Source organism: Oncorhynchus mykiss, chromosome 18 (assembly GCF_013265735.2).
Source record: "Oncorhynchus mykiss isolate Arlee chromosome 18, USDA_OmykA_1.1, whole genome shotgun sequence".
Classification (NCBI taxonomy): domain Eukaryota; kingdom Metazoa; phylum Chordata; class Actinopteri; order Salmoniformes; family Salmonidae; genus Oncorhynchus; species Oncorhynchus mykiss.
The window spans coordinates 42,095,837-42,384,194 of record NC_048582.1 but is presented as its reverse complement, the minus strand read 5'-3'; the positions used below and the strand labels follow the sequence as shown (position 1 = coordinate 42,384,194).

Genomic DNA, 288,358 nt, shown 5'->3' with positions numbered 1-288,358 from the left:
CGGGATGCATGCTGTCGTTGAGGCCGGTGCAGCCATGGTCATATGTCTTCTCTGTCACTTCGTCCAGGCGACACTCAGTCCTTTTTTTCCTGAGCCAACTGCACTCCTTGATGGCAGAGGCTGCACCAGGTGGAACGGTCCGCCGCAACAGTCCAGAGGGAGTCCAGGGTTTATCCCACACAGTCTTCAAGTGGTCCTTCAGACGCTTTTTCTGACCACCTGCAGAACGGCCCAGTTGTAGCTGTCTGTACAGCTGCCGTGAGGGTGGCTTGTAGAGCTTCTGGGGTGTGTCACAAGAACACAATCATCCACGTACTGAAGCAAAAGTACTCGTTCAGATTCCAGCTTTGTGGCAGCTCCTACTGGAGACCCAGTGCGGCTTTAGAACAGAAGCCCGGTGGACATCTTCCGTGCACGCCAACTTCAGGAAAAGTGCAGTGAACAGAAACACCTACTCATGGGCTTTGTGGACCTCTCCAAAGCCTTCAACACAGTACACTGTGAACTCCTTTGGAAGGCCCTCATGCAGGTTGGCTGCCTTGGGAAATGTGTGAACATCCTGTGTCAGTTCCATGAGAGGATGATGGCCAGGATAACAGTTGGCGGTCAGGAGTCTGAACCCTTTGGGGTAGGCACTAGTGTGAGGCAAGGGTGTGTGCTTGTGCCGGTCCTATTCAATGTTTTCCTCCTTTTCCTCCTGCACAAGGACATGGTAACTTCAGACTGGACAGGAACCTCTACTGAGGCAACACACACACATACCTGTTCACAGATCTCCAGAGCAGTGCTGGCCAGCATCATACCAGTAGAGAGCCGTGGGGCTCGTTGCCCGCGGTGACGCCAGAACTTGTCCAGCTTAAGCAGGTAGTCTGGGTGAAAGAACACCACTTTCTGTTGGGTGCAGGCCTTACGGAGGGCGTGGTACACCTGGAAAAGAATAAAGACTGATTAATGATATCATTACCATCTACCCTCATCTCCCAGGATCCAAATGTTAGTTATCAATTTTGTTCTTAAAAATGCTAGTTATTGATGGGGAAAAAATAGGCCCAGCCCTTAACAGGTACATAGCATTGGGTCCTGTAGGGCAGGAGCCGGGTAGCAGGGCTCTACCTAGTCTTATTTCATGGTAGCAGCTCACCTTGAAGCAGGGGGAGGTCCCAAAACCAAAAGAGAAGGCGTGGAGAAGCAGATGGGTGTGGCCATAGGCTGACATGACTTCCACCAGAGGTCCAGGGTTCCGCTGGAGGTCAGGGTATCTGAGGAAAAGCAAGGGGAGTCGTTAGGAGATTCTCAAAAGGGGTCAAATTATTAGCACCCCTGTGAGGATTATCCCTTGTGAGGATAATGACACTTAGCCTTAGAGAGGGTGCTAATTAATTGTGGTCAATTACAGCTGCACTGGGTAACTATGTGTGTACAGATGTTTTGTAGGGACAGCTCTAACAAGAATGCAGATTTTTCCTAGATTTGAACACAATTTCCAAGAAACGCCCGCTCTCATGGGTAGTCGGCTGGGAATGACGTAGTGTCAACATCCTGAACAGTCTAGGCTGTGGCAAATTTGAAACTGTAGTGGATGCAATAACAGTTCACAGACAAGATTGAAAAGAAGATAAATCTATTCCATTTTCCAATGTCTTCAGAACAGGTAAAACATGTATACACTAGGTATAATTCTTTGATTTTACATTGAAATAAAAACTATTCATGCCGTTTGCCAGAAAGGTAGCAATGTTAGTTTCATTGTCTTGTAAAAACGTAACTACCGTTCATTTCTCTGCCTGGTAAAATATTAGATCTCTATCCAAGCTAGCTAACTTGGTAGCTACATTAACTATCACACTCGGATGTCCTCACTACAGAAGGCAGCACAGTAAATCAACTTCTAAAGAAAGCCTTTAACGACACGGTGGACTGTTCTATCATTTACAGTCCAGCAGTACTACCAAAGACATCTCCAAGTTCACAGAATGCCAGATACACAATCCAAAGACTCATGCACCTTACAACGTACAATTGCTGCCATTTCACAACTGCACTATTCTATTTATTACCAAGTACAGTGCCTTGGGGGAAGTATCCAGGCCCCATGATTCTTTCCACATTTTGTTAGGTTACAGCCTTATTCTAAAATTGATTAAATAAATAATCTCAGCAATCTACACACAATACTGCACAATGACAAAGCGAAAACAGGTTGACATTTTTTGCTAATTTATTAAAGATAAAAAAAACAGTAATAGCTTATTTACATAAGTATTCAGACCCTTTGCTATGAGACTCGAAATTGAGCTCAGGTGCATCCTGTTTCCATTGATCATCCTTGAGATGTTTCTACAACTTGATTGGACATGATTTGGAAAAGCACACACCGGTCTATATAAAAAGGTCCCACAGTTGACAGTGCATGTCAGAGCAAAAACCAAGCAATGAGGTCGAAGGAATTGTCCTTAAACCACTGAGACAGGATTGTGTCAAGGCACAGGTCTGGGGAAGGGTTCACAAAACATTTCAGCAGCAGTGGCCTCCATCATTCTTAAATGGAAGTTTTGAATCACCAAGACTCTTCCTAGAGCTGACCGCACAGCCAAACTGAGCAATCAGGGGAGAAGGGCCTTGGTCAGGGAGGTGACCAAGAACCCATGGTCACTCTGACAGAGTTCTAGAGTTCCTCTGTGGAGATGGTTGTCCTTCTGGAAGGTTCTCCCATCTCTGCAGTACTCCACCAATCAGGTTTTTATGGTAGAGTGGCCAGACGGAAGCCACTTCTCAGTAAAAAGGGACATGACAGCCCGCTTGGAGTTTGCCAAAAGGCACCTAAAGACTCTCAGACCATGAGAAACAGGATTCTCTGGTCTGATGAAACCAAAATTGAACTCTTTGGCCTGAATGCCAAGTGTCACGTCTGGAAGAAACCTGGCACCATCCCTAAGGTGAATCATGGTGGTGGCAGCATCAGCTGTGGGGATGTTTTTCAGCTGCAGGGACTGGGAGACTAGTCAGGATTGAGAGAAAGATGAACGGAGCAAAGTACCGAGAGATCCTTGATGAAAATCTGCTCCAGAGTGCTCAAGACCTCAGACTCAGGCGAAGGTTCACCTTCCAAACTATAAAAATAAAGAGTCGCACACTCCATATATATAAACTCCCAGTCATTTATTGGGTAAATCACCAACGTTCCGGCATCACTGTACCTTCTTCAGGGTGAACGTTCACCTTCCAGCAGGACAACGACCCTAAGCACGCAGCCAGAACAACGCAGAAGTGGCTTCGGGACAAGTCTCGGAATGTCCTTGAGTGGCCCAGCCAGAGCCCGGACTTGAAACGAATCAAACATCTCTGGAGAGACCTGAAAATAGCAGTGCGGTTACGCTCCCCATCCAACCTGACAGAGCTTGAGAGGATCTGCAGAGAAGAATGGGAGAAACTCCCCAAATACAGGTGTGCCAAGCTTGTCGCATCATAAACAAGAAGACTCAAGGCTGTAATTGCTCCCTAAGGTGCTTCAACAAAGTACTGAGTAAAGGGTCTGAATACTTATGCAAATGTGATCCGTAGTTTTTTTTGCACATTTGAAATTTTAAAAAATATATTTTTTTTTTGCTTTGTCATTGATAATACAAATATTTTAAAAAACAAAGCAAAAAGCTATCCATTGTAGAATAAGGCAATAACGTAACAAAATGCGTAAAAAGTAAAGGGGTCTGAATACTTTCCGAATGCACTATATATAGTGTGGCTGAGGTTCCTACTGGAGTTTTTATAAAACAGCATTTGCTCTGGGATTGAAACCGGTGCTTCGGTCAGATGACATGAAAATAGAGCTCTTTGTCTGTATCTGATCATGTGTATTGATAGAGTATATACCTTTTATTGATCTGGGAAGGGTTGGCCGTTATGAGGTCTGTCTTCACTCCCACGTCATAACTCTTGTTGATAGGAGCCAGGTTAAACCTGTCAACAAACAATCACAACATTAGAAACAACTACGACAACACAACATTCACACAAGATTACATCAACACAACAAATAACTGTATACCCCTACCTACATATTACCTCAACTAACCTGTACCCTCGTACAATGACTTGGTACCCCCTGTATATTGACTGGTTATTGTTATTTTAATGTTACTTTATATATAAAAAATATATATAGTATTTATTGTATACTTTTTTAGCTAATATTTTGTTAAATACATTTTTTTTTAAACTCTACATTGTTGATTAAGGGCTTGTATAAGTAAGCATTTCACGGTAAGGTATTACACCTGTTGCATTCTGCGCATGTGACAAATTCAATTTGATTTCATTTGATTTGAATAAGAGCGCCATATACAAACTAGTGATGGACTCAGAAAGAGGTGCCGGTTTCGATAGGATAAAACAAGATTCACAGAATATCCACACAACGTTCACACATTATAAACAACTGTCACACATCACATCAACTTTGAACATTACACAGGCCTCCCGGGTGGCACAGTGGTTAAGGGCGCTGTACTGCAGCGCCAGCTGTGCCAACAGAGACCCAGGCTCTGTCGTAACCGGCCGCGACCGGGAGGTCCGTGGGCCGACGCACAATTGGCCTAGCGTCGTCCGGGTTAGGGAGGGTTTGGCCGGTAGGGATATCCTTGCCTCATCGCGCACGAGCGACTCCTGTGGTGGGCCGGGCGCAGTGCGAGCTAACCAAGGTTGCCAGGTGCACTGTGTTTCCTCCGACACATTGGTGCGGCTGGCTTCCGGGTTGGATGCGTGCTGTGTTAAGAAGCAGTGCGGTTCCACTTCTTGCATTTAAGAATGATGGAGGCCACTGTGTTCTTGGGGACCTTCAATGCTGTAGACATTTTTTGGTACCCTTCCCAGATCTGTGCCTCAACACAATCCTGTCTCGGAAATCTACGGACAATTCCTTCCGCCTCATTTCTTGGTTTTCGCTCTGACATGCATTGTCAAGCGTCCTCCGTCACTCCCGAGCCCGTATGGGAGTTGTAGCGATGAGACAAGATAGTAGCTACTAACAATTGGATACCATGAAATTGGGGAGAAAAAGGGGTAAAAAAAAAAATTACATTTTTTTTTTTACTTTGAAAATTACACAACTGCACTACATTGCTATAGATTACTACCAATAATGGATTGATTGATAGATAATGTTGTTGCTGATACCTGATGACATAGTCAGCATTGTCTATTTCTGCTCCACAGCTGCTGTTCTGCAGGATTCCTCCACTTCCCACCACGGCACAACGACTCAACGAACCTTTACTCCAGGGTACGGTCTATACACACACACACACGTTTTGTTATTATATCCTCAAGGGGGACATAACATTTATTTCCATTAAATATCCTATTTTCTATAACCACTAACCCAAACCTAAATCCTAACCACTAACCCCTTTCCCTAAACCCAAACCTTAAAATAGCCTTTGTCCTCATGGGGACGTGGGAAATGTCCCCACGAGGGACAATTGTCCTGGTTTTACTAACCTTGTGGCAACTTTAGGTCCTCACAAGAATAGAAGAGCTAACCCATACAAACACCTGAGGCAGCATGTCCCATAGTGCTTGGTCCACCTTTCTCTTCCTCCACTTCTCTGCATCATAAGTCAGACTCTGGTTCTGATTGGTGTTCTGTCTGGTCACCATCAGCCTTTCAGAAGCGTTACAGCATGACCACAACTCTGTCCTGGGAGGGAAGGACAGGAAGTTTGTTGGAGACGATCGCAAGACTGAGCAAGGTGTGTGTGAAAACTGTATCAGTGGCGGCTGGTGGGAGTTAGCTATAGGGGATTGGCTCATTGTAATGGCTGGAATGGAATAATTGGAACGGAGTCAAACGTGGTTTCCATGTGTTTGATACAGTTCAATGTATTCCATTCCAGCCATTACAATGAGCCTGTCCTCCTATAGCTCCTCCCACCAGGCTCCACTGGTGTGTGTCTCACCTGTGTAGTTCTCTGTGGGTGAGGTTGAGTCTCCAGGGACAGTTCATTAGCCCTCTCACCTCCTGAGAGAACAGGCCAATGTCCACTCTGACACACACAAACACACCAGGTCACTCCAATTCCAATGCAATATTCAACGTTCCCACCACGTCGGGAGATGCCGTCAATACCGGCCACTAGGGGAGGCGGTGAGCACTTACTAGTAGTCTTGCGTCATTGGCTCTGAGAATCGTGGGTTTAATCCCAGTGGTAGGCATTCGTTTGTAAATTTTTTTACCCTATCCCAAACCTTAACTATTTGGAATTAATACCTAAACTTAACCTTCGAGTTGTTTCTGTTTTAACCCTCTCCCAAACCTTAACCCTTAAAACCCTTTCCTGCGGTCAAATGACCAAACCGCCCTCAACCTTTTCATAATTTCATAGTTAAATGACATTTTTTTTTTTTTTTAAGCCGCAAATCAAGTGTTTCTATGTGAAATGGTTTGGTTATATTTCAGCCTTCTGTGACGCATATAAAAGTATAATATTGGGGTGTAAACTCAAAATGGAATACATTTCATACATACACTCTATATCTGGGCCCATTCCATGTGTGAGGTGTATACTTTTGTTTCAAAGTAGATTTGTTTAAGACTGCCAAGAAACACTCTGTGACACTGATTTAGCCCACCCTCGTAAAAAGGTTACTTAACCAATCGGAATTCATTCCTCAACTTAACCGTCAAATGATGACGTTTAGACAAACGTAGAATACTGAATTCAAACCGTGTCAAACCGTGAGATCTTGTTACACACACACACACACACACACACACAATATATAAATTGACATATAGATGGTGAACTTGTTGGATCAGGATGGATTGTCTGGTTGATCTGATCAGACTTTCAGACTTTCCAGTAAAGAACATCTTACGTAGAATCTCTCACTCGGACCCCAGGAAGATTAGCTGACATCGTGGCGTTAGATAATGGAGATTTAAAATAAATAAAAATTGTATCAAATAATCAAAGCCCCACTTACTTTTTCATAGTTGTCATGGTCACTAGTTTCTCTCGCAGTCTTCTACACTGCAACCTCTTCTGGACAGAGTCCAAGAACCCATCTCTGGAACACACACATAAATCAATTCTCTGATAAGGCTAAATGATCAAATTACAGAAATGCTTTATGACTAGATAAGGTTGTAAACTAGTCTATAAAAAGGTTTAATATGAAAAGACAATTATGCAGTACTCAGAAATCCAGCTCCAGGTTAGAGAGTGGGGTGTACAAGACTCCAATGGACATTCAACAGCAAAAAACATCCCAGCCCAGAGGGAAAAACACAGATGAGAACTTAGAATGTATGGGTATGTTTTTTCATCAAGAACGCATTGGAAGAGTCCTCTGATGGTGGCCAAACAAAATAATGGCTGCAGTCCAAACTCAAAGTAGCCATCCCTCAGCCCTGAACCCGCAGCCCTTGAATGACGTTTTACATTGTCACAAGAGTGATGATCGGTGAGGCAACGTCCTTGGTGCAAATCTTGAAGTCGAGCTTAAACCTATTAATGTACCTAGAAAGCTAACATAGCCAGCTAGCACTCCTGTCAGGTATCTACCTACCCATAGCTTGCAAGCTAGTTTTATAGTTTGGTAATTTATTCCAATAAATTTCAGAATTCCCCCCCAAAATGTTAATGAATCTTGCTATGTTTTATAGGCCCCTCACTACAAGACTAAGGCAATTTTCCAAAGCAAAAATCTAATCTCATATATATATATATATATATATATATATATATATATATATATATTTTAGCAAGCTAGCGTCATAGTTTTGTCTGACACACCGAAAATACAGCAGTGGCTGCATTTCAAACACGTAAAAGACACACACTTGAATTATGCCCTTGGGGGAATCCCCGTGGCCATCTTTGCCGTAGGTCCAAACAATTAGCCAAGCAAGGGAAGTTAGCAACATAAGCCCCTCAGCCCTCGTTTGTGATCGAGTGTACAATTCTGTTCACTCCGGGGCCTAAAACAGCCCATAATTCAATTGGCGAGGATTGTACATCCGCTAAGAAAAGTTTGCCAAAACTTCAAATCCTTATGGAGTCAACATACAAGTGTAAGAACAATTTAAATAAGTTACAAATTGTGCTACTAATGCACACAATGGCACATACATGAGACTTGAAATTGAGCTCAGGTGCATCCTGTTTCCATTGATCATCCTTGAGATGTTTCTTCCAACTTGATTGGATTCCTCCGGTGGTAAATTCAATTGATTGGACATGCTTTGGAAAGGCACACACCTGTCTATATAAAAAGGTCCCACAGTTGACAGTGCATGTCAGAGCGAAAACCAAGAAATGTGGCGGAAGGAATTGTCCGTAGAGCTCTGAGACAGGATTGTGTTGAGGCACAGATCTGGGGAAGGGTACCAAACAATGTCTGCAGCATTGAAGGTCCCCAAGAAAACAGTGGCCTTCATCATTCTTAAATGCAAGAAGTGGAACCACCAAGACCCTTCCTAGAGCTGGCCACCCAGCCAAACTGAGCAATCAGGGGAGAATGGCCTTGGTCAGGGAGGTGACCAAGATCCCGATGGTCACTCAGACAGCTCCAGAGTTTGTCTGTGGAGATGGAAGAACCTTCCAGAAGGACAACCATCTCTCCAGCACTCCACCAAATCAGGCCTTTATGGTAAAGTGGCCAGACAGAAGCCACTCCGCATGAAAAGGCACATGACAGCCCACTTGGAGTTTTCCAAAAGGCAACTAAAGGACTCTCAGACCATGAGAAACAAAATTCTCTGGTCTGATGAAACCAAAATTGAACTCTTTGGCCTGAATGTCAAGTGTCACATCTGGAGGAAACCTGGAACCATCCCTAATGTGGAGCATGGTGGTGGCAGCATCATGCTGTGGGGATGTTTTTCAGAGGCATGGACTGGGAGACTAGTCATGATCGAGTCAAACATGAACAGAGCAAAGTACAGAGAGGTCCTTGATGAAAACCTGCTCCAGAATATTCAGGACCTCCGACTGGGGCGAAGGTTCACCTTCCAACAGGACAACAACCCTAAGCACACAGCTAAGACAATGCAGGAGTGGCTTCAGGACAAGTCTCTGAATGTTCTTGAGTGGCCCAGCCAGAGCCCGGACTTGTACCCAATCTAACATCTCTGGAGAGACTTAAATAGCTGTGCAGCAACACTCCCCATCCAACCTGACAGAGATTGAGAGGAATGGGAGAAACTCCCCAAAATACAGGTGTACCAAGCTTCTAGTGTCATATCCAAGAAGACTGGAGGCTGTAATCGCTGCCAAAGGTGCTTCAACAAAGTACTGAGTAAAGGGTATGAATACTTATGTAAATGTCATATTTCAGTTTAACAATTTGCAAAAAACTCTAAAAACACGTTTTTGCACTGTCATTATGGCGTGTTGTGCGTAGACGGATGATAAAAACACAGCCGTGGGTCGAATGAGTGACGAATTTCCGGACAAGGGCGGTACATTTAAAATTCATGCATTCTTCCCTCGCCCTACAAGTGTCCACTTCATTTGGGGGCTGAGGGTGTGTCTTTTACGTGTTTAGAATGCAGCGGGTGTTGAGTTTGACACGTGACTACAGTTTGCATTGAATTGTGGGTCATATCGACCCCACAAGTGAACAAAGTTCTTCACTCGCTCTCTCGAGCTAAATCGAGGGCCGAGCAGGCAACATTTATAAATTGGACAATGATGGCAATAAAACTGCATCCGGTTTTGACAGGGATTCCCCCGAGCAATTAAAAAAAATATTTGGTCTACAAAATATATAATTCAAGGATTATGGTTAAAATGTCCATAGAAGTGTGGTTAATTTGTATTCATTTTACGGTTTCCAAAATCTATTCTTCAAAACAAGCTGTTCAGTTACCTACTGCTCTGCCATCAGCGGCTCTAGGTGTTTGGCCTGTCCCTCAGTGCTTGGATTGCATAGCCAGCTATTACATTGCTTGCTATAGGGGGTGACTGCAGCAATGAGATTGCAGCATTTCACCATATTCTCACAGCACAAAATAAAATGGACCTTCCTGGGTGGTGTTGAAATGAACGCCCAGGTCTTCTGGGTCTGCTTTATCAGGTACTGAACAGATGGCGCTAAAGAGGATATTGCAATGAACTTGTAAACACATAATCATTACAGTCATTAGTACCCTGGGATCTGAACATCCACTGACAGTCAAAAGTACAGAGGGATACAATTGTTAGGACATTCTCACGGATCTGGTAGGACAAAAACCATCACGGCGAGCTCATCATGCTTGTGACATTATGCTATGCCCTTAGTTAGATAATTTGTGTTCAGTTGTCACTTGTTTGCATTTTCCCTGTGTTTGTGTTGCCATGCACTTGGGACCTGGCTGCTCGCTGCTCATTCTAAAAATATCACTTTTGGTAGGCTAATCAAAAACAGTGACAGCATGTGCAGCAGTTGTGGTTCTGTTTTTACATGCAAATGTGAAATTGGTGTATTTATCAAATCAAATTTTATTTGTCACATACACATGGTTAGCAGATGTTAATGCGAGTGTAGCGAAATGCTTGTGCTTCTAGTTCCGACAATGCAGTAATAACCAACAAGTAATCTAACTAACAATTCCAAAACTACTGTCTTATACACAGTGTAAGGGGATAAAGAATATGTACATAAGGATATGAATGAGTGATGGTACAGAGCAGCATAGGCAGGATACAGTAGATGGTATCGAGTACAGTATATACATGAGGTGAGTATGTAAACAAAGTGGCATAGTTAAAGTGGCTAGTGATACATGTATTACATAAGGATGCAGTCGATGATATAGAGTACAGTATATACGTATGCATATGAGATGAATAATGTGGCTGGAGTTGAGTCAGTGTCAGTGACAGTGTGTTGGCAGCAGCCACTCAATGTTAGTGGTGGCTGTTTAACAGTCTGATGGCCTTGAGATAGAAGCTGTTTTTCAGTCTCTCGGTCCCAGCTTTGATGCACCTGTACTGACCTCGCCTTCTGGATGATAGCGGGGTGAACAGGCAGTGGCTCGGGTGGTTGATGTCCTTGATGATCTTTATGGCCTTCCTGTAACATCGGGTGGTGTAGGTGTCCTACCTGCAGTTGTTCAAATGCACAGATCCTTTTACCGGTTGTTTCTTTGGGAAAACTTGGGTTAATAATTCTGTCTTGCTGCTTGGTTGACAATAGAACCAAGTCGACAAAGCGATCATGTCTAGCAGTGTACAGGTCCTTGTATGAACAGCAACCATGCACAACATGGGCAACAGACCATTACTCAAACAAATTGTTTGTTTGTCAAACTTCCCCTCTGGAATAAATAAAGTACACACACACACATTCATTTCACACTCAACGTCAACAAAACTAAGGAGATGATTGTGGACTTCAGGAAACAGCAGAGGGAACACCCCCCTATCCACATCGATGGAACAGTAGTGGAGAGGGTGGTAAGTTTTAAGTTCCTCGGCGTACACATCACACACAAACTGAATTGGTTCACCCACACAGACAGCATCGTGAAGAAGGCGCAGCAGTGCCTCTTCAACCTCAGGAGGCTGAAGAAATTAGGCTTGTCACCAAAAGCACTCACAAACTTCTACAGATGCACAATTGAGAGCATCCTGGCGGGCTGTATCACCGCCTGGTACGGCAACTGCTCCGCCCACAACCGTAAGGCTCTCCGATGTTACAGGAAGGCCATAAAGATCATCAAGGACAACAACCACCCGAGCCACTGCCTGTTCACCCCGCTATCATCCAGAAGGCGAAGTCAGTACAGGTGCATCAAAGCTGGGACCAAGAGACTGAAAAACAGCTTCTATCTCAAGGCCATCAGACAGTTAAACAGCCACCACTAACATTGAGTGGCTGCTGCCAACACACTGACACTGACACTGACTCAACTCCAGCCACTTTAATAATGGTCATTGATGGGAATTGATGTAAAATATATCACTAGCCACTTTAAACAATGCTACTTAATATAATGTTTACATACCCTACATTATTTATCTCATATGTACAGTGCCTTGCGAAAGTATTCAGCCCCCTTGAACTTTGCGACCTTTTGCCACATTTCAGGCTTCAAACATAAAGATATAAAACTGTATTTTTTTGTGAAGAATCAACAACAAGTGGGACACAATCATGAAGTGGAACGACATTTATTGGATATTTCAAACTTTTTTAACAAAGCAAAAACTGAGAAATTGGCCGTGCAAAATTATTCAGCCCCCTTAAGTTAATACTTTGTGGCGCCACCTTTTGCTGCGATTACAGCTGTAAGTCGCTTGGGGTATGTCTATCAGTTTTGCACATCGAGAGACTGACATTTTTTCCCATTCCTCCTTGCAAAACAGCTCGAGCTCAGTGAGGTTGGATGGAGAGCATTTGTGAACAGCAGTTTTCAGTTCTTTCCCCAGATTCTCGATTGGATTCAGGTCTGGACTTTGACTTGGCCATTCTAACACCTGGATATGTTTATTTTTGAACCATTCCATTGTAGATTTTGCTTTATGTTTTGGATCATTGTCTTGTTGGAAGACAAATCTCCATCCCAGTCTCAGGTCTTTTGCAGACTCCATCAGGTTTTCTTCCAGAATGGTCCTGTATTTGGCTCCATCCATCTTCCCATCAATTTTAACCATCTTCCCTGTCCCTGCTGAAGAAAAGCAGGCCCAAACCATGATGCTGCCACCACCATGTTTGACAGTGGGGATGGTGTGTTCAGGGTGATGAGCTGTGTTGCTTTTACGCCAAACATAACGTTTTGCATTGTTGACAAAAAGTTCAATTTTGGTTTCATCTGACCAGAGCACCTTCTTCCACATGTTTGGTGTGTCTCCCAGCTGGCTTGTGGCAAACTTTAAACAACACTTTTTATGGATATCTTTAAGAAATGGCTTTCTTCTTGCCACTCTTCCATAAAGGCCAGATTTGTGCAATATACGACTGATTGTTGTCCTATGGACAGAGTCTCCCACCTCAGCTGTAGATCTCTGCAGTTCATCCAGAGTGATCATGGGCCTCTTGGCTGCATCTCTGATCAGTCTTCTCCTTGTATGAGTTGAAAGTTTAGAGGGACGGCCAGATCTTGGTAGATTTGCAGTGGTCTGATACTCCTTCCATTTCAATATTATCGCTTGCACAGTGCTCCTTGGGATGTTTAAAGCTTGGGAAATCTTTTTGTATCCAAATCCGGCTTTAAACTTCTTCACAACAGTATCTCGGACCTGCCTGGTGTGTTCCTTGTTCTTCATGATGCATCTTTATGTAATACATGTATCACTAGCCACTTTAAACTATGCCACTTTGTTTACATACTCATCTCATATGTACAGTGCCTTGCGAAAGTATTCGTGTGTGTATAAGGTAGTATACCTTGTGTGTATAAGGTAGTAGTTTTGGAATTGTTAGCTAGATTACTCATTGGTTATTACTGCATTGTCGGAACTAGAAGCACAAGCATTTCGCTACACTTGCATTAACATCTGCTAACCATGTGTATGTGACAAATACAACTTGATTTGATTTGATTTCCAGGTCAACATAAAGCTCACTGGGCAAAAACTGGTTGAATCAATGTTGTTTGCACGTAATTTCAACAAAAATGCAATGTGATGACACTGAATCAATGTGGAAAACAGATTTGCAAAAAGTCATCAACATCAGGGAAGTGTATTTTTTTCACCCAACTTTTAACCTAAATCCAATGGTATGGTGATTTGTTTTGTTGATTTCACATTGAATTCACGTTAGTTGACAACTCATCCAAATGTAAATCGAAACTAGATGTTGAACTGACTTCTCTGCCCAGTGGGAGGAGAGCAAACATTGGTGAAGTCAATGAAAGATCTATCTGGTTTATTACAAGTCGCAACAGGGAGACACCACCAGCACAACATTTTAAATGTAACCTTTATTTAACTAGGCAAGTCAGTTAAGAGCAAATTCTTATTTACAATGGCGGCCTACCCCAGCCAAACCTGGACGACACTGGGCCAATTGTGCGCCGCCCTATGGGACTCCCAATCATGGCCAGGTGTGATGCAGCCAGAAGCAGAAAAAAAATCTAACTGGCATCTTGGAGGCAGGCCCATCATATCCTAATTAGACAGCACCAAATACTCTGTAAACACCAGCCCCGGGAGGCTTGTGTGAAACCCAAATAAAAAGATAGTGACTTTTGTCAGCTGCAACAGAATCACACAGTGTTCACAGAACGTTGTTATCAATACAACATAATAGTGAATAATCATTGCATCCTCGGTCCTTTTACATCCAGTCTGGCGTCAAGCATTATCAACAGATACGAGAATAATTCATAACATTCAGCTTCAAATCTAGTGACCATGAACACGCACCCAGAACATTGGAAATGATGTGTATTACAGAAAGTCCAAATATGCTAAACATTGTGTTGATCACTAAACGGAACAAAATTATACATGCAACGTGTTTCAAGAGCTGAAATAAAAGATCCCAGAAATGTTCCATGCCCACAAAAAGCTTATTTCTCTCCAATTTTGTGCACAAATGTTTACATTCCTGTTTGTGAGCATTTCTCCTTTGCCAAGATAATCCATCCACCGACAGGTGTGGCATATCAAGAAGCTGATTAAACAGCCTGATCATTACACAGGTGCACCTTGTGCTGGGGACAAGAAAAAGACACTCTAAAATGTGTAGTTTTATCACACAACACAATACCATTTATGTTAAGTTGAGGGAGAAAGCAATTGGCACGCTGACTGCAGGAATGTCTACCAGAGCTGTTTCCGGATAATCAAATGTTAATTTCTCCACCATAAGCTGCCTCCAACGTAATTTTAGAGAATTTGGCAGTACGTCCAACCGGCCTCACAACCGCAAACCACGTGTATGGCGTCGTGTGGGCAAGCGGTTTGCTGATGTCAATGTTGTGAACAGAGTGCATCATGGTGGCAGTGGGGTTATGGTATAGGCAGGCATAAGCTACGGAAAACAAACAAATGCATTTTATCAATGGCAATTTGAATGCACAGAGATACCGTGATGAGATCCTGAAGCCCATTGTCATGCCATTCATCCACCGACATCACCTCATGTTGCAGCATTATAAGGCCTCATGTCGCAAGATTTGTACACAATTTCTGGACGCTAAAAATGTCCCATTTCTTCCGTGGACTGCATACTCACCAGACATGTCACCCATTAAGCATGTTTGTAGATGAGTCGGACAACATTCCACAGGCCACAATCAACAGCCTGATCAAGTCTATGCGAAGGAGACTTGTGGCGCTGCATGAGGGAAATTGTGGTTTCACCAGATACTGACTGGCTTTCTGATCCAAGCCTCTACCTTTTTTGGGGGCATCTGTGACCAACAGATGCATATCTGTATTCCCAGTCATGTCAAATCCATTGATTAGGGCCTAATGAATTTGTTTCAATTGACTGATTTTCTTATATGAACTTTAACTCTGTAAAATCTTGGAAATTGTTGTGCATTTATTTTTGTTCAGTATAAATCCCTCTTAAAATTTCTCCATTACACACACGGCATTTTGGGATCCTGAGTGGCGCAGCGATCTAAGGCAGTGCTAGAGGAGTCACTACAGTCCCAGTTTTGATCCTGGGCTGTATCTCATCCGGCCAAGATCGGGGGTCCCATTGGGCGGCTCACAATTGGCCCAGCGTCCTCAGGGTTAGGGGAGGGTTTGGCCGGAGTAGGCCGTCTTTGTAAATAAGAATGTTAACCGACTTGCCTAGTTAAATAAAGATAAAAAAATAAAAAAAATACAAACGTACCTTTGGTGTTGGTAGTAGTCTATGAGCGTAATAGACAGGAGAGTTCCAGAGCAGACCAGAATGAATAGAATCAGGTAACGCATTGTTACAACAGGTCACAGACTGAATGACAGCATGACAACTACACTGTTGGCCCATCAGGGAGGGATAGAGGGAGGGAAGAGCAGCCTGGGTCTCCTAGACTATACGTAACATAGTAAACATAATTCAGGGACACTTAAATTACTATGATATGTTACGTTTGGTATGGTTACATAAGACAGAAGGTTCCTTAAGTCAAATACGAAAGTAGGGTGGTTTGTCGGGCTGGATGGGTTGGCATATTACGTGAACGTTTACCAACCCAATTAGCAACTTTGCAACTACTTACCAGCTACTTAGCAAGTTAGCCTACTTTAACCTTACGCCTAATCTTAACCCCTAACTCTAACCCCTTGACTAGTTAACGTTAGCCACAACAAATTAAAATCCATAACATATCATACGTTTTGCAAATTTCTAACATATTTTGTGAACTGACATTTGTACAATATGCTATTCGTAACATGCTATTCACAATATGCTATTCGTAACATCATATGAACGGTAATTCATAACATCTCTTACGAAATGGATGATGGACCTTCACAAATGAATACACACCATACAAAAGGTAACATATTATACTAATTGGAGTGTACCGGATTTAGATGTACTATTTTACATTTACCCCTGACTCCAGGTTGGGAGGAGTTGGAGGGGAGGGAGGAGAGGTGTGTGTGTGTATATGAGTACCACAGTAGGAGTGATAATACCAATAAAACCTAGCGGTCAAACAAGGAAATGGTTTCAATCGGTTTTCCACCATTCATTTCTCCCATAGGGGATTTTAGTAACACTAAAAATAAAGGCTGTGTTCCGTGTAGGCTTACACCGGCGTGATGTTTTAATAACCATGTAAATCTCTCTAGTACAAGGTGTCTTTTATCAATCAATTAGCTTGTATTTCTGTTTGCAGCGTCCAAACCGTTTGGGCTAGAATTAAATGGTGGGAACCTGGTTACCGAGATTTATTGCCCAAAAGTATGAGCACCTTCTCCTCAAACATCTCATTCCAAAATCATGGGAATTAATATAGAGTTGGTCCTCCCCTTTGCTGCTATAATAGCCTCCACTCTTCTGGGAAGGCTTTCCACTAGATGTTGGAACATTGCTGCGGGGACTTGCTTCCATTCAGCCACAAGAGCATTAGTGAGGCCTGGCAATGATGTTGGCTGATTAGACCTGGCTCGCAGTCGGCGTTCCAGTTCATCCCAAAGGTGTTCGATGGAGTTGAGGTCAGGGATCTGTGCAGCCCAGTCAAGTTCTTACACACTGATCTCGATAAACCATTTCTGTATCATGGACCATCGCTTTGTGCACAGGGGCATTGTCATGATGAAACAGGAAAGGGCCTTCCCCAAACACAAAGTTGGAAGCACAGAATCGTCTAGAATGTCAATGTATGTTGTAGCGTTAAGATTTTCCTTCACTGCAACTAAGCATGAAAAACAGCTCCAGACAATTATTCCTCCTCCACCAAACTATACAGTTGGCACTGGGCATTCGGGCAGGTAGCTGCTCGGCCATCTAAACTTATTTCATTTAGTTCCTGACAAACAGTTATTGTGCTGACGTTGCTGCCAGAGGCAGTTTGGAACTCAGTGACGAGTGTTGCAACCAAGGACAGATGATTTTTACATGCTACGCACTTCAGAACTCTGCGATCTCATTCTGTGAGCTTGTGTGGCCTACCAATTTTCGGCTGAGCCGTTGTGCTGTTATTGTGAAGCAGAAACGTCTAGGAAGCAACATGGCTGGTGTGCTCTATTTTGTTTTACACCAGTCAGCAACAGGTGTGGCTGAAATAGCTGAACCCACTAATTTGAAGGGGTGGGCCTGCATTTGTTACAGCAATAGGTGTAAAGACTGAATGCACGTCTAATCAGCCCATCTCCATCTGGCTTTCCAGTCTTTCTCGCCATCCTCCATTCAAATTGTGACAAAATAGAATGCTAATTTGCTAGCATTTTTCTTAAGGTGCCAAAAAGTCCTATTATATTGAATTATATCCTTCCTCGCTCAGCCAATGTATTGAAATATGTTGTTACAGAATATCTATAGATAGATAGATAGATAGATAGATAGATAGATAGATGTCCTAGCCAACTTTTTCAGGTAATTCATTCAATGTAGTATTAGCCTTATATTTAGCTAATTAATGATAGAAGCTTATTATGGATAAGCTAAAAGTTTGGATATCTTGCGCAATATGCGTGCACCTGCACTCCGCTTGCCTCTCTCCTTCAAAAACGCTCCTTCGCTCTTGGAGTCCCATGCAGGAAAAGATTTACTAGAATTACTTGCTGGACATAATTTTTTTGCATTTCTTATACCAATAGACAATTCGAAGAGGGACGCAAGCTCTTGTTTGCTGAATGTTAAATACACCAGCCAATAAAACTCCCGGGTAGTTTGAAAGAAGAGCGAACTCGAGATGGCAGTAGGCTATAAGCAGTTATTTATTCAGACCCATAACCATTCAATCTTCTTGAAGAGAAGGGAAAGCCTTCTACATCTAACTCTAGTTCATATTATGAAAAAGGATGTCATTACAAGGATGAAGACAACAGAACTTATTTAACTTAACTGTTGAAAGTGAGTAACGAATGAAGCAACAAGAAAGAAAGAGGAAGGCTAATAACATTAAAGGAAATAGCGTCAGCCTACTAAATTATACAAATAGACCCTATTATATTTCAGAATTAAAATCCAGTTCGCTAGCCTATAACATTGTAGGCCGCATGGGTTGCACCAGAATTGCATGTTCTCTCCCTGCTTTATCATGTTTTGAACAATGTGCGTAAATCCAGTCCATATAATACAGTACAGTAATACAGTTCACATAAAAAAAGATTAGCCTACTGGAGCTAGTTTCATTCATTTACCCAAGAGAGCATATAGCTAGCTAGACCTACGGGCTTTTATGGTTTCCTGTCGTGTGTAATGTGCAGTAGCCTATATCATATGTGTATTGGATAACGGGGCACAATGACTTGGGATTTTCTGGGCTTGGGCTCATTAAATGTCTAATGTAGGGCTCATATGTATTTCATGTCGGGCTCATCAGGCTACGGTAGCATCAGACAAGAATGGTATGCCATTCAGAATAATTGACCCCACCTTTTACATTTCTTCAAGACAGCATTGATCACAAACTCATTTGACCATCAGCGAGTTAAAAACATTTTTTATTTTTTTTTTTTACAATATTCAAGGTGCTCATTATGTAAATCCACTGCAATAATGTCCTTTTGTTTTCAGTTGGTTTGTTTGGAGAGGCTTTGCTGGTTTGAGGTACAGGCAGTTTATTGGCAGCACCCTTCAATGAAGTGTCTTTAAGTAGTAATTTGGTATGTCTAAAATATTGATGTTTTTTTTCTTTCTCTACCATCAGAAGTATAGTATTGTTTATCACTGTTTTTGATTGTCTTGTGAACTTGGCAAGCAGAATCTCTTAAAGCACCATTTCAGAAAGCCATCTAGTGGAAGACACAGAAGAGCTCAGCGACTTTCACCGTGACACCGTTATAGGATGCAACCTTTCCACCGAGTCAGTTTTGTCAAATTTCTGCCGTTCTAGAGCCGGTCAACCGTAAGTGCTGTTGTTGTGGATTGGAAACGTCTCGGAGCAACAACAGCTAAGCCGCGAAGTGGTAGGCCACACAATCTCACAGAAACGGGACTGCCAGGTGCTGAAGCGCGTCAAAATGTATTTGCAACGCACACTACAGAGTTCCAAACTGCCTCTGGAACAACAACAATTGTTCGTTGCGTGCTTCATGAAATGGGTTTCCATGGCCTAGCAGCTGCACACAAGCCTAAGATCCTCATGTGCAGTGTCCACATACACTACAGGACCAAAAGTAACTAATTTCGGTGTACTCTTGTTAATGTATGTTTGTGTCAAACAAGCAAACCTATTCCTTTAAGGTATAATAAACTTAGCTTGTTATTTATATCTCTGTACTGTTTCCCTATATTGGGCCTAGAACCTGTAACGTTTAGATGTTACAATTGTAATATAAAATTGTCTATTTTTGCTAAGGTGTTATCTGTTGCATTGATCAGAACTGTTGAACAGCAATAGATGGCCCGTCGCAAACCTGTGAATGAATGTATGTATGTATCAATCACATTTTATTTTCGCGTCAAATCGCCAATTGGCAACCCATCCCTTACGGGATTAATTGAAACAAACAAACATTACAATAATTCACAGCGTCTTGATCTGGTTGAGGTGTTCCCCTCATTAAACAGTAACTGGCGTAGTCTGGTAGTTGTGAGATTGTTGGAAACTATCAATAGCAGACGGACGGGAGGGTGGTGTGGCAGGTGCCGCTTCTCCTCAAGATGTTGTTATTTTATCTAAAGCCGGTGTACACCGACCCCAGCTAAGTGACTCATGCAAAGATTTAAAGCGCAAGTATGCGTTTTATCCTCAGTAGATTGCCACGATTGTCAATTATGTAGCTTCTCTACCGATAATCTCAGTGCGTCCCTGCTGGGATGACAATCTACTGTTCGGGAATGCCACCACCCCAGACAAACACATTAGTTCACCGTTCCACGAGAGCGGACAGTACACACCATACCATAATGTTCTGCATAATGGCCAAGTCTACCTCGCTCCCTATTCGACTGAATCGCTTATGAGTAACAAGCACAAGTCCAACATATATTGGAAACTCACTACTCTCCGGGGATGTGCAACTCAACCCTGGGCCGAACACCACTGAGTAAGCGATACTCACCGGAGTTGAAAGCAGTGGATGGCCGCTTCCTCTAATCACCGCGGAAGTGGGTGAGCGCTATGGTCCCATGATTTCTCTCGAGTCATCCGGGTCCAAGATTACATTTAGCACTCCAAACATATCCAAGTCGCTATACCTATACGCGATACCCACGCATGTTTTTACTTAGTTCCCCGCATCCAGTGCAAGCGGAAGGGATAGGTAATTGCACTACTGAACTGCCCCTAATCAAAACGGCCTAAACACAGAAAATGTAACTTTTTTCAATACGTCAATAACTCTCGAGTAATCTGGGACCCGCGAGCTAAACCCAAGAGACTACTAGGGGGGCACTTGAACATTTGCAGTGCCATTCCAAAAAGTGATACAATTCAACATCTTCTCACAGGCTCCAACCTTCACTTCCTCTGCCTCTCCATCTGCTGCTTTGATTGTGCCTGGCTACAATGTTTTCAGGAGAGACAGGACTGAATGAAGAAGAGGGGGTGTGATGATTTACATTAAATAACATATCTGATGTAAACAAATTGATTGGTCATGTGATAATGAACTAGAATGTATTGGCCTGAACTTTACACTGTCTCCCCAAATGTCTTTTACCCTTATCGGAATGTACAGGCCACCGTCCACCAAAAGTGTGCTTTTTGATCAGTTTAATAACATGCTTAGGGAATGTGATTTTGGGAAAGAGGTCATCTTAATGGGAGATTTTAACACTAATTATGAAGACAAGTCTTGTAAGAAAACCCTCAAACGGGGAGCACTAATACCTTTGACCTTATGTAACGGATGTGAAATGGCTAGCTAGTTAGTGGTGGTGCGCGCTAATAGCATTTCAATCGGTGACGTCACTCGCTTTGAGACCTTGAAGTAGTGGTTTCCCTTACTCTGCAAGGGCCGCGGCTTTTGTGGAGCGATGGGTAACGAGGCTTCGTGGGTGACTGTTGTTGATTGATGTGTGCAGAGGGTCCCTGGTTCGCGCCCGGGTAGGGGCGAGGGGACGGATTAAAGTTGTACTGTTACAGCTAGTTAAAGGGCCGACCAGGTTGACTTCTTGTTCTAAAACACAGATTGATTTGGTGTTCCGTAATAAACCAGTGTGAATAAATCATTCAATATGGGCTGTCTGATCATAATCTGACACATACAGCCAGAAAGCTTTCCAAGAACACTACTGTTAGAAAGCCTGATCAGCTCAGAATACCTGACAGTGAATTAAATTATTTTGGAAATGCAATTAAGGGAATTAACTGGAATGATCTCCCAGTTAACCATGAGGTTCTCATCACCAAACTTTCCAAGTTCAACTTTTCCTCTGATGCCTTGAGATGGATGAAATCATACCTCGAAGGTAGAACCCAGTGTGTCAGAGTGATTTAATCACTCTCAGCTATGATGTGGGCGTGTCCCAAAGGTCAATACTGGGGCCTCTCCTGTTCAGCCTGTACATTAATGATCTGCCTTCTGTCTGTACTGGGTCTGAAGTTCAATTGTATGCAGATGATACAGTGATATATGTGCAAGCAAAGAGCAAACAACAGGCTGCACAAGAACTCACTACTGTAGTGGTCCAGGTTACAAAGTGGCTCAGAGACTCATGTTGGCATCTCAATGTGAAAAAAACAGTCTGCATGTTCTTCACAAAGAGGGCAACTGATACCACTGAGCCAGATGTCTATGTGTCAGGGGAGAAGCCCCAGCTGGTATCCGATTTGCAGTACCTTGGCATCATACTTGATTAAACGGATTAAAGTTGTACTGTTACAGCTAGTTAAAGGGCCGACCAGGTTGACTTGTTGTTCTAAAACACAGATTGATTTGGTGTTCCGTAATAAACCAGTGTGAATAAATCATTCAATATGGGCTGTCAGATCATAATCTGACACATACAGCCAGAAAGCTTTCCAAGAACACTACTGTTAGAAAGCCTGATCAGCTCAGAATACCTGACAGTGAATTAAATTATTTTGGAAATGCAATTAAGGGAATTAACTGGAATGATCTCCCACAGATGTGGAAGCTGATAGTCAGGTTTTTCTGTACACAATCCAGACTACAATAAATGCCTTCCTCAAGAAAATCAAATCCAAACCTGGCCAAAAGAGCACTCTTCCATGGCTAAATGGAGAAATCTAGATACTGATGAAATAATGAGATCATGCTCTAAAAACAGCCCTAAAATCCAAATTAGAACATGACAGTTTACCATGCTGAGAAATAAGGTGATGAAAGAAATCAGACAGGCCAAGGCAAAAGTTTTTATCAATATAATTGGTGAAGCAATGGGAGAATCTAAAAAAGTTACAGGGAAAGATCACAGTAACACTGCAAAAAGAGACAGTATAACACAGGATGCAGTCGATTCCTACTTTGCGGACTCTGTCAAGGTACTGACACAGAACCCCTCCACTGGTTTCTTGGACAGTGCTAGTGAATGACACTCAACCTGTCTTCATCATATGGGAGGTTTCTGAGTCAGAGGTGAACAAGGTGATTAGCTCACTAAAGAACTCTAAAGCCAAAGATGTGTTTGGGCTGGACTCTACCTTTCTTAAAAACTACAAAGAGTCACTCATTGGCCCAATTACTTAAGGTCACCAACACATCTATTGGTCAGGGGGTGTTTCCAAGGGTCTGGAAGTCGGCCCTAATAACGGCCATCTTTAAATCAGGTGACCCTGCTGACATGAGTAACTACAGGCCCATTAGTATACTACCTGTGGTGTCGAAGGTTACTGAAAAGTGTGTAGCAGAGCACCTGATTGCCCACCTCAACAACAGCCCCTTCATATTACACTCCATGCAGTTTGGCTTCAGAACAAAACACTCCACAGAAATGGCTAACTTTATTCTTCTGGAAAATGTGAAGTCCAAGATGATCTAGACCGTAGGAAATCTTTTGATACTGTTAACCACGAGGTTCTCATCACCAAACTTTCCAAGTTCAACTTTTCCTCTGATGCCTTGAGATGGATGAAATCATACCTCGAAGGTAGAACCCAGTGTGTCAGAGTGATTTAATCACTCTCAGCTATGATGTGGGCGTGTCCCAAAGGTCAATACTGGGGCCTCTCCTGTTCAGCCTGTACATTAATGATCTGCCTTCTGTCTGTACTGGGTCTGAAGTTCAATTGTATGCAGATGATACAGTGATATATGTGCAAGCAAAGAGCAAACAACAGGCTGCACAAGAACTCACTACTGTAGTGGTCCAGGTTACAAAGTGGCTCAGAGACTCATGTTGGCATCTCAATGTGAAAAAAACAGTCTGCATGTTCTTCACAAAGAGGGCAACTGATACCACTGAGCCAGATGTCTATGTGTCAGGGGAGAAGCTCCAGCTGGTATCCGATTTGCAGTACCTTGGCATCATACTTGATTTGTGAACACTTCCGGCGCCGACAGAGATGGCCGCCTCGCTTCGCGTTCCTAGGAAACTATGCAGTTTTTTGTTTTTTTACGTGTTATTTCTTACATTAGTACCCCAGGTCATCTTAGGTTTCATTACATACAGTCGAGAAGAACTACTGAATATAAGATCAGCATCAACTCACCATCAGTACGACCAAGAATATGTTTTTCGCGACGCGGATCCTGTGTTCTGCCTTACAAACAGGACAACGGAGTGGATCCTATGCAGCGACCCAAAAAAACGACTCCGAAAGAGAGGGAAACGAGGCGGTCTTCTGGTCAGACTCCGGAGACGGGCACAGCGCGCACCACTCCCTAGCATTCTTCTTGCCAATGTCCAGTCTCTTGACAACAAGGTTGATGAAATCCGAGCAAGGGTAGCATTCCAGAGGGACATCAGAGACTGTAACGTCCTTTGCTTCACTGAAACATGGCTCACTGGAGAGACGCTATCCGAAGCGGTGCAGCCAACGGGTTTCTCCACACATCGCGCAGACAGAAACAAACATCTTTCTGGTAAGAAGAGGGGCGGGGGCGTATGCCTCATGGCCAACGTGACATGGTGCGATGAAAGAAACATACAGGAACTCAAATCCTTCTGTTCACCTGATTTAGAATTCCTCACAATCAAATGTAGACCGCATTATCTACCAAGAGAATTCTCTTCGATTATAATCACAGCCGTATATATCCCCCCCCCAAGCAGACACATCGATGGCTCTGAACGAACTTTATTTAACTCTCTGCAAACTGGAAACAATTTATCCGGAGGCTGCATTCATTGTAGCTGGGGATTTTAACAAGGCTAATCTGAAAACAAGACTCCCCAAATTTTATCAGCATATCGATTGCGCAACCAGGGGAGGAAAGACCTTGGACCATTGTTACTCTAACTTCCGCGACGCATATAAGGCCCTGCCCCGCCCCCCTTTCGGAAAAGCTGACCACGACTCCATTTTGTTGATCCCTGCCTACAGACAGAAACTAAAACAAGAAGTTCCCACGCTGAGGTCTGTCCAACGCTGGTCCGACCAAGCTGACTCCACACTCCAAGACTGCTTCCATCACGTGGACTGGGAGATGTTTCGTATTGCGTCAGATAACAACATTGACGAATACGCTGATTCGGTGTGCGAGTTCATTAGAACGTGCGTTGAAGATGTCGTTCCCATAGCAACGATTAAAACATTCCCTAACCAGAAACCGTGGATTGATGGCAGCATTCGTGTGAAACTGAAAGCGCGAACCACTGCTTTTAATCAGGGCAAGGTGTCTGGTAACATGACCGAATACAAACAGTGCAGCTATTCCCTCCGCAAGGCTATCAAACAAGCTAAGCGCCAGTACAGAGACAAAGTAGAATCTCAATTCAACGGCTCAGACACAAGAGGCATGTGGCAGGGTCTACAGTCAATCACGGACTACAGGAAGAAATCCAGCCCAGTCACGGACCAGGATGTCTTGCTCCCAGGCAGACTAAATAACTTTTTTGCCCGCTTTGAGGACAATACAGTGCCACTGACACGGCCTGCAACGAAAACATGCGGTCTCTCCTTCACTGCAGCCGAGGTGAGTAAGACATTTAAACGTGTTAACCCCCGCAAGGCTGCAGGCCCAGATGGCATCCCCAGCCGCGCCCTCAGAGCATGCGCAGACCAGCTGGCCGGTGTGTTTACGGACATATTCAATCAATCCCTATACCAGTCTGCTGTTCCCACATGCTTCAAGAGGGCCACCATTGTTCCTGTTCCCAAGAAAGCTAAGGTAACTGAGCTAAATGACTACCGCCCCGTAGCACTCACATCCGTCATCATGAAGTGCTTTGAGAGACTAGTCAAGGACCATATCACCTCCACCCTACCTGACACCCTAGACCCACTCCAATTTGCTTACCGCCCAAATAGGTCCACAGACGATGCAATCTCAACCACACTGCACACTGCCCTAACCCATCTGGACAAGAGGAATACCTATGTGAGAATGCTGTTCATCGACTACAGCTCGGCATTCAACACCATAGTACCCTCCAAGCTCGTCATCAAGCTCGAGACCCTGGGTCTCGACCCCGCCCTGTGCAACTGGGTACTGGACTTCCTGACGGGCCGCCCCCAGGTGGTGAGGGTAGGCAACAACATCTCCTCCCCGCTGATCCTCAACACTGGGGCCCCACAAGGGTGCGTTCTGAGCCCTCTCCTGTACTCCCTGTTCACCCACGACTGCGTGGCCACGCACGCCTCCAACTCAATCATCAAGTTTGCGGACGACACAACAGTGGTAGGCTTGATTACCAACAACGATGAGACGGCCTACAGGGAGGAGGTGAGGGCCCTCGGAGTGTGGTGTCAGGAAAACAACCTCACACTCAACGTCAACAAAACTAAGGAGATGATTGTGGACTTCAGGAAACAGCAGAGGGAACACCCCCCTATCCACATCGATGGAACAGTAGTGGAGAGGGTAGCAAGTTTTAAGTTCCTCGGCATACACATCACAGACAAACTGAATTGGTCCACTCACACAGACAGTATCGTGAAGAAGGCGCAGCAGCGCCTCTTCAACCTCAGGAGGCTGAAGAAATTCGGCTTGTCACCAAAAGCACTCACAAACTTCTACAGAAGTTTAGAAGTCTACTTGCACAATCGAGAGCATCCTGGCGGGCTGTATCACCGCCTGGTATGGCAACTGCACCGCCGTCAACCGTAAGGCTCTCCAGAGGGTAGTGAGGTCTGCACAACGCATCACCGGGGGCAAACTACCTGCCCTCCAGGACACCTACACCACCCGATGTCACAGGAAGGCCATAAAGATCATCAAGGACATCAACCACCCGAGCCACTGCCTGTTCACCCCGCTATCATCCAGAAGGCGAGGTCAGTACAGGTGCATCAAAGCTGGGACCGAGAGACTGAAAAACAGCTTCTATCTCAAGGCCATCAGACTGTTAAACAGCCACCACTAACACTGAGTGGCTGCTGCCAACACACTGACACTGACTCAACTCCAGCCACTTTAATAATGGGAATTGATGGGAAATGATGTAAATATATCACTAGCCACTTTAAACAATGCTACCTTATATAAATGTTACTTACCCTACATTATTCATCTCATATGCATACGTATATACTGTACTCTATATCATCGACGGTATCCTTATGTAATACATGTATCACTAGCCACTTTATACTATACTATGCCACTTTGTTTACATACTCATCTCATTTGTACATACTGTACCCGATACCATCTACTGTATCTTGCCTATGCTGCTCTGTACCATCACTCATTCATATATCCTTATGTACATATTCTTTATCCCCTTACACTGTGTACAAGACAGTAGTTTTGGAATTGTTAGTTAGATTACTTGTTATTACTGCATTGTCGGAACTAGAAGCACAAGCATTTCGCTACACTCGCATTAACATCTGCTAACCATGTGTATGTGACAAATAAAATTTGATTTGATTTGATTTGATTTCAACCTCTCTTTTAACAAGCAGGTGAAAAGGGTAACTCAAATAACCAAATTCAACTGAGCTAATTTCAGATTCACACGAAATTGTTTGATTACAGAGGTAGCAAAACTGTACTTCAAATCTATGATACTCCCCCAATTAACATACTGCTTGATTAGTTGGGCCCAAGCTTGCTGTACAACATTAAAACCCATTCAGTCTGTCTACAAACAGGCTCTCAAAGTGATTGATAGGAAGCCCAATAGCCATCCTCACTGTTACATCCTCAGAAAGCATGAGTTCCTGAGTTGGGAAAATCTTATGCAATACATCGATGCATGTCTTGTATTCAAGATCCTAAATGGCCTAGCTCCCCCTCCACTTAGTACTTTTGTTAAATAGAAAACCCAAACCCATGGCAGCAGATCCACAAGGTCTGCCATGAGAGGTGACTGCATAGTTCCCTTTGCTTTTCCTAAACTTCTTTCTCTGTGAGAGCTTCCCATGTCTGGAACACCTTCACAAAAAAACATGAAGACATGGCTAAAGGCCAATCAAACTTGTGAACATAATCCCTAGTTGTGTATTGCCGCTTTCCATGTTGTCTGTAGCTTGTGAGGTGTGGAAAAACTGTTGCTTTTTGTGCTGTTGCTCTGTCTGCGTGCTACATGTTGCTTGTTCTATGCTGCTCAGCATGTGCTCACTGCTCATTGTTTGTCTGTATTGTTATTGTAATTGTTTTTAATAACCTGCCCAGAGACTGAGGTTGAAAATTAGCTGGCTGGCTAAAACCTGCACTTTTACAGAAACGTTGATTAATGTGCAGTGTCCCTGTAAAAATACAAATAAACTCAACTCAACCATAGATGGCAGGTGTTACCTCAATATACTACAGTAAATAATAGTTATGTCTGCAAAAACACTACAGGGAATATTACAGTTTACTAGTCATGTCTGGCAAAACTTTATAGTGAAAACTATTGTAACTAGTCGTGTATGCACTAACACTACATTAAAGTCAACAAAAACACTACAGTGAATACTATAGTATATTACAGTCATGTCTGCAAAACATACATTTTGTCCTAAACAAGGGGAGGGCTGACTAGCCCTTAAAATAGACTTGTGTTTTGGGCCATTTGGCCCCAGGTGACAAGGAGCACATTTGAGTGAAGGGCCTAAAATTGTACTTGTACTAATAAAACATAGTAATTTCTTATCAAGAGGAGAAAAGTAAACATTCTTGAACTGTAGGCTACACATTTGACATTCAATTGCGATTGTGTTGAATTTTGAATCAAATTATAATTTATTCTAATTAAGTTATTTAAAGTTGTACAAATTATCGTGTTTAAAAAAAAAATGGTGTTCGTGGTTAGGCTGGTATTGAAAAGCAACATGTTTTATGTTGTGTTGAGAGTGGAGATTATCCATTTATTTGTAGAACAATGCGATAACACTCAATAGTGAACCTTCATATTTTCTTACAGGACTACAAGGCCAGTATGTCTACTGTGGCATATTGTACTTCATTGTAGAAACAATGTCTGATGTGGTAGGGAGAGTCATTTCTTATTATTTGGAAGTCGTTCTCTTAACCAAAGAAACGTATGCAAAGTGCTTTGTTTTATAACATCTAAAAAAAATGGTCTTCCACACGTTGCTGCATTCCAAATCACTTTAATTTACAATGTGGTAATAAACAGTTGGTCTTCAATAACTTTATTTTAGCAGAAGAGTAGCCTCGATGTAGGCATAATTTGGCAAGGTAATTGTCTGCAAATAAACATGTTACTAAATCATCATAATTGACAGGCTAGGGTAATTGTACCTATTAAGCCCAACAAAATCTAAGTTGACATTTCTAACTATCAGGTATGAAGTTGAGACACAGATGGAGACAACGTCGAATTAACAATTGTTTAATAATCCAACAGGGGCAGGCAATAGACAGGTCAAGGCAGGCAGGGGTCAGTAAACCAGAGGTGGGGCAACGGTACTGGACGGCAGGCAGGCTCAGGGGCAGGCAGACTGGTCAGGCAGGCGGGCTCAGAGTCAGGACAGGCAAGGGTCAAAACCAGGAGGGCAAGAAAAAGAGAGACAGGGAAAAGCAGGAGCTGAGACACAAAACCGCTGGTTGACTTAACAGACAAGATGAACTGGCAACAGACAAACAGAGAACACAGGTATAAATACACAGGGGATGATGGGGAATATGGGCGACACCTGGAAAGGGGTGGAGTCAATCAGAATTACAAGAGCAAATATTAAGACAAATATTTGATAAAATATGTGAAAAGTCCAGACTGGGCTTAATGGGTACTGAATGTACCCTTTAAGCCCATGGATGTTCCAAATAAGTCCACCTCTTGAATAATCAGTTTAAATTTACTTCCAAATGTTCAAACCTTAAACTGATATTTCTTATGTAAAATGATATTATCTCCCCTAAAGTTATTAAATAAACATATCATTACTATTCATTATAAAAGTAACACTCATAACAAGGGTGTGTCCAATCATATCCACGGAGATCAATGTGGACTTTTGTTCTTACCAACCAGTACACACCTGATTAAACAAATCAACTAATCATAGACTTCAACCAAAACATAAGTTGAATCAGGTGTGTTATTCCTTGGCTAGAACACAACACATTTGAAAGGATTGTATGGCTGGGATTAATGAGAATGGTGGTGGCCGCCAAAGGGCTCTTGTCAGAGAGACTCAGATTCAGGACTTATCTTTGATCACTGTGATCCGTTTTATTTTGGCAGAGGTCAGTATGTAGTATGGTTCTAGGAACAAAGGAAACAAGTGCCAGTTATCAACAAATCCACAATAAACTGCAATTACCCTGGCCCAATTCATCGTTACACATTTCCTATGTAACGCTACTCAAAAGGGTGCTCTTAAGTAGCAATATTGAATGGCTTAAACCTAAATTAACAATATGCCATGGGCAAACAATATGGCAGCACAGCAACAAAAGTTCAAGAACATCTAAGTCGGAAAATATAGAACAAATCAAAGTACAGAGTAAGACAAAACATCAGATAATTCCTCACCTTTGGTTGATGATGCTTACTGCTGGTCCCCAGATGATGGCTGCTGTTCAATGAATTGTTTGGTGTGGTGTGTGTATGGCGTCAATCTTCATATGGTCAGCTGGTGAGCCATTTGGAGAGGCACTTTTCTTTAGGTTTGGAGAGCAGACCTATCCAATGAAGTCAATGCAGCGACATCATGCTCACTTAATGGATCTCCCTCTGCAGCCCTTCAGCAAGGTACACCCTCTCCTCTTGATCGGGTCAGATAATACCCACCTGATCACACCCACAAAGCCAGTACACCCAGGTGGACAGCTAAGGTCAGCTTTTCAACAGTTGGCCTGGAGGTAGAAGCTGTTGGTCCGGGACCGTATTCCCTGGTACTGGAAGCGGAGAGAACATGCCGTGGCTGGGGTGGCTGAAGTCCTCGTTGATCTTCCGGTCCTTCCTCAGACACCGCCTGGTGTAGATGTCCTGTAGGGCTGGGAGCTGGCACCCAGTGATGGACTGTACAGTCTTCACCACCCTCTGTAAAGCCTTGCGGTCGAGGGTGGTCCACCTGTCGTACCAACTTTTTGAAGATGAGGTCTATGTCTGCTGTGGAAATAAGAGTATAAGTTTGTAATTATGAATATCAAATCAAATCAAATGTATTTATATAGCCCTTCGTACATCAGTTGATATCTCAAAGTGCTGTACAGAAAACCCAGCCTAAAACCCCAAACAGCAAGCAATACAGGTGTAGAAGCACGGTGGCAATGGAAAAACTCCCTAGAAACGCCAAAACCTTGGAAGAAACCTAGAGAGGAACCAGGCTATGTGGGGTGGTCAGTCCTCTTCTGGCTGTGACGGGTGGAGATTATAACAGAACATGGCCAAGATGTTCAAATGTTCATAAATGACCAGCATGGTCAAATAATAATAATCACAGGCAGAACAGTTGAAACTGGAGCAGCAGCAAGGCCAGGTGGACTGGGGACAGCAAGGAGTCATCATGTCAGGTAGTCCTGAGGCATGGTCCTAGGGCTCAGGTCCTCCGAGAGAGAGAAAGAAAGAGAGAATTAGAGAGAGCATACTTAAATTCACACAGGTCACCGGATAGGACAGGAGAAGTACTCCAGATATAACAAACTGACCCTAGCCCCCCAACACATAAACTACTGCAGCATAAATACTGGAGGCTGAGACAGGAGGGGTCAGGAGACACTGTGGCCCCACCCGATGACACCCCCGGACAGGGCCAAACAGGAAGGATATAACCCCACCCACTTTGCCAAAGCACAGCCCCCACACCACTAGAGGGATATCTTCAACCACCAACTTACCATCCTGAGACAAGGCCGAGTATTGCCCACAAAGATCTCTGCCACGGCACAACCCAAGGGGGGGGGGGGGGGGGGGGCGCCAACCCAGACAGGAAGATCACATCAGTGACTCAACCAACTCAAGTGACGCACCCCTCCTAGGGACGGTATGAAAGAGCCCTAGTAAGCCAGTGACTCAGCCCCCGTAATAGGGTTAGAGGCAGAGAATCCCAGTGGAAAGAGGGGAACCGGCCAGGCAGAGACAGCAAGGGCGGTTCGTTGCTCCAGAGCCTTTCCGTTCACCTTCACACTCCTGGGCCAGACTACACTCAATCATATGACCCACTGAAGAGATGAGTCTTCAGTAAAGACTTAAAGGTTGAGACCGAGTTTGCGTCTCTCACATGGGTAGGCAGACCATTCCATAAAAATGGATCTCTATAGGAGAAAGCCCTGCCTCCAGCTGTTTGCTTAGAAATTCTAGGGACAATTAGGAGGCCTGCGTCTTGTGACCGTAGCGTACGTGTAGGTATGTACGGCAGGACCAAATCAGAGAGATAGGTAGGAGCAAGCCCATGTAATGCTTTGTAGGTTAGCAGTAAAACCTTGAAATCAGCCCTTGCCTTGACAGGAAGCCAGTGTAGGGAGGCTAGCACTGGAGTAATATGATCAAATTTTTTGGTTCTAGTCAGGATTCTAGCAGCCGTATTTAGCACTAACTGAAGTTTATTTAGTGCTTTATCCGGGTAGCCGGAAAGTAGAGCATTGCAGTAGTCTAACCTAGAAGTGACAAATACATTTTTCTGCATCAGTTTCTGCATCATTTTTGGACAGAAAGTTTCAGATTTTTGCTTGAAACAGTCTTGATATGTTCTTCAAAAGAGAGATCAGGGTCCAGAGTAACGCCGAGGTCCTTCACAGTTGCATTTGAGACGACTGTACAACCATTAAGATTAATTGTCAGATTCAACAGAAGATCTCTTTGTTTCTTGGGACCTAGAACAAGCATCTCTGTTTTGTCCGAGTTTAAAAGTAGAACGTTTGCAGCCATCCACTTCCTTATGTCTGAAACACAAGCTTCTAGCGAGGGCAATTTTGGGGCTTCACCATATTTAATTGAAATGTACAGCTGTGTGTCATCCGCATAGCAGTGAAAGTTAACATTATGTTTTCGAATTACATCCCCAAGAGGTAAAATATATAGTGAAAACAATAGTGGTCCTAAAACGGAACCTTGAGGAACACCGAAATTTACAGTTGATTTGTCAGAGGACAAACCATTCACAGAGACAAACTGATATCTTTTATAAGATGTCAAATGTAATCACAGTGAGGATATTGTATGTAGATGTAATATTAAATTAATAGCTGCAAATAGCAGCAAACTCTTCCTCAAAGTCCTCCACTGGCCTCCCTTTTTATTTGTTTTATTTAACTAGGCAAGCCAGTTAAGAACAGATTCTTATTTACAATGACAGTCTACCCCGGCCTAACCCCGACTACGCTGGGCAGATTGTGCGCCACCCTATGGGACTCCAAATCACGCCCGGATGTGATACAGCCTGGATGTGATACAGCCTCCCTTAAGTCTCTAAAGCTGATTTTAGAGCCTCGTAACATTCTGACGATTTATATTGGTCGATAACTTGGCACTAAACATGGTTGCCATTGGGAAATGTGAAGTAAAGGGAACATCAATGGTTTTAGTTTGAATTCTGACAGCTTGTACCCATAGAGGAATCTGAACATCACCTGTCCCAGTGTTGAGATAGGGCTGTTTCACCTCACTGGAAACGAAGAGGAAGTACTTCCTGTGATGTCAGTGAGGGTGACCCAAGTGACCACTGCTGGCTCTGCCGCTTCCCAGCCCCGCCTCCACACCACGCATCGTTCTACAGGATATGGAGGGGGAGACGAGGGACACGGGGGAGGAACACAGGTGTAGGAGACCCGGGGTGTTTCTCAATAGGCATACTACCGTGCACCACACTCTCATGCTCCAAGTGCATTCTCTTGAGTATGTTCTTGTATGGATGACTTATTATTAGTCACGTCAAACAGTGCAGACAGAATAACAACAGTAGCTCCATTTGTTTAAGCTGTTTTCTAGTGACATTTATTTGGACACATCCATAACAATGAGCTAATGAGGCGCAGTTACCCTTGGCATAGAAATGTCCTCTCGTCGGGACACTGTTGTTCAGAGGAGCTAGCCAACAACACAGTTAACACAATCACTTCAAACTGAAGCTGGAAAGACTGCAAACTAGCTGCACTTTGTTTTGTTTTACCTTCTTTCAATTTACATTTCTTTGTATATTTCCATAAAAGATTATGCCAGCTGATTCATGATTTCGACTGGCTGAAAAACGCTGCGTGACTGTCTGTCTCGTCCCGACTCCTGACACGTTCATTACTATGGGACAGCAGGAGATTTAGCCAGTGGTAACTTGTGGGTTAGACCCAACCGTTGTATAAACTCACTGAACCTTCTTCCAGCCAGGACAATGGCAACAATAGACAAAACAAGATATACACAAAGCAAACATGACTGTCTGTCTCATCCCGACACTTTCATTACTATGGGACAGCAGCAGATCTAATTTAATTATGGAAACAATGTTGCAAATGTCGGAGACAGACAGCAAGGTTTATACAAATCTCCACTGTTGAAAATGAAATGTTAGACTAATAGAAATGTGAGATAATGTATAGATGCTTTTTATAGTGGAGATCAAGTTTATAAATTGTCTGGCTGGTCTGATGAAAAGGCATTTTAACATCATAGATTTAGCCGGTTGTAACTTGTGGGATAGACATCGGCTGGAATGTGGTTAAACCAATCAGCATTCAGGGTTAGACCCACCCGTTGTATAAACTCACTGAACCTTCTTCCAGCCAGGACAATGGCAACAATAGACAAAACAAGATAAACACAAAGCAAACATTTTACTTCATGATTATCAGCTAGATATGTGAATCGCAAAAATCTAACTATCCAGCTAGTTAAACAGGCAAAATGTACCTATAACTAATGTTATGCCAGGTAGCTGTATATTTTCCGTGGCTAGCTAGCTAGCCAGTTAGCCCTATTGACCTATGGACTTACCCATTCACTGAACCGTCTTCCAGCCAGGACAATGGCAATAAAGACAAAAGAAGATATACACAAAGCAACAGGCTAAATGACCTTCTTTGTGGGTAGCTAACAGTAGTAGCTAGCGAGTTAGCCCAATTGACTTATTATGGGGTTGCGATCTATGGTACGTAGGCAGATAAACATGCCAAAATGAACACTGCATGTATTTATTAACGTATCAAGATAAAATATTGTAGTCAGACAACATGTGAGATGTGAATAGGCAACATTTCATTCTTACGTCAGTGTATTTTCTCTCGCTTCAGCTCAAATGATGGCCACCATTGATTTCAATACATTCTGCATCGTATTTTTACGTGGATGCGTCATATTTCTTTGCATACTTTCCATTGAAGCCTGCATCGATGAATGCTTTTAAATATGTAGAAATGGAGTACGCATTCAAGAAGTGCCCTCCGTTTGGCATACTTAGATTTGATCTCATACTCCGACCCTCCTTTGCTCCAATTTGCGTGCTCAGAGCGCAGTAGTATGCATTTTGAGAAACACCCCCAGTGTGCAGGTTCTCTTCAATGTGAACAATAGCAACAACGAGGAAGAGTATGAACATTCACAAACACACACACACACAAGCAAGTCATAACAACTATAATCCCAAGGCTTGATACACAAATTCCCTCCCTTTTGTGTGTCTGTACGTGCCAATGGTGTGCACTCATGTCTGTGCTCATGAATGCAGTATGTTTGGGTTATGAATGGGTTGTTAGGTTCAGAACCTAACAACCTAATAGTAATACCTCAAATGGACGACTTGCAAAAGTTCAAGGCAAGTTTATTCATCCCATTGGGTCATACAGCTGCAAAGACAAGGTATGATTATACAAGCACATATATTTATAACCTCCTACTAGGCGGGGTCAACTCTTTACATCATCTAGACAGCCAATACATCTCTGTTGCTATACAGGACCTTAATTGGTTCCTCTCACTAGTGTAGTCATGGCCATGCCTGATGCTAGAACCTTCACGGGCTTGGAAGTGTATGTGTGTGAGATAGGACTGTAGTAGGAGAGTCGTTGGGGTGGGCCTCTCTGGCCCCCCACCCAGAGGTTTCTTCTCACTTCATCTGTTGACTTGACCTCGGGCCAAATTCCTCGCTCCCCCCTAGTTCCGCAGTTGGCCTGCCTTATCAGAGACGGTTGCCCTTTGCCTCCCTCAGTAACTTTCCATACACATTCCTTATTCACCCTTCATTGACACAGAACATAAACCGTTATCATACGTAACGTAACCAGTACGTTCTTATATAGTGATAGGGATAAGTATATTTCAAGTTAGAACCCAATAGTCATGAAGTCCTTATGGTAGGACATTATTTTGAATTGTATGCCATAACAGTATCACAATTTAGTTACACAATATGAAACATTGAAGTGAAAAAATGCTAATGTGAGTGGCATTGACTAATATAGGATAGCCTAGGTTATGTATAGTTGTTTGGAACAGAATATATAAAAGGCTACACTAAAAAGTAAATAGGATGAATAGAATGTAAAATCTATTCCCAATGCATAAACTCAGTTAATGATGGATACACTAAGGAACTGAAGGATTATGCTACATGTGGTGTGTTTTTCCCGGTCTGTCAACAGTTCCTGCTACTACTAAAAGGGAAAGGGTATGGCTGGATAGAGAAAGAATGCCCTCCAGTGTTCAACCTGAACAGTAGCAAGCCTATGGCCACTAGAATAATAGTCTCTCCTCAAAGACGGAGACACAGTGGCTGTGAGAAGAAACTACTAATTCCATTCCACAGGACATGAAGAACCTGAATATTGTATAACTAAATGAACATAAATTAACATGAAAAGTCATTTAAACAGTGTCAATACATGACAAAACAAAGTTTGTATTAAAATTACAATGCTGTATTTTTTATTTCACTTGGGTGTACAGTCAACATTACAAGAGCAGCACGTTTTTTTTTTACAATAAAATAATTACAATTGCAACAATAATAGAAATAACAATATCCATAAAATAGCCAAATTGAGTCATTTCACACTTGACAACATATTGTCTATATATTTTCTGTTTTAAAAGGAAATAGTTCATTTATTTATGGAATGATGTATGATTCCTGTTGAGTGACCGTCATCTCACTCACGTTCTCTTTTGTGACAGGTATCAGTTTGAATGTGGTCAAATGCAGAGGAACATGGCATGGGTCTCAATTAGGGTTGCAAAGGGAGGGTATATTACTGGAGACCTTCAGTTTACTAGTAAACTACCCACATTTTTGTATCTTTGAATGATTGTAAGATACTAAAATTATCACAAGACATCAGGTGGCCCTTTTGAGTCACTCAGATTATCACAGGTGTCTGTATTTATCTCTGGCCCTCTGTGTAGCCTTATCACATGTAAAATATAAGCTGTAAAACTTTGTCCTAAATATAAACAATCAATTTAGTGAATACCATTGATGTTTAATATGAGGGTTTCAGTGTGAAATATATTTACATGTATAAATATACACTACCGTTCAAAAGTTTGAGGTCACTTAGAAATGTCCTTGATTTTGAAAGAAAAGCAACTTTTTCTGTCCATTAAAATATCTAATTGATCAGAAATACAGTGTAGACATTGTTAATGTTGTAAATGACTATTGTAGCTGGAAATGGCTGATTTTTAATGGAATATCTACATAGGCGTACAGAGTCCCATAATCAGCAACCATCACTCTCCTGTGTTCCAATGGCACATTGTGTTAGCTAATCGAAGTTTATCATTTTAAAAGGATAATTGATCATTAAAAAACCCTTTTGCAATTATGTTAGCACAGCTGAAAACTGTTGTTGTATTTAAAGAAGCAATAAAACTGTCCTTCTTTAGCATCAGCATTTGTGGGTTCGATTACAGGCTCAAAATGGCCAGAAACAAAGACCTTTCTTCTGAAACCTGTCAGTCTATTCTTGTTCTGAGAAATGAAGGCTATTCCATGCGAGAAATTGCCAAGAAACTGAAGATCTCGTACAACGCTGTGTACTACTCCCTTCACAGAACAGCACAAACTGGCTCTAACGAGAATAGAATAGAGTGGGAGGCCCCAGTGCACAACTGAACAAGAGGACAAGTACATTAGAGTGTCTAGTTTGAGAAACAGACGCCTCACAAGTCATCAACTGGCAGTTTCATTAAATAGTACCCGCAAAACCCCAGTCTCAATGTCAAAAGTGAAGAGGCGACTTTGGGAAGGTCAGTCAATACAGAAAATGTCAATAACTTTGAACGTTTCTTCAAGTGCAGTCGCAAAAACCATTAAGCGCTATGATGAAACTGGCTCTCATGACGACCGCCACAGGAAAGAGTTCCTCTGCTGCAGAGAATAAGTTCATTCGAATTACCAGCCTAAGAAATGTCATCCCAAATAAATGCTTCATAGAGTTCAAGTAACAGACACATCTCAACATAAACTGTTCAGAGGAAACTGTGTGAATCAGGCCTTCATGGTTGAATTGCTGCAAAGAAACCACTACTAAAGAACACCAATAAGAAGAAGAGACTTGCTTAGGCCAAGAAACACGATCAATGGATATTAGACCGGTGGAAATGTGTTCTTTGGTCTGGAGTCCAAAGTGGAGATTTTTGGTTCCTAACCGCCATGTCTTTGTGAGACGCGGTGTGGGTGAACGGATGATCTCCGCATGTGTATTTACCACCGTAATGCATGAAGGAGGAGGTGTTATGGTGGGGGGGTGCTTTGCTGGTGACACTGTCGGTGATTTATTTAGAATTCAAGGCACACATAACCAGCATGGCTACCACAGCATTCTGCAGTGATACGCCATCCCACCTGCTTTGGGCTTAGTGGGATTATCATTTGTTTTTCAACAGGACAATGACCCAACACACCACCAGGCTGTGTAAGAGCTATTTTACCAAGAAGGAGAGTGATGGAGTGCTGCATCAGATGACCTGGCCTCCACAATTCCCCAACCTCAACCAATTGAGATGGTTTGGGATGAATCAGACCGCAGAGTGAAGGAAAAGCAGCCAACAAGTGCTCAGCATATGTGGGAACTCCTTCAAGACAGTTGGAAAGGCATTCCATGTGAAGCTGTTTGAGAGAATGCCAAGAGTTTGCAAAGCTGTCATCAAGGCAAAGGGTGGCTATTTGTGAATCTCAAATATAAAATATATTTTCATGCGTTTAACACTTTTTTGGTTACTACATGATTCCATATTTGTTATTTAATAGTTTTGATGTCTTCACAATTATTCTACAATGTAGAAAATAGTAAAAAATAAAGAAAAACTCTTGAATGAGGAGGTGTTCTAAAACTTTTTACTGGTAGTGTATATATATATATTTATTTTACTATGTCAATATGTATTTGTTGTCAATGTTTTTGCATCAAACTGGTGGCAGTTGTAAAACAAAAGTCAATAGTTGGAAGAGTTGCAGAGTTAAATCTAAATAATGCCATTGTTGATTTTTCATTAATAAGACTCTTTTCTCTTGAACCGTATGGTCTATATACTAGAAACTCATGGACAATATGGATACAGATATAAAAAAAACAGGAATACTATATATGAATAAATTTTTTTTTTTAAGATATTCAAGTATAAATGACCAAAGTTACAATAGATTGCCATATATTTTCTGTTAATTACCAAAATTAATAAGGATTCTGGTAACTTTGGTAAACTACAGGTAGCTTTGCAACCCTATTCTCAATGGTTAAAGCATTGGTTGAGTGGAAATGTAGCTGGGTAGATATAGCACTATGATAAGCAGAGCCATAGATGGAGCAACAATAGTTTTAAACCTCTCTTCATCCCTGAATACCTAACACTCCCAGACACGTGGAGCCTAAGTGACAAATAATGAAATCAATTGTGACATAGGTGTGTGGAGTGCATGGGCAGTTTCAAAGGGCAACAAGTTTTCCAATTCCATTAGACACCTTAGTAACATCATATTTCAGCAAGACTAAATAACACCACAAGGGCTATATGAATAGTTGAGTTATAACTGTCAAACAGTATTAATCCAATACCAGCCTGATGCAATAATAAAGTGTTATGTAATAACACCTACAATGGGGCTGTAACACAGTACCTGAGGGAACCACTATATGTTGTGCTCAATCTAACTCAGGGGCTGTTGAGCTCAACACGTTTCACTTCTTATTGCTGCATTGCCCAAATTGATCAGCAAAACTCAGTGACGTGTACAAAGCACTTGAGCTGTGTTATTTTCCATTTCCCACCCAACCAACACACTCAACAGAAGGGATAAACCTATCGAGATGACAACCCATATATCATGGTACTGTATATCTACAGACAAAGGAAGACAAAGTATTGTCTGTGTTACAATCCACTGTGAGGGGTGTCATCTACTTTGACCAAAACTAAAAGCACAAATCACAAACAGTGATTATAAATGGACACCTCTGATTTGATAACTATGGGGGAAAGAATTGACCTTTTGACCTTGAGCATAGGGTATGTTGCCAACATGTAGGCTTAGTAGAAATTACATTCCAACTGGATGAAATTGTCATGCTTTGGAGATGTCCCACTTATGGACGACATAAACCCTAGCATCTGTGAAGTACATCCCTAAACAGCCTGACTTGGAGAACGGAAAGGCACATGTATCAAATGCACCAGAGCACAGGAAGGAGCCAATAAAAGCACTCATGTTCCTGCCCCTGGATAGAGTGACGGTTTGCATTCAGTCCAGGTTTTTCAACGCAACATCATGAAGCCTAGCCTACTTCTTCCGGCTGCTGTCTTAAATGATGAGCTTGCATGTCGTATTATGCATCAAGGTTAGAACATCGGTCATAACTTCACTTCAGTAGGCTTGAGGTTGATCGTTACCAAAACTAGGGTACCTGATTGAGATGAATGCAAAGGAAAGTCATATTTCCTTCCAAAGATACATTTTGATGTTTTCCAAAGTGACCTACACTGTGTGTACAAAACATTAAGGACACCTGCAGTTTACTGTGCGTATCAATAATGGTCCACCACCCAAAAGACATCAAGTCAACTTGACACAACTGAGGGAAGCATTGGAATCAATATGGGCCAGCATCCCTGTGGAACACTTTTGACACCTTGTAGAGCGAATGTCCGTGCGAGTTAAGGCTGTTCTGAGGGCAAAAGGGGGTGCAACTCAATATTAGGAAGGTGTTCTTAATATTTTGTCACAGTATAAGTGATATTATTATGGCCTAATTTAAACTGATTGACAATTCATCATTGTATCCAAAGTTGGGGCATCCTATTACAATGATATTTTTACAAGTTGTGTCGGGTTTCTTCTCAAAACATTATTCCCACGAGTCACTGGATTTCAACTTTTAAAGCCTAATAACTACTGTATAACTGCCGGGATCATGTCTTGGTGTTCCCCAAGGCTTCATTGTGGGTCTATTCCATATTCCATCTTATATTAATTTGGGGAAAGGCATAGTGTGATATGAGGCTTTAAAGGCGTCAGCATGCTTCAGTTCGGCTGACGGCTAGCCAAAGTTGGCTAGGCGAACCGAAAGAGTGTGCTCGCATACTCCCTTGAAAAATGAGAAAAAAGTGTCAATCGTACTGTTTGTCCAGTATACACTTCCTCAGAAGTCAGAATGAATCTAAGATAACTCAAGAAATCATCATTTTGACGTTTTTGCATGGGAGATCTTAGTCGTGTAATTTTACATCTAACTAAGGTGCAGTATTTCTCAAGGAAACAATTAGCATGAAAACAAGTTTCTCATTGAGTGACAACCATGCGTTCGTAATTTACTCTTGACTATTTACTCTCTTGTCTGAGTGTGCCAGAGCACAGAATAACTGATACATTTACAAATGTGCAACACCCAATGAATATGACCAGTGTCAGTAAACATCTGCAAAAAAACATAATTTAATTGTCGCCAGCAGCACAGTTAAAGTCACTAATGCTCTAGATAACATGAAAACAGCCTAACCAGCTCTGCTAGGGCGAGTAAAATGGTCAGAGTGACGTGTTCTCTCATTTGTGCCTGCAAGTAGCTAGCAAACTAACCAACTTTAGCCAGTTAGCTTGGGTGCTTGACTGCCGTTGAGGTCAGAACACTCGGATCAACCCTACACGTCAGCCACAGAATCCAGTGTGCGCTCTGAACTTGCAGAGAGCGAAATGGTCTGAATTTAGAACCGACAATCTGACAACGCTCGACCCAGAGCGAACGACCCAGAGCGCACTCTGACACACTGAAGGCAATTTACAAACACACCCAAAGACTTTATTGAAGAATCCCCACAGTTGACTAATTACGGACGAAGGGGCGTAGACTTCGGCTCCTGAACGTCGGCTGGCCTCGAGAAAAACATTTGTGTACCCGAACAGCTGAAAAAACTCTTTACCGAAGTCCAAAACAAACAAAAACCTCACAAAATGTTGTCATAATATATGCACAAACTGTTTCGGCTGGGAAGCATGCGGACGCCTTAAGGAGGAACTTACAAGAGAAAATACTGAGCATCTGAGGTTTTGGCTGAAAGACAAACTGTGGGTTTACACTGTTATCATGAGGTATTCTGGCTTTGGTGAGTTCCGCCGTGTGGCAAACTGTTTGGTTACATACACTGTACTGCTTCATCACAAATACCCACACCACTATTTTAAAGCTTACATTTTTTTGGCTTTTTTCACCTTTTCGTAAGAAAATAAATTAGCTTGAGAAAAGTGCCCTGTGTTATTATAGGGCTAACAAGATAAGAATGACTAACTATTTGAGTTGAGATCCACACACAGGAGAACACAACACACACACAGAGATGACAAAAGGATGGCTGGCTAGATTAATTAGGACGCTGGTTCCCCTTCACAGTTCCGAGACATTTTGTTTCTGTGACCCAGTTTTCTAATCACCGATATAAAGCATCTGTTCTATTGGTCTGGATTTACCAAAAACTCTGTACATCTTCTAGGTTAACATCGGAATCCAAATCTGATTTTGTAGTGTGAGATTTGTGTTTGACAAATTGTTCATGAGTTATTTAGGTCAAGATCTTTAGTCCTCCTGGATTTGGGTCATCTCTGGATTTCTGATGTGTGTGTGTGTGTGTGTGTGTGTGTGTGTGTGTGTGTGTGTGTGTGTGTGTGTGTGTGTGTGTGTGTGTGTGTGTGTGTGTACATGTAAGAAGGAAATGAGCAAGTGTGGATTGTGTGTGCATTTGAGGAGTACTAAAGTGCTTGTATCATGTCAGAACACTGGATCTCTGAAAAGCATCCCTAGATTTCTACAGTGCATTTCTATTTCTGTAGAGAATAGAAGAATAAACATAAATTACTACTACATTTTCACTAATGTTACCTGTTTATACTATAATATAGAACCTCTATGAAAGATAATTCAGGGGTCAAGGCTGCTTTGTAGTGTTTGTGCTGTGAAACAATAATTAATGTTCACAAAACATGGAAAGTATGATCAGGACATCAGTAGTTTTATATCTGCATGCCCACAGGTTTGGTTAGTGGTTGCATGGGCGTGTGGGAGACAGTACAAGTGGTTAAGGAGAGTGCAGTGATTGTTGGCTGCTTGAGTGTGTGTCTGTGTGTGACGGAGAGATTGAGGATAGCCTTTGTGGGGCTTTGAGTAGCTCTACATTGTGTGTGTTACATAGAACAGAAACATGCATGTGATTGTATGTGCATGTATCAATCTGTATCAGCCTTTATAAACTGGGTGGTTCGAGCCCTGAATGCTGATTGGCTGACAGCATATCACGGGTATGACAAAAACATACATTTTTACTGCTGTGTGTGTGTGTGTGTGTGTGTGTGTGTGTGTGTGTACGTTTTTAACCCAGTATGGATTTTTAACTGATCCTCTTTCCTTTTACTCAGTTAGCGGGTCCTGGGTCGGCCAAGGGCATGGTGTGTAGTACCTCGTCCAGCAGCTGCAGAGCCCGGTGCAGGTGTACCTCCACCCAACAGGGGGTATGTTTGATGCTCTGCCGGGGGTAGTCAGGGCCCCAGCCCTTCACAAAGCTCAGCCGCAGTATACACAGCCTCCGGAGGTCGTCCACACCTATCCCTGCTGCTGCAGAAAGACCTGGAAGAAAGAGGAAGTGAGGTATTAGGGATGGGCATTTTAAATGATTTCACTATTCAAATAATATCACAATATTTCTCTCGGATATCCAGATAGTCAAAATATAGGTTTTTTAAAGAAAACATTAATGATTTGGAAACTTCATGTGGAATTGCTTGTGTGACTCGGGAGAGAGCCAGTGCGCTGCGCACTGCTTGTTTGGGGAATCGGCAGAAGAGGAGCAGGGGCCTGTGTGTGTGACAGTCTATGCGTGTGATATGGAGGGAGAGAAAAAAGTAGCCAAACCGACTCACACTAGTTAGATAAACTTGTCTCTTTATAGGTGATTTATCATACCATCTGGTAGTACCTGTCTTGACTGCATCAAATCAATGTAAAGATGCTAGCTAGCTACAGTAGCCAGCTAAGTTAGCCAGCTAGCTAGATAAAGTAGCAAGGCTAATTGAGGCTATTTTGCTGCTCTCCCTGTCCTTATCTACAACAACTCCATTCATATGAAACAACAGCCTACCTGTTGGTTGATCATTGTAGCCTTCTACTTCTCATTTAGCCAACTTAATTCCGTAATTGTAATTCCATTTGGCAGTGATTGGAAATCTCCCACTTCACTTGCTACACATGAAGTCACTGACAACAACAACAACAAGCTACACCATATGTATAACCTGTATAGGCTATAAGGTACGACTTTTGTTTGTTGTTTTATTAAATGAAGCATATAACATGTCATGGTATATCTTTGTGTGTAGCATTGTCACATAGATCATTTGATTTAATTGAGAAAAAGCCTTCATTGTTAAAATAGGGCTATATTAATTTTTTTTAACAAAAAAATGAATACTCCTTCAAGTAATCAAATACTAACGTCCGTTTGGATATTAAAATATTTGAATAGCTGTGCCCATTCCTATGAGGTATAAATTAAAATACAAATGTGGTGTCCCACATGGGTCAATACTTGGACCCATTCTCATTCAAATGTCACGGCAGATTTCCTCCTCTTCCTCTGAAGAGGTGAAACAAGGATCAAACCAATATGCAGCGTGGTAGGTGTCCATGGTTTTTAATAAGAAAAACTGAACATGAACACATATACAAAATAATAAAGTGAACTGGCAACGAAACAGTCCCGTGTGGCACAAACACTGACACAGGAAACATACAAACCCCTAGACAAGACAAAACACATAAAACCCCCATGTCACACCCTGACCTAACCAAAATAATAAAGAAAACAAAGATAACTAAGGCCAGGGCGTGACATCAAAAGAATACCACTTCAACAGAGGCCATAAATTCACAATAGCCTAATTGGAAAAATATGAAAATAAAACACACTAAGCCTGTGCATATCTCATATATTGTACTTACTGACTGCAGGGGCTATGCCTCCAACGCTGCCTGGCCCAGGGATGTTGCCTGCCACGGCGGCAGCCTGAGCTGCTGCCGCTGCCTGCGCTGTAGCTGCCTGCTGCTGCATTTGCCTGTGACACTGTCTCAGGTCAAACACCTACAGAGGACAGAACAGTCTGATGTCAGAACACCTACAGTGAGACATCAGTGTCCAGTCAAACTCCTATTGGGAGAAGGTCATCAAGAGGACAAACAACTGCAAAGAGAACAAACAGAGGTCATTGTGTTTCTCACCTTGATGTAGGCGCCGGGGTAGATCTTGTGTACTGCGTCGCCTGGCGCTCTACCTGCCTCTCGATCCAAGTAGTAGCTCTGCACGAACACGGCGTGGTCGCTCATACAGCGCATCCACACATCTCCCTCACCACGACACTCCAGCTGCACTCCTTTACCTATGTGCAACCTGTGAGAGAGAGGGAGAGATCAAGATGATGAGTACACGTGAATATAGTTGTATTAAAGTGTTATATTTCAGTCAATAACAGAAGTCGCATTTTGCTACAATGGGTCTTCTGCCACAGGTACAAACAGATAGAGAGAGACAAGGCATGGCATGATTATGAATGAGAAATATACGCATATACACAGTTTACACAAAGGCATAGATATACCAATCAACATTTCAACAGACACATATAAAGGCATTCAAAATAGACATTTGTGGCAAGGTAGGAACTAACATGCTTATTGATATAGAGATGGCACTAGAGGAGCACAGACCTGGCTCTTTCGCTGGCGTCGGTGCGGTGGACGTTGCTTAGCTGGCCCAGACAGAAGCGGTCGCCCCCTGAGGGGTCCACGTAGCCGTCCACCGTCACCACCGGGCAGCTAGCCGGCACCTTGAACATCTCCCCCACCTGCACATCCATTTCAAAGTAGGAGATGGAGCACCAGAACTCTGGCCCTGCACACAGACAATAATGTGGTTAGCAGAGTGGGCGTGCATGCGTTTGCATCTATACATCTATATATACTGTACATATGTGTTGTCTTACCTGGATGATTGGACACAGGGGGAGGAAATGAGGCTGAGCCATGATGCTGAGACCCTAGAAGGTGAACAAGGAAACGACACAGGTTACCAAACATACACTATTCCTAAGTGTCCCCCAAAAAAGCACCTCAGAAGACATACAGACACACTTTGGGCATATTGTGACTTACTGTAACTGCCAAACTTACAGAAGCTGGTTGGATGGTGGAGAGGAGGCTGTTGGTGGCCATGCCCATTCTGTTGTTGGGGTCCCACAGGAGTGTAGGAGGCTGTGCTACTACCTGTCCAAGTTGCTGAATTACAAAACAATAAATACAAATTAACAACAGGCACAAGCTCAAGCCATAAATCTGGCAAACTACCATTTCGCATTTTTACAAATATATATATATATATATATTTTTTACAGTTTTCAAATACAGTATGATGATTTATCATGCCGTTGAAATGAATTGTGTTTGGCTCCCTGAGTGTGTGTGTGTGTGTGTGTGTGTGTGTGTGTGTGTGTGTGTGTGTGTGTGTGTGTGTGTGTGTGAACCATATGGCAGTACTAACTGTGGAACGCAGCCTGTGACTGTGTGTGTTTGGAGCTGTTGTATCCATTCTGACCAGGCGGGGGCTGGGGTGGCTGGGGGTTCTGCGGTGGCCCGTGTGGCAGCCCGTGTGTTGGGGTGGAGGGGGGCGGCGTGGGGGTCATAGGGGTCATGACCTGACCCTGAGGAGTGGCTATCTGTAGGAGCCCCTCACTGTGACCTCCCTGGAGAGGCAGCATAGAGCCGGACACTAGAGAGGAGACACACACACACACACACACACACACACACACACACACACACACACACACACACACACACACACACACACACACACACACACACACACACACACACACACACACACACACACACACACACACACACACATGAAGAGCTACCAGGTGTTGTCAATATCAATGGGTAGGCAGCAATCGATAAACAAATGTCACAAAACAGGATGACGCAGTGACACCCATAGAAACAGAACACTTGTGGACATCTTTGGTCGCACCTATCTGTCAAACAATCCCCTAAGCTTTATTAAAAGATCACCTTAGGGAGCAGCAAAACAGGAGCAGACATTCCATTTTTTTCTACGTATTGTAACTTATTTTTGTCCAGCTCCCGTTATTATGTTGGATGGGCGTAAAACTCCCTCCATTCATTAAACACCTATTGGTCTTACCTGTGGGCGAGAGGGGCATGTTGGGGTAGAGGGTGATGGGCAGAGGGGCCCGCTGCGGTTCCGGCGGGAGCTGCAGAGGCGGGAGTGGCTGGCCGTAGTGGTCCGGAGGCTGTAGCTTGAGCGCCCCTGGGTGGGGGGATATGCCTGGTGGCATATCCATCTGGATACAGTCATGAATATACTCCTCCTTGATCAGCCTCCCAGGGGGGCCTAGAGGAGAGAGGGCTACCAACAACATGGTATAACATTGTTATTAGTTTCAAGTTTTATTAGGCGTACGGGATACACATGGTATACACCGTCCAACAAAATGCTTACTTGCAGGTTCCTTCTCGACAATGCAACAACAATAAGAAATAATACAATATTAGAATACAAATATAAAGTAAATAGCTCAGTAGAATAAAATAAAGATTTTAGCATAAAATAGCATAAAGTATATTAGCCACCAGTGTATAATGCATTAACGACTTGTATTAACAGGAAGAACACCTGTATCAACCACCTGTGTGTAATGCATTGTAAATGCATTTATGCAATTATAAACATTAAAAAGTGCAATGCTTTGTAATGAATACAAGTCATTTTTGGCTAGGTAACTATAAAGAATTGATGAATGCAGAAACAGTCTGGCATCCAAGCCAGTGAGACATGGGCATACCACAATAGTACTCTTTTCACACTATTGTGCCAAGCCGAACCATAAGTTGCTGGCTTGGATATTTTCTTTTCACAGTGTCCTTTCCAGCACAGTTCCAGCAACTATGGTGGATTCTTAACCAGACCAGCACAGTGCAGCTTGGCTTGTTGTGGCTAGGCTCTATAGTATGAAAAGGGTATAGGGCTGAAGGGAAAGAGGAATGTTTGTAGATGAAGAGAAAATAATACTGTTATACTTAACAAGCCTGCAGTAAATTCCTTAGTGCACTCACCTGTATTTTGGAGACTGAGACCAACTTTGAAAGAGAACAAAAGAAAGAAGGAGGGGGCAAAGAAAGAAAGAAAGAAAGAAAGAATACGAGAGAGAAAATAGGGGGTAAATGTCTGCAATTTCACTGTAATGTTATACTTATCATTTGTAATTAATTCAAATTCTGATGAAGTCCAAATATCATTCACATAAATAAATATCTTTATGCGAGTAAAGTAAAGTACGTTACATAAAAAAATGCCACGACCGGCCTGATGGAAACAGCAAATGTCGGTAAACTTTCCATATGTAAACATTTAAAAAAATACACTATACGAGGTGGGATCATTTTGTGTCGGTAAAATGAATTATGTGAGAATGGCGGTGGAAACGCTTTTATACAAAATATTGATATGGCCAAAAGTATGTGGACTGTTCGTCGTGAGCTGCATGAAAAGGGTTTTCATGGCCGAGCAGCCGCACACAAGCATAAGATCACCATGCACAATGCCAAGCGTTGACTGGAGTGGTGTAAAGCTCACCGCCATTGGACTCTGGAGCAGTAGAAACGCGTTCTCCGGAGTGATGAATCACGCTTCACTATCTGGCAGTCCGACCGACTAATCTGAGTTTGGCGGATGTCAGGAGAACGCTACCTGCCCCATTGCATTGTGCCAACTGTAAAGTTGGTTGGAGGAGAAATAATGGTCTGGGGCTGTTTTTCCTGGTTCGGGCTAGGCCCCTTAGTTTCAGTGAAGGGAAATCTTAATGCTACAGCATACAATGACATTCTAGAAGATTCTGTGCTTCCAACTTTGTGGCAACAGTTTGGGGAAGGCCCTTTCCTGTTTCAGTATGACAATGCCGCCGTGCACAAGGCAAGGTCCAACCCCGTCGAACACCTTTGGGATGAATTGGAACACCGACCAGGCCTAATCGCCCAACTACAGTGCCCGACCTGAAGCAAGTCCTTGCAGCAATGTTCCAACATCTAATGGAAAGCCTTCCCAGAAGAGTGGAGGCTGTTAAAGCAGCAAAGTGGGGACCAACTCCATATTAATGCCCATCATTTTGGAATGAGACGTTAGACGAGCAGGTGTCCATGTACTTTTGGTAATGTAGTGTATAATAACCATCACATGGAAGTAAACTTGAAGTCACACGCTGTGATATGTTGTGTGGTCCTCCCACTACGACTCGGGAAAGTTTGCAGATTATTAGGCTACAGATTAAATAAATTATGATGAACTTCACAGGGTGGTGAAAGTGCACGGTGATGAGCTTGATTCTACTTTCCAGTAAATATTGAGGGTCTAATTCTGGTGACATGATGATCGATGCTTGGCTGCCATTTGTCAAATAAAAAATAATCTCGCTCTTATCCATAATAATCTCATCGTGTAGGTAGCCTATCCACACTGTATCTGCAAGTTGTTGGCTAGAGCACAAGTGCCAAGACCAGAGTGGGCACACCTTTTTTTGGTTTGACTAAACCATCAGTAGAATTGAAAATCCGTTGCAAACCCATTTAACTTGTATTTTTTATTAGGTACATGGGAATTTCATCACGCAGAGATTTTTATCCACAAAAAGTCCATTTGATGGAAAGAAATCTCCTGTTAAGCGGATTTTAGAAAATTTGCATGACAATCTGTCGCCAGTTGGATTGAAACCTAGCTACTGTAATATTTGTAATGTTATGACAGAAAACATAGTATTTACAGTACATATCAGAAACATCTGCACCATTAGGCATTAAGCAATATAGGGTGAACTATCCCATTAAGCTGTTGAGCAGACCTACCAATGCCGGGCGAAACCACTCTCTCATAGTGGTAAGGGTTGACACACACATTGTCATATTTGAGGTCGAAGGCGTATTGGCAGAACTTGACGTGCTTTAGCTCATTCTTGTGTAGGTCTGGCCAGCGCCATAATCGAGCGTAGATCACATGGGGGAAGCCTTTCCTCCCTGCAACCTGGAGTGAGGGGGAGGGTGGAGAGAGAGTTAGAGATACAAGGCCCTATTCGATCAAAACTAGTATATGGGTTTATGTTAAATCTCTTAACTGGGCTAGACATTTTTTAAAAGAGGCATTGCAGTCAAAAACTAGATTTTACTTATTTTTTTAATGATATTTCCACACCATGAGTTTGAAATAACACTCTTTTTTAGGCTCGGAATTTCAGCCTGTTCGGGTGGGATGGAGTTTTTGGCCCACATCATGACATTGCAATCTGATCTGATTATTCTGACCAATGACCTTTTATTTGCATATGTATCCTCCTACATTGAAGGGGTAAGTGGGGTAGGCTTTAGAGTCTAGACAATCTTATCCGCCAATCAGGGCTGTGTATGTAAATATAATTGTATCAACACGCCCACATGATGAGGCTGAACATTTCAAAGGCAAAAGGAGGCTCCGGGAAATAAATGGCTAATATATTTGGAGTTATTTTCATGAAATAAACACATAGTGATTTATTAGACATACATAGATTATTTATTATTTAAATGAAAATAGACTGCATGGGGGCATAACAAAAAAAATGTTTTTGCACATAAGCTGATTTGACTGATTTAAGATGAAAACTTCAACCCTGTTACTTTATTTGGCACTTAAAAAGCACTTACTATAATCATTTTCATTTAACCTCTTGAAAAGTGTAGGCATCCTGATAAATAAGAACCCTTTTCCATTATACCTCAGAACACGGACCAAAAAGGCCGCTTTCTAATGTTGAATTGTACCTTTCATGGTGAAAAATGCAACTTGATTTCATTGTATATCCCCCCAGGGGCAAATCTGGTGTTTTAGATAGAATTCAAGCTATATTCAATCAAATCCAGACAGGAACTAGTATTTTAGCAGGTGATCTAAATCACACATTCGGCAAGTTAGACAGACAGCAATAAAATACACTTAGCGACAGAATATGGAGAGGTGCAGACAGTGTTGAAGAAACTAAAGTTTATTATTTTAACAGCGCAGGCAAACGACAGGTCAATGTAGGCAGGGGTCAATGATCCAGCGAGGGTGTAAGGCACCAGAACAGCAGGCGGGCTCAGGGTCAGGTCAGGTAAATCCAGAGTAGGGGCAAAGGTACAGGACGGCAGGCAGTAAAGGTCAAAACCGGGAAACTAGAAAAGATGGACTATAGCAAAGACAGGGGCAAGGGAATACGCTTGTAGGTTTAAACGAACTGGCACAGACAGACAGAAAACGCAGGTATAAGTACCCAGGGAATAATGGGGAAGATGGGCGACACCTGGAGGGGGTTGGAGACAAGCACAAGAACAGGTGAAACAGATCAGGTGTGACAGTACCCCCCCTCTAGGGACGCCACCTGGCGTCCTACCTGGGCACATACCTGGTTGAGCGGGGTGCCGGCATTGGAACTCAGAGATGAGGCCTGGGTCCAGGATGTCCCTAGCGGAGACCCAGCACCTCTCCTCCGGGCCATAACCGTCCCAGTCAACCAGGTACTGGAATCCCCTGCCCCGAGGTTGAACCTTCAGGAGGCGTCTCACCATGTATGCTGGTCGGCCGTCGATGAGACGAGGGAGAGGGGTGGACCTGGAAACAGGAGACAAAGGGTTGTGAGACATGGGTTTAATTCTAGACACAGGAAAGGTAGGAAGTATACGAAGGGTAGGGGGCAACAGAGGACGAACAGCAGAGGGGCTAATGATCTTAGATCAGGGGGGGAAAGGCCTCGGCTTCAGGGGGTGTAGCTGCGGGGCTATAGCGGCGTGCCAGCGCATCTGGCTTGACCTTCTTGGATACCGGTCAGTGTTGTGGAAGCGAAGTCGCCTGGGCCTTACTGAACCCCTCCCGGAGGTCCTGGTACTCCGCATGGCTAGCGGAAGGCGTCCCTGGGCAGGCAGAGCTGACTTCAGGAAGTGAGTGTGGCAGAACGGGCTCCAGACCATGATGGCACCAATAGACCAGTCAATCGAGGGATTGTGTCGCTAGAGCCAAGAGAATTCCAATACCACGGGAACCACGGGAGACTCAATTAGCAGGAATTGGATCGTCTCATTGTGGTTCCCGACACTCGTAGGTTGACGGGGTTGGTATGGTCGGTGTCCCGGCCTATAGAGCGCCCTTCCAGTGCTCTAACATCCATGGGAATGGAGGTCGAGTGGGGATACTCACCTCGGACGCCAGGGTAACGTCCATAAGTCTCAAATCAACCCCCGAGTCGATGAGTATCTGGAGAGACTTGAACAGGTACCCCCACAGCAGGGTGGCATGGAGAGGGGGGCGAGAAAGGGGAGAAGCAAAATTGTCCTTAAGACCCACCAGAGTACTCATTTCTACAAATGAGCTAGGTCTCTTGAAGGGACAGGTAAACACATAATGACCGGCAGTACCGCAATGCAGACAACTCTGGGTGGTAAGTCTGCGTACCCGTTCAGCCGGAGACAGCCTAGTCCTGCCGAGCTGCATCTGCTCGGGAAGAGGTAAATCGGCAGCCTTCGAAGGCTCTTGGAGGAACTCAGGTAAGCTTGGATCCTCTCGGGGACTTCTGGAGTTCATCAGCTGCAAGGTGGGATCCTTGAGTGAGCGATTGGGACCGCAATCAGACCTCTTCTCCCTCCTACGTTCCTGTAGCCGTCCATCGATCCGGATGGTTAAGGCAATGAGTGAGTCGAGATCCATCGGTAGTTCCCGGGCTGCAAGCTCGTCCTTTACTTCCTCCGATAATCCGTGCAGGAATGTGTCGAACAGCGCTTCTGGGTTCCAGGCACCCTCCGCTGCTAGCGTGTGGAAATCCACTGCATAGTCTGCCACACTGAGAGAGTCCTGCCGAAGCTGGAGTAACTTCCAGGTAGCCTCTCTCCCAGACACCGGAGCCTCTAAGACATTTTTCACCTCCACCGCGAAACCCTCCAGACTGTTGTTCCCAAACGGCCATAGCCCAGGGGAGGGCCCTCCCGGACAAAAGCGTGATGAGGTACGCTATATTAGAGCGGTCCGAGGGGAAGGAGGAAAGCTGCAACTCCATGACGAGAAAACACTGACAGGTGCCCGACTCTCCATCAAAGCGCTCCGGGGGAGGTAAGTGGAGTTCCCGGAAAACCGGAGTGACGGAGCTGCTACCAGCCGGGCTACTGTGGGGCTGGGAGGGTACCGTCTAGTAGACAGCCCACGGAATTGCTCCCGCAATGTGTCCAATGCTAGGTCGTGACGTTCGGCCACGTTCTAGAACCCTTCCATCAGACCGCAAAGCAACCCTTCGTGCCTACCAATGGCGGCTCCTTGGGAGGAGATGGCATCGCGGAGCTGGTACTAGTTTTCTGGGTCAGTCATGGCCAGTTCGTACTATCACGTTTTAAGGTATGACCCAAAAGCAGACAGTGTTGAAGAAACAAATGTTTATTCTTTAAACAGGGGCAGGCAAACGACAGGTCAAGGCAGGCAGGGGTCAATGATCCAGAGATGGTGTAAGGCACTGGAACAGCAGGCGGGCTCAGGGTCAGGTCAGGCAGAGGTCGGTAATCCAGAGTAGAAGCAAAGGTACAGGATGGCAGGCAGGCAGGCTCAGGGTCAGGGCAGGCAGGAAAGGTCAAAACCGGGAAACTAGAAAACATAGACTGCAGCAAAGACAGTAGCAAGGGAAACGCTGGTAGGTTTGAATGAACAAAACAAACTGGCACAGACAGACAGAAAACACAGGTATAAGTACCCAGGGGATAATGGGGAAGATGGGCGACACCTGGAGGTGGGTGGAGACAAGCACAAGGACAGGTGAAACAGATCAGGGCATGACAGAGACTGAACAGAGCACATCTTCAAGACCCGAAATTGATTAAATACGTGAACAAAAATTTTAAAACCTTTACCATTACAAATGGAGACATAGAGGACAGAGAAAAGCCGACCCCTGACATAATTTGGGATGCTTTTAACCTTTTGCGTGTAGGGGGCAGTATTTTGGTTTTTGGCTAAAAGACATACCCATTTGAAACTGCCTCTTTCTCAGCCCCAGAAACTAGAATATGCATATAATTGTCAGATTAGGATAGAAAACACTCTAAAGTTTCCAAAACTGTCAAAATATTGTCTGTGAGTATAACAGAACTGATATTGCAGGCGAAAACCTGAGGAAAATCAAACCAGGAAGTGTTGTTTTTCCTAAAAGCTCTCTGTTCCTTTGGATGCCTTGCCTCCATTTAAAGGGATATCAACCAGATTCCTTTTCCTATGGCTTCCTCAAGGTATCAACAGTCTTTAGACATAGTTTGAGGCTTTTATTTTGAAAAATGAGCGAGAAAGATAACATCGCGTCAGTGGACAGCTGGGTGTTCGCAGAGTTTTGCTTGCGCAACAGAGTGGGGCAGCCATTGTCTCTCCCTCTCCTATTGAAAAAGTGACAGTCCCGGTTGATATATTATCGATTATATATTTTAAAAACAACCTGAGGATTGATTATAAAAAAAACATTTGACATGTTTCTGTGGACATTACGGATACTATTTGGAATTTTCGTCTGCGATGTCGTGACCGCTCGGGCCTGTGGATTTCTGAACATAACGCGCCAAACAAATGGAGGTATTTTGGATATAAAAATTATCTTTATGGAACAAAAGGAACATTTATTGTGTAACTGGGCGTCTCGTGAGTGCAAACATCCGAAGATCATCAAAGGTAAGCGATTTAATCTATTGCTTTTCTGACTTTCGTGACCAATCTACTTGGCTGCTAGTATTTGTAATATTTTGTCTACTGAGAGAGATGTTCTTACATAAACGCTTGTTATGCTTTCACCGAAAAGCTGTATTGAAATCTGACACGCCAGGTGGATTAACAACATGCTAAACTGTGTTTTTTCTATATTGTACTTGTGATTTCATGAAAATTAAATATTTGTAGTAATTTAATTTGAATTTGGAGCGTTGCAATTCAGGGGGTGTTGATGAAAATGATCCCACTAAAGGGATGGGTGCGACAAGAAGTTAACTTTATCCCATTACTCAACAACATGAAAGCAGATCTATTTAAATGGAATAATCTTCCCATAAATCTCACTGGTAGAATAAACATCTTTAGAATGGCATGGCTCCCAAAGTTTCTATATTATAAAATGTATACTCGGTCACTTTATATGGGGATATAAAACTCATAGAATAAAAAGGAAAGTTTTACATCTCCTTAAGTCTGATGGTGGTTTTAACTTTCCATACTTGGAATTGTATCAACTCGCCACCCAAGGCTTTTACTTGCGACATATTGTTAAATGCACTAAAGAGGAACAATGGGTACATATTGAAGATGCACATCCCCAGAATCTTTACACATGTCTATTTTCAAAAGATAAAGCTAAGAACATTAACAATTTGATAGTTAAGAACACTATAACAACATGGAAGAAAATGAAACAGATTGTACAAGAACTAATAACACTCCTTAAAAACACACCCCGATGGAACAATTATTGGATAGCTTTTCAGAATTCAGCGATAAATTGGCCCACATGGAAAAGTCAAGTCAAGTCAAATAAATGCATTTCCATGACAGAATTAAAAATCCTTTTTGGACTGACCAATGTAGACATTTTCAAATACAAAGTTTTATATCACACAATAAAATAATGATCAAGCAACGTTGAGGGAATCCAATTTGATTCAGAAAATAATATTAATTTGTTAGGTAAGATATACAAAACCTTGCAGGGAGCCTATCCATCTAACAATCTCTTAGAAAAAAATACAAACTATTGGAACCAAGACTTAAAAATAACTGATATTGGCACAAGATGGAGGGAGTGTTGGGACATAACTAACGAAATTACAGTTAAATAAAATGTATGTTTAATCCAGTATAAACGAATGTATAGAACGTATTATACATGAGACAAAATGCATAAATTCTACAGCACAACGGCAGAGTCATGTCTTAAGTGTAAAACTAACAGTGACTCAATGATTCATGCTTTCTGGGAGTGCTATAAAGTACAGCAGTTATGGGTGAAGTTAGAAAGTTGGCTGTCGGAAGTTTTACAATGTAAATGTACTTTTAATCCGTCTATCCGCATATTTCAAGGTATGTCATGAGGGCACGGTGAGATAACCAGTGAGTTGGACCATACTTTTCTCATCAATCATGTTGAAAAAACGTTTACTTAAAAACTGGAAATCAAGTGATCCTCCATCGTTGGGACGGGGGAAGAATCAAATGCATTATTGTTAGAATATTGAAAGTGTGTGGGCGACAGAGAAAGGCAGAGTGGTGCAGTTTGAGGACATGTGGCATAGAGTCTTGCAGGCGATCTGGAGATGAATGCGGTGGGAACATGTGGGTCTGGGCAGGTGGGATGTTGATGTGTGTTTGTCTGTTGTCTGTGTATGTTTATTTTGTTTTAAAAATGTAATAAAGTGTTATAAATACAACAACAAAAAGTGGAACATGTGCTCTTTAAGACAGAATGTTAAAATTAGGTGAATTTTTTTGTATATATATATTTTTTTTTACAAAAGTACACTACCTAAAAGGCACTCTACTGGTGGAATGACACAACTGTCGAAAATAAATAAATATTCCTGTACAATATAACAGCATGTTTTAATCAATAGGCGATGTGGTTATATTTCATATTGTTTAACACTGTGAAAATAAATATGATTAAATATTAAACGGACGTGAAAATATACTGTCTGTAATGCTGATTGAAGCAAAGTGTCACGCCCTGACCATAGTTTACTTTGTATTTTCTATGTTTTGATTGGTCAGGGTGTGATCTGAGTGGGCATTCTATGTTTCATGTCTTGTTTGTCTATTTCTATGTTCAGCCTGATATGGTTCTCAGTCAGAGGCAGGTGTTCGTCATTGTCTCTGATTGGGAACCATATTTAGGTAGCCTGGGTTTCACTGTGTGTTTGGGGGTGATTGTTCCTGTCTATGTGTTTTTCACCAGATAGGCTGTTTTAGGTTTTCGTTACGTTCATCACGTTCTTTATTTTGTAGTGTTTGCATTGATTCGTGTTTTTACGTTTGTTCATTAAAACATGGATCGCAATCTACACGCTGCATTTTGGTCCGACTCTCCTTCACATACAGAAAATCGTTACAGAATCACCCACCACAAAAGGACCAAGCAGCGTGTCAACAGGCAGGAGCAGCGCGAGGAGAAGCGCAATAAGGATTTCTGGACATGGGAGGAAATCCTCGACGGGAGAGGACCCTGGGCTAAACCAGGGGAGTGTAGCCGCACTAAGGTGCAGCGGGAGAAGAAACAACAGGAACAGCCCAAGGAGGAGTACAGTATGGAGTATACTACTTGGGAGGAGATCGACAGGTGGGCGGCCGACCCAGGGAGAGTGCCGGAGCCTGCCTGGGATTCGCTGGAGCAGTGCGAGGAAGGTTACCGTAGAATGGAGGCGGTGAAAGCAGAGAGGCGCTGGTATGAGAAGGCAGCACGGCGACGCGGATGGAAGCCTGAGAGGCAACCCCAAAAATTTCTTGGGGGGGGGCTAACAGGGAGTATGGCTACGCCAGGTAGGAGACCTGGGCAGACTCCCTGTGCTTACCGGGGGGCTAGAGAGACCGGACAGGCACCGTGTTATGCAGTGGTGCGCACGGTGTCTCCAGTGCGGGTGCATAGCCCGGTGCGGTATATTCCAGCTCCGCGTGTCGGCCGGGCTAGATTGAGCGTCGAGCCTAATGCCATGAAGCCGGCTCTACGCAGCTGGTCCCCAGTGCGTCTCCTTGGGCCGGCTTACATGGCACCAGCCTTGCGCTCGGTGTCTCCGGTTCACCTGCATAGCCCAGTGCGGGCTATTCCACCTCGCCGCACTGGCAGGGCGACCGTGAGCATTCAACCAGGTAAGGTTGGGCAGGCTCGGTGCTCAAGAGCTCCAGTGCACCTGCACGGTCCGGTTTTTCCAGTACCACCTCCACACCCCAGCCCTCCGGTAGCAGCTCCCCGCACCAGGCTTCCTGTGCGTGTCCTCGGCCCAGTACCACCAGTGCCAGCACCACGCATCAGGCCTACAGTGCGCCTCGCCTGTCCAGCGCTGCCAGAGCCTCCCTCCTCTTCAGCGCTGTCGGAGTCTCCCGCCTGTTTAGCGCTGTCAGAGCTTTCCGCCTCTACAGCGCTGCCGGAGTCTCCCGCCTGTTCGGAACTGCCAGTTTGCAAGGAGCTGCCAGTTTGCAAGGAGCTGCCAGTCTGCAAGGAGCTGCCAGTCTGCAAGGAGCCGCCAGAGCTGCCTGTCTGCAGGATGCCGCCAAAGCTGCCAGTCTGCAAGGAGCCGCCAGAGCTGCCAGTCTGCAAGAAGCCGCCAGAGCTGCCAGTCAGCATGGAGCAGCCAGGGCCGCCAGTCAGCATGGAGCAGCCAGGGCCGCCAGTCAGCATGGAGCAGCCAGGGCCGCCAGTCAGCATGGAGCAGCCAGGGCCGCCAGTCAGCATGGAGCAGCCAGGGCCGCCAGTCAGCATGGAGCAGCCAGAGCAGCCAGGGCCGCCAGTCAGCATGGAGCAGCCAGAGCAGCCAGGGCCGCCAGTCAGCATGGAGCAGCCAGAGCTGCCAGTCAGCATGGAGCAGCCAGAGCAGTCTGCCAGCATGGAGCAGCCAGAGCTGCCAGTCAGCAAGGAGCAGCCAGAGCAGCCAGTCTGTGTCGACCAGTCTCTTCCAGATCTGCCAGTCGTCCAGACTCTTCCAGATCTGCCCGTCGTCCAGACTCTTCCAGATCTGCCCGTCGTCCAGACTCTTCCAGATCTGCCAGTCGTCCAGACTCTTCCAGATCTGCCAGTCGTCCAGACTCTTCCAGATCTGCCAGTCGACCAGACTCTTCCAGATTTGCCAGTCGACCAGACTCTTCCAGATCTGCCAGTCGACCAGACTCTTCCAGATCTGCCAGTCGACCAGACTCTTCCAGATCTGCCAGTCGTCCAGACTCTCCCAGATCTGCTAGTCGACCAGATTCTCCCAGATCTGCCAGTCGACCAGATTCTCCCAGATCTGCCAGTCGACCAGATTCTCCCAGATCTGCCAGTCGACCAGATTCTCCCAGATCTGCCAGTCGACCAGATTCTCCCAGATCTGCCAGTCGACCAGGATCTGCTGAAACCGCCAGCCAGCCAGGTTCTGGTAGTTTCTACTACCTGCCTGGGCTTCCTCTCAGTGCTGAGCTTCTTCTCAGTGCTGAGCTTCCTCTCAGTGCTGAGCTACCCATCTGTCCCGAGTTACCTCTGTCCCGAGCTGTCCCTCTGTCCCATGTTATCATTGTGGTGGGTAACCTATTTAGGGATGTTTAGGAGGGGGATTAAAACTGTCATGGAGTGGGGTCCACGTCCAGCGCCAGAGCCGCCACCGCGGACAGATGCCCACCCAGACCCTCCCCTATAGGTTCAGGTTTTGCGGCCGGAGTCCGCACCTTGGGGGGGGGGTACTGTCACGCCCTGACCATAGTTTACTTTGTATTTTCTATGTTTTGATTGGTCAGGGTGTGATCTGAGTGGGCATTCTATGTTTCATGTCTTGTTTGTCTATTTCTATGTTCAGCCTGATATGGTTCTCAGTCAGAGGCAGGTGTTCGTCATTGTCTCTGATTGGGAACCATATTTAGGTAGCCTGGGTTTCACTGTGTGTTTGGGGGTGATTGTTCCTGTCTATGTGTTTTTCACCAGATAGGCTGTTTTAGGTTTTCGTTACGTTCATCACGTTCTTTATTTTGTAGTGTTTGCATTGATTCGTGTTTTTACGTTTGTTCATTAAAACATGGATCGCAATCTACACGCTGCATTTTGGTCCGACTCTCCTTCACATACAGAAAACCGTTACACAAAGATTGTTCCTCATTATAAACTTCCATGAGGTTTCTATGGAAGAGGAACAGAGACATTAGAGACACAAGAGACTTTAATCTGTTTATACAGGCCTGGGCTAAATGATAGGGGTTACCGGGGATGCTGACGTAGCGGACTTCAAAAGTGTCACCCTCACCCTTGGTCTAATGGTCGAGACAATGGTTTCTCCTGTGGGAGACCTGGGTTTGGATCCTGACTGTGACAATAGCACCAAATTGTGGGACAGTCTCTTGTGGAGGAGGTGGTTTAAGGGAGGTGAATGTAGCGGACATGAGTCGGACACATGGTCTTGTAATGCGGTAGCCCTGCCAGCGACTTCCAAATCAGTGTCACACTTTGTATACACAGTCAAGACGTTGGTTTCTCCCTGGGTTCAGATCCTGTCTGTGACACTGGCTTCTCCCATTACAAATCAGGGCACCCTCATACGCCTTGAAAATATGAACACATAAATTATTGTCAAATTGTTTGTGTAGAGAACTTTTCAGGGTTCCTCCAAGGGTCAATGTATAATTTGCACCCTGCACTAAGTCTAATGTATTGTGTGATGATGTCACTTTTGCTCTGCTACTACAGCTGCTGGTGTCAATACTGTTCTGACTGTACCTGGAATCAGCAGGGGAAACGGTGTGTGTGTGGCAGGGAGATTAATTATGTGTGAAAATGGGGGGGTGAGTTTGTACAGTATTTAATGCATGTGTGTGTGCCTGCATGCGTGCGGTCATGCATGTCTGTGTGTGTGTGATAGAGAAAAGGGACAGAGACAGAGAAGGGGAGAGTGAGTGACAGAAAGAGAGAGAGAGAGAGAAAGGGAGAGTGGGTGACAGAAAGAGAGACAGAGAAGGGGAGAGAGAGTGGGTGGGTGACAGAAAGAGAGACAGAGAAGGGGAGAGAGAGTGAGTGACAGAAAGAGAGACAGAGAGAGAGACAGAGAAAGGGAGAGTGGGTGACAGAAAGAGAGACAGAGAAGGGGAGAGAGAGTGGGTGACAGAAAGAGAGACAGAGAATGGGAGAGTGGGTGACAGAAAGAGAGACAGAGAAGGGGAGAGAGAGTGGGTGACAGAAAGAGACAGAGAATGGGAGAGTGGGTGACAGAAAGAGAGACAGAGAAGGGGAGAGTGGGTGACAGAAAGAGAGGATATGGATCTACATGTGACTGTGAGCAAAGTCATTAGACATTTGAAGCCTGATCTAGTCCACAGCTATGTCTCCACAGCTCCCCCTCTCTCTCCCTATTTCGCTCTCTCCCCTCCCTCTTTTGTTGGGGAGAAGGTCACAGAAGGTGAGGCATGATGTCTTCACTCAGCAGTTAGGATTTATTCTGCCAGGGCGTATTGAATTAACTACCTCTCTCTAGTTCCACCGTGGGTGCGCACACACACACACACACACACACACAGACTCATTGAGTAGTCAGCTGCCTAGTAACTTTGCAGCATTAGCCACCATTAGCAAGGCTTAAGTAACTGAAACCTCATAGCATCTGCATAAATTAGCTGTTGACTGTTGCCATGTAACATTAGCCAACATTCGTTACAGGCATAGTCTATAAAAGAGGTTTCCGTCATCATAAAAATCATTCAGAAATGTCCATGTCTTTCAGCAGAATATCTCCAACATGTGTTTGGCAGCAAGTGCTTGACAGAAACCTGGGCCTAACTCTCAAAAGAGAAAACCAGGGCAACAGCGGCAAGGGAAAATTCCCTACAGTAGGTAGGAAGAAACCTTGAGAGATTTCACATTAGGCTACATATGACCATGTGGCATGACATACATAAATGGTCTATTTATGTATTGCTCCGTTTATTAAACTCAAGTTAAATAATCGGCTCCGTCACACCCTGATCTGTTTCACCTGCCTTGTGCTTGTCTCCACCCCCCACCGGGTGTCTCCCATTTCCCCCCTTTATCCCGTGTACTTATACCTGCGTTTTCTGTTGGTCTATTGCCCGTTTGTCTTGTCAAGTCTTTCCAGCGTGTTCTCCCGTATTCCAGTACATCTAGTTTCTGTTTTCTAGTCCTCCCAGTTCTGACCATTCTGCCTGCCCTGACCCTAAGCCTGCCATTCTGTCCCTGTTTTACATTTTCTTGGATTACCGACCTCTGCCTGCCCTGGAACTGCCGTTTGCCTGCCCCCTGTTTGTAATAAACATTTGGAATTCGACCTGTCTGCCTCCTGTGTCTGCATCTGGGTCTTATCCTGAGTCGTGTTAGCCTCCTCATATCAAACATTGTTAAAGACAAGTTTCAAATTAAATCATAATGCAAGATTGAGGTTTACTGTATTTTTTACACTTTGCCCAGGATCAATAGGCCTGTACTGTGCACTACTTACATTTCTCTATGTGTGCTAAAGGTGACCATTCTGCAGGTGTCAATATACAGTGCCTTTAGAAAGTATTCATACCCTTTGACTTATTCCATGATTTGTTGTATTACAGCCAGAATTCAATTATTATTTGTATTTTTTATCTACACACAATACTCCATAATGACAAAGTGAAACATGTTTTTAGAAATGTTTGCACATTTATTGAAGATGAAATAATGCCAGTATTTGACAGCATTTTATGTTTTTGAATAATACAAGTTCTAAATATGCTTTCTGAGTAGTTCATGACCCCTAGATTGGCAACAGATAAATTATAAGCGATTTCCTGCCACGAACTCATCACAAATTCAGATACCTCCTGCGCTTCGACCTGTTATTTCGTGCAGTTGTTTTCGAAGTTCGATTTTGTTTTATTTGTTCATAAGTGTTTGTGTCAAAACCTGCTATCAGCTAGCTAGCTAGGTTGCAATGGAGCCTGCTTCGCCTGGAATAGCTAACAAACGTTTCCAGCACGGTAGAAGTTGTGTTGATTATGCTCTTGTCCAGGACAATATTGACAATCAGGAGTACAGTGCAGCAATTGTTTGCTTGCGGAGGATTACAGGAATAAGGTGGCTATCCTTAGCAAGCAAATTTCAATTCTGCGCAAATGCCACTCGGGCTTCATGGATGTATCCCCGCCTTGTCAGCTGTACCTATCCGAATGGCCTGTGCTACCTGGAGCCTGCCTGTCAAGGAAGTCATCTCCAACTGCTTCTCATCCTCCATCTTGTAGCGGAGTAGACGAAGAACCGCAAGAGGATTGTTCCAATCAGCGCTGGTCCCATGTCACAAGTAACGTGGAAACCAAAGGCAGCGGCATGCTGCTAAGTGAACTGGAGTGTCTGCAAGAGGTCCGGAGAAGATTATCATGAGGAATAGCTTCGCTGTCACACCCTGATCTGTTTTACCTGTCTTTGTGCTTGTCTCCACCCCCCTCCAGGTGTTGCCCATCTGCACCATTATCCCCTGTGTATTTATACCTGTGTTATCTGTTTGTCTGTTTCCAGTTCGTCTTGTCTCGTCAAGCCTACCAAAGTCTTTCCCGTACTCCTGTTGTTTTCTCTCTAGTCCATTTTCTAGTTTTCCCGGTTTTTGACCATTCTGCCAGCCCTGACCCTGAGCCTGCCATTCTGTACATTTCAGACTCTGCTCTGGATTACTGACCTCTGCCTGCCCTTGACCTGTCGTTTGCCTGCCCCCTGTTTTTGTAATAAACTTCTGTTACTTTGAACTGTCTGCATCTGGGTCTTACCCTGAGGACTGATATTCGCAGCCCTCGTGCCTGATCTACCTGCGTTTTTATCGCTGGGACTGCCTGTGTCTGCGACGGCTGAGCTGACTCCCAACTACGCTGACTCCAGCAGCGGCTTTGTCGTCGAGTTCAGCTCCTTTCCATCTCTCTGTATCTGACGGGGCACTGCCTGCTGTGGGAGGTCTGGATCTATCGCCAGGAGCTGCGGCCGTATACTATCCTGCTTCTCGTGGGCTCGTGAAAGGTTCCACTAATGTGAGGGGTAGGAATGGGCAGATTTCCCCATCCCCTTCTCCGGCCGTTGTATTGGGCAGTTCAATGGCGAGAAACATCTCAGTAACTGGAATAAAAACGGAGTACAGGTCATCAATAAGATGCGCCAAAACATTTTAAACCTGCAGCAGGAAATTCTGTCGATCATAGTTCATGTGGGATTCAATGACATTATGAATGGGTCTATGCTTTACACCAACAAACGCACCATAATATCTGTCCCTGTGCCCTCCCTAAATCATGGCTTTGAACATTCCAGCAGACATTTAGCCTTCCATAACTGGCTACGTGACTATTGCAACTCTGAGGGTGTAACATTTATTGACAATTTCGATACCTTATGGAAACAAGCTTGTTTTCCACCCAAATCATTTGGGTTCCTGGATCGTTTCACAGCATTATAAAGCTGCGTTGAGACAATGATTATCAATGACCCAAGCCCAGCTCAGTTAATCCCTACCATTGTGTCGCTGAGTTGTCATAATGCTTAAGAAAATGTACACTACCGTTCAAAAGTTTGGGGTCACTTAGCAATGTCCTTGTTTTCCATGAAAACATACATGAAATGAGTTGCAAAATGAATAGGAAATATAGTCAAGACATTGAAAAGGTTATAAATAATGATTTTTAATTGAAATAACAATTGTGTCCTTCAAACTTTGCTTTCATCAAATAATCCTCCATTTGCAGCAATTACAGCCTTTGGCATTCTAGTTGTCAATTTGTTGAGGTAATCTGAAGAGATTTCACCCCATGCTTCCTGAAGCACCTCCCACAATTTGGATTGGCTTTATGGGCACTTCTTACGAACCATACGGTCAAGCTGCTCCCACAACAGAGCAACAGGGTTGAGATCTGGTGACTGTGCTGTCCACTCCCTAAATAGTTAAATAGTCCCTAAATAGTTATTGCATAATTTGGAGCTGTGCTCTGCATCATTATCCTGTTGAAGGAGGAATTTGGCTCCAAATAAGCGCCGTCCACAGGGTATGTCATGGCGTTGCAAAATGGGAGTGATAGCCTTCCTTCTTCAAGATCCCTTTAACCCTGTACAAATCTCCCACTTTGCCACCACCAAAGCACACCCAGACTCTCACATTGCCTCTACCATGCTTGACAGATGGCGTCAAGCACTCCTCCAGCATCTTTTAATTTTTTCTGCGTCTCACAAATGTTCTTCTTTGTGATCCGAACACTTCAAACTTAAATGAATCTGTCCATAACACTTTTTTTTACAATCTTCCTCTGTCCAGTGTCTGTGTTCCATTGCCCATCTTAATCTTTTATTTTTATTGGCCAGTCTGAGATATGTCTTTTTCTTTGCAACTCTGCCTGGAAGGCCAGCAACCCGGAGTTGCCTCTTCACTGTTGACGTTGAGACTGGGCGTTTTGCGGGTACTATTTAATGAAGCTGCCAGTTGAGGTCTTGTGAGGTGTCTGTTTCTCAAACTAGACACTCTAATGTACTTGTCCTCTTGCTCAGTTGTGCACCGGGGCCTCCCACTCCTCTTTCTATTCTCGTTAGAGCCAGTTTGCTCTGTTCTGTGAAGGGAGTAGTACACAGTGTTGTACGAGATCTTCAGTTTCTTAGCAATTTCTCGCATGGAATAGCCTTCATTTCTCAGAACTAGAATAGACTGATGAGTTTCAGAAGAAAGTTCTTTGTTTCTGGTCATTTTGAGCCTGTAATCGACACACAAATGCTGATGCTCCAGATACTCAACTAGTCTAAAGAAGGCCAGTTTTATTGCTTCTTTAATCAGAACAACAGTTTTCAGCTGTGTTAATATAATTGCAAAAGGGTTTTCTAATGATCAATTAAAAAAAATTAAAAAAATAAATGATAAACTTGGATTAGCTAGCACAACGTGCCATTGGAACATAGGAGTGATGGTTGCTGATAATGGGCTATAAAAAAATCTGCCATTTCCAGATACAATAGTAATTTACAACATTAACAATGTCTACACTTTATTTCTGATCAATTTGATGTTATTTTAATGGACAAAAATGTGCTTTTCTTTCAAAAACAAGGACATTTCTAAGTGACCCCAAACTTTTGAACGGTAGAGGCGTTCAGAAGAGGCGTTGGAAGACACAATGTAAGTAACTTGCCTTGGCAGCAGCTAATAAATACAAAATGGGTCTATCTCCATTTATACTGTTGAATCCAAACAAATATCATTTTCTGCATTTTCTGCACTTTTATTATAATTTCCATACTGTGCCACACAATACTGTGCCACAAGAAAATCTAGGGCGAGTTAATTGGTGAACTGTTGGAATCATGGAAATATAATGATTATTCTAATTCTACAGTTGGAATATAGTGGGCTGGAGCTTTAAGGCATTGTTGTCTGTCATGTTAACAAATTAATAAGTGAGTGAAATATTATTGTCAGGGTAGGGACCAAAGTGTTGGTCAGTGTTTCCAGGTGATCCTAAATATATGTTACATTACATGTTTTCCTACTTCATGAAGCTAGCCAACATATTCATGCTTTGCCTATTCCTCTCTGTTAAGATGCCATTGCACAAACATGCTTATCTTGGCCTAGATCAGCACTGGTACCCGGCAGTATTACCTCAAATCAAATCAAATTTTTAACAGACTGTTTGCTCTGACTCACATTTAGCAAGCTAGCTAGCCAGCTAACTAGTGATTAGCATTAGCGGATAACACAAATTATTTTAGCAACCTTACTAAAAAAAGACAAAATAACAAACAGGAGTTTGCAGACAACAAGGTACACAAACTAATAGTGTACAGTAATTATAGAACGTTTATGGAAAGCAGCACGTCACCAACATTTTTGCATCCATCTGACCATGAATAATAAACGTCAAGAAAGTGCTTGTGACTCCGTGGTCGAGCAACTGCTCTCTCCTTGAGTGACAGGAGGCAGGGCTTGGTGTGGTTAGGAGAGAGATGACTGAACTAGAAAATGGCGTAAACTATCAAATTGGACATTACACGTGTCGGAGTTGCGCGTCACATTTAACAAACCAAACACTGAAATTCAAAGTAAAAACTCAAACCGGTCTGTGCAACAATACCGGTATATAGTAAAATACGGTATACTGCCCAGCCCTAAATGAAGTACAGAAGTATCTACACAACTGAGTCAATACTAGTGGTTAGAGCGTTGGGCCAGTAACCGAAATGTTGCTGGATCGAATCCCAGAGCTGACAAGGCAAAAATCTGTCGTTCTGCCCCTGAGCAAGGCAGTTAACCCACTGTTCTCTGGGCGCCGAAGATGTGGATCCTGATTAAAGCAACCCCCCACACCTCTCCGATTCAGAGTCAGTTGAAGGCATTCAGTTGTACAACTGACTAGGTATCGCTCTTTCCCTAAACTTATTGACTCAATACATTTCAGATTTAAACTTTTAATAATAAAATATTATTAAAATGTAATAACAAATGTAATAAAATGAGTACATGGTTGTCATCCACTTATAAGCCTACATGTATAATATGTTGCTGTTACATTTCATGTTAACATGATATACTGTATCTTTAGACCCTAGTAGTGAACCTATTATAACATAACAGTATACATTACAGAGTCTGCTGTTATGTAGCAAACAGTGAGCATTCTGACATTTCCTCATAAAACAGCCGATGTTGCTAATAACATCTCCTATCCAGCAATGCTCACCATACATAGGTCCCTAGTGCCCAAATATTTGTACAAATAAATCAATAAAACATCATTCTATTTTGACATTATGGGGTATCGTGTGTAGGCCAGTGACAAAACATCTCAATTTAATAAATGTTAAATTCCGACTGTAACAAAACAAAACGTGGAAAATATATAATTTATCCTATAGACTTTGCACAATGCTTTTGCACTATGAATATGTCTATATAGTATCAATTGTATATTGTGTATTCATTCATGTACACTGAGTGTACAAAACATGCTCTTTCCGTGACATAGACTGATCTCACCTGTTAAATCCACTTCAATCAGTGTAGATGAAGGAGACAATCGAGACATGGATTGTGTATGTGTGCCATTCAGAGGGTGAATTGGCAAGAGAAAAGATTTAAGTGCCTTTGAACGGGATATGGTAGGTAGTAGGTGCCAGGCGCAGCAGTGTGTCAAGAACTGCAACGCTACTGGGCTTTTCACGCTCAACAGTTTCCCGTGTGTATCAAGAATGGTCCAAAGGACATCCAGCAAACTTGACACAACTGTGGGAAGCATTGGAGTCAACATGGGCCAGCATCCCTATGGAACGCTTTCAACATCTTGTAGAGTCCACGGGCTGTTGAATTGAGGCTGTTCTGAGGGCAAAAGGGGGTGCAACTCAAAATGAGGAAGTCCCTCTCTTTTTACTACTGTATGACCCACCTGCAGGCGTCCGTCCAGGGTCCTCTGGATGGTGACACACTTGCTGGGGTGCACACCGTTGGTGGTGATGGCGGTGATGAGCGAGTCCAGCTCGTCCTTCTTCTCCTTGAGCTTCTTCACCAGGCTCTCGATGGCACGCTTGGCGAAACCCTCATTCTCGCCACCCTGCCGGTGGCACATGAGGCTGTGCACGATGCTCAGGCAGGCGTCATTGCTGCTGGGGGCGTTTACCGACATGATGCTGCCGAGGGAGGGAGGATGGAGAGGTCATTGATTGGCATAATGATAACCCTTTACATATGTTAATTACTTTTGTCATAAAGGTTCAGGTGCATGTCTTGTCACTTGACATTCAGTTGTTATGCCGTGTTAATTACAACATTGTGATACTGTTATGGCATACAATTCAAAATAGTGTCCTACAATAGGACTTCATTACTCCTTCATAACCCATACTGCATTCATGAGAACAGACATGAGTGCACACCATTAGCGCATACAGACACACACACAAAACGTAGGGAAGTTGTGCATCAAGGCTTGTGCTTTTAGTTTTTACGACTTGCGAGTGTGTGTGTTATCATTCTTTACTGGCATTGTTACTCAGCTGATAACCCTCAGTACAATGACCCAACACACCTCCAGGCTTTGTAAGGACTATTTGACCAAGGAGAGTGATGGAGTGTTGTATTAGATGACCTGGCCTCAACAATCACCCGACCTCAACCCAATTGAGATGGTTTGGGATGAGTTGGACCGCAGAGTGAAGGAAAAGCAGCCAACAAGTGATCAGCATATGTGGGAACTCCTTCAAGACTCTTGGAAAAGCATTCCAGGTGAAGCTGGTTGAGAGAATGCCAAGAGTGTGCAATACTGTCATCAAGGCAAAGGGTGGTTTCTTTGAAAAATCTCAAATATAAAATATATTTTGATTTGTTTAACACTTTTTTGGTTACTACATGATTCCATATTATTATACCTTTATTTCAACAAGGAACACAGACTGAGACCATGGTCTCTTTTACAGCTGGACCCTGTGTACACATGTTTACACATACAGTTTAGGTACAATGATTAAGAAACTACACAAGACAAACAAAACGATCACAAATAACACAGAAGCAGCAGATTGTTACATTTCCACACAGGTTATTTCCCTAACAGCACAAGAACTTGCAATACAAAAATCCTCCAATAAATGTTTAAAATGGGCAAGGGGGACAAGAGTATCAAGTTTAAGTTTAGTCTGCAGGCTATTCCATAAGCAAGGAGCGTAACAGGAAAAGGCAGCCATACGCAACTCTGTGGAAATCGCATGGGCCTCAAGTGTTATCCATGCTTGAGACCTGGTTTTAGGAATTATAATTTTAATGTTGATGAGTGATGATAAATAAGAAGGTAGTTTATTCAGAAGTGCTTTATAGACAAACACGAGAGCACGTTGTTCTCGTCTCATGGACAGCGAAGTCCAACCTACATTTTTATATAAAACACAGTGGTGAGTTCTGTAGCTAGCACCCGTAATAAACCTAAGTCCGCAATGATAAGTAACATCCAGAGGTTTAAGTGTGAATGCCATAGCACGCATGTAGATAATATCCCCATACTCTATAACAGAAATGAAAGTAGCTTGCACAATTTTTCTTCTATTTGTAGAGGACAAACATGTCCTGTTTCTATAAAGGAAGCCTAGCTTGATATTTAGCCTATTACAAAGTTCATCAATATGCATTTTAAAAGACAGTTTATCATCCAACCATATCATTAAGCATTTATATGCAGAGGCCTGATTAATTTGAGAGCCATCTAAACTCGTAAGTGCAAGTGTATTTCCAACCAACTTTTTGAACCTATTAAAAATCATAAAATGTGTTTTCTTTGCATTTAAAACAAGTTTCAGCTGAATGAAAGACCCTTGTAATATCTTAAAAACAGTCACCAATTGTGATAATGCTTGGTCAGCCGCTGGAGCAATAGAGTACATGATAGTGTCATCAGCATATAGATTAATTTTACACTTTATCTCGTCACCGATATTGTTTATGTAGAGAGTGAACAGTAATGGACCAAGTATAGAACCTTGTGGGACCCCTTTAATGTCATTTCATAGTTTTGATGTCTTCACTATTATTCTACAATGTAGAAAATAGTAAATAATAAAGTAACACCCTTGAATAAGTAGATGTGTCTAAACTTTGGACTGGTACTGTACAATTATAATCTCCCAGAATGAGCTTGATCCAACTTGGCAACCCTGGTCTAGCCGGGAGGCATCTACCTGTGAGGGGAATGTACCTGGTACTTTAAAGTAGTCTGCCCTTAACCATTCTAGTTTCATTTGAAAAGGGGGAAAACATGTTTATGTGCTACTAGTGCAATGTGAATTTGATTAAATGAAGCCCCCCATACTCACTAATCAACATAACTTCCCTACCATGCCTGAGTTCAGGAGGCACAAAAAAAGAAAGGAGAAAACAGGAAGGTACTATCTAAAAAGTTAATGTCTAAAAAGAAATGCTTGATCTTATGTAAGCTCATTTCTGAACTGTTAGGCCAATAAAGCCAACATGTCACTATCAGGAACTCCGTAGCAAAACTGCAGCCTTGCTCTGTTTGTCTGTTAATACGCGCCAGAGGTAATCTAATTCTGCCATGAGAGCTATCATACATAACCTGTTGCATCTACGTGGCTAATCTGACTGGAAGTGACTCTGTTCTCCCTCTCCTCTCATTATCTTAATATCTGTCCGTTTGGAAACATGCTCGCACAACAACATGGCTTCAAGCTGTGTGTGTGTGTGTGTGTGCTTGCGTGCGTGTGTGTGCGTGTGTCCTCTCATGAAGAAAATTCATTGACACAGCTTCTTCAACATAGAACATCCATAAAAAGACAAACTCAGTCACTATAACGTGCCTCACATTACAAAAATGCCTGTCCTATTCATATCAAGTGATGCATGTCTTCGTTATTCAGGATATACTGTATAGGCCAGGCCTACTGAGTTGGTGTTGTAGTTAAAAGCTTATCGAGAGCAGTATAGCACTGCTTTGATAGTCGTTTTTTTGAAAGCAGTCATAGAGAATGGTGTATGTCACCATCAAAAAACCTGGTGTGTCTGTCCTCTTACACTGAACAAAACTGAGAAGTGTCATGGGGCAGGGGTTAAGGGGGTTACACTGGACTAGGTTAGTGTTACTCTGAGGTCATTGCTCCAATGGAGATTGAGGGTGATATTATGAGTGGATTTGAGGGCTCTGTGGAAAGGGGAAAGTCTCAGTTGAAGAGAAAGCTAAAATGGTTTACAGTAGGTCTAAGGCAGTAGTGGTCACTAACCTTTTCTGAGTCAAGATCACTTTCCTAGTTACCCCTTTTTCTCCCCAATATCATGGTACCCAATTGGTAGTTACAGTCTTGTCTCATCACTGCAAGGACATCCCTGCCGGCCAACCCCTCCGCTAACACAGACAACGCTGGGCCAATTGTGCGCCGCCCCATGGGTCTCCCGGGCGCGGCCGGCTGCAACAGAGCCTGCACTCGAACCCAGAATCTCTAGTGGCACAGCTAGTACTGTGATGCAGTGCCTTAGACCACTGCTTCACTCGGAAGGCCCTGTCAAGATCCCTTTTTGAGTCAAAATGCCAGCCGAGGCCTCCCGGGTGGCGCAGTGGTTAAGGGCGCTGTACTGCAGCGCCAGCTGTGCCATCAGAGACCCTAGGTTCGCGCCCAGGCTCTGTCGTAACCGGCCGTGACCGGGAGGTCCGTTGAGCGACGCACAATTGGCCTAGCGTCGTCCGGGTTAGGGAGGGCTTGGTTGGTAGGGATGTCCTTGTCTCATCGCACACCAGCGACTCCTGTGGCGGGCCGGGCGCAGTGCGCGCCAACTGAGGTTGCCAGGTGCACAGTGTTTCCTCCGACACATTGGTGCGGCTGGCTTCCGGGTTGGATGCGCGCGGTGTTAAGAAGCAGTGCGGCTAGGTTGGGTTGTGTATCGGAGGACGCATGACTTTCAACCTTCGTCTCTCCCGAGCCCGTACGGGAGTTGTAGCGATGAGACAAGATAGTAGCTACTACAACAATTGGACACTACGAAATTGGGGAGAAAAAGGGGTAAAATTCACAACAACAAAAAAATGCCCGCCGAGAACTCCCGCTCAGATTTTTTTTAAATGACTTAAAAAACGTAAACCTAAACCAAACAGTAACCCATTGAAAACAGTACTGTAGCAATGAGGTTTGTGCAGTAGGCTATAGGCCCAATACATACCCACGCATATTGGCTTTGCTTGAATTGCCTTGCCAATGCATTGTTGTTCTGACCATTGTTTTTAAATATATTTCAAAATTTGAGGTAGGTTATATGATCACACCGGTAATAGGTCAGTTGTTGTATTCTGAGTGAGCATACATTTAAGTATGTTTCTTCATCTGATGGTCAGTCTCAGTGGAGGGAGAGAGCAGCAGACGGAGGGTCTGCCTATCAACATCCCTCCGCTCTCCCTTTCCTCCCATGACACTGACCAAAACGTTCTGACCTTAGTTCCTTTGTTTTGTCTTTGTTTAAATGGTCAGGGCGTGAGTTGAGGTGGACAGTCTATGTTTGGTTTCTGTGTTCGGCCTAGTATGGTTCTCAATCAGAGACAGGTGTCATTAGTTGTCTCTGATTGAGAATCATACTTAGGTAGCCTGGGTTTCACTTTTGGTTTGTGGGTGTTTGTTTCCGTGTAAGTGCTTGGGCCACACGGTACTGTTTCGGTTTTATAAATTCACCTCATCGTTTATTGTTTTGATTCAGTGTTCAGTGCTTTATTTTATTAAAATCATCATGAACACTTACCACGCTGCGCTTTGGTCCGATCCTTATTCCTCCTCAGACGAAGAGGAGGAAATCCGTTACACTGATGGCGAAACTCGAGTCGCACCACATTATTTCTGCCTCATGCACAAATTCAGTTTGTTATTCCTATGAGCAGAGAAAGTGAAATGTTTCTCAATATTAAAAAATATAATAATAATAATGCAAGCATATCGATACACTTTCCTACTCAATCATTTCATCTGCAGTGCTGGTTGTAGCGCAAGTGGAAGTGGGAAGAACAGGCATTTTATGGCTTATAAAAGTGTTGAATAAAAAGTGTTGACAGTGCTGACTAAGAACTTAAAGCGAACTCACTCATAAAAACAGCAGCTCTTTGCTGTATTCGTTGGCGTCTCTCTTTTGTCATGGTTTTTAAAAGTGTTGAAATCTCACAGTATACATTTTGCTGTAGCTTTCTTTTGGGTCTGCTACGTTACAGCAGACACTGTAATCTGAGTGCACTTGATTTGCTCTCCGGGCCCGCAGGGAAAGCAGAGTTTGTACCTTCAGACTGGTTCAAAATGGGAACATTTCGCCTACCTAGTGCACCTACCGCCAACAGCATGAGAGGAAAAAAAAAAAAAAAAAGGAACGCAAGCATTAATAATTTTTCAGGGGGGGGAAAATGTTTGGCGATCGACTACGAATGCCTTGGAGATCGACCAGTTTGGTTAGTAACCACAGGTCTAAGGACTGTTGATCGACCTGTCGTAAGACCGACTACAAACCAAGCTTAAGAAGGGCTCTAAATCATAAAGCAAAATTAAAGTATTCAGAAGTGAATCCATGCAACAGGTGACCAACAATAAGGGCAGTCTGAGAAAAGAATGATAGCCTGGCATAGAGATGTCATTCTGTGGGTATATGATAGATTTGTACTAAACTAGGGCCTACCCCACAATGAATAGGTATATAACTAGAAAATTATCAAGTGAGCAATTAATGAAGGAAGGACTACAATTCTGTTCTGACACTATTCCTCTAAGCCAAAAGTACCCTCTTATGGCTGCCCCATTTTGAAGGTAAAATATTATTAAAATGTAATAACAATGAGCACAAGGTTGTCATCCACTTATAAGCCTACATGTATAATGTGTTGCTGTTACATTTCATGTTAACATGATATACTGTATCTGTAAAACCATAGTAGTGAACCTATTATAACATAACAGTTATAACAGCGCCCAAATATGCTTTGCCAATTGAAGATGTACTGTTTTATGGCAGTGTCTGGTACACTTGCACTTGACTATAAACTAATCTCATAGAATGGAAAGTATCCTTACATGGAAAAAATAGACTACAACCAAAACACAGCACTGCTGTTGTAACCTTCTTGGCCGACCCTTACAATGCATTATTCTAACTCAATCTGACCAATTTTCAAGCCATACATTCACTTTACTAGGATCTTCCGCGGAGACGTAAACACTGCCACACCATATTTGGTCATTACGCGTCACCAAATCTAGGCTACCGTCTAACGTCTAAACATTTTAAGAAATCCTGGTAGGGATGATAAAACGCTTTCGGCATTGTATCAATCTAATCATACGAAAGCCGGCGCTACAATACAACTCATTACAGTAGCATATTTGAATAGAACATCAGAAGTTGATAAGATAGAGGGCAAAATGTCATATCAACTACCTTTCCGAAAAAAGAATCGCCAATGCAGACTTAACGTTAGACAGTCATGCAGCCAGTGAAATCACTGCAGGACCAAATCATTCGAAATAAAAGCACCTTATCTTAAGCATATCATAAAAACCAAGACACACAGACACACTCCCCAGACACATGCCTGGTTGATACAACTAACGTTAGCGAGTAATCAAGCTATTTTGCTTGTCAGGACCGGGTACAGAAATCTCCTCAACATCCATATCTTATTTAGTATGATTGGAGAATGAAGAGCTCCCGTGACGAGAAAAAGCCGCATACTTTGATAAATTAACTATACTTACACATCAGCCGGAGTATTGAAGGATAAGAAGTGAAATAGTGGTGAATGTGGTGCACTGAGGTAGCTAGTAACCCGACTTTCCTTCCTCCCCTAAGGGGCTATCTGCTTCTATCCCTGTCGATATGACTATCAGCCTCGCTGTCTCCGCTCGTGCATCCTGCTAGCGCCCAGAAACCTCGCGCTCCGTACAATAACAAAAGAAGGAAGATATTGTGCGCGTGAGTGTCTCGCTGAGCACCAGCCAATGGGGCCTCCGGTCTCAAAGGGACGGCGGCTCTCAGCCAATAGTGACGAGGCTTTCACGGTGAAAGATTAACATATCAACGCGACTGTTTTTTTAAAGTGGCGCCGCGGAGATTACCACGCCCCTCTGCCCTTCCACACTGCTAATGACTAGTGATGTGTGTTGTAAGCTATTATCATTATTTTGTACATTTATTTAACTAGGCAAGTCAGTTAAGAACAAGTTCTTATTTCAGTGGGTTAACTGCCTTGTTCAGGGACAGAACGACACATTTTTACATTGTCAGCTCAGGATTCGATCTTGCACCCTTTCAGTTACTGGCCCAATGCTCTAACAACTAGGCCACCTGTCGCCCACGTAGGCCTACACACCACCCCAAGTTTGATGACTATTGTATTGTTAATTTTGTCCCTATTATTTTTTGCACCACTAAGCATTTCCCTGTTGTATTCTGCGCCCAGCACGGTGCACATGACAAGTAAACTTTGATTTGATTTGACCCTCATTTGTTAACTCTAAGGTCATTTTAGAGTGAAACTGAAGGGGCATGGCTAACAATGACAGACAACAAGGTACCATGGTGACAAATGGGGCAATTAGTACTCCACTTGTCTTGGGTAATACATTTGATCTACTGAACTCTAGAAAGGGTGTGATAACTTTTTTTCTAAACCAACCATCAAATCAAATGTTATTTGTCACATGCGCCGAATACAACCGTTGTAGACCTTACAGTGAAATGCTTACTTACAAGCCCTTAACCAACAATGCAGTTTTAAGAAAATACCTACAAAAAAATGTAAGAGATAAGAATAACAAATAATTAAAGAGCAGCAGTAAGTAACAATAGCTAGGCTATATACAGAGTCAATGTGCGGGGGCACTGGTGTCAAGGTAATTGAGGTAATATGTACATGTAGGTAGAGTTATTAAAGTGACTATACATAGATAAAAAACAGAGAGTAGCAGCAGCGTAGAAGGGGAGGGGGGTGCAATGCAAATAGTCTGGGTAGCCATTTGATTAGCTGTTCAGGAGTCTTATGGCTTGAGGGTAAAAGCTGTTTAGAAGCCTCTTGGACCTAGACTTGGCCCTCCAGTATCGTTTGCCGTGCGCTAGCAGAGAGAACAGTCTATGACTAGGGTGGCTCAAGTCTTTGACAATTCAATTTGATGGATGGAACCTTGGGTCAGGTGATGTACTGGGCCGTATGTTCTCACCTCCGTAGAGTCAGTACAATTCTGTTTTAATGTACCATTTGTATCATCAAATTTATTTATATAGCCCTTCGTACATCAGCTGATATCTCAAAGTGCTGTACAGAAACCCAGCCTAAAACCTCAAACAGCAAGCAATGCAGGTGTTGAAGCACGTTGGCTAGGAAAAACTCCCTAGAAAGGCCAAAACCTGGAAGAAACCTAGAGAGGAACCAGGCTATGAGGGGTGGCCAGTCTTCTTCTGGCTGTGCCGGGTGGAGATTATAACAGAACATGGCCAAGATGTTCAAATGTTCATAAATGACCAGCATGGTCAAATAATAGGTCTGGGACAGGTAGCACGTCCAATGAACAGGTCAGGATTCCAGGCAGAACAGTTGAAACTGGAGCAGCAGCACGGCCAGGTGGACTGGGGACAGCAAGGAGTCATCATGCCAGGTAGTCCTGTAGCATGGTCCTAGGGCTCAGGTCCTCCGAGAGAGAGAAAGAAAGAGAGAAAGAGAGAATTAGAGAGAGCATACTTAAATTCACACAGGACACCGGATAAGACAGGAGAAGTACTCCAGATATAACCCTAGCCCCCCGACACATAAACTACTGCAGCATAAATACTGGAGGCTGAGACAGAAGGGGTCAGGAGACACTGTGGCCCCATCCGATGATACCCCCGGATAGGGCCAAACAGGAAGGATATAACCCCACCCACTTTGCCAAAGCACAACCCCCACACCACTAGAGGGAACCGGCCAGGCAGAGACAGCAAGGGTGGTTCGTTGCTCCAGAGCCTTTCCGTCCACCTTCACACTCCTGGGCCAGACTACACTCAATCATATGACCCACTGAAGAGATGAGTCTTCAGTAAAGACTTAAAGGTTGAGACCGAGTTTGCGTCTCTCACATGGGTAGGCAGACCATTCCATAAAAATTGATCTCTATAGGAGAAAGCCCTGCCTCCACCTGTTTGCTTAGAAATTCTAGGGACAATTAGGAGGCCTGCTTCTTGTGACCGTAGCGTACGTGTAGGTATGTACGGCAGGACCAAATCAGAGAGATAGGTAGGAGCAAGCCCATGTAATGCTTTGTAGGTTAGTACTAAAACCTTGAAATCAGCTCTTGCCTTGACAGGAAGCCAGTGTAGGGAGGCTAGCAATGGAGTAATATGATCACATTTTTTGGTTCTTGTCAGGATTCTAGCAGCCGTATTTAGCACTAACTGAAGTTTATTTAGTGCTTTATCCGGGTAGCTGGAAAGTAGAGCATTGCAGTAGTCTAACCTACAAGTAACAAAAGCATGGATGAATTTTTCTGCATTTCTGGACAGAAAGTTTCTGATTTTTGCAATGTTACGTAGATGGAAAAAAGCTGTCCTTGAAACAGTCTTGCTATGTTCGTCAAAAGAGAGATCAGGGTCCAGAGTAACGCCGAGGTCCTTCACAGTTTTATTCGAGACGACTGTACAACCATTAAGATTAATTGTCAGATTCAACAGAAGATATCTTTGTTTCTTGGGACCTAGAACAAGCATCTCAGTTTTGTTCGAGTTTGCAGCCATCCACTTCCTTATGTCTGAAACACAGGCTTGTAGCGCGGGCAATTTTGGGGCTTCACCATGTTTCATTGAAATGTACAGCTGTGTGTCATCCGCATAGCAGTGAAAGTTAACATTATGTTTTCAAATGACATCCCCAAGGGTCAAGGTTAGGCTTTTTCAAGAGAGGCTTTACTACTGCCACTTTTAGTGAGTTTGGTACACATCCGGTGGATAGAGAGCCGATTATTATGTTCAACATAGGAGGGCCAAGCACAGGAAGCAGCTCTTTCAGTAGTTTAGTTGGAATAGGGTCCAGTATTCAGCTTGAAGGTTTAGAGGCCATGATTATTTTCATCATTGTGTCAAGGGATATAGTATTAAAACACTTGAGTGTTGTATGACATTCTGTGATAAGCAGTGCCACTCGCGTGGCATATGTGAGTGCAATTACCTCTACCTGAGCCTCAGGCTTTGTGGTATAGGTCATTAAACGATTGCTTCTGCACCGCAGATTGAGGATCGAGCCCCCTTCAGCTTTTCTCTAAGATACAATAAGAGTTATAGGCACAAAGAACTGTAGTGAAACTCTAACTCTCCATTGAAAGTGCCATACATACCTGTCTGCACAAATTCTCTCCAAATCCATGTTCAGGGAAATCCAGGGATATTCAAGAAAGTCAGGCCTGATCTGCAACACATACCACGGGCTGTACAGTCAGTGTACATCTTCACTTTGTCTCAGCCTTTCCGTTTCTCTCGAACTACCCCAACCTAAGATGACGCCACCATAAAACTAAAACTCGGGCCTCACCCAAACCATTTTGATCAATTCCTCTTCCACAAGCCTTCCCCTCTTGACCTCCGCCCCTCTCTCATATCCCTATCTCACATTCCCTCCGACTCTAGCTCAAACCCAACGGGGTCACCTTCAACCCCCCTTCTCTCATTACAAAACATTCAGTATTGACATTGGAGGCAGACATACCTTGCATTTTTATCACTGATCCAATTATGCAAGAGGGCAATGCTGATAAAGGTATTCAGACGAAGGACTTTTTAAAAAGAGAGGTGGAGCAATTCTAGCTCGATCTCATATTTGTTGGCTAACAATGACCATAGGAACTGACAAGAAAGCACAAAAAGATATGGGAGCAGGCTAGAGCAATAATAAATATAAAAAACATAGCCCATTGTTCTAACAACAGGTTTGAACAGTTGATTGTCTTTTTGGTCCTAAATTATCACAATCAGTGATGTCACTGATGGTCAATATACACTCACCGGACAGTTTGTTAGGTAAACCCATCTAATACTGAGCCCGATCCCCCCCTTTGCCTCCAGAACAGCCTGAATTCTTTGGGGGAATTCTACAATGTGTTGGAAACGTTTCACAGGGATAATGGTCTATGCTGACACAATGGCATCAAGCAGTTGTTGCCGATTGGACGGGCGTACATTCATGCTGCGAACTGCCCGTTCCAGCTCATCCTAAAGAAGCTCTATTGGGTTAAGGTCTGGGGACTGGCCAGGCCACTTAAGTAAACTGAACTCACTGTCAAGTTCCAGGCAATGTTTTTCCACTCCTCAATTGTCTAGTGTTGGTGATCGCGTGCCCACTGGAGCGGCTTCTTCTTGTTTTTAGCTGATAGGAGTGGAACCTGGTGTGGTCGTCTGCTGCAATAGCCCATCAATGACAAGGATCAATGAGTTGTGCATTCCGAGATGCCGTTCTGCACAACACTGTTGTACAGCGACGTTATTTGTCTGTTTGTGGCCCGCCTGTTAGCTTGCACAATTCTTGCCATTCTTATTCGACCTCTCTCATAAACAACCTGTTTTCGCCCACAGGACTGGACTTTGTTCCACCTTTTTAAGTAAAACATAAACACAGTAATGCGTGAAAAGCCCAGGAGGGCGGCCGTTTCTGAGAGACTGGATCCAGTGCACCTGGCACCGATGATCATACCATACTCAAAGTCGTTTACAGTAGGTTACTCGTTTTACCCATTCTAACTTTCATTCGAACAGTAACTGAATGCTTTATGGCTGCTTTATTCAGCAAGCCACGGCCATGTGACTCACTGTCTGTAGGAGCGATCCATTTTCGGGAACAAGGTGGTGTACCTAATAAATTGATCGGAGTATCCTACAACGCTGTCTCTCATGGCATGACAACACAATTATTTAAGATCAGTATACCCACATAAACATGAGTTTTATACACCACACAAGGTTTGTTTGTGAGAAAAACGGAGTTGGTTGAGATTTGTGATTAGAATTACAGAGCAGAATTTGAATTAAATCACATTTTTTAAGGTGTCCTTGAAGTTTTACTGTCAAAATGCTTGAAAACAGTTGAGAAGAAGGATACCGGCTCACCACCATCTTCCACTTTGATACTGATCTGTCATCTTGAACCAATTAAAACTGTTTGTACAAAACTTAAAAGTAAATATTTGACTACAATAACACATTTCATTGTGGAGTCAGACCACTCCCATAGAACCCAAATAATTGTACAGATTTGCTCTGATTGTCTACACACACATCATACAACCATGTAATGACAGTAGTACTAAGACAGTTTCCTTATACTCTGTTAAAGTGTATAAACTGTATTATATGTGCAATTCATAATACAGACCAAAAAAAGGGTGATGCTTCTGTTTTATTCAATAGCAACTAAGTACAGAAGTTGTCATTAACATATTTTGTATGGTTAGGTAATACTGCACTGTTGGAGCTAGAAACATAAGCATTTTGCTGCACCTGCGATACCATCTGCAAAATATGTGTACGCGACCAATAAAATTAGATTCGACATTGAGAAAAAAAGTTTTGACAAACCATATTAGGCAGGGTTGCATATCAGTTGCTGCTAGAAGCGTGAAACAGTGACGGCTCTGTTTCCGTACATTCCTTGCATCTTTATTTTCCTGCACTACATTTGTTTTTTCCTGCCGGGTCTAGTTACTTAGTCCACAGTGACAAAAATACTTCACCCTGTGGCCATAGCTTTGAATGGAATGCAGAGGCATCCATACACATATTCTGGAAAGAGAGAGGGTTGTAAAAACCAGTAGGCCCAAAGCACTCCAGCAGTGTAAACACATTTCTTTGCATAAGATTATTATTTCCGATTCCAATTTTAGCTTGCGCAATCTTAACATTTGATCAAGTTGTGTACGTTTTTGAAGCAAAGCACCCCTGATTCCAATTGCCTTTGGCTTATTGTAAACTAGTAGTTTGTGACTACACAAGACACGTACACATTGCTACAACAGCACAAAGCAGAGATGTGAGGTTGGCGTTTAAGCAGGTAAACTGAGTATTGCTTTAATCTGTGAGAATTGAAAGAGAACTTGTCACTAGTAACTTGTTGGGACCCCAACGCCCCCGTAAACATTTGAATATGTTTGAAAATAATAGTGCCCCTTGTGTGCACTGACTAATACCGTATTTCCTGGTATGGTACAAGAACGGTATGAATATCTGGATACTGCCCAACCTTAGTGGAGAGTTCATGAAAACTTTATTCAGTCCAGGACACAGGCAGACAAGCTCAGTGTTGTTATTAAGCAGTTTTTTTCCAAGCTGAGGAGTGGGGCATGGTTTACTGGTCATGGTTTACTGGGCGACCGAGGCGTGAACGCTCCGGAGGTCTCCAGCATGGTCTTCCGACGCACTGTCTCTTTGGCGACGTTGTGATTGAGCCGTCGCAACCGTTCCTAGAGAGATGGAGAAAGAGTGAAACTCAAGTGAGCATTGAAAGTCAGTAGCTTGACATAAAATACCACCCGAGCGGCATGAATTCAAAAGGCACCGAACAAAGCAGAATTGCCATGCCCATTGGAATTAAGGTATAGATAGATACATGGGATGAACACCACGTCACTGAATTTGACAGTGACACACATACAAATAGAGTGTTAGATACAAGGACAGGAGTAAAAGAAGGCCCACAAAATAGTGTAAGACACTGCACAGGCAAAGAAAGAAAGCATCCAAGCTCTTGCTTTGAGCCACTGACCTGAGCATTCTGTAGTATGTTGTTGACCAGCACCACCCTGCGTCTCGCATTCAGCAGCTTTTTCACATAGGGGTCCAGATCTAGCACCACCTTCTGGTGCTCATTTATCCTGCACAGCTCTAAAAATGAAGGGATGAGATGAGGATGACCGACAGGATGATTGGCTAATCTCATAAAGAAAATGGATAAGGCAGCAGTCATTTTGGTAAGGTATTCAGCTGTTGTTCATGCCTTCAAATTTGTCAGATTGATTCTGTATATAATTAAAAGCAATGTATTGTTATGACCTCATGAGAACCAGGCAGCACAGGAGCTTGTACAAGCCTTACACACAAGCTTCAAAACCTGTGGTTATACTAGTCACATCACAGCAGCCTCTGCCTGTCTCACACAGGGGTTTCCATGGGCTTGGCTTTCTTTCACAAGGTCAAGTGCATTAACCTGGCACCCGTCCACTTCCCTGTTCCCCCGGGAGTGCATATTAAGCATGTAAAAGTGAATAGTTTTACCTGTAGCTAGATTGTCTATGTGTTCTCGTAGTTCCACCTGGCTTTCCCTATAACAAAAAAACAACACAATAGCATTATAAATACAGAAATATAGTAAAGTAACAAATCGTGACTACTACAACAGACGGAGTGGTTACCGCAGAAGACATTGATAGCTGTAGCCTAGGCCTACAACAAGTAACAAATGAATGAGGAAAGGACACATTCAGAATGTCCCTCCATAAAAACAGGACACTTCGAGACAATTGATTTTTCGTAGCAGGTTAGGAGAGCATTTTCTCTCACCCTAACCCTTTTCCTAACCTTAACTCTCTAACCTGCTACGTTAATTATCTTAACCTGCTGTGTACGTTCTCCTAGCCTGCCATGAAAAAGTATGTAACTGAGCTACCAACACAGAGAATAGTGAGGCACTGGACAGAAGAAGCAGACTCAAAGATGCAGGACGGTTTTGAGGATACTAATTGGAATATGTTCATCCACCCAGGACTCATCCATCAACATTGAGGAATATACAGTCAGTCACAGGCTTCAATAGGAAATGTGTTGATGATGTACCCACAATAACAATCCGAACATACCCCAAACAAAAACCCTTGGTGAACGGAGATATCCGTACCATTCTGAGAGCTCGTACTGCAGCATTCAATGTCAGCAGAACGAACCACGATGACTCGGTGGCCAGCAACATGTACAGGGCAAGCAGGTACAAGCTCCACAAATCTATTAGGGATGCAAAAAGACAATACAGACTCAAACTTGAATTTATGTTAGAGAACACAGACTCGCAACACATGGGACAAGGACTACAGACTATCACGGACTACAAAGGCAAATCCAGCTGTGTGATGCCAACTGGAGAATCCATCTCAGACGAGCTTAACACATTCTATTCCATCCAGGAAGGACGGCCAGGCGTATTCTCAGACATCTTCAACCTGTCCCTGTCCAGGCTTCGGTCCCCACCTGCTTCAAGGAGCCCACCGTCATCCAAGTGCCCAAGAAAAGCAAGGTGACATGGCCAAATGACTATCACCCAGTCATTATAAAGTGCTTGAAGAGGCTGGTCACGGCTCAAATTAAAGCCAGCATGCCAGGCACACTGGACCTGACCGCAAGGCCCCCTAACAGGTGGTGAAGACGACCCAGTACATCACTGGGACCGTGCTCCCACCCATCCAGGACATCTACTCAAAACGGTGCCTGAGGAATGCCCACAGAACCATCAAGAACCCCACACATGAGCTGTTTACTCCCGATACAGTCCGCCTGACGGTAAGGAACACGAGGTCTGATACCAAGAGGCTCAGAGACAGTTTCTATCTACAAGCCATCAGACTACTGAACACTTGAACTGGACTGACCACCTGCTCTGATTCCCCACACCTTAGCACACATGCACTCACACACACATTCATGCTTCAGATATCTTTAAAAAATAAAATAAAAAAGTAGGGGCATGGATCAGAAAACCAGTCAGTATCTGGTGTGACCACCATTTGCCTCATGCATTTGCCTCGTGACACATCTGCTTTGCATAGAGTTGATCAGGCTGTTGATTGTGGCCTGTGGAATGTTGTCCCAGTCCTCTTCAATGGCTGTGCAAAGTTGTTGGATATTGGCGGGAACTGGAAAATGCTGTCGTACAGGTCGACCCAGAGCATCCCAAACATGCTCAGTGGGTGACATGTCTGGTGACTATACAGGCCATGGAAGAACTGGGACGTTTTCAGCTTCCAGGAATTGTGTACAGATCCTTGATGAACGGTTCGACAATGGGCCTCAGGATCTCGTCACGGTATCTCTGTGCATTCAAATTTACATAAATAAAATGTTTCTCTATTCTATATCGAAGTGGCGTGTTTTAAGGGAATCTCCCTCCCTGGGACTAAACCCCTCCCTCTGCAACTGGATCCTGGACTTCCTGAGGGGCCGCCCCTCAGGGGTGCGTGCTCAATCCCCTCCTGTACTCTCTGTTCACACATGACTGCATGGCCAAGCACAACTCCAACACCATCCTTAAGTTTGCCGACGACAACAGTGGTAGGCCTGATCATCGATAACGATGAGACAGCCTATAAGAAGAAGGTCAGAGACCTGGCAGTGTGGTTCCAGGATAACAACCTCTCCATCAACGTGATCAAGACAAAGATGATGATTGTGGACTACAGGAAAAGGAGGACCGAGCACGCCCCCATTCTCATCGAGGGGGCTGTAGTGGAGCAGGTTGAGAGCTTCAAGTTCCTTGGTGTCCACATCACCAACAAAGTATCATGGTCCAAACACACCAAGCCCCCTGTGAAGAGGGCCCAACAACTATTTTTACCCCTCAGGACACTGAAAAGATTTGGCATAGGTCCTCAGATCCTCAAAAAGTTCTACAGCTGCCCCATGGAGAGCATCCTGACTTGTTGCATCACCACCTGGTATGGCAACTGCTCAGCTTTGGACTGCAAGGCACTACAGAGGGTAGTGCATACTGCATACAGCTCAGTACATCACTGGGGCCAAGCTTCCTGCCATCCAGGACCTCTATACCAGGCGGTGTCAGAGGAAGGTCCAAAAGATTGTCAAAGACTCCAGGCACCCTAGTCATAGACCATTCTCTCTGCTACTGAACGACAAGCAGTACCGGAGTGCCAAGTCTCGTACCAAAAGGCTTCTTAACAGCTTCTAACCCCAAGCCAAAAGACAACTGAACAGCTAATTAAATGGCTATCTGGACTTTTCGCTGCTGCTACTCTCCATTTATTATCCATACATAGTCACTTTACCTCTACATACATGTAAATATTACCTCGACAAACCTGTGCCCCCGCACATTGACTCTGTACCCCCTGTATATCAAATAAAAGTTAATTTAGCCTCACTACCGTTATTTTATTGTTGCTCTTATATATATATATATATATATACTATTATTTTTTTTAATTTATGTATTTTTTAAAAACATTTTCATTTTATTTTAACTTCAGTTGATTTGAGTAAATACTTTAACACGTTCTTAAAACTGCTTTGTTGGTTAAGGGCTTGTAGGTAAGCAACTTTTGTATTCGGCGCATGTCACAAATACAATTTCATTTGATTTACAAGGGAAGGAGGGGCTGGATCACGGGACTGTCATGATGATGGAATTAGTTTATTGCCGCATTCTAAACAACTGGGAACTCTCCGACTTCGATTTCAGTTCGTTCAAGACGACTGAGACTATCGGAAGAAAACCGAGCTCCAACTGAGATGATTTATTTTGAACGGTCATGCAACACGGAATTCCAAGTCGGGAACTCGGGACTCTTTTCAGAGCTCCGACTTTCCACCTGGAAATCTGACCTCGTTTGTTCCGAGTTGTCTTGAACGCACCATATGTGTCTAGCAAGCTAACTAGCTGTGATTGAAGGGAACAGTATCTAGCAAGCACAATTGAAGTTGAAGCAAAAATCTTGCCAGCTACCCACCTCACTGAGTGCACATGAAGATCAAGCTGCTGGACAGCTGGTTTCAAGAGGCCAAGCAGTCCCTCTGCAATTGCATCTTTCCCTGAGGGAGTCTCCACAACAGCTAGGGCAGCCATTCCTCTTCCAGAACCAGAAGTGATAACAAGAAACGCAAAGCACGCCAGGAAGTAGCTTTGTGACGTAGCTGTAAAGCCTCTCCATTTTCCGTCGTCAGGTAGTTAGCACCATTTTGTAAGGAAAGGAGAGAGGGAGAATAGGCTGGCCTCAGTTTATATATACATTTTTAAGCATATACTGTTTTAATCACTGTAGCTAGCTAGTGTAGTTCGTATTTTAGTAGTATCCGTAAGAGCAAGGTGAAATAAAACATCTAGTGAGTAGTGGATCCAGATCTGTCGGTTGTAACTAGCTTAACGTTCGCTGCTAACGTTAACCGCTCAAGCTAAGGAGCTTGCTAGCAAAGTGATACACGAGTATCGGCAAAACAAGCAACGATCAAAGTGAGTTTACCAATAGTCGCCTATTGGACTTGTTTGAGACAATGTTGACTGTTTTTAGTTAAATATTTCATAACTAGCTACGTTGGTGAATAATGTTCAGGCTCGATAGGACGCCAGCCTTAACTTCAGTTTACAGGCTCCTATTGCTTTTCGCACAGTCACAGCATACTTAGTTAATTAGCTAGTAAACGTAGTTAGCTAGCTTTCGTAGTTGTCCCGTCTCTCGTTGGCATTCCGAAGCAGTGAAGTCGAATCATTTGCTACATTTGTTTTATGAACTGTACGTGTATATTGTGCCTTTCGGGAAAATCCGTGATATGTTTATTTCGAGCCCGTGGCGTGGCCCTTTTGCGTCTTTTCTTCAAATTATTTATCCAACATTAACGTTAGTTGGTAAATGACAGGATACTAGCTAACTGCATACCAGAACTAGTCAAACGCAAGCTAACTGTCTACTAACTAAGCTGACCATTTTGCCAGCTAAATATAATGGATTATTATGAAACTAGCTATTAACCTCTGAATTTGACCTACCCCACCCTCCCTACCCCTTTCTTTCCCTCTCATATGTTGCTGGTTCCAAAGAGTTCCAGTGAAGTCAAAATGAGTGCTCCCTCCTCCCAAAAAGTTGTGCTGAAAAGCACCACCAAGCAGTCCCTGAATGAGCGGTGAGACGCGCTACGCACCCTGACAGCACTAAGCGAGGCGAAGGTCGAAAAAGTGGTACAGACGGCCCTAGTGGGCTCTACTACGGAAGGCCACTGTTGGGGACCAGACATGGACGCTAGGCTGCCCGGGGCAGACGTGTGCGCTGCTCACTCAAAATGCATGCCATATTCACTCTTTGCTGACATTAGAAGTTTGGAGTGCCTTTTGTGTGAGCAGCGCACACTTAGACCCAAGGAGAGAGGGTAACAGTGATGCTTGGTAAGGCGATGGCCCAGAATGGGCACAGGCCGCACTCCTGATATGCCCCGGCACTCCTCCTCTCTGTGTGTCACACATTGGTGCAGTCCCAAAATATACTGTACATATGGGAGAGGAGACACCAAACCAACGAAAAGGGAAGGGTTCACCCTCCCGCTCCTCTCCCACCCTCTCTCTACACACACACAACTCTCTCTCAACTAAATTACTGTTTAGCCATTTTGTGTCCTTTTCCTCTTCTTTGCTACCACTTTCATTTTCAGTTCTCTGTGCTCTGAAGTCTTTCTGTGAGACTAGGTGCCCAGTCCTAGCCCGGACGTGACCACCCCCCCCTCCCCCCTTTCCTTGCTCTTCTCTCCCCCTTTTCCTTCTATTCTCATATGTGTGGTGTGAGCACAAGGCACGGTCCGGGCTGTAAGTGGCTGGGTTGCCAGATACCCCTCCAGTCCTGGGCCTCCAACCTCTGCCAGGCCTTTTTCGCAGGCTGATGCCATCAAAACAGGGTGGCGTGGAGGCCTGTAAGTGGCAATCACTCTCCTCTCTTGTCATCCACTTTCCTTTCTCTGTTTTCTCTTCTGCCTTTCTCATTCTTGTCTTCCAATCTGTCCCATCTGTTCCAGTGTTTCTTCTGCTTTTTCTATCTTTCCACTTTTGTTTTATTTTAACCTAAAATGTGCTGAATTGCTTCCAGAAAGCATTTTGGGTTGTCAAATACTTAACAATGAGAGAGAGCTAAACAAAGAGAGTGAGGTGCCAACAAGCGGGGCATTCATAACACACACCACAGCTCCTGTGGCCGTGTCCATGGTATGAGAATTGACTTGATTTGGAACCATCCCTCCCCCTCCGTATCCTCTCTCTCTCTCCCTCCTTTTACCCCTTCTCTGTCCCGCTCCCCCTCCCCTCCAAAGCTTCACTACCATGCTGAAGAACAAGGCGCCGACAGCGGTGAGTGTACGAGCTACCATGCAGCAGCAACACATGGCCAGTGCCCGCAACCGCCGCCTCGCCCAGCAAATGGAGAACAGGCCCTCTGTGCAGGCTGCTCTGCACCACAAGCAGGTGAGACCAGGTGATCCAGCTCAATTAGTATTTCTGCAATTCCTCACCTTCTTCTCAACAGTATTGGAGGAGACGGTCCAAGTCCCTTCTCTCGGGCCTTCTTCTCCAGTGCATTTTGAGGAGGAATCGGGGAAAGATGAATTGAGAGCGCCAAATGGGGAGATATCTGAAGCAGGGTAAACAGGTGAGATTGCGAGGGGAATGGCACACCGGAAACAGGCCATGTTCTACAAATGTGTAAGAAGGAGATGGGGTACAGGAAAAAGGCTACACATAATCAATAGATATTAGGAAATGCTTGACGCAAACCTAGAGTGCACCATAGAGAAAAGGTTAATATACAGTTTGGTGTGTTTGGGTCAAGCACTGAAGTGACAACTTGACAAATGCAGCACAGGAGTTCAACACCTCCCTATCCCTGCCACTTGGTATCAACCTTCCACCTAACCCTCCCAGAGCCTGAAGCAGCGCCTGGGGAAGAGCAACATCCAGGCCAGGCTGGGCCGGCCCATCGGGGCCTTGATGCGGGGGGGTGCTGGCGGCCGGGGATTCGCTGTTGGAGGGATGCGGGGGATGACGAGAGGAGGCCTGCGAGGTCGCGGCAGAGGAGCCCTGAGGGGCGCTATGGCTCTGAGAGGTGAGCATTTGGTACCATACAGCAAAACCTACTGCTACAATGTTAGAACTGAAAACATTGGCTTCATAAATTGTTGAAAGACATTTGACGAGACATTTCATGATTTCTCAGAAATGTTCTACTCTGGGACTGGAATATACTTTCCACAGTGATGTCCAGGCTTTTCAGTATGACTCTTACTTTTTTGCACGTGGGAAAGGCAAACTTTATTATTTTAAGGGGTGACGTGATCTCATCTGTAAACTAGCTTGAGCAAATACACCCTGCTGAATTGAATGGAATAGTCCAGGTGGATCTGTCACAGTATTTATTTTTTTCTTTTCTTCTTTATTTAACTAGGCAAGTCAGTTAAGAGCAAATTCTTATTTTCAATGACGGCCTAGGAACAGTGGGTTAAATGCCTGTTCAGGGGCAAAACAACAGATTTGTACCTTGTCAGCTCGGGGGTTTGAACTTGCAACCTTCCGGTTACTAGTCCAACGTTCTAACCACTAGGCTACCCTGCTTCGCCCCCTGGTTTATTATCCATCCCCTCAACCTGAGGGAATGTGGTTGTCAATCATCGTGACTCCACCATCCATAAACCCCCTGCTTTCCTGGTTGGTCCGGCACCTGTTGTGCTACTGAGCATGTGGTGACAAATCTAACAGCTGCACTGCCCCTGCTTATCCACAGTCACCCCACACCCACTTCTACACACTCCCGGTGGAGGGGATTGGGGATTTTGGACTCCATTTAGACAACAAAAAAATGACAGTAATACTTCAAGTGAAATTCATTTAAATACGTCCCGGTTTAGAATGTAATGGTGCAGATACAAGATGTGCACCGTGGTCACATATATGTTGCATATAATGCATAACTGTGGCATTCCAGGATTTAAAAATAGCATTTGAAGTGATATTAGTGCACTTTCACTGTAGAACAAATTGTTATTCAGTCAGAATACCCCATGCCTAGTTAGAACAGAAGTAAGTGACTTGAGGCAAGGCACCCAGCAAACACCTCTAACCTGTCTGTCATGGCTAACGTAAAACAAGTTGGAGTATAAATTACATGCGTAACATGTTTTACCCTTCCATAGAATTTGAATACTTAAGCTGCTTTAGTTAAGTTGGTGGCTGAGATGTGGGTCAATGATGGGCATATAAAAAGTTTGTGTTCACTTGACAACTTTGTTCTTAAACTGAAACGTGGTAAGCTAAGTCACTAGTTAACTCCTCCTTTGTTACATCCTGTGTCCTGATAGGGAATCGCCTTTCCCCAGGCATGGGCCAGATGCGTGGCAGAGGGGGTCCAGGCCGTGTGGCCCTCCGTAGAGGGATGCGTCAAAGAGGTGGTCGTGGAGGTGCCTTTGGCAGAGGAGCTGGAAGAGGAGTGGGAGCCAGGGGTAAGGAACTGGATTCAGAGTTCGGATTCATTTCATCTGTAAATTGACACATCAGTCTACCTCAAGATTCTTGTTTACATGAACACTTATACAGCAAACATTTTGTTAACGCATTGTGATTCCATCTTTAAAAAATTTGGGGGGTGTGTTGACCACCATCTTTCCCTCCAGGACGAGGTGGTCTGCGTGGGCGTGGTGGCTTCGCTGGCAGGGGTGGTGGCCGCGGTCGCGGGGGTGGAAGAGGAGGCCGCGGCAGGGGAGGTGGCCCAGGAATGACCCGCGAGCAGCTGGACAACCAGCTTGACGCCTATATGTCCAAGACCAAGGGCAACCTGGACGCTGAGCTGGACGCGTACATGGCCCAGGCTGACCCAGAGGGCATGGAGTGAACAAGGACCTCCACCGCGAGCGTAGGGACTCCTTCAATAGGCCCACACTGAGACAGTGCTGATAACATGAAAGACGCAGAGAGAAGCTTGTATAGTACTATTACACCAAACAAATGTAATGATAAATGCACTTACGTAAACTCTGTGCACTGTCTCACATTACATGGATAAAATTTGTGATGTGATCACAACCTCTGCTTGAATATAAAACTCACATTCACTGACGCACATGCATACAAACACACTTGTTCTAAAATTGTGGGCCTATGAAGAGAACTGTTCGAAATTGAACTTTTTCCTGAATGTGGACTTGACCATTCTATCAGTATCAGTACAAAGTAGACTCGCACCGGCACAGTTTGAAACCTTTTTCCTGTGTGTGCATGAAGAATGCAAAGATCTTTTAAACTTGAATGGACGACACTGACCGGAGTAGACTTAAAGAACCAACATCATCAACGCTCCTGAAATGCCTGCTTTTTGGACCAGAATCTCTTGGCAGAATCTGTTTTGAAGCTGAATTGGGACTATTACCGAACTTTGTGTCTATGTCCATATGGTTAAAAGTGCTTTAGCTCCATCATGTCTAACTAGCATCCACTTCTTATATTTCGTAAACCTATTTTTTACTGCCATGTTTTTATGTTAGGATTTGTATTTAGTAGTGGATGCTCCTTTTACTGTGTTAGCAGAAGTGTACAAGGACGTGACTCTCGGGTAGAAAAATCAAATGAAAATTACAAGGGGAATTCTAGAAAAATCTTGTGTTTTTATTCTATTTAACGCCACCATCTTAAGCTTTGCTTCTGGAGAATTTAAATATGTTGCTGTCTTTGGTTGAAACTCCCCTAACAGCATTTTATGGATGCTTGTCATACCAAATAAGCAACTACACGAGATGCTAAATATTTCAATCCAAGTTGCAAAGGTGTGCGAGTGGTCTCTTCCTCCCCCCCTGGTGTCAATTGTAAGAATTTGAGATGGTCTATAAAAAAACGGGTTGTTGTACACCACTCATAAAGTGAGTGAAAATGTTTTCAGATTGTGTCCAACTGGATGAAACTAAACTCCAAATGCTATGTAATTCCCTCTCCTTCCAACTGGTTATTGTCATAGAATAGAGAATAAACGTTCATCTTCTTTTAACATAGTAGTTGTTTGGGTATTGGTTCCATCACACGTTCTCTCAAGACTAATACACTGCGAGCGCTTGGTTAAATCACCATACACTCACTGGCCAGCTTTTTAGGTACACCATCCCTTACCCGAAAATGGATTGCTTTATAAAGCAGACATGGATCGAGTTACTGTTCATCATAATGTTAGAATGGGGAAAAATGAGTGACCTAAGCAACTTTGAACGTGGTATGATTGTCAGTGCCAGATCCAAATTTCCTTAACAGCCGGCCTCCTGGGCTTCTCACGCATGGCAGTGTCGAGGGATTGCCGAGAATGGTGCAACAAACAAAACATCCACTCAGAGGCAGTCATGTGGGGGGGAAAAAAGCTTGTAGATAAGGTCAGAGTATGGCAAGCTAATGGGGGCCACAAACAGACAAATAACGGAGCGGTACAACAGTGTGAACCCTGACCTCAACCCCTTCGAAAACCTTTGGGATGAATTGGAATGCCAACTGCGAGCCAGGCCTAATCGCCCAACATCAGTGCCCGACCTCACTAATGCTCTTGTGGCTGAATGGAAGCAAGTCCCGCAGCAATGTTCCAACGTCTAGTGGAAAGCCTTCCCAGAAGAGTGGAGGCTGTTATAGCAGCAAAGGGGGGACCAACTCCAAATTAATGCCCATGATTTTGGAATTCGATGCGCAGGTGTCCACATACTTTTGGTCATGTAGTGCAATTTGTAAAGGACCTAAGTACAAGTTAATTCTACTTCTGATCTTATATTTTAACAATACCATAAGTTCCTCTGTAGCAATTGTAATTATTCTATAGTACAACATTGCATTGTAGTTGAGATTAGTGTTTTTTTTTTCTTCTTGAACAGTCCCTGTAATTAAAATGTCTCAACTCATAGCTTTATCACACAGCAATTCATTATGTAACGGTTAATACATCATTTGAATAATTACAGGGTTACTACCCAAACAACACTATAAATTACCTTTGTTGAAAGCCTAATGGTCTACTTATTGGTAGATCTTGTCGATAAAAGTGCATGTCCGTGATTTTGAATAGTCAAGAATATGCACGCATTTCAATATATTCTCCCCTATGTATTTATTTGGACAGTGAAGCTAAAACCTTTAATTTGTCTATACTCCAGCATAGTCCCCCCATTTGAAGGTGTCATAAGTATTTGGACAAATTATAGTGTAGTAAATTTTGTAAAAAGTTTAGCATTTGGTCCCATATGCCTATTTACTAACACAATAAGTGAATTTGTCCAAATAATTATGACACTTTCAAATAGGGGGACTAGATACACAAAGTGCTTTCATTTCTAAAACTACAACATATGTATGAAAATACTCTAAAACAAAACCTTTCAACCTTTGATCTCAAATCCAGGTTTTCTGTCAAAATAAATAGGCAGGGGAGTGTATGAGTTTGACATAGGGGGGGGGGGGGCATTGGGGTCGCCTTTTTCTTTTTTTTTTAACAATGAGGGTAGAAATATGTCCTTACTGGCCCTCCAACACAACACTTCCAGCAGCATCTGGTCTTCCAGCCAAGCGTTGACTTCATCAAAAGATGACAATTTCATACATTTGCAATGAAGTTGGATTGTTGGGTACCTGTAATTAGTAGGCAAATTGCTTCGTCTTTGAGTAACCTAGTTGATAAATTTCACTTCAATGTGAAAGAATGCAAATGAAAACAGATTATTGCCATTTTGATTGTGACTTGTCAATTAACCTGTCATACTTTTTGTAAAATGGTTTTAGTGTCTATGTATTTGAACATCAATCTAAATAAAGAGAATAAGCTAAACATATTGTCAAAATTCAAGAAAACGCCCAGGTGAGGATGGTTGCTATCCATCAACCTCTGGGTTATGGGCCCAGCACGGTTCCGTTGCGCCACTCTACCCCAGTCGGCGTTAAGAAGATCCTGGATATTTATTCAGTCTTTCTGATGGCAGTCTACACGTTGACATTATGCCTTTGTAGCCAGCAACAATGAGTTCCATTTTGGGTCCTGACTTCCGTCGGTAGCAGTACTCCATCCAGGGTTGCCATGTCCGCAGTTTTCTTAAACTTGGGCAACTTTGAAAACGAAGTCGCGGGTGAAAATGTAGACTATTGGTCGCGGGAAGCATGTTTTTATATATTTCGTTGTGACCTGCAGCTGCTCACTATTAAGCAGTGAGCTGGCTGTTACTGAGTGGGTGAATGGTGGGGAGAGGGGCGGAAGGTGTGTGTGTATTGAGATAGCGTTGCAACTTCGTGACAACTTTTTTACCAGTTGTAGGTAGGCTATTTAGATTGTCATCATGAAGTCACCTACCTACACTACAGGTCAAAAGTTTTAGATCACCTACTTATTCAAGGGTTTTTCTTTATTTTTACTAGTTTCTTCATCATATAATAATAGTGAAGACATCAAAACTATGAAAAAACACATGGAATAGTAACCAAAAAAGTGTTAAACAAATTAAAAATATACACTGCTCAAAAAAATAAAGGGAACACTAAAATAACACATCCTAGATCTGAATGAATGAAATATTCTTATTAAATACTTTTTTCTTTACATAGTTGAATGTGCTGACAACAAAATCACACAAAAATGATCAATGGAAATCAAATGTATCAACCCATGGAGGTCTGGATTTGGAGTCACACTCAAAATTGGAAAACCACACTACAGGCTGATCCAACTTTGATGTAATGTCCTTAAAACAAGTCAAAATGAGGCTCAGTAGTGTGTGTGGCCTCCACGTGCCTGTATGACCTCCCTACAACGCCTGGGCATGCTCCTGATGAGGTGGCGGATGGTCTCCTGAGGGATCTCCTCCCAGACCTGGACTAAAGCATCCTCCAACTCCTGGACAGTCTGACTGACCCACCGCCAAACCGGTCATGCTGGAGGATGTTGCAGGCAGCAGAACGTTCTCCACAGCGTCTCCAGACTCTGTCACGTCTGACACATGTGCTCAGTGTGAACATGCTTTCATCTGTGAAGAGCACAGGGCGCCAGTGGCGAATTTGCCAATCTTGGTGTTCTCTGGCAAATGCCAAACGTCCTGCACGGTGTTGAGCTGTAAGCACAACCCCCACCTGTGGACGTCGGGCCCTCATACCACCCTCATGGAGTCTGTTTCTGACCGTTTGAGCAGACACATGCACATTTGTGGCCTGCTGGAGGTCATTTTGCAGGGTTCTGGCAGTGCTCCTCCTGCTCCTCCTTACACAAAGGCGGAGGTAGCGGTCCTGCTGCTGGGTTGTTGCCCTCCTACGGCCTCCTCCACATCTCCTGATGTACTGGCCTGTCTCCTGGTAGCGCCTCCATGCTCTGGACACTACGCTGACAGACACAGCAAACCTTCTTGCCACAGCTCGCATTGATGTTCCATCCTGGATGAGCTGCACTACCTGAGCCACTTGTGTGGGTTGTAGACTTCGTCTCATGCTACCACTAGAGTGAAAAGCACCGCCAGCATTCAAAAGTGACCAAAACATCAGCCAGGAAGCATAGGAACTGAGAAGTGGTCTGTGGTCACCACCTGCAGAACCACTCCTTTATTGGGGGTGTCTTGCTAATTGCCTATAATTTCCACCTGTTGTCGATTCCATTTGCACAACAGCATGTGACATTTATTGTCAATCAGTGTTGCTTCCTAAGTGGACAGTTTGATTTCACAGAAGTGTGATTGACTTGGAGTTACATTGTGTTGTTTAAGTGTTCCCTTTATTTTTTTGAGCAGTGTATATATATTTGAGATTCTTCAAAGTTGCCACCCTTTGCCTTGATGACAGCTTTGTACACTCTGGCATACTCTCAACCAGCTTCACCTGGAATGCTTTTCCAACAATCTTGAAGGAGTTCCCACACATGCTTGTTGGCTGCTTTTCCTTCACTTTTCCTGCAACAAAACTAGCCTTCTTTAGACTAGATGAGTATCAGAGCGTCAGCATTTGTGGGTTCATTACAGGTTCAAAATGGCCAGAAACAAAGAACTTTCTTCTGAAACTCATCCGTCTATTCTTGTTCTGAGAAATTAAGGCTGTTCCATGCGAGAAATTGCCAAGAAACTGAAGATCTCATCCAACACTGTGTACTACTGCCTTCACAGAACAGCGCAAACTGGCTCTAACCAGAATAGAAAGAGGAGTGGGAGGCCCCAGTGCACAACTGAGCAAGAAGACAAGTACATTAGTGTCTAGTTTGAGAAACAGACGCCTCAGAAGTCCTCAACTGGCAGCTTCATTAAGTAGTACCCGCAAACAGTGATGAGGCAACTCCGGGGTGCTGGCCTTCTAGGCAGGGTTGCAAAGAAAAAGCCATATCTCAGACTGGCCAATAAAAATAAAATATGGTCAAAAGAACACAGACACTGGATAGAGGAACTTTGCCTAGAAGGCCAGCATCCCCCCTCTTCACTGTTGACATTGGCTGTATACCACACCTCCTTTGAGTTATTGCTTAATTATAGCAGTCAAAACAAGTTAAATCGACATCCATTGATGGAAAATTATCAGGGGTGTTAAGAAAGGCAAATTATATTTTCTCTTGTGACATATTTTTAAACTCGCAAGAATTTCTATTTGATGGAAAATCGAATATAGCTTCTTAGCCTGTATCAAAACAAGTTACGTCGATATTCGATCTTAATTCGTTCGATAACGTTATGAGGAAAGGGGTTTATTGGATACATGTGTCCTTTCTTTCTGCTAACTTTTTTGTGGTGGCTAGTTTTCAGGCTGTATGTACTGGTATCGGGTAATTGGGGTAGAAATTTTTATCTGGACCTGGCAACCCTGACTCCATTAGTAGTCTGCCTGACCGGCATTGGATGCTGGTGATTTTTCTGTGAACATCTACATTAAAACATCAAAACGTCTTACGCGATGAGGTAGTTTCATACATCTGATAAAACCACAATGTTAGATTATATTTATACAGTATCCAACTGTAAAAGCTGTGTAGACAGGTGGAATTTAAAGGGATGGTTTAGGGGAGGTTGTATTAGCTAGCAACGTGTAGCGTGCTAACGTTAGCCCAGCTAGCCTTTTTTCTTCACATCTAGCCGTCTTTGTTAGCCAGGTGGCCTGTAGCATAGCTTTACTGATAACTAACTAGTTAGCTACCTATCTACAAAGCTATCCATCAAATATCATTGTTAATGTATGATTATGTAGCTAGCTAGATGTGCATTGTTATGTCTTGGTAAAATGAATGAATGAACAGTCAGTAGCTAGCCCCGTTAGCCATGCTATGGAAGCAGCTAGCTAGTTAGCTGCTGCTGCCTCTTCAGCAAATTAGTTAATGTGGTAATTGCTATCACCCAACTAACTACTGTATTGATAATGTAACCAATTCCAGAGGCGATAGGGGCAGGGGCCGGGGTGGCCGGTTCGGGTCACGTGGTGGACTGGTGCAAGGGTGAGTAGCTAGTCAGCCAGTTGCTAGAATAATAATATTGGTATACCACTTCAAATTGAGCATGCCTGCTTTTAGTTTTGTGTGATGCCATAATGGTTGATTTACTATGCCCACAACTGTAAAGTTAATCAGTCCAATTTATAATTTAGGCCAATGAGATGTAAGGTTCATGAGGTAACTTTTTGCTAAAATTCATAGAAGAATGTCAAATCAAATGTTATTGGTCGCATACTGCCAACAGTACAGTAATATCCAACAAATTACACAACATATACACACAATTAATATTAAGTGACTAAGAATGCCGTAGAATAGTATAGAATACAGTATATACATATGAGATGAGTAATGCAAGATATGTAAACCTTATTTAAGTGACTAGTGTTCCATTCCTTAAAGTGGGCAGTGATTTCTAGTCTAATCCTATAGGCAGCAGCCTCTAATGTGCTAGTGATGTCTGTTTAACAGTCTGATGGCCTTGTGATAGAAGCTGTTTTTCAGTCTCTCGGCTCCAGCTTTGATGCACCTGTACTGACCTCACCTTCTGGATGATAGCGGGGTGAACAGGCAGTGGCTCAGGTGGTTGATGTCCTTGATGATCCTTTTGGCCTTCCTGTGACATTGGGTGCTGTAGGTATCCTGGAGGGTGGGTAGTTTGCCCCCGGTAATGCGTTGGGCAGACCGTACCACCCTCTGGAGAGCCTTGCGGTTGTGGGCGGTGCAGTTGCCGTACCAGGCGGTGATGCTTTCAATTGTGCATCTATAAAAGTTTGAGGTTTTTAGGTGACAAGCCAAATTCCTTTAGCATCCTGAGGTTGAAGAGGCTCTGTTGCGCCTTCTTCACCATGCTGTCTGTGTGGGTGGTCCATTTCAGTTTATCAGTAATGTGTACGCCAAGAAACTTTAAGCTTTCCACCTTCTCCACTGCGGTCCCGTTGATGTAGATTTGAGGGTGCACCCTCTCCTGTTTCCCGAAGTCCACAATCCTCTCTTTTGTTTTGTTGACGTTGAGTGAGAGGTTGTTTTCCAGGCACCACACTCCTAGAGCCCTCACCACCTCTGTATCTGTATCGGAATGTCTGGTGCAATATAAGATGCGTCAATGTTTATTGGCCCCTTGTTTCAGGTATCGGCCATTTGTCCCCCACATTCCCTTTGACTTCTATGTGGTGAGTATTTGCCACTTTATGTCAAGCATAATTCCTGTATACATGAGCTCTTGCACCAATGGTTATTTTGAAGAGAGCATATCAGTGGTGCAGCATGTAGCTCACTTTCATTGAAATCAACAATTTCTCATTGTCTCATTCTCCTGAGTCAGACTGTACAGGCAGACTGTAATCGATGGAGATCAGCTCACCTACTCATACAGAATGGTCTAATGCTCTAGTCAAAACGACACGGATCTTGTCAAAGTAATACAGTAGCGCAGATAGGGATGTCGAGTGGACAGTGCTAAGCTGTCTCTCTGGTTCCCCCAGTGTGAGATGGCCTTCCCCAGAGTGAAGGCAGCAGCGGATGAGACTGCCTTCAGCGAGTGTCTGCTGAAGAGGAACCAGGACCTCAGCCCCACACCCGCAGAGCAGGTGGAGAACACGCACACAGACCTCTCTCTCTCAAACATTCAACGCACTACTCTCCCTCGGTCATCCTCACTCAAACCACACTTGCTGGATAATTTAACTCAAGGTTATGTGTTAAACAACACACTCCTACGCTATGCTTATTTCCATTGACTACATGCAAACTCTCTGCTCCCCCTTTCAGTCCTCTATCTTGTCCCTGGTCACCAAGATCAACAACGTCATCGACAACCTCATTGTCGCCCCCGGCAACTTTGAAGTGGTGAGTTCCAGACCTTAGTGGAGAATAATGTGCCGAAATGTATCTCTATCTTGGATAACATATTTAGCCTTGTACAATAACAATGGGAATTTCTTTCTCCTCTCATTCCAGCAAATTGAAGAGGTACGTCAGGTGGGCTCATACAAGAAAGGCACCATGACAACGGGACACAATGTCGCTGACCTGGTGGTCATCCTCAAGATCTTGCCCACGCGTGAGTTCTGTGTGTGTGCCAACAAAGCAAAGCCCATTTGATACATTATTTGATTGGTCTTCAAATGTCAACGATGTTGATTGCTGCACAGCATTTTGCGATATTGCTGGGTTATAATACATCTACATTTGAGTCATTTAGCAGAAGCTCTTATCCAGAGCAACTTACAGGAGCAATTAGGGTTAAGTGCCTTGATCAAGAGGACATGGACAGTTTTTTTTCCCCGGTTACTAGCCTAATACCGCTAGGCTACCTGCCGCCCTAATATAAGTCATTCCTCATCCTGGGCTGTATTTCCCATAGCAACCATTTTGAAATTGTCTCCATTGGTTGTACTGAGCCCCCATAATGAAAGTTGTCTCTCTTGCAGTGGAGGCTGTCGCGGCTCTCGGCAACAAAGTGGTGGAGACCCTCCGCACACAAGACCCTGCTGAAGGTGACCGATATTACACAGCTGCGTTTGTTTTCATGTGGCCACATCGTAACATCAGTCATTGAAGTTCGATTTAGCTTTCAATAGCATAAATTCTGCTCCTATTTACCTTTGTTGATAGGTCGTGCCATGTTGTTTTAGCGACAAATTAATTCAAAAGTGTAAATACAAGGATAATGTAGGCATGCTGGGTAATATGATACAGGGTATTCTACATCTTCAGTGGTTATGATGTAATGTTGCCAACTGACTCCCTCTTTGTCCTAGTTCTCTCCATGCTGACGAATGAGACAGGTTTTGAGATCAGCTCTGCCGATGCAACAGTGAAAATCCTCATCACCACTGTTCCCCCCAACCTGCGCAAGCTGGACCCCGAACTGCACTGTACGTACATTCAGACGCACACACACACACACACAGTACAATGTGATAGAATGTAAACATGAGCTGCCCTCATAACTACACTCATAGAGCTACATAAAAATAAGTCAAAACACTCAGGTAGATGCACTGTGATTGGCACAAAGCTCTCTGTCGTGCATGCCATAAGCATTCATTGTAGACTGGAGGCAGCTTGTGTTTGCGTTTTTTAACGTAGATGTATTATCTGTTTTCAGCTAGACAATGGTGCTGTAAGTGGTCATCATGGTGTCGGTGACATGGTCTCTTTCTCCCCAGTGGACATCAAGGTGCTGCAGAGTGCTCTGGCCGCCATCCGACATGCCCGCTGGTTTGAGGAGAACGCCTCCCAATCTACGTAAGGCATCTTTTTTATAAGGTCTTTTACCTCTCAGCCCGTTTACCCTCACAAACCGATGTCTCCTCAGTATGTGTCTCAAATGATGTAATAGGTCCTCGGTCTCCTTTTTTTCTTGAACCTTTCACATCCTCAATATTTCTCACAAGTAAAGGAGGAATAAAGGGAGACTTTTTATCCTAAATGCTTCAGCCATAATGACCTTTTGTCCCTTTTTATTATCCCGTGTGCATTGTAAATGCCAATACAGCAAAGCGCTGACGAACTTATCTTCTTTAAAGTGTTCAACTCGTGTCCTGGTTATTGTTGTTATTTAGGGTGAAAGTGCTGATTCGCCTGCTGAAGGATCTGAGGGTGCGTTTCCCCGGGTTCGAACCTCTCACCCCCTGGATCCTGGATCTACTGGTGAGTCCATTGCACTGACCATAGTTCTACTGGATGTACAGGTTCGGCCACTACATCCCCCCCATTCTCACGACTCAACACATAACGTGATCGTAGTTAGCCCACTGCATTCATCATAGTTATGCTAATGTTCAGTTCTACTGGTGGGGACACCACACCTACCATTAGCACAACTACTGGTAAACCATTAGAATGTAATACTGGTGAGGCACGATAATGGATGATTTAGCTATTTGTTGCGAATTACCACACACCGAGCAAGTCACCTGGCTAATATGTTATGTTTTTTGTGATTCTCTGTCTTTGCTATTGTATTGTCCCTAACTGAAAGCTTGTATCGTATCACTGTATAACTAAAGGAGGAATGAATAAGGAATTAAGTGTTTCTGCTCAGGGTCATTCTGCGGTCATGAACAACCCCTCCAGACAGCCCCTGTCACTCAATGTGGCTTACAGGTGAGTCTTCTCATTCCCTCAGTCAGTTGTTTTTCAACTGTAGGTGTCTTTTGTTGACTGTCTCATTTCCGAAACATGACTTTGTGATACTTTCTTTATTATTTTTGTTAATGTTGCTCTTTTCAGACGCTGCCTACAGATGTTGGCCGCTGGACTTTTCCTGCCAGGCTCAGTGGGCATCACTGACCCCTGTGAGAGTGGAAACTTCCGGGTGCACACCGTTATGACCCTCGAGCAGCAGGTAATATCCTCGCTTTGGGCTGCCTTCATGGTACAGGTGTGGGGAACCTTGGTCCTGGTGACAGGGTTTGCTCCAGCCCAGCACTAAATCACCCATGATCATATGTGTTTGGTTAGGATTACTGTCAGATGATTCACATAGGTATATCAGTTGAAAGTGTGTCTGTTTTTTGTAGGACATGGTTTGTTTCACTGCTCAGACGTTGGTCAGGGTCCTCTCTCATGGAGGGTACAGGAAGATCCTGGGCCTGGAGGGTGATGCCAGCTGTGAGTACCTCATCTCTCGCTCTCACTCACACCCTTTTTCTCAAAGTAAACATTAAACAAATATACCTCACCCCCCCAGACCTGGCTTCGGAAATGTCCACATGGGACGGCGTGATCGTCACACCCTCTGAGAAGGCCTACGAGAAGCCGCCAGAGAGGAAGGAAGAGGAGGATGAGGCGCTGGAGGAAGGAGGAGATGTCGAGGATGAAAGCATGGAGACACAGGAGTGAGGAAGAACCCGGAAAGTGATGCGCCACCAGTGAGCTGCCAGGTACCAGTAGCCAGTCAGAAAACCAGGCTCATTACCAGGCTAGCTAGCTGCCTAGCTTATTGTTACATTTCCAACAGTAGCTTAGTTAGCACATTAATGTAACATTCTATAAATTAGCCTAGTTGCTAGTAGCAAATCCCATTAATGTATTTAAGAGTTTAAAAAATCAACATAATTTTTTTTATTTATGGAAATAAATCACTGTAATGCCAAGTCATAACAAAGTAAGCTATGTAGCTGCCACACATTAACAACTCACCAGCCAGAGACTAGCCGGCGATAATAGTGCATGGAGCCATCTACTGTATCAGTGTTACAGGCGAGAATTCTGCAAAATCAGCTCCGCTTTACACAGAGTATAATATGAGAGGGTTTACGAAGGACAGTCTTTTGTCTTTGAGAACCACCCGAAGTTCGACTTCGATTCTAACCCTGTGCGCAGTGATGGTGGAGCCAGATATTTTCTTGAGGAAGAAAAAAAAAATGGTCAATGATCAATTGGTTAATGGGAAGACGGGCAGCACCATTAGCGTTGCAAGTGACGGGGAGTAACAAATGTTGTTCGTGGTGGGATCCAATTCACTCTTTTACCCGTACAATGTGATCTGAGGCGTAACAACTTTTTATTCCCCCCCCCTCTTGTCACCATCTAGAGGATCCTGTGCCACATCTTTTTAAATGAACGTTTACCCCTGACCCTTTGAGACCCTTCACTCGCCCCTTTGTCCTTCAATGAAGTTCATGTCCACTAATGAATTGACTGCAACGACCTGGACCAAAGTTCTCCCACTGGACGGAGAGACTCGCATAGACTGTTACTGGTCCCTCAACGCCATCAACAAAAATGAAATTCACGGCCTTTCCAGAAAGGGACGGGTGTTGCTATCTATTTGTATTCCGTGTCTTTGTCTGGTTTTTACTTTGTAGCAGCAATGATGACTAAATTAAACAGCTTTTTAAAAAAAATGTAATGCCTCTTTACGTAAATACAGTAATGCATACTTTTTAAATTATTTTTTTCAAATGTGTGGCTGGCTGGATAGAAAACGTAGGCCCCATGCTTGTGAAAAGACATACTTCATTTTCAGAGGTTAGATCTGGTCGTGTAATTACCTCCACAGATCATTTCCAGTCTAGGTACCCTAAATTTGACAAACCTTTTTTAGTATTTAATTTATTGGATCACAGTTAAACTTAAATGCTGTTTTGCAGTTCAGATTTGAGAGGTTACTGGTAAGAGGAGCATTTAATTCAAAACATAATTGTCAACAAAACAATCTGATCATAAGATGCCATGTAACTTGTGAAAAACTAACGTTCATACTCCTTTTTATATCAAAACTCATAAACACGTCACTGAATAAGGATCATGATTTAATTGATGCAAGTGTTAGACAACTTGGTATTAGTTATAGGTAGGCTTATTGTTTTTGGTTACCTTGCTAATAACCAAACGTCTCCAAATAATGCTCTTAAGTTGGCACTGGAAAATACCTGGATCTTTTGATTGGACTCAACATATCCTATTAAATTGCTTGAGTGGCTCTCTGTCACTAAACCCTCCCTCAACGTTCCATAATGGGGTGAAAATAGCAGCCATCTTGGTCAGGGAGAAATCCAAAGCCGGTCTAATTGGAATTGAAAAGCAGTAGAGGCATAAGTAGTGTGTTTCCTGCTTTTACTTATGCAGGAAATCAAAGCAATGCATGTGATGTATCAGAAATTGTGTAATGGAATTATAGTCAACTGAAAATGTCATAATTTATCAATACAGTTTTATATGGGTTTTATACACATTTTCTGTATAAATAGTCTTTAAAATATATGTAAACAGACCATACATGTCTGATTTGTGTTTTCTTGGAAAGCTGTGAGTGCTATTATATGATACTATAACAGTACTTGTTGCATTTACAGCTTGTCTTAAGTCCTGTCATCAACTGATTTCAGCCGATGTATGGCTGTGGGGTTGACTGCATTGTTTGAATGGAATGTTGGCATATTGGCAGTTAATTTGACACATTTAAGGAATCATTGGAATAATTCCTCCTAAAACGGTCTGGCTAGCAAGCTAACTCGCATGCAGTGCAGATAAGATATGTGTAAAACAATGAATGTGAAGAATTTATCACAGGACTGGTAAACCATAGTTGACAAACTCCCTGACAAGGTTAATGTCCATTCTATTAATTCTAATTCTGTGTCATCTTTTCTCTTGAAAAAAAAGTTGTAGCCATCACAATAGAAATAGGACTTACAGTAATACAATAGGGCCTAATGTGGTAACTCTGAAGACTGCACAACATTAGAACAATTGATGACCAGCCACAAGTAGCATTGCATGCCTGTAGATGGCATCAGCGTATTGCAGACAGCAGCCAAGCCTATCTATCAACCCTACAATTCTAAAGGTAGCTCATCACACCCTGTACCATGATCTTATCATTTACCAAATCTAATGCTATTCTCAAGAATTGAATCCGAAACAGGATATTCATGATATTGGATTGTATTCTTACATATAATGGCTCAAGTCCATCCAATGGTGTGTTGACTGAATGAATTTAGACACTTAGTTGCAGTGAATTAGTGTCTGTTCGAGATGGCCTCCAAGTGGTCTTGTTTTTGATGCAGTAGACCTTAACCTAACAGTGAGATCGTCAAGACATTCGGACCTCTTGGCATTACAGGTAAGGTGTTGGGTTGACAGTAGCATGGGTTCAGGCCCCGGTCGGGACTAACCCCTGACTTTGCTATGTAAAATGTGCAAAAATCTACATTTCCCAATGCTGATTAAAATACATTTATCTTTTAGCATGAAACAGAGACAGTGTGGTGGTAAAGCACTACAGTTTAGTCATCCTATCTTATAAACGGGTTAGGCCTTAACTCTCCAAGCCCAGGTCATATAGAACGGTCTTTCAGCCTTCAACAACCAGCTCCTTCAAACTTAGTTTGTCACAGTTAGCTATATCATAGTTTATTGTATTGCATAGATCTCTCAACAGCTCCTTTTCAAACAAACATGACATCTTCCTTCCAATTTTCTAACAACTGAGCCATATCTGTAAATGCCACATCTTGTTCACTTTCCATTTCCCTCCTTTCTGAAGCAATTGCCTGGAACAGCCTATTCCCCCCCTCCCCCCAGCAGTAGATAAGCAGGGATGTTTGAATAGGAGTGAGACGCAATTTACTCAGTCGAATAAAACTGGCACTCGGAATCTGGGATCCTATTGAGTCACACAGGGGCGCCCAGCTGTTCCAATGACACCAGGAACAGAGGAAAGACATGGATTAAGCACCTCAATCACAATGACGATATCAGAAAAATTCTTGTTTGAACCGATATTTCCCTGCTGAGAAAATAATTTCCCTTGAAACTCATACCAATTCATATCTCGCTCGGTTAATGGAACCTTATAAAGGACTGAAAATGAACTGATCGTCAGGAAACGCGAGCGGGGGAAAAATTCACATGGCATGAAATGAGTTGTCAGCGGGACAAAATCTCTGTGTACTCTATGGCTGGGATTGTGAAGATAGACACAATTGTGAGCTGAAAGTAGCCTAGATGCATCACCCTCACTCAGACACTTATTAAAATAGTACAGAAAATAGGAACAAGTGTTCTCAGACTACTAGAGAGCATTTGGAGGCAGCATGATGGTACAATCAGTCTTGTCATTGGCTGAAACCCTGGACATTAGTCCGCAAACTGGACATTTAGTCCCATGTAGCCTTATATACAGTACGTTTTTCCAGCATTATTTCCCATAGAGTGAGCGTTGTCTCACCTGTTCCTTCAGAGAACCTTGGTTACATACTGTACGTAATGTAACCTTTCAATATCTCAGGTCCAGATCAGACTCTTAATTCAGAGGATGAAAACCTACAGGAGTCAACTTCGACACCCTCCTCTCTATAATCACTGTCCTGGTGACTCATCTCGTCTCTCACTCAGAGGGAACAGTTTCTCAATGGCGCTGTGTCAATGATAGTAATTGAAATGAAACGGAAAGGACATGCAGCTGCTGTCGGAGTCTCATAATGTGAAATCTACATCATTAGCTTGCAGTCATAGCAAATGGCCATAAATGAGGGACTAGTAAGTGTGCCATTTAAACAGAGTGCCTAGTTGATCTTTACAATCTGCCTGGTTAATTACAGTACTTTTACCCAATACCAATATACCCTATATACTTGGGCCAAGGTAGTAATGGTTAAATGTGCAACAACATTATTTTTGAACTACCATCACATGACAGTAACCTTGTCTGAGACATGAGGGTTTGACATTGACGCATGTCCTCCATTTGATGTTGGCCACACAGTTGATGCTTATCATCTACGTATGTCACATCCATAATTCCCATGCTCCACACCACGCTGATGCTAATTTGTACTTTGTCCAGACGAAAATAGTGTGTCGACTGGCCATTAGCTTAGCGCTAAACGAGAAACAATATATTTGTCATCCACATGAGCAGAAATAATCTTCAGGGTCAGGAACTTGATGTAGAAGTTGCCCCTGATCCTAATTTCCCCAACACCAAATACTGACCTTATACCCATGAGGAGGACATCAGACTTGGACCAGTGGTTGGGAGGAGGGTGGTGTGGCTCTCTATTCTAAGCCCTGTTAGGCAGTAGCTCGTCTGCTATTTGTAATCAATAGTACCTCCTGTCTCCTCCCACAGAGAACATCTCTAGACAGTTGCTCTTTCTTCCCATCAATAGCGCCAACATTTCCTCATCAATTCCCGGGAACCTAACTCCAAGAATATCCCTGTTGTCTCAAGACACACGTATGTTTGACTCCTCTCTAGTATTACAGTTCTTCTCAGTATCTCAGGTACAACGTTCTATGCGTCTCTTAGACCGCTTTTTGCAAAACATTAAATACAACTATTTTCAGTATTTGTTTTGATGTGTATGGAATTGTTTGGTTAAATATACATAAAATGAGAGTAATTGCTCAGAATTCTGTACCTTTGGATAGTTGACTTCTAATTTTGATCATCATGATTTAGTAACTTGGACTCAATAGATAAGTATGGTTGCATGAATCTTTTTGCAGGCATTCATGTTATTTTTAGGGGTTCACAGTGAAAAAACTTTTTTAATGTACATGGCCAAATAACTCAAGCATAGATTTGTTCACTTTTTTTCTAATTTGGCACACAGAAATTTGAGGCCATTAGGGTGGCAGGTAGACTAACGGTTAAGAGCGTTGGGGCCAGTAACAAAATGTCAGTGGTTTGAATCCCAGAGCTGACTAGGTGAAAACTCTGTTGATGTGCCTTGGAACAAGGCACTTAAACCTCATTGCTCCTGGAAGTCACTCTAAATAAGAGTGTCTGCTAAATGACTAAAATGTAAATGAACAAAGTCAAAAAGAATGGTACCGATTGGCCTGTAGATGGTGTGGTGCTGTTATAACCAGTCTCACTTATACCCTCATACCCGTTGACCTTGAAACTTTGTATGTAGGTTTCTTTCCTCATGCTGAACAAATTTGCCTCAAGGACCCATAAGGTCCGCCTAGATAGATTTTGGAAAACCAAATAACACATCTCTGGTACATCTCTAAACTTAGTTTGAGAAAAGCTATGGGATTGGTTAAGAGGTGACTTGAGTTATTGCTCAATCATTTAAGTCCTTTGTAAATCCACTCCACAATGGCCTATCAACATGAAACTCTTTAGGGTCACCAAAGCCATCACCACGATGAACCATGTTAAGTTTGGCATTGATGTTTAAAAATAAATAAATAAGGAAACTATTAACGCTGATGCTCAAAATCCTCTGCAATCATCTTCTCATTGATCCATGCGTCAGATTCTCAGATTTTGTATGTGGAATTACTACATCAGTCCTTAATGGTTTTGGGAGAAAAAATTGTTGCTGCATTCAAATATGATTGCACTGTACCTATAGACGTACCTTCACCTATAGATGCACCTTCTTCCATAAGCCATAAGTTAGATTGACTTCAGATTTGGTATATAGACTCAATTAACTAGCCTCTAATGAATTTAAGAATGATTCGTTTCTGCATTCAAAGTCGGCAAACACTACACCCCTAGATGGCACCATATCACGCCAGGGCTATAAGAACAGAACCGATGGACATGGGGTCATGAAATTTGGTATTTAAAATGTATGTATATTTCCTTAGAAGCTGTGTGAATATAAAGTCACTGCAACCATAGATGGCTGCACCAGACCAGTTGGTGTCATTGGCACCATAGGATACTAGAGCAATAACTATTGATCAAGTGGACTTTGTCTCATGCAAATGAATGTTACATTTTAATTATGCAGACGAACAATGTGAAATATTGTGAAAATAATACTGAAAATATTTCACAAATCTTAACATAAACCATTAGTCAAATTGACCCCAGAATTCCTATACAAACTCGATACATTAAGTAATGACTTTAAGAATGATTACTTGCTGCATTCAAAGAACCAACCTACAGCACTAGACTAAACTTCACTTGTATCATCCTTGCGGAATTGATAAACATGGTCATGCTTTTACAGATTGCACATGAAGGAGGACAGTTCCTACATGATAGGGTGCTTGCTTTGTTATCCAACTAATCTTGTGTCCTATCCGTCATCATGTGAACCCCATTCATTGCTGCTCGCAGTTATATTTATATTTATGAATGTATTTGCAATTTTGACAGTATAATAGTTTTGGTTCTCATCTATTCTCCTCTGGACCACCGTGTACAGTACGAAAGTTTTCATCTTGACCAATTAGGAATTTAATGATGAAAATGTTACTATTCAAAAGTAGGGTAAAATCAAAACCATGTCTGGTGTCTCCTAAACTGGCTAAAGGGCAACCAATTAACTGTGTCTTTCGATTGGTTGGTTGCACCCTTTCACTGCAACCCGGGCATGCATACAGTTTGATGTGACTCATACTATTATTTTGTTTTGTTAAGTCACATTTCAAACCACCTTTGTAAGTGGTTTTAAGTCAGATTTAAATCTGATTCCTGGCCATGTGTCTGAACAGTCAAATCTGATGTATTTGCCCTCAAGTGGTTTTTAGACTGTTATTTGGCAGTTTGACGAGAAAATGTGGTAGCTAACTGTGCTTGCTAATTGTTTACAAACAAATTAGTGAATGTGCCAGACAGCTAAGCAGCTAACTAACTAGTTGACTGCTGTAGTTAGCCAAAAATGACTTGTTTTGAATGTTGGATAATCTTATACTTTGAGGCTTTAAAAGTATTCTTACACTATGATTTTGAACATTCAAGGCACCAAGGAAGCGTCCATGGCAGGTACTGTTGTCACTTTACAGTGCATTCGGAAAGTATTCAGACCCCACAACTTTTTCCACATTTTGTTACGTTACAGCCTTATTCTAAAATTGATTAAATCTTTTTTTACCCCTCATCAATCTACACACCATAATGACAAAGCAAAACAGGTTTGTAGAAATGTTCTAGTCTCCCTGTCACTGAAAAACATCCCAACAGCATGATGCTGCCACCACCACCAAGCTTCACTGTAGGAATGTGGCCAGGTTTCCTCCAGAAGTGACGCTTGGCATTCAGGCCAAATAGTTCAATCCTGATTTCATCCGACCAGAGAATCTTGTTTCTCATGGTCTGAGAGTTCTTTAGGTGTCTTTTGATAAACTCCAAGCGGGCTGTCATGTGCCTTTTTACTGAGGAGTGGCTTCTGTCTGGTCACTACCATAAAGGCCTGATTGGTGGAGTGCTGCAGAGATGGTTGTACTTCAGGAAGGTTCTCCCATCTCCTCAGAGGAACTCTGGAGCTCTTTCAGAGTGACCATCAGGTTCTTGGTCACCTCCCAGACCAAGGCCCTTCTCCTCCGATTCTTCCATTTAAGAATGGTGGAGGCCACTGTGTTCTTGGGGACCTTCAATGCTGCAGAATATTTTTTATACCCTTCCCCTAATCTGTGCCTCGACAAAATCCTGTCTCGGAGCTCTACAGACAATTCCTTCAACCTCATGGCTTGGTTTTTTCTCTGACATGCACTGTCAACTGTGGGACTTTATATAGACAGGTGTGTGCCTTTCCAAATCATGTCCAATCAATTGAATTGACCACAGGAAGACTCCAATCAAGTTGTAGAAACATCTCAAGGGTGATCAATGGAAACAGGATGAACCTGAGCTCCATTTCGAGTCTCATAGCAAAGGGTCTGAATACTTATGTAAATAAGGTATCTCATTTTTATTTTTAATACATTTCCTTTGTCATTATGAGGTATGGTGTGTAGATTGATGAGGGTAAAAAATAATTTAATCTGTTTTAGAATAAGAATGTAAAGTTACAAAATGTGGAAAAAGTCAATGGGTCTGAATACTTTCCGAATTCACTGCTTGCTACATAACAGCTCGAATGTGGCAGCCTCGCTATCTCAATATCACTCCTCGTTTCGCTGTTTCTTGTCCACACTTCTTGTCTCCATGCCCTCTGGAAAGTGATCAAAGCCTTGTGCAATTGGCTGCCTTCTCTCAAATTCAACGATTCCAGCTGCTACCAGGAACTTGTACTGCTGTGCCACAGATTACCCATGGTTTGCAGCTGCACAAACCCATAGCACAACAAGTCACCCTTACGGGACGAGGCAGTTTCCAGCGCTCCCTCTTGGGGGCTAACTGTAATCAGAAATGCATAGTTTAGTTGAGCTTGTCAGCTGTGATGCCTCCTACAGGCTATGGCCTCCTCTGATTGAGGGCAAAGAGTGTGAAAAAGTCAGCAAATGAACTGCTGTAACTGACATGTTGCATCCTATGACATATACATATTGCATAGGCCTGCAGTGTGTTTATATTCATATTGGACATTTGTTATTTGTAGCTTTTTTGGTTTACATTTACATCAGCTTCTGCCCAGTGACGATTTGCGATGGATAACAGTGTTTTGTTCCTAATTAGTTGCAATGATCTTGCACGGACTCAATGAGGTGGGGAAATGAATGGATGGGAAAGTGAAAGGTCTTGCTACATACAGTATTTACCAAAGGAGAGGTTAATGTGGTTAATATGTCATTGTCCGTTTTCAGCTAAGCCAAGATGGTTTCCATGGGATACCTGAACGTGTGGTACATTCCCTAGCATTAATTAAGGCCGTAGGTAAGTCCCCACTCCCCACACTTCTCTGTATAGGTTCTGTGTGGACTGCTCTTTTTTTTCCATTTATATGACAGATCTATAACAGTTTTTCCTAAATCGCGTACAAGCATTTCTTTGGAACAATGTTGTCGATTTTCAAAACAGAGTTCACGAGACACAGAACTCTGTGGCCCTTTTGCAAAAACAGTAAATGTGTTTTCAAAATGTAGTTGCCTTCACAAAACCAATACATTCATCGAAATTATATTATACCGTCAAAATTGCAAATATACTGAACAAGAACATAAACGCAACATGTAAAGTCTTGGTCCCATGTTTCATGAGCTTAAATGATCCCATAAATGTTCCATATGCACAAAAATATTATTTCTCTCAAATTTGATTTGTTTACATCCCTGTTAGTGAGCATTTATCCTTTGCCAAGATAATCCACCTGACAGGTGTTGCATATCAAGAAGCTGATTAAACACGGTGATCATTACACAGGTGCACATTGTGATGGGGACAAAAGGCCACTAAAATGTGCAGTTTTGTCACACAACACAATGCCACAGAGTTTTGAGGGAGCGTGCAATTTGCATACTTACTGCAGGAATGTCCACCAGAGCTATTGCCAGAGAATTTAACGTGCATTTCTCTACCATAAGCCAATGTTGTTTTATAGAATTTGGCAGTACGTCCAACCAGCCTCACAACCGCAGACCACATACAACCACACCAGCCCAGGACCTCCACATCCAGGTTCTTCACCTGCGGGATCATCTGAGACCCGCCAACTGGACAGCTGATGAAACTGAGGAGTATTTCTGTCTGTAATAATGCCCTTTTGTGGGGAAAAACTCATTCTGATTTGTCGGGGCTGGTTCCCCAGTGGGTGGGCCTGGCTCCCATGTGGGTGGGCCGCAATATTGCAGTTTGTCTCTCTTGAGACGCCATAGCAACAACATAGGTAGTATACCTGGAGTGATTTAGAATTTTGTGCATTAGTATTTAGTGATTACCGGAAACAGTGATCTCAATTGCACAAATGTTTCTTCTGATGGAAACAATGTGTATATTCTGAGAACAGAATACACAACAGTGACTTTTGTATTCACTGATACGAAGGCAAGAAAATTATCTGAAGTTCTGTAAATGTATTTGAGCATTTGATCCTTGCTGCTGATTTCTACTGGTCGAATGTCGATTGCTCGTGTTTAAAATCAAATCGAATTGTATTTGTAAGACATGCTCCAAATACAAGAGGTGTTACAGGTGTTAGACCTTACAGTGAAATGCTTACTTAAAATATAACAATAGTGAGGCTATATACAGGGGGTACAGGTACAGAGTCAATGTGCGGTGGCACCGGTATCTGCAGATACGGGTGGTTGGTGTGGTTCTTGGCCCAAGCAAGTCTCAAGCAAGTCTCTTCTTCTTATTGGTGTCCTTTAGTAGTGGTTTCTTTGCAGCAATTCGACCATGAAGTCCTGATTCACGCAGTCTCCTCTGACAGTTGATGTTGAGATGTGTCTGTTACTTGAACTCTGTGAAGAATTTATTTGGGCTGCAATTTCTGACGCTGGTAACTAACGAACTTGTCCTCTGCAGCAGAGGTAACTCTGGGTCTTCCTTTCCTGTGGCAGTCCTCATAAGAGCCAGTTTCATCATAGCGGACTTTGTCTTCTACCAAATAGGGCTATCTTCTATATACCACTCCTACCTTGTCACAACACAACTGATTGGCTCAAACGCATTAAGAAGGAAAGAAATTCCACAAATTGACTTTCAACAAGGCACACCTGTTAATTAAAATGCATTCCAGGTGACTACCAAATGAAGCTGGTTCAGAGAATGCCAAGAGTGCAAAGCTGTCATCAAGGCAAAGGGTGTCTACTTTGAAGAAACTAAAACAAAATATATTTAGATTTGTTTCAACACTTTTTTGCTTACTACATGATTCCATGTGTTATTTCATAGTTTTGATGTGTTCACTATTATTCTGCAATATAGAAAATAATCAAAATAAAGAAAAACCCTTGAATGAGTAGGTGTTCTCAATGTTTTTACTGGTACTGTATATACTCCCTATAATTTAAGAAATGTAATTTAAATTTAAGTTGAGTTGGTTAGGATTAGGAAAGTCTCTGACTTTCTTTATTTTCATACAGATGTTAGTCAGCACCTCTACAAAAATATTTTTTGGGGTGGTGTCAGCTGATGATTTTTACTAGACTGTAGCTTACTCCCACACACAGGCAAACACACACACACACACACACACACACACAAACATAGTGAAGAAAAGCCTCATTAGTGAAGCTGCATCATGTCAGAATCATTGAAGCAAGTAGCCAGAAATTAATTTTCTTCTATAGTAAGATCAAGGCACTCTCTCACACCCACACACACCCACAAATGTGTGTGCGCGACCACACACTAACAACATCCATTTCTGCCACCACAGCGATGTTCGGCTCGTCATTTCACTCATTGAGACCATTAGCAGCTTTGGAACAGTGTGAGTCGGCAGGTTCAAAGGGACAGAGACCAAAGAGAAAGGAAGAGGACCCAGAGAGGTGAGGCATCATCACATGATACGCTCTGGGCAAGAAATGCTAGTGGGAGTGCAGGGAAAGAGTCATCAAGAGAGGGAGTAAAGCAAAACATGAAGGAATTGTGGAGTTTTTTTGGTCCTATGTCTTTACGTTAGTGTGTACGATACTGGGATCATAATGTTTTATTTGTTTATTTAACCTTTTATTTTTCCTGAGGTATTATGTGGTCTTCCACCAGTTAATCGTGCGTGTGTGTGTGTGTGTGTGCATGTGTGTATATGTAGGGGAGAGAGAAGCATGTGTATAATTGTCAGAACAGTGTGATGACTAATAACCTGAGAGCACAGGCCTAGTGGAAGAGGGAGGGAGGGGGGGTGGATGAGTATGTATGTGGGGGAGGAGGGTCTGTTCGGGAGGGGGGGGGGGGGGGGGGGGGGGGGTCGGAGATAATATCCAGGAAGAGGCACAGGGAAGAGAGGGAGTTCGCCACTGTGCCGCATCCTGTTTTGTAAACCATATCCTGTAACCTTTTTGGAGTGCAGCTTGGGATGGTTGGGCCAGAGGATAAGGGGCTAGATGGGTGGACAGCAGTGGGGGAGAGTCGTATGTTAGCCAAGGGAAACGCGTGTGGGGGTAAGAGGAGTGTGGTGACCTCACTCCTCCTCTGTGGGAGGTACAGGCAGCACACATACTGCGGGTGATTTATGAGCCGCCATGGCACTTGGCACCCTGCATACACACGTTCTTCCGCCGCCGTGCGTCCGGGAAGCCAACGAGCTCCTTGTGTTTTCCCTTTATTGATCTGGAAGTTGTTTGTCAGCGAGCAGAGCACGCTTGCAAGTGATGTAAGATCCAAGATGGGGCAAGGTGAAATTAAACAAAGTGCAGTGAAGACGAGCGAGGGGGTGAGGGACTAAGTGGCAATAAAAGCTTAATGGACGTACAACAATAGCACACTTTAATTGAGAGGAAGAGGGGGGGGGGAAACATGGAACAATGAAAAGGAAGAGGAGCATGTGATTAAAATGCAGGAGGTCAGTGGGGGTGGGGCAGAAATTCCGCTCTACCTTGGTTCACTCTTAAGAGCTTTTAGCCTAGCTTAGTGACAGTCGGTAGTAGGCAATTGTTCGATACATTTTTGTTGATATGAGTCCATTTGCAGAAGTCACGAACAGTAGCCTACAATCGTATCCGGTCATAATAGGAGTGACTGGATTACCATATGCAATCACAGTTAAACTTACAATGCATATTTTGCAAAGGTCCAACTCAGCTGGCATACTCAGATTGAGGAACAATGGTTCCAGATGTGCACATCGACCAATCTCAACCAATCAAGCATTTATCTGGAAATCAGATCACCAGCCCTGATATCCAAACTATTACCTTACATGCATTTGGGAATACACACACACACATTTCCTTATGCACACACACACTCAAACATCATGTTTAGGTTAGTTTTGGCATAAATTAGCCTGCAATGACACAGCTCCCCATCCAACCATTCAGCACACGTCTTGTTATTGATGGCACATGGTAATGTAATGGTATATGCCTCCCCCTTCCCAACCCTGTGCACAAAAGCAAATATATCACACTGCCGCACACACACACACCGGTTACCCTTGTGACCGGAGCTCCCCAGTGCTTGCGTATTCATCTGCGCGAGTGAGAGATCGATCCTTGTGTGCTGCTGTGTGATTGAGTTGAGTTCAATGTTGGCGATGTGCGGAGGGAGGAAACCACCGCACTCACCTCAAAGAATGACAAGCTCGGTTCATCGGACGTCTTCGATTAACTTTGGATGTTTAGCTGATGTCGACTTTTTAGCTTTTTCTTCAATGGAATCAACAAGAGACTAGTAAAATCGCAGCCTTCACATGAACAGCAAAACAATGTGTTGGAATTTAGTCTAAGAAGCAGCGGCTTCAGATTCTAAATAACGAACGTGATAGACATTAAGATAAGTCAGTCGCCTGCGGCAGATATTCACCTAATTATTGTGTTATTAATGATCCCAAATATCAGCCAGAGCTAAGAGTACGTTTTCCTACAGCCTAATGTTGCCCATTTAGCTTATAGCCTAGCCTACTTGGCAGACGCTCCTGGCATACATAAGATAGCGCTTATATAAAACGGTTTCTGCGTTGTTGTTTTTTTAAGTAGGCAATTGAAGGAGTTAGGCGATCAATGATTTGCACTCTAGTGCGAGTGGTGCGCAACGAAATGTCCCTCTCATGAGGCGCAATGTCTTTACAGCTTCGCATCTTCCATTGACAGGACAGTTGCTGGGAGTCACCGGGAGACCTTCTACCAAGAAACTCGATAGGCTGTCCAGAGACAATCTGTGGAAGAGATACACAAAATGGCGAGACATAACCATCGATATTGAGGTAAAAATGTACTTTTAATTAATTGTTGGCTAATTCTGTAAAGTTTAAAGCAATACACCCCCCAAGTTTTCTGCGCAAAAAAAGAATAATTAAAAAGGTTTTATTTTTATTATATGTTTTTATTTGTTGGACATAAACGACTATTAAAACACCAGCAAATCAGCTCCAAGTGATTTTAATTTTGGTAATCCGCTCCAAAGTATACCCACGCATAATAGAGATATTCAGAAATCAGAAAGCTGATTGAGGATCTTTTTACTGGTGAATGTGTTTGGTTTTTTTTATGACCATGCTTTTCTCTCTGCATGCATTTTGTACTTATATTTTTATGTGTGTATTTTCTGTAATTCAGGGCTCATTTGTAAAATATACTTTGGTCTCAGTATGACTCCCTGATAAAATAAAGGTTCAATAAAAAATATATGTGATCATATACAAATGTAAGCAAGGTTTAAAATGATTATATTTTAGTCAAATGTTATATCTGTTTGGGCTTCTTGCGGTCAATTTATTTAGTCTACAAATTATTTCTAATTAAGTTCCGACCTGACCATCTAAAAAATTATTGGCCCGCGGCTGAAACTAGTTGATGATCCCTGCATAGGTAATCTGATAAATCAATAAAAAACACTTGGAGTAGCCTATTTCTTTGCAAAGATGAGGACGCACTTTGCTGACAGCTCGGTTAGCTTTGGCTTCACACTCACAAATACATCACAGGTTGACTACGGGGATATACTTAATTTGTTGGTGTCTCAAGTAAGAAAGTAACTTATGTAATTACTAGATAAGATATTCAAAGTTAAGTATACAGTGACAGATCTAGTAGCCAGCCTCACTCACAAACCAGTCAAATGCCAAACTTTATCATAGCATGTGTCTTATCCACACACACCAAATAAGTAGATTAGAACCTGTTAATATCATGATACTTATCTTATCCCCTCGTTCTATTTTCCCCTTATTCTTTGTCTTCCATCCATCCAAATTCCATGATATTTGACGTAGAATAAATTCAACACTACTTTGATATCCTCATCTAGTGGTTATTCAAATTTCTGCTACAGAATTGACCTGAATCGAAGAATAATTTAAACTAGAAGGCCACAAATGCCTCTGGGGGTTGGGGCTGGTGTCATAATGTTATAAATCATTACTAACAGGCCACCTCACGCACTCTGTGTGTTTGTTCCTGCCAGCCCCCCTGTGGTTGATGGTGATGCCTGAGCCCAACCCAGCAATGCAGAAGACGAGAACTCGGTGGTGGCAGGGACGACTGGGAGTTCCTCTGCTGTTTCTGGTTTTCCCGCTCCTCAGGACCGAACCGCTCCAACTCGAGCTGTCGTTCAATGGACTTTCGGAGCCCCAGAATGTGACACTGGCTGCTATCCTGCCTTTGCACAACACTGAATACCCGTGGGCCTGGCCTCGCGTGGGACCCGCTCTGATCAGAGCTCTGGAGCGAGTCAATGACGAACCCACCCTGCTGCCGGGCCACCGCCTCCGCATCGTCTACGACAGCAGCGAAAGCAAAGATGGAGTCTGCTCCGACTCAGTGGCGCCGTTGGTGGCCGTGGACCTCAAGTTCTCCTACGACCCGTGGGCCTTCATCGGGCCTGGCTGCGACTACGCTTCGTCTCCTGTGGGCCGCTTCACCACCCACTGGGACGTTCCCATGGTGACGGCCGGGGCAGCGGCCATCGGCTTCAACATGTACACATCCATCACCAACACGGGCCCCACACACAAGAAGCTGGGCGAGTTTGGGGTGCGCCTGCATCGCCATTTTGGCTGGCACAGGCACGCCATGCTCATGTTCAGCGACAACAAAGACGACGACCGGCCATACTACTTTACGGCAGAGGGGCTGTACACGCAGCTGCAGCTGGACAACATCACCACAGCAGACAAGGTCTTCAATGAGCAGACTGGACCCGTCCAGTATGATGACCTCATCAGTGATATAAGCCAGAGTGCCCGAGGTGAGCTCCCAGTCCAATCTCTGTCCATCTGACCTCTGTCCTATTTCTACCTAAAGTATTCTGGGCACCCTCTGTCTTGATCTGGGTGACTGTTTAAGCCTTGTTCTCATCTTGATCAAGTTTTTTTTCTTCTTACAATTGCTTACAGATACATACATGTTGACATGGTTTTATCAAAAACCTGAGAACATAGCTCCCAATCGGTCACAAACCCAGCTTGCAGAAGATTTGCCTGAACGTTAATGTCCGCACATTAAAGCCATATGTGTAGAATGTGAAAATAAGTGGCCTGACTAATTGCTGTTTGGCAGTAATGGTATTTTGATTCCATTATTTCAGTAATCTGGAGAGAGCAGTCAATCCCAGTTGGTCCTTATTTCAAGACCACATGTGTATGCTGTTTTCATTTGCAACCACTCTTTTCATTATTGTAAATTGACCTGTCAACTTACTATATGTCTCATTTACCAGATGTAGGAATAAGTTCACATGCGCAGTTTAAATCCAGTAGATTGAATGATAATATTTGAGCTGAAGTTTTATTGACCTAGTGAGTCAATAAACAGATAGACTTAGAATTTGACCAAAGCGTTTTAATGCATGGTACTGGCAGAGCGAGAAAAGTTGTTAACTTGCCACAATGTCAATTAACACACAACACATTGAGGGAGAGAAAACGGACTTCTGTTAACGCACATTTAACAGACAGCATGACAATGTAGGAAGAGGAAAGAGGAAAAATCCATCATGGCGGACCTTACGGGTCCCTGTGGCACATTGTTTCCTTGTGAGGAGAGGGACCTTCGTACCGAATTTCATGACTTTAGGTCAAACAGGGTGAGGGGCGTGACCTTTCAAAGTTTGCATTTTCAATCTCGTCATAGTGCCACCTTCTGGCCAATTGGCGTCATTTTGTAAATGCCAGATAGGTCTGTGAAAGACACAGTACAATGGAGGAAACAGGATAGTGAGAGAGAGATTGCAAATAGTAAGAGGGCGTAGGCCTACTGACCGAGAGATGGCAAGTGTTAAAATATAATGGTGTTGAAAGAGTTAAAATATTGAATCATATAGTGTGGGAATAGAATAGTGCTCTCTGCTTTGTTGGGCTATGGATGAATCACAACGAGTCCACCCCCTCCGCTTTAACTCTGTGTGTGTCAGTGGTCCTATCCACATGGCAGCAGGGGAACACCCTGTGCACATTCTGACACCACAACCTACCACATTTCTTCCCATAAAGAGATGATGCGTCTGGGACTGTGTCTGCAGGTGTGAGGAGCCTCGCTGTTTCTGCTCAGATGTGCAGGAAGTTCAGCTGGCATCACCTTGCTGCTGCCGAGACCATTAAAGGTGCCTTCACAGGCGCTAAAGTCTAGGAGAGAAGTAGAGGCGTCTAGGAAATGCTGACAGAACATGTTCCTGAAAACTCTCTCGCACGCACACACACACACACACACAAACACACACTCTAAGTTGCGGGAAACTTCAACAGAGGCAACTCCACTTGGCATATAGATAACCTTATTAGGTACGCGAGCGCTTCATTGTTATTTCAAATCTGTAACTAATTAAGTGTTCGCTGGCTAGCACCCTTAACTGAACCGCCACCAAGCAATCAATATCTCCAATATGAAGTTTGAGAGTGCAGTTACCAGATGTCGCTTTAATTCGATAATTGGCTAGTTCAGGTGTTGACATGCGCTGTCATTTGCATTTTCTCACACCATATCATTATTGATTTTGGAATTAACCCAGAAAGTAACTGTCTTTAGTTGGGCATAACGTCCATGTATTGATTGAAAGGAATGTGTTAATGGGAATGCTTGATCGGTGCTAGTTTAATTGTAATGGAGAATGTGTTGTCTGTTTTCTTTGACACATGCAGACACATGCATTTCTGTTGCCAGTACTTTGTGGCTCCATTACTTTTTCTTCTTAGCCTCGGGACACGCTGAAGAAGGTACTTGAAAGCGCACTGAATAGTGCGAGTGGACTCATCGTTATCCATAGATTTTTAGTTTTGACTTCCTCTATTTGGTCATATACTAACATGGCCTCTCTCATTTTATTTGACTGGCTGCACAGATGTAAATGTGGAAATTTGATAGTGTGGCTCGTAGTTTCTGAGACCGAGGACATTACGTGGACTTGAATGTTAGAATGTAGGTGGTATAACTGCCCTGTTGGGAACCACCTCCCTCCTCACACCGTGCCCAGCCCCAGCCAGTTTCCTGTATTCCACTCCCCCAGTTCCCACATGGGTACGACAACATTCTTAATTAAAAGTCCCAAACTTAAGCAAGAGGTGTAGCCAGTGGCCCCTCTTTGACTTTATAAGGGAAACTGCTCAGGACATTTCTGACACAAAGGTATTTCCTGCGAAACATAATTTGTCCTGACTTTTTGTTCTTCTTGGCCACTGTTTTATAAGACTATTTCGGGTATCGGCCCCGTGTGACCACCATCTGAGTTTATTGACTGTGTCAAACAGTCGTTTGTCTCCCAAGCAACCGGGAATCAATTCGCAGGCTAAGCTGACCAGGCTGGGGACGGAGTGATGGTGGGTGGGAGAGAGAAGGAGAGAGAAGAGGGATGGCTGGCTCCTCTGCTTTATCCCAGTCCATTGTTGAAGGATTCTCAGTTCTCACATGATCTTCGCTGCACTCACCCTCCCTCCCCAGGAGCCTAAACTTTTCGTGGTTGCTCAAAATAAGACCGTACCATCAGTGTCCCCTCAGAATCCCTCCACCAATCACCGCTTCAAGAGGTTAGGAAACCAATGGGAACCACTCTTAATTGGTCAGAATCAACAGTTTAAAATGAATAATTATATCAATATGCTAGCCCTGCGGACAATATCCCATTGTTGTTTTCCTGTTGTGTTTTTCCCGGTTGTAGCCTGTCCAAGCCCCAGGGCCTCTGGAATGATATAAGCCTGATGGTAAAAGGAAACAACGTCATTTGATGAAGTGATTTGCAAGCAGCACTCTATATCAGAGCCAGCAGTCCCATTAAGTCCCATTTAAAAGGAAGAAAAATGAGCCTGGTTTCTCTGGCGCTTTGAGTTGCAGTGGAGGCGGAGAGCTCCCCTAATTCAAACAGCGTGGAGACTTCCAGTGTGGGATTACTTGGTGGTGCTGTGGCTGTCTCTTCCGTCGTCCTCCCCCCCAGCATTTAGCAAATCACAGCTGGGGATTGTGTCGGTTTGTTAGACTGGAAGGCAAGAGAAGGGGACTGAGAGAGAGAGATTAAGAGCGATACTGTTAGAAAGACATTTAAACATAGAAAGAGAGCCCAGCTAGCATATAATGTTCTGAGAACCATATGTTTCTTAGAGCATGGTAAAAGCCTGGTTGTCCTATGTTTCTTTTACATTTTCTACATACAACCCAACTTTCTGGGAATGGTGGAGGATAGTTACTTGACTTCGGAACATTCTCAACACATTTTAAAGAACCTGACAAAAATACATTATTTTCTAGGTATTTCATTACTTTAACATGTTTCCTAAAAGTTCAAACATAGTTCTATGTTAATTTCAATTTTGGTAATGTTCTAGGAATAATCTTCAACTGGTTTGACATTGAAAATGTTTTCAAATAGTTCAGAGAACGTTAAGAAACAATGTTCTTCCGTGAGAATTTCAGTACTTCAGCATAACGTTTCCAACAGGTTTCATCATGATTCTATTTCAAGTAATGTTCTCAAATTGTTCCCTGAGAACATTAAGAACTTTCCATAAAAAACAGAAAAGTTTAGTAAAATTCAGAGAACATTCTAAGAATGTTATTTAAAAGCATATACATTCCCTTCTCAGCATCAACACAACTATTTCTATCTTGTTAAGTGTGTCCAGGTGTGTTGGCTGCACCCACTAATTGGCCACACCTGATTTAAAGAAGATTATAGGTTGAAATCTCACTGATGCCATGTCACAGCAAAAAATAAATGTGTTTGCATGATTTACTGCCTAAGGAAATTAATTTACATGTGTCCTATCTGTGCTTGGTGTAAAACAAAACAAAAAAGTTCACCCAAAAGGAGCTAGCAGTTTTTTTTTTTTTAAGTCTTATTGAAATATTCAGTGAAAGTTTTAAGGAAGTTACAAAAACAAACTCCCATTCTCAGAGCATTAAGAAAACCTTAGAGGAAAACTTTCAAGGAGCCAGAGAAAAAGTTATCAGAACCTACCTGTAACGTAAAAATAAATATCCCCAGAACAGGCAAAATGTTCACTTCTGTTCTCAGAACATAGAAAAAGAAAAGTTTTACCAGTCAGGAAACATGTGGCTTTGTTCCCACAACCAATGTTAAACCAAAAACATACGTTCCCACAATTTGCAAGGAACGAAATGTGCTAGCTGGGAGAGCTTTTGTAATGCTGTTCCATCAGATGAGACTGGTGGGAGGAACTATGGGAGGGAAGGGCTCATTGTAGTGGCTGAAATGGAATCAATGGAATGGTGTCAAACACGTTGTTTGATGTGTTTGGTACCGTTCCATTGATTCCGTTCCAGCCATTACAATGAGCCGTCCTCCTATAGTTCCTCCCACCAGCCTCCTCTTTGTTCCATTATTACTTGTAATTTCCCTGGCAGCGTTCACCTGTCACAGTTATGCCGGTAAAGATTATTTGGATCAGAATGTTAATTTGCCGTAGACTCATAAATCTCACCAGAAGGGGAGACAGAGTGGGCCAGAATGTGGCAGCTTGTCAAACACAGCCCGAGGGGCAATGAGAAAACAGTTTGTCCTGTCTTGCTCCCAGGGAAATATGCAATGTATTTCTTTAATCACATTCCAAATGATTTAGTTCTGGCTGTTTATCTTCCCATCCAAGTAAAATGTTCGACCAATGGTAATAATTTACTTTAAATATTACCTGCCCTGGTGCTATGCAAACAAAGTTGCAAAAACAATCTGTTCAAAACATAGAAATGAGTGTGAGAAATAAAGTCATAAAGAGATGGCGGAGGCTTGGCCAATGAGGGCTGTCTCGGAGAAAGAAAGAAAAAGACCAAGATAGCCAAGACAGAGAACTGGAGAAACGCAAATGGAGTGTGAATGAAAGCACAGAGCTGCTTTGTAATGCTCACTATGTCTAAACCTCAGCTTAGCTGGATTTGAGAGTTTACCCTTCAAGGTATTTGGATAGACGGTCCATTTTTAAAATTCTCCTCCTGATGTGCCAGGATGAAAGTTTGACGGAGAGGAGAATCCGCAAGCATGGCTGAGCTGAGGAGATAGTTTCCATGGATACGGGCAGCATCTGCGCCAGAGCGCAGGAACAGGTGGGCGTGACAGGAGCGATCACCTGCCCTCCTGTGTCGTATATTTTCCTCTGGCGCACATTGGAACTGTCAGTGTGACCACCAGATTGTTGCTCTCTCCTATTCCCTCTCGCTCTCTTTCACCTGCTCTCAAACACTCAGTCTGTCTCTCTCACACACCACATTCAAATACATACAAGTGGCAGAGTATGATTCAATCTTTTGTAAATCACACAATAACCATATGTTCGAATTCATGTCATATTAAATCAAAGTTTATTTGTCACGTGCGCCGAATACTTACTTACTGTGTATGTATGTGCATCTGACAGGGCACATTTAATGCATGTGGACTAATGATGTGTAGATGCCTAATAGTCCCAGATACACAGCAGCCACACATATGAATGTTGATCAAATTCGCAGGCTAAGCTTTTTACCTAAGCATCTAACTGACATCACTGGACTCGTATGAGAAAAAAGGCGTGCAATTGCTCTAGACGATTTACAAGACAGGACTTCGAGAACGGACATATACAGTGCATTTGGGGAAAGTATTCAGACCCCTTCACTTTTTCCATATTTTGTTACGTTACAGCCTTATTGTAAAATGGATTAAATTAAGGTTTCTCCTTATAAATTTACACACAATACCCCATAATTACAAAGCACAAACAGGTTTTTAGACACTTTAACGAGTTTATTAAACATAAAAACTGAAATACCTTATTTACATAAGTATTCAGACCATTTGCTTTGAGACTTTACATTTTGCTCAGGTGCATCATGTTTCCATTGATCATCCTTGAGATGTTTCTACAACTTGATTGAACTGCACCTGTGGTAAATTCAATTGATTGTACATGATTTAGAAATGCACCCACCTATCTACATAAGGTCCCACAGTTAACAGTGCATGTAAGAGCAAAAACCAAGCCATGAGGTCGAAGGAATTGTCCGTAGAGTTCCGAGACAGGATTGTGATGAGGCACAGATCTGGGGAAGGGTACCAAAAAGTGTCTGCGGCATTGAAGGTCCCCAAGAAAACAGTGTTCTTCATCATTCTTAAATGGAAGAAGTCTGGAACCACCAAGACCCTTCCTAGAGCTGGACGCCCGGCCAAACTGAGCAATCAGGGGGGGAAGGGCCTTGGTCGGGAGGTGACCAAGAACCCGATGGTCACTCTGACAGAGCTCCAGAGTTCCTCTGTGGAGATGGGAGAACCTTCCAGAAGGACAACCATCTCTGCAGCACTCCACCAATCAGGCCTTTATGGTAGAGTGGCCAGACGGAAGCCACTCTTCAGGAAAAGGCACATGACACCTAGAGGACTCTCAGACTATGAGAAACAAGATTCTCTGGTCTGATGAAACCAAGTTTGAACTATTTGACCTGAATGCCAAGTGTCACGTCTGGAGGAAACATGGCACCATCTCTACGGTGAAGCATGGTGGTGGCAGCATCATGCTGTGGGAACTGGGAGACTAGTCAGAATCGAGGGAAAGATGAACGGAGCGAAGTACAGAGATCCTTGATAAAAACCTACTCCAGAGCACTCAGGAACTCAGACTGGGGCGAAGGTTCACCTTCCAACAGGACAACGACACACATCCAAGGCAACGTAGGAGTGGCTTCGGGACAAGTCTCTGAATGTCCTTGAGTGGCCCAGCCAGAGTTCAGACTTGAACATGATCTAACATTTTTGGAGAGACCAGAAAATAGCTGTGCTGTGATGCCTCCCCATCCAACCTGACAGAGCTTGATAGAATCTGCAGAGAAGAATGAGAGAAACTCACCAAATACAGGTGTGCCCAGCTTGTAGCTGAAGACTCGAGGCTGTAATCACTGCCAAAGGTGCTTCAACAAAGTACTGAATAAAGGGTCTGAATACTTATGTAAATGTGATATTTCATTTTTTTACATATATACATTTCCAGAAATTTCTAAACTTATTTTTGCTTTGTACTTATGGGGTATTGTTTGATGAGGAAAAAAAATATTTAATCAATTTTAGAATAAGACTGTAACGTAACAAAGTGGAAAATGAAGGGGTCTGAATACTTTATGAATGCACTGTAACTTTTTTTAAAACTTACCTGGATTTGATTTGCATGATTTAATTTGAACTACAAATTGGATGTGCAAGCAAGGGCATCGCTAGAAGTGTTGTCACGTAAATTAAATAATGTCAAATAAAGCAACCATTCCCATTCATTATGCTGTGTAAAATTTTATCGACGCATCTGATTCTGTGGAATTGTTTATTTGCCACTATCTCACAACTGTTTGATGTCAATAGAATGGATACAAGTTTTGGAGTGAATACGCTCCCTGTCATCATTGCAAATTGCTTGAACAGCGGTTTATCATTGGTTGAGTTGTCTTATCGACTGAAAAGGTAACCCGATGCCTTGTGCACTGGGGCAAAATTATGTGATATTGGCCAACTTCTCTGAATTGGTGTGAATTACTTTCACACCATCTGGGAATCTAACACCTTTTTGTATTGCCAAACTAGGTTGCCTTTTCTTTCTTCTCATTTTGGCATGAAAATGCTATCACACCTGTTCAAACAAAACAAACAACCCCATTCAAATTATCCAGGTTTGACAGATACCCACCTTAGATGGTCCATGGAAATCAGTATGGGAATGAAGTACACATTTACTTTTAGTCTTGTTGACTGACTAAAAGTAAATGTGGACAGTTCTTCCAATATCTTCAATATTTGCCTCGGAATGCCTCGGAAGGACGTGCGCAGTTCCGTCCAGGATGTGTCCATTTTCACTTGTAGCCTGTGAGAAAGACCCGATCACGTGATGTAGACCCACGTGAGTGAGAGGTGCAAACACCACGCAGGTAGAAGGTAATTATTATTATTATTATTATTATTATTATTATTATTATATTAAGCCCAAAGGCACAACAGCCACTGGCCACAAAGGCATGGATTTTTTAGGGGGCATTACGGACACACAAAGGGGATGCTGTCGGGAAATTCGAGGAATTACCAAGTGCTTGTCAAATTGTGAATGAGAGACTGATGAAGTGTGTACAGCCTGTCCAAAAAATAAGAGTTCATGCCTTTCGTGCAACTTTTTTCAAATCATCATTAGAGTCGCGTCATGCAGCCTTAGAATGTATTGAAAATCAAAACATATAGCCCAATGTTTGTATCATGACTAAAGTTACATAAATAACACTAAATTAAGCATATAGGAGTACCTGTTTCGTTGTTAACCGCTCAACACAGAATAGCTGCATGTGCGCACTCCATCATCATTGGGAGAAAATATCCTTTCTATTTTATTCAATTGTATTCTTCATACTACAAAATAATGCCATGAAATTCTAAGCAAATCTTATCTGCTAAATGGAACTAGTGTAGCCCACAGCCATATGGCATAGCCAGAGCAGTACCTAACATAATAAGCACAACTCAGAGTATGTTATTCTGTTCTTCTGAAATAGTGTCATGTTGTCTTGTCTCTGTCCTTTCCCTTCACCCTGTCTCCCTCTGCTGGTCGTGTCAGGTTACCTTTTCTCCCCTTCTTTCCCCCAGCTGTTCCCTGTCTCCTCCTAACTACCCATTCACCCCGTTCCCCACCTGTTCCCTTTTTCCCTCTGATTAGGTCCCTATATCTCCCTCTGTTTCTGCTCCTGTCCTTGTCGGATTCTTGTTTGTTTGTGTTTCATGCCTGAGCCAGACTATCGTCATGTTTGCTGTAACCTTGTCCTGTCCTGTCGGAATCTGCCGGTCTATCTGAGCCTACCTATGTTTTGTTATTAAAGAAGCTCTGTTTAAGTTAGTTCGCTTTTGGGTCCTCATTCACTCACCATAACAGAAGAATCCGACCAAGAATGGACCCAGCGACTTCGGATCCTCTCCACTCAGCCGTCGGGATCCAGGGAGCGATGCTAGGCAGACACGAGCAGGAAGTGTCTGCTGCTCGACATGCCGTTGAGACCCTGGCCACCCAAGTCTCCAACCTCACAGAACAGGTTCACCATCTCCGCCTCGATCCACCGGCCACTTCCAGGGCTTTCGAATCTCCGGAGCCCAGAATCAATAACCCGCCGTGTTACTCTGGGGAGCCCACTGAATGCCGCTCGTTCCTCACCCAGTGTGATATTGTGTTTTCTCTCCAGCCCAACACTTACTCCAGGAGCACTGCTCGTGTCGCCTACGTCATATCTCTCCTTATTGGACGGGCTCGTGAGTGGGGCACGGCAATCTGGGAGGCAAGGGCTGAGTGTACTAACCAGTATCAGGACTTTAAGGAGGAGATGATACGGGTTTTTGATCGATCTGTTTTTGGGGAGGAGGCTTCCAGGGCCCTGTCTTCCCTATGTCAAGGTAATCGATCCATAACAGACTACTCTATTGAGTTTCGCACTCTTGCTGCCTCCAGTGGCTGGAACGAGCCGGCTTTGCTCGCTCGTTTTCTGGAGGGTCTCCGCGCAGAGGTAAAGGATGAGATTCTCTCCCGGGAGGTCCCTTCCAGCGTGGATTCCCTGATTGAACTCGCTATTCGCATTGAGCGACGGGTTGATCTGCGTCACCGAGCTCGTGGAAAGGAGCTCGCGTTCTCCGTTGCCCCCCTCTCCGCATCACTACCATCTTCCTCTGCCGGCTCGGGAGCTGAGCCTATGCAGCTGGGAGGTATCCGCATCTCGACTAAGGAGAGGGAACGGAGAATCACCAACCGCCTCTGTCTCTATTGCGGTTCTGCTGGTCATTTTGTCACTTCATGTCCAGTAAAAGCCAGAGCTCATCAGTAAGCGGAGGGCTACTGGTGAGCGCTACTACTCCTGTCTCTCCTTCAAGATCCTGCACTACCTTGTCGGTCCATCTACGCTGGACCGGTTCGTCAGCTTCCTGCAGTGCCTTAATAGACTCTGGGGCGGAGGGCTGTTTTATGGACGAGACCTGGGCTCGGGAACATGACATTCCTCTCAGACAGTTAAGGGAGTCCACGGCCTTGTTCGCCCTGGATGGTAGTCCTCTCCCCAGGATTCAGCGTGAGACGCTACCTTTAACCCTCACTGTTTCTGGTAATCATAGCGAAACCATTTCTTTTTTGATTTTTCGTTCACCTTTTACACCTGTTGTTTTGGGCCATCCCTGGCTAGTTTGTCATAATCCTTCCATTAATTGGTCTAGTAATTCTATCCTCTCCTGGAACGTCTCTTGTCATGTGAAATGTTTAATGTCTGCTATCCCTCCTGTTTCCTCTGTCTCTTCTTCACAGGAGGAGCCTGGTGATTTGACAGGGGTGCCGGAGGAATATCACGATCTGCGCACGGTGTTCAGTCGGTCCAGGGCCACCTCTCTTCCTCCACACCGGTCGTATGATTGTAGTATTGATCTCCTTCCGGGAACCACTCCCCCCCGGGGTAGACTATACTCTCTGTCGGCTCCCGAACGTAAGGCTCTCGAGGATTATTTGTCTGTAGCTCTTGACGCCGGTACCATAGTCCCCTCCTCCTCTCCCGCTGGAGCGGGGTTTTTTTTTGTCAAGAAGAAGGACGGGTCTCTGCGCCCCTGCATAGATTATCGAGGGCTGAATGACATAACAGTTAAGAATCGTTATCCGCTTCCTCTTATGTCTTCAGCCTTCGAGATCCTGCAGGGAGCCAGGTTTTTCACTAAGTTGGACCTTCGTAACGCTTACCATCTCGTGCGCATCAGGGAGGGGGACGAGTGGAAGACGGCGTTTAACACTCCGTTAGGGCACTTTGAATACCGGGTTCTTCCTTTCGGCCTCGCTAACGCTCCAGCTGTCTTTCAGGCATTAGTCAATGATGTCCTGAGAGACATGCTGAACATCTTTGTTTTCGTTTACCTTGACGATATCCTGATTTTTTCACCGTCACTCCAGATTCATGTTCAGCACGTTCGACGTGTCCTCCAGCGCCTTTTAGAGAATTGTCTTTTTGTGAAGGCTGAGAAGTGCACTTTTCATGCCTCCTCCGTCACATTTCTCGGTTCTGTTATTTCCGCTGAAGGCATTAAGATGGATCCCGCTAAAGTCCAAGCTGTCATTGATTGGCCCGTCCCTAAGTCACGCGTCGAGCTGCAGCGCTTTCTCGGCTTCGCGAACTTCTATCGTCGTTTCATCCGTAATTTCGGTCAGGTGGCCGCTCCTCTCACAGCCCTTACTTCTGTCAAGACGTGCTTTAAGTGGTCCGTTTCCGCCCAGGGAGCTTTTGATCTCCTCAAGAATCGTTTTACATCCGCTCCTATCCTTGTTACACCTGACGTCTCTAGACAGTTCGTTGTCGAGGTTGACGCGTCAGAGGTGGGCGTGGGAGCCATTCTTTCTCAGCGCTCCCTCTCTGACGACAAGGTCCACCCATGCGCGTATTTTTCTCATCGCCTGTCGCCGTCGGAACGTAACTATGATGTGGGTAACCGCGAACTGCTCGCCATCCGGTTAGCCCTAGGCGAATGGCGACAGTGGTTGGAGGGGGCGACCGTTCCTTTTGTCGTTTGGACTGACCATAGGAACCTTGAGTACATCCGTTCTGCCAAACGACTTAATGCGCGTCAGGCGCGTTGGGCGCTGTTTTTCGCTCGTTTCGAGTTCGTGATTTCTTATCGTCCGGGCTCTAAGAACACCAAGCCTGATGCTTTGTCTCGTCTCTTCAGTTCTTCAGTAGCCTCCACTGACCCCGAGGGGATTCTCCCTGAGGGGCGTGTTGTCGGGTTGACTGTCTGGGGAATTGAGAGGCAGGTAAAACAAGCGCTCACTCACACTCCGTCGCCGCGCGCTTGTCCTAGGAACCTTCTTTTCGTTCCCGTTCCTACTCGTCTGGCCGTTCTTCAGTGGGCTCACTCTGCCAAGTTAGCCGGCCACCCTGGCGTTCGGGGTACGCTTGCTTCCATTCGCCAGCGTTTTTGGTGGCCCACCCGGGAGCATGACACGCGTCGTTTCGTGGCTGCTTGTTCGGTCTGCGCGCAGACTAAGTCCGGTAACTCTCCTCCTGCCGGCCGTCTCAGGCCGCTTCCTATTCCCTCTCGACCGTGGTCTCACATCGCCTTAGATTTTGTCACCGGACTGCCTTCGTCAGCGGGGAAGACTGTTATTCTTACGGTTGTCGATAGGTTCTCTAAGGCGGCCCATTTCATTTCCCTTGCTAAGCTTCCTTCTGCTAAAGAGACGGCACAAATCATCATCGAGAATGTTTTCAGAATTCATGGCCTTCCGTCAGACGTCGTTTCGGACAGAGGTCCGCAATTCACGTCTCAATTTTGGAGGGAGTTTTGCCGTTTGATTGGGGCTTCCGTCAGTCTCTCTTCCGGCTTTCACCCCCAGTCTAACGGTCAAGCAGAACGGGCCAATCAGACTATTGGTCGCATCTTACGCAGTCTTTCTTTTCGCAACCCTGCGTCTTGGTCAGAACAGCTCCCCTGGGCAGAATACGCCCACAACTCGCTTCCTTCGTCTGCGACCGGGCTATCTCCTTTTCAGAGTAGCCTCGGGTACCAGCCTCCGCTGTTCTCATCTCAGTTCGCCGAGTCCAGCGTCCCCTCCGCTCAGGCTTTTGTCCAACGTTGCGAGCGCACCTGGAAGAGGGTCAGGTCTGCACTTTGCCGTTATAGGACGCAGACTGTGAGGGCTGCTAATAAGCGTAGAACTAAGAGTCCTAGATATTGTCGCGGTCAGAGAGTTTGGCTCTCCACTCAGAACCTTCCCCTTAAGACGGCTTCTCGCAAGTTGACCCCGCGGTTCATTGGTCCGTTCCGTATTTCTCGGGTCATTAATCCTGTCGCAGTTCGACTTCTTCTTCCGCGATACCTTCGTCGCGTCCACCCGGTCTTCCACGTCTCCTGCATTAAGCCCGTTCTTCGCGCCCCCGCTCGTCTTCCCCCCCCCCCCCCCCCATCCTTGTCGAGGGCGCACCCATCTACAGGGTCCGCAGGATTTTGGACATGCGTCCTCGGGGCCGTGGTCACCAGTACCTTGTCGATTGGGAGGGGTACGGTCCTGAGGAGAGGAGTTGGGTTCCCTCTCGGGACGTGCTGGACCGTGCGCTGATCGAGGATTTCCTCCGTTGCCGCCAGGTTTCCTCCTCGAGTGCGCCAGGAGGCGCTCGGTGAGTGGGGGGGTACTGTCATGTTGTCTTGTCTCTGTCCTTTCCCTTCACCCTGTCTCCCTCTGCTGGTCGTGTCAGGTTACCTTTTCTCCCCTTCTTTCCCCCAGCTGTTCCCTGTCTCCTCCTAACTACCCATTCACCCCGTTCCCCACCTGTTCCCTTTTTCCCTCTGATTAGGTCCCTATATCTCCCTCTGTTTCTGCTCCTGTCCTTGTCGGATTCTTGTTTGTTTGTGTTTCATGCCTGAGCCAGACTATCGTCATGTTTGCTGTAACCTTGTCCTGTCCTGTCGGAATCTGCCGGTCTATCTGAGCCTACCTATGTTTTGTTATTAAAGAAGCTCTGTTTAAGTTAGTTCGCTTTTGGGTCCTCATTCACTCACCATAACAAATAGACTACATTTTCTTCACATCATGTTTCTTTAGACCTGTCTAAAATAAATAATGGATTCATTGTGATGGTGTAGGCTATATTACATTAATTAATTTGACTTTTTAAAATGCAGATGTTCCAAAGGTCTGCATCAGTGGCTTGTAGGATATGTGTGGAAGCCAGAAGATGATAAACACGTTTATGTTAACTAACGGTCAATTACCGTGAGACAGGAAGTTATTTGCTCGACAGTCACTGGCTGATGAAATTTTGTGACCACCACAGCCCTAAACACACCCTGAATCTAACATGACCTCCAATGGAACCAGGTGTGAAAGCCAACTTAGATGGGCAGTTTGACCAGACATAGCTGAAGAGGAATCTACCTGAGGGGGTCAGTGTTTAGGCCTAACACTCAGACAGGACGATGCACCTGGACACCGGCGCAGCTACGCAACAGACGGAGCGTGTTGTTTGGCTGAAGGACCACTGAAGCGCGGCTCCGGGGGGATGCCTCGCTAAATGGCACAGCACACACACACACACACACACACACACACACACAGGAGCGATGGGTCTAACCCTACCTGATTTATAACGGCTGATACAGTAGAGAATGACATGGATAGGAAGATTGCTGGTCCGATTAGCCTAGCAAACTCTCCTGACATTTTTGTGGCCTCTAATAAAGGGGACCATCTGTTGCCGCTGGAGATGTGAGGCCTACGTGGCATGTGCCAAAACACGGGAGGCAGTTATTGCTTCTGTGTGCCGTATGCAAGGCCCGCCATCGCTCGTCATCAACGTGCTGGACGTAGTGTGTAAACAACATGGGCCTGCTGCTGCATTTCTTTCACCACCTAGAATCTAACTCTGCCAGAGATGCTTCCTCGACACAAGAGAAATGGATTTGACGGAATGGAAATGTTCCACTGAGCTAAACATTTTAACGATGTCGGAGAGTTTAGTCAACCTGCTAATATTCCCTGGCAAGAAGCAAATATAAAATGACTTACTAACACAAAGTCAGTCCTTGTTCACCTTCACCCCTAGAAGAGATGTATTATGTACATCGAGCCAGGTACAGTTTGTGGTTGTAAATTATTTAGGCAGGGCACTTTGCAGTATGTAAAGATAATGCATATTAAATCATGCAAATCCCTGTATATAAGATTGATAGTAGCTTTGACCCAGCCTTCCCCTTCGAAGAGCGAATGTGAGATTATTCAAGATAAGATAAGTAGACATTTAGATTGTGAGGTTTTATATCCTAGTCGATGTATTGATTGGGTACAGAATACTTAGGGCACTTTGCATTTCACTTATGTGAAACAAAAGCATCTTACCAACACAAATCCATGTATATAGGATAGTGATTAAGATTGGCAGGTTTAATACTGATATATAAAATCCAGTTTTTCAGATTATTTTTTTTTATGTATTGTTAATAGTCTGTTTGACATGTGGCTTTCATTAACCAGAAATGACCCTACAGATCTGGCAACCCCCACCCATCCCAACCCTCATTAATCCTCTCCACGGGGCAGCCACATATCAACACTGACAGATGACACTCAGATGACATCCCCACCCCATCGACATCATCCACATCTACCCAGAGAGGACAGGAGAGGGAACGGGAGAGGGGCGAGATGGAAAGCGAGACCATATGAGAGACGGAGAAAAAGGGCACAAGGGGGAAAGGAAAAAGAAAGAGAGAGAGTGAGACAGGCAAAGAGAGAGAGAGGGATGGAAGAGAAAGAGGAGATAGACGACCGCGTATAAGTAATGAGAGTGATTATAAAGAAAGAGAGGACAAGGAAGGAGAGATAAATAGAGACCGAATGTGTGTGAGAAATGGAGCAGCTCGTCCTCCAGTAATGAAGTGGTCTCCCAGCTCCTCAGTCTTAAGTTCCTCACCCCGTCTAATTTACGCAAGCCCGCCTCACGACCACATCCAGCAGAATAATTTAATCAGGCAGGATTTGTTAAGAATAATGACTCTTTCTCGGATGCTTTACATTTGGCGTTAACGCATAGGTTGTTTCAGGGTAGGGAATTGCTTGTGGCAGTTGAGGTATTTTTTTTTGTGCACATACAGTTGAAGTCGGAAGTTTACATACACCTCAGCCAAACACATTTCAACTCAGTTTTTCACAATTCCTGACATTTAATCCTAGTAAAAATTCCCTGTCTTAGGTCAGTTAGGACCACCACTTTATTTTAAGAATGTGAAATGTCAGAATTATAGTAGAGAGAATTATTTATATCAGCTTTTATTTCTTTCATCACATTCCCAGGGGGTCAGAAGTTTAGATACACTCAATTAGTATTCGGTAGCATTGCCTTTAAATGATTAAACTTGGGTCAAACGTTTCGGGTAGCCTTCCACAAGCTTTCCACAATAAGTTGGGTGAATTTTGGCCCATTCCTCCTGACAGAGCTGGTGTAACTGAGTCAGGTTTGTAGGCCTCCTTGCTCACACACGCTTTTTCAGTTCTGCTCACACATTTTCTATAGGATTTAGGTCAGGGCTTTGTGATGGCCACTCCAATAGCTTGACTTTGTTGTCCTTAAGCCATTTTGCCACAACTTTGGAAGTATGCTTGGGGTCATTGTCCATTTAGAAGACCCATTTGCGACCAAGCTTTAACTTCCTGATTGATGTCTTGAGATGTTGCTTCAATATATCAACATCTTTTTCCTTTCTCATGATGCCATCTATTTTGTGAAGTGCACCAGTCCCTCCTGCAGCAAAGCACACCCACAACATGATTCTGCCACCCCTGTGCTTCACGGTTGGGATGGTGTTCTTCGGCTTGCAAGCATCCCCCTTTTTCCTCCAAACATAATGATGGTCATTATGGCCAAACAGTTCTATTTTTGTTTCATCAGACCAGAGGACATTTTTCCAAAAAGTATGATCTTTGTCCCCATGTGCAGTTGTAAACTGTAGTTTGGCTTATTTATGGTGGTTTTGGAGTAGTGGTTTCTTCCTTGCTAAGTGGCCTTTCAGTTTATGTCGACATAGGACTCGTTTGACTGTGGATATAGATACTTTGTACCAGTTTTCCTCCAGCATTTTCACAAGGTCCTTTGCTCTTCTTCTGGGATTGATTTGCACTTTTCGCACCAAAGTACGTTAATCTCTAGGAGACAGAACGCATCTCCTTCCTGAGCGGTATGACAGCAGCGTGATCCCATGGTGTTATGCTTGCGAACTATTGTTTGTACCGACGAACGTGGTACCTTCAGGCATTTGGAAATTGCTCCCAAGAATGAACCAGGCTTGCGGAGGTCTTGGCTGATTTCTTTTGATTTTCCCATGATGTCAAGCAAAGAGGCACTGAGTTTGAAGGTAGGCCTTGAAATACATCAACAGGTGCACCTCCAATTGACTCAAATGATGTCAATTAGCCTATCAGAAGCATCTAAAGCAATTACGTAATTTTCTGGAATTTTCCAAGCTGTTTAAAGGCACAGTCAACTCAGTGTATGTATACTTCTGATCCACTGGAATTGTGATACAGTGAATTATAAGTGAAATAATCTGTCTTTGAACAATTGTTGGAAAAATTACTTGTGTCATGCACAAGGTAGATGTTGCCAAACTATAGATTGTTATCAAGAAATTTGTGGAGTAGTTGAAAAACGAGTTGTAATGACTCCAACCTAAGTGTATGTAAACTTCCGACTTCAACTGTACAGTCGTGTCCAAAAGTTTTGAGAATGACACAAATATTAATTTCCACAAAGTTTGCTGCTTCAGTGTCTTTAGATATTTTTGTCAGATGTTACTATGGAATACTGAAGTATAAAGACAAGCCTTTCTGTGATAAGGTGCGTATCGGTGAGAGGTGTAGGAGCCAGGCACAGGAGAGCAGGGAATTTTGAGAAGCGTGTTTAATCATATAGTCCACCAATACAAAAATGGCACAGACGAAAATCCCAAAACTCCGCTCTAGAAGAATCAGAAACTCGTGCAAACGCACGGAGGAACAACCACAGTTCCGACACTTACAAACACGTGCGTAATAGTGAAAACAATTAACATCCAAGATAATCGAGCGCAAATACATACAAGCTTAATCCCACACGAACTAAGGCAGGCAACAGGTGCACTATATACACACAGAAGTATACGCAAATGAAACCAGGTGTGAAAAGGAACACAGACAAAACAACCAGAAAAGGAAAAAGGGATGGTGGCGGCTAGTAAACCGGCGACGCCGAGTTACCTTCGGTAGAAGTCGTGACACTTTCATAAGTGTCAAAGGCTTTCATTGACAATTACATGAAGTTAATGCAAAGAGTAAATATTTGCAGTGTTAACCCTTCTTTTTCAAAACCTCTACAATCCTTCCTGGCATGTTGTCAATTAACTTCTGGGCCACTGATGGCAGCCCATTCTTGCATAATCAATGCTTGGAGTTTGTCAGAATTTGTGGGGTTTTGTTTGTCCACCCGCCTCTTGAGGATTGACCACAAGATCTCAATGGGATTAAGGTCTGAGGAGTTTCCTGGCCATGGACCCAAAATATCAATGTTTTGTTCCCCGAGCCACTTAGTTATCACTTTTGCCTTATGGCAAGGTGCTCCATCATGATGGAAAATTGTTCGTCACCAAACTGTTCCTGGATGGTTGGGAGAAGTTGCTCTCGGAGGATGTGTTGGTACCATTTTTTATTCATGGCTGTGTTCTTAGGCAAAATTGTGAGTGAGCCCACTCCATTGGCTGAGAAGCAACCCCACACATGAATGGCCTCAGGATGCTTTACTGTTGTCATGACACAGGACTGATGGTAGCGCTCACCTTGTCTTCTCCGGACAAGCTTTTTTACGGATGCCCCAAACAATCGGAAAGGGGATTCATCAGAAAAAATGACTTTACCCCCGTCCTCAGTAGTCCAATCCCTGTACCCTTTGCAGAATATCAGTCTGTCCCAGATGTTTTTCCTGGAGAGAAGTGGCTTCTTTGCTGCCCTTCTTTACACCAGGCCATCCTCCAAAAGTCTTCTCCTCACTGTGCATGCAGATGCACTCACACCTGCCTGCTGCCATTCCTGAGCAAGCTCTGTACTGGTGGTGCCCCGATCCCGCAGCTGAATCAACTTTAGGAGACGGTCCTGGCACTTGCTGGACTTCCTTGGGTGCCCTGAAGCCTTCTTCACAACAATTGAACCGCTCTCCTTGAAATTCTTGATGATCCGATAAATGGTTGATTTAGGTGCAATCTTACTGGCAGCAATATCCTTTTTGTGCAAAGCAATGAAGACGGCACCTGTTTCCTTGCAGGTAACCATTGTTGACAGAGGAAGAACAATGATTCCAAGCACCACCCTCCTTTTGAAGCTTCCAGTCTGTTATTAGAACTCAATCAGCATGACAGAGTGATCTCCAGCCTTGTCCTCGTCAACACTCACTGTGTTAATTAACGAGAGAATCACTGACATGATGTGGTCCTTTTGTGGCAAGGCTGAAATGCAGTGGAAATGTTTTTTGGGATTCAGTTCATTTACATGGCAAAGAGGGACTTTGCAATTAATTGAAATTCATCTGATCACTCTTCATAAAATTCTGGAGTATATGCAAATATGCATACAAACTGAGGCAGCAGACTTTGTGAAATTAATATTTGTGTCATTCTCAAAACGTTTGGCCACGACTGTACATCTGGTTGTTTTGCCAGGTATAGTATGGATTCTTTCAGGATCAGGAAAGGTTGATTTATGCCACAGATTATCCATTATATTGACCAGATACTCAAATGGCCGCTCTAACACTGAATAGGTGTATTAAAAAATGTAAGGCAGTAGGGAGGAGGCAAGATCAGTTTGGACCCTTCTAGCCAATGAGAGGGCAGAAATGCGTGTGAACAACAGGCACAACGTCAAAATTGTCTGTATCGTAATAATTCATGAAAATAAAAATGTTAAATAGGGTTAGGCATACGGTTAGCAGTGTGGTTGGGGTTAGGTTTAAAATCTAAATTTAATAAGAGAAACTGTAGAATTAGGTAGGGTTTGCTTTTTGGTAACTCGTGATGACCAGGCATAACACTGATAAAGTGTTTTTTCTCAAAGTTGCCGAGATGTCACATGTCGTACTTACAGTGCATTTGGAAAGCATTCAGATCCCTTACCTTTTTCTATATTTTGTTATATTACAGTCTTATTCTAAAATGGATTAAATTAATTGTTTTCTGCATCCATCTACCCACAATACCTAATAATGACAAACCAAAAACAAGTTAAAACTTTTTGCAGATTTATAATAAAAAAAACAGAAATACCTTATGTATTCAGACCCTTTACTATTAGATGCAAAATTGAGCTCAGGTGCTTCCTGTTTCCATTGATTATCCTTGAGATGTTCTACAACTTGATTAGAATCCACCTGTGAAATATTCTATTGATTGGACATGATTTGGAAAGGCACACACCTGTCTATATAAGGTCCCGCAGTTGACAGTGCATGTAAGAGCAAAAACCAAGCCATGAGGTCGAAGGAATTGTCTGTAGAGCTCCGAGACAGGATTGTGTTGAGACACAGATCTGGGGAAGTGTACCAAAAACATTTCTGCAGCATTGATGGTCCCCAAGAACACAGTGGCCTCCATCATTCTTAAATGGAGAAGTTTGGAACCACCAAGACTCCTCCTAGAGCTGCCCACCTGGCCAAACTGAGCAATCGGGGGAGAAGGGCCTTGGTCAGGGAGGTGACCAAGAACCCGATGGTGACTCTGACAGAGCTCCAGAGTTCCTCTGTGGAGATGGGAGAACCTCTGTGGAGATGGGAGAACCATCCAGTAGGACAACCATCTCTGCAGCACTCCACCAATCAGGCCTTTATGGTAGAGTTGCCAGATGGAAGCCACTCCTCAGTAAAAGGCACATGGCAGCCCGCTTGGAGTTTGCCGAAAGAGAGAGAGATCCTTGATGAAAACCTGTTCCAGAATGCTCAAGACCTCAGACTCTGGTGAAGGTTCACCTTCCAACAGGACAATGGCCCTAAGCACACAGCCAAGACAACACAGGAGTGGCTTCGGGACAAGTCTCTGAATGTCCTTGAGTGGCCTAACCAGAGCCCGGACTTGAACCCGGTTGAACATCTCTGAAGAGACCTGAAAATGGATGTGCAGCGACAATCCCCATCCAACCTCACGGAGCTTGAGAGAATTTGCAGAGAAGAATGGGACAAACTCCCCAAATACAGGTGTGCCAAGCTTTTGGTGTCATACCCAAGAAGACTGGAGGCTGTAATCGCTTGCAAAGGTGCTTCAACAAAGTACTGATTGATTGATTGATACTGAGTAAAGGGTCTGAATGCTTATGTAAATGTGATATAAGTTTTTTATTTGTAATACAACAACAAAAATGTCTAACAAACATGTTTTCGTTTTGTTATTATGGTGTATTGTGTGTAGATTGATGAGGGGGGAAAAAACAATTCAATCAATTTTAGAATAAGGCTGTAACTTAACAAAATGTGGAAAAAGTCAAGGGGTCTGAACACTTTCCCGAATGCACTGTTTAATCAGTACACTGGTCACAACCTAATCATTATGAAACTTCTATTCAATCAAATAAGCCACATTAAGCAAATAAGCAATTACATTTTTTGTTAACCAAATTCAACAGTCTTATTGACCTCCATACAAACACTCCTCGCTTGAAGAGAGGAAAAAAAGAAAAGACGCCACCTGCTCGAGAAGAAAGATTTTGGGCCCAGTTATTCTTATTCTGTTTATTCTAACAGAAGTGTTGTGTGCAGATCTAGAATCAAACAGTTTACTAGTTTTCTTAAAAATATTTGGGCATTTGATTGATCATGCCAGGAATGCCAAATTGATGGGGTTTGTACTTTTGGGACTATTCCATTTAGCCAGACAAGTGCACTCAAGTGCAGCCGAAGTATTTGAAAGACAACAAATACTATACCATCTGAAGCCAGGCCTGGTTGTATATAGAACGAAGTTTCTGAAAACGTGCAACTTGTGTGGTGAAGAGAGCTATTTTCAATGGTCTATCGTCTTTAGACTCATAGCTTCTTCTTCTCGGCAGGTGCCGGCTGATCAACTGTGAGCCAATGTAAATGGAGGGCAGAGCGTAATGCCTTTAGCTAACAGAGTGTGACAAATGTGTCTCAACAGCGTGAAATTAATGAATGATTCCGCTTTTCAATGTGTTAGGAGCACATTTTTGTATCTGCCTTCACAGATAATTGTAAAAAATGGTGCAACATAACAATGGGTGACCATTCAGACCATTTTTAATACAGGAAATAAATGCTATATGCAAGTTTGTCCTAGTCTAACTTTCTTTAAAAATATATTCCATCTAGAGTTACCAAAAAGTACTTTGTTTAGGATGTGTTTTGCCTTAGTATTTCTTTAAGTATTTCATTAATAGGCGTATTGTCTTTCCCCAGCAATTTTTGATGTGGCTGGCCGGCTTTCAAATCATCTGGTGCTTCCCATATTGAGATTTTCTGTAACAGAGTGCGTTATGATACGTACGGTCATTGATGGAGAAATTTCCGTACCAGGACGTGACTGGTCAGGATGCTATCGATGGTGCAACGGTTGAATTTGGAGAGGACCCGGGGCGGCATGCCGAATTTCGCCCTCTTAACAAGACTTGTCATGACAAGTCCTCGGTGAAGTGGACGCCAAAGAACTCTCTCTACTCCTTTGTCTTGCTGATGTTGAGGGAGAGGTTGTTGCCAATGACATCACAATGCCAGTTCACTTACACTGAGGGAAAAAAGTATTTGATCAATCGGGCATGTATATGTGCTTTCTTGAACACCTTGCGGGCGCTGCAGGATTTCAGTCCTTCACGGCGTAATGTGTTACCAATTGTTTTCTTGGTGACTAATGGTCCCAACTGCCTTCAAATCATTGACAAGATCCTCCCGTGTAGTTCTGGGCTGATTCCTCACCGTTCTCATGATCATTGCAACTCCACGAGGTGAGATCTTGCATGGAGCCCCAGGCCGAGGGAGATTGACAGTTCTTCTGTGTTTTTTCTATTTGCGAATAATCGCACCAACTGTTGTCACCTTCTCACCAAGCTGCTTGGCGATTGGTATTGTAGCCCATTCCAGCCTTGTGTAGGTCTACAATGTTGTCCCTGACATCCTTGGAGAGCTCTTTGGTCTTGGCCATGGTGGAGAGTTTGGAATCTGATTGATTGATTGCTTCTGTGGACAGGTGTCTTTTTTATACAGGTAACAAACTGAGATTAGGAGCACTCCCTTTAAGAGTGTGCTCCTAATCTTAGCTGGTTACCTGTATAAAAGACACCTGGGAGCCAGATATCTTTCTGATTGAGAGGGAGTCAAATACTTATTTCCCTCATTAAAATGCAAATCACTTAATAACATTTTTGACATGTGTTTTTTTCTGGATTTTTGTTGTTGTTATTCTGTCTCTCACTGTTCAAATAAACCTACCATTAAAATTATAGACTGATAATTTCTTTGTCAGTGGGCAAACGTACAAAATCAGCAGGGGATCAAATACTTTTTCCCTCGCTGTACCTCCTCCCTATAGTCCGACTCGTCGTTGTTTGTTATCAGTCCTACAACCGTGGTGTCGTCAGCAAATTTTATGATGGAGTTGGAGTCGTGCAAAGCCATGCAGTTGTGGGTGAACAGGGAGTACAGCAGAGGACTGAGGACACACCCCTGGGCGGCCCCTGTGTTAAGATGCAGTGTGGAGGAGGTGTTGTTGCCAATCCTCACAGCATGTGGTTTGCCCGTCAGGAAGTCCAGGATCCAGTTGCAGAGGGTGGTGTCCAGACCCAGGACTTTGAGCTTGATGTCCAGCTTGGAGGGAACAATAGTGTTGAATGCTGTACTGTAGTCAATGAACAGCATTCTCGCATACAGTGCCTTCAGAAAGTATCTGACGAACAATTGTCACAACAGTTAAGAGTGAAACTAATTCTTGTTAATCCTCCCTTTAGGATTAATGCTTTAGGATTAATACCATCTACTCCAAACTGGACCTACGTAGTGCTTACAACCTGGTCCGTATCCGAAGTGGGGATGAGTGGAAGATGGCGTTCATCACCGCTAGGGGTCACTTTGAATACCTAGTTGTGGTTCCTGCGGTCTCACCAATGCTCCCGCAGTCTTCCAGTCCTTCATGAATGAAGTTTTCCAGGACATGATCAACCAGTTCCTCATCGTGTACATTGACAATATCTTGATCTACTCTCACTCCCTTGCAGAACACGTACAGCATGTGCAACAGGTCCTCCAACGATTACAGGACCACCATCTTTATGTCAAGGCTGAGAAGAGCGCCTTTCACGTTACTATGGTAACCTTCCTAGGGTTCGTACTGACACCAGGAGGGGTCAACATGGACAAAGGCAAAGTCCCGGCTGTGCTTAACTGGCCCAAACCTACCACCGTAAAGGCTCTACAACGGTTCCTAGGGTTCTCCAACTAAACTCAGGAAAAAAATAAATGTCCCATTTTCAGGACCCTGTCTTTCAAAGATAATTCGTAAAAATCTAAATTACTTCACAGATCTTCATTGTGAAGGGTTTAAACACTGTATGCCATGCTTGTTCAATGAACCATACAAGACTGGCAAAAGTGCTCTTCACTGACTAGTCGTGGTTTTGTCTCACCAGGGGTGATGGTCGGATTCGGAATGAGCGTTACACCAAGGCCTGTACTCTGGAGCAGGATCGATTTGGAGGTGGAGGGTCCGTCATGGTCTGGGGGGGTGTGTCACAGCATCATCGGACTGAGCTTGTTGTCATTGCAGGCAATCTCAACGCTGTGCGTTAAAGGGAAGACATCCTCCTCCCTCATGTGGTACCCTCCCTGCATGCTCATCCTGACTTGACCCTCCAGCATGACAATGCCCAGCCATACTGCTCGTTATGTGAGTGATTTCCTGCAAGACAGGAATGTCAGTGTTCTGTCATGGCCAGCGAAGAGCCCGGGTCTCAATCCCATTGAGCATGTCTGGGACCTGTTGGATTGGAGGGTGAGGGCTACGGCCATTCCCCCCAGAAATGTCCGGGAACTTGCAGGTGTCTTGGTGGAAGAGTGGGGTAACCTCTCACAGCAAGAACTTGCAAATCTGGTGCAGTCCATGAGGAGGAGATGCACTACTGTACTTAATACAGCTGGTGGCCACACCAGATACTGACTTTTACTTTTTTTTTTGACACCCCTTTTTTTCAGGGCTTGTTATTCCATTTCTGTTAGTCACATGTCTGTGGAACTTGTTCAGTTTATGACTCAGTTGTTGAATCTTGTTATGTTCATACAAATATTTACACATGTTAAGTTTGCTGAAAATAAACGCAGTTAACAGTGAGAGGACGTTTCTTTTTTTGCTGAGGTTACTGCTGCCGGTTCATCTGCATCTGAAGCTGCACAACCGCTCCTCTCTGTTCTCACCAGCCAAAAAACCTGTACCCTCCAATGGACCAACACGCCCTTACTGCAATTGAGACCTTGAAACGCCTCTTCACCTCTGCACCCATCCTTAGGCAGCCAGATCCTACCCCTCCTTTTGTTCTGGAGGTGGATGCTTCCGAGGTTGGCGTAGGAGCGGTTCTCTCTCAGTGGGTCGGGACACCTCCCAAATTACACCCATGTGGCTTCTTTTCCAAGAAACTGTCACCCGCTGAGACGCCACCAGTTAGAGTATGGGTCCCACCGGTTAGAGTGGCGCCACCGGTTAGAGGGAGCTCATCACACATTCTTTGTCCTTACCGAGCACCGCAATTTGGAGTACTTAAGAAGTGCTAAGAGGCTCAACCCCAGACAGACTTGCTGGGCACTCTTCTTCACCCGCTTCAACTTCACCATCACCTATCTGCCCATCAAGAAAAATGTGAAGGCTGATTCCTTATCCCGTCTATTTGACTCCCCTTCCTCTAACCCAGCTCCCAAGCCCATCCTGCCTCCGTCTTGCTTCGTGGGACCCATACAGTGGGAAGTCCAATCCAAGAGGCTCTAATCCACGACCCAGCACCTGCAGGCAAGACCTACATTCCAGCGCCCGTCACACCCCAACTAAGGCAGTGGTGCCTGACCGGCGTCGCCGACCTACTGCACTCTTCCACCCTGGGCAACGTGTGTGGCTATCTGGCATCGTGACCCCTGAAAAAAGTTCAGTGCCCGGTTCATTGGTCCCTTCAAAATAACACACCTCATCAATCCTGTCACCTACCGTCGCCTACCTCCTCAAGCCTGTGAGGTACAGCCCTCTCCAACCTGCCATTTGACATCGGCGGTGCACCGGCTTATTCCATCCAAGCCCTCCTTGACACCAAGCGCCTGTGGTCGCATCTACTACCTGGTGGATTGGGAGGGGTACGGACCTGATGAAGGGTCCTGGGTCCTCCTCAGGTCATCCTCGACCCAGCCATGATCCTGGCTTTCCACCGGAACCGTCCTGACTGCCCAGCTCCATGCCCCCTGGGGGAGGCCCCCTGCTCAGCTTTGTAACACAACAAAATGTGAAAAAGTCAAATCTAATTTTATTGGTCACATACACATGGTTAGCAGATGTTAATGCGAGTGTAGCGAAATGCTTGTGCTTCTAGTTCTAGCAGTGCATTAATATTTAACAAATCATCTAACAATTCCCAACAACTACCTAATACACACAAATCTAAACAAATCTAAACAGTAATCTAAACAGTAATCTAAACAGTAATCTAACAATTCCCCAACAACTACCTAATAAACACTAAATGAGAATATGTACATATTTCAATATATGGATGAGCGAGGCAAGGTGCATAGGCAAGGTGCAGTAGATGGTATAAAATACAGTATATACATGTGATATGAGTAATGTAAGATATGTAAAAATTATTAAAGTGGCATTGTTTAAAGTGACTAGTGAACCATTTATTGAAGTGTACAGTGATTGGGTCTCAATGTGGGCAGCCGCCGCTCTGTGCTAGTGATTACTGTTTAGCAGTCTGATGGCCTTGAGATAGAAGATGGTTCTCAATCTCTCGGTCCCAGCTTTCATGCACCTGTACTGACCTCACCTTCTGGATGATAGCTGTGTGAACAGGCAGTGGCTAGAGTGGTTGTTGTCCTTGATCGTGTTTTTGGCCTTCCTGTGACATTGGGTGCTGTAGGTGTCATGGAGGGCAGGTAGTTTGTCCCCAGTGATGTGTTGTGCAGACCGCACCACCCTCTGGAGAGCCTTGCGGTTGAGGGCGGTGCAGTTGCCATTCCAGGCTGTGATACAGCCCGACAGGATGCTCTCAATTGTGCATCTGTAAAAGTTTGTCAGGGTTTTGGATGACAAGCCAAATTTCTTCAGCCTCCTGTGTGGGTGGACCATTTCAGTTTGTCTGTGATGTGTACGCACAGGAACTTAAAATTGTCCACCTTCTCCACTGCTGACCCTTCAATGTGGATAGCGGGGTGCTCCCTCTGCTGTTTCCTGAAGTCCACGATCATCTCCTTTGTTTTGTTGACGTTGAATGAGAGGTTGTTTTCCTGACACCACACTCCGAGTGCCCTCACCTCCTCCCTGTAGGCTGTCTCGTAGTTGTTGGTGGTCAAGCCCACTACTGTTGTGTCGTCTGCAAACCTGGTGATTGAGTTGGAGGTGTGCATGGCCACGCAGTTGTGGGTGAACAGGGAGTACAGGAGAGGGCTGAGCACATACCCTTGTGGGGCCCCAGTGTTGAGGGTCAGTGAAGAGGAGATGTTGTTTCCTACCTTCACCACACGGGGGCGGCCCATCAGAGACTCCAGGACCCAGTTGCATAGGGAGGGTTTGAGACCCAGGGTCTCAAGCTTGATGATGAGCTTGGAGGGTACTATGGCGTTGAATGCTGAGCTGTAGTCAATCAACAGCATTCTTACATAGGTATTCCTTTTTGTCCAGATGGGATAGGGAAGTGTGCAGTGCGATGGCGATTACGTCATCTGTGGACCTGTTGGGGTGATATGCAAACTGAAGTGGGTCTAGGGTGGCCGGTAAGGTGGCGGTGATATGACTAGCCTCTCAAAGCACTTCATGATGACAGAAGTGAGTGCTACAGAATAGTAGTGATTTAGATCCATTTTCTTTGCCTTCTTGGGTATAGGAACAATGGTAGCCATCTTGAAGCATATGGGGACAACAGACTGGGATAGGGAGCGATTAAATATGTCCGTAAACACACCAGCCTGCTGGTCTGCCCATGCTCTGAGGATGCGGCTAGGGATGCCGTCTGGGCCAGCAGCCTTGCGAGGGTTAACATGTTTAAATTTTTTACTCACATCAGCCACTGAGAAGGAGAAGAGGGGAGGGGGTGCAGTCTTTGTTAGCGAGCCGCGACGGTGGTACTGTATTATCCTCCAAACGGGCAAAAAAGGTGTTTAGTTTGTCTGGAGGTGTGACGTCAGTATCCGTGACGTGGCTGTTTTTGTATTTTTTGTACTGTGATTTCCTGTAGCCCCTGCCATTGAACTGCGACTCCACCTTGTCCCTGTACCGGCATTTCGCTTGTTTGATTGCCTTGCGGAGGGAATAACTACACTGTTTATATTCAGCCATATCACCAGACCTCTTTCCATGGTTAAATGCAATGGATCACGCTTTCAGTTTTTCGCGAATGCCGCCATCCATCCATGGTTTCTGGTTAGGGTAGGTTTTAATAGTCACAGTGGGTACGACATCTCCAATGCACTTATTTATAGACACACTCACCGAGTCAGCATTGTCGTTCTCTGAGGCTGACTGGAACATATTCCAGTCCGTGTGATCAGAACCATCTTGGAGCATGGCTTCCGATTGGTCAGACCAGTGTTGAATGGTTCTCGTCACAGGTACATCTTGTTTGAGCTTTTGCCTATAAGCTGTCTTGGTGTTCGTTTGATGGGGGATGTACACAGCTGGGACTATAACTGATGAGAATTCTCTTGGTAGGTATAATTGCCGGCATTTGATTGTAAGGAATTCTAGGTTTGGTGAGCAGAAGGACTTGAGTTCCTGTCTGTTATTATTATCACACCATGAGTTGTTAATCATAAAGCATACACCTCTGCCCTTCCTCTTCCCAGAGAGGTGTTTATCTCTGTCGGCGCAATGCATGGAGAAGCCCGGTGGCTGGTCCGATTCCGACAACATATCCCGAGAGAGCCATGTTTCTGTGAAACAGAGAATGTTACAATCTCTGATGTCTCTCTGGAAGGCAACCCCTGCTCGAATTTAGTCTACCTTGTTGTCAAGAGACTGGACATTGGCGAGTATTATACTCGGGAGCGGTGAGCGATATGCCCATTTACGAAGCCTGACCAGAAGACTGGTCCGTCTGCCCCTTCTGTGTCGCCGGTGTTTTCGGTCAGCTGCTGGGATTAGATCCATTGTCCTGGGTGGTGGTCCGAAGAGAGGATCTGCTTTGGGAAAGTCGTATTCCTGGTCGTAATGTTGGTAAGTTGATGTTGCTCTTATATCCAATAGTTCTTCACGGCTGTATATAATTAGACTTAAGATTTCCTGGGTTAACAATGTAAGAAATAATACATAAAAAAACGAAATAATGCATAGTTTCCGAAGAACGCGAAGCGAGGCAACCATCTCTGTCAGCGCCATTACAAGGGGTGTGAATACTTTCTGAAGGCACTGTATCTCCAATGGGCTATATATGCTATTGGTTGACTGTTAGAATTGGTTGTACGACAACAAAAATGTTGTTAAAAGTACCAATGCATTGACCTAGAACATGCATGGAGATCTATCTACCGGGTCTGCAGGTTTCTGGTCTAGCCCAGCCCTGCCGTTCTGCTTATTATTTGTATTAGACACTATTGATTTAGCTAGTCAATGATTTTTTGTTTTGGAGGAAGATGGATGTCTAAACCCACTAATCATTTGCATAGGCATTTTTTGTATGAAATGAAATAAAATATTGATATTGATTATCCTACCAAAACTATGATCTTGGTTGGGCTAGGATAACAGTACTTTAGTTCTCAGGGCGGGTGACATCACAATATGGCTTTGTCTCACTTTGTCTTTCTTGATTACTTTCGTTCCTATCTCCTCACCTGTATTATATCGCAACTGTATTGGAGGAGAACGTACAAGGTCACTACCCTCTCACCTTCTCCAGGAGGCAAATCGAGGAAGGATGAATGAAGAAATAGCCTAGCACTCACCTGTCAACTAGCTCACGTGCTACAGAAACCCTTCTGCTACACTCCCTGACCTCCTTTTCTGCGTCATCTTCAGCAGCCAGCAGAGCAGACTGTGTGAACTGAGTCAATCTAGCACCCACAGAATACATTTTGTGAGTATTTAATTCTGCTAAATTGACTCAGATCACATTGTCGGTGGCTGAGTTATACTGTTGGTGGGGTAGGAGGTGGGGAAAGCAGTGTGACTGTAGCAGAGGTGAGTTGCAGGTGAGTTCTAGTAGCCACTATGATGTGATGTCATCCCCCCTGAGACTTGAAGTAGTGTCTTCTCCTGTCTATCATGAATTGATTTATATTTTAATACCATAAGCATCTCAGCTGTGGGAGGATCTCCTCTGGCAATTTGCTTTCTTCTGCTATACTCGCTTTCCTCCTTCTCCAGTGGTTGCCATGCTACCACAAGGTCATGCAAACTCACATTCAAAGTCCAATGTGACATCAGCAAAGAGACATACTCTATGGAATCAGATAGACAGTCAAGATCATGGATCAAAAAAATGGAAAGGATGCCCATAAACAGAGAAAGAGAACATTATATTAACTGCTGTAAGGGGTGCGTATCTGGTGGCAGGGAAGTCAGACACAGGAGAGCAGAACTTAATAATAGCCGGAGCAGTTTAATAGTAAAACCAACGGCATAAGAAATACAAAGTATGGGCACAATAACCCGACGTGCACCAGTCAAACAAAATGTGCACAAACACTTACAATAAACAATACCACACAAAGACATGTGGGGGGGGGAAACAGAGGGTTAAATACACAACACATAATGAGGGAAATGAGAACCAGGTGTGTGGGAAAACGAAACAAAACAAATGGAAAATGGATCGCCGATGGCTAGAAGACCGGCGACGTCAACTGCCGAACACCGCCTGAACAAGGAGAGGCATCGACTTCGGCAGAAGTCGTGACAACTACCTATTTTACAACCAAGATATTTGATATGGCTTTGAGATATGGCGCGGTGCATGAGAAATACGCACCGGCCATTACGAGGGCATAGGCCTAATAGGTTTCATGGGTAGTAGTCTACAACTGCAAAGTTTTTTTAGGACATGAAATTTACTGTTGGATGTCCATCCAACAGAAAAGGTCATGTCCTAAATATCTTGGTTGTAAAATAGTTAGTTAATAAAGTGTGCTTTTTCTACGTTCATAAGCATCGTTTCCCCTTTTTAGATCCATATTCTTGGCTATCTACAGTGCCTTGCGAAAGTATTCGGCCCCCTTGAACTTTGCGACCTTTTGCCACATTTCAGGCTTCAAACATAAAGATATAAAACTGTATTTTTTTGTGAAGAATCAACAACAAGTGGGACACAATCATGAAGTGGAACGACATTTATTGGATATTTCAAACTTTTTTAACAAATCAAAAACTGAAAAATTGGGCGTGCAAAATTATTCAGCCCCTTTACTTTCAGTGCAGCGAACTCTCTCCAGAAGTTCAGTGAGGATCTCTGAATGATCCAATGTTGACCTAAATGACTAATGATGATAAATACAATCCACCTGTGTGTAATCAAGTCTCCGTATAAATGCACCTGCACTGTGATAGTCTCAGAGGTCCGTTAAAAGCGCAGAGAGCATCATGAAGAACAAGGAACACACCAGGCAGGTCCGAGATACTGTTGTGAAGAAGTTTAAAGCCGGATTTGGATACAAAAAGATTTCCCAAGCTTTAAACATCCCAAGGAGCACTGTGCAAGCGATAATATTGAAATGGAAGGAGTATCAGACCACTGCAAATCTACCAAGACCTGGCCGTTCCTCTAAACGTTCAGCTCATACAAGGAGAAGACTGATCAGAGATGCAGCCAAGAGGCCCATGATCACTCTGGATGAACTGCAGAGATCTACAGCTGAGGTGGGAGACTCTGTCCATAGGACAACAATCAGTCGTATATTGCACAAATCTGGCCTTTATGGAAGAGTGGCAAGAAGAAAGCCATTTCTTAAAGATAAAATCCATAAAAAGTGTTGTTTAAAGTTTGCCACAAGCCACCTGGGAGACACACCAAATATGTGGAAGAAGGTGCTCTGGTCAGATGAAACCAAAATTGAACTTTTTGGCAACAATGCAAAATGTTATGTTTGGCGTAAAAGCAACACAGCTGAACACACCATCCCCACTGTCAAACATGGTGGTGGCAGCATCATGGTTTGGGCCTGCTTTTCTTCAGCAGGGACAGGGAAGATGGTTACAATTGATGGGAAGATGGATGGAGCCAAATACAGGACCATTCTGGAAGAAAACCTGATGGAGTCTGCAAAAGACCTGAGACTGGGACGGAGATTTGTCTTCCAACAAGACAATGATCCAAAACATAAAGCAAAATCTACAATGGAATGGTTGAAAAATAAACATATCCAGGTGTTAGAATGGCCAAGTCAAAGTCCAGACCTGAATCCAATCGAGAATCTGTGGAAAGAACTGAAAACTGCTGTTCACAAATGCTCTCCATCCAACCTCACGGAGCTCGAGCTGTTTTGCAAGGAGGAATGGGAAAAAATGTCAGTCTCTCGATGTGCAAAACTGATAGAGACATACCCCAAGCGACTTACAGCTGTAATCACAGCAAAAGGTGGCGCTACAAAGTATTAACTTAAGGGGGCTGAATAATTTTGCACGCCCAATTTTTCAGTTTTTGATTTGTTAAAAAAGTTTGAAATATCCAATAAATGTCGTTCCACTTCATGATTGTGTCCCACTTGTTGTTGATTCTTCACAAAAAAATACAGTTTTATATCTTTATGTTTGAAGCCTGAAATGTGGCAAAAGGTCGCAAAGTTCAAGGGGGCCGAATACTTTCGCAAGGCACTGTAAGTGAAACTTTACACAGAAATACAATTCTCTCACATTACATCATTACATAGCATCCCATCATTTCACAAATAGTTTAATCTTTCCTCATTCATCCTGTACAGCAATTCGATGCAAGCCTCATAACTGAGGCTATTCTATAAACACCGTTATGGTATTGTGGTCGTATTGTCTCTCATGAGTTTCACAAAATTGTACCAAAAGGACCAGTTCGTAGCTGGATTCTTCACCAATCTTTTTATACCTTCTCCAGAACATAAATGTTGTTCGGACCTCAAGTTCTGTGAGGTGGAAGAAATTCCTTTGTTCTCTATGAAAACTTGAAAACATTTTCTCTCTATACTGTGGCCATGAGGAGATAATCTCCTCCAGGATTTTACAACCTGAGATCGCAGCAGCCTGAGTGTAGGAGACAGGGAGAGGGGGATGGGCTTGCTGTACCCAAAGAGGGCAACGTCATGACAGTCCTTTTTTCTGGAACTATGTAGAATTTTGATAAAAGGATGCACTTGAGCTCAATTTCAAGTCTCATAGCAAAGGGTCTGAATATGGTATTTCTGTTAATTATTTGTTATCAATTTGCTAACATTTCCAATAACCTGTTTTGTCATTAATGTCATTAAGGTGTATTGTGTGTAGATTGATGAGATGTTTTTTAAAATCCATTTCAGAATAAGGCTGAAAAGTAACAAAATGTGGAAGAATTAAAGGTATCTGAATACTTTCTGAACTCACTGTATAGTATGTTTCGCAAGTTCCTAACATATAATAGAAATTGTAATTCATAACATATAGGAATTGGTCGATGGACACCCACAAATGAATGCCTACGATACGAAACATAACGTATACTACATGTAGTGTTTTGGATTTACGTACAGAATAGGAAATGCTCTGAGAACAGGTTGCAGTGCAGTGGTTGTTAGTCTTTCACCTATGTCCTTTTTCCTTAGTGTTGCACCTGCATTGCCCATTAACAGTACTAGCCAATTCCCCTTATTGTTTTCTGTCCACCCTCTGTAGGGGCACTCAAACAGTAGCACATTGGTACATTCCACTGTGGTACACAAACAGTAGCACATTGGTAAATTACACTGTGGCACACAAACAGTAGCATACAGTGGTACATTCCACTGATATACTGTACATGTCATTGATACATTCTTCTTCTTCTACTTTTTCTTCAGTGGTGTACATGTGCTGCTCATGGGACACTTTCCGGAGGCTGATGGTACAGTTCTGGAGGGAAGGCCTGCCCCCGGAGGACTATGCCTTCTTCTTCATTGACCTGTTCGGCCACAGCCTGAGGAAGCAGCCCGCTAGGCCCTGGTACAGAGGAGACTCAGAAGATCACGCCGCCAAGAAGGCCTTCAGGGTGAGAGGGGGATGACAGAGAGGAATGAGGGAGGTCTGTAGGAACGAAGGGAGGGGGAGAATGAGTAAGGGGTATGGGAGAGGGATTTAGTGGGGACTGCGTCTTTGGGTCTGGGAAAAGCGCAATAAAAATCTGATTTATTATTATGCTGTAGTTATGAGTAATATACGACTGGTATGAAGGCGGATGAGAGTTTTTTTTACCAGGTAGCCTAAAAAAGAGGAATGGAAGGGGGGTAGAATGAGTAGAGGATATAGGAGAGGGATTTAGTGGGGTACTGTAGTTATGAGTGATATTATGATGGGAGGGAGGGTAAATGAGTGACGACTGAGCAAGAGATAAGAAAAAAAGTGTTAAATCATGCAGCTGTATCTGTAGGTAATAAGAGATTCATGTTACATTATTTTGATAAGGTTGTGAAACAAGAAGTTTCATCGGAATTTCAAGGAAATCGCATTAACCCGGTGAAAAATTGGAGTGTTTGCCAAAAAATGGCAAGGTTTTTCTGTGATATACGGTGCAATACGAAAGTATTCATACCCCTTGACTTTTTCCACATTTTGTTGTGTTACAGCCTGCATTTTAAATGGATTAAATATACAGTACCAGTCAAAAGTTTAGACACACCACCTCATTCAAGGGTTTTTCTTTATTTGACTATTTTCTGCATTGTAGAGTAATAGTGACAACATCAAAATTATGAAATGACACATATGGAATCATGTAGTAACCAAAAAAGTGTTAAACAAATTAAAATATATTTTGTGTTTGAGATTCTTCTAAGTAACCCCCCTTTGCCTTGATGACAGCTTTGCACGCTCTTGGCATTATCTTAACCAGCTTCATGAGGTAGAATGGAATGCATTCTATGGCGTCAGATGAATGGCACGACAGTGGGCCTCAGGATCTCGACACGGTATCTCTGTGCATTGAACTTGCCATCAATAAAATGCAATTGTATTCATTGTCCATAGCTTGTGCCTGCCCATACCATAACCCCACCGCCACCATGGGGCACTCTGTTCACAAAGTTGACATCAGCAAACCGTTCACCCACACGACGTCATACGGTTGTGAGGCCGGTTAGACGTACTGCCAAATACTATAAAAGGACATTGGCGGTGGTTTATGATAGAGAAATTAACATTCCATTCTCTGGCAACAGCTCAGGTGGACACTCCGGCAGTCAGCATGCCAATTGCACACTCCCTCAAAACTTGAGACATCTATGGCATTATTTTGTGTGACAAAACTGCACATTTTAGCATGGCCTTTTATTGTCCCCAGCACAAGGTGCACTTGAGTAATGATCATGCTGTTTAATCAATAGGAATGATATGCCACACTTGTAAGGTGGATGGATTATCTTGGCAAAGGAGACATAGTCACTAACATGGATGTAAACAAATTTGTGCACAACATTTGAGAGAAATAAGCTTTTTGTGCGTATGGAACATTTCTGGGATATTTTATTTCAGCTAATGAAACATGGGACCAACACACAGTTTTTATTTTTGTTCTGTGTAAAATAATAAAGCAGACCTTGAATATTCCTTTGAGCATGGTGAAGTTATTAATTTCACTTTAGATGTTGTATCAATACACCCAGTCACTACAAAGATACGGGGTGTCCTTCCTAACTCAGTTGTTCACCATTATGCCAATGGTTACTTTAAAACAGTTAAAGAGTTAGGTACTCCACAATACTAACCTAATTGACAGAGTGAAAAGAAGGAAGCCTGTACAGAATAAAACATTTCCAAAACATGTATCCTGTTAGCAACAAGTCACTAAAGTAATACTGCAAACAATGTGGTAAAGTAATTCACATTTGTCCTGAATGTAAAGTGTTATGTTTGGGGCAAATCCAATACAACACATTACTGAGTACCATTCTCCATATTTTCAAACATAGTGGTGGCTGCATCATGCTATGTGTCACGACTTCTGCCGAAGTCGATGCCTCTCCTTGTTCGGGCGGTGCTCGGCAGTCGACGTCACCGGTCTTCTAGCCATCATTGATCCATGTTTCATTTTCCATTGGTTTTGTCTTGTCTTCCTACACACCTGGTTCCAATCCCATTCATTTATTGTTGTGTATTTAACCCTCTGTTTACCCTCATGTCCTTGTCAGAGATTGTTTATTGTTGTGATCGTGATTTATGGACTGGTGTGTGACGGGTTCTTGTACCCACGTTTATTTTATTATGTACTTTGGTTTTGGAGTTTGTTTTACGTTATTAAACTACTCCATTATACCAAGTTTGATTCTCCTGCACCTGACTTCCCACCTACACACACGACATGACACTATGGGTATGCTTGTAATCATTAAGGACTGTGGAGTTTTTCAGGGTAAAAAGAAACGGAATGGAACTAAGCACAGGCAAATCCTAGGGGAAAACCTGGTTCAGTCTGTTTTCCACCAGACACTGGGTGATTAATCCACCTTCCAGCAGGACAATAACCTAAAACACAAGGCCAAATCTACACTGGAGTTGCTTACCAAGAAGACAGTGAATGTTCTTGAGTGGCCCAGTTACAGTTTTGTCCTAAATATTGTTGAAAATCTATTGCAAGACTTGAAAATGGTTGTCTAGAAATGATAACCAAACAATTTAACAGAAAATAATCATGTGCAAATTTTACACAATCCAGGTGTACAAAAGAGATTTACCCAGAAAGACTCACAGCTGTAATCACTGCCAAATGTGCTTCTACAAAGTATTGACTCAGGGGTGAGAATACTTAGGTAAATTAGATAATACTGTATTTCATTTGGGATAAATTTGCAAAAATGTCTGTAAACATGTTTTCACTTTGTCATTATTGATTATTGTGTGTAGATTGGTGAGAATACAAATCAGTTTACTCCATTTTGAATTCAGGCTGTAACACAACATAATGTGGAATAAATCAAGGGGTATGAATACTTTCTGAAGGCAATGTACTCTATGTACCTTTTTTTTTCAAGAGAGGAATGGATGAGACAAAGGAATGAGGAAAATATGACTATGCCAAAAACATGCTACAGCTGAATATGTCTGATTATATCTCCCAATACACAGTAACACTGTATGAGAAATATAGTGTGTTTAGCATGCAGATGACTTGTCTTGATGACAGTACCCAGACAGCAAAACTACAACCACACCTACAATGTTACGGCCAGTTACCACTTGGTATTATGGTCAGTTAAGCCAAGCTAATCCATTTTCCCAGCATACTAAACCATTTGACAAAACAAACTTGCACAGTGAATGGAAGTTATGTCAAGTTTGTCCCTCTGGCGGACATTTTAAATAGATGCAAGCTGGAACACAATAGTGGGGAAAAAACGTGCACCTCTAGCTGTGTACAGCGCTGTCCGCATGTTTTCTAACCCTAATTAGCCATGTACATTAGTCTGTACTGTAAATCAAATGTATCTCACTCCTTCACAAATAAAGTCTAGAGCTTCGTGTGTGCTACACCTTCTACGTACACTCTTAGAAAAAAGGTGCTATCTGGAACCTAAAAGGGCTATTCAGCTGTCCCCATCGGAGAACCCTTGGTTGGTTCCAGGTTCCTTTCCATAGAGGGTTCTACCTGGAACCCAAAAGGGTTCTACCTGGAACCAAAAAGGGCTCTAACTGAAACCCAAAAGGGTTCTCCTATGGGAACAGCTGAAGAACCTTCTGGGAACCCTTTTTTCTAAGAGTGTGCAGCATAAAGTTTGGTATGATTTTTAGATCCTTGAGTTTTTACAGAATGCAGGCTCTGACCAATATCACCACATTCTTAAATTACAGCCATGTTTTTACTCACGAGCTCGTGGAAGATCGGGCTCCTCCTCTTAAAAGTGTCACATGTAGCACAGAGCCCATTTGTCATACATTCCTATGTATTACATAGGTAGAACATGACTCACGCCATGAGTATTATAGATTATCTCTTGCCTAAATGTGTAAAGCCATGTTTAATTACTTGGTCAGTATGTTCAGTTCAGTTTTTTTTAAATACTGATTGCCGTCTCCTCTTGCGTCATTCACTATTGTTGTAACGTCTACAATACAATAAGAAGAGCGAGCAAGGAAATGGAAAAATCAAGTAGATTGGAAAAGTGAAAGAAGGCAGCATGTCACGAAGAAAGAGTGAATGCACTGAACATACAGAAAGACAGGGGAAAAAGAAAAGGATGATGAGTCTGCGGTAGGGAAACAGAGGGAAGGGGTTATGCTAATCGTATGGGATTTTGCCTCACTATTAGCTATTTCAGATGATGGAATGTGGGGGGAAAAAAAGAACACAGAATGTGGGAGAAAAAAAGAACACCGAATGGGCATCAACACTGTCACATGACCCGAGTGGCTGGATGAGTGAGAATCGCAGAATGGCGAACTTACTAAACGACTGAGAGTTTGACTGTGTGATATTAGATTGCTTCTTGTGTAAATATTTTCCATTTGGGATTTTAACATCCACTCATTTCATCATGACTGAACACTCATTTCATCATGACTGAACACTCATTTCATCATCACGCAACAGTTTGATGCATGTTCACTTGCAGTCTGACTTGTCATCAACCAAATTATACAGACTGCCTGAGAGAATGATATGAGAAAAAACAACACTGTTCCCCAAGCGCCGAAGACGTGGATGTTGATTAAGGCAACCTCCCGCACCTCTCTGATTCAGAGGGGTTGGGTTAAATGCGGAAGACACATTTCAGTTGAATACATTGTTGTTCAACTGACTAGGTATCCTCCTTCCCTTTCCCTTTCTTGGAGCTCCCAAGTGGCGCAGTGGTCTAAGGCACTCGAATCCAGGCTGCATCACAACCGGCCGTGATTGGGAGTCCCATAGGGCGGCTCACAATTGGCCCAACGTCGTCCAGGTTTGGCCGGTGTAGGCCATCATTGTAATTTGTTCTTAACTAACTTGCCTAGTCTTTTTTAAAACACAGGTGGGGTATACGGCATTTGAGAATTCGTCATTGGCTTTGATACTCTGATTGGTTAGAGATGATCCAATCACTGATGACTTTGTTTTTGTACAGCACCCCTCATTTTGACGTCATCACAAAAGGTTTCAACGACGGCAGTCTGAAGTATGTAGCAAACATAGAGCTGTGGAAGAATTCAGTTTGACTCGTCAGGCAAGATGGTCATACAATACCATGGGCCATTTAGATATTTGATTTAGAATTTTAGGACCCCTGTAGGCACAGTTGAAGTCGGAAGTTTACATACACCTACGCGGAACCCAAACCGGCTGCGCGCTTGCACCATCGTGCATAAATGTATTTTGTCCCCCTACACCAAACGCGATCACGACACGCAGGTTAAAATATCAAAACAAACTCTGAACCAATGACATTAATTTGGGGACAGGTCGAAAAGCATTAAACATTTATGGCAATTTAGCTAGTTAGCTTGCACTTGCTTGCTAATTTGTCCTCTTTAGCTAGCTTGCTGTTGCTAGCTAATTTGTCCTGGAATGCACAAGGTCCTCTTCTCCGACAATTAATCCACACATAAAAATGGTCAACCGAATCGTTTCTAGTCATCTCTCCTCCTTCCAGGCGTTTTCATCATTTAACTTATATGGTGATTGGCATCTAAACTTTCATAATATTACCACGACAACCGGCAACAGTTCATCTTTCAATCACCCACATGCGTATAACCAATGAGGAGATGGCACGTGGGTACCTGCTTCTATAAACCAATGAGGAGATGGGAGAGGCAGGACTTGCAGCACGATCTGCGTCAGCAATAGACTTCTATTTTAGCCCTTGGCAACGCAGACGCTCATTGACGCGCGCGAGCAGTGTGGGTGGAATAATTGAATAACATAGATTCCTAAATTTATTTTGCAATGCTCGAGCACGCGACTCGAGCGGTGTAGTCAGTGTATTAGGTTGGTGTCATTAAAACTTGTTTTTCAATCACTCCACAAATTTCTTGTTAACAAACTATAGTTTTGGCAAGTCAGTTAGGACATCTATTTTGTGCATGACACAAGTCATTTTTCCAACAATTGTTTACAGACCGATTATTTCACTTAAAATTCACTGTATCACAATTCCAGTAGGTCAGAAGTTTACATACACTAAGTTGACTGTGGCTTTAAACAGCTTGGAAAATTCCAGAAAATTATGTCATGGCTTTAGAAGCTTCTGATAGGCAAATTGACATGATTTAAGTCAATTGGAGGTGTACCTGTAGATGTATTTCAAGGCCTACCTTCAAACTCAGTGCCTCTTTGCTTGACATCATGGGAAAATAAAAAAAATCAGTGAAGACCTCAGAAAAAAGGATGAACCAGACCTCCATAAGTCTGGGTCATCTTTGGGAGTAAATTCCAAACGCCTGAAGGTACCACATTCATCTGCACAATACAATAGTACGCAAGTATAAACACCATGGGACCACGCAGCCGTCATACCGCTCAAGAAGGAGACACGTTCTGTCTTCTAGAGATGAACGTACTTTCGTGCGAAAAGTGCAAATCAATCCCAGAACAACAGCAAAGGACCTTGTGAAGATGCTGGAGGAAAAGGGGTACAAAAGTATCTATATCCACAATAAAACGAGTCCTATATCGACATAACCTGAAAGGCCGCTTAGCAAGGAAGAAGCCACTGCTCCAAAACCACCATAAAAAAAGCCAGACTACGGTTTGCAACTGCACATGGGGTCAAAGATCGTACTTTTTGGAGAAATGTCCTCTGGTCTGATGAAACAGAAATAGAACTGTTTGGCCATAATGACCATCGTTTTGTTTGGAGGAAAAAGAGGGAGGCTTGCAAGCCGAAGAACACCATCCCAAACGTGAAGCACAGGGGTGGCAGAATCATGTTGTGGGGGTGCTTTGCTGTAGGAGGGACTGATGCACTTCACAAAATAGATGGCATCATGAGGGTGGAAAATGATGTGGATATATTGAAGCAACATCTCAAGACATCAGTAAGGAAGTTAAAGCTTGGTCACAAATGGGTCTTCCAAATGGACAATGACCCCAAGCATACTTCCAAAGTTGTGGCAAAATGGCTTAAGGACAACAAAGTCAAGGTATTGGAGTGGCCATCACAAAGCCCTGACCTCAATCCTATAGAAAATGTGTGTGCAGACCTGAAAAGGCGTGTGTGACCAAGGAGGCCTGCAAACTTGACTCAGTTACACCAGCTCTGTCAGGAGGAATGGGCCAAAATACACAAAACTTATTGTGGGAAGTTTGTGGGAAGCTACCTGAAACGTTTGACCCAAGTTAAACAATTTAAAGGCAATGCTACCAAATACTAATTGATTGTATGTTAACTTCTGACTGAGGAATGTGATGAAAGAAATTAAAGCTGAAATAAATCATTCTCTCTACTATTATTCTGATATTTCACATTCTTAAAATAAACTGACCTAAGACAGGGAATTTTTACTCGGGTTAAATGTCAGGAATTGTGAAAAACTGTGTTTAAATGTGTTTGGCTAAGGTGTATGTAAACTTCCAACTTCAACTGTGTCAGAAAAATATATTTAGAAACGCATTGAATGACACATTCATACGTGGCAAAACAGATAGTCAAAAAATAAATCAAAAGGAAGTGTTTTGAAGTATGTATCCTTTATCTGACAGATATAGAAAGCTCAGATTTATATATCTAAAAAAATATGTGTATTGACACATACTCTTATGATGTGGAAAGAACCTATTCATCTCCAGTCATTTTTACAGACACCGGCGGAAGCAGTTGATTGAGACGCGGCCCAGAAGTCTCTCTTAAACACACAGACTTTGATGAACACAATTATTGTGCTATTTAGATTTAATTCAAATTTTACAAGTCCCATCTGCTGATGTCACAGACGCTATCTTGAGTACAGCATTGGGCCAATGTGCCAATGATGTGTTGAAATTGGTTTTCTGTCCCCAAACACCAGTCTCCTGTTATTCAAATTTTCAGTGCACCAGGTATTCCTGGTTGGTAATGGTCTTATTTCAGACACTGATTGTTTGGAAATTGAAAACAGAATTCGGATCCCTTGATTTTTTCCACATTTTGTTACTTAACAACCTTATTCTAAAATTGATTAAATATTTTTTTCCCCCTCATTAATCTACACACAATACCGCAAAATGACAACGCAAAAGCATGTTTTTAGTAATGTTTGCAAAAGTATTAAAAAAAAATCTGAAATATCACATTTACATAAGTATTCAGACCTTTTACTCAATAGTTTGTTGAAGCATCTTTGGCAGCAATTACAGCATCGAGACTTCTTGGGTATGACACTGCAAGCTTGGTACACCTGTACACAGTATGATTCTGCCACCACCATGCTTCATTGTAGGGATGGTGACGGGCTTCCTTCAGAGGTGACGCTTGGCATTCAGACCAAAGACTTCAATATTGGTTTCATCAGACCAGAGAATCTTGTTTTTCATGGTCTGAGAGTACTTTAAGTGCATTTTGGAAAACTCCAAGCAGACTGGCATGTGCCTTTTACTGAGGATCTGGAAGCCACTCCTCAGTGGCTGATTGGTGGAGATTGGTGGATTGCTGCAGAAATGGTTGTCCTTCTGGAAAGTTCTCCCATCTCCACAGAGGCACTCTGGAGCTCTGTCAGAGTGACCATCGGGTTCTTGGTCACCTCCCTGACCAAGGCCCTTCTCTCCCAATTGCTCAGTTTGGCTGGGCGGCCAGTTCTAAGAAAGTCTTGGTGGTTCCAAACTTCTTCCATTTAAGATTGATGGAGTCCACTGTGTTCTTGGGGACCTGCAATGCTGCAGAAATGTTTTGGTACCCTTCTCCAGATCCTGTCTCTGAGCTCTACGGACAATTCCTTCGACCTCGTGGCTTGGTTTTTGCTCTGACATGTATATACAGACAAGTGTGTGCCTTTCCAAATCATGTCCAATCAATTTAATTTACCACAGTTGGACTCCCAATCATCTTGTAGAAACATCTCAAGGATGAGCTCAAATTTGAGTCTCATAGCAAAGGGTCTGAATTCTTATGTAAATAAGTTTTTTTTTTTTTTTTTCAATACATTTGCACAAAAAATAACTGTTTTCGCTTTGTCATTGTGTGTAGATTGATGAGGATTTTTTTAAATTTAGAATGAGGCTGTAACGTAACTAGAAAGATTACCAGGACATATACTCAGAGCATTTGTCTTCACTGACATTTTCAAACTCTCCATGAGAGAGTCTGTAATACCTACATGTCCCTGTGCTCAAGAAAGCGATGGTAACCTGCCTAAATGACTACCGCCCCGTAGCACTCACGTTGGTAGTCATGAAGTGCTTGGCTCACATTAACACCATCATCCCGGAACTCTTGGATGAAAGAACAAAGGAGGATAAAAGACAAGGGGACAGATTTGATTGTTGCACATGGTCCATTAACACATAAACGAAAAGGCTTGATGCGTCTTCTGTTGTTGTTTTGCTGTAGGCTAAGCTCTTATACTTACTGATCTCAGAGCAACCATGTATTCCCTCAACTCTAGCATGTGGTTATGAAGTCCTGTGTTGTAACTAAGGGTGATGCATACATAACAATTACAAATATAGCTGCGAGCAGCAGCAATGAACGGGGTTCACAGGATGCCAGAAAGGACACATGGTCAGTTTGATAACAAAGCAAGCACTCTATCATGTAGAATCAATCTTAACTCTCCTTCCAGACTCATATTAAACATCTCCAATACAAAATTAAATCTAGAATCAGCTTCCTATTTCGCAACAAAGCCTCCTTCACTCACGCTGCCAAACATACCCTCGTAAAACTGACTATCCTACCGATCCTCGACTTCGGCGATGTCATTTACAAAATAGCCTCCAACACTCTACTCAGCAAACTGGATTGCAGGCTATCACAGTTCCATCCATTTTGTCACCAAAGTCCCATATACCACCCACCACTGCGACCTGTATGCTCTCGTCGGTTGGCCCTCGCTACATATTCGTCGACAGACCCACTGGCCCCAGGTCATCTATAAGTCTTTGATTGGTAAAGCTCCGCTTTATCTCAGCTCACTGGTCACCATAACAACACCCACCCGTAGCACACGCTCCAGCAGGTATATCTCACTGGTCATCCCCAAAGCCAAAACCTCCTTTGGCCGCCTTTCCTTCCAGTTCTCTGCTGCCAATGACTGGAATGAATTGCAAAAATCGCAGAAGTTGGAGACTTATATCTCCCTCACTAGCTTTAAGCATCAGCTATCTGAGCAGCTAACCGATCGCTGCAGCTGTACATAGCCCATCTGTAAATAGCCTAAAAAATCTACCTACCTCATCCCCATATTGTTTTTATTTACTTTCTTTCTCTATTGCACACCAGTATTTCTACTTGAACATCATCATCTGCACATCTATCACGTCAATGTTAATTTGCTAAATTGTAATTACTTCACCTACTATGGCCTATTTATTTTCTTACCCCCTCACGCCATTTGCACACACTGTATATAGACTTTCTCTATTGTGTTATTGACTGTACGTTTGTTTATTCCATGTGTAACTCTGTGTTGTTGTTTGTGTTACACTGCTTTGCTTTATCTTGGCCAGGTCACAGTTGTTAATGAGAACTTGTTCTCAACTGACCTTCCTGGTTAAATAAAGTTGAAATAAAAAATCGAAATTTAAAAAAAGTGCAATCATAAGTCTAAATACAAAATATGGAGTGAAACTGACCATGGTTCATGAGGAGAAGATTATTTTGAGCATTGGCGTTACATATGCAAGGCATTAATTGTTTATAGTTTCCTTGTTTTTCGAGATATCAATACCAAATTCAGTGTGGTTCATCTTAGAGATGTATATGATAGCAATGACAAGCTCATAAGCCACTGTGGAGTGTATTTACAGTGGTTTCAAATCAGATTTTTGATTTGTCAATAACTCAGCCACTTTTTGACCAATCCCTTTTTTTAAACTAAACTAAGACATGTGCCATGGACTTACAATCCACATTTGGTGTTATTTGGTCTTATGGTTCACGAGGAGAAGAATTTTGAAGTATTTTGAGAATATTTAAGCATATTAGCTTATGTGCTGATATGCATCTACTGGTATAGTGTGGCCACGTTTGTATTTTGTATTTATTATGGATCCCCATTTTCTGCTCTTCCTGGTGTCCAGCAAAATTAAGGCAGTTCTATCATTTTACAAAACATTTACAGATTTCACAAACACACTGTGTGCCCTCAGGCCCCTATTCCACCACTACTACATATCTACAATACAAAATCAATGTGTACATGTGTGTATAGTGCATATGTCATTGTGTGTGTGTATTTTTTTTTATTTTACCTTTATTTAACCAGGCAAGTCAGTTAAGAACAAATTCTTATTTTCAATGACGGCCTGGGAACAGTGGGTTAACTGCCTGTTCAGGGGCAGAACGACAGATTGGTACCTTGTCAGCTCGGGGGTTTGAACTCGCAACCTTCCGGTTGCTAGTCCAACGCTCTAACCACTAGGCATGAGTGTGTGCCAATATTAGTTTTGCTTCACAGTCCCCGCTGTTCCATAAGGTGTATTTTTATATGTTTTTTAAAATCACATTTTACTGCTTGCATCAGTTACTTGATGTGGAATAGAGTTCCATGTAGTAATGGCTCTATGTAGTACTGTGCGCCTCCCATAGTCTGTTCTGGAATTCGGAACTGTGAAGAGACCTCTGGTGGCATTCAACATGTCAATACCTCTCACAAATACAAGTAGTGATGAAGTCAATCTCTCCTACACTTTGAGCCAGGAGAGATTGACATCCATATTATTAATGTTAGCTCTCTGTGTACATCCAAGGGCCAGCCGTGCTGACCTGTTCTGAGCCAATTTACATTTTCCTAAGTCCCTTTTTGTGGCATCTGACCACACGACTGAACAGTAGTCCAGGTGTGACTAAACTAGGGCCTGTAGGACCTGCCTTGTTGATAAGTGCTTTTAAGAAGGTAGAGCAGCGCTTTATTATGGACAGACTTCTCCCCATCTTAGCTACTGTTGTATCAATATGTTTTGACCACGACAGTTTACAATCCAGGGTTACGCCAAGCAGTTTGGTCACCTCAACTTGCTCAATTTCCACATGATTCATTACAATATTTCGTTTAGGTTTAGGGTTTTTTGAATGATTTGTCCCAAATACAATGCTTTTAGTTGTAGAAATATTTGGGACTAACTTATTCCTTGCCGCCCACTCTGAAACCAACTGCAGCTCTTTGTTAAATGTTACAGTCATTTCAGTCTCTGTAGTAGCTGACATATATTAAGCTTTACTCAAAGCCAGTGGCGTGTCGTTACTAAGGATTGAAAAAGGTAAGGGGCCTAGACAGCTGCCCTGGGGAATTCCTGATTCTCCCTGGATTATGTTGGAGAGGCTTCCATTAAAGAACACCCTCTGTGTTCTGTTTAGCAGGTAACTCTTTATCCACAATATAGCAGGGTGTGTAAAGCCATAACACATACATTTTTCCGGCAGCAGACTATGATCGATAATGTCAATTATTTAATTTTTTGCTTACGGCACCTGGTATTCCCAGGCGGTCTCCCGTCCCAGTACTTATCACACTGGTATGGTATTGCCAGAAGCATACCCAGTTTTCTCCCTGAATTAGATCCCTTGGCTCATCTCTGCAAGGGTCAAGTCATGCATCGTCCAAAACATGACCCACCTGGGCGCCTACTTCTTATTGCAATGCTTGCTTAACCCAGAAGTCAGCCGCACCAATGTGTCGGAAGGACACACAGTTCGACTGATGACTGAAGTCAACTTGCAGGTGCGCGGCCCTGTCACAAGGAGTTGCTAGAGCACAATGAGCAAAGCATGCCCCTAAAAAGTTTCAAGTGTGAAGTGGATTTACAAAGCAGTGGATTTACAAACGATTTAAATGGGCACGCAAAGTCTGATTTCCTGATTCATCAATAACTCAAGCATCTCTTAACCAATCCCTTAGCTCAAACTAAGTTAAGAGATGTATGGTTAATGAGAATACATTTTTCAAAAGTTTTCCAAAATTTCCAAGATGGAGGAAAATGTATCTGACGGACCTTATGTGTCCTTGAGACACATTTCTTCAGCATGAGGAAAGACACCTACATACAACATTTCAAGTTTCTAGGTCAATATGGGTTTTGGCCTCCCGAGTGGCGCAGCGGTCTAAGGCACTGCATCTCACTTCAAGAGCCGTCACTACATTCCCTGGTTGTATCCCATCCGGCCATGATTGGGAGTCCTATAGGGCGGCACACAATTGGCCCAGCGTCGCCCGGGTTTGGCCGGGGCAGGCCGTCATTGTAAATAAGAATTTGTTCTGAACAGACTTGCCTAGTTAAGGTTAAATAAATTAAAATAAAATAATTGAGCCTGCTTATTACAGCGCCACATCAAATCAAATTGTATTTGTCACATACACATGGTTGGTAGATGTTAATGCGAGTGTAGCGAAATGCTTGTGCTTCTAGTTCCGACAATGCAGTAATAACCAAGGAGTAATCTAACCTAACAATTTCACAACAACTACCTTATACACACAAGTGTAAAGGGATGAAGAATATGTACATAAAGATATATGAATGAGTGATGGTACAGAACAGCATAGGCAAGATGCAGTAGATGGTATCGAGTACAGTATATACATATGAGATGAGTAATGTAGGGTATGTAAACATTATATTAAGTGACATTGTTTAAAGTGGCTAGTGATACATTTTTTACATACATTTTTCCATTATTAAAGTGGCTGGAGTTGAGTCAGTATGTTGGCAGCAGCCACTCAATGTTAGTGGTGGCTGTTTAACAGTCTGAAGGCCTTGAGATAGAAGCTGTTTTTCAGTCTCTCGGTCCCTGCTTTGATGCACCTGTACTGACCTCGTCTTCTGGATGATAGCAGGGTGAACAGGCAGTGGCTCGGGTGGTTGATGTCCTTGATGATCTTTATGGCCTTCCTGTGGCATCGGGTGGTGTAGGTGTCCTGGAGGGCAGGTAGTTTGCCCCCGGTGATGCGTTGTGCAGACCTCACTACCCTCTGGAGAGCCTTACAGTTGTGAGCAGTTGCCGTACCAGGCGGTGATACAGCCCGACAGGATGCTCTCGATTGTGCATCTGTGGGTGGCATTCTTTTTGACCAAGTCATGGGCTCTAGTGTATGTGTGCCAATTTAGAAAAAAAGTTAGAGTTATTTGAACATGTCCAGGATTTTTTATTTTTTTTTAAATCTAAGAATAACAATAGGTTTCACATCTTCGCTGTGAACCTCTAATTAAAATGAGACGCAGGAGTTGATGAGTGTTTGTGCCGCCTGTAACATGAGACTATGGCAATGTGTATGGTATGTATGTTGTGTGTTATGCTTTTGCGTTTTTCTGACTGGTTGTCATTCATCTATCCTGACAGAGTGTGAAGATCCTGACCTACAAAGAGCCACAGAACCCAGAGTACAAGGAGTTTGTTTCCAACCTGAAGACGGACGCCATGAACATGTTCAACTTCACCGTAGAAGACTCGCTGGTAAGTGAGGATGGCCAATTGGTTGCTTGCTTGTTGGTTGATTGATTGATAAATTGATTGACAGGCAGGGTGATACCAGAATAGAAATAAAGTAGAAATAAGACAGTAAAAGTAAAACTGTATATGATGTTGGCAGGAGATTGGTAGAGACAAAGAGGGTGCCTTTCTTATACATAGGATGGACACTCAAGAACATCCAACGTTGGAAAGGATTGTACCTCCTTCAGACCCACAGGCAGAATTAAATAGACAAAAAAAGTTGTTTTATTAGATGTACAAACACACCGATAAATTCACAGGTAGACTCGTAGACCGACAGAAATGGCATCGCCTCTTGCTGCTTATCTGCTGGCTCACAGTTACTGATGTGGGCCCAAACTGTACCACCTCTATCTGCCTTCACAATGCATGACCTTTCAAATGCTGCTGGGACAAGAGCTTGTAGAATTTTCATAATTTCTCCTCAGTCCTAATGGATCTCATGGTAAAAAAAACAAAGGCTGGGTTCAATCTTTGCCAATAGGGATGTTCTACAATGTGATGTGTGTCAGGTTGTTTACACTGTATTGTAGTCAACAGAGTGATGGCCGACACAAGGTGAAGATTGATTAAAGGTGAAGATTGAAATAGTTTTTACCCTTCTATGCTTTGAATCTGAACTCTTAGAAAAAAAGGTGCTCTCTAGAACTAGGTAGAACCATTTTGAGTTCCATGTAGAACCCTTCTACCAAAAATATTATTATTATTCTACCTAGAACAAAAAAGGATTCTGCTATGGGGACAGACGAATAACCCATTTGGAACCCGTTTTTGTAAGAATGTAGAGAATGAACATTCTGGCGTTTTTCCATCTGGCTCCGTTTGGATTTGCTAGTATAGAATTACCTTAACCACATGACATTTGCAGGTTCTCAATGTTCAGATTTAGGAAACCTGTTTACCGGTATGCAATTATCAAATTTTAAGTGTACGTATTACACTTCAATTCCAACATTTTCAAGTCAGTCAGCAATCGCTGTGGGACATCTAGAAATTGTCATTTCCTTGCACTTTTTGTATAATCCCTAAGTACGATTGTCAAGTAAAATTACTATTTTATTAGACTGTTGTCCCTTGCTTGCTAGCTAGCTGACTAGCTACGGCTACAGTCAAGGCAGTCAAGGCCTCTGCAGCCAGAATAACAGCAAAGTAGCTGCATTTGTATTTGTTTACACTGTTTTCTATTGACATTCCTTTCAATACATCCATAACAATGAGCTGATAATACTGATTTTCTCTGGCATAGCTAGAAAAGTTTGCCTTCCCATCAGGACACTCGTTGACACTGACTGTTAATTGCGAGGGGATCACATTGCATAACAAACACTAGGGTAGAAGCTAGCTAAATAGTTTGTAGCTAGCAAACCTGACAATATGACAACTGAATAAAAAAATATCAGTAGCTGTAAACAGCTGGATTAAACTAGAAACATGTGGAAGGATTTGACAGCATAGCGGCGGAGGGGACCGGAGAACTATATGTTCATCACACCACGTTAGGTCATCAGATGCTCCAAAAAGTAAGTCTCTGGAAAAACAAATTGATGCTAGCAAGCTATGTGTTTTCCTTGTTGGACCTGTGTTTACAATGTATCCAATTTCAGTTTGTGTGGTTGTTGGTTTAGCTTTCTGTAACTTTGTAGCAAGTACGGTCTGCATGTGCAGGCGCGTATTGCGTCATGATTGCAAGGTGTCACGATATCTTTTACAACTGTGCCGTTACCCTGTTTTCTAAGTGGATTATTGGGCTTGCTGGAGTGTATATTTTCCACACAAACCTTGCTTTCGATGGTTGAAGTTATGCCACAGTTTTTATACTGCAAACAGGGATTTATCCATCAAATAGAGCCTGTAAAGTTACATATCTCCTCTTGGGAAGATTACGGGTCTTTTAGGTCTGCGGCATCATATTGTTTATGGAAAATAACAAACCATTGCTTTATAGCCACAGCTGGGCTAAGCTAATTCGAGTGACAGGGCTGTGTGACACACTCCAGTGTCTCTAGTCTCAGCCCAATCAATGGCACCTCAGTTAGGAAGCTAGAAAGCCAGTCACTAATTAGTGCAGCAGCAGTCCAGGGAAGGTAGAAAGTAATGCTTTTCCTCCCATTAGGCACTTGGGAAAATTTGCTGATATACTGATTGTCATAGCAACACGGACCCTAATGTAGAAATGGCAGCCATTATTGCACAGTGTACTTGGGCAGCCCCACTTATTACACTATGAGACAGGGGCTATAGTTCAGGCAAAACATCTATGTGGATTTGTCAGCTCGTGAAAACAGTTCCATGCATCTTTAGATCACATTGCATTTATGCGGTAGACAAGTTTCACCTAAATACACAAATTAAAATGCCTCTATGAAAATTTGGTCGATTACACAAATTGTGAGACATTCATAGTGTGAAACCATGTCAAGGTATATAAATGCTTGGCCGCCCAAGTTCAAACCGAACCCAGGTTCAGTCCCAATCCGGCCGTGACCGGAAGTCCCATAGGGCGGTGCACAATTGGCCCTCATTACACTCTAGTGACTCCGCTGACTTCGGTTGTCAGTTCAACAGTGTTTCCTCCGACACATTGGTGCGGCTGTCTTCCGGGTTAAGCAGGCAGGTGTTAACCTCTACAGGATCAGTGGGTCCCCTGCCGGGACAGTTGAGCTAACGTAGGCTAATGCGATTAGCATGAGGTTGTAAGTAACATAATTTCCCAGGACATAGATGTATCTGATATTGGCAGAAAGTTTAAATTCTTGTTCATCTAACTGCACTGTCCAATGTACAGTAGCTATTACAGTGAAAGTATACCATGATATTGTTTGAGGAGAGTGCATAGTTATGAACTTGAAAAGTTATTAATAAACATAAATTAGGAACATTTGGGCAGTCTTACATCCAATGGTTCATTGGATCAGTCCAAAACTTTGCACGTACACTGCAATCAAAATTGCACCTGGGCTGGAATAATACAATATGGCCTTTCTCTTGCATTTCAAAGAGGATGGTACAAAACAAATACAAAAAAACGAATGGTTTTTGCTTTGTATTATCTTTTACCAGATCTAATGTGTTATATTCTCCTACATTAATTTCACATTTCCACAAACTTCAAAGTGTTTATTTTCAAATGGTATCAAGAATCCTCCTCTGTTCCTCTGGTGATGTAGAGGTTAATCCAGGCCCTGCAGTGCCTAGCTCCACTCCTACTCCCCAGGTGCTCTCATTTGTTGACTTCTGTAACCGTAAAAAAACCTTGCTTTCATGCATGTTAACATTAGAAGCCTCCTCCCTAAGTTTGTTTTATTCACTGCTTTAGCACACTCTGCCAACCCGGATGTCCTAGCCGTGTCTGAATCCTGGCTTAAGAAGTCCACCAAAAACCCTGAAGTTTCCATCCCTAGCTATAACATTTTCCGACAAGATAGAACTGCCGAAGCGGGCGGTATTGCAATCTACTGCAGAGATAGCCTACAGAGTTCTGTCTTAATTTCCAGGTCTGTACCCAAACAATTCGAACTTCTACTTTCAAAAATCCAGCCTTACCTCTCTTATCCTACCTCATTTTCACATGCTGTATATAGATTTTTGTACTGTATTATTGATTGTATGTTTGTTTATTCCATGTGTAACTCCGTGTTGTTGTATGTGTCGAACTGCTTTGCTTTATCATGGCCAGGTCGCAGTTGCAAATGAGAACTTGTTCTCAACTAGCCTACCTGGTTAAATAAAGGTGAAAGAAAAAATAATAATAATATGCATATTGCTTCAGGTCCAGAGTTACAGGCAGTTAGATTTGGGTATGTCATTTTAGGTGAAAATTGGGGGAAAAAAGGGGCGGGATCCTTAAGAGGTTTTGAGGAGTGTGGTTTGGAGGGTCATGTTTCGGAGGATGCATGACTTGACCTTTGCCTCTCCCGAGCCTGTTGGGGAGTTGCAGTGATGAGACAAGATAGTAATTGGATATCACAAAATTGGGGAGAAAAAGGGGGTTATAAAAAAGTTATGGAAAAAAAGGTATTTCAATGCTGTTATTTTGTTTGAATTGTATGTGGTAGAGTGACTGTGTGGCTAACGGGGAGTGTGGGTGTATGGAGCTACCTGGCTAATATTCAGGGGTGTCCTCTGTAAGAGAGCTTAAATTTGTACTGAACGTCCCTGGGTGGCGCCTGCTAAAGTGCTGAACGAGAGGTGTGGGTGGCTCTACCTTTGTTAGAGCCAGTGAGAGATGGTCTGTGGGGACGGTTGTTCGCTCAGGGACAAGCTCAAGTACTTGTGTCTGTCTGTCTGTCTGCCTGTTAAAGGTCCAATGGAGCCGTTTTTATCTCAATGTCAAATCCTTTCTGGGTAACAATGAAGTACCTTACAGTGATTGTTTTCAATTCAAATGGACAAAAAGAAGCAAACATAGCTTCTTTGCAAAGAGCAATTTCTCAAGCAAGAATGTTGCTAGAATTGTCTGGGAGTGGTCTGAGTGGGGAGGTGAAAACTAGCTGTTATTGGAAGAGAGGTTTGGAACTCTCTTTCTTATTGGTCTATTAACCAATTTACCGTGATGTCGCCAGACAGGCCAAAACTCCATTCCACCAAAACATTCAGTCTTTTCAAACAGCTCTTACAATAAAAGGGCATTATCATAATTTTCACAATTTCACAGTATAATTCCAACCTCATAGTGTGGAAGTATATATAAAACACAGGGAAATCACAATGGGCCCTTTAAGGTGCAATATAAAGAAATCGCTCCGCCATTTCCTGATTGCTAAAATTAGAAAAGTTTGCCTAATTTCAGTGTATGTGACAAAACAAGCAATGTGTAGACAATCATTGTACCATCAAAACCGCGTTGTAATAACCAAACATATTGTATTTTCAGCTGTTTGACGCTGGTGTACAAAATCGAAAGTAAAATACGCAAAAACAAAACGTAATAACGGGAAGCATAAAAATAGTGCACATGGACCAGATCTATCGTGTCTTAGACTTGCTTTCAACCAGAATGACAAATCTATAACTCACATTTCTATGTGAATTTGGTTGGGTCATCCAAAAAGTTACATATTGCAGCTTTAAGCCAAATCTAGGTTAGAAAAGACAAATTTCGTCCTGTTGGATCGCAGACACTCTTCTGTGCCACTCCACTGTGACCAACATGCCCTTAATTTAGTCTGCGTTGCCGTCACTTTGGTCTGCGACCCACCAGGACAATACTTGCCTTTTCTAACATGAATTGGGCTTTTGTCTGTCTGTCTGTCCGTCCGTCTGTCAGTCTATCTTTTGCCAATGAACAATGTCTGCTACTCTGATATCTCTCTGTTCAGCTCTTTCCATATCCCAAGCTTTATTTTTCTCTCTTCCGTGTGTCTGTACTGGGCTTGAATGAGCACTGTTTTTGACAACCTAAGCCTTTCACCCCCCCCAAAATCTTTAAATGCACATATCAGAAGTTATTTTCCTCACCCCTACAACTACCGCTGCATGCTTTGGAGATAGTTTTATCATTAAACTCCTTCACATCTTCATCCCTTGGTACCTGTGGGCAACAATGAGAGCATCTGTCAAAATACCTACCGCAACATGAGTCACAAAAATGTACTTATTAAAAACACACCAGGTGTTCAGAGTAAAAGACCAATTTAAACATACAGAGGAGAGAACTGACTAAATAAGCATCATGTTTGCTTATGTTTGAGTAATGTGTGAATGAATCATTGGTTGAATGGGTGGGTGGGTATGTAGTTTGTGGACAATGTTTTAGTTAACATTGCTTGTTTTTTAAGGTTTGCTGCCAGGTTGGTGGGAGGATGGATGGACATACGGTCAGGTCCAGATTTATTGGCACCCTTTATAAAGATGAGCAAAAAAGACTGTACAAAAAAAATAATAAATACAAATACTGAGCTATACAATGCCTTTATAAAGTATTCACACCCCTCAATGCCCTTGACGACGCTGGGCTACTTTCCCCACATTTTGTTGTGTTACAGCCTGAATTTAAAATCAATAGACATTTTGTTTCACTGGCCTACACACAATAACCCATAATTTCAAAGTGGAATTTTGTTTTTAGACAATTTTACTAATTCATTAAAAGAAATGTACGGCTACCTCGTCTCTTTACCTGTCACGCCCTGATCTGTTTCACCTGTCCTTGTGCTTTTCTCCACCCCCCCTCCAGGTGTCATCCATCTTCCCCTGCTTTTCCCCTGGGTATTTATACCTGTGTTTTCTGTCTGTCTGTTGCCAGTTTGTCTTGTTTGTCAAGTCAACCAGCGTTTTTTGTATCAGCTCCAGCGTTTCCCTAGTCTCTCTTTTTCTCGTCCTCATGGTTTTTGACCTTTGCCTGTCCTGACCCTGTACCCGCTCGCCTGACCACTGCCTGTCTCTGACCCTGAGCCTGCCTGCCGTCCTGTACCTTGGTCCCACTACTCTGGATTATCGACCCCTGCCTGCCTTGACCTGTCATTTGCCTGTCCCTGTGGTTGCAATAAACATTGTTACTTCACACGGTCCGCACTTGGGTCTTACCTTGATTGTACCCCACACATACAATTATCTGTGAAGGTCCCTCAGCCGAGCAGTGAATTTCAAGAACAGATTCAACCACAAAAACCAGCGCGGTTTTTCAATGCCTCGCAATGAAGGGCATTTATTGGTAGATGGGTAAAAGATTTTAAAAAGCAGACATGGAATATCCCTTTGAGCATGGTGATGTTATTAATTAGACTTTGGATGGTGTATCAATACACCCTGTCACTACAAAAATACCGACGTCTTTCCTCAGTTGCCCGAGAGGAAGGAAACCGCTCAGGGATTTCACCATGAGGCCAATGGTGACTTTAAAACAGTTAGAGTTTAATGGCTGTGATAGGAGAACACTGAGGCACTAAAGTAAAACTGCAAAAAATGTGGCAAAGAAATTAACTTTGTCATGGATACAAAGCGGTATGTTTAGGGCAAATCCAACTCAACACATAATTGAGTACCACTCTTCATATTTTCAAGCATGATGGTGGCTGCATCATGTTATGGGTATGCTTGTCATTGGCAGGGACTATGGAGTTTTTTACAATAAAAATGTACTTATTTTGCTTGCTAAGCACATATATAGGACAACATGGCTCAGTCTGCTTTTCAACAGACACTTTCAGCAGGACAATAACCCAAATATACACTGGAGTTGCTTACCAAGACAATATTGAATGTTCCTGAAAGGCTTCGTTACAGTTTTGACTTAAATCGGCTTGAAAATCTATGGTAAGACTTGAAAATGGCTTTCTAGCAATGATCAATAAAAAAAAATGTACCCCCTTTTTCTCCCCAATTACTATCTTGTTTCATCACTGCAACTCCCCAATTGGCTTAGGAGAGGCAAAGGTCGAGTCATGCATCCTCTGAAACATGACCTGCCACACCACACTCCTTAACACCCACCTGTCGGAGGAAACACTGTTCCAACTGACAACCGAAGTCAGCCTGCAGGCACCTGGCCCACCATAAGGAGTCGATAGAAGAACAATGAGCCAAGTAAATTGCCCCAGCCAAACCCTCCCCTAACCCAGATGACGGTGGGCCAATTGTGCACCACCCTATGGGACTCCCAGTCACAGCCAGGACCGAACCCGGAGCTGTAGTGACACCTCAAGCACTGCGATGCAGTGCCTTAGACCACTGCGCCACTCGGAAAGCCCGGTCAAGAAAGGATTTGACAGAGCTTAAAGAATAATGGGCAAATATTGTGCAATCCGGGTGTGCAATGCTGTTAGAGACTTACTCAAAACAACTCACAGCTGTAATCGCTGCCAAAGGTGATTTGCAATATGTATTGACTCAGGAGTGTGAATACTTATGTAAATGAGATTTCTGTATTTCATTTTCTTTTAATTTGCAAACGTTTCTAAAACATGTTTTCACTTTGTCATTATGGGATATTGTGTGTAGATGGGTGAGAAGAAATATACATTTAATGCATTTTGAATTCAGGCTGTAACGCAAAGACTTGAATGAATCCACCTGGCCACTGTTTTGGACAACCTAAGCCTTTGTATGATCCAAATGTTTTTTTTTTATGATATTATTTTTACACAAATACACTTGCCAAAAGGAATAGATTTAGTTTAACATGTAATACAAAAAGAATTCATACCAGTGGTGGGTTTGACGTCGAACTAATGATGCATAAGCAGAAAAGGAACAACTGTAAAATATGGTGGTGGATCTTTGATGTTATGGGGCTATTTTGCTTCCACTGGTCCTGGGGCCCTTGTTAGGGTCAACGGCATCATGAACTTTACCCAGTACCAGGACATTTTAGCCAAAAACCTATTTGCCTCTCCCATGAGGCTGAAACTTGTAGACAAGTGGATCTTCCAGATAATAACCCCACGCACACATCAAAATCCACAAAGAAATTGTTAAATGACCACAAAATCAACATATTGCAAAGGACATCTCAGTCTCCGGACTTGAACCCCATTGGAAACCTGTGGTTTGAACTGAAGAAGGTAGTCCATAAGTGCAGATGAAGGATATCAAGGATCTCCATTCTCATAAAACATTTTAGAAAAACGTTCAGTGCCGTTTTCCTCGCAATGTGAGGTATTGAAAGGTATTGAAAACAGGGTTGGCAATAAATTTGACCCCTATCTTTTTAGGAACAAAAAATATTGCTTGTTGAACAAAATCTCTTTCTCTGAGAAATGAAAAATGATATTGTTTTCCCAATTTCTTTTGTTGTTGCATGAATGATGATTCACTGAAAGATTGGAAGGTACTCAGAGGATATTCCAGTGGACCATTTGAAGCATCTCTCAAGGTTAATTTGCAGGGCTTCTCCAGATGTCCCATGTCCACAGTGGGAGGTTAGACAGTTCTAACCACAGGGGAATATAATCTGTTTCTCCATGTCTGAGTGATGTGGATATATGGCCAGTTTGGCCACACGTGTAAATCCCAACTCCTAGTCTGGTCTCTAACACAAACAAATAAAGGACTTATGAGCCTGTGCTAAGCATTCTATAATAGTTATAGTTACACAGTTACATTCAGGTTCAGGAAATCCCTATTTCAGCTTGACCTCTACGAACACAGACTCACATGCAGGCGTGTGTTTGACTCACTCACACACACTCTCACACACAAACATGTAAATACACTGTATATACAAAAGTATGTGGACATCCCTTCAAATTTGTGGATTCGGCTGGAGTGGTGTGAAGCTTGCTGCCATTGGACTCTGAAGCAGTGAAAACGCGTTCTCTGGAATGATGACTCAAGCTTCACCATCTGGCAGTCTGACGGACAATTCTGGGTTTGGTGAATGCCAGGAGAACGCTACCTGCCCCAATGCATAGTGCCAACTGTAAAGTTTGGTGGATGAGGAATAATGGTCTGGGGCTGTTTATCAGGGCCCTTTAGTTCCAGTAAAGGGAAATCTTATTGCTACAGCATACAATGACATTCTAGACAATTATGTGCTTCCAACTTTGTGGCAACAGTTTGGGGAAGGCCTTTCTTGTTTCAGAATGACAATACCCCCATGCACAAAGCGAGAAATGGTTTGTCGAGATCGGTGTGGAAGAACTTGACTGGCCTGCACAGAGCCCTGACTTCAACCCCATCGTACACCTTTGGGATGAATTGGAGCGCAGACTGCGAGCCAGGCCTAATCACCCAACATCCATGCCGACCTCACTAATGCTCTTGTGGCTGAATGGAAGCAAGTCCCTGCAACATCTTGCCTTCCCAGAAGAGTGGAGGCTGTTATAGCAGCGAAAGGGGGACCAACTCCATATTAGTGCCCATGATTTTAGAATGAGATGTTTGACGAGCAGGTGTCCACATACTTTTGGTCATGTAGTGTATATGTGGGAGATATATTATGTATAACCTACCTAAAAGGAAGATATCGCTATGTGCACAGGTAAAATCAGGGAAATTGCTGATGGGCGTTGAAACAGGTTGGTATAATGGTGAAATAGAAGAGGAAAGATTATGTAGCTATTGGTTAGAGCGTTGAACTTGTAACCGAAAGGTTACAATATTGAATCCCCGAGCTGACAAGGTAAAAATCTGTCGTTCTTCCCCTGAACAAGGCAGTTAACCCACTGTTCCTAGGCTGTCATTGAAAATAAGAATTTGTTCTTAACTGACTTGCCTAGTTAAATAAAGGTAAAAAAAAAACAACAACATTGTGACCTCAAATAAATAGAGGCTGAAATGAGTTTTATTCCCTTTTCTACCACGATATATGCTTGTCCTTATTCTAGAAAATCCACCAGATTTACCCTGGCATTATGTGGCTGAGCGATGAGGAAAAACGGCAATGTTTTTTTGTCCATTGTGTATTTCCATTTGTGGAATTTTTTGATAAAGCCTGGAATAAAAGAAAAATGGTGACTTATAATTCAATTATAAAAAATCTTTAGCTCCTATATGGCAAATGGCACTTATATATTGTGTAGGCCTGTCTCACACTTGAATCTTCTCTTTGTGCCAGAGTTGGTTCAAATGCCTTCCATTTCATTTGTATGTATTTATTTATCTGTATACACTACCACTCAAAAGTTTTAGAACACTACTCATTCATGGGTTTTTACATTAGTTTTAATATTTTCTACATTGTAGAATAATAGTGAAGACATCAAAACTATGAAATAACACACATGGAATCGTGTAGTCACCAAAAAAAGTGTCAAAATACATCTTATATTTGAGATTCTTCAAATAGCCACACTTTGCCTTGATGACAACTTTGCACTCCCTTGGCATTCTCTCAACTAGATGAACCTGATAGCAGGAGGATTCTATGACGGCGTGATGCTTTACTCTCAGGCCCTGAATGAGACCATGACAGAGGCAGGGGGCCGGCCGCGAGGGGACACCGTCACCAAGAGGATGTGGAATCGCACGTACCATGGTGAGTCATTGCAGATACACACACACATGTGTGCGCACGAACACACACACACACAGAGGATGTGGAACCACACGTAACATGGTGAGTCAATGCAGATACAGTGCCTTGCGAAAGTATTCGGCCCCCTTGAACTTTGCGGCCTTTTGCCACATTTCAGGCTTCAAACATAAAGATATAAAACTGTCTGTTTTTGTGAAGAATCAACAACAAGTGGGACACAATCATGAAGTGGAATGACATTTATTGGATATTTCAAACTTTTTTAACAAATCAAAAACTGAAAAATTGGGCGTGCAAAATTATTCAGCCCCTTTACTTTCAGTGCAGCAAACTCTCTCCAGAAGTTCAGTGAGGATCTCTGAATGATCCAATGTTGACCTAAATGACTAATGATGATAAATACAATCCACCTGTGTGTAATCAAGTCTCCGTATAAATGCACCTGCACTGTGATAGTCTCAGAGGTCCGTTAAAAGCGCAGAGAGTATCATGAAGAACAAGGAACACACCAGGCAGGTCCGAGATACTGTTGTGAAGAAGTTTAAAGCCGGATTTGGATACAAAAAGATTTCCCAAGCTTTAAACATCCCAAGGAGCACTGTGCAAGCGATAAAATTGAAATGGAAGGAGTATCAGACCACTGCAAATCTACCAAGACCTGGCCGTCCCTCTAAACTTTCAGCTCATACAAGGAGAAGACTGATCAGAGACGCAGCCAAGAGGCCCATGATCACTCTGGATGAACTGCAGAGATCTACAGCTGAGGTGGGAGACTCTGTCCATAGGACAACAATCAGTCGTATATTGCACAAATCTGGCCTTTATGGAAGAGTGGCAAGAACAAAGCCATTTCTTAAAGATATCCATAAAAAGTGTTGTTTAAAGTTTGCCACAAGCCAGCTGGGAGACACACCAAACATGTGGAAGAAGGTGCTCTGGTCAGATGAAACCAAAATTGAACTTTTTGGCAACAATGCAAAACGTTATGTTTGGCGTAAAAGCAACACAGCTCATCACCCTGAACACACCATCCCCACTGTCAAACATGGTGGTGGCAGCATCATGGTTTGGGCCTGCTTTTCTTCAGCAGGGACAGGGAAGATGGTTCAAATTGATGGGAAGATGGATGGAGCCAAATACAGGACCATTCTGGAAGAAAACCTGATGGAGTCTGCAAAAGACCTGAGACTGGGACGGAGATTTGTCTTCCAACAAGACAATGATCCAAAGCATAAAGCAAAATTTTAGGCTGGGTTTCTGTACAGCACTTTGAGATATCAGCTGATGTACGAAGGGCTATATAAAATAAATTTGATTTGATTTGATTTGATCTACAATGGAATGGTTCAAAAATAAACATATCCAGGTGTTAGAATGGCCAAGTCAAAGTCCAGACCTGAATCCAATCGAGAATCTGTGGAAAGAACTGAAAACTGCTGTTCACAAATGCTCTCCATCCAACCTCACTGAGCTCGAGCTGTTTTGCAAGGAGGAATGGGAAAAAATGTCAGTCTCTCGATGTGCAAAACTGATAGAGACATACCCCAAGCGACTTACAGCTGTAATCGCAGCAAAAGGTGGCGCCACAAAGTATTAACTTAAGGGGGCTGAATAATTTTGCACGCCCAATTTCTCAGTTTTTGATTTGTTAAAAAAGTTTGAAATATCCAATAAATGTCGTTCCACTTCATGATTGTGTCCCACTTGTTGTTGATTCTTCACAAAAAATACAGTTTTATATCTTTATGTTTGAAGCCTGAAATGTGGCAAAAGGTCGCAAAATTCAAGGGGGCCGAATACTTTCGCAAGGCACTGTATACACACGCACAATGCCCGTACCAATACAATATTCCAAACTTGTTTTGAGTAGTGCCATATCGTCCATTTGAAGTGACTTTTGCTGAATTTAAGGCCTGTTCATTGGACAGAAAAGGTCACCTATCATCTGTATACTGTTAGAACCTAAAAGAGCTCTACCTATGGATTTTATGGTGACCGTATTACTGCCATGCCGTATTACTGCCATGCCTGGTTTCCTCCAGACGTGACCCTTGGCATTCAGGCCAAATAGTTACATCTTGCCTCCCGAGTGGCGCAGTGGTCTAAGGCACTGCATCGCAGTTGCTATCTGTGCAACTAGAGATCCTAGTTCAAGTCCAGGCTCTGTCGCAGCCCACAACCGGGAGACCCATGGGGCAGCGTACAATTGGCCCAGCATTGTCCGGGTTAGAGGAGGGTTTGGCCGGCAGAGATGTCCTTGTCCCATCACGCTCTAGCGATTCCTGGAGGGCCGGGCATATGCACGCTGACACGGTCGCCAGGTGTACAGTGTTTCCTCCGACACATTGGTGTGGCTGGCTTCCAGGTTAAGTGGGCATTGTGTCAAGAAGCAGTGCGGCTTGGTTGGTTCGTGTTTCGGAGGACGCATGGCTCTCGACCTTTGCCTCCTAAGTCCGTACAGGAGTTGCAGCGATGAGATGACTGTAACTACCAATTGGGGAGTTAAAGGGGTAAACATTAATGAAAAAATAGCAACCAAAAAAATCCTTAATTTCAATCTTGATTTCATCAGACTTGTATCTGATGGTCTAAGAGTCCTTTATGTACATTTTGGCAAACTCCAAGCGTGCTGTGCTGTGCCTTTTACTGAGGAGTGGCTTCTGTCTGGCTACTCTACCATAAAGGCCTGATTGGTGGAGTGCTGCAGAGATGGTTGTCCTACTGGAAGGTTCTCCCATCTCCACAGAGGAACTCTGGAGCTCTGTCGGGTTCTTGGTCACCTCCCTGACCATGGCCCTTCTCCCCTGATTGCTCAGTTTGGCCGGGAGGCCAGCTCTAAGAGAGTCTTGGTGGTTCCAATCTTCTTCCATTTAAGAATGATGGAGGTCACTGTGTTCTTGGGGACCTTCAATGCTGGAGAAATGTTTTGGTACACTTCCTCAGACACAATCCTGTCTGGCATGGTTTTTGCTCTGACATGCACTGTCAACTGTTGGATCTTATATAGACAGGTGAACCTTTCCAAATCATGTCCAATCAATTGAAATTACCAAAGGTTGACGCCAATGAAGTTGTAGAAACATCTCAAGGATGATCAATGGAAACAAGATGCACCTGAGCAAAATTGCGAGTCTCATATCAAAGGGTCTGAATACTTATGTAAAAAAGGTATTTCTCTTGTTTAAAAAAAAAACGTTTTTATTTTTGTCATTATGGGGTATTGTGTGTAGATTGATGAGAGAAAAAAATATTTAATACATTTTAAAATAAGGTTGTAATGTAAGAAAATGTGGACAAAGTGAAGGGGTCTGAAAACTTTCAGAATAAGCTGTAATTGGGTAAATTCTAAATAGAGTAATCCTGTTACCTAGGCATTCTCCGTGTGATTACAATGTAATGACGCACTTCAAAGTGCTTAAATATGCATAAAATATGCTAAAATAAATTAAAGTGCAGTAATTGGAGACCTGCAGTGACCACACACTGTCAGTGCTTTTAAACGCTGAAATGTTAGTCTACTACTCACAATGCGCTACCTGCTCTGCACAAAAGACCACCCGTTGCCATTCCATGTCTCCATAACAACAACCTAACCCACAAACCGACTACCCACCCGTCCCCTTACCTCTAAAACTAATTACACTGACCACTGTAGAGAACTCACAAGCACCTCTTGCTGTCTCCAATAAGCACTCATCAGCTAATCAAAGGGTCAAAAGGCATTGATATGATACAGCGAAGCAACTTAAGCAGTTAAAGAATGTTCAATATCAAAGATGGCAGCGCAAGCACACACATGATGTATAATCACATGTATTTGTGAAGATTTTAAATCAGTGAAACAAAAATATTTAACTAACGTGAGCATGTGTGTGCTGGCCACTAAACGTCCACTTATAGAAAAAATTATCAGCCTTTTGGGGGCACTAACAAAATGTTTTTTTTTTCTGGGGGGGGTCCCCGTACATAGGGGCAAAACACAGTCCCTCCAGGATTCTGCAATTCTTTGAATGCAATAATGTTTTTCAAAATCAACAATTTTCTGCATATTATGCGAGACATTGCAAATTTGACGAATCACTACACTATTTCCACATAAAACAGTCAAAGCATCGCAATATTATCGCATAAAACGGACCCATCACCACAGTACAAAAAAAGGGCTCTCAATTTCAACCAATCACCCACCGTACATACAGTTGAAGTCAACAGTTTACATACACCTTAGCCAAATAAATTTAAACTCAGTTTTTCACAATTCCTGACAATTAATGCTAGTATAAATGCCCTGTCCTAGGTCAGTTAGGATCACCACTTTATTTTAAGAACGTGAAATGTCAGAATAATAGTAGAGAGAATGATTTATTTCAGCTTTTATTTCTTTCAGCACATTCCCAGTGGGTCAGAAGTTTACATACACTCAATTAGTATTTGGTAGTAAAATTGTTTAACTTGGGTCGAACGTTTCGGGTAGCCTCCCACAAGCTTCCCACAATAAGTTGGGTGAATTTTGGCCCATTCCTCCTGACAGAGGTGGTGTAAGGTTTGTACGACTACTTGCTCGCACACGCTTTTTCAGTTCTGACCACAAATTGTCTATAGGATTGAGGTCAGGGCTTTGTGATGGCCACTCCAATACCTTGACTTTGTTGTCCTTAAGCCATTTTGCCACAACTTTGGAAGTATGCTAGAGGTCATTGTCCATTTGGAAGACCCATTTGCGACCAAGCTTTAACTTCCTGACTGATGTCTTGAGATGGTGCTTCAATATATCCACATAATTTTCCATCCCTCATGATGCCATCTATTTTGTGAAGTACACCAGCCCCTCCTGCAGCAAAGCACCACCACAACATGATGCTGCCACCCCCGTGCTTCACGGGTTGGGATGGTGTTCTTCGTCTTGCAAGCCTCCCCCTTTTTCCTCCAAACATAAAGGTGGTCATTATGGCCAAACAGTTCTATTTTTGTTTCATCAGACCAGAGGACATTTCTCCAAAAAGTACGATCTTTGTCCCCATGTGCAGTTGTAAACCGTAGTCTGGCTTTTTTATGGCGGTTTTGGAGCGGTGGCTTCTTCCCTGCTGAGCAGCCTTTCAGGTTATATCGATATAGGACTCGTTTTACTGTGGATATAGATACTTTTGTACCCGTTTCCTCCAGCATCTTCACAAGGTCCTTTGCTGTTGTTCTGGGATTGATCTGCACTTTTCGCACCAAAGTACGTTAATCTCTAGGAGACAGAACGCGTCTCCTTCCTGAGCGGTGTGACGGCTGCGTGGTCCCATGGTGTTTATACTTGCGTACTACTGTTTGTGCAGATGAACGTGGTACCTTCAGGCGTTTGAAAATTGCTCCCAAAGATGAAACAGACTTGTGGAGGTCTACATTTCTTTTTGTGGAGGTCCTGGCTGATTTCTGTTGATTTCCCATGATGTCAAGCAAAGAGGCACTGAGTTTGAAGATAGGCCTTGAAATACATCCACAGGTACACCTCCAATTGCCTCAAATTATGTCAATTAGCCTATCAGAAGCTTCTAAAGCTATGACATCATTTTCTGTTTTTTTTCCAAACTTCTGACGCACTGGAATTGTGATACAGTGAATTATAAGTGAAATAATCTGTCTGTTAACAATTGTTGGGAAAATTACTTGTGTCATGCACAAAGTAGATGTCCTAACCGACTTGCCAAAACTATAATTTGTTAACAATACATTTATGGTGGTTGAAAAACAAGTTTTATTGACTCCAACCTAAGTGTATGTAAACTTCCGACTTCAACTGTATACCGTATAATATGTTTCAATCAAGCTACACGTCAAAAACATTTTCCCTTGTCAGCACATTTCTGCTCCAAATTGAATAAAGTCATTGAATATTGCCATGCAAAATGTCAGAATTGATGCAGCAAAACATCAAGCATTTTTTTCTGCAAATTTCACAAAAACATCCTGAGAAAATCCTGAAGGGACTGAAGACATTTGTGACCCCCTTCTTGACAGCGGAGAATGTGTTTGTTTGTTTTAGAGTTAATTTTCTGCAAATCTACATATTTTGCCATGGAGTGTAGAGAAAATGTTTCAGTTTTAAAGCAAGTTTGCTGCAATTCTACACATTTTGTCCATGGGGCAGTGAGAAGATTTAGCCATTTTATAACTAATTTCCTGCAGTTATACACATTTTACCATAGGGTGGCGAGACCTTTTTGCCATTTTAAAGCAAATTTCCTGCTATTCTACAAAATATTTTGCCTTGACTTATGCCATGTTAATATGATATCTGAGTCAGAGTAACTAACAAAATAAATGTGGGCCCCCTGGAAGTCAGGGCGTCTGGACATGTACCCTGCCTGCCCGGTTGGTAATTCGATCATGATTGCTACAAGTTTAGATACCTGGCTAGACTAACTTACAATCTAAAAATATTAGCTGACATTGAGTGACTGTCAGTGACTGGAACCGAGGGGCTCGGTGCTCTACCCTAGAGGAGACAGCATTCCCCATATTTTTCTTTATTGTTTTAAATAAACACCCTTGAAACTGAGGTATCACACTTGTGTCTGTTCTGTGAACACGTCTTGATCAAACCCCCCTGGTCTGCCACAAAATAGACAGTGCATTCGGAAAGTATTCAGACCCCTTGACTTTTTCCACATTTTGTTACGTTACAGCCTTATTGTAAAATATATTAAATTCATGTTTTTCCTCATCAATCTACACACAATACCCCATAATGGCAAAGAAAAAACACGTTTTTAGAGAAAACATAAAATACTTTTTTTACATAAGTATTCAGACCCTTTGCTATGAGTCTTGAAATTGAGCTCAGGTGCATCCTGTTTCCAATGAGCATTCTTATACAACTGGAGTCCACCTGTGGTAAATTCAATTGATTGGACATAATTTGGAAAGGCACACACCTGTCTATATAAGTACCCCCAGTTGACAGTGCATGTCAGAGCAAAAACCAACCCAGGAAGTCGAAGGAATTGTCTGTAGAGCTCCGAGGCAGGATTGTGTCGAGGCACAGATCTTAGGAATGGTACCAAAAAATGTTTGAAGCATTGAAGGTCACCAAGAACACAGTGGCCTCCATCATTCTTAAATGGAAGAAGTTTGGAACCACCAAGACTCTTCCTAGAGCTGGCTGGCCAGCCAATTGGAGCAATCAGGGGAGAAGGGCCTTGGTCAGGGAGGTGACAAAGAACCTGAAGGTCACTCTGCTAATGCTTCAGACGTCCTCTGTGGAGATGGAGAGCATTCCACCAATCAGGCCTTTATGGTAGAGTGGCCAGACAGAAGCCACTCCTCAGCAAAAGGCACATGACAGCCCCCGTGGAGTTTGCCAAAAGGTACCTAAAGACTCTCAGACCATGAGAAAAAAAATTCTCTGGTCTGATGAAACCAAGATTGAACTCTTTGGCCTGAATGTCAAGCTATCACGTCTGGAGGAAACCTGGCACCATCTCTACGGTGAAGCATGGTGATGGCGGCATCATGCTGTTGAGATGTTTCAGTGGAGTACCTCAGACTGGGGCTAAGGTTCACCTTCCAACATGACAGCGACCCTAAGCACACAATCAAGACAATGCAGGAGTGGCTTTGGGACAAGTCTCTGAATGTCCTTGAGTGGCCCAGCCAGAGCCCGGACTTGAACCTGGTAGAACATCTCTGGAGAGACCTGAAAATAGCTGTGCAGCGACACTCCTCATCCGACCTGACAGAGCTTGCGAGTATCTGCAGAGCAGAATGGGAGAAACTCCCCAAATACAGGTGTGCCCAGCTTGCAGCGTCATACCCAAGAAGACTTGAGGCTGTAATCGCTGCCAACGGTGCAATGTACTGAGTAAAGCGTCTGAATACCTATGTAAATGTGATATTTCAGTTGTTTATTTTGTTATGCATTTGCAAAAATGTCTAAAACCTGTTTTTGCTTTGTCATCATGGGGTATTATGTGTAGATTGATGAGGGGAAAAGTAAGGCTGTAACGTAACAAAATGTGGAAAAAGTCAAGGGGTTTGAAAACTTTCCGAATGCACTGTATACATAATATAATGTTTTTTGGGGGGTCCGGGGGACCCTAGCGGCCGGGGTTCCTGTGTGACCACTTATGTCGCTTATGCCCAGGGCCCGCCCTGCAAATCACCTCACAGGTAAACCATGACTTGATTGCGTAGAACGAGAAAATACAATAATAAGATTACAAATTACCCTCAAGGGTCTCTTGACCCCAACGGAATGATTCACTCGTCATGCCAAAGTCCATCTTTCTCACTTGAGGCCTATCCGAGCTCTCATCTCTGCTTTTATTCTTGATGTCATCATGCAAACTTCCCTAACGAGTCACTGGGCACCGTTTGCGTCGCTTCACCAGCGGGCCTTCTCTTCATCATGAAGATAAGCTCACAGCGGCTGATGGCGACATTCAGCGACAGCCTGTTACAGCACCCATGATTCATATCTGTGTTTGATAGGATTGGATTGTAAGATGTCGTATGGTGCATTGTCAAATTGACGGTTCGCCTCGAAGGACTTATATTGGGTACATTGTGTTTGGTGGCTGACAGGGAATAGCATCATGTAGGGAGAGAGAGAGAGAGGAAGAGATAAATAGAGGGAAGAAAGGAGACAGAAGGATAGAAAATGATGAGTGAGAGCGACAGAGAGAGAGAGAGATGGAGACGGACACTGAGTAGTACAGCAAATCTTGACTAAGGGTCTAACAGGTGTCTAACTGTCGGAGCTATTGGCTGCTCCAGCCTGAGGGGAGAGCACCAACTTCAGCTCTATTCTATTTTTCTTCCATTGTATTGACCAGCAGTCTGTCTGCCCCTGACTGACTCACTGAGGGGAACAGCACAGTCCCTCAGGGACTTCGTGTCTGCTCCGGCCAAGGCACACAAGAGCCAGTGACCTACCGCAGTCACCCCCCACGCACGTGTGTAACAGAGAAAGAGAGAGAGTGTGTGTTTGTATGTTTAGTATTTAGTATTTTATTAGGATCCCCATTAGCTGCTACTCTTCCTGGGGTCCTGAGTGTGTGTGTATGAGACTACGTAGTGGGAGGAAAGACGCTCTCTCTCTTCCTGTTCTACAGGTTATTTTAAGCCATCTCTGCTGGGTTGCCTTCATGTGTCGGCTGATAGGAGTATTGTCGTTCCATTGTCATTCCCAGCCGATACAGATACTGTGTCTATCAGCATTTTGTCTGGTGGTAATGGGGCTGCCTTGGCAAACAGTGGTCATATCTTCCTGTGTGGTGTCTCGTATACAACAGGGGTTATCTGATCCTGTTGCAGAATACACAGGGTTCCTCCCTCCCTATATTGACTGATACCATTCAATTCAACAATTTAAAAAAAGACAACACAAGTAAAAGTTGTGTCTGGTAAAATGTTAATGCTGAGTGCCAGGTCTCTTTCTGTTTAGAGACCTCAGTATCAAGCCCGTCTGTCAGTCTGGACATCATCACATCATCTTGCAAGTCTCCATGTACTGGCTCCATACATGTTTCTGTGAAAACATACACACATAGTCACTGTTCTATTACCAATGTCAGTTAGGATAGGTAATATCTGACACACAAACAGGTGATATGTTGACTTTTGAACAGATCAGACTGAACATACCTAACTCTGTTCTCCCCATCGACAACCGTTGGTGAGCAGGCAAGAGGTGAGGCTGGAGGTGAGGTCTTTGCCAGCGCCCCATTTATGCGCATGGCAGCGTAGATCAGCTCCTGGCCCCTAATCAAAGATACTGGTTGGTCACACACAAACACACACACACAAAGCACAAAGTTACATACATTATCAAATTTGTTTATGATTAGCATGGTGGAACCAACCTGATCGTTGCATTCACCTTTCTATTTCACTTCAGATGTCATGATATGTAATGTGAAATATAATGGTAAATGCAGCGATCAGGCTGGTTCCACCAGGCTAGGTTATGAAGGTCAATTGGGACAAAACTTGAAACTGTTTTGACCTTTGACCAGGTCAGATGTCACTAACTTCATTCAAGTTTCCTCCCTGTTCCATTTACAGGAATGCTCACAGCCAGGGCATGTCTGCGTGATGCTGAGCCTCCACTTGCTGGTAACCCTAACCTTAACCCTAACCTTAACCACACTGCTAACCTTGTGCCTAATCCCAGTCTTGTGTAGTCATGCCTCCAAAATCACGTCGTTGTCACACCTCCCTTGGAGATCTGGAGAATTTTGTATTAGCCAAAACGGTTTGAATTGACCGCTGTGTGTTCATCACTGTTTTCAGACTGGGTAGGACACATTTTGCAGAGTTTCCCGAATGCTAGTTTGCAGCATTGCGGAAAATGAAAGAAAACCTGCAGGAAAAACTGAATTATGTTTTTCCAAAAGTGTGCTCTATAAACAAAATCAAGGTTTTAATTTGAGATTTCCTGGCCATCCTCACGCACTGTTGCACCTACTACACTCATTTAGTGAGCACCTTTGGCGCTCCGCCCAAGCAAGACATTTGATTGGTTTGACGTGTTGCGAGGCGTTACTGATTTACAGCGGGTTCCCACCACTATTTAGCAATTTTTCCCATTTTGGTTCTGGTTTTCGACACGGCTAGACAAACCCTAACCTTAAATTATGACCGAAAAGCAAATGTTTGTTTTCATGAATTTTATGATATAGACAATTTAGAATTTGTGGCTGTGGCAACTAGTGGAAACCCTAATTCAATGCTTACAGATGTAGACTGATTGTAGCTCAAGATTGGATTAGATTCCTGCTTGTCATGTAGTTATGGTTTGTTGGTTCTAATTCACTATATTAATCAGACTCAAAAATGCATTGAATTGTTTAACTTGGGTCAAATGTTTCGGGTAACCTCCCACAAGCTTCCCACAATAAGTTGGGTGAATTTTGGCCCATTTCTCCTGACAGAGCTGGTGTAACTGAATCAGGTTTGTAGGCCTTATGACTCGCGCACACTTTTTCAGTTCTGACCACAAATTTTCTATAGGATTGAGGTCAGGGCTTTGTGATGGCCACTCCAATACCTTGACTTTGTTGTCCTTAAGCCATTTTGCCACAACTTTGGAAGTATGCTTGGGGTCATTGTCCATTTGGAAGACCCATTTGTGACCAAGCGTTAACTTCCTGACTGATGTCTTAAGATGTTGCTTCAGTATATCCACATAATTTTCCATCCCTCATGATGCCATCTATTTTGTGAAGTGCACCAGTCCCTCCTGCAACAAAGCACCCCCACAACATGATGCTGCCACCCCCGTGCTTCACGGTTGGAATGGTGTTCTTCGGCTTGCAAGCCTCCCCCTTTTTCCTCCAAACATAACGATGGTCATTATGGCCAAACAGTTCTATTTTTGATTCATCAGACCAGTGGACATTTCTCCAAAAAGTACGATCTTTGTCTCCATGTGCAGTTGCTAACCGTAGTCTGTTTCTTTATGGCGGTTTTGGAGCGGTGGCTTCTTCCTTGCTGAGTGGCCTTTCAGGTTATGTCGATATAGGACTCGTTTTACTGTGGATATAGATACTTTTGCACTTGTTTCCTCCAGCATCTTCACAAGGTCCTTTGCTGTTGTTCTGGGATTGATTTGCACTTTTCACACCAAAGTACGTTCATCTCTAGGAGACAGAACGTGTCTCCTTCCTGAGCGGTATGACAGCTGCGTGGTCCCATGGTGTTTATACTTGCGTACTGTTGTTTGTACACATGAACGTGGTGCCTTCGGGCGTTTGGAAATTGCTCCCAAGGATGAACCAGACTTGTGGAGGTTTTTTTTCTGAGGTCTTGGCTGATTTCTTTTGATTTTCCCAAGATGTCAAGCAAAGAGGCACTGAGTTTGAAGGTAGGCCTTGCAATACATCCATAGGTACACCTCCAATTGACTCAAATGATGTCAATTAGCCTATCAGAAGCCATGACATAATTTTCTAGAATTTTCCAAGCTGTTTAAAGGCACAGTCAACTTAGTGTAAGTAAACTTCTGACGCACTGGAATTGTGATACAGTGAATTATAAGTGAAATAATCTGTCTGTTAACAATTGTTGGAAAAATGACTTGTATGATGCACAAAGTAGATGTCCTAACCAACTTGCCAAAACTATAGTTTGTTAACAAGAAATGTGTGGAGTGGTTGAAAAACAAGTTTTAATGACGCCAACCTAAGTGTATGTAAACTTCCGACTTCAACTGTAAACTTATATTAAACACAATAAGTTACGACCTAACTAAGTTGTAATGAGGTAGCTAGCTAGTTATCGAGCTAGCTAGCTATGCTAATGTTAGCTAAACATTAGCTATTCTGCCTCGCTAGCTAACGGTAGTTAGCCTGCCTCGCTTTATCAAATGATAGGTACCTAGCTACATGACCAGCAATAACGTCTAACGTCGTTAGCTAAGTTAAACCAGAGGTCATTATACACCAATATCTCTGGTTATGCTCACCACCACCAGTTGTTGCACACCACGCTAGCATTACTGGTGCATGCCCTCCTTCGGCAGGGCATGCAAACCACAGAACTTTGGCTGTGGAGGCATGGTCAATACAGATTTTTTTTTAAACTAACCCAAGATAGACCACAGTTGTTTCCAATGGGAGCAAATTAATCACAGAACAAACAAGGAGGTGGGCGGAGCCAAGCATGAGCTAGCGAGATCCTATTGGTGCGTTCTAGTATGTATTTGCATATTTCCGTTGGGGAACGCCTACTATGAGAAGTGTGCATGTGCAATAACTCAATTCACCCGTGTGCTCTTTCTAAATAACGCAATTTTTAAAAACTTTGGCAAAGGGTAAAGTCTACAGATTTTAGTCCACTCTGGTCATAATAGATTCTAGTTTTGGGAACAGAAAAATGAATTGAGATAAAATGTTTAATCGCTGAGAAAATTTGCGAAATGTCGGCCAAAATTAGTCTCCCTCCATCTTCTCCCACTGCCAGCTACTGAGCTTCCTCTCATCACCATATTTGGCTTCAGATCTGCTGCACGCAAGCTTGTTCCTTTTAGTTTGGAACACAGCCCAGCATCCCCACCATCACACAATTACTGTTGTTTTTTTCGCAAGCCAAAAGCAGTTCCTTACAAATCGCAAACTGGGTCAGGTGGGCATAATTTGAAAGTATCTATTGTCAACATTACTTGCTAAGTTATCAAATACAATCTTTCAGTGTTATGCTTTCTTGTGCGTAGAGGATAGTCATGAGTGCATTTATTTATTTGATTTTATTTCACCTTTATTTAACCAGGTAGGCAAGTTGAGAACAAGTTCTCATTTACAATTGCGACCTGGCCAAGATAAAGCAAAGCAGTTCGACACATACAAAAACACAGAGTTACACATGGAGTAAAACAAACATACAGTCAATAATACAGTAGAAACATAAGTATATATACAATGTGAGTAAATGAGGTGAAATAAGGGAGGTAAAGGCAAAAAATATATACAATACAATACAATATAGTAAGTAAAACACTGGAATGGTAGATTTGCAGTGGAAGAATGTGCAAAGTAGAGATAGAAATAATGGGGGGCAAAGGAGCAAAATATTTAAATACAGTAGGGGGAGAGGTAGTTGTTTGGGCTAAATGATAGATGGGCTGTGTACAGGTGCAGTAATCTGTGAGCTGCTCTGACAGCTGGTGCATTAAGCTAGTGAGGGAGATAAGTGTTTCCAGTTTCAGAGATTTTTGTAGTTCGTTCCAGTTATTAGCAGCAAAGAACTGGAAGGAGAGGCGGCCAAAGGAAGAATTGGTTTTGGGGGTGACCAGAGAGATATACCTGCTGGAGTGCGTGCTACAGATTGGTGCTGCTATGGTGACCAGCGAGCTGAGATAAGGGGGGACTTTACCTTGCAGGGTCTTGTAGATGACCTGGAGCCAGTGGGTTTGGCGACGAGTATGAAGCGAGGGCCAGCCAACGAGAGCGTACAGGTCGCAGTAGTATATGGGGCTTTGGTGACAATACGGATGGGGCTTTGGTAACAATACGGATGGCACTGTGATAGACTGTATCCAATTTATTGAGTAGGGTATTGGAGGCTATTTTGTAAATGACCTGGAGGCCACGGAAGGAGAATTGTATGGCATTGAAGCTCGTCTGGATTTGAAATGGTCGGTAATCTGTTTGTTGACTTGGCTTTCGAAGACCTTAGAAAGGCAGGGTAGGATAGATATAGGTCTGTAGCAGTTTGGGTCAAGAGTGTCCCCCCCTTTGAAGAGGGGGATGACCGCAGCTGCTTTCCAATCTTTGGGAATCTCAGACGACACGAAAGAGAGGTTGAACAGGCTAGTAATAGGGGTGGCAACAATTTCGGCAGATAATTTTAGAAAGAAAGGGTCCAGATTGTCTAGCCCGGCTGATTATAGGGGTCCAGATTTTGCAGCTCTTTCAGAACATCAGCTGACTGGATTTGGGAGAAGGAGAAATGGGGAAGGCTTGGGCGAGTTGCTGTGGGGGGTGCAGTGCTGTTGACCGGGGTAGGAGTAGCCAGGTGGAAAGCATGGCCAGCCGTAGAAAAATGCTTATTGAAATTCTCAATTAGAGTGGATTTATCAGTGGTGACAGTGTTTCCTATCTTCAGTGCAGTGGGCAGCTGGGAGGAGGTGTTCTTATTCTCCATGGACTTTACAGTGTCCCAGAACTTTTTTGAGTTTTTAAATTATTTAACTAAGCAAGACAGTTAAGAACAAATTCTTATTTTCAATGACGGCATGGGAACAGTGGGTTAACTGCCTTGTTCAGGGGCAGAACGACAGATTTGTACCTTGTCAGCTCAGGGGTTTGAACTTGCAACCTTCCGGTTACTAGTCCAACGCTCTAACCACTAGGCTACCCTGCCGCCCTGTTAGTGTTGCAGGAAGCATATTTCTGCTTGAAAAAGCTAGCCTTGGCTTTTCTAACTGCCTGTGTATAATGGTTTCTAGCTTCACTGAACAGCTGCATATCACGGGGGCTGTTCGATGCTAATGCAGAACGCCATAGGATGTTTTTGTGTTGGTTAAGGGCAGTCAGGTCTGGGGAGAACCAAGGGCAATATCTGTTCCTGGTTCTAAATTTCTTGAATGGGGCATGCTTATTTAAGATGGTTAGGAAGGCATTTAAAAAAAATAACCAGGCCTCCTCTACTGACGGGATGAGATCAATATCCTTCCAGGATACCCCGGCCAGGTCGATTAGAAAGGCCTGCTCGCTGAAGTGTGGGGGGCAATCAGTTCACATATGGTGTCCAGAGCACAGCTGGGGGCAGAGGGTGGTCTATAGCAGGCGGCAACGGTGAGAGACTTGTTTTATAGAGGTAGATTTTTAAAAGTAGAAGTTCAAATTGTTTGGGTACAGACCTGGATAGTAGGACAGAACTCTGCAGGCTATCTTTGCAGTATATTGCAACACCGCCCCCTTTGGCAGTTCTATCTTGTCTGAAAATGTTGTAGTTTGGGATGAACATTTCAGAATTTTTGGTGGTCTTCCTAAGCCAGGATTCAGACACGGCTAGGTTGGCAGAGTGTGCTAAAGCAGTGAATAAAACAAACTTAGGGAGGATGCTTCTAATGTTAGCATGCATGAAACCAAGGCTATTACGGTTACAGAAGTCATCAAAACAGAGCGCCTGGGGAATAGGAGTGGAGCTATGCACTGCAAGGCCTGGATTCACCTCTACATCACCAGAGGAACAGAGGAGGAGTAGGATAAGGGTACGGCTAAAAGCTATGAGAATTGGTCGTCTAGAACGTCCGGAACAGAGAGTGAAAGGAGGATTCTGGGGGAGATAAAATAGCTTCAAGGTATAATGTACAGACAAAGGTATGGTAGGATGTGAATACAGTGGAGGTAAACCTAGGTATTGAGTGATGATGAGAGAGATATTATCTCTAGAAACATCATTGAAACCAGGTGATGTGTGGGTGTGGGTGGTGGAACTGAAAGGTTGGATATGAGGTATAATGAGCAGGGCTAGAGACTCTACAGTGAAATAAGCAAATAAACACTAATCAAAACAGCAATGGACAGGGCATATTTACATTAAGGAGAGGCATGCTTAGTTGAGTGATCATAAGGGTCCAGTTAGTAGTGAGGTTGGTTGGGTTCACGGCGATTCAGACAGCTAGCCGTGCCATCGGTAGCAAGCTAGCATAGGATGGAGGTCTGTTTTTAGCCACCTTGTGCGTTTCTGTCAGTAGATTAGTGGAGTTTCGTGTGGTAGAGGGGATCAATCCAATTGGCAAAAATAGATATAGTTATAGTGACCCAAGAAAAATTGTCCGATAGATCTATTCAGATAGCAGCCGACAAGACAGCTAACGATTAGCGGGCCTCTGATGGGCGTTCAGGCCTACAGGGAGGAGGTGAGGGCCCTCGGAGTATGGTGTCAGGAAAATAACCTCACACTCAACGTCAACAAAACTAAGGAGATGATTGTGGACTTCAGGAAACAGCAGAGGGAACACCCCCCTATCCACATCGATGGAACAGTAGTGGAGAGGGTAGTAAGTTTTAAGTTCCTCGGCGTACACATCACAGACAAACTGAATTGGTCCACCCACACAGACAGCATCGTGAAGAAGGCGCAGCAGCGCCTCTTCAACCTCAGGAGGCTGAAGAAATTCAGCTTGTCACCAAAAGCACTCACAAACTTCTACAGATGCACAATCGAGAGCATCCTGTCGGGCTGTATCACCGCCTGGTACGGCAACTGCTCTGCCCACAACCGTAAGGCTCTCCAGAGGGTAGTGAGGTCTGCAAAACGCATCACAGGGGGGGGCAAACTACCTGCCCTCCAGGACACCTACACCACCCGATGTCACAGGAAGGCCATAAAGATCATCAAGGACAACAACCACCCGAGCCACTGCCTGTTCACCCCGCTATCATCCAGAAGGCGAGGTCAGTACAGGCGCATCAAAGCTGGGACCGAGAGACTGAAAAACAGCTTCTATCTCAAGGCCATCAGACTGTTAAACAGCCACCACTAACATTGAGTGGCTGCTGCCAACACACTGACTCAACTCCAGCCACTTTAATAATGGGAATTGATGGGAAATGATGTAAAATATATCACTAGCCACTTTAAACAATGCTACCTAATATAATGTTTACATACCCTACATTATTCATCTCATATGTATACGTATATACTGTACTCTATATCATCTACTGCATCTTTATGTAAAACATGTATCACTAGCCACTCTAACTATGCCACGTTGTTTACATACTCATCTCATATGTATATACTGTACTCAATACCATCTACTGTATCTTGCCCATTCATATATCTTTATGTACATATTCTTTATCCCCTTACACTTGTGTCTATAAGGTAGTAGTTTTGGAATTGTTAGCTAGATTACTTGTTGGTTATTACTGCATTGTCGGAACTAGAAGCACAAGCATTTCGCTACACTCGCATTAACATCTGCTAACCATGTGTATGTGACAAATAAAATTGGATTTGATTTGAGGTAACGTCGTGACAGTAAAACGGGTCCGGAGAGGTGATTGTAGCCCAGGAGTGGCTGATGGAACTCTTCAGCTGGCTAGCTCCGGAATAATTGATGTTTGCTCCGGGATCGACGTAAGCCAATAGTCACACGGATAACAACTTGCTATCTGCGAGATCCAGGTGTAAATGTCCGGAGCTTTCGGTTGAAATCTGGGGATATGGAGAGAAAAATAGGTTGGGTATGTTCTGGTCTGAGTCGCGTAGTACAAAACTGGCGATAGCTTTTCGAGCTAAAGGTTAGCTGATGACCATCAACCGTGGTTAGCTGAATACTAACGTTAGCCAGTAAACTGGCTAGCTTCTGGCTAGCTTCTGGCTAGCTTCTGGTTAGCTTCTGGCTAGCTTCTGGCTAGCTTCTGGTTAGCTTCTGGTTAGCTTCTGGTTAGCTTCTGGCTAGCTTCTATTGTGGATTTCAGATTTGAGGTTAAAAAAAAAACATATTTTTTTAAATTGGTGAGCGGTTTGCAGGATTTAGGTGTTTGTTCCATGGCAAATGTTTTTTACAAAAGGGCGAACATAGGCATATTCTGTTCAGAACAACCCAGGGTATGACGCTATGTCTTCTTTTTAACTGTACGTCAAACATTGTAATTATAAATGTCGATACTGTAAATTAAATTAGTTTGTTGTATGGAAATGTGAAGAGCACATTTGAACTCATGGGTGTGTGGTTTGCTTGTATGAATTCAAAGCCTTATTTATTATAATCCTCAGCGTTTCATCTTTCAGAACACATCCTCTCGATTTACTGCATTCCCCTCACTTAACTCAGACAACACCAAAAGTAATTCCTTTGGCGGGAAGGATGGGGGCATCTTCTTGCTGCAGGTGTTGCTCCCACTTACAGTTGAATACCATACAGCGCTGTAAAGCAGAGACTTTGAGCTCTGACATCAGGTATAGCAGGGGTAGGCAACGCTGTTCATGGAGTGCAGCAGGATTTTCACCTGACCAACTGAGCTAATTGATCAGTTCAGTGATTGCCTAAATTCAACACTCCTGATCTTCCAGGTCAGTTAAACCAAAAACAATGAATTGCCTGCAGCACTCCAGGATCAGGGTTGCCTAGCCCTGATGTATAGCATGTTACTGTACACAGACACTATGTTCCTATTTATGCGCTTGTCAGAGACCAAATCGGCCATTTTGTAAAGGGGAAATGGTTCTACCTGGAACCAAAAGAGTTCAACCTGGAACCTGGATTCTTCAAAGGGTTCTCCTATGGCCCTCAAACTCAACTCTGGACCTCGAAGCCAGTTCCACTGCATTTTTTCATTGTTCCCCTCTAATCAAGGACTGATTTACAATGAATTATTATTTACAATGAATTATCAGGTAGAACAGAAAAGCAGCAGGCTCCGGACCTCGTAGGCTAAGACTTGAGTACCCCTGTCCTATGGGGACATCTGAAGAACCCTCTTAGGTTCTTATTTTTCTAAGAGGATAGGTTATGTGTGCTCTTGGGACATGTAGTCTTTGTGTGCAGGACAATGACTGACTTCTTCACAAGCTATCCAATCCCACAAAATGCCACTCAACAGTAAACCTCATTGTGGCTTAATCCCTTTTCCTCTCCACAGACAGACACAATCTGTCGGCAATTTAAAAATAAATAAAAAAAACAGACGCTCAGCCTGCTGCCTAAATGACCTGTCTGCTTTACTCTCTCTCCTCCAGTTATAATCATCCCTCCTTCCTTTCACCCCTTTCATCTCCATCCTCTCCTCACCGCCACCGCTTGATGCTTGTTATCACACCTAGAGAACAGTCTCCCTTTGACAGGCGCCTTAATTCAAATGTTTAGCCACCACGTCTTGCTAGAATTGAATCCGGCTCTATTTGTGTTGATGCTGTTCTGAAGACGGACCAGCCATCAGAAAGCAGTCATAACGCCTTTAGACCTGAGAGGGGAAAGTGAGGAACACCTTTCTAAAGTTGAGTTGCACCCTTTTATTGTCACATACACTGGATTGGTGCAGCGATGTGTTGTTTTACAGGGTCAGCCATAGAAGTACAGCACCATTGGAGCAAATAAGTTGTTGTTTTTATTTATTTTTACTTTATTTTACTAGTCAAGTCAGTTAAGAACAAATTCTTATTTACAATGATGGCCTACTCCAGCCAAACCCAGACGACACTGGGCCAATTGTGCGCCGCCCAATCACGGCCAGTTGTGATTCAGCCTGGAATCGAACCAGGGTCTGCAGTGATGCCTCTAGCACTGAGATGCAGTGCCTTAGAACGCTATGCCACTTGGGAGCCCCTAAATTTGGGATTTGAGAAAGTTTGCATTGGATTTGCGTCATGAGAGATCGTCCGGTCAGCTAATCGCTCCTCTGTGACTAGCGTATGTAAAATAGCCAGAGGAGAGATGGAGACGGATGTGGTGTAGAATTGGAGCGATCCCCACTTATCACATTAGTTGATGGGGCCTGAGTGAATTTGAACTTGATGATATAGAATGTGTGACGTTTTTCTGTGTTGTGACTGGTTACTAAGTTTGATGAATTTGGCAGTGTCAGAATTTGGCCTAGTTCGGTAGTCTTCTGCTGGGTTGTCTTCATGTGTCGGCTGATAGGAGTAAACACACGGTGACATGAGTTAATACGCAGTAGGGTAGAGGTGAACTCCTCAGGGACAGTACACAGACACTGGAATTAGTGTGTGTGTGTGTGTGTGTGTGTGTGTGTGTGTGTGTGTGTGTGTGTGTGTGTGTGTGTGTGTGTGTGTGTGTGTGTGTGTGTGTGTGAAGAGAGAAATGCATGCAAGTGCATAGTGTGTGTAGTCTCTTCTTCGTTTTCCCCAAATAATCATGGCTCTATCCATCCTCCACGTCCAGTCCTGGATGTGTGCCGATTAACCTTTTACTGCAGTGGGCTAAATCAAGGTCACATAGAGTGTTTCTTGGTTGTCTTAAACAAATCTACTTTGAAACAAAAGTATACACCTCACAAACATGGTTATGGGTTTGAAAAAAGAAGACACCTGTGCCATGTCAGATATAGAGTTAAAATGTATTACATTTTGAGTTTGCGTCCCAATATTGCACTTTATACACAGAAAACTGAAATATAACAAAACCGTTTGACATAGAAACACCAGATTTTTGGCAGCTTAAAAAAAATAAAATAAATGTTTATAAAAAAATATGAATAACATTCCACCCATGAGGCCACTAGGTCATTTGACAGCAGGAAAGGGCTACAACACATGTGGGTTCGGTCAGAACACACGACGCTGCAGGACCAGAATAAAAGCAAGGAAATCTAATAAAAGGGAAACAGAGCATCCTGTTTATCTCTCCCATCTGGGCCCCCTCGCCCTCTGCCTCTGTCATACAGAGAACAGCACAGCAGAGCAGCACCCTCCCCTCTTAAATCAGTTTTACCCTCACACTTGGTCTCTGTCTTGTTGCGTCTAATCCTACCCAGTGTGCTGGTTGCAATTAAGTTATTATGAGGTGTTTCGTGACGTCACGTTCAGGTTGTTTACTAGCTATAAAAGGACGTTTTTGAGACATCTTTAAAGCGATCAGAAAAATACATCTTTAACTGGTTGTAATCTGGTAATCTGACCAGATCGTCTGGATGACGTCATGAAAAAATAAGCCTCGAGATCGCATCTCTACAACCAGAAAACTGGTTTACAACCAGATAACAGCGTCATTAGGCTACATTTTGTCAGCTAGTTAGGCCTACATCTCTACTCTTGTATTTTGTCCCTCCTCAAAACTGTTGTATCCATTTAAATTGGTTTCTTTCTGTTCCTCTCTGTCCAGGCTCACAGTCTTATTGTTTATTTTACTCTCTTTTATTTTATTACCCCTTTTCTGTACCTGTCTATCTTCTTTATCTTGTTCATCTTGTACTCTTGTTACTATCTTGCTCCTTTACTTTTACGGTCTGTCTGGCTACTTTGTCTTGTCTATCTTGTCTTTTCATTACGCCATCTGTTTCTCCTTCCTTCTCCCCATTGGTCTGTTCCTCTAAGCTCGCTTTCCCTCTTTCTCTTTTATCGACGCTCCCCGCCTTCTGAGGTCTCTGTCACTTTTTTTTGCTATCCATTCCCACTCTATTTCTCCCTGTCTCTTCTCCTTTTCCTTTCTAATATTACACAGTGGGCTCACTCTCTCTGACCCGCCACCCGCCACCTACCCCCAACCGAAAACTGCCAGCAACTCGGGCCTCAATGTAACCTCAACTTTCTCCAACTTTACTATCACATCCTTAAAAATGTATTTTAGGCTTTCATTGCGTCAAACACCACAGTCTCTTTTTATTCCCCCCACCCCCCTCTCTCTTTTTCTCCCCTCATTATTGGCGTGCTCTAGCTGGCAGAGTGTTTGATATCAAAGGCAGCTTGGACTCACAGAGCAAAGAGCAGACACACACAGTCAGGCCACCAGAGCCAGAGTCAGCTGCTCCTGATTGGCACAAAATGGACGCAGGTCGCCTAGTCACCCTCATCAGTGGGAAGGAAAACAAAGGCAGTACTGTGATGTCAGTCTGTCAGTCATAGATATAGTGTCCTTCTTATCCCAGTGTGGTCTATATTACACGCGGTGTACACTACCTTTCAAAAGTTTGGGGTCACTTAGAAATGTCTTTGTTTTTGAAAGAAAAGCACATTTTCTTGTCCATTAAAATAACATTAAATTGATCAGAAATACAGACTAGATATTGTTAATGTTGTAAATGACTATTGTAGCTGGAAATGGCAGATTTTTTACATTTATCTACATCATTTTATTTATCTACATCAGCAACCATCACTCCTGCGTTCCAATGGCACGTTGTGTTAGCTAATCCAAGTGTATCCTTTTTAAAGGCTAATTGATCATTAGAAAACCCTTTCGCAATTATGTTAGCACAGCTAAAAACTGTTGTTCTGATTAAAGAAGCAATAAAACTGGCCTTTAGACTAGTTGAGTATCTGGAGCATCAGCATTTGTGGCTTCGAGGCTCAAAATAGCCAGAACAACTGAGCAAGAGGACAAGTACATTAGTCAAGTCCTCAACGGGCAGCTTCATCAAACAGTACCCGCAAAACACCAGTGTCAAGGTCAACAGTGATGAGGCGACTCCGGGATGCTGGCCTTCTATGCAGTAGTATATATCATTATTTTATTTTTTTGTGTGTTCTTAAAATAACATATTCATTACCATAATTTGCATCAAAACATACACTTATTGGTATGCTTTAGCAATTGTCACTACAATTGTGTAAATCAAGTCAAATGTGCTTTATTTACAGTGCAGCAGGTACTCATATACTTCCTAACTCATACACTGAATGAGTAGATCATTTGGTAATTGATTGGTTGACCTTATGGGCATCAGGTATTTTTTTATTTAACCTTTATTTAACTAGGCAAGTCAGTTAAGAAAAAATCTTGTTTACAATGACAGCCTACTGGGGAACAGTGGGTTAACTGCCTTGCTCAGGGGCAGAATTGCATATTGTTACTTTGTCAGCTCGGAGATTCGATCCAGCAAACTTTTGGTTACTGGCCCAACGCTCTAACCACTAGGCTCGAGGCGGGGTTAGAGCTGTTGGACCTGTAACCGAAAGATTGCTTGTTCAAATACTGGAGCCAACAAGGTAGAACTAAATTAAAACTGTCGCTGTGCCCTTGAGCAAGGCACATAGCTCTAATTGCTCCAGGGACACGTTACAATGGCGACCCTGGCCATGACCCCACTCCCTGCGTTTGTCTCTGCGGGAGTTGGGATATGCAAAAAAACAAATTTCCTTCTGTCACACCTCTGAGAAGCAGAGGCTCTGTTGTCTTTACAGGTCTGATATCTGTTTGGAGGGTAACTTTACAGTAACATTATGGTAGAACTATAGTGGTATTGCCCGAGAAGCTGGTGTTTAGAGGATATATTGGCTTGGGGGTTGTAGGCCCATGACGAAGCCAAGGTTTGGTTTCGAAGGCATTATCACTTTTATACAACGGGTTACCAACATATTCAAATAATGATTGACATATTTTTATTAAAAAAACATTATTTTGGGCCTTCCAAGTGGCGCAGCGGTCTAAGGCACTGTATCACAGTGTTAGAGGTGTTACTATAGATCCGGGTTTATTCCCGGGCTGTGCCAAAACTGTCCGTGGCCGGGAATCCCATAGCATGGCGCACAATTGGCCCAGCGTTGTCCGGGTTAGGTGAGGGTTTGGCCGGGGGGGGGGGGGGCTTTACATTGCTCTTCGCGCTCTAGCGCCTCCTTATGGCGGGCCGGGTGCCTGCAGGCTGACACCAGTCACCAGTTGAACGGTGTTTCCATTGCTGCGGCTGGCTTCCCGGTTAAGCTGGCGGGTGTTATGGAGCGCGGTTTTGCGGGTCATGTTTCAGAGGACGCATGACTCCACCTTTGCCTCTCTCGAGCATGTTAGGGAGTTGAAGCTATGAGACAAGATCGAAATTGGGGAGAAAAAGAGGGTAAAATATTAATATTATTTCATCCTTCCATGAGATATAGTCCCGACATAAATCTAAGGTTGCTACCCAAGCTGGCTGGTCATTTGTTCTATTGGTTCGGTTGACCCAGTCGTTAAGTATTTTTGTTGTGCATCTATGGACGGTCATTGTTCATACTAAATGTTCTATTGCCATACTGGCTGGCAATGTTCTTATCCCTTGCTTGCTAGTTAGCCAACTATGGCTAACTTATGGTCAGAATAACAGCAAAGTAGCTGCATTTGCATTAGTTTAAGCTATTTTCTAGTGACATTTATTTGGACACATCCATAACAATGAGCTAATGATGCATGATTTCACCTGGCATAGAACATGTGCTCTCTCATCAGGACACTATTGTTTAGAGGAGCTAGCCAACAACACAGCTAACACAATCACTTCAAACTGAAGCTGGAAAGACTGCAAACTAGCCGCATTTTGTTTAGTTTGGCCTGTTTTCTATTGACATTTCTTTGTACATATCCATAAAAATTATGCTGATTCATGATTTTGACTGGCTGAAAAAAGCTTCCTGCCTGTCTGTCTCGCCCCGGCTCTCGACCCCTATACGTTCATTACTATGGGACAGCTGGAGATCGAATTTCGGTATTGAAACAATGTTGAACATTTCAGAGACAGACAGCATGGTTTATAAAATCTCCGCTATTGAAATCCAGTTGCTAGTCTACAAGACATGTGAGATCATGTCTAGATGCTTTTTACAGTGGAGATCAAGTTTATAAATTGCCTGACTGGGCTGATGACACAGTGGATCGCTCAGTGAGATGGAACAGAGAAAGTAGGCATTTCAACGCCATAGCTTTAGCCGGTGGTAACTTGTGGAATAGACACCAGCTGGAATGTGGTTTTAACCCATCAGCGTCCAGTATTAGACCCACCTGTTGTATAACAGAAAACGTTTGACCTCTGTCATTGCCAACAAAGGGAATATAACAAAGTATTGAGATAAACTTTTGTTATTGACCAAATACTTACTTTCCACCATAATTTGCAAATAAATTCATTAAAAATCCTACAGTGTGATTTTCTGGATTTTTTTTCTCATTTTGTCTGTCATAGTTGAAGTGTACATCTGATGAAAATTACAGGCCTCTCATCTTTTTAAGTGGGAGAACTTGCACAATTGGTGGCTGACTAAATACTTTTTTGCCCCACTGTATATATATATATATGATAATTATTATCTCACTACAAAGGTATTTGATAGTGGAGGTCAGAAGTCAACTTCAGAACAGCAATAAACAACCATGGGTCACATTACTCTAAGTGGTCTGAGCCTGACGTCACCACTCTATCTATTCTCTTCAGCAACAGCCAAACTGGTCTGAGGTCTGTGAATCATGGCTGTGAGTTTCCATTCGCAATGGAGTGACAGCCTCTAGGGACTCTGGATCAGTTTCCGCATATTTTACTACTTAACCAATGTACTAAGACTAACGTCCCTTTTGCAGTACCTCCAAAACCCATTTTTTTACTAAGTGTTAAAAGGCTCTAAATGGTGTTTTGTAATGAGGACTTATGTGTGTAGGTGAAACAGTTTACAGGGGCACATTGGTAGAGTTGTCCTTCAGAAAATTAAACATTATTTTGCAGTTCATGGCAGCACAGTTTTAGAATGTGATCATTCAGCTGACTTCAGGGTTTGTTTTGGATCCAGTCTGGTTCGTTTCTATTGAGAACAAGTGTCAACATTTTGCAAACTTAACAACGCAAAACAAACTGCACTCGGTCCTCATGACCCAAGAATCTGACAACAGTTCAGCCCCTGCATTTATAAAAAAAATATTTAAAAAACACCCTTGGCGCTTGTTTATTATTTTTGATTAAGTCTTCCAAGCTGGTTAGATGTGGTTATTGAATCAATTCAACCCTGTGGGAAGTGGGCTAAACCCTAAACAGCCATGATGTTGCCAGAGGCTGCCAGTGGGTAATGTGAGCTCAGTGGTGTGCTGCTGACTACTGAATCATTGTGGGCTCCTATTACACTGAGTTCAGCCTGCTCCCCTGTGTGCATCTATCCCCTCTGTGCTGCCGTGTGTTATAGGTAGCTCATTGATGACTGTTGATTTCTCTCTCTCTCTTTCAATCCCCCTTCTCCCTCTCTCTTTGTGTTTCAGTGTCTCTTCCTATCTTTTTATTTCGCTCTTATAAAAGTTGTTTGATTGGCATGACCAATTACAATGCGGTGTTGCAAAATTAACAAAACAAACAACTTTCTTTTGTCTCTTTCTGGTATGGAAATAAGAAGATATTTCCAGCTCCCAAATGTTCAATTTAACAACCACCTCTCAGGTACCTCCTTGAATTATGGTCCTAAAGTGTGCTGTGCACCACCCCTCCCACACACACACACACACACACACAGACACACACACTCACATTATTGACTTTGCCCTTTCCAAAGAGGACCATCCTCCCAAATCCATACGTTTTTGTCCCTCGGACCGCACTGTGTATCTCCACCTCCCCATTTCTCCTCTCACTGATTAGATTAGGCGCCACCCGCAGCTGTACCCAGCGCGTGTGTCAATTCCCTTGATGGACACACACCCTGTGTCCATGTGCGTGTCCACGGGGCACCCTATTCCCTATACAGTGCACTCGTTTGGACCAGAGTCCTATGGGACATTTGGAACGCACACGTATGTTTTGAATAGGAGAATGGAGAGTCCGTGTCTCCTGTTGTTGGTTGCCTAAGCACTGGTGGTACTTTTAGTTTTTTTGATTTCTCATGGTATTGATTGTACAAATGTTTTACATATGGTATATACTTAACAGTTTTATTACGGTATAGGACAGCTGGTATGAGTTGTATTTTAAATGGGAGAAATGCCCTTGTCATAAGTGGCTGGTGGCACTGTACTTTTCCACTGCGTCTGATGTTTCCATCGCACTGTTGATTTTGAGTTGGCCTTATATTTTCATTAGGACAACTGGCTAATGTCACAAGCCTGTGGTCTTCATATTTGTAAAGGACACGAACGTAAATGTTTTGATTATCAGATTGCCTGTTCTTATTCCAGGCACCGAAGAAGCATTGGAATGATTGAAACTGGAGAAGCACTAGCACGCCAACAGTGTGATCATCTTTCTTGCTACCAATCATTGCCAGTCTGCCTTCCCTCCTATTCCTGATGTGTGACATCAACCAGTACAGATTTTCATTAGGGCTCTAATCAGCAGTAATCAGCCATAAATATAGTCTATTCAGCGCCGTGCGCATTATGGACAATGCACTTCTAATATAGATAGATCAAGAGGGCCTGAAACACACACACACATACACTGACTAGCTCGGGTGATAAACAAATCTTACATTTCTATCACCTATCTGGAGAAATCTCAATCACTGAACCAAAATGGTAATATTAGGTGAGACTGGAAATCAGTCACAATCCCAGTTATCTGATGATAATTATTTGGATGATTACCCTAAATTTGGCTCCCGAGTGGCGCAGCGGTCTAAGGCACTGCATCTCAGTGCTAGAGGGGTCACTACAGACACCCTGGTTCGAATCCAGGCTGTATCACCATCGGCCGTGATTGGGAGTCCCATAGGGCGGCGCACAATTGGCCCATTGTCGTCTGGTTTTGGCTGGTGTAGGCCGTCATTGTAAATAATAATTTGTTGCCTAGTCTTGCCTAGTTAAATAAAGATAAAATAATAAATGTATTTTGTTAAAAATGTTTTTTTTTATAATAGTGTCATTCCAACCAAATAACCATGTACCACATCAAAGCTCACAATACACCCTTACCTGATGCACATTGTAGCTACATGCCCTCTGTACTTTAGTGAGCACTCTGAAAGCACAGGGCCTTGAGAAAAACAAGGACATTATATTTTTTCAAGATATGATATAACCCAGCTAACTGGGTGCCAAGAGCCGTCCAGAGCTACAACATGTTAAAAATATCTGTTGAAAAACAACCAGTCTGTCTTACATCTATTCTCAGCATAACATTCAACAGCGACCTTGTGGCCAATTTAGCATCACTGTACAATACCAACTATCTGCATCATTATGAGAGTACATTTTCAGAGGAGTTGTATCGATTGAGTACATACAGATGTAGGATCTTAATTTGAGCCAGTTTTCTACAGCTGGAAAATAATCCTGCAGCAACAGGAAATGTTAATTATTATGCGTATTATAATTCATGGGGTTTCTTTGTAGGGGAGGATACATTTTTAGTTTCGGGCAAATCAAGTCAAGTCTAAACTTGAAATTATTCATGTTAGAAGCCTTTTTAAACCTTGAATACACTACAAGTTTGCATTTCCTGGACCCACTCGCCTAACTATATCAACAGACTTGTGTAGCAAAGAATGCTCAACCAATAAATTCCCTTCTTTACTCCATCAGTTAAGCCTCATCAACCAATCGCCACAGAGATAAGAAGGCGGCTACCCAGCGGGGGTCCATGGGAACATCGAGGCTGGAGGTTGATGTTGTTCTCCTGCGACTCCCATCTTTGTCTTCTCCTAATCCCAACCTGGGAGTGGGATCGCTCGGTTTCTCCTATTCCCACAGCCCACTCTCTGTGAACTCCACAAGCCTCTTCTCATGGCTCTTCAGTTACCCACAACCCCCTCGGTGACGATACGGTGCGGCACTGTTGCATTTCATAAGGAAAAGCCTGTATTACTCCATGATAAATGGGCCCCTATGTTACATTAGCTCATGTGTGTGGTTGGTTCCTTTGTGACTTCTCGGCTGGTTGCTTCCGTGTTTACAGTTTTAAGAGGCCCCAGATACGTTGGGGCATGCATGTTTTGGGTTGTCTAACAGCCATGGGTTCCTGTGTGTTTCCTGGCTGATTGTTTCAATGTGACATGGAAGAGGCCACTACATGTGGAATGTATAGCTTTTAAACATACGGGGGATTTATTTAATTTGTTTGTCATTTAGCAGATGCTCTTATCCAGGGTGACTTACAGTAGTAGTGAGTGCATACATTTGTCGTACTTTTTCGTACCTGTCCCCCGTGGGAATCGTACCCACAACCCTGGTTTTGCAAGCGCCATACTCTACCAACTGCGCCACAGAGGACTTAAAAGAAAGGAATTTGAATTGAATTAAAATGGCCTATATATAATATGTGAGAGATGGACTTTATAATTATCAGTGGGTTGTGTTGACATTTCTAAAGCAAACACAAGCATCGTATTCAATTTGTTAATTTTACAGTGAAAATGACAAAGGAAATGTTCCATTGTAATTTATGAATCATTTGTAATACATGAATAAGGCATGAATTAAGCTTTGATAACAAGCGGGACCTACGCTGGAAGAGACTCCATTAATGGAGTTTTCATAGAACGGGTAAACAAGGTACCTCTTCATTGATCTGAGTAGTGAGTGACAGATGTGGTCGAGATGGGAAGAGGGCTCTGCTCTCATCATAAAGAGACAGATTGGCGGAGGAGCAGGGAGATATAAGTGGACTGGTCTATGTAATCACTACAGCGGGTTAGCCAGCTCTCTTATAGAGATCTATACTGAAGCCCGCTGAGCCTGGCGACTGAGGCAGATTGGCAACAGATAGATGGAGAGATTGAAGGAGGAGATTGTGAAAGTGTGGGGAGAGAGGTGAAGAGGAGAGGTGGAGAGCAGAGATGGACTGAGGTGGTTACCGAGAGTGAAAGGAGAGATGTGGAAAGAAGGAGAGGGGGAAAGAGAAGAGATAAAAGGTTGAGAGAGTGGGTTTTTAGAAAAAGTGGGTAAATAAGATGGCGAGTGGAGCAGAGAGAGGAAGCAAGATGGAGAGATGAGAAATCACAGAAATGGTGAAACGTGAGGTGAGAGAGATGGGGGGGAAAAAACATTGAAGGACACAGAAATAAGAAGATAGTGAAGGGAATTAAAAGAGAGAGAAATAGTCCGGTCCAAAATGATTGGCACCCTTGATAAATAAAAATTTAAAAAAGACTTTATGAAAAATACATACTGAGATATATTGTATGCTCAAGAAATTATATTATTTTAAACTAATACAAATGAAAAAAAAGAAGGAGATCTGACTGTTCATAGCAAACAAATATAAGGGAAACATAATTTTGGGCCAAACAGAGAGGGAATGAGGCAGAGTGGTCCTGTGAAGTGGATGACAGTGTTCAGGCAGGACTGATGGAGTAGCACAGGCACCAGGAGTCAGGGGCAGGGCATCAAGTTTCCGCTTATACACAGAGGGGCTCCTATTGCAATGACTAATGGACCAGGGGTTGATGTATGTGTGTTTTAACCTGTGGGTGACCTTCGTGTATGGCTGATTTGAAACATGTAAGGAGATCTGGGTATTTGTGTGTATCTGTTTCTACATTTGAGACTGAAAGCCAGAAAGCTTGATCAATTTTGTCACATTACTCGGTGTGAGATTAAAAGCAGCATCCCTGTTATAATTCAGTTAAATGCAAATTCTCTTTATTTCACTGTGGTGGTGCACGACCCAACCCTCGGGCTCTGCCTGTCTGACAGACAGCTGGGAAAACATGTCAGACAAGATCTGCTCCTCTTCCTCTCTTTCTCCTTTCTTTCCCTACACACACACACACACACACACACACACACACACACACACACACACACACACACACACACACTTTACTTGCTTTAATTACAGTTCTGTTTTCAATGCACCCCTCGACCGCTCCCCCGCCTAGCTGTCAGCACAGGGCCAAACCACATGCCCCTGCTACCACGATTAGTACTGTCAGAGATGAGCGCTGCTGCCACTGTGCTTTTTACTCCCACGCTAATTAGCCAGGTATTTTACAACACAAGGGATAGAGATTTTAGAACAGAAGGACAGAAAGAGTGAAGATATTTTACGTTTAAACAAATGGCTCTGTTAGAAGACTTTTCAAATATATCCTTTCTTCCTTCCTTCAGTCCTTTCTTCCTTTAGTCCTTCCTTCCTTCAGTCCTTTCTTCCTTTAGTCCTTCCTTCCTTCAGTCCTTTCTTCCTTTAGTCCTTTCTTCCTTCAGTCCTTTCTTCCTTCAGTCCTTTCTTCCTTCAGTCCTTTCTTCTTTCAGTCCTTTCTTCCTTCAGTCCTTTCTTCCTTCAGTCCTTTCTTCCTTCAGTCCTTTCTTCCTTCAGTCCTTTCTTCCTTCAGTCCTTTCTTCCTTTAGTCCTTCCTTCCTTCAGTCCTTTCTTCCTTTAGTCCTTCCTTCCTTCAGTCCTTTCTTCTATTAGTATTTCCCTTCTTCCTTCCTTGAAGTAATCCTAGATCTGACATTTTTGGACGAGGTTAAATTATGTAGTGGAACCCTTGCTTTCACCTTTCCAGTCGTGTTCGATTAGTGATGATTACTTCAAGGCAGGGAGAAGAGGGACACATTTGACAACTATTCAAAACGTGTTTTTTTTGTTGCCAGATTTACAAGTGATGGATATCAGTCCTGTAGATTCAACGTTGAGTAGCTGCTCTATCTAGTTTGACACTGAGAGGTCATAAATCGGCAGTATCGTCAGGATTCCTTATATAGACAGACTTCATGTAGGGGTAGCGACAAATGACTTCCTTTTTAGGGACCGAGTTCACTGTAATGGACGTTATGTCCTTTGGCGTGCGTCATATGTATATGTCAGAACAGATCAGTCTGTGCACGTCTGGTGAAATGATGACGGTTTTGAAAGAACCATGGCCATCTGGGCTGAATGCCCTTTGAAGTAAGACCGTAGACGAATGATGTGATAATTAACCCCATACAATGTAAAGCGCTTTGAAACCTAAGCCTTGAGTGTCATATAAATGCATTCCATCTGGGATTCACCCTGTAAAGCTTAGAGATCTTAGTATATAAGCAGTAGTTTGATACATTTTGTCTCCGAGTGAGCTGTACTACCCTCAGTCAACTATCAGCCTTATAGACTCAGGTCAGGGACAGCTGCTGTGATACTGCACATATCTGATCTGAGGTCAGAGCAGTAGAACATGTAGGCGGCAGAATGTTGGACACAGAGAAAATAAATTAAGAGATTATGCAATGATTCATTTCTTTTTATGACGTTGAGCAAGGTAGAAATACTAAATAATCCATGATAAACTGAACATATTTCTATAGGCTCATTTAAAAATCTGTTCAACTCTGACTCCAGAAGATAGAGGAATTTGAGAGTCCCGAAAGAGAGAGAGAGAGAGCTTTTTTTCCCAAAACTTTGTTACTAGACTCTTCCGCCACGGTGGTCTGAAGAGGTGAACAAGTGGGTGTTTGGGTTTGGAGGCCAGGCTTTTGACATCAAGGTTGCAGGTTCAGGTCTCTGCCATTGATCAAATAAGCCAAAGAGGTGATTTATGGGAAAGGCCTAGGTGCCTGTGAAGTTAACAGATGATGGGGACTAAAAGTCAGCTCACTTGATGTTATTAGCAGAACAATTTATGCAATGCGTGTGCAACACAGCACCCTAACATCTTCCAGCAACTGTGTTTTTAAAACACTGTACTGGGTTTTGTTTTTCGTTTTTTTTTTTGTGACAATCTAAGTTTGTAGCTCCCACAACTGTAGGGCCAATAGCCAAACTAAGGGATGGCGTCAGTTTGAATCAACTAATATGTTTTCCTTGGTTTCCCCGATTGATATTCAAAACCATGTCCGTCTCAAGTGTGCACAGTGTAGATGAATGAGCCATGTGGGTGACTTAACCCAGGACTTGATCCAAGAGAGGGGATTTGCATCACATTATGCTCATATTTTCAACTACCCCCTCCCAAACATTAAAGACGGTGTACAGAAGTAAAGTTGCTAATTTACTTCAAATTTGGACTTGAGGTTAACAATACATTTTTTACAGTATCTATATTTCCCAATCACATTACCCTCTTATGCCAGCATGATACTGTATATGTGGGAGAAGTCGTTCCAGACATTTTTAGTTCATGACATTGCCCCCAAGTGGGCACGATCGCCTTGCCTTGGAATATTGGTTTGACTCAAGACCTGCATGCCTTAGCTCCCAGCTTACACAGTGAGTGGAGAAACTAAGATGAAAGGAAATGTATTAGTGTGATGTGTAAAGCTACGGTAGCTAAAATGATGGATATCTGTTTAAAATACCTCTCTTGGTTTTGATCACCCTGTTGCAGGAGAATTTCCCTGCACCTGCAATGCAGTAAATGTGAAACGTGTTGTGTATTTGAGGTTTAAAAAGGCTTCTGAAGTTTGGAATTTCTACTTTGATCCTGTTGGTTTGTCATACTGTGGGGGGAAAGGATGTAGCAACACATGGGGACTGGCAACAGGTGGTGCTACACATTATGGACCCAACTGGCTATGGTTTGTTCATTTATTTTGTAAAGGACAACCAAATCAACCATCAGGATCAAACAAAATGCCCATCTCTCAATCTTGAAAGCAATGAGGAAATAGCAGAGCTCACACCCAGATTGTGCACCTCAATCCTTTGTGTTAATATCTCTGTTCTCTCTCTCTCTCTCTCTCTCTCTCTCTCTCTCTCTCTCTCTCTCTCTCTCTCTCTCTCTCTCTCTCTCTCTCTCTCTCTCTCTCTCTCTCTCTCTTCTGTGGCAGGTGTTACTGGCTTGGTTCAGATTGATGGGGCAGGCGATCGGGAGATTGACTTTGCCTTGTGGGACATGACTGATCTTGACTCTGGGGTCTTTCAGGTAGGCACTCTGACTGCTCCTCGCACAAAGTGGTGGTCAAGCACAAACACACACTGGTGCATAAATACACACTCACTCTGTAGCTGTGTTCTTTGTCCTAGACACTCTTCAAGTGTAGCAGCTATACAAAACCTACAATGACAAGGCACTTTCATTACACAGGCAACACCCAAAGTTACAGTAGTTTTCTACTGTGTGTCTCCAGATCGTGTCCGTCTACAACAGCAGCCTGAAGGAGCTGGTTCCAGTGCCGGGCATGAAGGTCCAGTGGCCGGGGGGCGCCCCCCCTCAAGACATCCCCGACTGTGGCTTCAAGAACGACAAGCCCGCTTGCTTAGCACGTATGCACCAAAGAACCCCTTGGGCCTCATTTATCAACATAAAAATTGTCCACATAAAAATTGTTACGCTGAAACAAGAAGGGCCTTCCCCAAACTCTTGCCACAAAGTTGGAAGCACAGAATCGTCTAGAATGTCATCGTATGCTGCAGCATTAAGATTTTCCTTCACTGGAACTAAGGGGCCCAGCCCGAACCATGAGAAACAGCCCCAGACCATTATTCCCCCTCCACCAAATGTTACAGTTGGCACTATGCATTGGGGCCGGTAGCGTTTTCCTGGCATCCGCCAAACCCAAATTCGTCCACTGCTCCAGAGTCCAATGGCGGCAAGCTTTACCCCACTCCAGCCAAGGCTTGGCATTGCGTATGGTGATCATAGGCTTGTGTGCAGCTGCTCGGCCATCGAAACCTATTTCATGAAGCTCCCGACAAACAGTTATTGTGCTGACGTTGCTTCCACGCTCTTCAGCACTCGCTGGTCCCGCTCTATGTGGCCTACCACTTGTTGCTCCTAGATGTTTCCACTTCACAATAACAGCACTTACAGTTGACCGGGACAGCTGTGGCAGGGTAGACATTTGTCAAACTTACTTGTGGCTTCCTATGACGGTGCCATGTTGAAAGTCACTTAGCTCTTTAGTAAGGCCATTCTACTGCCAGTGAAATCTCTATGGAGATTGCATGGCTGTGTGCTCAATTTTATACACTTGCCAGCAACGGGTGTGGCTGAAATAGCCGAATCCGCTAATTTGAAGGGGTGTCCGCATGCTTTTGTATATATAGTGTAACTCAATTAGTTGCACACAAATCCCCCATTGACCAAATTACATTATTTGCATGATGTCACTGTACACATAGACATCTCAAGTTAGGATTTGACCCTTAGGTTTTGATTATTGCACGGTAACATTATCTGCAGAAACAATTTAATAGGATTGTTCTCATTCAGTAAATGTTATTTGTGAATATCCACAGAAATATCTGACAGTCTCATTTTCATAGCAGTCTCATAACGGTCTCATTATCATGACAATCTCATTATCATAACAGCCTCGTTATCATGCATGGTGGCGTTTGTTTTTCATTTGTATTTGGCAGCTGCTTCGCTAGTAAGATCAGGAACATCAAGAGATTAGGTTTCCCGCTGTGTCATGATTTAGGTGTTTTTCGAGACGTGAAAGTTCAATTAATATTTATGGAATCCAATCAAACATACACTGCGGGAAACCAACACTTCAGTACACTGCCAAAACACACAAAACAAAATGTTGCAGACATAATACATATTTCCTAGTCGAACAAACCTGTTGTTGTTTCAGAAACTTCTATTGCTTGGCTATTTTTCCCTACCTTAGTTGAAGGCACTGACTAGAAGTGGTTCTGGATAGCAGTGCCTGCTAAGTAACTAAATGTAATACACATATCATTTCATGGCATAGGCTTCACATGCTATGACATGTGCTATTGAATTTGGCCCTGGGTAAAATGTCATATCACTTCAATAATTTTCCTTTCCTCCCAGGGACAGTCACTATGCACCAGATGGTGGCCATCGTGGCTTGCTTCATCTTCGTCATCATCGTCACTGTCACCGTCTTCATCTACAGGTCAGTGGTGCCCCCTTTTTTTACCGTCCCTCTTCGCTGAGGAAGACACCGGTCGATGGTATGGGTTCTGATGACACCTTTCCACTCCCGACCCCTCCTCCACCCTTCCTCTATCGCTCTCTCTCAATTCTGTTCACTCTCTTCCCATACTCTGCTCTTCTTTCATTTTCTCAATTTTATTTCCTCCCCCCCATCTCTTTCTCTTCTGTTTGCTTTTCTTCCGTTTTCTACCGTTCTTTTTCTCCATGTTAAACTTTCTTACCCACATTGTTACTCTGTCTATCTCTCCCTTGTCCTCTTCACTTTTCACTATCTTTCTTCCTCTGCCCTCTTTTCCCTTACTCTTTCTTCACACATTAGATCAGGCCAAGAAGGAGCAAAATAATGTGATTCTGTCTCCTCTTCAATGATGACTCACCACTAGGGTCATGTTCATCAGGCACCAAACAGAAATAAACACTGAAACAGGGAGTGACTACCTGGAGTTGTTTAATAAGAAAAACATGTATTTTCGTTTTTTGTTTCAAAGCGTTTGAATATATTTAGCGTTGTGTGCGCTAATGGACCCGGACCAGTGTTTGCCCTTTGACTTTTCTCTCTGTCCTGTATCCAGCTCCATCAGACTCGCAGCTGAAAATGTCACTTGCTTTATAGCTTTATTATGTTTTCTGATAAAATTGTTGAACATCGAGTGCAAGTCCAGGTGAAAGTTTACCTTACTTTCTAAAAGAAAACGTGTCCCGGGAGGAACATCATGCCTAAGGTCAAAGTATATTATGTCTCATATCAAATATAAAAAATAAAAAAAATATGTTTTTACATTTTCTAGAGTTAAGTTTGAAAGTGAAAAGCTAAGTGAAAAGTGAAACAGTTCAAGTATCAGTTCCATTTTCTTGCAAATAATTATGCTCCCTTTGTGTTTGATATAAGCTATCCTGTAACTTTACTTTTGTCAGGTATTTCCGATATTTCACATTTTCTGAGGCCCTTATCTACCTCCCCAGAGTCAGATGAACAGATGAGCACGCTAGCAGATACCCATAGACCTCCAATCCTCGTGCTAACGCTAGTTAGCATTGGCTCGCAAAAACTACCTCTCACTTCCTTCTTACTGGACACAGAGACATACATTTTTTTTTTATCCATGAGTTCATCTGACTCTGGGGAAGTGGATAAAGGGCCTCATTTACCAAAATCCCAAAGTATCCCTTTAACAGTTGTGATGTGCTGTAAAAACAGTGATGTGATGTGCTGTAAAAACAGTGATGTGATGTGCTGTAAAAACACAGACCCTTTTGACACTTTGTCCCGCGTTACACATACAGGAAGGTGCAGATCATTTGAATAGCACATAGCCCTAGGCGGATACATCTATGAATGTTCATTTTCATATTCTTGTAGGATAAGCGCTTACTATATTAATGACTTAATCTATGGATGACTTAGTCTGTGTGAAGTGTATCTGGAAATGTGTTGTTTATTGTAAATGGAAGCTACTGTATGATGTGTTTGTATGTTTTAAAAAAAACAAAACAACAACAACAACATAAATGTGTTATTATTACACATGAATAGTGACTTTTTGGCTTTTTCTTTTACATAACGTTCCATTACAGTAAAGAATGTTATATCAAGCACAGGAAGCTGCTGAGGGGAGGATGACTCAAAACAATGGCTGGAATGGACTGAATGGAATTGTATTGAACACATGGAAACCATGTGTGTGATGTGTTTGATACCATTCCATTCATTCCGTTCCAGCCGCTACTATGAGCCTGTCCTCCCCAATTAAGGTGCCACCAGCCGCCTGTGATATCAAGGTACATGTCGAAACAATTTCACACATACAGCACTGTTGGTGAATGATGACTCGATTTAAATTGTAATCACAAATTGAGGGGCGACACTCAATGGCAGATATTAATCTCTATCAATACTCAATGAATTAATCCCATCCCCAATACTATAGTTGGGTTGCACGTGTTTCTGAGAAATGTGTGTGTGAATACCATTTGTAGCTTGTAATGGGTGGGGTGACAGAGGTATTGATGGGCTGTTTGGGTAGAGGTACAGTCTTACACAGTGTACACTCACACTGAAACACATCCATCCCTCTCCTTAATCTCTCTGTCCTTTATTCCGGATTCTCATTCTCCCTCTCTCTCCCTACACGCTCTCTCTCTCGTTCTCTTCATTGATTTCTCTTTCTCCGTCGCCCTCACACGACAGAGGCTGCTCTCCTTTCTCTACTCTCTCCTTCTATATTTCCTTCCTTCCTTGTCTCTCTCTCTCGCTCGCTGTCGCTTCATCCTATCGCTGAACCTCTCTCAAGCCTCCTCTCTCCATCACCCTTTGGTCTCCCCTTCTCTCTCTCTGTTTGACCCTCTCTCACTCCCCCCCACACTCTCTCCCTCAGGAAGCTGAAATTGGAGAATGAGTTGGCTGCTCAGCTCTGGCGAGTGCAATGGGAAGACGTGCAGATGAGTGACCTGGAGAAAGTGCTGCGCAGGGCCTGCAGCAGACTCACCCTGTCTCTGGTACTGCATGGAGAAACACACACATCAAATCAAATCAAATTTGATTTGTCACATACACATGGTTAGCAGATGTTAATGCGAGTGTAGCGAAATGCTTGTGCTTCTAGTTCCGACAATGCAGTAATAACAAACGAGTAATCTAACCTAATAATTCCACAACTACTACCTTATACACACAAGTGTAAAGGGAAAAAGAATATGTACATAAAGATATATGAATGAATGATGGTACAGAATGGCGTAGGCAAGATGCAGTAGATGGTATCGAGTACAGTATATACATATGAGATAAGTAATGTAGGGTATATAAACATAAAGTGGCATAGTTTAAAGTGGCTAGTGATACATGCATTACATAAAGATAAACAGAGACATAAAATACAGTACACCTACACACACACACACCTACACACACCTAAGCACACCTACACGCACACCGATACATAGAAGCACAGATATGCACGCTGAAAAGTCCTCATTCCCTCTCGGTATGGTCCACAGAGAGGCTCCAACTATGGCTCCTTCCTGACCATGGAAGGAAACTTCCAGATCTACGCCAAAACTGGCTACTACAAGGTCTGTTCTTTTACACTGGGCTTGTTGTGGTACACCGACAATGCTTATGCCATTTGCTTTGTTAAGGATTTGTGTCGTGCAATAGTTGTTCCCACTTTTAACAAAGTACAATGTGTAAAGGCTTTATAGAGCACGCATAAAGGCTTCATGAGCACTACATAAATGCTTCACAAGTCGTCTATAAGCGTAGGTTTTACTCTATAAATCAGGGGTTCTCAAACGTTTGGGGCCAGGGACTCCTTTTGTGATAGCAAATTCATTAGGGGCCCCATCAGAACACAACACTCACACAGTGAGATTAAAATAGCATAGACGTTTTACAAACGTTGGCAGTGCATTGCCAGATGAGCCAAGTCTCGGGCCCTGGGAAGGAACATTTTAAAGGCCCCTTCTTAGCATCGGAGAGAACATTTTGCTGTTTTCAAGCTAATCACCTGCAATTCTACACATTTTGTCATGGGGCAGAGAGATGTTTTGTTGTTGCAGCTTTAAAGCTAATATCGTGAAAACTACCATTTTAATTATTTAATTGCAGGACATTTATGTTTAAAAAATACATTTCTGGGGAATACAAGAAGAATTGAGTTGAAAAATGTATAATTGGTGGAGTTTGGTGATCACTAATATCCATGTGACCCTCCTAGGCCGATGTTGCCCAGGGTTATGAACAGAGGCTGTAGTTGAATAATATGTCATTGTCTTGTATTGTAGTACACCCTCGAAACGTATTCCACGGATCCCTTTGCCATAATAATTTGAATTTGTTGTTGTTAGTAATATTCATTTAAAAAAAACATTGGGCCGCAGACCCCCTGCAGTACCTGGACCCCACTTTGAGAACCCCTGCTATAAATGGTGTATAAACATACATTATGTGTTATGTCACATTTGGCAATTCGCCCTACAGTGGGAATGGTTATGTCACCCTTCATAAACCATTTATAGTGTATGACATATGCTTGCAGATGATTTGTGAAGCGCTTATGTAGTGCTTATGAAGCCTTTATGAGTTTTACCTCGTTTAAAGTGAGACCCAATATTTGCCAGGGAGAAGTGTTCGTACCAGGATTCTGCTAGGGTTCACGTGGGCCGTTGCGTTGTTTACATCCTTGGAGTAGGAATTACAAGTGCATTACACTCCTTTTAACAGTACTTTCAAATAAATAGATAGTATATAATACTGTTGAAGGACACTTAAAGTCAAAGGATGGTGAAATATTGTGTTAATGTGGCCTCCTTTCCAGGGAAACATTTCGGCCATTAAGTATGTCACTAACAAGAAGCGCATCGAGCTCACCAGGAGGGTGCTCTTTGAGCTCAAACATGTGAGTGTTTTATTCAGTAGGCCTGTAAACATGTTACCAGAGCAACAATGCCCTTTCTACCATTTCTTCTACTTATCACGTTCCTGGGGTGTATACTTCGCTCAGGTGTTAATTCAATTGTAACTAAGTATGTTGGTGATTGTGTATGTTCATCTTCTTGCCTCCAGATGCGTGATGTTCAAAACGAGCACTTGACTCGCTTTATCGGAGCCTGTATCGATCCTCCTAACATCTGTATCATCACAGAGTACTGTCCCCGGGGCAGCCTGCAGGTACTTCACACAGCCTATCGGGTCTCGTTGTTCTATTCGTTAACCTTACGACCTTAGCGTTGTCAACTGAAACCCCTTTTGTTCTCTTATCTCCCACACCACACAATTCACACAGTGAGTAAGTAATGAGCCATCTAGCTTACAGTAGCTACCCTTGGGTCTTGAGATGGCTGGTTTGCCATCTACGCTACATGTTGTTGAGTACCAACAGCCTGTGTGGATGGATATGGCATGTCATGTCATTGGGGCCTGGGATTAACCTGTTGGTGACCTTCATGTATAGCTAATTTGAAGCATGGAATATGGTCTGAATATTAGCGTGTGTGTGTGTGTGTGTGCGCGCGCGTGTGCGTGTTTAAATAGTCACGGTTCTGTTCATGTGTTGCAGGATCTTATGGAGAGCGAGACCATCACTTTGGACTGGATGTTCAGATACTCTCTGATCAACGACATTGTTAAGGTGCATCTCCATCCTTCATCCTCCATCCAGAGATCTTTTCCGTTCAGATAGAGGACAATGTAGGAGGAAAGACAGGAGAGAGTTTGGGTCCTGGATTCAAACCAACCGGGTCACAAGCATAATATGTCTATGTGCTGAAGGCCCCAGACCACTAAACTGGTACTTAATGTTGTTTCACAGTATTGGGGCTGGGGGAGAGGTCGAAAATATTCAACTCATATTTATTCTATCATACCTCGATAGATTTTTTGTATTGTCAATGAAGAAAGTTATGCCAAGCCTGTTACCTGTCACTCCCACTTAGTTGCATGAGATTTGTGTGTGTGAGTGTGTGTGCATGCGTGCGGCCGGGCATGTGTCGTGACGCTTATAATGAAGGGTAGACAGATGGTGTCTGACTCCTCCTGGTGTCCTGGTTAGAATGATGAATGAAGAAGTCATGCATTTTACCTGAGTTAGTCTCAATTTAATGCCCTCAATGTCCTTTCTAGCAGAGATAGCTGTTGTGAGAAGGCTAGCTCCGTACTTTTTTTTCTGTCCACAGGAAGTCCAAGGCTTGGCAGAGGAAGTTATGCCTATTTTCAATGGACTGTTAATGGGAGGGTACACATTTTTGGGGTTATTGACTTGTAATGCGTAGGTTGTTCAGCGAATGCAATTTCATTGGCTTAAAGCATGTGACAGCTCCTGCCCCTCTACAGTGACCTGTGCAGGAAACATTTTACACAGGGTCGCCCTCAGGTTGGAGAAATATTATGAATCACATCCTCTTTGATTCTAGGGAATGGCCTTCCTTCACAACAGCGTCATCGTTTCCCATGGTAACCTGAAGTCCTCTAACTGCGTGGTGGACAGTCGCTTTGTCCTGAAGATCACTGACTACGGGCTGGCTAGCTTCCGCGAAAAGTCCAATATGGAGGACACACACGCCTACTATGCCCGTGAGTTACCAGAGCTGCAGAGACACACTCACGCGTAGACAAAGACTCGAACGCATGAGCAAACAAACACACACACACTCTACATGAACTCAAACCAAGTGATTGAGCGGCACGATCCCTGCTATTGTTGTTGTTATTCAAAAAAAACTAAACATGCCATTTTTCTGATACTATGGTCTGTTTTACACAAGATATTTCTGTCTATATGTTCTGTAACAATGTCCCCTCCTGAGAAAGCCCTTGCTGGCTCCATTTAATTACTTGTCATTGATGTGGCTCAACAATCAAATCACCAGGCTGATAAAAGTATTTATTAGTTACTGATTGAGAGGGATGGTATTAAAACTCTATCTTTCTCTCTAAGTACATCTTTGAAATGGCCTTTTATTCTTATGTTGTGTAAAAAAAATAATAATAATAATTTCGGACACATCTAATCATTCCAGGGTTTTTCTTTATTTTTACTATTTTCTACATTGTAGAATAATAGTGAAGACATCAAAACTATGAAATAACACATATGGAATCATGTTGTAACCAAAAAAGTGTTAAACAAATCTAAATATATTTTATATTTGAGTTTCTTCAAAGTAGTCACCCTTTGTCTTGATGACAGCTTTGCATTATAAACCAGCTTCATGAGGTAGTCACCTGGAATGCATTTCAATAAACAGGTATGCCTTGTTAAAAGTACATTTGTGGAATTTCTTTCCTTCTTAATGCATTTGAGTCAATCAGTTGTGTTGTGATAAGGTAGGGGTGGTATACAGAAGATATTATTTAATAAAAGACCAAGTCCATATTATGGCAAGAACAGCTCAAATAAGCAAAGAGAAACGACAGTCCATCATTACTTTAAGACATGAAGGTCAGTCAATACGGAACATTTCCAGAACTTGATGAAACTGCCTCTCATGAGGAACGCCACAGGAAAGGAAGACCCACTACATGATTCCATATGTGTTATTTCATAGTTTTGAAGTCTTCACTTTTATTCTACAATGTAGATAATAGTAAAACAAAGAAAAACCCTTGAATGAGTAGGTGTGTCCAAACTTTTGACTGGTACTGTATATATAATGTATAATGTGCACATTCGAAAAAGAGACCTGTTGTTGTAGAAATTCTTGCACAGGGACACTTGAAGTCAATCTTTTTTTTAATTTAAAATGTAATTTCTCCCCAATTTCTTGGAATCCAATTGTTAGTAATTACTATCTTGTCTCATCGCTACAACTCCCGTGCGGGCTCGGGAGAGACAAAGGTCGAAAGCCATGCGTCCTCCGAAACACAACCCAACCAAGCCGCACTGTTTCTTAACACACGCATCCAACCCGGAAGCCAGCCGCACCAATGTGTCGGAGGAAACACTGTGCACTGCGCCCGGCCCGCCACAGGAGTCGCTGGTGCGCGATGAGACAAGGATATCCCTACCGGCCAAACCCTCCCTAACCCGGACGATGCTAGGCCAATTGTGCGTCGCCCCACGGACCTCCCGGTCGGCTGTGACAGAGCTTGGGCGCAAACCCAGAGTCTCTGGTGGCACAGCTAGCGCAGCGATGCAGTGCCCTAGACCACTGCGCCACCCAGGAGGCCTTGAAGTCAATCTTAAATGAATCACTGTTTATTGTCAGCGCGCTGGAGAGGTTCCAACCGGCTTAATGCACCACATGTCAATTGTACACATGTCAATCAGGAGCTCTGCCTGGGCAGACCCAGCAGTTGTCTTATATACGACCATACACAGACAAGTTATATTTGCATGATTTAGCATAATTAATGAATCATTACCATTTGTGACCATTTGTGACCGACAAATACTGGTTTATAACACGTGACAGACCAATACCTCGCGAGGCTTCTTCTCTCTAAGCTGAGACCTTGAAACCGAGATATCTAGTTTGTTCTCAAAACACAGTCATTTGTTTTCAAAACACGGTCTGGACGTACTGCCACATTGCAGCTACTGACAATGAGGATGTGTACAGTCAGCCACTTGCATGAACACATAAATTGGTTATTAGAACAGCACATGAGTAGAAGACAGAAATGAGTTATAAGAAAAGCACAAACATTACAATTTCCATTACAATGTCTTCCCTGTTAAAATAAAGGTTTACCTTCCTCTTTCCTTCTCTCCCATCCCCCCTTCACTCCCTCTCCCTCTATAGGGAAATTGTGGGCAGCTCCAGAGCTACTGAGGGCAGATAGTCCCCCGCCATGTGGCACACAGAAAGGTGACATCTACAGCTTCGGCATCATTCTGCAAGAGCTGGCCCTGCTCCGAGGGGTCTTCCACGTCGAGGGGGACACCCTCAGCCCCAAAGGTGTGTGTGTGTGTGTCTATGTCTGCGTCTGTGCCTGTGTCTGCGTCTGTGCCTGCGTCTGTGTCTGCGTCTGTGTCTGTGTCTGCATCTGCGTCTGTGCCTGCGTCTGCGTCTGCGTCTGTGTCTGTGTCTGTGTCTGTGCGTGTTCTTCAGTCAAGTACAGTGCATTCAGAAAGTATTCACACCCCTTGACTTTTTCCACATTTTGTTGTGTTACAGCCTGCATTTAAAATGAATTAAATTGAGATTGAGATTTTGTCACTCGCCTACACACAATACCACATAATGTCAAAGTGGAATTATGTTTTTCGAAATGTTTGCCATTTAATTCAAAATGAAAAGCTGAAATGTCTTGAGTCAATTTGTTATGGGCAGCCTAAATAAATTCAGGAGAAAACATTTTCATAACAAGTCACATAATAAGTTGCGTGGACTCACTATGTGTGCAATAATAGTATTTAACATGATTTTTGAATCATCTCTGTACCCTATACATACAATTAAGGTCCCTCAGTCAAGCAGTGAATTTGAAACACAGATTAAACCACAAAGACCAAGGAGGTTTTCCAATGCCTCGAAAAGAAGGTCACCTATTGGTAGATGGGTACATTTTTTAAAAAGCAGACATTGAATATGGTGAAGTTTTTAATTACACTTTGAATGGTGTATCAATTCACCCAGTCACTACAAAGATACAGACGTCTTTCCGAACTCATTTGCCAGATAGGAGGAAACCGCTCAGGGATTTCTCCATGAGGCCAATAGTGACATTAAAATTGTTTGAGTTGAATGGCTGTGATAGGAGAAAACTGAGGATGGACCAACAACATTGCACTTACTCCACAATGCTAACCTACACAAGGCCAAATCTATACTAGAGTTGCTTACCAAGAAGACAATGAATGCTCCTGTGTGGCCAAGTTGCAGTTATGACTTAAATCTACTTGAAAATCTATAGCAAGACCTGAAAATGGTTGTCTAGCAATGATCAACAACCAATTTGACAGAGCTGGAAGAAGTTTGAAATTAATAATGGGCAAATGTTGCACAATCCAGGTGTGGAAATCTCTTAGACTTACCCAGAAAGACTCACAGCTGTAATCACTGCCAAAGGTGCCTCTACAAAGTTTTGACTCAGGGGTTTGAACACTTATGTGAATGAGATATTTATTTTTCAATACATTTGCAAAAACGTATAGAAACATGTTTTCACTTTGGGTATTGCCTGTAGATGGCTGAGGGGGGCAGGAGAAATTGATTTAATCCATTTTGAATTCAAGCTGTAACACAACAAAATGTGGAATAAGTCAAGGGGTATGAATACTTTCTAAGGCACTGTAATTATATAGAATGCATATCAAGGTAAATAGGGTTAGACTTGAAGATTGAAGTACAGACATATGGAATGGTACTTGAAACAATGAAGAGAGAAAAACGGATGAGGTTAGCATCTTTCATTTGGATTATTTTGGGGGAAAGACAAAGCATTTAATTGCACAACATATATATTGATTTTATTAACTTCATTTAACCAGGTTAGTCTCATTGAGATAAAAAAAAAATATATATATAATTCAAGAGAGACCTGGACTATATTAGCTTCTGTGTAGAACACAAATCATTTTGAAAGGCATCTTGGAGAGGGAAAATGTACAACACTTTCTTTTCTTTTTTACACATTTGTCATTTGTCATTTGTTATTTGTTATTTGTGTTCTCCAAGAAGCATGGCACTGAATCCAATTAGATTCTGAGAAGTGTGTGGGTTTCTCAACCCTCCTTCCTCCTGTCGCTCTCTCTCTATATCTCTCTCTCTCTCGGAAAGTACTATGAACATGTGTGTGTGTGTGTGTGTTTGTTCATGCAGGTCTAGTAATACCTATAATTACTAGTATACTAATAATGTGCCCACCCCAGCAGTGATAACCCGTAGTTGTAATACATTACTCTTTAAAATGCTAAATGTAGTAAATCATGTAGTACTCTCTTTCCTTCTCTTTTTTTCTATCTTTCTTTCTTTTTCTCTCTCCCCCCTCTCCCTCCCCCTCTCTCTCTCTCTCTCTCTCTATCCCTCCCCCTCTCTCTCTCTCTCTCTCCTTCCCCCTTCTCTCTCTCTCTCTCTCTTTCTCTCCCTCAGGTGTTTTTTTAAATCAATCTTCACCTTCCATCTTCCCTTTTACATTCCAGTCCTGTCAGCCATGGTTCTGTCATATCTCTAAGGTGCCGACTCTCTGTCACCATATATCTTTCACCACACACAGACACACAGACACAGACACACACACACAGACACAATGTATAAGTACACATACTTACATATTGTAAATTGCTGCCATCCACCTTATTCCCCAGGGAAACATACATCTCCTGCATAGGAAAATCTGCTCAGGACTCTTTGACATTCCCCTAATTATGTAGGATCAAAAGTAGATCCCAGTGGTCATAAAGAGCTAGCTCCCTAGTTGCTGTCAGTAGAAATACCTAGGCGGGCTCTTATGGAAGCACATTGAAATTCTGTACATGTCACAGAGTTAAGAATGTGCTGTAAGCTCACGCCACAGCTAGCTTGAAATGTGGCCAATCGGTTCGTATGTTGTCAAGCGGGGGTGGTCATGTGTGTTGGTGGGGTAAAGCAGTGGTCCCCAGCCTTTTTTCCCATTTTCATTGTTTATTGAGATTCCCTATATTAAATACACCACCAGTTTGATTTTGTTTAATTTGAGGAACCTAGGAAAATGTGTGTTTAAGCTATTTTCTTGCAATTCCTACATAGTTTAACAAGACCCATCTTTTAGGGAGGCTATTTAATGATAATAATAATAATATTAATGATAATAAAGATGATATTAATGATGATAATAATAATAATAATAATAATAATGATAATAATAATAATAATGATAATAATGACAATAATAATGATTATTATTATTAATAATAATGATTATATTAATTATAATAATAATGGTGATAATAATAATGATGTTAATAATGATGATAATAATGATCATAATAATAATAATAATAATAATGATTATATTAATAATAATATAATAATAATAATGGTAATAATAATAATAATAATGATAATAATGATGATGATAATAATAATGATAATAATGATCGTAATAATAATAGTAATAATGATAATAATAATAATAATGATGATAATAATAATAATGGATAAGGAAATCAAGTCTAGACCCGATTTCCCCAAATGTTATTCCGCTACCGAATATGTTTTATTATGATAATTTATATGAACACTCAATTTAATTACACATTCTCTTTTACAGAAAGTGATTAGATCAATTGATCACACATTGTATAAGATTACTTTCCAAGCAAAGTCCAGTTACTGTGACTCCTCGACTTTAGCAGGTCGTAGCTCAGCTTCATATGAATGTCATAGAGACAAACCAAAGATATTCCCGTGTGCATCAGGCGCGTCTTCCTCTGGCATTTTACCACTCGTTTCTATCCTTGCAGATTTAGATCGGTATAAACCTTCGAGAATTGTGTAAAAAAAAAAAAAGGTTCCCCCCTCTCACCCCCCATGAAACGTTGCCGCTGTCATGTTGTCTTGTCTCTGTCCTTTCCCTTCACCCTGTCTCCCTCTGCTGGTCGTGTCAGGTTACCTTTTCTCCCCTTCTTTCCCCCAGCTGTTCCCTGTCTCCTCCTAACTACCCATTCACCCCGTTCCCCACCTGTTCCCTTTTTCCCTCTGATTAGGTCCCTATATCTCCCTCTGTTTCTGCTCCTGTCCTTGTCGGATTCTTGTTTGTTTGTGTTTCATGCCTGAGCCAGACTATCGTCATGTTTGCTGTAACCTTGTCCTGTCCTGTCGGAATCTGCCGGTCTATCTGAGCCTACCTATGTTTTGTTATTAAAGAAGCTCTGTTTAAGTTAGTTCGCTTTTGGGTCCTCATTCACTCACCATAACAGAAGAATCCGACCAAGAATGGACCCAGCGACTTCGGATCCTCTCCACTCAGCCGTCGGGATCCAGGGAGCGATGCTAGGCAGACACGAGCAGGAAGTGTCTGCTGCTCGACATGCCGTTGAGACCCTGGCCACCCAAGTCTCCAACCTCACAGAACAGGTTCACCATCTCCGCCTCGATCCACCGGCCACTTCCAGGGCTTTCGAATCTCCGGAGCCCAGAATCAATAACCCGCCGTGTTACTCTGGGGAGCCCACTGAATGCCGCTCGTTCCTCACCCAGTGTGATATTGTGTTTTCTCTCCAGCCCAACACTTACTCCAGGAGCACTGCTCGTGTCGCCTACGTCATATCTCTCCTTATTGGACGGGCTCGTGAGTGGGGCACGGCAATCTGGGAGGCAAGGGCTGAGTGTACTAACCAGTATCAGGACTTTAAGGAGGAGATGATACGGGTTTTTGATCGATCTGTTTTTGGGGAGGAGGCTTCCAGGGCCCTGTCTTCCCTATGTCAAGGTAATCGATCCATAACAGACTACTCTATTGAGTTTCGCACTCTTGCTGCCTCCAGTGGCTGGAACGAGCCGGCTTTGCTCGCTCGTTTTCTGGAGGGTCTCCGCGCAGAGGTAAAGGATGAGATTCTCTTCCGGGAGGTCCCTTCCAGCGTGGATTCCCTGATTGAACTCGCTATTCGCATTGAGCGACGGGTTGATCTGCGTCACCGAGCTCGTGGAAAGGAGCTCGCGTTCTCCGTTGCCCCCCTCTCCGCATCACTACCATCTTCCTCTGCCGGCTCGGGAGCTGAGCCTATGCAGCTGGGAGGTATCCGCATCTCGACTAAGGAGAGGGAACGGAGAATCACCAACCGCCTCTGTCTTTATTGCGGTTCTGCTGGTCATTTTGTCACTTCATGTCCAGTAAAAGCCAGAGCTCATCAGTAAGCGGAGGGCTACTGGTGAGCGCTACTACTCCTGTCTCTCCTTCAAGATCCTGCACTACCTTGTCGGTCCATCTACGCTGGACCGGTTCGTCAGCTTCCTGCAGTGCCTTAATAGACTCTGGGGCGGAGGGCTGTTTTATGGACGAGACCTGGGCTCGGGAACATGACATTCCTCTCAGACAGTTAAGGGAGTCCACGGCCTTGTTCGCCCTGGATGGTAGTCCTCTCCCCAGGATTCAGCGTGAGACGCTACCTTTAACCCTCACTGTTTCTGGTAATCATAGCGAAACCATTTCTTTTTTGATTTTTCGTTCACCTTTTACACCTGTTGTTTTGGGCCATCCCTGGCTAGTTTGTCATAATCCTTCCATTAATTGGTCTAGTAATTCTATCCTCTCCTGGAACGTCTCTTGTCATGTGAAATGTTTAATGTCTGCTATCCCTCCTGTTTCCTCTGTCTCTTCTTCACAGGAGGAGCCTGGTGATTTGACAGGGGTGCCGGAGGAATATCACGATCTGCGCACGGTGTTCAGTCGGTCCAGGGCCACCTCTCTTCCTCCACACCGGTCGTATGATTGTAGTATTGATCTCCTTCCGGGAACCACTCCCCCCCGGGGTAGACTATACTCTCTGTCGGCTCCCGAACGTAAGGCTCTCGAGGATTATTTGTCTGTAGCTCTTGACGCCGGTACCATAGTCCCCTCCTCCTCTCCCGCCGGAGCAGGGTTTTTTTTTGTCAAGAAGAAGGACGGGTCTCTGCGCCCCTGCATAGATTATCGAGGGCTGAATGACATAACAGTTAAGAATCGTTATCCGCTTCCTCTTATGTCTTCAGCCTTCGAGATCCTGCAGGGAGCCAGGTTTTTCACTAAGTTGGACCTTCGTAACGCTTACCATCTCGTGCGCATCAGGGAGGGGGACGAGTGGAAGACGGCGTTTAACACTCCGTTAGGGCACTTTGAATACCGGGTTCTTCCTTTCGGCCTCGCTAACGCTCCAGCTGTCTTTCAGGCATTAGTCAATGATGTCCTGAGAGACATGCTGAACATCTTTGTTTTCGTTTACCTTGACGATATCCTGATTTTTTCACCGTCACTCCAGATTCATGTTCAGCACGTTCGACGTGTCCTCCAGCGCCTTTTAGAGAATTGTCTTTTTGTGAAGGCTGAGAAGTGCACTTTTCATGCCTCCTCCGTCACATTTCTCGGTTCTGTTATTTCCGCTGAAGGCATTAAGATGGATCCCGCTAAAGTCCAAGCTGTCATTGATTGGCCCGTCCCTAAGTCACGCGTCGAGCTGCAGCGCTTTCTCGGCTTCGCGAACTTCTATCGTCGTTTCATCCGTAATTTCGGTCAGGTGGCCGCTCCTCTCACAGCCCTTACTTCTGTCAAGACGTGCTTTAAGTGGTCCGTTTCCGCCCAGGGAGCTTTTGATCTCCTCAAGAATCGTTTTACATCCGCTCCTATCCTTGTTACACCTGACGTCTCTAGACAGTTCGTTGTCGAGGTTGACGCGTCAGAGGTGGGCGTGGGAGCCATTCTTTCTCAGCGCTCCCTCTCTGACGACAAGGTCCACCCATGCGCGTATTTTTCTCATCGCCTGTCGCCGTCGGAACGTAACTATGATGTGGGTAACCGCGAACTGCTCGCCATCCGCTTAGCCCTAGGCGAATGGCGACAGTGGTTGGAGGGGGCGACCGTTCCTTTTGTCGTTTGGACTGACCATAGGAACCTTGAGTACATCCGTTCTGCCAAACGACTTAATGCGCGTCAGGCGCGTTGGGCGCTGTTTTTCGCTCGTTTCGAGTTCGTGATTTCTTATCGTCCGGGCTCTAAGAACACCAAGCCTGATGCTTTGTCTCGTCTCTTCAGTTCTTCAGTAGCCTCCACTGACCCCGAGGGGATTCTCCCTGAGGGGCGTGTTGTCGGGTTGACTGTCTGGGGAATTGAGAGGCAGGTAAAACAAGCGCTCACTCACACTCCGTCGCCGCGCGCTTGTCCTAGGAACCTTCTTTTCGTTCCCGTTCCTACTCGTCTGGCCGTTCTTCAGTGGGCTCACTCTGCCAAGTTAGCCGGCCACCCTGGCGTTCGGGGTACGCTTGCTTCCATTCGCCAGCGTTTTTGGTGGCCCACCCGGGAGCATGACACGCGTCGTTTCGTGGCTGCTTGTTCGGTCTGCGCGCAGACTAAGTCCGGTAACTCTCCTCCTGCCGGCCGTCTCAGGCCGCTTCCTATTCCCTCTCGACCGTGGTCTCACATCGCCTTAGATTTTGTCACCGGACTGCCTTCGTCAGCGGGGAAGACTGTTATTCTTACGGTTGTCGATAGGTTCTCTAAGGCGGCCCATTTCATTCCCCTTGCTAAGCTTCCTTCTGCTAAAGAGACGGCACAAATCATCATCGAGAATGTTTTCAGAATTCATGGCCTTCCGTCAGACGTCGTTTCGGACAGAGGTCCGCAATTCACGTCTCAATTTTGGAGGGAGTTTTGCCGTTTGATTGGGGCTTCCGTCAGTCTCTCTTCCGGCTTTCACCCCCAGTCTAACGGTCAAGCAGAACGGGCCAATCAGACTATTGGTCGCATCTTACGCAGTCTTTCTTTTCGCAACCCTGCGTCTTGGTCAGAACAGCTCCCCTGGGCAGAATACGCCCACAACTCGCTTCCTTCGTCTGCGACCGGGCTATCTCCTTTTCAGAGTAGCCTCGGGTACCAGCCTCCGCTGTTCTCATCTCAGTTCGCCGAGTCCAGCGTCCCCTCCGCTCAGGCTTTTGTCCAACGTTGCGAGCGCACCTGGAAGAGGGTCAGGTCTGCACTTTGCCGTTATAGGACGCAGACTGTGAGGGCTGCTAATAAGCGTAGAACTAAGAGTCCTAGATATTGTCGCGGTCAGAGAGTTTGGCTCTCCACTCAGAACCTTCCCCTTAAGACGGCTTCTCGCAAGTTGACCCCGCGGTTCATTGGTCCGTTCCGTATTTCTCGGGTCATTAATCCTGTCGCAGTTCGACTTCTTCTTCCGCGATACCTTCGTCGCGTCCACCCGGTCTTCCACGTCTCCTGCATTAAGCCCGTTCTTCGCGCCCCCGCTCGTCTTCCCCCCCCCCCCCCCCCATCCTTGTCGAGGGCGCACCCATCTACAGGGTCCGCAGGATTTTGGACATGCGTCCTCGGGGCCGTGGTCACCAGTACCTTGTCGATTGGGAGGGGTACGGTCCTGAGGAGAGGAGTTGGGTTCCCTCTCGGGACGTGCTGGACCGTGCGCTGATCGAGGATTTCCTCCGTTGCCGCCAGGTTTCCTCCTCGAGTGCGCCAGGAGGCGCTCGGTGAGTGGGGGGGTACTGTCATGTTGTCTTGTCTCTGTCCTTTCCCTTCACCCTGTCTCCCTCTGCTGGTCGTGTCAGGTTACCTTTTCTCCCCTTCTTTCCCCCAGCTGTTCCCTGTCTCCTCCTAACTACCCATTCACCCCGTTCCCCACCTGTTCCCTTTTTCCCTCTGATTAGGTCCCTATATCTCCCTCTGTTTCTGCTCCTGTCCTTGTCGGATTCTTGTTTGTTTGTGTTTCATGCCTGAGCCAGACTATCGTCATGTTTGCTGTAACCTTGTCCTGTCCTGTCGGAATCTGCCGGTCTATCTGAGCCTACCTATGTTTTGTTATTAAAGAAGCTCTGTTTAAGTTAGTTCGCTTTTGGGTCCTCATTCACTCACCATAACAGCCGCTCTGTATGGGGTGTGCGGGCCCCCTAGGTTGGGAACCCTTGAGGTAGAGGACCCTGGTTCAGGGAGGCAGCGCTATATGCTAAGCTAGCTCACTGACTGTGGTTATACAGTACACACATTGAATTGAATGGGGGGGGGGGGGGGTCATATAATTTATGTGTGAGAGACAAGAGACAGAAGTTGGGAACTAAAAATAAGATAAGAGGAAAATCAATGAAATGAGGAGAGAGGGGTGGTGGACAATGAGTTCAGGACATTGGCACTGGAAGAGTCGGTCCCCGGATGGAGATATTGTTTATTTACTGAATGGAAAAGCGCTGATATGGAGAGCAAACATGAGAGGTGACCCAGATACAGTCATTCAAGTATTGACGCGTTTGACAGAACATTGTTTCCTTCAACCTCATTCTGCCTTGGCCTTTCATATTCAAGTCTATTAGGATGCCTCTGCCTTTGAAGTGACGCCTCGTTCGGAACAGAAAAGAAGGAGAGAGGGAAGGAGATTGAGAGTTGTAATAGGTTAATGGCGGATAGGAGACTTGACAACAGAGAAGAGACTTAAAAGGAGTGTTTTTGTTGTTGATACAGTTATGTCTCTGAAACTATTGACCTTGAGAAAGAGGCTGGTTTTACTGCAGCCTTGGGACGATTCTAACGTGTCTCGTTCTTGTTACTGGGAAGGAGAAGAGGCTTGTCTGTCCAAGGTAGCTTTTCTAAATGAAGTTCACTTGAGCTCCACCTCTCTCTCTCTCAAATTGAAATGTCCCTTAGTACAGTCGTGGCCAAAAGCTTTGAGAATGACACAAATATTAATTTTCACAAAGTCTGCTGCCTCAGTTTGTATGCATATTTGCATATACTCCAGAATGTTATGAAGAGTGATCAGATGAATTGCAATTAATTGCAAAGTCCCTCTTTGCCATGCAAATTAACTGAATCCCAAAAAAACATTTCCACTGCATTTCAGCCTTGCCACAAAAGGACCAGCTGATATCATGTCAGTGAGTCTCTTGTTAACACAGGTGTGAGTGTTGACGAGGACAAGGCTGGAGATCACTCTGTCATGCTGATTGAGTTCTAATAACAGACTGGAAGCTTCAAAAGGAGGGTGGTGCTTGGAATCATTGTTCTTCCTCTGTCAACAATGGTTACCTGCAAGGAAACACGTGCCGTCTTCATTGCTTTGCACAAAAATGGGCTTCACATCAAGGATATTGCTGCCAGTAAGATTGCACCTAAATCAACCATTTATCGGATCATCAAGAACGTCAAGGAGAGCGGTTCAATTGTTGTGAAGAAGGCTTCAGGGCGCCCAAGGAAGTCCAACAAGTGCCAGGACCGTCTCCTAAAAATGATTCAGCTGCGGGATCGGGGCACCACCAGTACGTACAGAGCTTGCTCAGGAATGGCAGCAGGCAGGTGTGAGTTCATCTGCACGCACAGTGAGGTGAAGACTTTTGGAGGATGGCCTGGTGTCAAGAAGGGCAGCAAAGAAGCCACTTCTCTCCAGGAAAAACATCAGGGACAGACTGATATTCTGCAAAAGGTACAGGGATTGGACTGCTGAGGACTGGGGTAAAGTCATTTTTTCTGATGAATCCCCTTTCCGATTGTTTGGGGCATCCGGAAAAAAGCTTGTCCGGAGAAGACAAGGTGAGCGCTACCATCAGTCCTGTGTCATGTCAACAGTAAAGCATCCTGAGACCATTCATGTGTGGGGTTGCTTCTCGGCCAAGGGAGTGGGCAAACTCACAATTGGGCCTAAGAACACAGCCATGAATAAAGAATGGTACAAACACATCCTCCGAGAGCAACTTCTCCCAACCATCCAGGAACAGTTTGGTGATGAACAATGCCTTTTCCAGCATGATGACGCACCTTGCCATAAGGCAAAAGTGATAACTAAGTGGCTCGGGGAACAAAACATTGATATGTTGGGTCCATGGCCAGACTGTAATCCCATTGAGAACTTGTGGTCAATCCTCAAGAGGTGGGTGGACAAACAAAAACCCACAAATTCTGACAAACTCCAAGCATTGATTATGCAAGAATGGGCTGCCATCAGTCAGGATGTGGCCCAGAAGTTAACTGACAGCATGCCAGGGCGGATTGCAGAGGTCTTGAAAAAGAAGGGTCAACACTGAAAATATTGACTATTTGCATTAACTTCACGTAATTGTCAATAAAAGCCATTGAAACTTATGAAATGCTTGTAATTATACTTCAGTATTCCATAGTAACATCTGACAAAAACATCTAAAGACACTGAAGCAGCAAACTTTGTGGAAATTAATATTTGTGTCTTTCTCAAAACTTTTGGCCACGACTGTACAATAGTACAATATGGTTTTATGGATTCTCACATATTCTCTCACCCCTGTCTCTTCCTCCCACACTCTTTCTCTCCACCAGAAATCGTAGAGCGCGTGGCGCTGGGCCAGTGGCCCTACCTGCGGCCCTCCCTCTGCCCCCAGAGTCACAGTGAAGAGGTGGGCCAGCTCATGCAGCGCTGCTGGAGCGAGGACGTGAACGAGAGGCCCGAGTTCCACCACATCAAACTGCTGCTGCGCAAACACAACAGGTACACCATGTCTGTACGCACTGCTTAAAACCGCCATTAACACCATGCACGTTATATGGTGCCTGATCCACAGACATGCACTGATACCCATCCCCTCGAGTTAGAGATCTGCATGCGTTCACAATAACTCTCCACGCACAAACATGTGTGCGATTCATTTTACCCAACGACTTGATGTACTCACAACAGGTTTGCACTGCTCTGACAACTACCTTCAAAAACCTCCCGCCGCATATTTTACCCGTTCATTTCTCCTCTCCTCCATCCCTCTCGCCACCCTTCCCTCCCCAGAGGTTATGGGTCTAATATCCTGGACAACCTGCTGTCTCGGATGGAGCAGTACGCCAATAACCTGGAAGAACTGGTGGAGGAAAGGACACAGGCTTACCATGAAGAGAAACGCAAGGCCGAGGCACTGCTCTACCAGATACTTCCACAGTGAGTGTATTAAGAGGACCACAGTGGAAATAAGTTGTTTCGCTTTTTTGTTATCCTAAATGATTTTTAAGACAGTGTACTAGGTTGTGTCATTTTTTTGAATAGTTAGGTCCAAAAATGACACACACAAACACACCCTCACACAGAAAGGCTCATCAAAGGCTGTACTCTGCAGAGGACTAGTACATACAAACATAATTTGGTGATTTGACTGAATCACACACACACACCCAACTCACTCTGCTTAACACTGTCTGTGTGTGATGTAGCTCTGTAGCGGAGCAGCTGAAGAGAGGGGAGACGGTGCAGGCTGAGGCCTTTGACTCGGTCACCATCTACTTCAGTGACATTGTGGGCTTCACCGCCATCTCAGCAGAGAGCACGCCCATGCAGGTCAGTCCAGAATGAACGTAGTCAACAGACGCTTGACAATACAGTCTAGTCCTGATATGCAATGGCTTTAGGCTGTCATGAATGAGAAGTGGAGTATGCAGTTTTTCTGAGCAAATTAAAATAAAATATTTGAGTTGGGATCGATGAACTGCACTTAATTTAAGCATACTTGTGTTCAATGTGTACTTTTCAGACGTTAACTGTATTACAATTGCCTCATATCTGAAGGCAAATTAATTGACTGTTATTCTACTTAAAGGACACATATTTTATGCAGTGGCTGATAATCCTCACGTTTCCCTGTAGGTGGTGACCCTATTGAATGACCTCTACACGTGTTTCGATGCCATCATCGACAACTTCGATGTTTATAAGGTGAAGTCAGAGTCTGAACCTTGTTTTTCACACAGGGTGTGCACACATTTAATGCAACTGATCCAGCTACTCAAGTGCTTGAAGACTAGTTGAATCAGGTGTGTTGGAGCTAGAAGGACACAAAGACCTGGACATGCTGTGAGCCTCCTGTACCACGGTTACTCGCCACTGAGTCAAGGACATATTTATTAAGAAGCCTGGTGACAGTGTGACCGTCTCTCACTCTGTGGCGCCCTCAGGTGGAGACGATAGGCGATGCATACATGGTGGTGTCTGGGCTGCCCGTGAGGAACGGCAATCTGCACGGACGAGAGATCGCCCGCATGTCGCTAGCCCTGCTGGAGGCCGTACACTCCTTCAGAATCCGCCACCGACCTGCCCAGCAGCTCTTTCTGCGCAGTGGCATCCACAGTGGTGAGCGGCGGGAAGGGGGGGGGGGGGTGTATGGTTCAAATTGTATTTGTTTTCTGACAAATGCACTTCCTTGAGCTTGTCTGACACTGTGGAATCATTAGGGTCTGTGGAATATTGGAATAGGTTGTGTGTGTGTGTGTTCTCTCCAGGCCCAGTGTGTGCTGGTGTTGTAGGACTGAAGATGCCTCGGTTCTGTCTGTTTGGAGACACAGTCAACACAGCCTCTCGCATGGAGTCCAATGGGGAGGGTGAGAGTGACCCATCTCTTTTATCTACAATCTCATGACCTATCAGGGTACACATACACTAGTCATTCTCTGGCTTCAATGACCACATTTCTGTCATGTTCTCATCCCTCAGCCCTGAAGATCCACGTGTCGGAGGCCACGCGCACGGTGCTGGACGACTTCAACTGTTTCCAGCTGGAGCTGAGAGGAGACGTGGAGATGAAGGGCAAAGGGAGGATGAAGACCTACTGGCTACTGGGAGAGAGCACCAGCAACATGGCTTACTAGAGAGAGAGAGAGAGAGAGAGATAGAGAGAAGAGGGAGAGCGAGAGAAAGAGAGAGAGAAGGGGGAGAGCGAGAGAAAGAGAGAGACGGGGAGAGCGAGAGAAAGAGAGAGAGACACACACGGGAGAGAGAGAGATGCATACTGTTCAGACCGTATTAGAGAGACGTGGTAGAAAAGAGATGTAAGGGAAGGGAGGGCTGAGGTAAAAGGAAAAGACATGCATACAGATGCACATGGGAATGGAGTGAAATGGAAATAAGCAACAACAAAAAACTGTACCACTGACAACTCCCTTCTTAATGATAGTCTCATCGACAGAGTCTCACTGCTCTTCATGGGGATACCTTGGTTCCTATAGGTGGACAAGCCCTGTCTAGATTGACTTACCATGGTGGATCATCCATGGACAGCTGTAGACTTGTAGACTTTCCAACCAAAGGAACGATATCACTGCTACACCGCCATGTGCCGATTGGCGAGGCACCACCTCTGATTGACACAGGCGATGGGCATTTGCGAACGACGCCACTCTGTGTTCCAGAGTTGTAACTCGATATTTGTGAACAAACATTTTGGACATTCTTGTTTGGACCTGTTGTTTGTGGTGACGAGAGTTGTCCAATGTGCTATTTTGTGGTTATTTGACTTTGTGACTGACTTGGTGTTCTCTAACATTTGTGTAGAGTCCTTAGTGTTATGTGAAGCATTCCCTGGTGTTTTCTATTTATTTCACAAGTGGTTTGTGTTCTATATTACTATATCAGTTTGTTCTATATCAGTCAAACATGAATCAACTGAAGTCCAGAGGGGTACACTACGAATGTAGCTAGATGTATTCAGTATTTTCTGATATTAGCTAGCTTCAGTCAGCTTCACGTATGTTATGAAGGCAGATCAGGCAGATGTTGATCGTTCACTCGCCGCTTACTTGAGCCTGCTCGAGCCGGGCTTGTAACTGCACGTACATGTCACACATTGCTAGTCGAAAGCCAAACTGAGACGATACTGAAACATTAGTCCATGCGCGAGTCAGTGACACATTTTCATTTTTGCCAAAATCTAAATGAAAGGAAAAACTAACCTGCAAATACAGCAGGCTATGGTGTGAAATGGGCTATTACAAGTGCCGTCTGTCTTGCGCATATTGTTTATTTGGTGTGCTTAGCAATGCACGATGACTCCCCACTCATATAGATAAAATCATTGTATGAATTCCTACGACAGTTTTACTGCCCGTGAAGTTTCAAATGCATCCCGTCGTTACTAAATGTGTTGTGTGTAATGTATTTGAATGTTACTATTTATAACACACAGGTTTGACTCAACCACTTCATTCGGGATAAATTGAGTAAAACACTGAGTTGGCCATCCCGGGAGCAGATTAGTTCTGAAGGATTCGTTGCCACAGAAATGTACCTGGCTAAAAGGTGAGCCACATTTGTGTCACCGTTTGAACTCAGAGTTGACCAAAGGTTCCTCGCTAACTCCTCAAACCAGATTCGTGGAATAGGGCTCGGTAATCCATAATAATACGAGTCAACAAAGTGTGTCCCACAACCTAGTAGGCTATGTGCTTTAGGGGGAAGTAGTGGAGGCAATCACCACCATGCAAGTATAGGCGATCTAATTGACATTGGTGAAATGTCTCAAATGGACACTTATGGCTGTTAAGGACATTGTGCTTGTAAATAAGTCCGTGTGCATTCAACAGGACTGTTCAAAAAGAGATTTTACAGCCAAAACGAATATTTTTGGTCATAAAAAAAACTATTTGCGTTAATCTTCTCAAGATAAACTGCGATGACAATGAAGAATTGAGAATTAGAGTTGGCCACGAATGTCAACTTTTGGGTGAATTAAGTATTACTATCTAGTCACAGGTAATGCTGTCTGCATGGTTATAACCAGCTAGTCCTCTCACACGAAGTTCTTATATTACAGACTCATTTTGAAGTTCAGATTTTCTAATTGTCCTTTTTCCTTCTTTCTTTTTTACACGATGATGTTATACTCAAGGGTACAAAAGAATGAGCGAGTCTAGCTCTTCACTTCTGTTACTGATAAGAAAGGTCAGATTTATTGCAGATTGGGAGTCCTTCTAAATGGCATACATAGCATAGTGAAAAATTATATATTGGATATATGCCCATAAACTCTCAAAGTTGACTCTCTGAGGATACAGGTTTGGCTTGTGATTTGCAAACATGCTACAACAAACGAGTCTTTTGCTTTTTGTTCGTTGGTGTTTTTGGGTGGCTCTGCTTGTTGTCTATCTGAAAGGAACAGCTCGCTACTTGGCTCAGAAGTGGAGCATCACTGATAGGCAGCAGGCACCCATATACCAACCAGCGCTATGGACCATGTGAATGTGCTCTCACTTGAATGGCCCTAAACCTTAAACTTATCATCAGTGAGAATATCCCCTTTCCAACTTAAGTCTAAATGATTTGATCATTTCATTTTCCATGAGTGAATGTATCACCTAAGTCAAAGCCAATACTGTGAAATAATCAGGATTGGTAATGTGGAGTTGTAAATGATAACAGCTCTGTGTGATGTCAGGGAGACACGTCATTCATCAGTAGTAACTCACCCAATGTCAGGCTTGATCTGACAGGTAACCCAGCGGGCAAAACTGGTTTCAGTATAATCTATTTTATGGCGTCGTAGTCAGGTTGTATACTGGTGGTGTGAAAGTTTATGCAGAAGTTAATTATTTTTAGCAAACAGAAAATCAAGTCTTTGTCTAGTTGTAATCTGACCAGATAACAACCAAAATATGACGTCTTTCCCATTATGTCTTCTTGTCGTGAAAAATGTGTCTTTACCTGGTTGTAACAAGCAATTGGTTGAGACCAGAAACTGGTTGAGACCAGTTGCTTGTAATGTGGTTGTATGATTTCTTGTCAACCAGAAAACCTTTTTACAACCAGAAAATGACATCATTAAGATAATTCCAAGGCAGGTCCATCTGCATACGGTATGTGTCCACTATGAATGTGGTCACATGGCTTCTTTAAATGTGTTTCTGATGCAGTAAAATGTATTGTATTGTGTTGTTTTGGTTGCCGTGTCTGTATTTTCAAAGAGTGGGTTGGTCTTTGAATTACTGTATGTTACAATGTACTGTTGTGTTTTAAAATATGACATTGGCGTTGTTTTGGGGGGAGAAAGAAATGTTCAGTTACATTGCCTGTCTTGTTTCGGGTCAGTTGAATGTCTTTATAAAATCAGTTGATAACCCACATTTTCTTCTGAGTCAATAGCAATGTGTTATTGTGCTTGATGTCATTTTGGCCGAAACGTGATGTACTTTCCATGTTTAGTTACAATCTAAGTGGGATTGTCCATGCATACAATTGCATTTTGTATCACAGTATGGCACAACAACCCACATACAGTCTAATCTACAGGTTACATATTTCTAACTATATATAAACTTGAAATAATAGGGATATAAGTACAAGGTCAAACAGTAAGTACAAACAACACAGTAAAAAAACAGCTTCAAAGACTTAACACTTTGACTACTTTTATTTGTACTGTGTAGCACTTTGAAAAAAGTTATTTGTCACAGAGTGCTTAAAAAAGATGCTGAAGAGGCAGATTCTTCACACAGAGTTAAGGAAGAAATCTGCAATGGTGGAAAAAGTACCCAATTGTCATACTTGAGTAAAAGTAAAGATACCTTAATAGAAAAGGACTCACCCACTAAAATACTACTTGTGTTACGGTGCGTGAATGAGGACCCAAAAGCGAATTAACGTAAACAGAACTTCTTTAATAACAAAACATAGGTAGGCTCAGATGGACCGGCAGATTCCGACAGGACAGGACAAGGTTGCAGCAAACATGACGATAGTCTGGTTCAGGCATGAAAAACACAAACAAGAATCCGACAAAGACAGGAACAAAAACAGAGAGAGATATAGAGGACTAATCAGAGGGAAAAAGGGAACAGGTGGGAAAAGGGGTGACGAGGTAGTTAGGAGGAGACAAGGAACAGCTGGGGGAAAGAGGGGCAGAAAAGGTAACCTAATAACGACCAGCAGAGGGAGACAGGGTGAAGGGAAAGGACAGAAACAAGACACAACATGACAATACATGACAGTACCCCCCCACTCACCGAGCGCCTCCTGGCGCACTCGAGGAGGAAACCTGGCGGCAACGGAGGAAATCATCGATCAGCGCACGGTCCAGCACGTCCCGAGAGGGAACCCAACTCCTCTCCTCAGGACCGTACCCCTCCCAATCTACTAGGTACTAATGACCACGGCCCCGAGGACGCATGTCCAAAATCCTACGGACCCTGTAGATGGGTGCGCCCTCGACAAGGATGGGGGGGGGGGAAGACGAGCGGGGGCGCGAAGAACGGGCTTGACACAGGAGACATGGAAGACCGGGTGGACGCGACGAAGATATCGCGGAAGAAGAAGTCGCACTGCGACAGGATTAATGATCCGAGAAATACGGAACAGACCAATGAACCGCGGGGTCAACTTGCGAGAAGCGGTCTTAAGGGGAAGGTTCTGAGTGGAGAGCCAAACTCTCTGACCGCGACAATATCTAGGACTCTTAGTTCTACGCTTATTAGCAGCTCTCACAGTCTGCGCCCTATAACGGCAAAGTGCAGACCTGACCCTCTTCCAGGTGCGCTCGCAACGTTGGACAAAAGCCTGAGCGGAGGGGACGCTGGACTCGGCGAACTGAGATGAGAACAGCGGAGGCTGGTACCCGAGGCTACTCTGAAAAGGAGATAGCCCGGTCGCAGACGAAGGAAGCGAGTTGTGGGCGTATTCTGCCCAGGGGAGCTGTTCTGACCAAGACGCAGGGTTGCGAAAAGAAAGACTGCGTAAGATGCGACCAATAGTCTGATTGGCCCGTTCTGCTTGACCGTTAGACTGGGGGTGAAAGCCGGAAGAGAGACTGACGGAAGCCCCAATCAAACGGCAAAACTCCCTCCAAAATTGAGACGTGAATTGCGGACCTCTGTCCGAAACGACGTCTGACGGAAGGCCATGAATTCTGAAAACATTCTCGATGATGATTTGTGCCGTCTCTTTAGCAGAAGGAAGCTTAGCAAGGGGAATAAAATGAGCCGCCTTAGAGAACCTGTCGACAACCGTAAGAATAACAGTCTTCCCCGCTGACGAAGGCAGTCCGGTGACAAAATCTAAGGCGATGTGAGACCACGGTCGAGAGGGAATGGGAAGCGGCCTGAGACGGCCGGCAGGAGGGGAGTTACCGGACTTAGTCTGCGCGCAGACCGAACAAGCAGCCACGAAGCGACGCGTGTCATGCTCCCGGGTGGGCCACCAAAAACGCTGGCGAATGGAAGCAAGCGTACCCCGAACGCCAGGATGGCCGGCTAACTTGGCAGAGTGAGCCCACTGAAGAACGGCCAGACGAGTAGGAACGGGAACGAAAAGAAGGTTCCTAGGACAAGCGCGCGGCGACGGAGTTTGAGTGAGTGATGGCTTTACCTGCCTCTCAATTCCCCAGACAGTCAACCCGACAACACGCCCCTCAGGGAGAATCCCCTCGGGGTCAGTGGAGGCTACTGAAGAACTGAAGAGACGAGATAAAGCATCAGGCTTGGTGTTCTTAGAGCCCGGACGATAAGAAATCACGAACTCGAAACGAGCGAAAAACAGCGCCCAGCGCGCCTGACGCGCATTAAGTCGTTTGGCAGAACGGATGTACTCAAGGTTCCTATGGTCAGTCCAAACGACAAAAGGAACGGTCGCCCCCTCCAACCACTGTCGCCATTCGCCTAGGGCTAAGCGGATGGCGAGCAGTTCGCGGTTTCCCACATCATAGTTACGTTCCGACGGCGACAGGCGATGAGAAAAATACGCGCAAGGGTGGACCTTGTCGTCAGAGAGGGAGCGCTGAGAAAGAATGGCTCCCACGCCCACCTCTGACGCGTCAACCTCGACAACGAACTGTCTAGTGACGTCAGGTGTAACAAGGATAGGTGCGGATGTAAAACGATTCTTGAGGAGATCAAAAGCTCCCTGGGCGGAAACGGACCACTTAAAGCACGTCTTGACAGAAGTAAGGGCTGTGAGAGGAGCTGCCACCTGACCGAAATTACGGATGAAACGACGATAGAAGTTCGCGAAGCCGAGAAAGCGCTGCAGCTCGACGCGTGACTTAGGGACGGGCCAATCAATGACAGCTTGGACCTTAGCGGGATCCATCTTAATGCCTTCAGCGGAAATAACAGAACCGAGAAATGTGACGGAGGAGGCATGAAAAGAGCACTTCTCAGCCTTCACAAAAAGACAATTCTCTAAAAGGCGCTGGAGGACACATCGAACGTGCTGAACATGAATCTGGAGTGACGGTGAAAAAATCAGGATATCGTCAAGGTAAACGAAAACAAAGATGTTCAGCATGTCTCTCAGGACATCATTGACTAATGCCTGAAAGACAGCTGGAGCGTTAGCGAGGCCGAAAGGAAGAACCCGGTATTCAAAGTGCCCTAACGGAGTGTTAAACGCCGTCTTCCACTCGTCCCCCTCCCTGATGCGCACGAGATGGTAAGCATTACGAAGGTCCAACTTAGTGAAAAACCTGGCTCCCTGCAGGATCTCGAAGGCTGAAGACATAAGAGGAAGCGGATAACGATTCTTCACTGTTATGTCATTCAGCCCTCGATAATCTATGCAGGGGCGCAGGGACCCGTCCTTCTTCTTAACAAAAAAAAACCCCGCTCCGGCGGGAGAGGAGGAGGGGACTATGGTACCGGCGGCAAGAGCTACAGACAAATAATCTTTGAGAGCCTTACGTTCGGGAGCCGACAGAGAGTATAGTCTACCCCGGGGGGGAGTGGTTCCCGGAAGGAGATCAATACTACAATCATACGACCGGTGTGGGGGAAGAGAGGTGGCCCTGGACCGACTGAACACCGTGCGCAGATCGTGATATTCCTCCGGCACCCCTGTCAAATCACCAGGCTCCTCCTGTTAAGAAGAGACAGAGGAAACAGGAGGGATAGCAGACATTAAACATTTCACATGACAAGAGACGTTCCAGGAGAGGATAGAATTACTAGACCAATTAATGGAAGGATTATGACAAACTAGCCAGGGATGGCCCAAAACAACAGGTGTAAAAGGTGAACGAAAAATTAAAAAAGAAATGGTTTCGCTATGATTACCAGAAACAGTGAGGGTTAAAGGTAGCGTCTCACGCTGAATCCTGGGGAGAGGACTACCATCCAGGGCGAACAAGGCCGTGGACTCCCTTAACTGTCTGAGAGGAATGTCATGTTCCCGAGCCCAGGTCTCGTCCATAAAACAGCCCTCCGCCCCAGAGTCTATTAAGGCACTGCAGGAAGCTGACGAACCGGTCCAGCGTAGATGGACCGACAAGGTAGTGCAGGATCTTGAAGGAGAGACAGGAGTAGTAGCGCTCACCAGTAGCCCTCCGCTTACTGATGAGCTCTGGCTTTTACTGGACATGAAGTGACAAAATGACCAGCAGAACCGCAATAGAGACAGAGGCGGTTGGTGATTCTCCGTTCCCTCTCCTTAGTCGAGATGCGGATACCTCCCAGCTGCATAGGCTCAGCACCCGAGCCGGCAGAGGAAGATGGTAGTGATGCGGAGAGGGGGGCAACGGAGAACGCGAGCTCCTTTCCACGAGCTCGGTGACGAAGATCAACCCGTCGCTCAATGCGAATAGCGAGTTCAATCAAGGAATCCACGCTGGAAGGAACCTCCCGGGAGAGAATCTCATCCTTTACCTCTGCGCGGAGACCCTCCAGAAAACGAGCGAGCAAAGCCGGCTCGTTCCAGCCACTGGAGGCAGCAAGAGTGCGAAACTCAATAGAGTAGTCTGTTATGGATCGATTACCTTGACATAGGGAAGACAGGGCCCTGGAAGCCTCCTCCCCAAAAACAGATCGATCAAAAACCCGTATCATCTCCTCCTTAAAGTCCTGATACTGGTTAGTACACTCAGCCCTTGCCTCCCAGATTGCCGTGCCCCACTCACGAGCCCGTCCAGTAAGGAGAGATATGACGTAGGCGACACGAGCAGTGCTCCTGGAGTAAGTGTTGGGCTGGAGAGAAAACACAATATCACACTGGGTGAGGAACGAGCGGCATTCAGTGGGCTCCCCAGAGTAACACGGCGGGTTATTGATTCTGGGCTCCGGAGAGTCGAAAGCCCTGGAAGTGGCCGGTGGATCGAGGCGGAGATGGTGAACCTGTTCTGTGAGGTTGGAGACTTGGGTGGCCAGGGTCTCAACGGCATGTCGAGCAGCAGACAATTCCTGCTCGTGTCTGCCTAGCATCGCTCCCTGGATCTCGACGGCTGAGTGGAGAGGATCCGAAGTCGCTGGGTCCATTCTTGGTCGGATTCTTCTGTTACGGTGCGTGAATGAGGACCCAAAAGCGAATTAACGTAAACAGAACTTCTTTAATAACAAAACATAGGTAGGCTCAGATGGACCGGCAGATTCCGACAGGACAGGACAAGGTTGCAGCAAACATGACGATAGTCTGGTTCAGGCATGAAAAACACAAACAAGAATCCGACAAAGACAGGAACAAAAACAGAGAGAGATATAGAGGACTAATCAGAGGGAAAAAGGGAACAGGTGGGAAAAGGGGTGACGAGGTAGTTAGGAGGAGACAAGGAACAGCTGGGGGAAAGAGGGGGAGAAAAGGTAACCTAATAACGACCAGCAGAGGGAGACAGGGTGAAGGGAAAGGACAGAAACAAGACACAACATGACAATACATGACAACTTGAGTAGAAGTATTTGGTTTTAAATATACTTAAGTATTAAAGTAAAAGTATACATCATTTAAAATTGCTTGTGTTAAGCAAACTTGACGACACTATTTTATTTTTTACGGAGAGCCAGCACTCGGAGAGCCAGACATAATTTACAAACAAAGTATTTGTGTTTCGTGAGTCTGTCAGATCAGAGGCAGTAGGGAGGTTCTCTTGATAAGTGCGTGAATTGGACCATTTTCCTGTGCTGCTTAGCATTCAAAATGTAACAAGTACTTTTGGGTGTCTAGGAAAACGGATGGAGTAAAAAGTGAATTATTTTCTTTAGGAATAAGTAAGTTGTCAAAAATATAAATAGTAAAGTACAGATACCCCAAAAAACGACTTAAGTAGTACTTTAAAGTATTTTTACTATAGTACTTTACACCACTGGAAAGGAAGAGGAACCAAATGAGGGGTCTATCTTTCTCTGGCAAGTCAGCTGAAAGTTCAGATTTTATATGATCCTGAAGGTTAGTAATTTGTTAATGTCGAGAGATCAGTATTAAACTTCCTGAATCATTGCATGTTAGAATCACCTCTGGCAGTGATTAGAGCTGTGAGTCTTTATGGGTACGTCTCTAAGAGCTTTGCCCACCTGGATTGTACAATAGTTGCCCATTATTCTTTTCAAAATTCTGCCAGCTCTGTGGAGTTGGTTGTTGATCATTGCAAGACAGCCATTTTCAAGTCTTGCCAAATCAAAACTGTAACTAAGCCAATCATGAACATTCAATGTCGTCTTGGTAAGCAACTCCAGTGTTTATTTGGCTTGTGTTTTAGGTAATTGTCCTGCTGAAAGGTGAATTTGTCTCCCAGTGTCTGGTGTACTGCAGACTGAAACAAATTTTCCCTTCAGGATTTTGTCCATGCTTAGCTCCATTCAATTTATTTGTATCCTGAAAAAAACTCCCTAGTCCTTGCTGATGACAAGCATACACATAACATGATGCAGCCACCACCATGCTTGAAAATATGAAGAGTGGTACTCAGTGATGTGTTGTGTTGGATTTCCCCCAAACATTACGCTTTTTATTCAGGACAAAAAGTACATTTCGTTACTACATTTTTTTTGCAGTAATACTTTAGTGCCTTATTGCAAACAGGTTGCATGTTTTGGAATATTGTTATTCTGTACAGGCTTACTTCTTTTCACTCTGTCATTTATGTTAGTATTGTGGAGTTACTAGAATGTTGTTGATCCATCCTCAGGTATCTCCTATTACAGCCATTAAACTCTATAACTGATTTTAAAATCACCATTGGTCTCGTGGTGAAATCAATGAGCGGTTCCCTTCCTCTGAGTTAGGAAGTGCACCTGTATCTTTGTACACCATCCAACGTGTAATTAATAACTGCACCATGCTCAAAGGGATATTTAATTTCTATTTTGTTTTACCTATCTACCAATAGGTGCCCTTCTTTGTGAACCATTGGAAAACCACAATTTTTCATTTTCTTTGTGATAGTATCTGTGCTTGAAATTCACTCCTCGACTGAGGGACCTTACAATTATCTGTATGTGTGGGGTACAGAGATGGGGTACTCATTTTAAAAATCATGTTAAACACTATTATTGCACAGTCATGCAACTTATTATGTGACTTGTTTAGCACATTTTTACTTCCGAGCTTATTTATGCTTGTCATAACAAAAGGGTTGAATACTTATTGACTCGAGACATTTTGTCTTTTCATTTTTAATGAATTTGTCAACATTTCTCAAAAATAGAATTCCACTTTGACATTATTGTGTATTGTGTCTAGAAGTGTGGTGCAAAATCTTGATTGAATCCATTTTAAACTCAGACTCTAACACGGCAAAATGTGGAAAAAGTCAACGGGTGTGAATACTTTCTGAAGGCACTGTAAATCTTCCAGTTTCATGAGATTGAACACATAAGGAAAGCAACACTACTTCATTTCTTTACAATTAATATTTTTTTTGGAGAAAGCAAGAAGTACTAAGCAATTACAGGCATTTCTAATCCCTGTTCAAAAACCATCATCTTCAAAAACCACTGTCTTAAAAACCATTGCTAATATTTTTACAAATGTAGTGCTGTCTATCCCAGGTCTGAGCGTTTCAATGTGTTTTACAGTCCATACCTGTCAAAAAAAATGTTTTCAACACAACCTATCAAGATGGTACCTCCAGGTTTTGGAGGGGCCATCTTGTCCATGTCTTTGGACCATATCAGAAGGGGGAGATTCCAAAGGCTTAACATGGTTTAATAATCTAAAATCACAATGTAAAACTCCAGCAGATCCAGTGGATGCAGACCACAGGCAGGTCACAGGAGGAGTATGGTCACTAGTGAGGAGGGTGTACAGTAGGTGGAGCGGCATCAGGAGCACAACACGATAAGTTCTGAATCATATGGATATGGAATAACGCACAAAGACACTAATACAGCCAGAGCTTGAAGGCTGAATGTAGAGTCTGGTCTTGGAAAAGTCCTTTGTGCATAGATCCCTTTTCTAGTTTTATTTATATGTTTTTCTCGTAGCTCTGATTCTATTTTGTTTCATTTGGAGAAGTGAGTGCTGGAATCTGGTCGGTAACGCTGTCAACTCCGGACCACACCGGGCAAAGGGGGTGGCCTACGACAACATCTAATATATAAGGTTCATCCGACCTTCCGATCTCTTTTAAAAATAAAAATAAACAATGTGGAGACGTGAAACTCCAAAATGTTATTTTGAAAATGGAAGTGATAGAGAGAGAGGTTCCATACCATTGTCAGAGGAAATTTCCTTTTGAGTCGAGGGCCGACAGATTTTGAAGTCGCAGGCAGGGCTTGCTTTATCGTGAGACCATGACCGACTCATGTCCACTACACATTCTCCATGACTACAGTTCTCTGATGGAGGGGGAAGCAGTCATCACTACTGACTACTTATGATTGTAAATAAAACAAGTGTGGATTATACAGTTTAGCTACATTACTGACCGGAGTTGACGTCAATTAAATTTCAATCAGAAAAAATACATTTTCGATGAAGTTTCTCCTCAGTATATTGAGAAATCGTTAAAAATAAATGCAACTTTTTTTATTGACTTTTCATGTCTCCTGTGTTATTATTTGTCATTCCCAAATAATCTGTTAAATGGATTGTGTTGCTCAATTATTTGGTTTACAATGAAACTGGGTAAAGGGTGGAGATTGCAAATGTGTTTCCTCTGTTACACCACGTCTTTCTTTGTTCAGGAAATATTCTGCCTTAACTAGGAAACTATGTATACCCATTTTGGATAGCTATGTTACTTTGTTTCCATTCTCCAATAATATTATTTTCCCCAGCAGCATGGTGTAACAGTTGTTTAAAATGGCCTCTTAAAATATCTGTCTGTTATCTTCTATAGTTATGCGATATTGTTGAACAGATTAAGTTGAACACATTTATCAGTTGAACAGAAGAGTCTTGAAAGGAATCCTTTGGGAGCAAACATGCGTTGGGTCACTAGCCATTAATTGCTCTAAAAAAGATCTGGCCCAACCAAGCTCCTCATTTTGAAACTAAAGAAAACCATAGCAGGAATATGAAGTGGGTCTTCACACTCATCTGATTGTCTTTCTATGCTTTCTGCTGTATTGCTGGGTTCTTGTCAATCCAGTAATTTATCTAACCTTTATTTTAACAGGGAAGACATATTGAGAGCTAGGTCTCTTTTACAAAAGCACCCTGTATATACAACATAAATGTTATACCCATATTTATATTTATACATACACACAGTATATATGTGTATATACAGTACCAGTCAAAGGTTTGGACACACCTACTCATTCCATTTATATTTTTATTATTTTCTACATTGTAGAATAATGGCAAAGACATCAAAACTATGAAATAACTCATATGGAATCATGCAGTAACCAAAAAAGTGTTAAACAAATCAAAATAGATTTTATATTTACTTCAAATAGCCACCCTTTGCCTTGATGACAGCTTTGCAATCTCTTGGCATTCTCTCAACCAGCTTCATGAGGTAGTCACCTGGAATGCATTTCAATAAACAGGTGTGACGTGTTAAAAGTTCATTTGTGGAATTTCTTCCCTTAATGCGTTTGAGCCAATCAGTTGTGTTGTAACAAGGTAGGGGTGGTATACAGAAGATAGCCCTATTTTGGTAAAAGACCAAGTCCATATTATGGCAAGAACAGCTCAAATAAGCAAAGAGAAGCGACAGTTCATCATTACTTTAAGACATGAAGGTCAGTCAATATGGAAAATTTCAAGAACTTTGAAAGTTTCTTCAAGTGCAGTCGCAAAAACTATCAAGAGCTATGATGAAACTGGCTCCCATGAGAACCGCCACAGGAAAGAGTTCCTCTGCTGCAGAGAATAAGTTCATTAGAATTACCAGCCTAAGAAATGTCATCCCAAATAAATGCTTCATAGAGTTCAAGTAACAGACAGATCTCAACATAAACTGTTCAGAGGAAACTGTGTGAATCAGGCCTTCATGGTTGAATTGCTGCAAAGAAACCACTACTAAAGGACACCAATAATAAGAAGAGACTTGCTTGGGCCAAGAGACATGAGCAATGGACATTAGACTGGTGGAAATTTGTCCTTTGGTCTAGAGTCCAAATTTTAGATTTTTGGTTCCAACCGCAGTGTCTTTGTGAGACACGGTGTTCGTGAACGGATGATCTCCACCGTAAAACATGGAGGAGGAGGTGTTAAGGTGTGCTGGTGCTTTGTTGGTGACACTGTCAGTGATTTATTTAGAATTCAAGGCACACAACCAGTATGGCTACCATAGCATTTTGCAGCGATACGCCATCCCATCTGGTTTGGGCTTAGTGGGACTATCATTTGTTTTGCAACAGGACAATGACCCAACACACCTCCAGGCTGTGTAAGAGCTATTTTACCAAGAAGGAGAGTGGAGGAGTGCTGCATCAGATGACCTGGCCTCGACAATCTCCCGACCTCAACCAAATTGAGATGGTTTGGGATGAGTCGGACTGCAGAGTGAAGGAAAAGCAGCCAACACGTGCTCAGCATGTGGGAACTCCTTCAAGACTGTTGGAAAAGCATTACAGGTGAAGCTGGTTGAGAGAATGCCAAGAGTGTGCAAGCTGTCATCAAGGCAAAGGGTGTCTATTTGAAGAATCTCAAATATAAAATATATTTTGATTTGTTTAACACTATTTTGGTTACTACATGATTCCATATGTGTTATTTCATAGTTTTGATGTCTTCACTATTATTCTACAATGTAGAAAATAGTAAAAAATAGAGAAAAACCCTTGAATGAGTAGGTGTTCTAAAACTTTTGACCGGTAGTGTACAGACACAGATTGACAGAAAACAACATCGTTATTGTCTCTGAGGAACTGCTGTAGTCATGCACCCTGCTGACTGAGCTGAACATGTCATTTAACATTATTAGTGAACTGTCTTGAGTTATCTTCCTAATCAATGAAGCAGCTGAGAATGACAATAGGCTTTCATCTGTGCCAAACGTCACAAGCAATCGCCACACTGCAAATTCTGGATTTCAGCAGCAATAACATCAATAATCTAGGCTGTTCAGATTTAGCCAATCTCACCAGACTCACAGAACTCAATATTAATAACAACAAACCTTGAGGGCAGTTTTTTTCCAGGATTTGGGGGCCTTTATAGAGAGCCTGACCTTTGGTGATACTTTCAAGGAGGGTTTGCAGAAACTCAAGATGTTGGATTTGGCAGGAAATAATATTAAATCAATCAGAAAAGAAGACTTTAAAGCATACAATCACGTAGGGAGTTGATTTCACCTGACAATCAAATTGTCAATTTGGAACCTGTGGACTTTGAGAGACTGGCCAGCCTTACATACTGTATCTTCATCTGTCATCAAACAAACTTAATGAAGATCATATAACAGGCGCTGTGTTCACAGGACTAAGAAGCTTACTAACCCTTGATATGAATGCTATATGAATGCTATATTCTATGACACAAAATAAACCAATCTCTCCAACATTCTCTAACCTGCTATCCCTGGAAAACCTCAATGTTGACAATCAGGGTCCCAATGCGAAAATACCTCATTATATAGCCTCTAACTTTCTTGAAAGAGGTATTTTTCTTATCTCCCTGCACCCAGACACATTCATTCACACACCCCACTTGGTGCACATAATCTATAATGACCTCACAGCCCACCCTCCAGAGCTGTTTCACCCAACCCCAATGCTAAAACAGCTCTACCTGTCCAATTCCTGACTTCTGTCTTCAGATTTCCTCATATGAGCCAAACTCACTCAAGTAAGAGGCTTTTACAAGTAGCTCAGAACGAGGTTACAGAGATCCGTGAGACAGTGATATGTTCTCTTCCTGCCTTACATTTCCTTAATTTAGAGATAACTCTTTCACCTATGACTGTAACAAACACAAGTCGTTTATGCTCATGATTTTGTTTTCAAATTCCCAGAGGATAAGAAAGGCACTAAACTGTTGGACCTTGACATCCACTCCTGTTTGGAAGACATATCAGGCTTCTTCTATTTCATCACCAACACCTCATTTGCCCTCTTTACCCTGCTGGGGTCCTTTATTTACCATATCCACAGCTGGTTTGGTTTCCCTGTAGATAAACAACTAAACTAAGCTAAACTAACATAACTCGTGAACTAAAACTAAACTAACTAAACTAATGGAATTCAACTAATTTAATAGAACTCAACTAGATTCAACTAATCTTCAATCACTTCTTGGTCGCTTTCTGTGTTCCTGTGTCCTTAGTTTGTGTTTAGATTAAACTGAATTAATTACTGTGCATTGGTTTTTTTTTTTACTTTGAAACTTTGAAAAACGGGATAACTGTTATGGCTAAATGGTCCGTGTATGTAAAACATGAAAGTATATTTGCAAAAAAATGTGTTTAATACATTTGGTCTGGCTTGCTTGGATGAATGTTGTTGTTCGTTGACATGGGTTGTTGAACCCTCAGTGGTACAAATATATAACTAGTAGTTGCCACAACATTCTTCTTGTCACTAAGCACATTTTCCTTGGAGTAGGCTAATGTAGGCAGCTATAGCGAATTTCAAGCATGTTTCCAACGTTTTGCTTAATGAACTGTAAAATGTATTATTTAGAAGGTAATTGGTCTGAATGCTATTGCTTTAACTTAGCATGATAATGAAGAACAATTATCCTGATTTATTTTCAATACACACATTTCAACAACAAAAAAGGCGATGCGCCTCTTTTATTATATACTTACAAAATGACACAAACGTCTTCATTTCAATGCTCAAGTTACGTTGCCACTCATTGGCCGGTTTTCTCTGCGTTCATTGGTAAACCATTATGTCAATAAAAATAAGTAGATCAATCATTGGCTTAAAAGAGCCTTATGGGCCCTCCCTTCTGCTAGCTCTGTGAACGAATACTTCCGCTAGGCCACCATGCCCTCCGGAAGTTAGTTTGTTTTATTCGGACACTGTCGAAAGCACCGGAGTGAGACTGAAAGGTGGACTAACCAAGTAAAAAAAAACACGGTGTCCGACGAAGACCGTGTAAAAATAGTCTAAACAACTGTCTATTGTTAGAGCCGATCCATTGCTACGAGAAAGCCATTTAGAATTTTCCCCGAACCCTAGTGTCTAACCCCTCAAGTCCTCTGGGGCCAGACGAAGCGAGGCGGGAGGTGATGGAGCCTTCACCGGCAAAGGGGAAACCACAGGGTCGCCTATTGGTGTCCACGACCCTGGACGCAAAAGATGAGCTGGAGGAGGTAGGGCTACTATAAAACATTCTCAAGAAGCTTTGCTACATCATACGAACAGCTGTTCAACCATACAGCACGTTATAAAACATTCACTACAAAGACACGGAACCATTTTTTACAACATAGCCTGTATGTTGCTAGCTAGCTATCATTCAGCAAGTTTGGTTACTAATTCGAAATTGCATTTTATAGCCTGGCATGTGTATGTTTGCAGTACGTATTTTCGCTCTGTTGACGTGAGTTTAAATGATGGGGAATCCAGCAGAATTTAGGGTATCATTTAGCATGCTATTTTGGTAAACATAGATGGTAAACATATGATGAGTTTGTGCACATGCGCAAAACTCATCATACACATAAAGTACCTTTTCTGACAACCCTTGTAGTGATCCTTCCCTTAAAAAAAATCAAGAGCCTAACCCCCACACGGTTAAGGTATTTTCATACAGTAGCTAGCTCAATTGACAGTGATCATCGATCTGTTGTTGTTTGTGCTTTTCTGTGTGATTTGTGTGTATGATTTCTCTGACTTGTTGTTCCCATGTGTTTTAGTGTGCTGTGTTGTTCTTTGTGTGGCAACTTGTGTGTGTTTCTGTCTGTGTGTGTGTATGCCCACATTGTGAATTGTGAACAATTAGGCTTATCTATGCTTCTGGGTGTCTTTCTGTCTTTGTGGTTAACATTCCTTTTTTTTGTTGTGTTCATTAGCGGTTGGAGAGGTGTGTGGCGATCGTCACTTCATTGACAAATGGCCTGTCGGAGCGTGAAGCCAACGATGCTATCACAGCTAATGTGAGTCCCTCACCCTCTCACTAATAGTCCACCACCATGGGATGGGACTCTGCATACTAGAATATGCAGATGAGATGTAGCTACTTACATATTTTAGTTGAGCCTTAGGCTCTACATTAGATTAGTTGTATAGCACATGATTGAATTGAATCTAATAGAATGTGACTATGGTCAGAGTCATCAGTTGCTTAGCAATTGAGCTGTTCTCCTACACATTTCCGCAATGCCCTTTGTAAATGTTAGAACTCAAAGGATGTGACGCATATGCTACATAAGCATATTGAGATGTGTAAGATTATACAGTATGCTACTTGTAGGCTAGGTGAGAACTTCTCCTACAAGCCCAAACTTTGATGGCGAAATGGGCCAGGGACTAAAATGTAGTGACAACTCCAATAAAATAATGATTTGCATGGCACTCTTATGTTTTTCAATAAAGTTATTAGGAAACAGCTCTAAATGTATTGTGATTTGTGACATGTACTATTAAACCCAACACAACCTACTATCATTACAATTGCAAAGCACTACACAGTTAGCTTAATTTCTCAATTAAAATTACATTTGATCAAAACAATTTCAGGAATGCCAATCTTACCTGTTTCTAACTACAAAAACAATTTCAAGACAATCTGAGATGGTGGTTGTCATGGCCGGCTGAAATGACAAGGAATGTAAGATTGAATAGGTTCAAGTTACATGAAGCCCTAATACGGCTGAAGCCTCCTTCGTCAACACCATGATAATGGAGGCTACAGCCCCATCAAATGACATTTTATTTGTCACATGCTTCATAAACAACAGGTGTAGACTAACAGTGAAATGCTTACTTTACGGGCCCTTCCCCACAATGCAGAGAGCGAGAGAAATAATAATAAATTACACATACCTTGGTCAGGTATAGGTTACATGGTATGATATATTGTCCTCATCTCCTCCCTTCTCTAGGTGTGTAAAGGTCCACAGCAGCACGAGGAGGTGTGTCTGGGACTCTTCGCTCTGCTGCTCACAGAACCCTCACAGGCACAGAGGGTAAGGCCTCATTACTACCATATACATGATCATTATCATACTTCATATCATTATCAAACGCGTTACCATTTCATATGATCATTATGGTTGCCAAGTCAGACGGAGCTCATTTCGGGTAGATTCAACATTTTTACATCTTAGTCTAATTTCGTTATTGCCTTTTCAAAATACTCTGGAATAGTTTTCCTGTTCGCCGGAAGTCAAAAGCCAATTCTGGGAGACTCCGGGTCAAACCAGGAGTGTCGGAAAGCTCTCATGATCATGTCTCCATTGATTGCATTCACTATACACACACCAATATTTATACACACCACATGGTTTGAATTCGCTTACATAGTGACTCTTGTGAGTGCACTAAAAATAGTGTGCTGTTATCAACACCCTAATACCTTGAATACTTTAGGCTACAGGATATGTGAATGGAATTATAGACTCCAAATACTCTACCACCCAGTGTTGTAAAGTACTTAAGTAAAAAATACTTTAAAGTACTACTTAAGTTGTTTTTTGGCGTATCTGTACTTTACATTACTATTTATATTTTTGGCAACTTTTACTTTTACTCTATACATTTTCCCTGACACCCAAAAGTACTCGTTACAATTCACAAACTTATCAAGAGAACGTGCCTGGTCACCCTACTGCCTCTGATCTGGCGTACTCACTAAACACACATGCTTTGTTTGTAAATTATGTCTGAGTGCCACTGGCTATCTGTAAATAAAAAATAAACAAATACAATTGTGCCTCCTAAACCACTGTGTGTGATTACCAGTATCACACACATTTTATCTCACTTCCTCTAACAACACTATTATATATGTGTGTGTATATGTATGTATGTGTGAGATATATATATATATATATATATATATATATATATATATATATATATATATATATATATATATATATATACACACACACTTTCAGACTGTAGATTATCATTACACCTTATGATGAGACATGAACATTTCCACCGTAAGGTTCTGTAGAATGGGGCTGTTGGGTAAATCTATAGAAATGATTTATAGAATGGTGAAGTTCTGATCCAGAGTCTGCTGTAATGGTTAGCCCGCCAGACTCCGGACCACATATCACCCTGACAACATGGCTACTAATCCCATCTCCTTCCTGTCTGTCTTCCTCTATCCGTCTCCCCTATACATTCTGACTTTCACTGTCCATATATATATACTTTTTATTATTATTGTTTATAGAAGTTCACCATTCTTAAAAAATATATATATTTTTTAAAGAATGGTGAACTTCTATAATATTCCTGTGGCGCCTCTAAATCCTTGTCACCTGAACATGTTTGACTGGGTGCCCAATTGAATCCACATTACAGTATTTATACATAGCCCCTATTGATGCACAAAGCTGTTCGTTATCACACTGTGTTGTATGTACACTGTACAGTATGTCCATATGCTGCAAAGCAAATGAGCCTTTCGTCATATAACACATTTGTATTCTCCACTCTACCCTCCGCAGTGCTACAGAGACCTGACCCTGGTGAATAGGGACGGCATGAACGTGATCCTGATCAAGATCAACCAGATCCTCATGGAGAAGTTCCTCAAGCTGCAAGACGTGTGCCGCACACAGGTCAACAGTTTGTCTCCGTGTAGAAAAGGCAGAAACGGTTTCTGTGCTCTCAATTTTAATTAGCTTTATTGACACAAAATACACATGTACATTTTTATGTTTTCTAATGAGTAAGTGATTGGCTAATGACCCCCCCCCCCCCCCTCCTCTCTCTCTCTCTTTCTCTCTCTCCTTTCAGTTGGTGTGGTTGGTGAGGGAGCTGGTGAAGAGCGGCGTAATCGGAGCGGACGGCATCCTCATGACCCTTATGAAGCAGATTGCAGGTTGGTCCATTCACCATGTGCACTGTTGGTTTCACTGCTTTGAGATGCAGAGCAATTATTTCTGCCAATGCACAAAGTAGTGTCTTGTCTTGTTTCACCGTTGCTCAAAATGGCTTCCTCGCCTTTTTGTTTATTTTTTTTAATCTGTGTGTTGGTTTGCTTGATTGAGCAGCTATGTGGCTTTTCTTCTGTGTCCAGGAGGAGACATCACCAATAAGAACCTGTGGCTGGCAGAGAATGTGCTGGACATAGTGGTGGAGCAAAGGTGTGTTGGCAAGTGGAGTTCAACAGGAAACACTCTTTCACTACAGTATTGTCATGTAATAAAAGTCCAACTGGATCATAGGGCAAAAACATATCTCACACAATTATTTGTTTTTAAAATAATCTCATGCTTTGAAGTAGGCTCATAACATATGAGAAGGGCTTACCAAGAAAAACTTCCAAAAGGACTACATTTGAGGTAGAAATTCAACAGAAATCAGTCTCTGCTTTTTGTTGTTGGGTGCTCCAACTCTTTTCTGCCTCAAGTTAGTCCTTTTGGAAGTTTTCCTTGGTCAGCCCTTTTCGTGATTGTTGCTATTGAGCACCCCTCTGTTCCTTTTTTTGCTCAACACACTCACACTTTGTGGAAGTTTGGACTCATCTGGTTTACCATACAACAAACCCATTAGAACTACAATCATCTCCATCTCTTTTTTTTTCTTTTTTTTTTTTTCTCAGAGAGTGGGTGCTGAAGAGTGGCATGCTGATAGCCATGTCAGTGTACACCTACCTGCGCCTCATCGTGGACCACGGCACCCCGGCACTGCTGGTCCTCAGACAGAAGGAGGTGGACTTCTGTATCGGCCTGCTTCGAGAGAAGGTGAGGGAGGGAGTGATGTAATGTGATCAGGGAGGTAAGGAGAAGAGCAATATAGTGAGTAAGGGATTGTGGGAGGAGTACATTTCAAGGTTGGAAGGAGGGAGAGGAAAGCGGGTGGAGTATAGTTAAGCTAAATCCCAGAGGGGGGGCAGAATTGGAGTGAAGATTCATATGGATTCTTGATGGAAGGAGGACTGATAAGAAAGAGCATTCATGTCATATTCTATATGCCCAAGAACACAGACTGTTATTATACTGTAGCTAGGTTTGACATGGAGGAATTTCCACACAGCAATGAAGTAATTGAATGAGTAATGACATTTTCCTCTCTCTCCTCTACCCTCGTCCCTGTCTAGTTTATGGAGTGTTTTATCATTGGGAGAGACCTGGTGCGTCTGCTGCAGATTGTGGCCCGGATCCCGGAGATGGAGCTGCTGTGGAAAGACCTGCTCCACAACCCCCAGGCCCTGAGCCCTCAGTTCACTGGTAAGGGTAAGAGAGTGTCGCTCAGCATGGGGGGGGGTGGGGTGTCTGAGAGACTCGTGGCTCAGCTCTAAACCTCTCTCTTTCTCGCTCCTTTTCCGTCTGGTTCTATAGGCTTGCTGCAGCTCCTGACCGCTCGCACATCCCGGAAGTTCTTGGCTTGTCGCCTCACACCAGACATGGAGACCAAACTGCTCTTCATGACCTCCAGGGTAAACACACACACACACACACTACAACACTTCTCAGAACAGTACAAACACATGTATAGTACATGCATATGCACATTCCTTTATGCCTATCCTGTCCCTCTCTCCCTGTAGGTGCGTTTTGGCCAGCAGAAGCGATACCAGGACTGGTTCCAGAGACAATACCTGTCCACGGCAGAGAGCCAGTCGCTGCGCTGCGACCTGATTCGCTACATCTGCGGCGTGGTGCACCCATCCAATGAGGTGTTGAGCTCCGACATCCTGCCCCGCTGGGCTATCATTGGCTGGCTGCTCACCACCTGCACGGTAAGGGGCGGGGCAAAGATGGCTAGCGCTTTATTTTGCACTTATGCCAATGATGATTTCCTGTCTGTTAATTAAGTAGACAATAAAGCTTTTTTAATTTGAATTTACCTAGTATTTACAGCTATTTAACTGGACGTTACCCATAAATAACATTGTTAAATAGTAATCACATTGTAATAAATACATTTTTATTACTTATGTCTTCAGTCTAACGTGGCGGCCTCCAACGCCAAGCTGGCCCTGTTCTACGACTGGCTCTTCTTCAGCCCAGAGAAGGACAGCATCATGAACATAGGTAAGACGGGGGGAGGGCGGAAAACACCACCTGTATCTCTTCATGTAAGGGGCCAATGTGCTCAACCAAATGTATAGAAGTAGGACAACATGTTTTTGGGTGCTGGGTTAGTGGTATATTAGAATAACGGAAACAGAGTTTACAAGATGGACGCCTTTCTGCTATCACCTTCTCTCTGCCACAGTATGCACTGTTTTCTCTTCCCTTTCTGTTTTCATGGTTTACCCATCCATTCTCTCTTCCCCCTCCCTCTCTCAGAGCCGGCCATCTTGGTGATGCACCACTCCATGAAGCCTCATCCAGCCATCACTGCCACTCTCCTGGACTTCATGTGTCGGGTGAGTGGATGCACACATTACACAATGGAGCTCATTCATATCACTTAGCTATGGTGAATTTTAGCTATTCAAAGTGGAATAGACTTTGTTGACACGTGCTTCATGCTCCGTGTGTTAGCAAAGCATTAGAGAGTGAAGAGATGTTTTTTCATTTCCTGCAGTGTTCACCCGTTTGGTCTGACTTGGGAAACGAGTGGTAAATTTACAGCAGTGGGGAAGTTTAATGGCAACTTCATTTAGTGTTCGTCATGCCATGCTTTAGAGACGTTAGTTGTGTGGTACTTTGGCCTTCTCTCAGATGTTTGACCCATCTCTTCTTTTGACCCCTTCTTGACTTCAGTTGATCCTACTCTGTTTTGCTCTCTTTTCTTCACCCGCCCCTCCTCTCTCTCCCTCGCAGATCATCCCTCACTTTTTCCCCCCTCTGGAAGGCCAGGTGCGTCAGGGAGTCTTCAACTCTCTCACCTTCATCATGGAGAAAAGAGTGCTGGCGTGAGTCTCTCTCTCAGGCATACCTGCACACACCACCGCCATCATAGGATATATTTGACCATAGACCTTGTCACAGTTATGCATAAACAAATGTAATATTATATTTCAATTGAACCTATATATTTGATCCAATGATTTTGGTATTGTCAGTGATTTAGTTATTTTATTCCATTTTGTGTAAGTGGATCTTCATCAGCCTTATTGTAACCACATATATGCCGGTCTTTTCCTCCCTCAGTCACCTAGCCCCACTCTTTGACAACCCCAAACTGGACCGGGAGCTGCGCTCCATGCTGAGGGAACGCTTCCCAGAGTTCTGCAGTTCCCCCTCACCCCCCACAGAGGGAAGGGATGAAGGTACAAATGAAAGTAATGAAACTTTTATTTATTAACATGAATGAATGAATAAATCAACACTGTTGGTGGTCCTTAAAGAGGCATTTCTTTCCACAGCGCATTACAGTTACAGACATGCAAAATAAACATCCCTCATCTGCAACCATCCTCCCCCGGGCATGTACAATAACACTAATGAATATTGTCAGGTTGGGAATCATAAAGAAGCAACCTTTGAATCATGCTTTATGATATTGGTAGAGTTGAAATGGCCTCTTTCTAGCAACAGCTGGGAAACTAGACCTTGTCTTTTGAATAGACTCTAGTCCCTAGAGCTCAGGCTGTTGTGCCAACTGAAAGTGGCTTTGGGTAAAAGTGTCTGCTGAATTAGAGCATGTTCCATCTTGAACAGGAACTGTAAAGTAGAGCATTTTCAATTCAATATGACTTTATTGAATTGTATTGGTGTGCAACTGACAGTTTAAAACGTGAATTGCCCCCATTAAATATCGCACGATTAAATAATTGATCCTAGTGTTAATGTTTAACTACTTTGAATAAGGTTAACCAGGAAAATTGTGTGTGTGGTGTGTGTGTTTTTTGAGGGATATATCTAGCTAAGCCGTTATTCGTGTTACCTTTATCTGAGAAACTTCTGTTACCTTGCCTCTACTCTACAATGCCGTCTAATCACCCTTCGCTCATCAGTGAAAATGGAGGAGTCTGTTTCCTTGGAGATGGACAATCATGTGTTGCTGGACAAGGAGGGCGGTTGCTATGACAACACGGAGGCTGCCTTCAGCGACGATGAGGAGGAGATTAACAACAAGGGTGAGGGTAAGGAAGGACTCATTTTATTACTGCACTCAATCCATATAATAGATACTGTGTTATAACCACCAGACCAGGTACAATCTATTCCACTGCATTTTACACCAAATTACCTCTAACGTGATCTAGCCTGGTCCCAGATCTGTTTGTGCTGTCATGCCAACTCCTATGGATGACAATGACCATATGAGTTGGCTAGACAGGCCTGGTCCCAGATCTGTTTGGGCTATCACTAGCATAATCTGAACTCTGATTATCACCACATTAGATTAGTTTTGCTTTCAACCCCCCTTTCAACATAGATCAGCAGCTTAATACATTAACACTGCTTTTAGCTTCGATGAAACCAAATCAGAAACTTGCATGTGAAAGCAATTTAGAAACCCACAAACCAATTCAAAAGACTGGAAACATATTAGGGCCTCAATCTCACTCTGCTTCTTACTCATCCGCTTCAAGTCATTGGCTGACCTCTCATTTTGGTTATTACAGGAAATAAAAAGCGGGAGTTCAGGTTCCACCCAATCAAGGAGGCCATTATTGAGGAGCCCGCTGACATCACTCCCTACGTGGACCAATTGGACGACATGATGAAGGAGAAGGTGTTGCAGTTACAGAAAGGAAGGTCAGTTGAGTGGATGTGACTTGACAATGCCCTCGCATCACAACCTTATTTGTCTAACAAACAAGCACACTCCATTTAATTCAATTCAATTAGCGTGATTGGCGTTACCGTGGGGCTAGAACAAAGGCTTGCACGCCCAGGAGCTGTTCACGACCAGTGTTGGGAGATCCCTGCTCTTCCCGTTCACACTGTTAGCTTACGTATAGAATGAGGAGGCGTTGACAATAATGCCGTTCGCTTCACGCCTCTGCCTAGCTCACTAGTAGGTTGGGTTGTTTCTGCCATTTTCCGTCTGTTGATTTGGAGAGCAGCTTTCATACTTCATCTCTCAGCCTCCCCCCAATCACTCCCATTGCTGTCGTTGCTGATTGCAACAACATTGGTGATTGCAGCCCTGGAAGTCTTTTATTCGAAATGGGCTCGTTAATAATTATTTCCTTTCCCATCTGTCCCCCCAACAGTGACACTGAGACACATTGTGAAGTCATGCAGGAGATCGTGGATCTGATCTTGGAGGTGAGTGAACTAAAAGAACAAGGTCGTCTGAATAACATGGGCTTAAATCCAGATATTTATTGGGGGTCATCATACACTAAGGGTACAAAACATGAAGGACACCTCTTAAATATTGAGTTGCACCCCTGCCCTTTTGCCTTCAGAACAGCCTCAATTCGTCGGGCATGGACTCCGCAAGGTGTTGAAAGCGTTCCACAGGGATGTTGGCCCATGTTGACTCCAATGCTTCCAACAGTTGTCAAGTTGGCTGAATGTCCTTTGGGTGTTGGACCATTCTTGATACACACAGGAAACTGTTGGGTGTGAAAAACGCAGAAGTGTTGCACCTACTACCATACCCTGTTCAAAGGCACTTAAATATTTTGTCTTGCCCATTCACCCTCTGAAGGGCACACATACACAATCAATTGTCTCGTCTCAAGGCTTAAAAATCTTTATTTAACCTGTCTCCTCCCCTTAATCTACACGGATTGAAGTGGATTTAACAAGTGACATGAATAAGGGATCATAGCTTTCACCTGGTCAGTCTGTCATGGAAAGAGCAGGTGTTCTTAATGTTTTGTACAATCAGTGTATCTTGTGGGGGGAAATTAGAATTCTCTGTGTTTTATTGATGTTCCCGCTCTCTCTCTCTCGCTCGCCCTCTCTCGCTCGCCCTCTCTTGCTCGCCCTCTCTCTCGCTCGCCCTCTCTCTCGCTCGCCCTCTCTCTCGCTCGCCCTCTCTCTCCCTCTCTCTCGCTCGCCCTCTCTCTTGCTCGCCCTCTCTCTTGCTCGCCCTCTCTCTCGCTCGCCCTCTCTCTCGCTCTCTCTCAGGAGGACTTTGACTCAGAGCAGATGTCAACTCTGGCCTCCTGTCTGGCTGAGCTCTTCAAGGGCCACTTCAGAGGAGACGTGCTTCCCGACGAGATCACAGAAGAGTAAGTGTGTGTGCGGCCTCTGCCGTACATTTGTGTATACATGAGAGGATTTTAAAAAATGTATTTTTAAATATTAACTGTGTGTTCGTTTGTTCCCAGGTCGCTGGAGGAGTCTGTGTGTAAGCCTGTGTGCCTGGTGTTCAGGAACCTGTGTCAGATGCAGGAGGACAACAGTGGCTTCTCAGTGCTGCTGGAGATGCTGGCGGAGCTCTACCAGAAACAGCCCAAGATCGGCTACCACCTGCTTTACTACCTCAAGGCCAGGTGAGGGCACTGGGCCCAACACACTGCTTAGCATTAGCTTTAAAAATGAATGAGGACCCCTTGGCTTCAGGGAGGCTGAGGGAGTCGTGCGTTAGAGATTTTGTTGTCTGCCTGAAGTTACTGATTATCTAGCTCCTTTCCTATAACCGTGCACTTTTTTAGTTTCTCTAATGCTGCTGGTAATGCTCCTTCTACTGCGATAAAGCTGTCATTGGAGACACATTTTTGCCATCTAACGGCTCCGTAGGTTTAACATCATTTGATCTAGTGGTGTTGCACCATTGTTTGGTCGTAGCTGAAACCTAGTTCTAACATTGTTGTAACATCGTCTCCCACCACAGTAAAGCGGCGATGGGGAAGATGAGTCTGTATGAGTCTTTTGCCCAGGCCACAGCGCTAGGAGACCTGCACACCTGTCTGATGATGGATATGAAGGCCTGCCAAGAGGACGACATCAGGCTCCTCTGCTATCTCACACCATCCATCTACACTGAGGTACACCCAAACACCATCTTCAAAGATGGACTTTTCCCAAATGTTGTTGTGTTACAGGCTGAATTTAAAATGGGTTCAATTGAGATTTTGAGTCACTGGTCTACTCACAATACCCCATAATGTCAAAGTGGAATTATGTTTTAGAAAATGTTTACAAATGAAAAGCTGAAATGGCTTGAATCAGTAAGTATTCAACCCTTTTGTTATGGTAAGCCTAAATAAGTTCAGGAGTAAAAATGTCACACAGACTCACTCTGTGTGCAGTAATTGTGTTTATCATGATTTTTAAATGATTACCTCATCTCTGTACCCCACACACAATTATCTGTAAGGTCCCTCATTTGAGCAGGGAATTTCAAACACAGATTCAACCACAAAGACCAGGGATGTTTTCCAATGGTTCGCAAAGAAGGGCACCTATTTGTAGATGGGTAAAACAAAGCAGACATTGAATATCTCTTTGGATGGTGTATCGATACACCCAGTCACTACAAAGATACAGGCGTCCTTCCTAACTCAGTTGCCGGAGAGGATTTCACCATGAGGCCAATGGTGATGGGAGATAACTGAGGATTGTTCAACAACATTGTAGCTACTCCACAATACTAACATAAATAAGAGTGAAAATAATATATTTTTTTAAATGTAGCAAAGATATTAACTTTTTGTCCTGAATACAAAACGGTATGTTTGAGGCAAATCCAGCACGACACATCACTGAGCACCACTCTTCATATTTTCAAGCATGGTGGTGGCTGCATCATGTTATGGGTATGCTTGTAATCGGCAAGGACTAGAGTTTTTTTTAAGGTAAAAATAAACAGGTATAATCCTAGAGAAATTTGGTTCAGTCCGCTTTCAAGTAGACACTGTGAGACAAATTCACCTTTCAGCGGATAATTACCTAAAAGACCAAATATACACTGTAGTTGTTTACCAAGACGCCATTGCATGTTCCTGAGTGGACTAGTTACAGTCTTGAAAATGGCTGTCTAGCAAGAGACTTGAAAATGGCTGTCTAGCAATGATCAAGAACCAACTTGACAGAGCTTAATTTTTTAAAATTAGTATTATTATTATTTTTCACCTTTATTTAACCAGGTAGGCTAGTTGAGAACAAGTTCTCTTTTACAACTGCGATCTGGCCAAGATAAAGCAAAGCAGTGTGACACAGACAACAATACAGAGTTACACATGGAGTAAATAATAAACAAGCCAATAGCACAATAAACAAGTCAATGACACAGTAGAAAAAAGAATGTCTATATACAGTGTGTGCAAAAGGCATGAGGAGGTAGGCAATTAATAGGCCATAGGAGCGAATAATTACAATTTAGCAGATTAACACTGGAGTGATAAATGAGCAGATGATGATGTGCAAGTAGAGATACTGGTGTGCAAAAGAGCAGAGAAGTAAATAAAATAAAAACAGGATGAGGTAGGTAGATTGGGTGGGTAAATATTGTACAATCCAGGTGTGCAAATCTCTTAGGCACTTACCTATAAAGACTCACAGTTCTAATCACTGCCAAACATGTCTTGACTCAGGGGGTTGAATATTTATCTAATCAAGATATATCAGTGTTTTATTTTCCTTAAATTATGTTCCGTTAGAATTCTTCTTTGACAAAAAAATTACAATTTAAATCCATTTTAATCCCACTTTAACACAACAAAATGTGGAAAAAGTCAAGGGGTGTGAATATTCCTCGGAAAGTATTCAGACCCCTTCCCTTTTCCACATTTTATTATGTTACAGCCTTATTATAAAATGTGTTAAATAGTTGTTTTCCTCTCTAGGATTATACCTGAAATTTTTGGAAATGTATTAAAGATAAACTTCTTATTTACATAAGTATTCAGACTCTGCAATGAGACTCGAAATTGAGCTCAGGTGCATCCTGTTCCCATTGATGATCCTTGAGATGTTTCTACAACTTGATTGGTGTCCACCTGTGGTCAATTCAATTGATTGGAAAAGCACACACCTGTCTATATAAGGTCCCAAAGTTTCCATGAGGTCGAAGGAATTGTCCATAGAGCTCAGAGACAGGATTGTGTCGAGGCACAGATCTGGGAATGGGTACTAACAAAGATTGAACTCTTTGGCCTGAATGCCAAGTGTCATGTCTGGAGGAAACCCGCCACCATCCCTACGAGGAAACCCGCCACCATCCCTACGAGGAAACCTGCCACTATCCCTACGAGGAAACCTGTCACCATCCCCCCTATGGTGGTGGCAGCATCATTATTTGGGGATGTTTTTCAGCTGCAGGGACTGGGAGACTAGTCAGGATCAAGGGAAAGATCAACGGAGCAAAGTACAGAGAGATCCTTGATGGAAACCTGCTCCAGACCGCTCAGGAACTCAGACTGGGGTGAAGGTGGTTCACCCTCCAACAGAACAACAACCCTAAGCACACAGCCAAGACAACGTAGGAGTGGCTATTGGGATCAGTCTCTAAATGTCCTTGAGTGGCCCAGCCAGAGCCCGGACTTGAACATGATATAACATATCTGGAGAGACCTGAAAATAGCTGTGCAGCAACACTCCCCATCCAACCCGACAGCGCTTCAGAGGATCTGCAAAGAAGAATGAGAGAACCTCCCCAAATACAGGTGTGCCAAGCTTGTAGCAACATAGAAGACTCGAGGCTGTAATCGCTGCTAAAGGTGCTTCAACAAAGTACTGAGTAAAGTGTCTGAATACTTATGTAAATGTGATCAATAGATATAGAAAAAATGTATACATTTGCTAAAATGTATAAACCTTTTTTTGCTTTTTCATTATGGGGTATTGTGTGTAGATTTAAACAATTTTTTACAAAAAAATACATTTTAGAATAAGGCTGTAACTTAACAAAATGTGGAAAAGGTCAAGGGGTCTGAATACTTTCCAAATGTACTGTATATGTTGAGGTCAAGACCATCTCATTTACATAAAAAAAACACTCATTCACCCAACACACTCTAGCATACCACCGTTTGACTGCTGATATCTCCCTCCTCTCTCTGTAGTTCCCAGATGAGACATTGCGCAGCGCAGAGCTACTCAACATGATTGTAGCTGTCATTGATTCAACACAGGTAATTCAACCACACTCACACAAAAATATGCAGTACTGCATAGTATTTTTCTCCTTCAACCCTCCCATCTCACTCCCTCCATCTCTCTTTGTTTTCTTTTTTTCAGCTGCAGGAGCTGATGTGTCATGTGATGATTGGCAATCTGGTGATGTTCCGCAAGGACTCTGTCCTCAATATCCTCAGTGAGTCACGTATAACGTCAGACACACACACTCATATACTGGCACACACACCCAGACTTAAAAACACAGACTCGCAGTGCTTGTGTCTGCTGAATGTTGTCAGTCTCCGTATTGTATGAACTGTGTATTTGTGTCTCACTGTGTGAAATATTGTTTACAGTCCAGTCTCTGGATTGGGAGACGTTTGAGCAGTACAGCACCTGGCAGCTCTTCCTGGCCCACAGCATCCCACTGGAGACCATTATCCCCATCCTGCAGCACCTAAAGTACAAAGGTGAGATACACACACATAAAGGCCTAGACACTGCTCTCCACTATTCTTAGCTAAATCACTAAGACTGTTGACCCCCTTACACTCGTGGAAATTGACCTGTATAGATGGGGCCAAGTTTAAATGTTTCCAACAGAAGAACCTCACAAGTCATATGCATGACCATGGCAGCAATTGAAATAACTTTTTGGAGGTGGGGTAATTATCAGATGATGATGATGATGATGGTGAGGACACACCAGTTAACCTTACACAAGACTGAATCCAAATATTACAATGTTGATTTTATGTGCATTTTACACTTGCTGTACTTTTCACATAATTTGTCAATAACAACATCTGATAATACTCTGGATACGTTCAGTAACACAATAAGAATATTCATTGACATTTTGGAATAGATAAGAAAAAACGATGACGAAGGTTTGAGTGAGAGGTCTAACTGGTGTCGCCACGTGGTCACACATCTCTCCAAACCGTGCACAAGTTCCTAAGTCATTTCAATGCACTTTTACGACTGAAGGAAGATCCTTCAACTGTAAGGTGTTTTTTGAGCGCTCTTAGCTTTGCCATTGTGGAACTGAAGAAGGCAGCATTGTAGTGTTTTTGTTTGGAACGCAGCCCTTCGTCCCCATCACACATAAACATTCCATTATTAATCGCAATCTGCATCAGGTGGGCATCATTGAAAAGCTTTTTCTATTGCCAACATGGCTATCTAAGTTAGAATCAAATTTACAAGCCCTTAACCAACAATGCAGTTCAAGAAATAAAGTTAAGAAATGATTTTCTAAATAAATCAAATAAAAAGTAACACAATAAAATAACAATATTGAGGCTATATACAGGGGGTGCCGGTGCCGAGTCAATGTGTGGGGGTACAGGTTAGTCAAGGTAATTTGTACATGGAAAGTGACTATGCATAGTTAATAAACAGCGAGTAGCAGCAGTGTGTGTGTGTGGGGGGGTCAATGTAAGTAGTCTGGGTGGCCATTTGATTGTTCAGCAGTCTTATGGATTGGGGGTAGAACCTGTTAAGGAGCCTTTTAGTCCTAGACTTGGTGCTCCGGTACCGCTTGCCGTGCAGTAGCAGAGAGAACAGTCTATGACTTTGGTGACTGGAGTCTTCAACAATTTTTTGGGCCTTCCTCTGACACCACCTAGTATATAAGTCGTGGATGGCAGGAAGCTTGGCCCCAGCGATGTACTCGTCTGTACGTACTACCTTCTGTAGCGCCTTACGGCCAGATGCCGAGCAGTTGCCATACCAGGCGGTGATGCAACTGGGGCTCCCGAGTGGCGCAGTGGTCTAAGGCACTGCATCTCAGAGCTTGAGGCGTCACTACAGACACCCTGGTTCGAATCCAGGCTGTATAACAACCTGCCGTGATTGGGAGTCCCACAATTGGCCCAGCGTCGTCACAATTGGCCCAGCGCCTTCTGAATGTTGACCTGTTTAAAGGTCTTGCTCACACCTGCTACGGAGAGCGTGATCATAGTCGTCCAGAACAGCTGGTGCTCTCATGCATGTTCCAGTGTTGCTTGCCTCAAAGTGAGCATAAAACGCATTTAGCTCATCTGCTAGGCTCGCGTCACTAGGCTCGCGGCAGCTCGCGGCTGGATTTCCCTTTGTAGTCTGTAATAGTTTGCAAGCCCTGCCACATCCGATGAGCGTCAGAGCCGGTGTAGTAGGATTCAATCTTAGTCCTGTATTGAAGCTTTGCCTGTTTGATGGTCCGTCTGAAGGCATAGCGGGATTTGTTATAAACTCAGTGCGGATATTGCCTGTAATCCATGGCTTCTGGTTGGGCTATGTACGTACGGTTACTGAGGTGGTATACTCCACAGTGCCATTGGATGAATCCCAGAACGTATTCCAGTCTGTGCTAGCAAAACAGTCATATTTGCCAAACGGAGGGCGAGTGAGCGCTTTGTATGCATCTCTGTGTGTGGAGTAAATGTGGTCTAGCGTAGAGGTCGACCGATTATGATTTTTCAACGCCGATACTGATTATTGGAGGATCAAAAAAAGTAAAAACCGATTAATTGGCAGATTTTTGTGTGTGTGTGTGTGTGATAATGACAATTACAACAATACTGAATAAACATTGAACACTTTTTTGTTTTAACTTAATATGATACATCAAGAAAATCAATTGTTCAATTTGGTTTAAATAATGCAAAAACAAAGTGTTGGAGAAGAAAGTAAAAGTGCAATATGTGCCATATAAAAAAGCTAACGTTTAAGTTCCTTGCTCAGAACATGAGAACATATAAAAGCTGGTTGTTCCTTTTAACATGAGTCTTCAATATTCCCAGGTAAGAAGTTTTAGATTGTAGTTATTATTGAACTATTTCTCTCTATTCAATTTGTATTTCATATACCTTTGACTATTGGATGTTCTAATAGGTACTTTAGCATTGCCAGCCTAATCTCGGGAGTTGATAGGCTTGACGTCATAAACAGCGCAATGCTTGAAGCGTTGCGAAGAGCTGCTGGCAAACGCAGGAAAGTGCTGTTTGAATGAATGCTTACGAGCCTGCTGCTCCCTACCACCGCTCAGTCAGACTGCTCTATCAAATCATAGACTTAATTATAATATAATAACACACAGAAATACGAGCCTTAGTTTCCGAATTTGACCATATTAATGACCTATCATTTCGAAAACAAAAAGTTTATTATTTTGGTGAAATATGGAACCGTTCCGTATTTTATCTAACGGATGGCATCCATAAGCCTAAATATTGCTGTCATATTGCACAACCTTCAATGTTATGTCATAATTATGTAAAATTCTGGCAAATTAGTTTGCAACGAGCCAGGCGGCCCAAACTGTTTCATATACCTTGACTCTGCGTGCAATGAACGCAAGAGAAGTGACACAATTTCCTTAGATAATATTGTCTGCTAACATGAATTTATTTTAATTAAATATGCAGGTTTCAAAAAATATATATACTTCTGTGTATTGATTTTAAGAAAGGCATTGATGTTTATGGTTAGGTACATTCGTGCAACGATTGTGCTTCTTTCGCAAATGCGCTTTTAAATCACCCGTTTGGCGAAGTAGGCTGTGATTCAATGATAAATTAACATGCACCGCATTGATTATATGCAATGCAGGACAAGCTTGATAAACTAGTAATATCATCAACCATGTGTAGTTAACTAGTGATTATGTTAAGATTGATTGTTTTTTATAGGATAAGTTTAATGCTAGCTAGCACCTTACCTTGGCTCCTTGCTGCACTCGCATAACAGGTAGTCAGCCTGCCATGCAGTCTCCTCGTGGAGTGCAATGTAATCGGCCATAATCGGTGTTCAAAAATGTTGTTATGAAAACTCGGCCATTCCGATTAATCGGTCGCCCTCTAGTCTAGAGGTTGTTTTTCTCCCCTCTGGTTGCACATGTGACATGCTGGTAGAAATTTGGTAAAAAGGATCTAAGTTTGCCTGCAGTAAAGTCCCCGACCACAAGGAGCACCGCTTCTGGATGAGCATTTTCTTATTTGCTTATGGCCTTATACAGCTCGTTGAGTGTGGTCTTAGTGCCAGCATCGGTTTGTGGTGGTAAATAGATGGCTACGAAAAATATAGATAGTGTGGTCTACAGTTTATCATGAGTTATGCTATCTCAGGCGAACAATGACTCGGTGAAACATAAGATATTACAGTTTTTAATGTCCCGTTGGTAGGATAGTCTTGAGCAGAGATCATCCAGTTAATTCTCCAGTGATTGCACAATGGCCAATAGAACAGGGGTTGCCATGGCGCCGACAGAGATGGCCGCCTCGCTTCGTGTTCCTAGGAAACTATGCAGTTTTTGTTTTTTTACGTGTTATTTCTTACATTAGTACCCCAGGTCATCTTAGGTTTCATTACATACAGTCGAGAAGAACTACTGAATATAAGATCAGCGTCAACTCACCATCAGTACAACCAAGAATATGATTTTCGTGAAGCGGATCCTGTGTTCTGCCTTTCAACCGGGACAACGGAATGGATCCCAGCCGGCGACCCCAAAAAAACGACTCCGTAAAAGAGGGAAACGAGGCGGTCTTCTGGTCAGACTCCGGAGACGGGCACATCGTGCACCACTCCCTAGCATTCTTCTCGCCAATGTCCAGTCTCTTGACAACAAGGTTGATGAAATCCGAGCAAGGGTAGCATTCCAGAGGGACATCAGAGACTGTAACATTCTTTGCTTCACGGAAACATGGCTCACTGGAGAGACGCTATCGGAGGCGGTGCAGCCAGCGGGTTTCTCCACGCATCGCGCCGACAGAAACAAACATCTTTCTGGTAAGAAGAGGGGCGTATGCCTTATGGCTAACGAGACGTGGTGTGATCACAGAAACATACAGGAACTCAAATCCTTCTGTTCACCTGATTTAGAATTCCTCACAATCAAATGTCGACCGCATTATCTACCAAGAGAATTCTCTTCGATTATAATCACAGCCGTATATATTCCCCCCCAAGCAGACACATCGATGGCTCTGAACTAACTTTATTTGACTCTTTGCAAATTGGAATCCATACATCCTGAGGCTGCATTCATTGTAGCTGGGGATTTTAACAAGGCTAATCTGAAAACAAGACTCCCTAAATTGTATCAACATATCGATTGCGCAACCAGGGCTGGAAAAACCTTGGATCATTGTTATTCTAACTTCCGCGACACATATAATGCCCTGCCCCGCCCTCCTTTCGGAAAAGCTGACCACGACTCCATTTTGCTGATCCCTGCCTACAGACAGAAACTAAAACAAGAAGTTCCCACGCTGAGGTCTGTCCAACGCTGGTCTGACCAAGCTGATTCCACACTCCAAGACTGCTTCCATCACGTGGACTGGGATATGTTTCGTATTGCGTCAGATAACAACATTGACGAATACGCTGATTCGGTGTGCGAGTTCATTAGAACGTGCGTTGAAGAGGTCGTTCCCATAGCAACGATTAAAACATTCCCTAACCAGAAACCGTGGATTGATGGCAGCATTCGCGTGAAACTGAAAGCGCGAACCACTGCTTTTAATCAGGGCAAGGTGACTGGTAACATGACCGAATACAAACAGTGCAGCTATTCCCTCCGCAAGGCTATCAAACAAGCTAAGCGTCAGTATAGAGACAAAGTAGAATCTCAATTCAACGGCTCAGACACGAGGTATGTGGCAGGGTCTACAGTCAATCACGGACTACAAGAAGAAAACCAGCCCAGTCACGGACCAGGATGTCTTGCTCCCAGGCAGACTAAATAACTTTTTTGCCCGCTTTGAGGACAATACAGTGCCACTGACACGGCCTGCAACGAAAACATGCGGACTCTCCTTCACTGCAGCCGAGGTGAGTAAAACATTTAAACGTGTTAACCCTCGCAAGGCTGCAGGCCCAGACGGCATCTCCAGCCGCGCCCTCAGAGCATGCGCAAACCAGCTGGCCGGTGTGTTTACGGACATATTCAATCAATCCCTATACCAGTCTGCTGTTCCCACATGCTTCAAGAGGGCCACCATTGTTCCTGTTCCCAAGAAAGCTAAGGTAACTGAGCTAAACGACTACCGCCCCGTAGCACTCACTTCCGTCATCATGAAGTGCTTTGAGAGACTAGTCAAGGACCATATCACCTCCACCCTACCTGACACCCTAGACCCACTCCAATTTGCTTACCGCCCAAATAGGTCCACAGTCGATGCAATCTCAACCACACTGCACACTGCCCTAACCCATCTGGACAAGAGGAATACCTATGTGAGAATGCTGTTCATCGACTACAGCTCGGCATTCAACACCATAGTACCCTCAAAGCTCGTCATCAAGCTCGAGACCCTGGGTCTCGACCCCGCCCTGTGCAACTGGGTACTGGACTTCCTGAGGGCCGCCCCCAGGTGGTGAGGGTAGGCAACAACATCTACACCCCGCTGATCCTCAACACTGGGGACCCACAAGGGTGCGTTCTGAGCCCTCTCCTGTACTCCCTGTTCACCCACGACTGCGTGGCCACGCACGCCTCCAACTCAATCATCAAGTTTGCGGACGACACAACAGTGGTAGGCTTGATTACCAACAACGACGAGACGGCCTACAGGGAGGAGGTGAGGGCCCTCAGAGTGTGGTGTCAGGAAAATAACCTCACACTCAACGTCAACAAAACTAAGGAGATGATTGTGGACTTCAGGAAACAGCAGAGGGAACACCCCCCTATCCACATCGATGGAACAGTAGTGGAGAGGTTAGTAAGTTTTAAGTTCCTCGGCGTACACATCACAGACAAACTGAATTGGTCCACTCACACAGACAGCATCGTGAAGAAGGCGCAGCAGCGCCTCTTCAACCTCAGGAGGCTGAAGAAATTTGGCTTGTCACCAAAAGCACTCACAAACTTCTACAGATGCACAATCGAGAGCATCCTGGCGGGCTGTATCACCGCCTGGTACGGCAACTGCTCCGCCCACAACCGTAAGGCTCTCCAGAGAGTAGTGAGGTCTGCACAACGCATCACAGGGGGGGGGCAAACTACCTGCCCTCCAGGACACCTACACCACCCGATGTCACAGGAAGGCCATAAAGATCATCAAGGACAACAACCACCCGAGCCACTGCCTGTTCACCCCGCTATCATCCAGAAGGCGAGGTCAGTACAGGTGCATCAAAGCTGGGACCGAGAGACTGAAAAACAGCTTCTATCTCAAGGCCATCAGACTGTTAAACAGCCACCACTAACATTGAGTGGCTGCTGCCAACACACTGACTCAACTCCGGCCACTTTAATAATGGGAATTGATGGGAAATGATGTAAAATATATCACTAGCCACTTTAAACAATGCTACCTAATATAATGTTTACATACCCTACATTATTCATCTCATATGCATACGTATATACTGTACTCTATATCATCTACTGCATCCTTATGTAATACATGTATCACTAGCCACTTTAACTATGCCACTTTGTTTACATACTCATCTCATATGTATATACTGTACTCGATACCATCTACTGTATCTTGCCTATGCTGCTCTGTACCATCACTCATCCATATATCTTTATGTACATATTCTTTATCCCCTTACACTGTGTATAAGACAGTAGTTTTGGAATTGTTAGTTAGATCACTTGTTGGTTATTACTGCATTGTCGGAACTAGAAGCACAAGCATTTCGCTACACTCGCATTAACATCTGCTAACCATGTGTATGTGACAAATAAAATTTGATTTGATTTGATTTTGAACAGATGGTAGAAGCGGGTTACCCGCTCGCCAAAGAATTCTCAAACGGCACTCCGATCTCCGCCCCCTGTATTTCCGTCTTTTCTTCATGCGAATGACGGTGATTTGGGCCTGGTCTCGTAGAAGCAGTATATCCTTCGTGTCAGACTCATTAAATAAATAATATTTGTCCAGATCGAGGTGAGTAATTGCTGTTATCCAGAACCTATTTTCGGTCATAGTAGACGGTACCAGCAACATTATGTACCAAATAAGTTAAAAAACAATGTGAAAAAACACACAAACAGCACAGTTGGTTAGGAGCCCGTAAAACGTCAGCCATCCCCTCCGGCACCATTATTAAAAAATGACGTCTTAGTGTTAAGCTTTCAAAAGTCACTTCAGACAATCAGATGGTCATTTTAGTGCGCATAGTGCACTGAAGTGTGTGTGTTCTGCGGCAAATGTTCTCTACAATATGACAAACCGGCTCTTTCTGTTCAGGACAACCCAGGGTATGACGCATGTCATCCTGTGGTTCAAACATAGCAATCATAAATGTTGACACTGTAAATGACATGAGTTTGGTGTGGATATGTGAAGTGCACATTTGGACTTACAGGGGCATTTCCCTCACTCAGACAACACATGTAAAAGTAGCCCAATTATTGGGGTGGGCATCTTCTTGTTGCGTGCGGTGCTCAAGTTTGTACTGGCTGTCAGTCAAAACTCACAGTGCTGTGAAGCGGAGAACCTGAGTTCTGACATCATGTATAGCATGTTAATGTTATGTTAATAGCTGACAGTTAAGCTACTACCGGCTTATCTTTAGAATATTTGAGCTGGGTATGCTATTGACCTTCACTAAAATGTGTTAATGGTTCTACACTATTCTTTCCTGATATTACCACTGGCATAATATGCTCATGTTGTATCTCTTCCTTTCCAGAACACCCAGAAGCACTCTCCTGTTTGCTGTTGCAACTACGCAGGGAAAAGTAAGCTATAGTTACGGGTACATATCTCTGCAAATGAATAAAAACAAGACTACAGTGGAACCAGTACTGATCCCTGTGGTGCTCCTTCCCCCTTTAGGCCCAGTGGGGAGATGGTGAAGATGGTGCTCAGTCGGCCCTGCCACCCGGAGGACCAGTTCACCACCAGTATCCTGCGCCACTGGGCGGCCAAGCACGACGATGTCCTGGGGGAACACATCAAGGCCCTACTCATCAAGAACAACAACCTGCCACGCAAACGCCAGAGGTGACTACGAGTCCACTGCTTTCCATTTTTAAAGAGATGGAGTTTTTACCCCAATCTTAATGGTTTTCTTCACCTTCAGAGAAGATCTTTGATGTTACGTCAATCCACTGTTTGGATATTGCTAATGTTGGCATCCAATTGTTTATTGGTTCGCTACACTTTCTAAAATATCTCACACATACACCAAATATACAAAGTATGTGGACACCCCTTCAAATTAGGGGATTTGGCTATTTCAGCCACACCCGCTGTTGACAGGTGTATAAAATTGAGCACACAGCCATGCAATATCCATAGACAAACATTGGCATTAGAATGGCCCGAACTGAAGAGCTCAGTGACTTTCAACTTGGCGGCGTCATATGGATGCCAAAGTCAGTTTGTCAAATTTCTTCCCTGCTAGAGCTGCACTGTCAACTGTAAGTGCAGTTATTGCGAAGTGGTAGGCCACACAAACTCACAGAACGGGACCGCCGAGTGCTGAAGCGCATAAAAATTGTCTATCCTCAGTTGCAACACTCACTACCGAGTTCCAAACTGCCACTGGAAGCAACGTCAGCATAACAACTGTTTTTCAAGAGCTTCATGAAATGGGTTTCAATAGTCGAGCAGCCGCACACAAGCCTAAGATCACCATGCACAATGCCAAGCGTCGGCTGGAGTGGTGTAAAGCTCGTCACAATTGGAAACGCATTTTCTGAAGTGATGAATCACGCTCAAGTCTGGCAGCCCGACGGACGAATCTGGGTTTGGTGGATGGCAGGAGAACGCTACCTGCCCCAATGCATAGTGCCAACTGTAAAGTTTGGTGGAGGAGGAATAATTATCTGTTTCTCATGGTTCGGGCTAGGCCCCTTAGTTCCAGTAAAGGGAAATCTTAATGCTACAGCATACAATGACATTCTAGGCTTCCTACTTTGTGGCAACAGTTTGGGGAAGGCCCTTTCCTGTTTCAGCATGACAATGCCCCCGTGCACAAAGTGGGGACCATACAGAAATGGTTTGTTGAGATGTCTGTGGAAGAACTTGACTGGCCTGCACAGAGCCCTGACCTGAACCTCATCAAACACCTTTGGGGTGAATTGGAACGCTGACTGCCAGCCAGGCCTCATCACCCAACATCAGTGCCCGACCTCCCTAGTGTTTTAATGGCTGAATGGAAGGGGGACCAACTCCATATTAATGCACATGATTTTGGAATGAGATGTTCAACGAGCAGATGTCCACATACTTTTGGTCATATAGTGTACTTCGACTCAACCTATAGCGCAACACTTTCACTCCAGAAGATCTGGGTTCGACTTAGAATTTAATATTTTTCGACAGAACTGTTTCCAAAGATTTAAAGGATCCCTTTTCATACTCATGTTCCATGCATTGTTTACTTCACCGTTTATTTTCTCGAGGTAAGGAAAACAATTATCATTGGTGTAAAAGTCTTAATCTCTTTAACTGAAGACACATGGGTTTAAATGCTTCAGAATGGTGTTCTAGTGTTTCTGTTCATTGACGTGAGCTTTTGGTGATTTTAGTGATTTTTTTTTGTGATTTTTAACTGCACTCATGGTCTTGATTATAAGTTGAATTGGTTGTTTAAATGCTGGGCTGGAACAAAAGCTTGCACACTGTGTTGATGACCGTTAGTTTAAAGCCTGGTCACAGTAGTGTTCCTGTTCACTGGAGTATAAGGAGTGTTTTATTGCCTGTGTGTTTCCCCCAGTCTGCGTAGCTCCAGCAGTAAACTGGCCCAGCTGACCCTGGAACAGATCCTGGAGCACATGGACAACCTGAGGCTGAACCTCAGCAACACCAAGAACAGCTGTGAGACACACACACACTGTTTTACTATTCTAAAACACATCTCTCCTGCAATAGCAACAAACTAACACCGCCTTATACACTTACCTTAGTATCCCCCAAACACATGTCTAACCCAGTGATAAGTACCGTACCGTGAACTCTGACCCTTCTGTCTGTGTGTCCCCAGTCTTCACACAGACACCCATCCTGCAGGCACTGCAGCACGTCCAGGCCAGCTGTGACGAGGCCCACAAGATGAGGTGAGACCCCAGACTCTCTTCCTGTCTCGGAGGATAATTTAAAGAGCCTATGAATAACACAGTTACTAGGAGTGTCTTATAGGGGTTTAAGAGTATGACAGGATTGTAAATGTGTCCCCTCTTTCTGTCTCCGCCACTCAGATTCAGCGACCTGTTTTCATTGGCAGAGGAGTATGAAGAGCCCTCCTCCAAGCCTCCCAAGTCACGGCGCAAGGCCCCCGCTTCCTCTCCGCGGTCGCGTAAGGGAGCGGCCACCCCTGTTAGCAACGAGGAAGAAAGCGCATCCAGCAGTGCCTCGGTAGGTCCTCCTATAACCACTTCCTGTTTAGAGACTCTGTGTTAAGATGAGCCTCCCATAGTCCCATAACCTTTTACACTCCAGCACCAGGATTAGATTTAGGTTCTATTAATTGCTGATTAACAGAACCTAAACTGTTAATCAGGAACTATTTTGTGTCTCGCTCAGCTGTGTAATTATATTAATAAAATAATGTCCTTTTTATTTCCACCCCTACTCCAGGAGGAAGAGGACTCTAAACCCAAAGCTCCCAAGAGGAAGAGGAAAGGCTCATCTGCGGTGGCCTCGGACAGCGACTGAGAGCCCCACAACCAACCTGCTCCCACCTGCCATAGTGACATCCCTGAAGACAGGACCATCAGCCAACCAGCTTCTCCAAACCACAGAGGAAACCCCGCCCCCAAAGACACTCAACAAGAGGGGGTGGGACTCCTCCACGTGGACTCTAATGCTACTGGCCGGAGCCATGGAGACGCTCTTCCTCTCCTCTCACTGGTCATTGGCTGCTTTGTGTCAGTTGGTCTGGCTGGATTGGTCAGGGGGGGCATTCCAAAGTGCTCGAGAAGCGAGGGGAAATGCCAGTCGCCGTGGCACAGACTGACAGAAATACTGTTACCAGACCATCTGTGTCCTTGAGGAAAGGATTACATGACTAGACTTAGGATGTTTAGGGGGAGTGAACGTGTTGCCCTATTGTCACTTAGTGGTCCGCCTATCACAATGCACTTGGAGACATCAGACCGACAAAGCATTTTATAAGCCATGGCTATGAAGACCGACCAACCAGCAAGACCATCCAGTAAATTTTAACAGAGGCACATGTGGAAGGTTAGGTTTAGGCAATTCATCCCGTTCCTAGAAAGAAAAGTCACCTCTGTCACAATCCCACCCCCTCAGAAAGAAAACAAAGAAAAATCCTTCCTGCATCTGAAAAAAAACTTTAACTATTGGTTGATAAACATACCTGTCGCCTGTTCCTGTTCACTCTTCATTTCTGATTGGCGAGAACATGGACACACACACACACTCTCTCTCATTGGATCATTTTAACCACAGATGGTTGGACTGTATGCGAGGTCAGAAATAAAGACTGTATGAATGGACGAGCCAGAAGTAGTCGCTGAACTTTTTAATGGAAATGTCTTTCTACTGAACTATTTTCATAAAAAAGGTCATAACTATGTTAAATGATTATGATATTAATAAAAAAAAAAGGGCTAAAAAATAACTGTGGTGTGGAGATATAGTCTTATGTAATGTGTTTGACTGTTATCTTTTAAATAAGAAATTGAATGTTGCATGTTGAGTATGATTCAGGCTTATGGTTGAGTTTTCACACTGCAGCACAGCTCACACCAGTCAATGCTGTAACACTACCCAGAACATTACTGGAGTACCCTTCTGCTTAGAGATGTCTCATAATGTAGGCTATTTAATTATCTGGCTAAGTTTAGCAGTAGCTATTTAAACCAATCCGGACCGTAGATTAGTTTCTCCTGGCCCCATAGGCTATCTTGAAAAAATATATACAAAAAATGAAATACTACATATGTATCCAGTGAGACCTGAGGTTGAGATTAGAAGTCTTCATTTATTTACATTTGTTTCAAGATATCAATGTTAAAGTATTGTCATTTGTATCTATCAGACAAGCAATTCAATATCAGGCAAGTCAAGTAAGAACATATTCTTATTTACAAGTTTCTATCAAGTTGTTATTCAGTATGTACATCAAATCATACATTGAGGTGAATGTACAAGATTGAAACGTTGACTAAACTTAAGATCACATCTTTGATCACAAAATGCAATAATTGCACAGGGTTAAAGAACATAAAGCATCTCTCTAGTAAGGCTTCCTCGATCACAGTTTACACAGCTCTATCTTTTTATGTCCAAAACCCAGGATAGAGGGGCTGAGTGAATGTGGTCTGGACTCTGGAGGAGAGGCATTGAGTCCGAAACGCTGTAGAAGGACAGAGAACCTGCTTTGTGATCCAGGTACACTCCTACTCTGGAGGGCTGAGGGCCTGATACTTTAATCTCATCATTATTGTGTCTGAAACGATAACCAACATGATAACGCTAATACTAATACTGAGTCATTACCACTTGTTCTCTTAATATCTTTATATGAGGCTGCTATATACATCCGGACCACTCTTCTCTACCTCCCAGTAACAGCTTCCACATGTTGTGGAATATGAAAACCTGGGTGAAGAGCAGAAAGTTAGCATGTCTTGGGGGTGTGATAGTGTCAACTATCTTCTAACTTCCCTTGTAATTGGTGAGAGGTTAGTGTGTCTTTGGGGTATGATCTTTGACCCTCTAACTTTCTCACTCGTCATTATACACAATTCATTCAGGATTTTCTGTAGTCATGGTAGCATCCACATTTTTTTTATTTTATCTTTATTTAACTAGGCAAGTCAGTTAAGAACAAATTCTTATTTACAATGACAGCCTACCCCAGCCAACGCTGGGCCAATTGTGCACCGCCCTATGGGACTCCCAATCATGGCCAGATATGATGCCGCCTGGATTTGAACCAGGGACTGTAGTGATACCTCTTGCACTGAGATGTAGTGCCTTAGACCGCTGCGCCACTCAGGAGCCCTAAATGTAAAGTGTGTAGAAACATATTATATTCTTATTTAAAAATGCAAGTGACATCAAAATGACACAATACATTATTTACCATTCATTACTATCTGGCACAAAATCATCTGAAACACAACCAAAATGAACTGCAAATGCATCCAACAAGTTTGTAGAGTCACAAGCTTGATGTAGTCATTGTGTGCTAGGAATATGGGACCAAATACTCAACTTCTACTTCATTCATAAGAATCTTTAGGGGTGTCAATAATTTTGACCCCTACCTTTTTGAGAAAAAAAAATTACTTGTTAAACAAAATCTATTGTGCAAAGCAATTGTATTAGTATATAATAACATTTTCAATTTTTTTTTGCATACAATATAGCTCAATATTTGAATTCTTCATTTTATACAGTCATTATTGCTTATCTTTATCAAGGGTGTCGATCATTTCGGACCCCACTGTGTGTGTGTGTATATATATATATATATATATATCATTAGTCTGTATGTATTTTTACATACAGGCCTATTGTAAATGTGTATTATTGTAGTGTTACCATCTTTATTGCAAAAATAAATAAAAATACAAACATGAGTGACTGTGCCCAACACACGCCCACCTGTTGTTATGTTGGACACCTACTGACCAGAAAATATAACATGTATTGCTAAAATAAAGGTTTAAGGAAATAACGGCAGGCACCACATACTACAAGACAAAACGGCTCACTCAATCAAGCCTGATTGTATTATAAGTATAAATGCAAAGCTTTAAATATATATACATTTTTCAGTTATAAAATGTAGTGGAATGGGATGTCTTAGTGTGGTATGTGAAGAATCCAATACTTGACCTTGTATGCAGTACAAATCACATTATTGTGGGAGCACCTCATCTAAGAGTATGATTTAGGGAGAGTGTGGGTGAAGTAAGCATTGTGGTGCTCATGGGGATTTCCTTTATTTGTCGGCTTCAGACCAATGCCTACTTCTCACTTAAAACGTACATTTTTGTTTTTAATTAGTACAATGTTTAGTCTGTCTGTATGTAGGGACGTCAAACATTCAGGCTGCTGCACAGATACTAGTCTAGAGTGCACGGTTAAATTATGTTTATTTCCAATGGTATTGTACTTAATCAGGTAAAAACTGCTGAATGGCTCTGTTTGTATTATAATATTTGTACTAGGATATTGAATTTGAATGTAATATTTTTCCATGTGTACAAATGTAACTTGTATTTCATGATTTTAAACTGAATTGAGTGAATATTTAAATTTAATTTAATATTCAAATGCATATTTATATATTCAGTTTGAATATGGTAGATATTGCATTCATTTGCCGTGTATCAAGTTTACAGACTATTTTTTCAAGTTTATCAAAGTTTCATATATTCAACTTCTCAGATGCAGCCAGATTCAGTTTTCCAATTTAGTTCTCTAAATGCAGATTCAAAAACAGAGACGACATCCTGCTACCAAAGACCGTACAGTATGAAGATAGGCTAAAATTGCTTCTGCAATAGAAATCCCAGATCACACTTGCAAGCGATGTCATGGCGACATTGGCTAGCAAAGCTCACACAAATACTTTTTAAACGAACACTCATTGTATCTGTGACTCACACGTAGAAATACCTCATTGGGTCTAAGGGTCGTCTCGCGCCGAATTGCGCATGTGCAAGCCATCATCAATGCACTGCTTCGAAATAAAGTTATTTTTGACGAAAATGAAAACGTGTCAGTTTGTCACTTTACCGAGGTTGGAGTAATTAACATGTTCAACTACTTCAGACATTGGCTCGAACCTAGGTTGTGCCTTTAGATTTCGAGAAAATTAACAACTAAGGAATAATTGTTTACTTCTCTCATTGACTTCTCAAAACCCAAACAACGGCCTAGTCTGTTTGGTCTACTTCGCAAGCGTTTGCAATGTTGCGCCTCTGGGTTTAGAAACTCTGTGCTGGTACTTTGCCAGACAGGAAAATTTGAGAACAACAGATATAATTAAACGCTCACTATGGTAAAAAAAAAAAAAAAGAAAGGTTCTGGTGGTTTCTGAAGTGAATGTGGCATGTTTAAGTGGCATATTTTCTCCTATGAGTTTGGCTCTAGTATTTGGCACGTTATCAACTAAGACTCTGGAATGTGGATGTGCTTTCTGTTCCCATCTATGATGATCTCAATCGCTTTAGAAGGGAGTGTCACAAAAATCACAATTTGTCCCACAAGAATAGACTACATAACCAAAAGTATGTGGACACCAGCTCGCCGAACATCTCATTCCAAAATCATGGGTATTAATATGGAGTTGGTTCCCCCTTTGCTGCAGGCACTTGCTTCTATTCAGTCACGAGCATTAGTGAGGTTGGGCACTGACATTGGGTGATTAGTCCTAGCTCGCAGTCGGCGTTCCAATTCATCGCAAAGGTGTTCGATGAGGTTGAGGACAAGCCAGTCAAGTTCTTCCACACCGATCTAAACAAACCATTTCTATATGGACCTTGCTTTGTGCACGGAGGCACTGTCATGCTGAAACAGGAAAGGGCCTTCACTGGATTTCCCTTCACTGGAACTAAGGGGCCTGCTCGAACCATGAAAACAGCCCCAGACCATTATTAGTCCTCCACCAAACTTTACAGTTGGCACTACGCATTGGGGCAGGTAGCTTTCTCCGGGCATCCGCCAAAACCAGATTCGTCCATCGGACTGTCAGATGGTGAAGCGTGATTCATCACTCCAGTGAACACGTTCCCACTGCTCCAGAGTCGAATGGCGGCGAGCTTTACACTACTCCAGCAGATGTTTTTTGCATTGCGCATGGTGATCTTAGGCTTGTGTGCGGCTACTTGGCCATGGAAACCCCTGACGTTGCTTCCAGGGGCAGTTTTGAATTTAGTAGTGGGTGTTCACAACCGAGGACAGCAAAGCTTGCGTGGCCTACCACTTCACAGCTGAGCGTTGTTGCTTCTAGATGTTTCCATTTCACAATAACAGCACTTACAGGTGACTGGGGCAGCTCTAGCAGGGCAGAAATTTGACGAACTGACTTGTTGGAAAGGTGGCATCCCATGACAGTGCCACGTTGAAAGTCACTGAGTTCTTCAGTAAGGCCATTCTCCTGTCAATGTTTGTCTATGGAGATTGCATGGCTGTGTGCTCAATTTTATACTCCTGTCAGCAATGGGTGTGGTTGAAATAGCCGAATCTACTAATATGAAGGGGTGTCCACATACTTTTATATATATATAGTGTATATACTGAACAAAAGTATAAATGCAACATGCAACCATTTCAAATATTTTACTGAGTTACAATTCATATAAGGTTATCAGTTAATTTAAATAAATAAATTAGGCCCTAATCTATGGATTTCACATGACTGGGAATACAGATATGCATCTGATGGTCACAGATACAGTATCTTTAAAAAAAGTATGGTCGTGGATCAGAAAACCAGTCAGTATCTGGTGTCCCCACAGTGACTGTAAGTACATACCCCAACCAGAAGCCATGGATTACAGGCAACATTCACACTGAGCTAAAGGGTAGAGCTGCCGCTTTCAAGATGTGGGACTCTAACCCGGAAGCTTAAAAGAAATCCTGTTATGCCCTGCCACGAACCATTCAACAAGCAAAGCGTCAATACAGGGCTAAGATTGAATAATATTACACCGGCTCCGACGCTCATCTTATGTGGCAGGGCTTGCAAACTATTACAGACTACAAAGGGAACCACAGCCGCGAGCTGCCCAGTGACACGAGCCTACCAGACGAGTTAAATCACTTCTATGCACGCTTCGAGGCAAGCAACACTGAGGCATGCATGAGAGCATCAGCTGTTCCGGACGACTGTGTGATCACGATCTCCGTAGCAGATGTGAGTAAGACCTTTAAACAGGTCAACATACACAAGGCTGCAGGGCCAGATGGATTACCAGGACATGTGCTCCAGGCATGTGCTGACCAACTGGTAGGTGTCTTCACCGACATTTTCAACATGTCCCTGATTGAGTCTGTAATACCAACATGTTTCAAGCAGACCACCATAGTCCCTGTGCCCAAGAACACAAAGGCACTCTCCCTTATTGACTACAGACCCGTAGCACTCACGTCCGTAGCCATGAAGTGCTTTGAATGGTTGGTAAATGGCTCACATCAACACCATTATCCCAGAAACCCTAGACCCACTCCAATTTGCATACCGCCCAAACAGATCCACAGATGATGCAATCTCTATTGTACTCCACACTGCCCTTTCCCACCTGGACAAAGGGAACACTTATGTAAGAGTGCTATTCATTGACAACAGCTCAGCGTTCAACACCATAGTACCCTCAAAGCTCATCCCTAAGCTAAGGATCCTGGGACTAAACACCTCCCTCTGCATCTGGATCCTGGACTTCCTGATGAGCCGCCCCCAGGTGGTGAGGGTAGTTAGCAACACATCTACCACGCTGATCCTCAACAATGGAGCTCCCCAGGGGTGCGTGCTCAGTCCCCTCCTGTACTCCCTGTTCACCCACGACTGCATGGCCAGGCACGACTCCAACACCATCATTAAGTTTGCAGACGACACAACAGTGGTAGGCCTGAGCACGCCCCCATTCTCATCGACGGGGCTGTAGTGGAGCAGGTTGAGAGCTTCAAATTCCTTGGTGTCCACATCAACAACAAACTAGAATGGTCCAAACACACCAAGACAGTCATGAAGAGGGCACGACAAAGCCTATTCCCCCTCAGGAAACTAAAAAGATTTGTCATGGGTCCTGAGATCCTCAAAAGGTTCTACAGCTGAGGGCCTCCCGGGTGGCTCAGTGATCTGTGCCACCAGAGACTCTGGGTTCGCGCCCAGGCTCTGTCGCAGCCGGCCGCGAACGGGAGGTCCATGGGGCGACGCACAATTGGCCTAGCGTCGTCCGGGTTAGGGAGGGTTTGGCCGGTAGGGATTTCCTTGTCTCATCGCGCACCAGCGACTCCTGTGGCGGGCCGGGCGCAGTGCGCGCTAACCAAGGTAGCCAGGTGCACGGTGTTTCCTCCGACACATTGTTGCGGCTGGCTTCCGGGATGGATGCGCGCTGTGTTAAGAAGCAGTGCGGCTTGGTTAGGTTGTGTTTCGGAGGACACATGGCTTTCGACCTTCGTCTCTCCCGAGCCCGTATGGGAGTTGTAGCGATGAGACAAGATAGTAATTACTAACAATTCTTTTTTTTAAAGTTCTACAGCTGCAACATCGAGAGCATCACTGCCAGGTACGGCAATTGCTCGGCCTCTGACCACAAGGCACTACAGAGGGTTGTGTGTACGGCCCAGAACATCACTGGGGCTAAGCTGCCTGCCATCCAGGATCTCTACAACAGGCTGTGTCAGAGGAAGGCCCTAAAAATTGTCAAAGACCCCAGTCATAGACTGTTCTCTCTCCTAACGCATGGCAAGCAGTACCGAAGTGCCAAGTCTAGGACAAAAAGGCTTCTCAACAGTTTTTACCCCCAAGCCATAAGACTCCTGAACAGGTAATCAAATGGCTACCTGGACTATTTACATTGCTACTCTCTGTTTATCATGTATGCATAGTCACTTTAACTATACATTCATGTACATACTGTATGTACATACTACCTCAACTGGACCGCCCAACCAGTGCTCCCGCACATTGGCTAACCGGGCTATCTGCATTGTGTACAACCCACAACCTGCCAACCCCTCTTTTACGCTACTGCTACTCTCTGTTCATCATATATGCATAGTCACTTTAACCATATCTATATACTACCTCAATCAGCCTGACTAACCGGTGTCTGTATGTAGCCTCACTACTTTTATAGCCTCGCTACTGCATATAGCCTGTCTTTTTACTGTTTTATTTATTTACCTACCAATTGTTCACCTAATACCCTTTTTTGCACTATTGGTTAGAGCATGTAAGTAAGCATTTCACTGTAAGGTCTACAGTGTTATATTCGGCGCACGTGACAAATAAACGTTGATTTGATTTGCCTCATGCAGCTAAACACATCTCCTTCACATAGAGTGAGAGGAGGAGACGAGAGGAGACAAGAGGCATCAGGAGACGAGAGGAATGGAGAGGAGAGGACTGGGGAGAGAAGAAGAGAGGGGGGGCGGGGAGAGGAGAGGAAGTGGAGGAGATGAGGGTGAGAGGAGGGTGGTGATCAGAAGACTGTGTGACTAGCTTATGTTTCTGCCAGAGGACTTGATCAGACTGTTGATTGTGGCCTGTGGAATGTTGTCCGACTCCTCTTCAATGGCTGTGCACAATGGCTGTGCGAAGTTAATGTATATTGTAGGGAACTGGAACACGCTGTCGAACAAGTCAATCCAGAGCATACAAAACATTCTCAATGGGTGACATGTCTGGTGAGTATGCAGGACATGGAAAAACTGAGACATTTTCAGCTTCCAGGAATTGTGTACAGATCCTTGCGAAATGGGGCCGTGCATTATCATGCGGAAACATGAGGTGATCGCGGCGGGTGAATGGCACGACAATAGGCCTTAGTATCTCGCCACAGTATCTCTGTGCATCCAAATTGTCATCGATAAAATGCAACTGTGTTCGTTGCCCGTAGCTTATGCCTGCCCATACCATAACCCCACCACCACTATGGGGCACTCTATTCACAATGTTGACATCAGCAAACCGCTCGCCCACTCGACGCCATACACGCTGACTGCCATCTGCCTGGTACAGTTGAAACCGGGATTCATCCGTGAAGAGCACACTTCTCCAGCGTTCTCTGAGCTTCCCTGGTACGGTTTCTGACAGTTTGTGCAGAAATCCAACGGTTGTGCAAACCCACAGTTTCTTCAGCTGTTCGGGTGGCTGGTCTCGGGCGATCCCTCAGGTGAAGAAGCCGGATGTGGAGGTCTGGCGTGGTTACACGTGGTCTGCAGTTGTAAGACAGGTTGGACATACTGCCAAATTCTCTAAAACGACATTGGAGGTGGTATATGGTAGAGAAATTAACATTCAATTCTCTGGCAACAGCTCTGGTGGACATTCCTGCAGTCAGCATGCCAATTCACACTCCCTCAAAACCTGAGACATCTGTGGCATTTAGAGTGGCCTTTTATTGTCCCCAGCACAAGGTGCACCTGTGTAACGATCATGCTGTTTAATCAGCTTCTTGATATGCCACACCTGTCAGGTGGATAGATTATCTTGGCAAAGGAGAAACGCTCACTAACAGGGATGTAGACACATTTGTGCCAAAATATTGAGAGAAATACGTTTTTTGTGCGTATGGAAAATTTCTGGGATCTTTTATTTCAGCTCATGAAACATGAGACCAACACTTTACATGTTGCATTTATATTTTTGTTCAGTAGTTGAATAGCCCTGTCATAGCTCTTCTAAGGATAGTCATTCCACCACCTATTTAATCTTACACTTGTGACTGACGGGGTTCCAAACAAGTCTCCTTCATGTCACAAGACTGTGTTAGTCCATTTAGCTAAAGCCCATAGGGATGAGTGCAGGAAGCTAACACAAGTCTTCAATCTCCAGCAAGGTTACTCATCTCCAAAAGCACAGTTCATCAAACCCCCTAAGTTACATTTAACCTCCCTTTGACCTCATACTCAGAGATCACTGCACCAATATAACGGACTGGGTTCGAAATCAGGCCAACTGCACAACAACAACACTTTCTGTTGAGTAATTGAAGAAGGCCTTTTTCAAACGCACGGTGGGTTGGAACACTTCAGGAGGGAGGTCACGTGTGTTTGCGAGTCAGAGGTCAAGTCTCGGTATGAACTGAATCAGGGGGAAGTGGTACTCGTTAAGCAAGCATAGTCCTATAAAGTGTGTGTGTTTTTAATTATTATTATTTCATTGTTATAATTATTAGACAATAGTTGACATACGGTGTCTACTAAGTATAGTTTTTTTCTCTTTCATTCTGACTCTTGAAAACGAGATGGTGCATCTCAAGAGATTCCATTGTGCAAAATTTCAAATAGGCCTAAATAAATACATAAGTGTTTTTTTTACTGTTAAAAATATATTAATTTCTCTGGGAGTCAAATAGAACGTATGTGTCCCAGAAGGTGTCTATTTCATCCATTGCTTTCCATAAAAAGGCTTTCGCCTCAGATTGAGGCCTTAAACCAAAATCTGGTCAGCATATGTCCCTTTTGTAAACTCAACCAGAAGCATCATGCCCACAGGGGGCACAAGGGCATGTGCCGCCTCAAACAAATGTTTCTCTGTAATAGGCCTACTACTAGCCACGTAGCAATTTTAGCAAAGTTGGCTTTAGCTAGAACAGACTGGGAACCTCTCTCCCAACCTCATAACTAGCTACCAAGAAGCCATTTCAGGTTATCAAACACGAGTAGCTATTCAACTATCTTTTACCTGGCATGCCT

At 43.3% G+C, this 288,358-nt stretch overlaps 7 protein-coding genes across 21 annotated transcripts in view; 4 read left to right on the top strand and 3 right to left on the bottom strand.

Moving 5' to 3' along the window:
* The window catches only part of LOC110496302 (alpha-2,8-sialyltransferase 8F), a 23,231-nt gene extending 1,789 nt beyond the window's left edge, over nucleotides 1-21,442 (bottom strand). Inside the window, exons 1-8 of the mRNA XM_036952875.1 lie at nucleotides 20,616-21,442; nucleotides 6,982-7,065; nucleotides 5,955-6,041; nucleotides 5,551-5,695; nucleotides 5,173-5,285; nucleotides 3,871-3,957; nucleotides 1,142-1,259; nucleotides 763-927 (exon numbers count right to left, since the gene is read on the bottom strand). Of these exons, the coding sequence (XP_036808770.1) occupies nucleotides 763-927; nucleotides 1,142-1,259; nucleotides 3,871-3,957; nucleotides 5,173-5,285; nucleotides 5,551-5,695; nucleotides 5,955-6,041; nucleotides 6,982-6,998 (732 nt within the window). The 5' untranslated portion in view covers nucleotides 6,999-7,065; nucleotides 20,616-21,442. The remainder of the gene's footprint in view (nucleotides 1-762; nucleotides 928-1,141; nucleotides 1,260-3,870; nucleotides 3,958-5,172; nucleotides 5,286-5,550; nucleotides 5,696-5,954; nucleotides 6,042-6,981; nucleotides 7,066-20,615) is intronic.
* A 21,616-nt stretch (nucleotides 21,443-43,058) lies between these two features.
* On the bottom strand, nucleotides 43,059-79,335 carry LOC110496821 (mothers against decapentaplegic homolog 4-like). 5 transcript variants are annotated; one of them, XM_036952869.1, is made up of 12 exons: nucleotides 79,097-79,335; nucleotides 68,668-68,908; nucleotides 50,397-50,571; nucleotides 48,615-48,638; nucleotides 47,683-47,907; nucleotides 47,017-47,244; nucleotides 46,632-46,754; nucleotides 46,463-46,516; nucleotides 46,188-46,371; nucleotides 45,702-45,870; nucleotides 45,426-45,564; nucleotides 43,059-44,054 (listed from the first exon to the last, which is right to left on the bottom strand). In XM_036952869.1, the coding sequence occupies exons 1-12, from the start codon at nucleotides 79,123-79,125 to the stop codon at nucleotides 43,843-43,845; spliced, it is 1,803 nt and encodes a 600-aa protein (XP_036808764.1). In that variant the 5' UTR covers nucleotides 79,126-79,335; the 3' UTR covers nucleotides 43,059-43,842. The 5 variants fall into 5 exon arrangements, with proteins under 5 accessions (XP_036808764.1, XP_036808767.1, XP_036808769.1 ...); XM_036952872.1 differs by having other exon boundaries at nucleotides 47,071-47,244; XM_036952874.1 differs by having other exon boundaries at nucleotides 46,650-46,754; nucleotides 47,071-47,244.
* Nucleotides 79,336-81,128: 1,793 nt separating this feature from the next.
* LOC110496301 (SNARE-associated protein Snapin) lies at nucleotides 81,129-86,629 on the bottom strand. The gene is made up of 4 exons (XM_021572120.2): nucleotides 86,474-86,629; nucleotides 83,019-83,065; nucleotides 82,510-82,628; nucleotides 81,129-82,207 (listed from the first exon to the last, which is right to left on the bottom strand). The coding sequence occupies exons 1-4, from the start codon at nucleotides 86,587-86,589 to the stop codon at nucleotides 82,100-82,102; spliced, it is 390 nt and encodes a 129-aa protein (XP_021427795.1). The 5' UTR covers nucleotides 86,590-86,629; the 3' UTR covers nucleotides 81,129-82,099.
* On the top strand, nucleotides 86,423-92,528 carry LOC110496300 (chromatin target of PRMT1 protein). 4 transcript variants are annotated; one of them, XM_021572119.2, is made up of 6 exons: nucleotides 86,423-86,687; nucleotides 87,559-87,641; nucleotides 88,812-88,962; nucleotides 89,419-89,599; nucleotides 90,849-90,989; nucleotides 91,161-92,528. In XM_021572119.2, exons 2-6 carry the CDS (start codon nucleotides 87,577-87,579, stop codon nucleotides 91,376-91,378), a joined length of 756 nt encoding a protein of 251 aa, XP_021427794.1. In that variant the 5' UTR covers nucleotides 86,423-86,687; nucleotides 87,559-87,576; the 3' UTR covers nucleotides 91,379-92,528. The 4 variants fall into 4 exon arrangements, 3 of the variants coding, with proteins under 3 accessions (XP_021427794.1, XP_036808762.1, XP_036808763.1); XR_005037488.1 differs by having other exon boundaries at nucleotides 86,679-86,973; nucleotides 88,812-88,972; XM_036952867.1 differs by having other exon boundaries at nucleotides 86,679-86,973.
* Nucleotides 92,529-97,262: 4,734 nt separating this feature from the next.
* LOC110496299 (interleukin enhancer-binding factor 2 homolog) lies at nucleotides 97,263-104,670 on the top strand. Of its 2 annotated transcripts, XM_021572118.2 has the most exons (15): nucleotides 97,263-97,415; nucleotides 97,886-97,945; nucleotides 99,072-99,114; nucleotides 99,427-99,531; nucleotides 99,713-99,790; nucleotides 99,902-100,004; nucleotides 100,375-100,440; nucleotides 100,705-100,821; nucleotides 101,116-101,194; nucleotides 101,512-101,599; nucleotides 101,994-102,055; nucleotides 102,182-102,296; nucleotides 102,472-102,562; nucleotides 102,642-102,834; nucleotides 103,488-104,670. In XM_021572118.2, exons 1-14 carry the CDS (start codon nucleotides 97,411-97,413, stop codon nucleotides 102,791-102,793), a joined length of 1,164 nt encoding a protein of 387 aa, XP_021427793.1. In that variant the 5' UTR covers nucleotides 97,263-97,410; the 3' UTR covers nucleotides 102,794-102,834; nucleotides 103,488-104,670. The 2 variants fall into 2 exon arrangements, with proteins under 2 accessions (XP_021427793.1, XP_036808760.1); XM_036952865.1 differs by lacking the exons at nucleotides 97,263-97,415; nucleotides 99,072-99,114 and having other exon boundaries at nucleotides 97,926-97,945.
* Nucleotides 104,671-116,104: 11,434 nt separating this feature from the next.
* On the top strand, nucleotides 116,105-239,037 carry LOC110496297 (atrial natriuretic peptide receptor 1). 2 transcript variants are annotated; one of them, XM_036952864.1, is made up of 23 exons: nucleotides 116,105-116,219; nucleotides 116,795-116,907; nucleotides 118,107-118,889; nucleotides 152,840-153,027; nucleotides 167,414-167,527; nucleotides 178,346-178,481; nucleotides 212,002-212,096; nucleotides 212,302-212,437; nucleotides 213,960-214,044; nucleotides 216,461-216,581; nucleotides 217,083-217,157; nucleotides 218,402-218,482; nucleotides 218,650-218,754; nucleotides 219,143-219,214; nucleotides 219,996-220,155; nucleotides 222,327-222,482; nucleotides 233,488-233,656; nucleotides 233,948-234,094; nucleotides 234,364-234,487; nucleotides 234,794-234,862; nucleotides 235,102-235,276; nucleotides 235,426-235,524; nucleotides 235,637-239,037. In XM_036952864.1, the coding sequence occupies exons 3-23, from the start codon at nucleotides 118,121-118,123 to the stop codon at nucleotides 235,789-235,791; spliced, it is 3,231 nt and encodes a 1,076-aa protein (XP_036808759.1). In that variant the 5' UTR covers nucleotides 116,105-116,219; nucleotides 116,795-116,907; nucleotides 118,107-118,120; the 3' UTR covers nucleotides 235,792-239,037. The 2 variants fall into 2 exon arrangements, with proteins under 2 accessions (XP_036808759.1, XP_036808758.1); XM_036952863.1 differs by having other exon boundaries at nucleotides 116,111-116,481.
* Nucleotides 239,038-251,975: 12,938 nt separating this feature from the next.
* On the top strand, nucleotides 251,976-278,591 carry LOC110496298 (integrator complex subunit 3). 6 transcript variants are annotated; one of them, XM_021572117.2, is made up of 29 exons: nucleotides 251,976-252,323; nucleotides 253,026-253,109; nucleotides 254,058-254,141; nucleotides 255,639-255,752; nucleotides 255,931-256,015; nucleotides 256,214-256,280; nucleotides 256,739-256,880; nucleotides 257,237-257,366; nucleotides 257,478-257,575; nucleotides 257,687-257,878; nucleotides 258,086-258,173; nucleotides 258,432-258,511; nucleotides 258,912-259,003; nucleotides 259,242-259,360; nucleotides 260,048-260,170; nucleotides 260,663-260,795; nucleotides 261,257-261,311; nucleotides 262,125-262,228; nucleotides 262,328-262,492; nucleotides 262,834-262,987; nucleotides 266,006-266,074; nucleotides 266,181-266,256; nucleotides 266,417-266,530; nucleotides 274,695-274,743; nucleotides 274,841-275,008; nucleotides 276,729-276,829; nucleotides 276,996-277,068; nucleotides 277,210-277,366; nucleotides 277,589-278,591. In XM_021572117.2, exons 1-29 carry the CDS (start codon nucleotides 252,240-252,242, stop codon nucleotides 277,664-277,666), a joined length of 3,078 nt encoding a protein of 1,025 aa, XP_021427792.1. In that variant the 5' UTR covers nucleotides 251,976-252,239; the 3' UTR covers nucleotides 277,667-278,591. The 6 variants fall into 6 exon arrangements, with proteins under 6 accessions (XP_021427792.1, XP_021427789.1, XP_036808757.1 ...); XM_021572114.2 differs by having other exon boundaries at nucleotides 259,242-259,372; nucleotides 260,048-260,176; XM_036952862.1 differs by having other exon boundaries at nucleotides 257,237-257,372.
* The last annotated feature ends 9,767 nt before the right edge of the window (nucleotides 278,592-288,358 follow it).

Coding starts and splice junctions, on each gene's coding strand:
- LOC110496297 (XM_036952864.1), top strand. CDS start 118,121: ATGGTGATGCCTGAGCCCAACCCAGCAATGCAGAAGACGAGAACTCGG. Junction 216,582..217,082: donor GCAGACTCACCCTGTCTCTG/GTACTGCATGGA, acceptor TATGGTCCACAG/AGAGGCTCCAACTATGGCTC. Junction 218,755..219,142: donor GTCCCCGGGGCAGCCTGCAG/GTACTTCACACA, acceptor CATGTGTTGCAG/GATCTTATGGAGAGCGAGAC.
- LOC110496821 (XM_036952869.1), bottom strand. CDS start 79,125: ATGGATTTGGAGAGAATTTGTGCAGACAG. Junction 68,909..79,096: donor GAGAGAATTTGTGCAGACAG/GTATGTATGGCA, acceptor CTCCCTCGGCAG/CATCATGTCGGTAAACGCCC. Junction 47,245..47,682: donor CATGCCCCTCTCGCCCACAG/GTAAGACCAATA, acceptor TCTCCTCTCTAG/TGTCCGGCTCTATGCTGCCT.
- LOC110496299 (XM_021572118.2), top strand. Junction 99,532..99,712: donor GCCCCACACCCGCAGAGCAG/GTGGAGAACACG, acceptor TCCCCCTTTCAG/TCCTCTATCTTGTCCCTGGT. Junction 100,822..101,115: donor GCTGGACCCCGAACTGCACT/GTACGTACATTC, acceptor CTTTCTCCCCAG/TGGACATCAAGGTGCTGCAG.
- LOC110496300 (XM_021572119.2), top strand. CDS start 87,577: ATGAGTGCTCCCTCCTCCCAAAAAGTTGTGCTGAAAAGCACCACCAAG. Junction 87,642..88,811: donor AAGCAGTCCCTGAATGAGCG/GTGAGACGCGCT, acceptor TCCCCTCCAAAG/CTTCACTACCATGCTGAAGA. Junction 89,600..90,848: donor GGGCGCTATGGCTCTGAGAG/GTGAGCATTTGG, acceptor GTGTCCTGATAG/GGAATCGCCTTTCCCCAGGC.
- LOC110496301 (XM_021572120.2), bottom strand. CDS start 86,589: ATGGCTGCCCTAGCTGTTGTGGAGACTCCCTCAGGGAAAGATGCAATT. Junction 82,629..83,018: donor CATAGACAATCTAGCTACAG/GTAAAACTATTC, acceptor CTTCATTTTTAG/AGCTGTGCAGGATAAATGAG. Junction 82,208..82,509: donor ACATACTACAGAATGCTCAG/GTCAGTGGCTCA, acceptor CCATCTCTCTAG/GAACGGTTGCGACGGCTCAA.
- LOC110496298 (XM_021572112.2), top strand. CDS start 252,240: ATGGAGCCTTCACCGGCAAAGGGGAAACCACAGGGTCGCCTATTGGTG. Junction 252,324..253,025: donor CAAAAGATGAGCTGGAGGAG/GTAGGGCTACTA, acceptor TGTGTTCATTAG/CGGTTGGAGAGGTGTGTGGC. Junction 261,312..262,124: donor TCGTGGATCTGATCTTGGAG/GTGAGTGAACTA, acceptor GCTCTCTCTCAG/GAGGACTTTGACTCAGAGCA.